Source organism: Elgaria multicarinata, chromosome 21 (assembly GCF_023053635.1).
Source record: "Elgaria multicarinata webbii isolate HBS135686 ecotype San Diego chromosome 21, rElgMul1.1.pri, whole genome shotgun sequence".
NCBI lineage: Eukaryota > Metazoa > Chordata > Lepidosauria > Squamata > Anguidae > Elgaria > Elgaria multicarinata.
The window spans coordinates 10550731-10812329 of NC_086191.1; the positions used below are offsets into that span (position 1 = coordinate 10550731).

At 47.7% G+C, this 261599-nt stretch overlaps 7 protein-coding genes across 8 annotated transcripts; 5 read left to right on the forward strand and 2 right to left on the reverse strand.

The window, feature by feature from the left end:
* Positions 1 to 464: 464 nt before the first annotated feature.
* Positions 465 to 71061, forward strand: PACS1 (phosphofurin acidic cluster sorting protein 1). Its single transcript, XM_063146197.1, has 24 exons — positions 465 to 594; positions 25790 to 25877; positions 26398 to 26487; positions 28476 to 28601; positions 29591 to 29735; positions 32987 to 33078; positions 33691 to 33771; positions 35329 to 35388; positions 36220 to 36380; positions 39960 to 40053; positions 41227 to 41307; positions 41417 to 41532; positions 44396 to 44534; positions 46090 to 46194; positions 47806 to 47912; positions 50863 to 51017; positions 57771 to 57881; positions 58617 to 58719; positions 60089 to 60131; positions 62956 to 62998; positions 63997 to 64132; positions 65042 to 65268; positions 65605 to 65724; positions 66374 to 71061. The coding sequence occupies exons 1-24, from the start codon at positions 539 to 541 to the stop codon at positions 66484 to 66486; spliced, it is 2592 nt and encodes an 863-aa protein (XP_063002267.1). The 5' UTR covers positions 465 to 538; the 3' UTR covers positions 66487 to 71061.
* Positions 71062 to 73262: 2201 nt separating this feature from the next.
* On the forward strand, positions 73263 to 94314 carry KLC2 (kinesin light chain 2). Its single transcript, XM_063145964.1, has 16 exons — positions 73263 to 73373; positions 78834 to 79090; positions 79957 to 80187; positions 81399 to 81471; positions 82547 to 82766; positions 83153 to 83240; positions 85379 to 85480; positions 86478 to 86651; positions 88097 to 88196; positions 90089 to 90138; positions 90276 to 90349; positions 91693 to 91801; positions 92423 to 92572; positions 92702 to 92826; positions 93122 to 93182; positions 94127 to 94314. The coding sequence occupies exons 2-16, from the start codon at positions 78842 to 78844 to the stop codon at positions 94205 to 94207; spliced, it is 1887 nt and encodes a 628-aa protein (XP_063002034.1). The 5' UTR covers positions 73263 to 73373; positions 78834 to 78841; the 3' UTR covers positions 94208 to 94314.
* Positions 94315 to 99197: 4883 nt separating this feature from the next.
* RAB1B (RAB1B, member RAS oncogene family) lies at positions 99198 to 113133 on the forward strand. The gene is made up of 6 exons (XM_063145974.1): positions 99198 to 99352; positions 106754 to 106826; positions 108447 to 108542; positions 108876 to 108971; positions 110826 to 110957; positions 111184 to 113133. Exons 1-6 carry the CDS (start codon positions 99339 to 99341, stop codon positions 111376 to 111378), a joined length of 606 nt encoding a protein of 201 aa, XP_063002044.1. The 5' UTR covers positions 99198 to 99338; the 3' UTR covers positions 111379 to 113133.
* An 11845-nt stretch (positions 113134 to 124978) lies between these two features.
* On the forward strand, positions 124979 to 161311 carry CNIH2 (cornichon family AMPA receptor auxiliary protein 2). 2 transcript variants are annotated; one of them, XM_063145835.1, is made up of 6 exons: positions 124979 to 125059; positions 146613 to 146681; positions 154728 to 154775; positions 156502 to 156614; positions 158527 to 158670; positions 160945 to 161311. In XM_063145835.1, the coding sequence occupies exons 1-6, from the start codon at positions 124979 to 124981 to the stop codon at positions 160970 to 160972; spliced, it is 483 nt and encodes a 160-aa protein (XP_063001905.1). In that variant the 3' UTR covers positions 160973 to 161311. The 2 variants fall into 2 exon arrangements, with proteins under 2 accessions (XP_063001905.1, XP_063001906.1); XM_063145836.1 differs by lacking the exon at positions 154728 to 154775.
* A 7179-nt stretch (positions 161312 to 168490) lies between these two features.
* On the reverse strand, positions 168491 to 176028 carry YIF1A (Yip1 interacting factor homolog A, membrane trafficking protein). The gene is made up of 8 exons (XM_063145865.1): positions 175836 to 176028; positions 175062 to 175285; positions 174372 to 174476; positions 173896 to 173974; positions 173089 to 173146; positions 171366 to 171521; positions 170376 to 170469; positions 168491 to 169576 (listed from the first exon to the last, which is right to left on the reverse strand). Exons 1-8 carry the CDS (start codon positions 175864 to 175866, stop codon positions 169427 to 169429), a joined length of 897 nt encoding a protein of 298 aa, XP_063001935.1. The 5' UTR covers positions 175867 to 176028; the 3' UTR covers positions 168491 to 169426.
* A 24637-nt stretch (positions 176029 to 200665) lies between these two features.
* Positions 200666 to 206567, forward strand: TMEM151A (transmembrane protein 151A). The gene is made up of 2 exons (XM_063145763.1): positions 200666 to 200895; positions 205128 to 206567. Exons 1-2 carry the CDS (start codon positions 200800 to 200802, stop codon positions 206490 to 206492), a joined length of 1461 nt encoding a protein of 486 aa, XP_063001833.1. The 5' UTR covers positions 200666 to 200799; the 3' UTR covers positions 206493 to 206567.
* A 7565-nt stretch (positions 206568 to 214132) lies between these two features.
* LOC134412361 (homeobox protein SIX6-like) lies at positions 214133 to 222332 on the reverse strand. The gene is made up of 6 exons (XM_063146266.1): positions 222305 to 222332; positions 221057 to 221161; positions 218784 to 218892; positions 216610 to 216961; positions 215654 to 215817; positions 214133 to 214606 (listed from the first exon to the last, which is right to left on the reverse strand). Exons 1-6 carry the CDS (start codon positions 222330 to 222332, stop codon positions 214426 to 214428), a joined length of 939 nt encoding a protein of 312 aa, XP_063002336.1. The 3' UTR covers positions 214133 to 214425.
* Positions 222333 to 261599: the final 39267 nt, after the last annotated feature.

A 261599-nucleotide genomic window follows, 5' to 3' on the forward strand; every position in this document is an offset into this window, starting at 1 on the left:
CGCACCCCCTCCCGCTCGCTCTTCCCTCTCCTCGAGAGCGCGCGTGCGTGCGCGCGTGTGTGTGTGTGTCTCTCTCTCTCTCTCTCTCTGTGTGCGCTGCGCGCGTGCGCGGACCAACAGAAGTCAAACCTCGCCGCGCGGCTCAGGGGAAAAGACGACGAGAGGCAGAGAAGGAGGCGCCGCCGCCGCCAGCCAGCGGGAGAAGCTCTTCTCCACGGCCATGGCGGATCGAGGGGCGCCCGGGGGCGGCGGAGGTGCTGGCGCCATGAGCGGCGGGGGCAGCCAGCGGGGTTCCGCGGCGCCTTCCCTCCTCCAGCCGGCGCCCTCGTCGCTCTCTCCGGCCCCTCAGATCGCCTCAGGGCAGCCGCCGCCGGTGCTGCAGCAGCAGCAGGCGCAGCTGCCCCCGTCGTCGTCGTCGTCTCAGCCCGCGCTCCCCGGATCCGGAGGGTCGTCGTCGTCGTCGGCCGCCGGTGGCTTGGGAGGCGGGGCGCCGCTCCCCCCGGGGTCAGGCTCCGCGGCTGGGGGGCGCCCCGTGCAGATGAACCTCTACGCCACCTGGGAGGTGGACCGGAGCTCGCCCAGCTGCGTGCCCAGGTGAGCAAAGGGGGCGGGGGCGGGGAGAGACCTTATTCTTATTTCAGTGCGCCTTTCAGATGTGTCGGGCTGTAGATCCCATGATCCCCAGCCGGGGGGCTGGTGGGACTTGTAGTCAAACATATCCGGAGGGCCCCAGGTGAGAGGAAGTGAAAACCTGACCCCACCCACGGACGCCTCGCTCCATCGCCCACAGAAGAGAGGAAGAGCAGCCCCCCCGCCCCGCCGCAATCATTTATATGTCTTCTTCCCCCCCCTCCTCGCGCCTGTAAATGATGAACCCCTCCTTGCTAAGCATTTTTATCCCCCCATGTGTAAAGGATGAGCCTTCTCTGTTAAACGTTTTATTCCCCCCCAAGGTATAAAGGGGGATGTGCCCCCTCATAACCCCACACCTAATTGTCCTTTATCTGTGTCATTGAGGGGATGTAGGTCTTTAACTGTTGACATGCTCTGAACATACAAAACAACCAGCCCCTATGTTCAAGGAGCTGTATCTGCCTGCCATGTCAAGATGAATGAGCTGCCTCTGAACCACAGTCTTTCCCTTACTGCATACATAAAGGGTGTGGGTGGGTGTATGTTTGAAGGGGGCGCATGTGGGTGGGAGACGGCGGTGTTCTTTAACACCTGCTTCTGCTTTGAGTGCATTTTTATGTAGAAAAGTGGGATAAGTATGAAACAAAATAAAGTAATCCCCATGTGTGCACATAAAGGACCACCCCCTCGACTCTGAAATGCCTACATCTGCTCCACCCATGTAAAGGGGAATGAGCTCCCTGTAATCATTTCCCCCTACATATGGAAAATGTGAGGAGTGTGGTTCTCATATGTGTGTGTGAGTGTGTGTGGTGGTGGATATGGATGCGTATATGGATTGGCTATATAAAAGTTTCAGAGTGGAGTAAGCTGGAATTTCAAGATAGAGGAGTTAGTTCTTCTCTAACAGTTATTTACTTCACATATGTATATGTGAGAACCAGTCCATTCTGAAACATCACCCCTGCCCTCATATAGCGGAAGGCAAATCATTCCTCTCCTCATCTTTCATTCTCCCCACACTCATCTATAGGAGGAGTAAAGGCCCCCTCAATGCACAGATCCCCCTTTTTATCAGGAAAGAAGGGCACGATTTCCAAGAATCTGAGTTGGAATATCTTCAGGCCCTGCATTTGTAGTTCTCCCTATTAAAAGGAAATTTTGCACAGTCCACTCCTGTGGCAAAGGTGATGTGGTTCCCCCAAAGAAAGATTAATGCCTAACATAGATACAACATTGCTCACATGAAACGAAAGCCCACCTGTTTCTTAACTTGAACATGTGTACGCATCCTGCTTCCAAATATAAGAAAAATACTTTAAGATGAGCCCGAGATGTATCTCACCATCTCAAGAGCCTTTTGGTGTTTCTGACATTTTGTCCCACTTTGGATGAACTAAACCACAACTGGTAGTTATGATCAGGGCGACAGGATAGGGGAGACATAATAGCACTCTTCAAATACTTAAAAGGTTGTCACACAGAGGAGGGCCAGGATCTCTTCTCGATCCTCCCAGAGTGCAGGACAAAGAATAATGGGCTCAAGTGACAGGAAGCCAGATTCCGGCTGAACATCAGGAAAAACTTCCTGACTGTTAGAGCAGTACAACAATGGAACCAGTTACCTAGGGAGGTTGTGGGCTCTCTCACACTAGATGAGAGGCAGCTGGACAACCATCTGTCAGGTATGCTTTAAGGTGGATTCCTGCATTGAGTGGGGGGGGTTGGACTCGATGGCTTTAAGCGGCAGTTACTGTAGCTGAAACTCTCCCCACGGCCTGAGTTCGCTCTCAGCGGAAGCTGGTTCTCAGGCAGCCGGCTCAGGTCAACTCAGCCTTCCATCCTTTCAAGGTCGGTAAAATGAGTACCCAGCTAGCTGGGGGAAAGGGAACTGTGACTGGGGAAGGCAATGGCAAACCACCCCGCTACAAAGTCTGCTAAGAAAACGTCAGCAAAAGCAGGCGTCCCTCTAGGAGTCAGCAATGACTCAAGTGCTGGCACGAGAGGTTCCTTTCCTTTCCTTTCCAACTCTACTATTCTATGAAAGACCTTCATGTGACTTTCTTACCCAATCCTATCATCTCTCCTTAAGTACATTTTCTTACTCTAAATAAGTGATTTTGGCTGCCTTAGGTGAAACTGAGGTCTGCTCTCCCCATGGAGCTTTTTCATTGGGTATGGCTGAAAATCTGTACCTCTTGAGAGTCTCTTCTAGGGAAAATTGGGACCTCTTCTGTCCTCTTTCCACCAGAGTGGTTATTTCAGAGTCCTTCAGGTGAGGTCTTCCCAGTCTTATAAAGGCAGTTACTTTTCAGTGAGAAGGAGCTTCCTGAAACACTCACTGATAAAAGATACTTCAATGACACCCTTAACCCCCACCCCACAAAGCTTTCTTTGACTTTCAAGTCATAACAAAGAGAACCTCCAGAGACATGAACAAATCTGTCTCTATAGAGCCCCTCTCAAGCTGAAATTAATATATGCTAGTGCAGCTCCTCTAAAAATCACCCTGTATTGCCCCTCTAATGCCCCAGTGCAAAGGAGATAGTTACCTCCTCTCAAGTGAAACTAGACCAGCTGTTTCCCTGGATTCCCTTACATCTATGTGAGCTGGGGGGAGATGGAACTACCCAAATCTGTTTTGGTGTCAGACTTCTCATTCTCCCCTCTCTCTCCCATCCCGACATGTCTTCAACTAGAATCTTACATACCTTTCTATGGCTATACTCAAGGGGGTGTACAATATTTAAAAATATAATACAAGCTAAATTATAATCTTAAAATAATAGCAACAAACAGCAATCCTAAAACACACTGGCAAGAGTAGCGATAAACATATCATCTGGAGGTCGTAACTAAAAAAAAAGCCTGCTAGAATAAAGCAGTCTAAAGTGCATATTTAAATGTCCCTCCCTCACTTACATGAATAAGCTATTGTCCTACTGAACCTTCCTTTTGCCCAGTTGACCTTGTCCAAACATGTCAAGTTCTCATGTTCATTTGTGTAAGCAGCTCCATCCCTGTTGCATGAAGTAAAGTTGCTCTGTCTACCCTTCTCCCTGTGCCTGAAGCAGAGCCACACCCCCTTCATGAAATAAGATTTATTGTTTGTGCTGCGCTGCTGTTGTTTCGAGGACAGCTGGAACAGAGAGGCGGACCTCTCTGCTCTGCCTTGGTGGCAAGAAATTGGTATAAGAGGGAAACAGCAGTTTGTGCCTGCTGGGAGATAAGCAGCTATCTTGAACTGATTGATTACTGTTTATTTTTAGTCTGCCTAGACCTGTTTGATCTTGAAGAGCCCAGGTGTCTGATTATTATTCTCTCAAACAGACAACATGCTTGTTACTAGAATGATGGTGCTAATCTCTTGTTCAGAACCTACATGAGACCCGGGCCAATATTTCCCCCCCTAATAAGCATAATACCAGCGCATTTTTAACATTGATGATGTGTTGTGGTCATTTTGTGATCGCTGGGACAACTTGACTGTCTATATCTCAAGGACAATATTCCCATTCCATCCCTTTAAGAATCATATAAGAATGGGTCAATTGCTAATCTTTAGACAATGCTTAATTGAAAGACTTGTTTCAATAGCTGAATGTTAATTTGCTGTAGGTTCTTTATGTTCCTTTGGTTTGAATTCAAGGTCTAGTTTCTCTGCTCAGCCATCGTCTGGGGGAGGACCTTTTAAATACAGTACATAGTTCAAATAGCTTTTGAAAGCTGTGGGGAATAATCTCAGCCAGATTTGAGCTAAAATCCATTTAAGAGCCAGCCCCCTTCCTTCAGAAAGCAAAAACAAAAGCTTTCATTTTTGAGCTACGATTTTTCACTCTTTTTTTATAAAAAAAATCCAGTTGTTATTGTATAACTGATTTAATGCCTTGCCAAGCTATTGAATACTGCTATGGGGTACTAGATATACCCCATGTGAATGATCTTGGGCGTTACTATCTATTGTCTCCATTGTCTGTTTCTAATAAAAGGGCAGACTAATAGTTTAGGCTTGTATTATGTATATAGCCTAGTTCCCTTACACCATTTCTGAGACAGTTATGTGTATTATGCATGTGAGTACAATAATCAAAACTGCATTTTAAGATGGTCTTCCTGTGTTTTAAAAAAATGGCTTCTGCTGTGGAAAGAGAATTGGTTTAAAGCTACGAGGGGTCATAAAAGTCACTTCGCTGCAATACCTTGCCATGTTCACTTTGAGAATAAAACACATAATGCTGTGGACTAAAGCAGTAGCTCTCAGAGGGAGAGGCAGAATGTGGGAGCTGTTTTTATTTTTCCCAGGCTGTCATTGGGTGTCTCAATTGTACTAGGAGTTAATGCTCTCCTCTTCTATAATTCTCTCACCACTGTAGTTGACACATCTGTGTAACAGCCATAGGTAGTTGATTTCACATGGCTTTTGAATTCTTTTTCATGCCACCGGAAAGTGTGTTGCATGTTTTTTTACTAACACAGGAATTTAGTTCCTGCCGCAGAGGAAGTTACTGAGAAGAATGTCTTCTCATTCTAGAAGTGTTGATGATGACTGACTCTTATTTTTTACAAGGCTGAAGTTCGTAACTGTTATGTATATGGGGGGTTTTGTGAGAAAATAACAATCTCTAAATATAAAGCAGTTTTTATGTTGAAAGCATTATTATTGTAATCATGTTAGCACAGTTGTATGCATGTCTAGGAATTACGTTCCATTACACTTACTTCCAGGTAAATGTGTGCAGGATTGCAGCCTAAATCTTATCTCTGTGATCTTTAGGAATATTAGCCCACTATATCAGCAGTCTCTCTCTCTCTCTCTGTAGTTCTAGACTGACTGAAATGGATGTTTACTTTCTCCTTTTAGTTTCTTACCACTAGGATCTTTTGGGTATAAAATATTTATTTGCTGTGCTCATATATTTTCCTGGCTGAGGGTCTATGTTGATTTCTTTTGTTGTTCATTCGTTCAGTCGCTTCCGACTCTTCGTGACTTCATGGACCAGCCCACGCCAGAGCTTTCTGTTGGCTGTTGCCACCCCTACCTCCCCCAAGGTCAAGTCTGTCACCTCCAGAATATCATCCATCCATCTTGCCCTTGGTCGGCCCCTCTTCCTTTTCCCTTCCACTTTCCATAGCATCAGCCTCTTTTAAATCTGGTCACTCTAGTATAGCTCCTGCAGCTATACTATGATGAAGAGGGAATTTCACCGGGTTCTCCATATATACAAATGACACCTGCTGAAATTCCCTTTTCTATGCAACTGTTAAAGATACAGGAGCCCTGCCCTCCTTTTCATATGGTCACCCTACATAATATGTCTTTGAGATTCTGAAGTATAGAGAGTAATTAACAGGATGCAACCACTAATGTAAATTATGTTGTGCTAGCAGAAATTACTCTAGTGTAACACCAATAGTTTTGGCTGATGTGCCAGTTTCCCTAGGAAACTGGTGCAGAGACTAACACCATTAGTTGGCATTAGTTGGCATTATGCTAGAGTAGTTTATATTAGCTCGACTTAATTTACATTAGCAGTTGTGTCCTGTTGAGTACTGCTCACAATCTAGAAAACAAAAACTGTTCTTTGATAGAAAAGGCCACCTTGGATGTTTTCATTTTCATTCCACTAACAAAAATACACATGAACTAAAATAGCTTCAAAAATAAACAGACGTGCCCTAGAATCTCAATTCCATCAATTGCTTTTATTAAGCCAATGCAAAAATTTATTTTGCCAGTTAAAATTAGCCCTACAAATTAATCAACCAAAGCTTTAGTTGATCTGCTGATGAAAGCTTGCTGTCCTACTTCATATAACTTTTCTGGCAGCCATAGTAAAAGTTTGAGGTTGTCTTAAGCAATAAGCTAGTGACTTAGAAATTTGGTTCCATTAGCTTAATTTTTCCACGTGCTTAGTTCCCGGTAGTAACTGTCTTTTACAATGTGTTTCAGTATTATTTTAACAACTTATTACCCTCAAGAATGACCTTGTCCGGTGTTGGCTTAGTGATAAGAGCTTGATTGTTGAGCCAGTTAATCTACTCTGGAAGTGCTATGAATGGAGGAAAAGAAACCCTGTTCTTGGCAACCTTCCCCCTAGTCCTATGCATATTTACTCAGAAATAAAGCCTACTGAGTTCAACATGGCTTACTCCCAAGCAATGCACATAGGTTTGCAGGCTTAGTGTAATGATTGATGGCCAATTTACGTTGCTGTGATCCAAGAGTGTTACTTGGACTGAGTTGGTACCTTCAGAGTTCAGGCAGATTTCTGAATTAACATCTTGGCCTAACAGTAACCAAAAATGGATTTGATGGATTTTGTAGAAATACTGTATTGAGATGGATGGAGTCAGTAAATGACTGGGCTATGTATATATAGGATTAAGATGATAAATTATGTTGGTTTCCTTTTTCTCTGATTTTCGATTTTGATCCCTTGTTCAAAGAACTGTATATCCTCATGTACTGGTTTCCTGCTCCAAACCCTTGAGATAGGCTAGGCTAAACATACTTAGGTAAATGTGATTATCAGAGGTTGGAGTTGAGCTGAAGGGAAAGAACATTTGCCCGTCAACAGCACAGCTTCTGAAATAATCTTCCATAATTAAAAGCTCAGATTTATAAAATGGTTGACTTTTAAGAGTCTGCTACTATCATTAATGTGTCAGCCTGCGAGCTGAGAGAGATGGACATCATTAATTTATGAAAATTTCCACTCTAGAGCCTCTGGATTCTTAATTATAACATTTTCAACATTTTTTAAAAAAATTGGAAGGCTTCCATAAAACTCAGAATCCTTTTGGAAAACATGTTGGGAGGAAGCATAGTTCAGCACTAGAGTAACTGTCTTGCAGGCAGAAGGTCCAAGTTTTAATCTGGTATGTCTGTGTTTTGTTTTGAAAGTCTGCTAGAAGGGCTAGGACAGTGCTAGGCTAGATAGATCATTTGATTTGATTTAAGCATGGCCATAATGAACAACAATCTACCTTTTAATGACATATTTTCCCCTTTCAAAATATTGGTATACTGGGCATATTCCTTTAAATGTCAGGAGAGCTGTAGTGATGTGTCTGGTTGTGTGTAGTTTGTCCTGATGCAGCAGTAGTGGTAAGTTCAATTGCTAGTACCACTTGTGGTTGGCCAGTGGCATTGTTAACTGGAAAGGTCCCTTAGAGGAGCATGCTTCAGTAGTAGCATGGTTGCCTGAAGTGAATAAGAAGCTCTTTGAGGTATTGCAAAAGTGGGGGTATTTCTAGGCTGCAAACTAATCTTAGTGAGCAAACTGGCTAGTAAAACACTGGTAACATTTGTTCACTTATTTGCAAGGCTGATAAAAGATGGTATCTGTGGTGGTTATGGTTCAGTTATTATTATTATTATTATTATTTATTTATATAGCACCATCAATGTACATGGTGCTGTACAGAGTAAAACAGTAAATAGCAAGACCCTGCCGCATAGTGTGAACATCATTTGTCAGAGAAATAATTTTCAAGACCAAAGCAATAAATATATCTTTTGCTATATAGATACAACTTTTAATCATCATCTTCATCTGTGTATATGTGGCCTTAGAGGCAATTAATTCCCTGGTTTTTGTATCCTGTGAATCTTAGTTTTGTTATATGGCTTTTTGTCTCCTTTGCCTTGGATTTTTGAATTCTTTGCTGGGTGACAATTAATTCTGCTGAGGCTAGCGGTTTTTCTGATATTGTATCTAATCTTCAAAATGAACAATTACTCCCCAGAGTGCTTTCTGGTGACTCAGTTTTGATTTAACCTCTGTTCAGGGAATATTAGTGTTTGAAGTTAAACACAGGCATGACTAGGCCTGATATTGTAAATTGGCCTTATTCATGGTTTTGCTAAATGAGAAATTTCTCAAAGCAAGTTGTACTTCTAATTTGTCCTAGGTCTACATGAGAAAATGGTGTGTAGGACTGGATCCTACCAATTAAAGTAGGTATGATGTTAAGCATTATCTGAAAATAAATTCTAATGCAAGTTGATCCAGTTTTAATTGGAAGGTCAGTTTAAAGTAGAATTATGGCGGAACCACTGGGTTTTGAAAGGGCAGCTGTTTCTGAATCTAAAGATCTGTCAGCGAGGTAAATTTCATTAATTAGTGCAGAGCCTTGGCTTTTGTGTTAAAAAATACTTTACATTTCTTGACATAATTTACATTTTCATAGATACTCCACAATGCAAAAATGATGTGTGTGTTTAACTCCTTAGGAACCATATGGTACTTAGACAGCCTCCCAGGGGACCTGGATTTAGAAAAAATCCTCTGATGCTGAAGTCAGTGGTATTTAAGGGCCTCCAAAAATATTAAAGGAAAGAATTTAAGATGTTTTTTGGGGGAATAGCAATTGGTCTATAAGGCAGGTCATACCCATGTAATTTAGGGTCTTCTCTTGAAAAGCAACTGGCTTTCTGAGCCAGGAAATACTGTTGGCCTTAACAGTTTGGGCTTAAAAGTAGGCAGTCTGTTGTGCTTCCATTTCCATGTGTAGTTTTCCGGAATATTAGCAAATGTTATGATTGGGAGCACATTGTGCTTATTCTGAAGTTTTCTGTTAATGTGAACAAATGGAGAGTCAAATACAACAGCATGTTGGCACAGCTTTGACAGGGCCAAAAAAGGCAGAGGTTTGTTTTGGCTGGCAAAGTACTACCAAGTGTAAAGCTGCTCTGGCAGAATTACCTGGTCAGAACTACTTAGCCCAGTGACATCGCAAAAAACAGAATAATGAAATGCACATTGTGGAAAGAAAAGCATAATTAAGGGCCTGTGGATTTCATTTCTCAAGCTGGAGGTTTGCATTTCTAAAATCCCTTTTAGGTGTGATGTGGAGTGACAGTGGATTGCTGCGATGTGTTTATTTGTCACCTTAGCCTGACAAGCTCTCCCTCCCCCCACCCTACGCCCCCTTTTTCAAGGGGCATAGATTAAAATGGAACTGCTCTATTTTACTTCATACTGCTGCTTCTTGCATATGCGTTTCTTTAAAAGGTGAAGTTTAAAGGTAGGGAGTCATGAGCATCTCTAAGGAAAACATTTCGTAAATTTCACTTGAGTCTCTTCATTACTTGCTTTACATTCATCAGATGTATTTCTACACTGCATTTTTAAAAATTGGTGATCCTTAATTGAATCTCACTATTTTATCTCTGATCCTGGACTTTCTGTCTTCAAACAAGAGTTTAGTTTTAAGCCTTATATCAGGTGATCTTTAAAATTAAGGCTATGAAGGTGCTGCAGGTTAGTTTGCTTATGTTTGGTGTGTGTGGTATTGGCTTGTATCACAAGGTGCATTAATATCTGTTCTCTTGCTCCCATTAACACACACGTCCTGTAGGATTATTCTGGACAAATGGAGGGGCATGTGGAATGTACTTTATTTCAGCGCGTTTTCATTCTTTTTCATTATTTTTACCCAAAGTTCAATGAAGATGGTAATTTCCTACCCTTCTGATTATATGTGCCTTCTGAACCTGAGGGGACTACACTGTTGTTGTTTGTTAAACTTTCCAATGCAGTTTGGGATTTTGCTCTGTCATAACCAGAGTTAAAGTACTAGATTTTATAAAAACATAAAGCACAATTTTGTACTTTGATCTATTATAGCATTCTCATCTCGCTTGAAGAGGCATTAAGGCAAAATGTCTCTGGTATAATTTTAAAATAGCTCTTGGGTTTTTTCTGTAGGGCAAACCCAGGATGCCTGCAGGGTTTTGCAAAAAACAAAAGTGCACATCAAGTACTTTCTTCAGCTGCTGTTTAAATCATACCTTTCTGATTTGATACTAATTTAAATATGGAAAATTCTATAGAAATGCAGTTACCAAAATTAGAAATGGGGATGGTGGTAGATTAACTTCCTCTATTCAAGCACAGCTAAGATGATTCAGATACTTAAGCCACATCGCCAGTTGCATATTGCCTCTTTTGGTATCATATATTGACTCCTCCGCTGCCTCTGTAGTCCACCCAGTTTGTAATAGCAGCTTATATTTGTCCACCAGAGCCCCTTGGGTTGGGCTGGATCATCTGTGAGTCATCTAGCCTATTCATTGGGGTAGAATTGATTTAATTATCCTTAAATCTCTCTGATAGATGGGCGTTGAGTTAAGAGCTCAGCATTGAATCTCTTCAGGGCTGTTATCTGCAAGTGCCCTTGTCAGTTTGTCCCACTGCCTGGCAGCAAGGATTTTTGTTAAGTTAAATATGTTTTAGCATGGTACTGTTTCAAATAAAGGACTGCAGGATTGCTAGATTCCTTTGGCTGTGCCTAACCTAGCAATTCATGCCCTTTTAAAATTTAGAGCAGCCCTACATAACCCGTGGCCTGCTCCTCACTCCTCCACCACTGCTGAATTCGTCCCAGCAGATTTCTTCCTCAGATTTCTTCCAGAGATCCTGGAACATACCGCTGCTAGCCATGAGGAAACAGCGGTCTGTGTCAGGATCATTAGGTGTGTGCACCTAGCATCACATCTAGCCCTCAGGCCAGAAAAGGATGTACATCCCTGAATTAGAACATTGGATCACAGACCTTTCTTCAATTTGCAGAGACACAGACTTAGTTTTGGGTTGTGCCAGGCATAGGGTTCTACAGAGTAATCGTGTAATTATATATAATAAAAACGAGTAATTCAGAAACTGGGTTGTAGTGAAACGTTCCAAGAGATGGATGCTCTTTTAGTTAGTTTTAAGATAGCATTCATGAATAGGTTTCTCGGCTTGAGAAATGAATTGTTACTGCCACCATAACTACCTCAGTCGTGACTATATGGATATCTCCTGGCAGCATCTGCACAAGCCCCACTGAAACACACAGGAATTGTGCAAAAGCATGTAAGAAGAGTCCTCTTGATTGAACCAGATGAGCCCCATTCAACATTATATAATGGTGAAGCTGTGCACTGTTGAAGAACTATGTTGAATAAATGATGCGGCGGCGCTCCAGCCAACCTTAATGTACTACTTATGAAACTGCAATTACTAAAACATTTTATGAACTTTATTACTAGATGGCAAGAATGACTCTGCAGAAATGGGCTCTTGAGATTTTAGGCATGTGAAAAACCCAAGCTTTTATAACTATTCCTTTTAAAAAAACACCCACCATTTAGTGCACTACACTAAATTAACATTTTTATGGTGGTTTGTTCTCCTTTGCTATTTCCTAGTGATCACAAAAACATGCCTTGGCTCATCCTGAATGATGAAATTATAAGGAACCATTGGCTATTTTTTAGGTAATTTTCTGTACAAGAAGCAGCTTGAACAATGTCTCATCACTTTACTTGCAGTGCATTACTGCCTTTCTGTGCATCAGAGTTGAGTCATTATACATGATGCCCTTTGTTGTGCTAATCACAAATAAAGTATACTTGATGTAATTGTGTAAATTGTAAATTGTGTAAATCTAGTAACGCAATAGGTGAAGTGGGGAAAGGGTATGTGTGAGAGCTCTTTCACTCCACATATAGAAATTGCTTGGCTAATGATAATAGGTTTGTGTGTGGGGAAGAGGCTGGTGGAGGGGGGTTCCCAGAAGGGACATGAATTGAGAATTTCAGGGAAAAGGCCACTAGTATCTGTCCTTGAAAGGGTTATGGAGCTTGAAGGTTCAGGAGTTTGGAATAAAGATGTCATTTTCTGTGAAGATGTTACAGGCTTGTAAAAATCTATTTCTCTAATTGCCCTGTGACTGAGCAGGAAAATGTTTTACGAAGGGTAGCTTTCTTTCCTTTAGGCCACAATTGAGAAGCATGTGGGCAAGTGGGCTAGCCAAAATAGTCGGGGACTATAATTTTTTGAGGGCTCTTGCAAGACTATGGGGACATGCTGAGGGATAATAGGAAATCTTTTAAAACTAGGAACATCCCTTAAAATGTATCCAGCAACTCTAGTATCATATTGAAATGACAGCAGTTATCTGACTCCCTTCAAGAAAAGCATATGCTAAATCACAAACCCATTGTGGAATCTATGACTTGTCTACAACAACTAATGGACCCATATTGTGGTACAGGGGTTTCCAAAGTTAGGTAAGGCATGGTAGAGTAAAGTACAGAGTATTGTAAGCAGTGGTTGCAGGGTTGAAATCCCTTGGCTTCTCTTGGATTAAAAGGCTGATCTGATCAGGAAATTATATAGATGAGTGGAGATCATGTGGCTAATCCTACCCAATAATATGTTACTGGGGGTACACCAGGGTTCATTGGTGGGGCACTGGCTCTGTCCCAGAGTTTAAGACTTATTGTGGATATGGAAACAGCTGCCTTTTTCCATTGACCACAGGAAACACAAAATACACACAATTTTGCAGAAAAAGGCTTGCTCAACTACACTTAAGGCCCAGAATTTACAGTGGACTATCACAGCACTAATTCTCACAATTTATCCAACGCTGATGACCCCTGTGTAATGTTCAGATGTGGGTGGCGTGTAATGTAGCTGGCTCACTTTTCCTGATTAAATCAGAAGGATTTGTGTTGTTGCTTTTTCCAGGCAATAGGATATGTCCAGGATGTAATCAAAGCATACATTTTTGCTAGGTTTTATTCCCAAACTGAATTGCTTCAGAATGTATGAGTGAAATATTGAAGAAGAATTTGTCCCCCAGTTAAACTCTCACCTTTGTATCTATTCTGCACCCTATCTGTTTTAGACAGTGTAAGCCCACTTTAAAGGATGGAGGCAGAAGGGGTGATGTATTATTATATTTCTCAGCAGCATATAAACATGTATTACCCTTATTATTGCTAGAATACAATTGATAGAAGCAGACTTTCTCTGTCCTGCGATGTCTTACTTTCCTGACTGAAATATTGGCTTCCTTTACTCCTTTTGGAACCAATATGGCCCCCGGGGAGCAATCTGGATTCCATTCTGACTTGTACTTGTCAAAATAGCTATCGTATTAGCTTTGTTCATGTTACTCAGCTGAAAGAGGTGCTACATAGCCATGCAGATACAATTTAGTGCAGTGTTTTTATTTGCTGTTTTTAGTATTTCAATATCTTGTGAAGAACGGGACATTTCCCATTCATTTTGGGCCTATCCCAACTTACCAATGCTCCATTTGTTTGCTACTCAAATATCTTCCTACTCTTCGCCATGAACACCATGCATATCTTGAAGTGCTCGATGCTTCACTGTGCTCAGTTAACTTTTATACTTTGTGTATCTTTAACGAACCAATGCACTCCTGAGGTTCCTGAAGTCGTAGGCTGTTCAGCTGCTTCCCAGTAGTCAGCCTATGAGGTGTGCAACAGTCATCCAGAAACTGCTCATGCTTAATCATGCAGGTCACCCTGGGACTGTTCTCATTGGTGTGTGAAGTGGTGTACAAAACAGTCAAACAGCTTCTTCCCTAAAGAGCTTTACAGAAGCGTTCTTCACAAGACAATAGTTGAATGGCAGCTCTGGAACTCTTCATAAAGCAAATGAGAGGCTTGGGAACATGGCCTGAAGAGCTGAAAATGGGAGGTACCGTGTCCCAGATGAGGTGTCTGCATTTCTATCATGGGTAAAGTGTTTGTGTGTGTGTGTGTGTGTGTGTGTGTAATGACATGTACTTAATAACATGTCATTTTCTAAGCCTGTTGTGGCCATGCCCCTCAGGTAGAAGGTGATATCTTAACCAGCTGATTCTTTCTGATGCAGAAATGAACAATGGGGTTCAAGTTACAAAGGAACATAATTTTCTACCTGGGAAGTGGGAGGTGGTGGGACAAGGCATGCATGCACATGAGTTAGCTTCTTTGTACTTGGTAGAGAATCTAATGCCTGCCCTGACTAGGTTGTTTGACTTTTTTGGATCTTGCAACTATTGGCGATGGCAGGCTAAGCTACAAAGCCTGTGTGTCATGCAAGCTTTTGACAAGCAAACCAAAACAAGGACAACAACTGGAAGTGAAAACAACCAAAAACAAACACTTTGTGGTGGTTGTTCAAGCTATTGAAACGTGGTCACTTTCATTCGTGTATGTTGCTGCTTAGGCCAAGATTTCTGACTTCATTTTCAAATAGATACCATGCTTCACACACACACACCCAGCCTTTGTCGCATAGCTACACCTGATGTCTTGGAATGTTGAATTTGTTCAAATATAAGGAACTGGTATGAAAGGGTTCTGTTGTTAATAATTGACATTGGCTTCATTTGTTGCCATCTCTGCGTTCTTGAGTGTTTGGTTTTGTCTTTATCTTCTGGTCTGTCTTATTTCCATTTCGCCTCAACACATACGGCTGTCTGAGTGAAGTGTGGTTTGATTTCTAAAATGAACATAGGATATTTTCATGCGAATAGAATTTTTCTGACTTGTATCTGTTCTGACTATTAAAAGCATGTAACCTGATTCTGTGCAGAACCAGTGGGGGGCGGGGAAGAGGGGAGAATAATGAAGTGTTTATGTAATTAACAGGGAACAGTTGGTTGCTTAAAACTCCCCTCCCCACTTGTGAGGCCACATTTAAAAGAAAGACTGCCTTGGTTTGGTTCTTCAGGTCTACCTGAACTCCATATTTAGGTCCAATTAAGCAATTTTGTCCAAAGTCAAATTAGCTAAGAGTGAAGTACAGAGGGAGTGTTTTCTGTTCATTTAATGATCATATTTGTATTCCACACTTCCTCCAAGGAGCTGAGACTACGTGCATATTTCATCATCATTCATTTTATCTTTGCATGTTAAGCTGAGTGTTTGTGACTGACCCAAGGTCTCCCAGAGAGCTTAATGGTTGAGCAGGAACTTGAACCCAAATCTCCATCATCTACATTCTAGCACTCCCAACATACATTGTTAGGAGTATAACAGCACAAGACACAACTTGATCCTACAACTCTGCATACTGGACCCTTACCCACACAGCCGCATGTATGTGTCTTCCTTGACAGCATATAGTTTTGACTTGCAAATCTATCAGGACTGCTTATAAGCTGAGGCTATCCAAAGGCCTGTTGAATCTAACCCTTGAATTGGGCAAGCACTTTTTGGACTCCTCTTCACTACTTGAGGCATACTGCAGTTTATAAAATAGGGGGTTATCCATAGGGGCAGAGTGGTTAATGTGTGGTGTTGGAAGTTCCCTGCTTTGGGCCAAAGTTGAGTTACACTTTTAGCTCTGTTATATAGTTACTTCATATGGAACTGGAGCAGGATTTTAATATCTTGCCTAGAGCCAGGTTACTGGCATCTTAAACCTGGCTGCATCCAACATTAAAATTGCTTTTGGGACACTGCAAGGGACAGACAAGGCATTGAGATACTTTGAATCTTAGGCCCTTTCTACACCTAAGGATTATCCCTGGAAAATGGAGGGATCGTCCCTGCCTGCTCCCTGGATCCCCTGTGTGTCATTTGCATGCACAGGGATGATCCCGGGGAAAAGGCAGGTGTAGAAATGGCCTTGGAGTCATATGCTAAGCTTTATTGTAAGGATTATTCTTATAGTGACAGCCTTTAATTTGTGGCAGCCTAGGATCTTGCATATTATACAAAGAGAACCTCTTTAAAAGCTATACTACTTAGTTCAATTATACACAGCACGAAGCTTATCAGGTTATGTCCTCAATTTGGTCATTACTACTTCCTTAATATCATTCATTGTCTGGCTATTTGAAAACCCACAGTCTTTTAAGAAAAAGCAAAGTTCTCCCTGCTCTTATCTGCCTGGTCTATTTTCAGTGGCTGCCAGCAGTCAAAAGATGTTGAGACACAGGGTTCTCTTCTGATGTCAGAACATTCGAGTCTGAACAAGCCTCCTGTTCAGTATCCTGATCTGTGAATTTCCCGGTTGCTGATGCAGAGCATGTTTTGACTTGGCTTAGTGTAACAAATTGACTTTGTCATAGCTTGGAATGCAGTCCTTGCTGAGCAATGGGAAGGAGGGTCCTTGAAATGACCTTGGTTAGCAATTCTTTAATGTGGAAGTCGTGTTCGACTTAGGAAACATTTGTGGGTTAGAACATGAATATGGCCTGCCAAGGTGAACTGGGAATTAAATAGTCATACCTAGTGTGATAGTAGTGATGGTGGTGTTGGGGAGGAACACAGAAAAAAGACTGACATTTTCTAATGTTGCATGTTTGCTGAATGTTTAAAATCCCAGACTAATTTTCAGAAGATAATGCAAATCACGTAGAAATACCATACATTCAGTTTCACAGTTATCTCTTGATGTCTATGTTGAAGCAAAGCAGTTTTTTTTAAAAAGAAAGGTACAGTCCGTAATGGTCCAAGCCCGATAGCCTCAAGCATTTGATTCTTTATTCACTTTTTGAGTGTTGGATACCAACTTCTTTTAAGAATAAAATGAAGGTATTCCAAATGGACAGGTAAATGCCCAGTTTCGTGTTCGAAATTTCCATGTTGTAATCAACACATCTGGAGGGCACAGGGTTGGGAAAGACTGATGTAGACTGCAAATACCTTGGTGCGGGGAACTGTCTTACTTACGTTCTGTAATATGTCATATATGTTGATAGCACTTATAAATGTATAATTTTGCACCATTAGAGAAATTTCTCATAAGTTGGCATAGATTACTGTCAATGTTCCACATAGTCTGGCTTTGTCTGAAGGGCTCTCTGGCTTAGTGAAAGATAGAAGTGTGTCCAGAATGAGAGTACCGGGTACCATTCTAGAAACATAGCTGCAAGGAAGGAGTGTGGAGGTTACAACTGTTGCACAATTGGTTGCATAACTCTGTGCCGAAATTAGTTGTAGAAATCAATATTGTTTATATGTGTGTAAATACCATGTACAGCCAACTGACAAGCTTAGTAAGGATAGCTTTTGAATGCTTATAATATGTGTATGAAGAGAGGGGTTAAAGTTCCCCTCAAAAGACTCCTTCATTTAAATGATGAGAGAGACCCCTCGTCCCCATGTTATGGAAGTTCAGAAGAAATGACATTTGATTGTAGTAGATACTATGCGCTTAGATCTTCCCCCCAGGCCGCTAGAGTTAATGCAGCTATTAAAATGGCTTCCATTTCAAGAACCCTTTTCTGCTGCTGCACTCAAATCAAGGCATGTTGAGGTTTACAAGATAATTGGACTGTAATTAAGTGGAAAAATTACCGTATTTCAGTAGTCTTACCAATCAACATTTCCCCTCACTGTTGCACTCTTATTTTAATCAAATGCATGCTTTAAAGCTAGATAACAAATCTTTCCGTCTGTCTCGGCTATAGCCCTCTCTCCTTTCTGCTTCTTTTTGTTTTGTTTTTCATACTTGAAGTGTCTGAGAACTGAATCCAACAGCATCTTCTACTGATGGAAGCGGTTCCATCAGTGGAACTAGGAGGGGGTGATTCCCCCCCTGCAGCCCATGTGCCCTCAAAACCTGCTCTAGAGAGCTGGGAAAACCCTCCGAAGAAGATAATCAGGCAGTGTAGAGGAGGAGGAGACAGTCCTAACTTGACTTCCGCTAGCACAACATTGGATTTAACCCTGAGTAAAAATTTGGCTCTAATCTTTGCTGCTTAATCCACTGTATATGAAGGATATGGAATTTCTTTACTTACCGGGAGGCATTTATAACTATCTGTGGCTACAACTGCCAGACTGCAATGAAAAATGAAACTGATTGGGAGTAAGATGAAATAAATGGATAAGGAACTATCTAAACAGGCAACTGTATAAAATTTGAGGAGCATAGGACGACAACATCCAAAACAGGCAACAATTTGTATTGAGTGTCCTTTGCTGGGAAAACACTTCTTTTCTGCGCCCATGCATGGTCGTGAGGTAGAACGTTGTAGAGAGTTTTGATCAGGCTGAGGACAGGCAGTAGATTTCTCTTGGGCTTCGGCTATGGGGCGGTATATAAATGTAATAAATAATAATAATAATTAATAAATAATGCTCAACTATCTGCCTCTGAATTCATTGGCAGTGGGCATCTCAACCAGCCTTTTCTGAGAGTGAGGACCCGAAGCTGCATATGCAAGGCAAAAACATTCACATCTGGTTAGCCGTAGCAGAAGTGAAGTGGGGTGGAAATTTTTCTTGCATAAAAGTAATGAATGCCAATTGCAAATATAATATTAGACAAGTTTGACAGTTTTAAAGTTGGAATGTTTTCTGGGTGGTTAGCAAGTATGTGAGAGAAAGTGTCTCAGAGTGAAATGGAACTAATTAGTAGTGACAGTGAAACCGAAGGTGCCCCAGCAACCTTAGTGGAAGAGAATTGAACTCTGTTGAAATATGAGTGATTGACAGCATATCATGCACATTTTGACAGTCCAGTAGCTTCCTGATGTGTGTGTGTTTAGTAATACAGCCTTGTGAAAGCCTACAAGTGTTACTAGCCTGGAAACAAAATGTATTTGACCAGCTAGATGCTAGACACTTGTGACTTAAAAGAAAAGAGGCCAAGGACTTCCTTAAGATTTGCTGCCTAATTGCCTGAAGGCAATTCTTACCACAGGAACTAGGTGAACAGCTACTTGCAAATCTGTAGTAATGATTTAACAGCCACAGCTATATTTTTCTGGTTGTGGTTATTACAGTGGGCGAAACAAGTGACAAATCTCAGGATTTGGGCTAGAAGATAGGGTGGAATCGTAAGCGATTCATTTTGAGCTGATTCAACTGAAAAAAAAAGATTAAAATCTCCCTTGAGTGTAGTAGGCTTGGACAGAAAACACCATCACTTTGCACATAGCCTAGCAGCCCGAAGCCCATCTCAGGCAATGCTTCATGTAAATCTGTCTGTGTGCTGCATATGATTGGGACGCACTGTGTCGGTATTTGCCCTGCAAAATCTTTATCCCAGACACTTCCCTTTGGTTTTTTTTTTTTAGCATCAGCATTTAGGTATTTTTCCCTTTGTTTTTTACCGTCATGAATCATTTTTTCTTTCTTGTTCTTATATTTAACTTTCAACTGACCTTAAACATTGTGGACTGAATGCCAGCACTTCTAAATCTCCTTAACCAGTTTCCCCTTTTAAAATGAATATATATAGGGCCATTCTCTCCAGCCTGTGGTTTAATGAAGTGTGAAGAGAGCGCTAGTTGGTTTTTTTTTTTTTTAAGCTCTACGTGTTCCATTTGAAGAAAGGATAAATGTAGTTTTGTGCACAAGAACAGGATGCGTAAGGTCAGGATTCTGGTCTATGACTTTGATCATACAGCTCTTTAGAGCGAAGTATAGGAAGACAGCTTGGCTTACTTGATTTGGATATAGTTGAAGAGTGGCTCAAATACTCGTGATGTTCTAGGACTGAAGTTCCAGGTGTTTGCATAATGCCCTGCACCCCACAATCCCCCCCCAAAAGGAATTTGACCCTTCTTGAAGGTAGCTAGTCTAGCAGATATTTGGCTGATGAGATTCACAGTCTAAGTTTAGGTATGAAGCAAATCAAGTTTAAGGAAGTTTAAGACCCTGTTCATTAGGCACCTTAAACCATGGCTTTAACCACAGTGAATTAGGCAAAAAGCCCTATTCACTGTGGTTAAAGCTGTGGTTTAAGGTGTCTAATGAACAGGGCCTAACTATGGTTTGGCATAATATCTGAATTGACAACAGGGTCTTTAGCTGACACCGGCGGCCACCGTACCATAGAACTAGGAGTGCAGAGGAGACTGAAATAAAAACATACAAGCACTCTAACCATAGTTTGTGCATGTGTTTGGAAGGCTAAGCCATGGTTTGGCATGGTTATCCCAGGCCTAAGAACAGCCAAATCCGACAGAGCAGAACCCTGCAGTATGTATCTTATTTATTTTTATTTATTTATTACATTTCTGTGCAGCCCAATAGCCTAAGCTTTCTAGAAAGTTTACACCAATTAAACCCTAAAATGCAACACAAGATTCAATATAAAAGTTTAAAACTACAAGATAAAATAGAAATAAAAATCTATTAACCCCCACCCCCACCCCTTGATTTTGTATATTTCATAAATTTAGATCCTGCCCTTCAGCAGAAAGAATTGGGATGGTTTAATGTATACGATCATTTTAAAAATTGCCCAAGTATAACCAAACACGTAAGCATCAAGATGTTAGGCTGAATTTTGACATGAACTACTGGCTGGTTTAGTCTTGCCCCACTTCCTAACACCCTGCCGACCAGCCTCCTGAGCTGCTCCACTTTGTTAGTGATTCTAAATGAAAGTCTTTCTTAACTTTCACAGGACTACCTTGTGGTTTCTTTGAGCATCTTGGAAAGTATCCAAATAGCAACTTGGGATACGCCCAGTCTGATTGTTCCACCTTTCAGTTTCTAAAGTGCTGCTGGGGGCGGGGGAAGGGGAGGATCCTGGCCTTTTATCTTATATATATGTTACCTGTCTGTGGTGTTCTCCATAATACTTTAATTTATTTATTATGGCATATCATGACTTGCCTTTGTATCGAAAGAAATGCACGAAACAACCTAGAAAACCCCAAATGGCAAAGTTAAAACAGCAAACGAACACTTTATAAAACGGCAATAAACAGGCAATAAACAAAATAAATGGCATTGGTGTGGTTTGAGGAAACAAAAATGTCTTTACCTGTCAGCAAAACATGCCTCTTGATGAGAACCTGTATCTTGAAAACCGATATTTTTTTTTAAGGAAATGCACGTACAAATGTGGTGGTTTATTCTGAATATGCAGTTCATGGAATCTTGTGGTGTGAGATCCACAGCTTGAGAAGTTATAGTGGGCAGCGGAGGCCGTGTTCTGCTTCCGCAGTCAGCTTCTGGCTTATGTTGGCTGTAAGCTAGCAGAGCATCCATTCTGCTGCTCATCCTAACTATGCGTCTTTACGCATCCCTGCTTCTTGGTGCGTCCTCGCCTGCCCTTTAGAGTTTGTTGCTGTTCTGGGTTCACTGATTTGAGCAGATGAGGAATGGGCCACGGAAGACTTAGCTCTGACGTTGGTTCATATGGTGAATTCAGACAGGCTTTCTGTTGCAGTTTACACACACTTTTTCCTTCGTAGGCTACTGTTAGTCTTTACTTTTTGCTGACAAAGAATCCCTGGGGAAAGGGCCCTTCCCTTCCTTCTTAGGGCCCTTCTGAACCTCTTCCGTGGTCAACATTTTGGGCTTTAGCCTCAAGCTAGCTGGTGCCATCTACCCAAAAGCCTCTTCCCTGAAGGGCCCTAACTTTTCTGGTGATTAAAATGCGAATATTTTAAAGTCTTGAATGGACCATCTTAATTGTCTGCACCCATATGAATCTGCGCAACCCTTCACAGCTATTGAGATTTTGCTCCATATTCCCATCGTTGGAAGAATGGTGGATAGCCATGAGGGACAGGACCTTTTCTGCTTGACTATTGGCAAGCAGTAAAGGCATGTTTTCTGGCAGGCATCACCTTTTAATAAAGGCGTTTTTAAAAATGCTGCTGTCTTTCGCCTGTAGCTGATTTGTTGCTTTTAATTTTGTGTGTGGTGTTTTTTTAAATTTATTTTGTAACTATATTAAACTCATGTATCTGTTTGCTGCCTGCCCTAGGATGAATGTATATTGCATCCTGAATTTGGCCATCCGCACCAGATCGCTTATGGATGTTGATTGCGTTTAAATCCACAGATTAGCAATTTTATTATCTATATATCCCTCCCTTTTTCACTATGCTAGGCCCCAATAACCCAATTCTGTTCCCTTTTCAGAAACCAATAAATAACCATCTAGTATCTTTAGTGATTTTGTAACACTCCTTCTTTTTATCCCTACTCTGTATTGTTTTATATAATGGTGTATCTTCTTGTTTTATATTGGTCTGTTGACTGTAAATAAAGGAATATATTGCATCTGGTGATAACGTATATGTACACATGAATTGCTTATGTTGTTTGTAGCTAAAAGTGTGAACTGCTGCTATTAAGTATTGGGTCTGAGGTGTTGAGGTGTGTAGAAGTGGTTAACACTTGGTTTCACAACCAGGAGTTATTTAAGACTGTATATCTTGTAGTACCTCCCAAGATAAATGCAGTGCTCATTTCTGCATTTTCTTTTAGTTCTTGCTGTTCAGTAGCATCATTCTTGCTATTCCATAGCCTTGACACTCACCCAAATAGAAGTCCTTAGCTAAGTCATCTTTAAACTACTAAATTTAAATGTATTTTAAAACTTTGATGGAAAGTATCTCTTTGAGAATTCTGAAGGAAACAAATTTCTTAAGTGTGAGAACTTTTGGATTAAATAGAAACTGTCACATACACGCTATTGAAAGCAAAGGCCATTGTTAATATTGAATCCCAAAATAAGCAAGTTAAAGACCCTTTAGTGTTGTTGGAGACTAAAGTTTAAAGACGCTTGTGGATTTCAGCTGTCTGTTATTATTTTTAGAAGGGAAGACCTAAAACCTTCACTTGAAAGACTAACTGTGGTTGTTTTGGATACAGACTGGAAAGAAATGTCACATATCAGCTCCTTTTTTCATAACATTTGGGGTGTGAAAGAAGGTAACAGTGTATCTTTGTGGTCTGCATGATAGTGGGGCCCTAAGCTTCTCCAAATTTCTGTTTTGGTCTCGGCTTTGCTAATAAATGGAGAAAATGTTAATTAGTTTAGATGATTAATCAGTAGATTAAAGCTTACCACTCTGAAAAATGCCTAGCAGTAATTAACTACAGTTACCCAAGGGGAAAAGTTAGTTGTTGGCTAATTTACAATTGACCTTGCTATTAATTTAGATGAAAGCTTTGGGGACCAAAGTAGTAATTTATAGGTGGAGTTGGAGCCACCCTGTAGTTGAGTCTCCTTCCCATGTTCAAATCCTTCTGGCACCTGTCTATATATTCCCAATTTTGAGCTAAACACAGGTTTTCTGCCACAGGTGCGTTTTTTGCTTGCAACGTTCTGCGAAAATGCCCCGGTCATTGTGTTAGACTGTAAATTCTTTAGTTACAAAGAGGGAGAGGAGTAGTAGGAATTGATCCATTGGTCTCAGTGGTGGTGTCAGTCAAGTCAGTTAGCACTGCTATATGGGCTGCATTATGAAGATCCAAGGTTTTCAAAGCCAAGATTTCACAAGACACTTTAATCCCAAAAGAGGTGGATGACCATTAGACTGCATGAAGGAAGAGGGAGGACTGTTTTGAAACAAAATTTGTACAGCTATTCCTGATCTAGTATCTTTTCTGCTTGTTTGTGTGTGTAAAAAAAATTTCTGGGGGCCTATCAGTGTTCATACAGACCCAAGTAACTCCTTGCCACAAATGAGAGAGTGAGCACAATCACATCTTATTTCTAACTGTGCCACCTGCATGTTCAGAATAACCGGAGTCCTAGAGAACAATAGTTTAGATTAAATAATAGAGGTGTGAACAAGGGCAACCCAAATTGCAGAGAGAAACTAGTGAGTCATACCAATTTTGAGGTTGTCTGCTCTCTGGAGCTCAGCTGTGCTTAGCTATGCAAATTCTTGTGTGTTCCTTTTATACCCTAGACACATTTTGCTGTTGATACGTTTTGCTCCCCGCTTTTCTCCAGCCACCTGTTTTCTGAGGCAGTGAAACTGTGTGGAGAATGAAAAAGGCCCTTGTTTATGCGGAGAACTCTGAGGCCCATCCTTGCAAGGATCTCTGGGAAGAGTTTGCTTCTCATCTTTCCTCTCTGTTGTTTATTCCATACCTCCGAAGAAAGAAAGACAGTGTTTTATATGTAGCCTTTGGCTGCATGCCTCTTGAGTGATAATTACCCCAAGTGCTGATTTGAGAAGTTAGCAAAGTTTTTTTTGTAAGTGAAGGAGGAGAGCTTCAGTTTTATTGACCTAAGGTAGAAGCTGCCAGATAAACTTTGAAACTGGTCTGTGACTAAGGAAATTTGCAAGTAAACAGCAAACTTCTTTGCAAACCTCAGAGTGGCTTGCATAGTGCCCACAACCATGCATTGATCAGGTGCACACCTGCTTAGTTTCAGTAATGCTACAGTACTTGATATTCCCAGACCAATCAGGATTAAAGAAATACAAAACACCGGGTCACTTACATGTGTACAAATGTAGTGCTGACTCATTAAAAAAACAAAATAGTAGATAACCGTGAAACTTTTTTTCCAGACCTGAGGTCAGAGATTCATGCCGTCTATATAATAATAATGATAATAATAATTAATAATATATTTATTTATTACCCGCCTCTCCCTCTGGATCGAGCTTAAACATGAATTTATATAGGAAGCCTGTGAAAATGGCCTTATACCTGGTGAGCAATTAAACGACATGAAATTTTGAAATGTCATGTCAGTAGTGTTCGGAACCTGGTTTCTTTCATGTTATGCAAACTCTCCTATGCTGCAGGTGATGTGGCATCCCATAAAACTCAGTTCAGAAACCCAAATGTCATCTCAGTTTTCCAGTGGCCCATCTGTGTACTGAAGAAGCATAACACAATAAATCTTATTTCCTGTCAATACTTCATGTGCAAGACATCTGGAATGAATGTTGTACAATGCTTTAAAAAAGTATCACCTACTTAGGGCCTCAAGGCTTGGACAAATTAAACAGATCTAGATAGTTAAATGGGTTTTTATTGTATAAATGCCAAGAACACAGCAAGAGCTGATCTTTTCAAAGCATTCCCAGCGTGAATTTTTGTCTTCTGCTGTACAGATTATGTTACCTTTATAACCTTGGCTTTTGTTAGGAATTGGAAAGCTTTCCAGTAAATATATTTGTCTGAGATGTGTGTGTATTTTTAAAGGGGGGAAAAGGGAATAAGAAGCACTTACCAAGGCAAGTGCTACTTGGAAATCTGTTTTGTGTGCCTCTTAGCATACTTGAAGCTGACAGACAGCCTTTCTCACTCAAGTTTCAGTCTGAGCCAAATAGGTTCAGATTGGCACCTTACACATGGAGAATTCAAGGCAAGTAAAGCACAAAGATAGCCAATGTGATTTGTGTTTTAAAAGGCTGGAAGAGTTGGTGATTCTAGACAATATTCTTAGCAGAGATGCAGTAAAAATAGGAATTTAAACAGACTTGGTTGTATGTGTGTGGGGTGGGGGTGGGGGAAGAGATGAAGAGGAAAAACTGCAACAGCCTGCTATGTAGTTCAGAGCAAACCTGCTCCCTTTCCCTACAAGCCAGAGGGAAAACGTAATTATGTAAAACTATTTGCTTTCCTTTTGCTTTAGGAGTGATCAATCTGTAATCTGCATTTTTCATGTCTCTTTTCTGTGGACAGATTGTTCAGTTTGACCTTGAAGAAGCTCATCATGCTGAAAGAGATGGACAAGGATCTAAACTCCGTGGTGATTGCAGTAAAACTGCAGGTACGAGTAAGAACACGAGTAAGGAAGTTCCAAGCTGCATATTGGCCTTAGCAATTGCTAAGCTCACCAACTCCATGTAGCTTTGGAGAGATCAGCTTCACTCCTTCATTTTCCCTCATTGAACATCTGGGTCCATATTTGGGTACAGAGTCCCCCGAACTTATTATGCCTACCATTCTAAACCAGATTGTTCTTACATGGGCAAACTAGTTTCCCATGCAGTGTTGGAATTCTAGTAACGAGGCATCTGATATTGATTATGTGGCCAATAGTTTAATTGTGTTGGCCGGGGATTGTCCGTTCCAGTGAAGTGACCCCAATTGATGCTTATGCCCTCCTCCCTTCCAACCCTCACATGGATCTGAACATGCGTCCGCTCGCTAGATTGAGCAAACTGGCCCCTGTTCAGTGCTGCCATGCGCGTGTCTTGAGTAAGTTATTTGAGGCTCATATACCCCAGAATCACCTCCACCTTTTCTAAGCGTTGAAGACTAAACACTGCTGTGCATGCCTCCTGCAGGGTTCAAAGAGGATCTTGAGATCCAACGAGATTGTCTTACCTCTCAGTGGACTAGTGGAAACAGAACTTCAGCTGACTTTCTCGTTACAGGCAAGTACAATTAAACTGAATACTGACCCTTTGAAGTGTATTGTGCTTTGTAGAATGGAACTTAATTTTTTAAATATTGGGAGCAAAATTACACGTTAAGCTGACTCCTTTAGACTCCCAAGGAGAGCTCTTTCATGCTGTCAATTCTGGCCTTCATCAGTCTGTTGTTGTGTAATAGAAGTCGTACTGCCCTGATACAAATCTATGGTGCACCCACACTTAGAAAGCTATGTGTAGTTCTGGTCACCTCACCTAAGAAAGGATATTGTAGAGTTGGAAAAAGGAAAGGGCAGCTAAAATGATCAAGGGGCTGGAGCAATTCCCCTATGAAGAAAGGTTAAAACAACTGGGACTGCTCAGAATTATGCGTGGTGTAGAGAAAGTGGATAAGGAGACCATTTTCTCCCTCTATCATAATACAAGAATTTGGGGTCATCCCATAAAGCTGACTGGTGGTAGATTGAGGACAGATAAAAGGTAATACTTTACTACCACAAGATACAGTGATGGCTATCAATTTGGATAGCTTTAAAAGAGGATTGGACAAATTCATGGCGTGAAAGACTACTAATGGCTACTAGTCCTGATAGGGGTATATGCTACCTCCAGTATCAGAAGCAGTCACTCTATGTACACCAGTTGCTGGGGAACATGGGCAGGATGGTGCTTTTGGTCTCCAGTCAGGAGGTTGGTATGCTGGACTAGATGGATCCTTCTAGTCCAGCATGGTGGTTCTTATGCATGTGCGTTCCAATAGCCTCTAGCAGCATAGCGCACAGAGACACCACTCTAGCGTTCATATGCTTCAGATTTTCTCAACAATTGGCTTAATAGCTGTAAAGTGCTTGGGGAATTTGGAAGGAAGAGTGCTGTGATATTTCAAATCTTATTACACCCACACCTCTATCTCCCTGGGCAGCAATGCCACACTCTGCCTGCTGTGTCCCTGACATGGTAGCTTTCCAGATCTGCAATGTGATGCTCATGCTAAGTGATGAAAGAAGCTTTTCTTTGCGTTTCTCCCTCCCTCCCCCCCCACCCAACCCTTTCCTCCAGTGAAAGCGTCCAACCCTTTTTCTTTCACGCTGCATAAATAGCTGTTTCTTGGCACAAAGATTTTGGGCCTTTAAAGAACCGTAAATTGTATGCATTCTGGATCATATTGTTTAGCTTCACTGCTGTTCAGGGCACGAATTAAATTTTTTTACGGGTTTGAAATGTTTATCTGAGATGGGATGTACCGGATTCACGTTGCCTCCCTGTTTGCTTGCAAAGCCTAGTACACTTGCTAAGCCAGAAGGGAATGAATCTGGGTGCTTTGGAGGGTGGTTTGTTCGGACAAGAGCTTCCTTCCAGAATTGTCCAAAGCCCAAGCAATGCCTTTTGCTGTACCGGCTTCCTTGGATGGGGAAGCAGGCTTTTGTGTTTCACAGTCATTGGGGTCCATTTTTAGATCCTGTCTAATGTGTCTTTTATTCTGATGAGAGAACTGCTCTTGGAATTTTCTTCATGACTCTAAGAAATGGCAAGCAAATAAATAATGATATGAAACACTTCTATCCTCTTCCCAAAATGTAAATGCTTCATGTGGCCATGCCAGGCTTTTGAAGGCATGGAATGTATTGATTTTGCGTTGTTGGTCAGGGTCATGCTTCATGGCTTTGGGCTGTTTGAAATGGATTTCCTGCTGATCTGGAAAGTATCTTTGCCCTTAAGGATCCTGTGTTTAGAGAAAGATCAAAGTGGGCTGATTGGCTGAGGGCACTGCTTTGAAGCTTTCACTGTGCTCCTCTCAGTATGCTGTCAAGAGGTGCAGATTAGTTCTGAGCCGTATTTGTCCGGTGAGGAGCCTGAAAGCTTGCACTGCTTATACTGAAGTTGGTTCGCTCAGAAAGTATAACTCTCAGCTTGCTCTCTTTACTATGGCACTCTGTATCTACTGCACAAGATTTGTCTGTTGCTTATTCGTATGCCGTTTCCTCTTGCAGTATCCTCACTTCCTGAAGCGAGACGCCAACAAGCTACAAATCATGTTGCAGCGAAGGAAGCGGTACAAAAACAGGACCATTCTGGGCTACAAAACTTTGGCTGTTGGCCTTATCAACATGGCTGAGGTAAGGCAAAAGGAGAGACGACTGGGGAGAAAGAATAGAGATGATGACTGAACCTCCTCCTAGTATTCACAGAGAACGTCTCTAGGGAAAGCTGAGGATACGCTATTCCATTACGAAACATTAAACATTTCATTTATATTTCAAGGGAACTGAAACAGGGAGTTCAGTGCACGTGCGCCCACTCAGTGCGCACAAACACATATGCACACCTGGAGACGCAGACCCCACTGAAGTGTAATTGGCTTGCGGAGAGGTATGAGCTTGGACAGTACGTCACAGTCTGTCTCCTGCCCAGTTCCCGCCATCCTAAAAGGACATCAAGCTCATACTGGGAAACTGGAAGATGACTTATCCTGACTCATGACGTTGGGTCCATCTGGCTCAGCATTGTCTTCACTCACTGGCAGCAGCTCACCAGGGTTTCAGACAGGGATCTTTCTTGCCCTACCTGGGGATACCAGCGTCTGCGTTTCAGTCCCCAGAAAAAGCTATCCAGTGGTGTCGCTCGAAACAAACGTTTGGGAAGTGAGAGGAAAGTTGTCTTGGTGGTGAAGCAGAAAGCTTATTAACTTATCAAACAAATTAAGCTCAATTACTAGCAGTGTTGTGCCAAGTGGAGGTTTGAGTGCAACTGGTTTTTCAAGGGGCAGGTGCCTCCGTAGCCTCGCTTGTGCTCCTCCCTCCCATATCCGCTTATCTGTTGAATCTATAACAGGAGTGCGCTTTCTGGGTTGGCTGATCTTCTTTGTTTTAGGCTCAGGTTGGTGTGTATTTCTGTGACTATTTTTTTTTTTGAGGATCTCTCCCTCTTTTAACAAAAGCAGATTGACTGTCAGTCACTTGGAATGTTACAGACTTGCCCACTCTGCTTTTTGGTTCTGTAGCTTTCAGGAAATGTAATCAGTTGTTCTAGCCATTTGGCTATCACAGTTTTCTGTTTTTAAGCTTTCTGGGTGTGTTCTGAAATTGCACTGTGTTTTCTTCTCCAGGTTATGCAGCATCCAAGTGAGGGGGCCCTGGTGCTGGGACTCCACAGCAATGTGAAAGATGTTTCTGTCCCTGTTGCTGAAATTAAAATCTATTCTCTGTCCAGCCAACCAATAGACCATGAAGGGCTTAAATCAAAACTGTCTGGTAAGGAGACTTACAAGTCTTGAATTCCTGCATTTTGAGCAATCTCGGGACCAGTATAATACACAGTCCCTCAGAATAGCTGGCAAAATGAACTATGGATGTAGTACCATGGGAAACACCAGGTCTCAGATGCAGGAAGGCTCTCTCTTCCAAACTATTTATTTATTTATCTGCCCAGTGACCAATTTTCTCCTGCAACTTAGCACAAAGTCTTGCACGGCATTCCCTGGTGTAGCTGCTCTGTTTCCCTTAGGTATTTGTATCAAACCGGAAGCCTTTTTCCCCCCCACGTCATTCTTAAATTCCTTTTATTTTCCTCTGAGCAGACCCAGAGATCCTAAACCATATCTGCAATATTCAGACTGAAAACTGTTCTGTAAGGAATTTTTTGTAGGCTGTACATCTAAGCATGGTTTCTACAGCTCCCAAATGCTAGGGTATTGGTTGGGGGGGAGAAGAGGAAGGGGGCACATGAAGGATCTCTTATTACAGAGGACTCCTGGTATTCTCATACAGCTATGGTTTCTTGTAGGGAGGAAAGATCATGTTAATTAAACCAGTTCAGGTTGGGAGTACAAAGAAAAATTGAACCCATGGCCTTCAGAAATCCAGCTGGGCAATGCTGCCCATTTGTCCAGCATGGCGCTCTGTTCTATGGCCCTTGTGTCTCTTGTTGGTTTCTCCTTTTGGCCGTGGGTGGTAGGCTGAGCCACAGACCAGTGAAAGAGCACAATCTTTGTAAGCAGCATATCCCAGGTTGAAGCTCTGGCGTTTCCAGTTAAAAGGACTTCTGTCTGCAGGGCTAGGAACGATTCCTGCCTGAGATCTTGGAGGTTTGCTGCCAGTCAGAGTCAACAGCATTGGGCTGACTTGGCATAGGTCAACTGATGCATACATGTATGCATGCAAAGTCCAAACAAAGCATGAGGATATCATGTGAGGTACGGGAGGGGTTGTCTCAGAAAATCTCAGCCTTGTTGGGGTTGAAAGTGTCCTACTCCCTATGACATAGATGCTAGAGGCACACTGGAAGCAAATGAGAGCTGCAACAGGCAGGTTTACAGCTGCTGCTTGGCAACCTGTGGGCCTGCTCATTAGTCTTCACGCGTGAACTTTGTAGGAGAACGACTCCAACACCTTTTGGAGCCTGATTCAGTATTGTCCACTCTCTCACCGTGCTTTGTTTTGACAATCCAGTCTAATTCCTTCAAACACGGCTATATTTAGCCTTCCGTCTTAGAATTCTCTGCTTTACGATATTCTCTCCCGGATGGCTGCCTAGGCAATAAATCTGGTTGCTAGGGAAACCGATGGAGATGTAGGCTCCGTGCTGGATTTATTCTGATATTTGGGTTTATTACCAGCAATGTTGTGAGTGATCGGATGAGAGAGTGAGAGAGAAAGAAAGCTGGGAACTGAGATGAAGTCATCACACTAGGCTCCAGTGCTGTTTATGCATTTATCTGAATAGAATGAAAACGTGTCCACTTAGCTAGATAGTGCCAGATTTTTAATCTAAAAGTAATTGATTTTGCATTCTTTTTAGCAGAAAAAGAGGCAACGTATAGGCTAATCTCTGCTGCGAATTGATAAGGCTCAATTGGGACAGATTTTTAAAAACCTGCACTATCTCCAAGGAGAGCTCAGGGTAGCATACCTTATGGGGTGGGGGTATTATCCTATTTTTCCGCACAATTACTCTGTCATCTAGGTTAAGCAGAGAGAGAGAGAGTGGCCCAAGGTCTCTCTAGTGAGCTTTATGGCTGAGCAGGCACTTGAACCCAGATCTCAGAAGTCCAGGTCCAGTACTCCCTGTTCCACATGTCTGTCCTCTGTGAGATAGATTCTGGTCCCTCACTGCTGGAGCTTGGGTTTGAAGTTGTGAGACTTAATTAGAATAATATGAACGAAGAGTTGCCTAGGTACATGCCCAATTAGAAAGCACGCCCTCAGCCTTAAGTCCTCGTCACTGCCTTTGATCTTATGCGGTAGGCTGCAATGACTTAGTTTTGAGTGAAGGGCACTCAAACTGGTTCTGAGGCCCACGTTAGATGGCATCCCACTAGGATACCAGAGTATATATTTTATTTTCCATGCCTTACTTCCCAGTGTGTAGGAGAAGAATGGATGAGAAAGCTGAGATTGTTGAAGTGATTTGAATAGTCCATAGGTCCATTGTAAGGAGTTAGCGGGGGTGGGGGGCTGCCTTGCTTTTGCCAGCCTCGTAATGAGAGTAGATCCATTGCAAAACATCTTCCTGAGCAATAGCTCCAGACTAGGGTTATATCTCTCTAATTACGTCCTCTAAATAGCTAGAAATTTAAGAAGCCAGGGGCCATATATTGAGTTTGATGGTCCATTTGGCTGATCAGAAAGGGCAGTTGTGAATCTTAAATTGTGCTCTTCTGCTTGTAAGTCCCATCCCCAGGAATGAATGATTAGCTGTCTGTCTGAATGAGGAATATCAAGTTTGAGAGCACCCAGGGGGGGGCTACGCAGATGCATTGTTTTTGAAAGCTACTTAAGCTGGCCAGTCACTCTCTGGGTAAGGATTCCAACATTTTATTCCAAATGTTGGAATAAAATAAATAAATATACTTGAAATGCTCTTTTTGAGGAAGTTGTACATTTCAAAACCACGATCCTTCCTCCTGCAATCCAAAGGGGTCCAGCCCATTCTGCATCTCAGGACGCTACTGCTTCATTCTTCTGGATGCATAAATCAGGCCTAAGTGTACTTTAATGCCACGAGGAAATACTTTAGTGACCCACCATGGGATTCCCGACATGTAATTAAGAATCTAGTGCCTGAATTTTCTTTTCTTTTCTTTTTTCCCCTCCTCCCTCCCAATCCCCTTTCCTTTTGTGTCATGTTTTTTGTATTGTAAGCCTGTGGGCAGGGACTGTCTTAAGAAATATTTTTGTAAGCTGCCTTGAGAGCCTTTTTGGCTAAAGGGTGGGATAAAAATGCTAAAATAAATAAATGTAAAATCAGTAAGCGCAGGGCAAGATGGCAAGCAAAAGTAGTGGACGAGGAGTGGACATATTCTTCTGGTGGAGCAGCCGTAGTTGCTCTCCTACAATCAAGCTGCCTTCTTGCTTAAATTTTTTACTGAATTTGCACACTCTTTGTCTCGTGAACCTCCATGCTGGACCAGTCTCGACTCCAACCTTGCATTTGAAAAGACATTAGGTTTTAGTGTCAAATTGAGCCGGTTGACTTTTCTGGTAACACTAAAACTGTTTTCCAGATCGCTCCCCGGACATTGATAACTACTCAGAGGAGGAGGAGGAAAGTTTCTCTTCTGAACAGGAGGGGAGTGATGACCCCTTGCATGGACAGGTAAGCTTCTCCATTGACCTAGTCAGTTCCTTCGGTGAGTGTGCGCTATGGATTTGTAAGCCTTGCACCTGTCGAATGATAATCATTCCAAACTCTATAATAATTACAGTTGTCACTTTCCAATATCCCTTTTTAATTAAATGAGACACATTTAAATATTTTCTGTTGTTTATTCCGGTTTTTTTTAAAAAAAACGCATTAAGGTTGAGCGGGAAACTTAAGGAGAAAGCGTGGGAGCTCTAAAAACATGGGTTGCTCACCAAATGTTGGCTGTAGCTGTTTAAAAAACAATCAAGTGCATGAAAAGAGAGTTCATGGGAATTGGCAGCACTGAAGTCTAATGCAGAGATCCATAGATCTGAGGAGCTTTAGCTAGAGGATACAAGAAGCAAACCCATTCCCAGTGAATGCTCTGAACACAGGTGGCTGAGATGTACAGGCTTTGTAATAACCTTTGCTAGTGTCAGCCATGTTAGAGTGCTCAGATTTGGCCCTGCTGCTGAGTGAAACATGATGTGAAGACAAGTCAGTCAAGATTTTGGCTTGCTTTGGAAGCTCCTGTTGGGTGGTGCTGGCATTCTGAAGTGGCTTGTCCCACCCCTCTCCCCACAGGATTTGTTTTATGAAGAGGAAGACCTTAGGAAGGTGAAAAAGACTCGGAGGAAAATGACGTCGACTTCCGCAATTACTCGGGTGAGTAGTGTTGCAAGCGACCTTGTCAGGTTGAGGGGTTCTGACCCTGTCTCCTTCTTCCCCCTCTTCCGTTCCCCCCTCCATGTTTCTTCTTGATAATCCAAAGAGTCCAGGCATAAGCGAGGGGCACTATGTGGCTGTAGCCCATGGACACAGAGAAGATGCTTCACAGACCTGGAGAGGAGCAAATGACTTACCTGCTGCCTTGTGTGGCCGCAACACACCCCAAGATTAAAATATTGTTGGCTAGCCTTACATGCCTGGCTGACTATTACCAGGGTTCTAGTGCCAAGATAACAGAATTCCCAGCTGGTCTTTGATGATGACTTTTAATGCTCTGCCCCAAAATCTGTGAGCTCATTTCAAGCACAGCTGAATGTGGACTGAAAGACTACTCTGAACCATGGAAAGCCCTAGTCAGCAACTTTTTAAAAAAACAGGAGGATTGCTCTTCTCTCTTTCCCCTACAAATAATATTTATTTGTATCCCGCCTTTTGTCCAATACTGGGCCTCAAGGTGGCCTTACAAAATTTAAAACATATACATTTTAAACCTAGGAAAAGAAATGTACAAAAATTTAAAAAACATTAAAACATTACAATATTAAAACACAAACGTTTAAAATACACAACAGTTTTACAAGTCCTTAACATAGATGGAGGGCCAGCTTATTCTCCGAAGGCCTGGTGGAACAAACACGTTTTTGCCTGCTTCCGAAAGCCCATCAAGGAGGGAGCCAGTGTTGTGCCCATGTTAAAGCAGAAAGCTGACTCCAGGGCTTAAATTGTGGTGGGATGCACTTCTTAGTGCCAAGCCTTGGAACTGTTTCAGAAGCTGGCTTTGAACCACGGAGGTACAGTTATGCATTAGCTGGAGCAGCCTGTCGCTGGAGAAGAGAACCTATGAGCGTATGTGAACAACCATTAGTGCAACACCAAGTTCCCACACTTCTGGCGGAAGAGGCAGAGCTTCCAAGCAGTCTTTATCCCTGCCACCGCTTTTTAAGGAATTAAGCACTTACGAGGCTTTGTCTTCCCGCTCGTCCCCAGTAAATTGGTTTGCCTCGCTCCTCGATGCTTCGCTTTGAAGATGAGTCTTCGAGCACTAACTTTTTGAGCTGCCTTCATGAAAAATGCACGCTGTGAAGCTGCACTGTTGAGAGCTGCACTCTTCTCAGGTTTGCAAGCTAAGCACAGTTGCTCCGGACCAGTTCCTGGAAGGAAGGGTTTTGAGTTCATGCAGAGTTTCTGCAGAAATGGGCACTACAGGGTTACTCTTCTCTCTTCTCCCGCTCGCCCAGTCAGTACGGGTTCCATTGATTTGTTGCACACGCTGCAGTTCCTATGTTGAGCGGTGTATGGCGTGGGGATTGGCCAGATCTGCTCACATCATATACTGCGGCTTGGATGCGAAGTTGTGTGGAGAGTTTTTTTTTAAAGTTACACATATTCTGGGAGTTTTAAATTAGCCTTTTCGGCGTTCCGTACACTTCCAGCATCAAGTTCTGCTTGCGTCTGTGCTAGTCGCTCAGTTGATGCTTTTCGCTTTTTTCACAGCAGCCAAATATTAAGCAGAAGTTTGTGGCTTTACTGAAGAGGTTCAAAGTGTCCGATGAGGTACGTATGGAAACATTTATAGTCCTTGATTTCGATGAGTTCAGTTGCTGGTTGTTTGACGAAATGCGTGGCATTAAATCCGCGCTCCGTGATGACAAAATCCACATGAAATGTAGCTGGTAGTGTTTGTTCTGATGGGAAGGCCTGAAGTGCGTCGGTTGAGCACTTGCTCTCGCACGCAGAAGGTTTCAGATTTAATCCTTGGCGTCTCCAGATAGGGCTGGAAAAGAATTCTGCCTGAATCCCTGGAGAGCCACCGCCAAACTGCGTAGACAGTACTGAACTAGATGGATCAGTGCTCTGACTTGGAATATGGCAGCTTCCTAGGATCCTGAGTAATTTTATGTGGGTAGGATGATTGGTATATGTGGTGGGATGAATTGGAGCAAGTTCGAGTGACCCTGTTTACATCGCCTCTCATGAGCAGCTGGGGATTCTTTTCCCTCTGGAAGGTCTGGCTTGAGTGTGTGTAGGTGTGGCTGCAGTTGGGGGACGACACACTTTCCTGCGTTGTTTTAAGCCTTGGTTATTACATGTCTGTTGCTTCTCCATTTCGGATGATGATGATACCTGAAGTGATGGGGTTTCTTGTCTGTGAACTGAAGGAAGGCACAACCTCTGCTAATAGTTTCCGGGTGAAATTGTTTGGCTGCCTTAATAACGAGGTCACAAAGTTTCCTGCTTGGCAAACGCTGCACAGTTTGATACAGCTAAATGAGAAGTTACTCCATCTAAGTAAATAATTCAGGCCCCACCTTAAGGAAGGGGAAGTTGTGTGTTTGGCAAGCAGAAACGGTGAGCTGTCCTGATTGCTAAGCCTTTCTCAAACAGGTTGGCTTTGGACTGGAGCACGTGTCCAGGGAGCAGATCCGGGAGGTAGAGGAGGATCTTGATGAGCTCTATGACAGCCTGGAGATGTACAATCCCAGCGATAGTGGTCCCGAGATGGAGGATACAGAGAGCATCCTCAGCACGCCAAAGCCGAAACTCAAGTAAGTGCATCCCAGGAGCGGGTGGGGGCAGAGTTTGGGAGCAGAGATCCCTGTGCACATATGCAGCAGTCTGCTGAGGTGGTCGTCTTCATAATTTTTGTGAACCGCCCAGAGAGCTTCGGCTATTGGGCGGTATAAAAATGTAATAAGTAAATAAAAATAAATAAAATAAATCTGAGCTTTTTAACTCTCCTTCGGTGGGAAGGCTTTGAGGCCTTAGGGTGCTCAAGCACTCTTGTTTTCACGCCAACAGACTCCTGTAATTGACCGAGAGATTTCACAGAAGGCATTGGCATAAGGAAGCCACAGGGTTGGTGCTGTTGGTTACATTTCTAAGGCTTCTGGTTCAGTCCTTGCAGGAGAATAGTGCCCAACTGTCTATGGCAGCATTTCGATTGCTAGTCAGCTCTTTCCCCAGGGCTTTGGGAAAGGGGCAATGGCACTGAATGGCCTCTGCATGTTCTGCCTGTTCCTCACGCTCCTGGGTCCAGCAAAATGCTGAGCTGCGCCAGGGGTGGGGTTTGAAGTGTTCTCCTATAGGCCTTGGATAAGGGAGGTGCAACCAAGACTTGTTTTGATTCTGGAACCTTTCGGGAATAATGTCCACACTTGTTCAAGGTCTCCTCTGCCATACGGAATACAAAGCCCCAAGCTTTTCAAGAGGTTAAATTCTATGGCAAATATCTGTGCATGGTGTGTGGGCCTCGCATTTTATTCCATCCCCTGCACTATTTGGGTGGCTGTATGGAATTTGCAGAACGTGTCCCATTGCACTGAGCATGCAATAGAAAAAAGAACAGAAAGTTTGTGCATAATAGGGGAAGCGTCTTCCTCTGGGCTCTCGTCCAAGGAAGCATATTCTCTTCCAGCAACATTCTTCCACTGGAATGGCCAACCCACCCAGCCCCCTGTACCACCATTCTGTTCCACATAGTATCATGCTCTTAGAGGATAGGAGGCATGAAGAGAGAGTGCTTGTACCTCCCCAGTTTGGGGGTTTGCATGCCTCCCCTTTCCTTTCTGATTGCAGAATCATTTTAATGGTTAGCTTTTAAACAGGAGCCTAGTCTTTGTGACTGGATTGTGTTACAGCCATGACAAAAGCAACGCATCTCAACGTCAACCTGTGCTGCTCGCCTTTGAGCCATTCTGGTTCCTGTTTATCTTACCCAGATAACTGAAGTCAGCCAAATCTTTCTCTCTGCCTCTCCATCCCCTTCTCTTTAGAGTTCAGTCTGGTAAAGTGGGTGCTTGAGAAGTCAGCTAACTGGTAGTCCGGCTTATGAAGCGTATTTCTTCAGGAGGCAAAGGAGGAGAGAAATAGCTGGTTTGTGCTAGGTCGAGTAGTGGGGAACCCTTTTGGGTCTGGCAGCTACATTCCCAATATTTAAATTATTAGGCAGTGGGCCAGATTAAAAAACCCACAAAAAGCACGCAAATGCTTAACTGTCTCAACTGCACAAATTTATTAAGAGTGTTTCTGTCCTGCCTTTTTAAGCCAAAAACATCACATGATTTACTTTTATGAGGCAGCTAACAACCTTAAAAACAAAATAATAAAACAACTGAAACGTAACACAGACACACACCTTAATCAAGAACAAATGAATCATCTGAGCACCAGTAAATTGAAGACACAAACCAGCAGAAAGATCGAGCCCAATGAAGGAAGGTTTCCTTCACACTTCGAGAACCCCAAATTCCCTCTGGAACAACAACAAAATGACCAAGAGGAAATGGGATGAGCTTCCTGAGCCTCTGAGCCGCTGTTTGATGGCCCTATCCCTGATATCCAGCACTCCTCTATGTCCACCATATTTCAAATGGCAAAGGGACCCAGTGCAGAGCCTCCAAAGACCTTACATTGTGGCTAGATTCATATGACAGAGCCAGCAACTGTCTAGGAATACTGGACCCAGCCTGCTTTGGACTTTAAGGGTTTCAACACCAGCAGAGATACAGTCAGCAGTTCCTTGTTCAGCAGACAGTGTTCCTTTCTCCCATGAGCAAGACAAGAAAGCGTAGGACTTACAAGTGGTTCGGCAGGGGGGATTTCCCTTTCCTTCCACCTGCCCATCATGAACAACAGCTGTCATAGCAGCTTCCTCGTGAGTTATTTGGGGAAAGCACTCCCCGCTGCTGAAAAGGATCCGGCTTGGCCCCAGCAACCGGGCACACCCAGCAACTTCTGGTGATGCTTCGGAAGCCAGGGCTCCTCCCATTTCCAGGTCTCCTTCTCAGGAAACGGCCTTCATGACCTTTAGAAATCCTGGTTCCTGGTTGATGTAGCTTCTGGGGCTTGATCAGAAAGAAGGGTGGACAGCCCGATGACAACGTTGACCCAGCGAAAAAGGCAAATTCCATGTTAGGCATGATTAGGAAAGTGATCCAGAATAAAATTGCCAAGATCATACTGTCCTTAATGAAAATCTATGGTACAACCGCATTTGGAGTGCTATGTGTAGTGCTGGTCGCTGCACCTTAAATAGGAAATTGTAGAGTTGGAAAGAGTACAGAAAAGGGCAACGAAAACGGTCAAGTGGCTGGAGAAACTCCCCCATGAGAAAAGGTTATGTCTGGGACGGTTCAGCTTAGAAAAAAGGCGAGTAAGGGGACACGTGTGTGTGATGTACAAAATCATGCATGGTGCGGCGAAAGTGAAGAGGGAGACATTTTTCTGACTCGCTCATAATGCTAGAACCCAGGATCATCCCATGGAACGGATTAGTGGGAGCTTTAGGAGACGTAAAAAGAAATACTTCTTCACACAACACGAGTTTAACTATGGAATTCACTTCCACAAGGTGTAGCGATGGCCACCAATTTGGATGGCTTTCAAAGGGGGTTGGACAAATTCCTGGGGGAGAAGGCTCTCAATGGCTCGTGAGTCTGATCCTGTCTTGCATTGACCAGGATCAGAGACCATCTGCCTATGTACACCAGTTGCAGGGGAACATGAGCAGGAGGGCACTATTTCACTCCTGTCCTACTTGTGGTTTTCCTGTGGGCAGCTGGTTGGCCACTATGTGAACAGAATGCTGGACTAGGTGGACCTCGGTCTGATCCAGCAGGGCTCTTCTAATATTCATAAGTGTGGGATCAAGTTAATAAGAATCATGTAAGGTGCATATTGAAATGAGGCAAGGATCTGAAGCTCCCTATGCCTGTACCAGGATACTAGAGAAGTCCACTGTCCTGCATGGCTCCCCCACCCCATGCCTAAGCTTTCCTTTTGATATAAAGGATTTGTTTTATCTGCTAGGAAGGGTAACTCTGAACCAGATTTTCCCCAACTGTGAGCTGATGCCAATTGAGTGGCTAGTTCAAATGGGGTTGAGGCTTCCTGCAGTAGTATTTCCACCAGTCCTCTACCTGAAGTCACATTTTAATCTTTCAAACTTGCCAACATTGTAGATCATCTATAGCAGAAAGCCACAGGTTGCCCATCTGCTAATAAAGGTGGAAGGTCTTGCAAGAAGAAAATTGCTGTTTTGATCCAGCCTCTTTGTGATGTTCTTGCAAAAGCACATTACACAGTCGGTCATTCTCCTTTGATTTTACTGTTTTGTTCCGTTCCAGGCCTTTCTTTGAAGGAATGTCGCAGTCGAGCTCCCAGACTGAAATTGGAAGCCTTAACAGCAAAGGGAGCCTTGGCAAGGATGCCACCAGCCCAGTAAGTAACAAGGAACTGCTACTGCTTCGGAATTAAGATATATGATGCAGCACTGGGGTTGTTCCAGTATTTTGGCTGCAAGTTGCAAAGTGGTGCACAAGACTTGAGGATGAAGTCAAACCTTGCAAAGGCTGAACAAAGCAATAATCCTGCCCTGGCTTTCAGGCCCATTGTTGAGCCAAAGTGCATGTGATACAAGAGATACGTGATTGAATCTTCTGTGTGTTTTTTCAAAACACTTAAAAGATGGGTGAGTGAATAGCGTGAATTGGAGGAGGTTCTTTTAACCCTTTCCTTTTGGAAGCTACTGTTAGTCCGGTTGAGGGGGAAATACTTGTATGCATATTGTGTCTGTTTTCCTCCCAGCAACACAGTAATTTCAGAGGGGTTGTTTTGATTGGGGAAGACGTGGGGCATTTAAAAAGCAAACCTTTTGCCCTCGGTGCAATCCAGGTTTTTTAAAAAAAATAATTTCGGGAGATCCGACCGTGGATTTCAGTTGTCACATGTAGTTTGACCCCCCTGTACCCACTCACTTTGTATGTACAACAATAGGCCGAAGGGGTTGCATGTCTAGGTGAAGAACCTACTCGCAAGATGTATCCCCTAATGTTTTCCCTATACGGAGTGATTTTGCACCATTGGGCTAGTTCATATGTTCTTGAAGTGGTGTGCTTGCCACCAAAACTAGTTCCCTCTGGCAGGGTCCTACGCAGGTGCAGAAACACTTGAATTCGGTTCTTTGGGTTGGTTGGGGTGGGGGTGGGGAGCCAGGAACATGGATAATTGGACTTTATTGCTGTAACTTATGGTTCATTGTACTTTGACAGTAGCAACTAAAACTTAGTAATGACTAAATAAAGTAGGAGTAGTCCACCCCGAAGGCCCTTTAGGACACGCCTTCTAGGGCCTTCATGAAATCCAGCCTTGAGGTCTAGAAACTTGTGTGCGAAAGCTGGGTTTCCCAGGGATCTGAAGGCTACATTGCCCGCTCTGCTAGAGGTCAAATGTTGCCATTCACAACGCTATTGTGGCCAGGTGGTAAAGATCGATCCTTGATTTTTAATCTGCGTAAACAACATGTCTTCCAGAGACTACAAATGTGACCTGGCTGAATTGCAGCTTGCCTCACTTTTCGTTTTCTCTTTCTCTCCATCGCTGCTGTTAATCCAGATGGAAGCATGCCTTGGGGACAAAATGAAACCTATCCGGAGTAAAAATGCAGATGACAATATCAATGAAGCAGACACGCTTGTAAGGCCGTTTCCTTTTATTGCTGGTAGTAAACGTTCTCACCAATAGGATGTCCTTCTGCTTTTATCAAGAGATTAATTCTAAATGCTCTTCATCTCCCTTTCTCTAGGAAGGAAATGAGCAGGACACTTTTGGAGATTCAGCCACCACCTTAGTCATCCCGGAAAAAATAAAGACACCTATGAAGACCAGCAAGGGAGAACTTCAGAGCATGGCGTCACCAAGGTAATATGCAGTTGGGTTTTGTTTACTTGCTTGCTTTTTATCCCTTCCCTCTGAAAATGATACAAAATGGCTAATAGCCTAAATATGTCTAATAATCTAAATATCAAAGCCTGAACACTCAATAAGCTGTAGTATATCTTAACATTCCCTTGGCAGGGCTGGGCAAATGCTCCCCCTCAATCTTGCATTTAGGGTTCACATCAGATATTTTAGGAATTTTGCATCCTGCCAAATAAGAGCAAGATTTCACTGGAAGAATTCAGTTGCAGGGATCGGAGGGGGGCGTGCAACCCATTTTGGGGGGCTGTATACAGGGCATGGATTTGTGCACCTCTGTTTTACCAGAAACTAATTTAGGAAGGGGGGAAGCGTTTTAGTTGCTATTGTTAGACAGTTGGGAGTTACAAACAGTTGCCGTGCTTCTGCAAGTCACCAGTAGGTCTCAGTCTATCTTCCACCCACCCCTGATCTGTGTAAGCTGTTGAAAGCATTTCAAAGGTAAAAGGCCATTCATATGAGGGGGGAGATCTTGGATGGGGTTACACTCCCCCTGAAAGACTGCGTTCGCAGCTTGGGGGTGCTGCTGGATCCGTCGCTCCAAATGACAGCCCAGATAGATGCGACGGCCAGGAGTGCCTACTATCTGCTTCAGCTGATACGCCAGCTGCGCCCCTTCCTGGAGTTGGAAGACCTAAAGACGGTCGTGCACGTGCTGGTAACTTTGAGGCTTGACTTCTGTAATGCGCTCTACATGGGGCTAGCTCTGTGCCTAGTCCGGAAACTTCAATTAGTCCAAAGTATCGCAGCCAGGCTGGTCACTGGTACATCTAGGGGTGACCACATTACACCAGTTTTAAAATCTCTTCACTGGCTGCCGATTAGTTTCCGGGCAAAGTACAAAGTGTTGGTTATTACCTTTAAAGCCCTACATGGTTTGGGTCCAGGCTACCTGCGGGATCGCCTTCTCCCGTACAATCCGCCCCGCACACTCAGGTTCTCTTGGAAGAATCCACTTCAGCTAGCAATAAACTAGATTAACAACTGTTACCCAGAGGACCTTTTCTTCCACTGCTCCCAGACTGTGGAATGGCCTGCCGGAGGAGATTTGTCAACTTGACAGCCTTTTAGAATTTAAAAAAGCAATAAAGACTGATCTATTCCGACAGGCCTATCCAGTGAAATGTTAGAATGTTTTCAGGATGTTTTAATCATGTATGGTATGTTTTAATTCGTTTTAATGTGTATTTTATCTCATGTTTTTATACTGTTTGTTTTACACTTTGAATTGTTTTAGTTTTTTGTGAACCACCCAGGGAGCTTCGGCTATTGGGCGGTATAAAAATGCAAATAATAATAATAATAATAAATAATAATCTTTGAACTGCTCGGAGCAGCGGGGGAGGTACAAGGGCTGAGTGCTTTCTACCATCACTGAGTAAGCCCAGCTGCCTGGAGAGATTATTAAGCAGGATGCCCAGGTCTCCGGGAGTCGCGTTCATGCAGGTCTTAACTTGCCACCTCCATCGCACAATGGCCTGCCCCCCACTTGTGTGCTTCTTCCCAGGCACTCACTGCCCCTCCCAGGATTGATTCATTCTGGGTTGTCCAGGGAAGGCTTTCCTTGAAAATGTTCATTTTGCTGGTGTTGTCTGTTCGGGAACACGAGACCTGTTCCCCCTTGTGCATCCTCCGGCTTTCTCTAGCTGCCTAGATGTCTCTTTCTCTGTTGGGTTTGGCCAGGAAATGACCCTTCCATCACTTCAGCTCCGGGCTTTGCTTCAAATCGCAACGTCGCTGCTTTGGATACATTCCTGAGGCTCCAGCCCCTAGCTGAGGATTTGACTCCAAAATGCGGTGTACTGTTACAAATAATTTCTCCTAATTCTCTCCCTTATTGTAAACTGAAATGTGTTGCGCCTGCCTTTCTCTGTGGTGCCCAGGAGGCCGCAAATGGCTGCATCTCAGTGGCTTTCTCGGGCCCTGCTGCCTCTCCCTGTGCAAAACAGATGCCTCGCAGGCGGCGCGCTCAGCGGCGCCATATGTTTGTTTGCTCAGCTCCCCGCTTTGCTTCTCTGTTTCCCCGCCCCCTTCTTCCTCCTGCAGCAGCTCGATGAGCCGCTTCTTTACCAAGGGCAGCAACTTCTCGGAGCGAGCTGCCTGGTTTTGTCCTTGAGTTTCCACCTTTTGCCTAATGTCTCAGACAGCAGCAGAAGGTTGGATGTGCCTTCGGGCTCCCTCAAACTCAGTAGCAGTTCTGGGAAATGTCACTGGAGGAGGGTTGGGGGAGACGGGTGTCTTTGTAGCATCCCATTCAGGACTGCATCCACTTGGCTTACCGATGCAGCTGTTCCTCCTCTGCCTGCCAGCGCTTCAGATTCCCCTGAGAGCGGCACTCTTGCCGTATGATGAAATTGCCGCCATACACACCTCCCGTTGTTGCATCAAGACACCCCAGATCTTGCCTTTGGATTCCCTGTGGCAACGAATTACCTTTGCAAAGGTCTGATTTAGCACGGCTTCCAAGAGCTGGCTTTCAAGGAGGGCTTGTTTGGGTTCTTCAGGGAGTGGAATGCAGGCAACCTGCAGGCACGCAGTATACACAGTCTTGTGAATAATTTGTTGTCCCAGTGTAGTGGAGACAGAAGGCTCCATTGGCTGCCCAAAGCGTATGAAATGTAAGAAGGGCACAGTTGATTTTGGGGCTCTACTGAGCTTGTGTAAAAGATTTTACCTTGGATAACAGATTCTTATGCTTTTGTGTCTAGAGAGCGAGAGAGAAGGTCTTTGTCTTAGTCGTCCCCCCCCCCCCCAGTTATAGCATGGCCCGGGACATTAATAACCATCTTCCTTCTGCCTGTAACAGCAAAATGGACAGTGCTACCCACACGCCGCGGCAGAAGCGCAGCACCCCACTCAAAGAGCGGCAGCTTTCAAAGCCCCTCAGCGAAAGGACCAACAGTTCGGACAGTGAAAGATCTCCAGACTTGGGTCACAGTACACAGGTAACCTGCATCCAGAGTCTGTCATACTGTGGCTTGAGCATCCTCTGTCTGCGTTTGGGAGCAGGGGCGGAGGTGGGTCTTCTTAAATCGCAACTTGGCAAAAGCCAACTGTTGGGGAAGGTAATTGCTCTAAGTTCCCTTCAAAACAGTGCCGCACCTTTCCGTTTGTAGCGTTCAGGATCTCTTTCATGCTGAATGCCTCCACCTTGACTAAAAGGTTGTCCTCAGAGCAAATGATGCAAATTAAGCAAATAGGCCCACATTTACATCATTTTTGCTTCCAGACTTAAGCCTGTGATGAACATGAGCTTCTTTGCCAGGAAGGGAGTGACTGGGAAGGGCCTTGGAATTAGGTGACTAGTAAAGGTAGGGAGCATTTGCCGTGAGAGACACAAGTCCCTTCACCTGATCTAGAAGCTTGTTCCGAGGCCTCCTTTGGGTATCTGAACCTTTCCCCTGTACTATCTGCTTGCATTCAGCTTTTCTTTTTTTACAGCCACATAGAAGTGAGGAATGCACATGGCCTGGATTACAGTGACCTACTGAAAGGGGTGTGTAAGGGCTCGGGGTGGGGAGGGGGCGTCCTCTCCCGTTCTGAATCATAGTATCAAAAAGTTCTAAGAATAGGAGGAGGGCCTTCCCCTCTGCCATGGAGCACATACCTGCATCCTCCATACTGGAGCTGGTACGTGTTCTTCACGTGGCGATTACTTTGCCTTCTGTTTGAATTCAGAGTTGCGTTGGTGATCTGGTAGACATTGTTCACTTGGACTTCCAAAAGGCTTTTGATAAAGCCCTTCACCAAAGACACCTGAGCAAACTTAGCAGTCATGCAATTAGAGGTCCTCTTATGGTTACAGAACAGGAAGCAAAGAGTAAATAAATGTTAGATTCTCCCTACAGAGGGATGTAAACAGTGGGGCCTCTCAGGGTTCAGTATTGGGAACAATGTTTTCCAACTTATTCATAAATGATTTGGAATTAGGAGCGAGCAGTGAGGTCACCAAGTTTCCTGGTTATTTAGGGTGGTTAAAACAAAAAGGGACTGCAAAAGTGTCTCTCCAATCTGGAAGAAGGGGCGTCAACATGGCAAATGCAGTTCAATGTAAGCAAGTTGGGGTTCGTTGCATTGGGGCAACGAACCCCAACTTCAGGTATAAGCTGATGGGATCTGAGCTGGCAGTGACTTGACTAGGAAAGAGATCTTTGGGTTGTGGTGGAGACTTCAATGAAAACGTGCACCCAGCGTGCAGCTGCTGCGCAAAAGAGGATTGGACCAATTCCTGGAGCAGAAGGCTATCAACGGCTACTAGTCCTGATGGCTATATGCTGCCTCCAGTATCAGAGACAGTCTGCCTATGTACACCAGTTGCTGGGGAACATGGGTGGGAGGGTGCTGCTGCACTCATGTCCTGCTTGTTCATCCCTGGCCGACGGCTGGTTGGCCACTGTGTGAACCCAGTGCTGGACTAGGTGGACCTTGGTCTGATTCGGCAGGGCTCGTTTTATGTTCTTATGAACCATCCTTCAAAAACCATACAACTTGCCCCCACAGATTCCTCGCAAGATCCTTTATGACCAGCTGAATCAAATCCTAGTGTCAGATGCAGCACTGCCAGAAAACATCATCCTCGTGAACACTATTGACTGGCAAGGCCAGGTGAGAAGGTTGGCTGTCGCTGTATCTCCCTTCCTTGACAAGCCCCCCCCCCCCCGGCCCCATCCCCAGCTAGCAAAAGCAGAGCCCAACTTGGCAAGAGATGACCTGAACTGGAGAAAATGAATGCGTGCTCTTGTCCCTAACTGGCATCCCACGTTTTGACTGCAGAATGTGACGTCGGGCAAATCTAGACCCTCTCCTCAAATATGAGGGACTTCAAAGTAGCTGTTGTCCTTGGTTGGTATTATTACGTTCCAGCAGTGCATGTGCAATTTTACAGAATACCACGTATAAAGTGGTCCTTGCTGCAGGGAGTTCCCAATGTAAAAAAAGACAATACTAAGGTCATAGATGACAACGTCTGCGGAACCTTCCAACTGCCTCCTGGCAGACTCAGAACCATCTACCCCCAGCTGCAACATCTTTTTGGGACTGGGAGCTTAAGAGGCAAGCTCCTTTCGGGGCGGGCCCTGTCCCCTTGTTGGTTGGTTTGGTTTGGTTTGGTTTCTCCCCCTACCGACTTATAATTCTGTTGTGAATTTTAAACTTTTGTGTTTGTTTTTACATTTCTTTTCTTATGTTTTAAAATGTATGTTTTAAACTTTGTAATACCGCCTTGAGGCCCAGTATTGGGCAAAAGGCAGGATACTACTACTACTACTACTAATAATAATAATAATAATAACATCCAAGTTCTGCTAGTCGAGAAAGGATTTTCCCTCCACCCCTCCAAAGCCAGACATTTCCAGTCCAGCTTTGGCAGGATGAATGGTTCGCATTAAGAATGTTCTATAAATGTTGTTTAATTTATTAGATAAACCCAGTTTAGTATTGGCAAGCAGGAGTGCGAAATTTAATTTGTGTCACCAAAGCTAGGTTAGGTGGAGAAAGAGGCACCAAAGGGGGAGCAACGCTGTGATGTTTGCAAGAGAGATCTGTGGGGCAAGGGAGAGAGGGTCCCCCTCTGCCTGGCTACTGAAATGCTCCCCAAGCCTATAGGCATTGCTTTGAACGTAAACATATCCCTGAAGCCATGTGGTTAGAAGCCAGATGTCTTTGATAAAATAAAAGCTAGCATGTTCCAGAATCTGACAGATAACTCGGATTTTGCACTGGTTGCCATGCAGTCATTGAATGTTGCTGGTAACAGAGGAAAATAAGAGAGGGAATGCTTAATGCTAGAGAGAGCCCATGCCTGGGTTGATTATCTGAGGGTTCAGGGGTTCTGCAACTGGAACCTATTTCATGTAAGCCTATATCTCCAAGTGGCTGGAACGGTATCCTCAAATAAGGGGGAATTATCTTCAAAACAAGGGAGGCTGTCAGCCAATATTTCATGCTTATTGTCTTGCTGCACCTTGTTTGCTTTTTCCCCCTTGCTCGCTGGGCCCAGCATCAAACAGGTCTCAGATTTCCATCACCTCAGTTGTAACTGTGGCACGTTACGCTTGTAACCAGGGTGCTTAGCGGTGCTCAGTTACCAACCTTTTGTCTGAGGTCATGTGGCCAGTGATTGCTAATCAGGGAAGAGGAGTTTTGGGTGGCAGCTGCGTAAACAGAGCACCAAATCCCTCCACTGCTTGCTTGCTTACTTCCTTGTTTTGCTTCCAGTATGTAGCCGATCTCCTTCAGGACCAGAAGAAGCCAGTTGTTTGCACATGCTCCACCATTGAAGTGCAAGCCGTCCTCTCCGCAATCCTCACGAGGATTCAGCGATAGTGAGTTCACAAAGCTATGTCAGAAGTACCTCCGTTTTATATTTTGTCATTTGCCCTTAAAGAGAGGGCCAAAAAGAAATCTAGATTCCAGAAGAATGAAAAGACTGACTAATGTCCTTGGACAGTCCTTGACCCAATACATCCTGCTTGGGCTTTCCATCCTTGAGTAACTAAATTATTAGCTAAAGACCCGTCTCTGGGGGGAGGACAGGTTTGCTATCTACAAAGCCGCAGCGCTCAAATGTACTGACGAAATCACCTGCCTCTTCCCTAAGGCAGATTGGAGCAGAAAGGTTGTGGGCAAAGTTTGCTTTTATCCCAAACAGTAAGAAGCAGGCACAACCCTTCAGTGCAAGCTGTCAGCCATCCGAATAAATTGTGTGAAGAGGATTCAGTTTAAGTGTCCTGTGTGGAGAGGACTTGCAGAGGAGGAATATCTGGGCTTTGCTTATTCATTTATTTTATTACATTTCTATACCACCCAATAGCCAAAGCTCTCTGGATGGTTCCCTGCACCCCTTCTCTGCATTTTAAAAGCCCAGCATTTTCCCAGTGTCTCTTCCAGGATACTTAATATTGAGAACTTGCCTACTGCTTGATGGTTGTGGTCCTTCGGAGGCCACCTTTCGTGGGAGCAGTGCAAGTGGAATGGTGCTTGCCTGATGACAAGTGATGACCCAGGAGCTAAGGCCGGTTCCAATCAAACAGAATTGACGTGGTTGCAAGTGACGGCTCCGTCGCACTTTGCTCTGCTAACACGAAACATGAGCCTGCTTGGGACGTAAATATTCTTTCCATTTCATCTATTTGTATCCTGCCCCCCCTCAGTAAAAGCAAGCACATTATAGCCAGGTTCCATATTCTCTAAGACCCTCTTCACAATCTGCCACCTTGCCTAACTTCAAAAGCTGGCAGGTTCAGAGCAGGGCCAAATGAAATTCTTTAACGCCCCAGTAAGTGCAAGCTGAAATGCAAATTCAAGCTATTTTGAAAACAGATGCGATCTGTCTCAATCTAATGTTACGTAGGATAGAATCACCAAGGAAACAGCAGCCTCGTTGTTTCAGTAACATAAGAACGGGCCCTCAGTCTCAGTCTCTCTTCTCAGTCTGAACCAGCATTTAGGGAACAACATTTAATTAGGTGCTTCTGGCTCCTCTGGGCTTCCGACCACTGAAAATGCAAGGTTGCTTCCCCCAGTATAGCTGCCTCCAAAGGCTGCTCTACCCTCAAGTTGGAGCTTCTTCCTTTCACAGCAGTGATGGGAAGTCAAACCCGGTGTAATTAAAAGCTCCTTTTTGACTCCTTTGCTGGCTGTATTCTTTCTCACTGCAAGACGCCTCCATCGGTGGTTGGCAGGGGGCGGGGAGACACTGCAAGGCTCCCTGGAGATGATTCACACTGTCCTGTATTGTCAGTTTAATTGGAGTCACGGCTTAGCTCCGGAGATTGCTTCGCACCATGCAGAGTCGTCACTGCCAGCCACCCAACATGCGAGCTCAGGGGACAGATCTTTCAGGCCAGAGCGCGTGGAGGATTGAGCCTTAGCATCCCTCTTCTTAGAAACGGAGCTCTTTATGCAGCTCTTTGACCGTGTTCAGAGTTTCAAGCTCTGTGGTAGGAGGCCAGATGTCTTCGTACTGAGCCCCTGCTCCCGTGAATTTCAGGGCAGGAGTGATTTCTGCACCTGTAGGACAGGTGTCAAAGGATTAGGCGGGGCTCTTGCCTCATATGCCTGCAGATGCCCGGGCTCCTGAAGGGCTTGCAAGCTTGCCTGGTCTCGCCAAAACAGAGGTATCGCATTACCTGTTTTCAGTGTAGTGTCTGGAAACCGCAACGCTCCAGACATCATTGTGGGATTAAAATGTATTTTTCTCCAGCTCTTGGGTGCCCTCTAGTGGTCCCTGCTCATGCTGCTGGGCTTCAGGTTCTTGAAGCTTTGAAGCCCTGCTTGCTTGTCAATGTGAAGGATTTGGGAGTTTACCAGAAGTGTTCCCCTCCACCTCAGTATTTACACCGCTCTTTCAAATGTATGGAGTACTTGAAACTCATAAGAGCTGGAGTGTATGGTGTGGACCTACACATTCAAACATTGTAGGAAAATGGACCTTCTGTTGCTCCACTGTGAGCCCTGTAATGTGTGGAGGGAAGATACATGTCTCATAACACAGACCTGGGCAGTGCAAATCCTCATTCCTGCTTCTGATATCAGGCATCTTTGCACATTACACTGGCCACCATGGAAACGTGTGATAGCAGGGTCTTGCTATTTACTGTTTTACTCTGTACAGCACCATGTACATTGATGGTGCTATATAAATAAATAATAAATAATAATAATGATAGATAAATGGGAGCTCATCCCTCCTATAATGTATGAAGCAGCCCTTAATTAGGTGGGCTGTGTTGGCAACCTTATAAGTGACAGTGAACTTAAATGATCCCGTTAATGATCTAAGGGCACCAGTGCCATAGGGTTTGAAACTAAGTGTCTGTGGGTCTGATAAATGCCTGGGTGGGAGACCCCTGTAAGCCCCTCTGAGTTTTCTACAAGGTCCCTCTGAGACGTCTGACTGAATTTTAATTATGCCTTACTATGGACTTGTATTAGTCAGTATACAGTTCTTAGTTTAAGTCTGAATTAAGAGACAAGAAGTCTGTGGCAGCGTGCCCCTTTTTAAGGGCAAGAGTTGTTCCTTGCACCCATCCAGTTCAGTTGGCTGGGTTGAATGTGCACAGTGTGTGTGCGTGCGTGCGTGCATGTAGATATACATGTGTGTATCTTTTGCGTGTGCCCTTATTCGCTTCACACATGGTATAGATCCCTGTGTCAACAGTTCCATAGCTTCTGGTTTTTGCCATGGGGCAATTTGTGCACGGGTGGATGATGTGGACGCAGGGCCCACCACACAGCTCTCTTAACCGCCCTCCGTTTCTTTCCCTCCACCAGCTGCAACTGTAATTCCTCCATGCCGCGTCCTGTGAAGGTGGTGTCTGTCGGGGGCCAGAGTTACCTGAGCGCTATTCTGAGGTTTTTTGTGAAGCAGCTGGCAAACAAGACATCCGACTGGCTGAGCTACATGAGGTTCCTCATCATCCCGCTAGGTAATGGGGGCCTGTATCAGTGGCTCACTTGCTCGTTAGAGTTGCTCGCTATTGAGCTCAGCGTTTGAAACCCAATAATTCTACATTCCAATGACCAGAAAGCCATCGGGTATAGTGTCGTCCTTTTCATATAAATACAATGAGTGGACTGAGCTGACCTTCTCCAATCTAAACAAAAATCTAGCCTCTGATGCTTGTTGAAGGAAATGGCTCCATCCAACATCCTGTCTTTGGCTTTTTCTGGCAATCCACAGTGCTATTCCTTCGAGGCAATTTACAGCCCAAGACTACATGCTGGGGACAGTTCACAACTGAGAGAGATAAATAAGCCTGAGCCCAGGCTCATTGTTTTGGAAGTAAGCAAGACTCAGCAGATCAGTGTCTAAGGCTGTCTCGGTCTTCTGCTGCTCTTATAATGGAATCTTCCCCACCTCTTTGGAAGGGGCCATTGTGTGGGCAACACTGATTTCAATTTTCGAGGACAAAATAAGCAAAACTAATTGGGAAGTAGCTTTTGTTACCCAGCTCCTAAGAAACTCTCCAAAGCATAAACGTCATTGTGATGTTACACTCAAGCTGTTTAATGGACAGCTTCCATCTGCTAAGAGGACATTTCCCCTAAGATCGAAAGCTACAGTCAGTGTGGCCAGACTCGGTTGTGGAGGGCAAAGTTTAATCAGTGAGGCTGAAAGTTTAAAGCATGCTTATTTGCTTTTGAAGTTGTGTCTTCATCCTAATGAGTCACTGAAATAGTGAATGAAAGACAAAATATTAAAGATGGTGTTTCTTTTCAATGATCATAGAATCATAGAATAGCAGAGTTGGAAGGGGCCTACAAGGCCATCGAGTCCAACCCCCTGCTCAATGCAGGAATCCACCCTAAAGCATCCCTGACAGATGGTTGTCCAGCTGCCTCTTGAATGCCTCTAGTGTGGGAGAGCCCACAACCTCCCTAGGTAGCTGATTCCACTGTCGCACTGCTCTAACAGTCAGGAAGTTTTTCCTGATGTCCAGCCGGAATCTGGCTTCCTTTAACTTGAGCCCGTTATTCCGTGTCCTGCACTCTGGGAGAATCGAGAAGAGATCCTGGCCCTCCTCTGTGTGACAACCTTTTAAGTATTTGAAGAGTGCTATCATGTCTCCCCTCAATCTTCTCTTCTCCAGGCTAAACATGCCCAGTTCTTTCAGTCTCTCTTCATAGGGCTTTGTTTCTAGACCTCTGATCATCCTCGTTGCCCTCTTCTGAACACGCTCCAGCTTGTCTGCGTCCTTCTTGAATTGTGGAGCCCAGAACTGGACGCAATACTCTAGATGAGGCCTAACCAGGGCCGAATAGAGAGGAACCAGTACCTCACGTGATTTGGAAGCTATACTTCTATTAATGCAGCCCAAAATAGCATTTGCCTTTCTTGCAGCCATATCGCACTGTTGGCTCATATTCAGCTTGTGATCTACAACAATTCCAAGATCTTTCTCATTTGTAGTATTGCTGAGCCAAGTGTCCCCCATCTTGTAACTGTGCATTTGGTTTCTATTCCCTAAATGTAGAACTTGGCATTTATCCCTATTAAATTTCATTCTGTTGTTTTCAGCCCAGCACTCCAGCCTATCAAGATCACTTTGAAGTTTGTTTCTGTCTTCCAGGGTATTAGCTATCCCACCCAATTTGGTGTCATCTGCAAATTTGATCAGCGTTCCCTGCACCTCCTCGTCCAAATCATTAATAAAAATGTTGAAGAGCACTGGGCCCAGGACTGAGCCCTGCGGCACCCCACTCGTTGCCTCTCCCCAGTTTGAGAAGGTTCCATTGATAAGTACTCTTTGAGTCCGATTCTGTAGCCAACTGTGGATCCACCTAATAGTTCTTCCATCTAGCCCACTTTTAGCTAGTTTGTTAATCAGAATGTCATGTGGTACTTTGTCAAAAGCTTTGCTGAAGTCAAGATATATGACATCCACAGCATTCCCACAGTCCACAAGGGAGGTTATCCTATCAAAAAATGAGATCAAATTAGTTTGACAGGATTTGTTCCTGACAAATCCATGTTGGCTTCTAGTAATCACTGCATTGATTTCAAGGTGTTTACAGATTGACTTCTTTATAATCTGCTCCAGAATTTTCCCAGGGATGGATGTCAGGCTGACTGGTCTGTAGTTCCCAGGTTCCTCCTTTTTGCCCTTTTTGAAGATAGGGACAACGTTAGCCCTCCTCCAGTCGTCCGGCACCTCACCCGTCTTCCATGATTTTGCAAAGATAATAGACAAAGGTTCTGAGAGTTCTTCCGCTAGCTCCTTCATTACTCTTGGATGCAGTTCATCGGGCCCTGGGGATTTGAACTCATTCAAGGAAATTAGGTGTTCTTTGACCATTTGTTTATCAATCTCAAACTGCAATCCTGCCCCCTCAACTTCTGCTTCACTTTTTCCAGGGGGGTCATAGATCCGCTTTTGGGAGAAGACCGAGGCAAAGTAGGAATTGAGCACTTCAGCCTTTTGTTTGTCGTCTGTTATCAATTTGCCATCCTCATTAAGCAGTTGAACCACCATTTCTTTCCTCTGTCTTTTACTACTCACGTATCTGAAGAAAGCCTTTTTATTGCTTTTAGCATCCCTCGCTAATCTCAGCTCATTCACAGCTTTAGCCTTCCTGACGCCATTTCGGCACTTCTGCGCCACTTGTCTGTACTCTTCTTTTGTAGCCTGGCCTTCCTTCCACTTCCTATATGTATCCTTTTTTGTTTTCAGTTCATCAATAAGCTTTTTGTGGAGCCACATTGGTTTCCTCTGTTGTCTTCTATCTTTTCTCCTTGTTGGAATTGTTTGTAACTGTGCCTTTAAAATTTCATTTTTTAGATACTCCCACCCATCCTGCACTCCTTTTCTTTTTAGGCTCCCTTGCCACGGGACCTTACTTATTATAGTTCTGAGTTTATTAAAATCAGCTTTCCTAAAATCCAGAGTACGTGTATGGCTACGCTCGACTTTTGTCTCCTTCATAATCAAGAATTCAAGTATGACGTGGTCACTTTCCCCCAGAGTTCCCGTAACTGCCACTTTATCCACTAAGTCATCCCTATTGGTCAATAACAAGTCAAGGATTGCTGACCCTCTAGTTCCTTCCACCACTTTCTGTAGGAGAAAGTTATCACCCATACATGTCAGGAATTTCTTGGAAGGGCCGCTTTTGGCAGTAATGGTCTCCCAACAGATATCAGGGTAATTGAAGTCCCCCATCACTACTACATCACACTTCCTTGAAACACTGGCAATTTGTTTCTCAAAAGTTTCGTCCTCGTCTTCTCCTTGATTGGGTGGTCGGTAGTAGACTCCGATTATCATATTCTTTTTATTCCTAGCCCCATTTATTTTAATCCAGACGCTCTCGACGGGGCTCCCAATCTCATCCGCCTGTATTTCTGTGCAGGGATAGGTATTTTTAACATATAGTGCAACTCCACCTCCCTTTCTATTTCTTCTGTTCTTTTTGAACAAGTTATATCCTTCAATTGCTATATTCCAGTCATGGGAGTCATCCCACCAAGTTTCAGTTATACCTATCAAGTCGTATTTGCCTTCATGTAATAAGAGTTCAAGTTCATTCTGTTTGTTTCCCATGCTCTGGGCATTAGTATACAGACATCGAAGACCATGTGTTTTATAGTCTGGCTTTGTTCCTACCTTGTTGCAGACACTATTTTGGGACTCTGTTGGAGCTGTTCTCTGTACTGTGGTGCATTGGCCTTCATCCATTGTTGCCTCAAAATTTACGTCTCCCACCCCCACAAGATTCAGTTTAAAGCCCTCCTGATGAAGTTCTTCATGCTGTGGCCAAACTCATTCTTTCCAGCCCTTGTGAGGTGCAACCCATCCCTTGCCAGCAGTCCATGTTCCAAGTAGCGTAGCCCGTGGTCCCAGAATCCAAAACTCTCACGACGGCACCACTTTCGAAGCCAGTCGTTCATCCGGAGTATTTTTCTTTCCCTTTCTAATCCTCTTCCAAGAACCGGGAGGATGGATGAGAAAACTACCTGGGCCCCAAAGTTCTTCAGTTTCCTTCCCAGAACTTCAAAGTCTGAAATGATTTCTTTGTAGCTCTGCTTGGCGACATCATTTGTTCCCACATGGATGAGAAGAAAGGGGTATGTGTCCGTGGGCTTTATGAGCTTCGGTAACCCTTCAGTCACATCTCTAATCTGTGCTCCAGGGAGACAGCACACCTGGCGAGTCCATGGGTCTTCACGACATACTTGGGTTTCAATCCCACGCAGCAGGGAGTCTCCTACAATGACTACTCTTCGCTTCTTCTTGGTTGACCTACCTTCTGTCTCTTGGTCACTGTTGCATGGTGCCTCCTGTACTTCTTCCTCTGCAAACTGTCCTTCAGTCTCATTCTCCAGAAGCTGAAAGCGGTTGCTTAACTGCAATGGCTCCACCGGTGCAGAACGCCCTCTAATTCCTCTTCTAACTGTCACTCTTTTCCAGGGAGTTTCCTCTTCATTGGCTTTCCTCCCCTCAGCATACTCCACTTCTGCTTCAGCTGGCTGTTGTTCTTCAATCTCATGTGCTTCTTGTTGCTGTTGCAGTTCCACCGTTCGGTCTAAGAACTCCTCGACTTCTCTTATTCCTTGGAGGGTGGACACTCGCTGCTCAAGTCCCCTCACTTTTTCTTCCAAAAGTGCCACCAGCTTGCACTTGTTGCAGGTATACGCCATGTTGAGCTCAGGCAGAAACACGAACATTGCACACCCTTTGCAGGTCACTACCTCTAGGGACTCCTTTCCATCCATAATGTCGATTTCTGCTTTTGTTTTTCCCCTTTTTGATTATAGTAGAATTGCCTTTGCTTTGTTGTGTCCTCTCTGAAGGTACACAACTATATGAGGATGTCTTAAGGGAAAGTAATCTTTTGGGTTTTTTTTTGCTTTTGTTTGGTGGTGGTTTTGTGGGTTTTTTTTCTCTTTATGCTTTTCTTTTTTCCCCCACCTCTTTTTTATTTTTATTTTATTTATTTATTTATTTTTATTATTATTATTTTTTAGAGGCCTCCCCCTTGGCCTCCCCTGCCGAACTCCCCCTGCCAAACTCCTGTTCGCTCGCTCCCTGGGAATCTGGCTTACTTTTCTAGCTCCTCCTTGAGCTGGGCCAGCTGCTCTTCCCTGCTTCTGCTTAGCTCCAAGTCAGCAACCAGAATGAGGTCACTGAAAGGCCAACAACAATCAACAGCAATTAGGCACTGATTGCTGAGACCAACTGACAATCAGGCCACTCCCCCTTCAGCTCCTGCAGCAATTATAAACACCAACCTCTCACTCAGCAATCAGGAGCACATGGCAAGCACACGGCCTCTTTGAATTGGCAGCCTCCTGGGTTTCCTTGAGGCTTCTCTTGTTCCCCTTTCCTTGGTCTCCTCTTCCCCTACACTCCCCCTGCCAAACTCCTGTTTGCTCTTCCTGTTCGCTCGCTCCCTGGGAATCTGGCTTACTTTTCTAGCTCCTCCTTGAGCTGGGCCAGCTGCTCTTCCCTGCTTCTGCTTAGCTCCAAGTCAGCAACCAGAATGAGGTCACTGAAAGGCCAACAACAATCAACAGCAATTAGGCACTGATTGCTGAGACCAACTGACAATCAGGCCACTCCCCCTTCAGCTCCTGCAGCAATTATAAACACCAACCTCTCACTCAGCAATCAGGAGCACATGGCAAGCACACGGCCTCTTTGAATTGGCAGCCTCCTGGGTTTCCTTGAGGCTTCTCTTGTTCCCCTTTCCTTGGTCTCCTCTTCCCCTACACTCCCCCTGCCAAACTCCTGTTTGCTCTTCCTGTTCGCTCGCTCCCTGTTCGCTCGCTCCCTGGGAATCTGGCTTACTTTTCTAGCTCCTCCTTGAGCTGGGCCAGCTGCTCTTCCCTGCTTCTGCTTAGCTCCAAGTCAGCAACCAGAATGATAAGGGACAGCTTTTGTTTTCTCACACTTCTTCAGTATTTTCAAAAGTCAGTTTTATTGAGACTTCAGGAGTAAGAAAAGGATTGGTTGAAAGATAGGTAATAATTTTTTTAAAAATAATAATTGGTAGTCAGCCCCTGTTTTGGTCATGAAATAAATGGTTTACTTGAAGAAGAATAGATGTCACCAAATCGTTAGGAATAAGTTGATACAAAGATGACGTGATGTACATAACATGTCCTTCCAAACCGCAATTAAAAAAACAGCAATTGTACATCCAGTTTATACATTTTAAAAGGAAAAAAAATCTTTTTCTTTTCAAAACAACAAACTCATGTGATGAGTTTTAATCGATCCTGGATTTATTTTGTAATTTGGCTGATGGCTCAAAGTTGTTTTTAGATAGATCTTGTCCCTGCGTATATTGTCTGTAGTGGGTTTTGTGTGTGTGTGTTTTTAATTTTGCATATTGTTTTAATGTTTTTAATCATTGTAAACCGCCCAGAGAGCTTCAGCTATGGGATGGTATAGAAATGTAGATGATAATGATGATGATGATAATCTGGATGCACAATTTATTGTCATTAGGGATAAAAAAAATTCTGGGCTAGAGCCGAGCCCACTTTTTTTGCCCAGGACCAACAACAAGAACTCTGCAGAAGGAGAGTTGTAGCAAAGATGGCTGCAATGCTGTGGCTTCCTGGCACCAAAGGGCGATTTGCCACAGCAGCCATCTGTCAGGCTTGGTGCTGGATTGGTAGAGCTTGCCAGGAAAGTCATAGCAACAGAAAGGCCTTCCTGTCTTTTCTGCACCAGGTTCTCATCCTGTCGCCAAGTACATGGGCTCTGTGGACGGCAAATATAGCGGGATGTTTCTGGATACCACCTGGAGAGAACTCTTCAGCAAATCTGAGCCACCTGTGACCGGTAAGAGGGGGTTGTTGGTACACACTGGGCGGAAGAAGCACCACCTCTCACAAAGCTCTCATTCTGTCTTGCCAAACTGGGGGGTGGGTGGGTTTCTACTCCCGTCTGCTTGTTTTATGTAATGTAGAGGCAAACCGAGCGTAGAATTCCCAGTATCGGCGGGAGCCTTTTGATGGAACACAAGAGCTGTGCTTCGTGAGTGTGGCTCTCTCCCTGTGTCCTCGCTAGGGTTTGATGAGGCGATGTTGCTTTCGGCAGGCTGTAATGGCATAGAATTAGCAAGCAAGCTATGGCACAAAGACCACTTTCCCTGGCATCTGAGCCCCCAGCAGAAGCAACTTTGGGGACAGCCGCAACCTACACATTGATAAATAGCATTATGCTAGTTTAGGGATATAATTTGTGAGGGGAAAGATAGCAATGCTTTATCACTGATGCTGATCACATCGTGGTCCGTGCATGTGCTTGCGCATTTGTTGTTGATCAGATTCCGATTCAGATTTTTATTATGCGGTCACTGCTCTTTTATTATGCGGTGTTCTGCTCTTTACTTCTCTACTTCACCACCTGTCTGGCTTGATACTCTTTACTTGCTTCTGTGCAAATCCTGATACCTCATGTGGCTCTCAGAGCTCGTAGCATGAAGGTTCTCCCTCTTGCCGGCCCTGGTAAAGCTTGAGAAATTCAGTGCCTTTTTCCAACTTGATGTTCCCTTTGGGTTATGTTCTTCCCCAGAGGCTTTGGACGTGGTTGGCCGGATCATGCAGTACGTGAGCGGAGCAAACGTGACCCACCAGCTGCCCGTGGCTGAGGCCATGCTGACGTGCAAACACAAATTGTAAGCCTTTTCCCCCTTCTTTTTATGGGATGAGCAGATTTGAATTGCCATATCAGTATAGTTAGCAAAAACCCTAACTAGGATCCATCATGTTGGCAATATCTGTTATTTATTGAACCTTCATTTAGACAGCCCCGTTAACGTGCCTTTACAATCTTCATCTTATTTATCTACAAAGCAACCTAATGAGGCAAGTCACTATAACTCCCACCAAATGAAGAGCTAGTTTGTGCATTCTGGGATGTATTCCCGTGTGTGCCTCAACAACACGTGGCTTCAACCTCCTTGAGTAATGTACAGAAACCCAGGAGAGATTTGGCAGCCATTCAAAGCCAGTTTTTTGGATCAGCAAAAACAAGAGGTTAATTCCCTCTGCTGCTCCTTACTGTATGGTTTCAAAGTGGTGGTCGTGTATGTCCGTCCATCTCCGAATCCTCCCCCAGCACAACCCCCCCATCCTTCTGAAATAACAATAACATGTGAGAGAGGACACTGGGATGAACACGAAGGGATTTATTTTGTGGGGGAGCGTTCAGACCTGCAGTATTACATTTGCAATCTGAAATGAGTACATTGGGCTTGGCTGCTTGATCTTACTGGTTGTATAAGCTGGCCCTTAAATCCCATCCATCCATTTCATTTACTCACATAGACAGATAGTGTTGACTTGCATTCGTAAAGATATAATACAGACACTGACTCTAAATGAACAAATGAGCAGAAGTTCAAACTTTGGTCTTCCAGGTTGAAATTCAGCACCTTGTCTATTGTCCCACACAGGTCATGGAATCATAGAATAGTAGAGTTGGAAGGGGCCTATAAGGCCATCAAGTCCAACCCCCTGCTCAATGCAGGAATCCACCCAAAAGCCAACCTGACAGATGGTTGTCCATCTGCCTCTTGAAGGCCTCTAGTGTGGGAGAGCCCACAACCTCCCTAGGTAACTGGCTCCATTGTCGTACTGCTCTAACAGTTAGGAAGATTTTCCTGATGTGTCGCTTTAGGCTTCAAATCTGAAGGTTCATTCAGACATATGTAGGCTGCTTTAAAATGTACGACTCCATCATCTAGAACCCTACGGAGCAATTGAATCCATGCAGTGCGTTCAACAACCCCACTGTGGAACCACTGCCAAGGAGAAACGTCTACCGCATGGGGGCAGGAACCCAATGGGCCTGACTTTGAAGGCTTCACATATTTCTCATCTAGTTGTATTGCTGTAGACTGTTCTGTCCTGAAGACCTACATTCCAGTTTGATTTGCAGACCTGTAAGGTGGGAAAGGAGGTGGAAAGCCCTTGCTGTTTCGCATGTCTTGTTCTCTTCTTTCCTGCCTATTGGATCTTAACAGCTGTTTCCTTTGCCTGCAGCCAAGATGAGGATTCTTACCAGAAATTCATCCCTTTCATTGGGGTAAGAGCCTCTCTGTTTCTTGGGTATTTTTAGCTTTTCTAATTCAGGGTTGATTTGCCCAAATCCTATTGCACTGATAACTCCAGTAACTTGGATAAAACCAACTTTTGTCAAACAAATGTGTGCGCATTTCTCTGACTGCATTTAACATTGGCACCCTGTCTCGTTTGCAAGTTGCTAGTTTTATCCTACCGTGTTCCCTTCCCTGCTGATGCTGAACGGAAGTTGTGGCTACAGTTCAGATGTGGTGATATTCAGTCAAATGACATTGTGTAATTTAGCTTGTGCTAAATTTATCTTTCTCAGCCAAGCACTTGGCAGCAAGCCTGATTTGATCCCATCTGATGAGGGTTGAAGTCATAAGCAACTGAAAGCAGGCGTCCTGTGTTGGAAGGTCTCACAAACGTGTCTCGTATAATTTGACTTGATTTTTTAAAAAAATACTTGTTTCGCTTTCCCTAACTCGGGCAACTAGCAAAATGTTAGAGGTGTGGCTGATCTGCTTGTCACTTTAGCAAGCGGATGGGCCGGGAAACGGCCAGAATCATGGTTTGCTTAGTACAAACATAATGCTTAACTATGGTTAACTTGCATCCATTTCAACCATAGTTTCACAACATCGTTTGTGACCAATCCTTAACCCTGGTTTAGGTATTGAACTGTAATAACGCTTAACTATTTTTAAACCTTCATTTTATTGTATGTGAACGTTTTTTTATTACTATTTATATTGTGTATTGCATGATTTGCATGCAATACACAAGGCATCACGCATGAAGTGTATCAGGAAAACAGGAAGCTCTTCTGCAGCAACTGTCTGTGATTCTTGAGCCAGACTTGACTTTAGTCACTGAGGAAGGCAGGGTTGCGCATGACTACGGCAGTGCTCACACTGCTCAGGGATAAAGGCACGATTTTCGTAGCTAGCGTTATCGGTAGTGCTTGCAAGGGAAGCCTCGCTTTCATCTCAGATGAGAGCAGGGTTTCTTTTGCCACATGTGTGAGAAGAGGGAGCGAAAGTCAAAAATTTTGCTACCGTGGTGTTTCAGATCTGCACCTCCTCCCGGTGCTTGCAACTCACAAGGTCCTGCCACATCTACCTTGTTTATTTTCAGAGCACAACTCTCCCGAGCAGGGGTTCTTAAAAAGCAAAAAGTCCCTTTTCCTCACACTCAGTCCACTGCTAGCCAAATTGCTGCCTGTTTCCTCTCGCATCCTGGACTATGTTTGAGGAGTCCGTCCCCGCTTTGACGCAGAGGAGGGTTTTAATGGGAAACTGCTGCTGTTTGCTAGCGCGGCCACGAGGTAAACGTGCCGGGTGGTGGCCACTGGGGGCCACTCTTTCCCTGCAAAGGAATGAGCAGGCCTAGCAGGAAACGCAGTGTTTACCTCCCTCCCCTCCCCAAAAGCCGTAGTGCTCTCGGCTGTAAAAAGCCTCTTCTTTTTTACTTTTTAAAGCACGGGGGAAATCTTGAGTCAACCTGAGCCAGGCAGGGGGGTGACTCAGCAGGCTGTGACCCGTGAGTGTGCGCTGGAACTGCTGACGTGATGACAACCCGCTAAGGGGAAACCTCCAATGGTTTGGCCTTTAGAACGCACTCCAGCCCCTGCGCTATTTGCAGGAGGAAAATAAAGGCGCCTGCGTTGCTTGATGGAACAGTGAGGGTGGCTTGGGAGCTTTAAATTTCAGGTTGTTGACCTTTAGAAATGTTGGCAAGTAGATTTTGCTTTCGCATGCAGATCTCCTGGGGATGGGGTTGGTCTGAAGTCTGTGTTATGAGTAGGCCAGATATAAACCCACCCCCACCCCACTGCCTGCTTCCTTGTGCAGTTCCTGGGGACATAGGTAGGCGCACTCTCCCCTAAGGTTCTGTTATATGCATGTGTGTGCGCGTGTGTTCAGAACATGAGACGCTGGATCAGAACAAAGGTCCATCTAGTCCAGTACTCTGTTCGCACGGTGGCCGACCAGCTGTCGACCAGGGACTGACAATGCAGGACATGGTGCAACAGCACCCTCCCACCCATGTTCCCCGGCACCTGGTGAAGAACAGCGGCCCTGTTGGCATGATCACACCCCACCGGCCACCCTCATTTCTGATACTCCTTTCTTTTTAAATGTGTGCATCTGCTCTTATGTGGAGAGGCAGTTAAGCAAAGGTGCCTCCGCCACAGTGTGGACATCCCAGGAGTTTCTGACACAGTTTCTTCAGGGCCAGGCCAGGGTTGTAGACTGCCATACCCAAATCAAGAGCTGGAGTAGTGTGCATTCTTCATTCCGGGAGCTGAAGTCTTTTGCTGGAGCCTGAAGGGCAGGAAACGGAAAGGAATGTAGCTCTGTAGGTCAAGTGACGGTAGACAGCTCTGCTCCTAGCATTTATACCAGGCCTGGCGAATCCAGAGGCTTCATACTGCCAGCCAGTCTCAGAGGGTGGAGCTGCGCACTGCTGCTCTTTTGCGTCTGAGGAGGGCGTTGAGTCCTGAACATGCTAGCAGTCTCCAGGAGCTCACTGAACTGAGTCCCAGGTACATGCCCCAAAGGTACTGGTTCAAGGCCCAGACAGTTAGTAGCAAACACCAAACTGGGGACGTGGAGATGGCAAAAAAAGAAAGGAAAAAAGAAAACACTCCATGAACACACTGTGGAAGCCGTATTTTCATTATAGTATTGAAAAGGTGAATGGCTTTGACATTAAGCAATCTGCCTTAGGAAAGTTAAAGGGGTTGCATTTCCACCTAGAGCCGTATTATCTGACATGTTTTGTTTGGGGAAGCAATACATCCTGAATGCACTCTCTCCTCTTCCTCCTCCTCCTCGCTGTAGGTGGTTAAAGTGGGCCTCATTGAAGATTCTCCTGCAGCTTCAGGTATGGCACACCGCAGTGAGTCCCCCCATGCCACTTAGAACAAAGACCAGTTCTCCCAGTTACTCCCCCACCCCACCCACATCCTCTCTTAAATGAATATGGCTAGCTGTCCAAGCCTGAAACAGGGCGATTTGTTTGGATAATATGGACCCGGAAATGATTGACCCAGCTTGACAAAGAGTGAAAACCTTTGCGTTTGTACGATTCTAGAGCTGTAAGGCAGAGGCGGTGAACCGGTGGCCCTCCAGATATTGTTGGACTACAACTCCTATTGTATCTGACTCCCCATTGTGCTGATGGGAGGTGCAGTCCAACACCATCTGGCGGGGCGCAGGCTCACCACCTCTGCTACAGGGTATCATCTGGCGATTCTCCAGTTGCATGCGAGGGAAAGCCGGAGTGCTATGAAAGTGACTGAAGTGTTTCTTGGAACATTGCCCCTCCATGGCCTACAGTGGGGAGACCCCCATGCAGCACCAAAGGTCCTACCCTCTCTGCCAGTGTGTGAGCAGGGACATCATCTGGGGATGGAAGGGCATACTGGGATTGCAACCTGTGGCTTGGCTGGCAGGTGTGGGAGAATCTCAAGAGCATCTCTGTGGTCTAGAAAGCACAGTCCCATTGCTGAGCCCAGAATGACTTGGCAAAGGAGAGCATGGGGAACCAAATTAACGTAGGACTTGTTTGGAATGCAAAAGTGAAGGCTTGCAGTCCAGGAAAAAGAAAAACCATGCCCAGGAAGGCCCTTGGACTTCGTCTAAATCTTAATGTTCACTGTTCTTAACTTTTGTAAACTTCCCAGAGAGCTTCAGCTATGGGGCGGTATATAAATGGAATAAATAATAATAAATAAATGTCCATTAAGAAAAAGTGACGGGTCCAGTGGGGAGGACCTGGGAAGTATAATTCATGTTTCCATCTAGCAGGTAAAGCTGAATGTGCCTGCTGCTCCTCCTCATTCCCAGTGGACAAAGTTTCATGGCTTCCTTCCTTTTCAGGAGAGGGCGACGATTCTCCGGTCATCAGCCTAACAGTTCCCTCCACCTCTCCCCCGTCTACCTCCGGCCTTGCCAGGGACATCACCGCCACTCCTCCGTCATCTCCCTCTATGACTAGCGGGCTGGCAGGCATGGGGTAAGTCTGTGCGTCTGAAAGCTTGCTGAGTATGGGGCAGGATCTTGCCCAAAGGTTCTAGAAGAAAGGTAGCCCTTACCTGTACCTTACATGTTGGGAGGCTTGGATACATCTGGGATGAAAGAGAGAGAGACAGGCAGACAGACAGACAAGGGTGTGGGGCTCATGATTAGCATGACATTATGAATGGTTCATTTCTTCTAGTTGTACTTTATAGTCCCTCACTGAGTGATTCTGCCCCTTTTCAGGAGGTGTGAATCTCAACCTCCCACCTCACCCCAAATTATGCAACATGCCAGCAAGTCCCATCATCTCCACAGAAACGCCTGCCTCCAGCACCGCTCTCTTCTCCTCACCCAGGGGGAAGAGTGGGGATTGTCACTGCCCAGCAGATGTCAACTCTTCCTCTCCATCCTGTTTTCTTCCTCTTGCGCAGTCACAGACCTTTCCGGCCACCCCGTTCCTTGAACCGATTCAGGGTGGAAGGAGGGGAAGGCGTTCCCTCTTGGGCTTCTAGGTCAGCAAAGGCGGTGCTGGGGGTGAACTTGCAGACTCACCAAAACGGCTTTTTTTTTTGAGGCATTTAGTCAAAGGATGAAACGTAGCGTGCGGTTTCGGTGTGCGTGTGTGTGTGTGTGTGTGTGTAAGGATCACTGGTACAGTTTTAAGAGAGTTCTACACTCCTGAGTTGAAACTGCCTTTCCGCCTGGCTTCCTTGATCTTTTGACTTTGGAAGATTCCAGCGTTGGTGGGAGTGAGGAGAAGCAGCAGGGTTGTTATTATCACACACACACACACACACACACACACACACACGCACGTGCTTATCAGGGCAACCTCCCCACTTGGGGTGCTCTGCAATACAAAACTTTCTTGTGGTTTCTCCTTCTTCCTCTCTCCGGATCGCAGGTCGCCCAATAGCCCTTACGGCGATGTCATTGGGCTACAGGTGGATTACTGGCTCGTTCAGCCCGTAGAAAAGAAGAAGGAAGGGGAGAAGAAGGACGCCAGCTCCAAAAACACCCTCAAGAGCGTCTTCCGCTCGGTGCAGGTATCCCGGCTGCCAAACAGCGGGGAAACCCAGCTGTCTGGCACCATGGCCATGACTGTCGTCACCAAAGAGAAGAATAAGAAAGGTGAGTTCTGCCGAGGGAGACGTTCTCCTGGCTGGGGGTGCGTGTGCCATGAAAGAGTGTTGCCGAAGAGGCTGCTGTCCCATCCAGGCCTTGGTGCAACAGCCCAAGAGACAGTTGGCCAGGCTGGCACCAGATGCAAAATGGTTCAGCTGCCGCCTTCTTGTAGGGCAAATTGTCCTTTGCAAGACAGCCCATCCCATGAACCTCACCATCAAGGCGTTTGATGGCAATAGAGGCCGTGGAATTCCTCTTCGTTGCAAGTTCCCCCTCGCTTAGGGTCCCTTGTTGTGCAAGAATGACTCCTTTTCACTAAATGGGGGCCTTTGTGCTTTCTAGTTCCCACAATCTTTCTGAGCAAGAAACCCAAAGAGAGAGACGTTGATTCCAAGAGCCAAATGATTGACGGAATCAGCCGGCTAATCTGCTCTGCAAAACAGCAGCAAACGATGCTGAAAGGTAACGCTCGTATCTTCCATTACGTGGGCTACTGGGAAGGTTTCAAAGTGGACGAGGAGCCCCGTAAAACGGAGCGGGGCTTTCGTTAGAGCGCTGTCGTGTTTCTTTCTGATTATTTCTAAAGAGCCTGCAACCGCAGTCCAAATTTAAAGCAGCTCTTGCGCACAGGTTTGCCGCTGAAAGGCGCATTCTAAGTAGAAAGTGGCACAGGAGAGCCAAGATAAGGGAGTCAAAAATGCTCGTCACGGGGCGCTTGGGCTGCGTGAAGTCTGCGTCATGCCAACTTGTGACCTGCTATGACTACACCAAACATAGTCTACCTACATTATGGTTTGCGATTGCTGCCTCTTGAAGCACGCCGCTTTCAACCTCAGCCTGGTGTGAATGGATTTCCCAGCTGGCACCCTACCCATCACACCTGTTCCCTTGGGGGAGAGGCCATAGGTCAGGGGCAGCACACAGGCTTTGACTTAGGAGGTCCCAGGTTCAGTAATAGGCGCTGAGAAGCAAGTGATGGGTGAGGGCCCTACCTGAGACCATGGAGAACCACTGGCAGTCGGAGTATACAAACACTAGGCTCAATGGTCCAACTATCAGACACGGTATCAGGCAACTTCATGCGTTCATAGGAGTCTTCTATCCTTTCTAGTTTCCATTGACGGAGTAGAGTGGAGTGACATCAAATTTTTCCAGCTAGCTGCCCAGTGGCCAACCCATGTGAAACACTTCCCCGTTGGACTCTTTGGTTCAAAGCCAGCCTGATGGTGGCCGTGCGGCTGTCCTTCCCGCGTCCTCGTCATCCTGCTGCGATGTGGCATCACCTCTGTCCAAACCATCAGCCAAATTGGAGCTGTCCTGTGGTTACTTCACTCGTGTCGCATCAACTTGTGTGTTGATCTGGTCGCACCAGGGAGGGACCGGCCTCCGGTGCCAAGAGCAAGACGCTACGTTTTTTCTCCAGCCAAGGAGCTGCCCGCCGACTGCTTTCTCATATTTTGCTGCCACATTGTGTCATGGGTGTCCAGCCTCCACCGAGTGTGCTACATCTTGGGAATGAATCCCCAGAGACTTGGATTCTACTGATCTCCCGCCACACCTGCCGCACACTCCTTCCTTGAGCTGAGCTGGCACACCTGTGTCTTCCTGAAGAATGTGTTTTGAGAACTTGCAGTCCACGAAAACCTGCCTTTAACAACATTGTTCCTGTTTTGCATTCTAGCTTTTGCTGAGCCAACTGAGAGCTTTGCTGAGCTCTCTCTCAAAGGTCTCCTTCTCAGCCTTGGCCTTTCCAAAAGCACAAAGCGGCAAAGCCCACGTTAGCTCTTGTGTTGGCTCCCAAACTCGACCTGAGTCAAGGCCCTCTCTCCTGCCTCCAGTCCCTCCCTGTTTCAGGGTCAAACCTGCCAGGCTGGTGGAAGGAGCCTTAACGTTCATGCGAGGCTGCCTGTTGCTTGCCTGGATGAGGAGCAGAAGGATCATTGTAGGGAAGTCGAGGCTGACATTCTCTGTCAGGTCCACCCATTCTACTGGCCTAGCCACACACATCCACTTCTCTGCAATTGTACTCGTTTTTTGTTCTGGTAGTTTTTTAAAACAAACAAACCAACTAGCAATTGAAATAACGATCCCTCCCCCTTTTTTAAAAACAACAGCAACAACTTGGAGCAGTGTTTACCGGAGTTGTATCGACATTCCAGGTAAGGCCCCCGCTTGCCAGTGTGATATCACAGCGGAGTGAGAGATGGAGAAGGCTTTTGGAAAGTAGGGTAAACTGAAGCTCACCCCCGTTAATTTTGCTTGACGACTGCGTTGAGAAACGTGTCATCCCAGCTACACCCCACAGGTACCAAGAGGAGAGGCTGCACCTCATCCTTCTGCACCCTTACCTGCTCCTGAGTGAGCCTTGTGGTGAGACGTGCAGGGATGCTTTGGGGGACCCGTTCAGCTGCCTCCTCCGCGGCCTGCTGGTCACAGCCATTCCGAGGGTGGTCTTGGTCTCCCAGCAGCATTCCCATCCTTTCAGCATTTCACTTCTTGTGCGGTGGCGCTGAAGCACGCCTGTGTTACGGCGTCTCCAAGACCTGCATGTGCCATTCCAGAAGCCACAGACCCAGTCAGACTTTACTCTTTCTAAGTACCTGCTCTTTGCCCCAAGACTTCCCTGCTAAAGGGAGCAAGTTGAATATCGATACAGGATGATTGGACAGGCCTCTCAGGCCAGAGCTGTTTGGCCCTGATGCAAAATGGCATTACTGACCATAATTCAGCAATACTTCTGGGAAGTGGGGCTAGAGAAGGGCTTTTTGCCTGTTAGCAAGTCTGCAGTTCACTGGGCATTTTTGGTGATCACTATGAAGCCCCCCACCCCACCCCACCCCCAAACGCCTTCCCTTTCCCCTTCTCCCAGTATTGCTGGTCCTGGTTTTTACTAAGGTAAAGCATGAAAGCCTCCCACCCGCCTCTGAAGCTGGTATTCCATGGAAGAAACGGGAACCACCTTGCCTTCTCTCCTTGAAAACTTTGGCAGCCTCGCTGACGTCCTTTTCATGATCCACATTGCTTTTAACCTATTCCTGACCAGCAATAAAACAGGGGGACCTCCATCAATAGGTTTTCAGGCACCACAGCATCAGCGCAGGTATTTTTGGCTGATTAAGACCGCTTTGTGCCGCAGTGCTTAAAAGCCTTCAACCAGCTCAAAGCATACAGTCAAACTGTGGAGCGCACAGCCCACTTTGGGCATTCCAGATGCATTTTCCTATTATTTACAAATGACCACATGCTTTCAGAGGTCCCAGAATCCAGTCTGGCGATTTTGCCCTACCTGAAAGTGTAGGGGCTGCTTGAGTAGAAGGGGAAATATGGGGATGGCAGTGAGCGCTCGGGCGATCAATAGCAGTTGAGCCATTTCCTCTGCTTTGTAGATTCAACGAGGGAAAGCCGTGTCGTTCTCTCCTTCAAGCTGTTCCCCCCACGAGGCCATTTCTTGCAGAGCACCTTCAGCCCTGCCCTTCAGCTGCTGTTGCTGTTCTTGCTCAAGAGAAAAAGCATGGTTATGAGCACCGGCAACCCCATTCCCTTTAGGCCCCTGGGGGTGGGGTTTCCCCTTCCCAGGCTTAACTTGAGAGCAGGGCAAGGTCAGCTGGATCAGCTCTGATTCCGTCTCCCTTGTTGAAGAGTCTCAGTGGTTGATTTGGTGGTGATGGTTTCGTTTCCTTCCCTTGGCTCCTGCTGAAGTGGGTGACTTTACAAATGTGGCTGTTTGAATCCTCTCCCAGACCCACAAAGTGGCATTGCTGTTACGCGCCTGTCCTGAATTCCACAACCCCCCTTCTCTAGTGGGGATTGTCACTGATCCAGGATCTTTTGGTGTAGTCCATCTTCCTTCTTGGACTAGGTCCCCTATCTGTGCCCCTCCCCCTCTAAATATTAAACATACTTCTTTTCTTTGGATCAAACAAGTTGGGAAAGGGAGTTTATGTCCCCTGGGTTTGGGGCTAGCTGCTTCTTCCGTATGCAAAGGAGAGGTGACTCTCTAGATAAGCACAACCGACTATTCCTTCCACACCAGCTCTGCAGAAACGTCTGTCTTGTCTTGATGTTTCTCTCCCCCTGCCCGCCGCCATAAACAAACGTCAAGCCTAGTCCAATTGCTTCAGGATGAGGCCGTGAGAGAACATGCCAGAGTCCGGCTGATTCCAAAGCCACTAAATGGGGGAAGTAGGGAAGGGATTAGCCAATGTCCAGGATTCCTTGACAACCTCTTTGGGGCTGTACGAATAAAAGTGTTGCTGAGCACCTGGCAGGCAGCACTCCATGATGGCAGGCAGGAAGCTACGCAGGTGTGGGATTTGAGTGGATGGGGGTTTCCTAGCAGCCAGTCAACCCTGCCTCTTACGTCCTCTGGATTGCTTTTGGCCAAACTGAAACGTCGTGGGGAGGCCAAGCTGTGACAGAAGCCTGTGCCTGTCGCCACATCCTGGGCTTCTGCAGCAGCACACACAAACTCTCCCCCACCCCAGTCCGTAGCCAGTTTAGTGCAGTGTTGTCACCATATGTGCCCATCTGTTTGTCAAACCAGCGCAGGGCTGCCTCGCACACATTTTCCGTGTTGTGTTTTTCTCCGTGGCCTGGCTGTTCCGATTCATGCTTTGCAAAAGCACGCGCGCTCCTCCTGCCGCAGCTGTGGACTGGGACAGAGAGGCCTTGTCAGAGCTAAGGCTCGTTCAGGTTTGGGACGCCACTTGCAAGCCTGGGGGCTGGCCAGCTGGCTTGTTTTCCCTTTTCATTTCAAATTCCCTTTAGGGTCTCCAGGAGTGTTAATCCTCTCCTTGCCCGCAACACCCAAGGGAGGTGGGGAGAGGTTCATTTCAAGAAGAGTCGAAGCAGCTGCCCAGATAGCTGTGGAGCACAACCCTGCAGCTGTTTCCTTTGTGATGAGGGCACATGCCACTTCCAGCCCGAACTGTTGCCATTCTAGCAAGGATCCTGACACCAAACCAAATCCTTTCACCACCACATCCCCTCCCAAACTGGTCAGTCCTGCAAGGTGGAGTTACTCTTGTCTCTCCCTGGAGGAAAGCAGGCTCAAGAAGCTGAAGTGATGTGTCCGCCCCCCGGGTCTGGATGGGCAGGAGTCCCTCCTGTTCCAAGCCAGTTTGCGCTTTGTGCCGCGCGGAGTGTGGGACTCTTAGCTCAGAAGGAAAATCGCCCTATATTGAGGGTGTGTAATCAGCACGTGAGTTTAATAGACAACTCTCATGCGCGCGCACACACGCCACCTTGAAACCTCAAGCACTCTCCTGTGAGGTTCCTCACACCCACCAACACGGAAGATCTACCAAAGAGGACACACCTGCCCCATGAATAAATGACGCTCCCAGGAAAGACCAACGGCGGGAAGCTGCAGGGAGCTCCCCGAGGTTCATTGCTTCCACATGGCCTTGCCTCAGACCTAATCTCATGTCTTGACTGTTACAGTGAGTGAGTCCATTTGAGGACCGTCGTCGTTTTCCTGTTTTTGCTGTGTGGATTTTGCACATTCTGGAACTATTTTTGTCTATAATCCAGGTTGTCTGGATTTTCATGTGCTCTTCTGTGTCTTGGCCACTGTACATAAATATGAGTTTTGTATATAATCTCATTTTTTGGTAAGCATCTTGATTCTCTTCAGTTTGGATTACCAGCCCCAAACAACCCACGTAAAGAATTTCTGCTTCAGTTAGATTTTGGGGCCTTGTTAGTATTTGATGCATTTTATTCCTGGGGTCTGTTGTCTTCCTCCCCCTCCCTATTTTTTGAGTTTTTCATTAAATAAATTGTGTCTTTTTCTTAAAACGTTCTGTTTGTTTGTGAGCTTGATCACTTTGTCACTTATTTCCTCCTCAGAGACTCTCAAACAGCTAAGATTAGTTGACTGGAGAGAGGGCAGTGCAAGGACACTAGCAGCCAAGACTCTTCAGTTTTCCAAAATCTAAAAGCGGAGAACTATATGGCTTATACCCAAAGGGAATTTAGATTTGGGCAACTTAATAGTTTGGGATGCCCCCTTGCCTCCAGAACCTCAATATGGTTGTGGGGGGCACAGACACAACTGATTCCATGGATATAAGTTTTACCAGGACACAAACATCCGTTCAAATTCATTTAAAAAATGAAGCAACTTCTCTTCTTGCGGCATGCCTGTCGCAATATAAAGATAACAGCCAGTTCCACAATACAGTAGCCATAAGCATGATCATAAAGCAAACTAAGAGAACAATAAATCTATGCACCATTGAACCGCATTCTCAGGTCTTATCATCAGATAAAAGGAATCCTAGTTAATTACTCACGAGTTTTGATAAGTAACAATGCACACTTGCTACCTACAGCTGCTTAAACGTTTGTACAAATTCTTTAAAAACCTGTCTACCTATTTCGTTGATCAGAAGATTTTCTCATTGATTAGTCTTACCAATTGGCTCTACTTTTATGATCTCCACTGACGAGAGAATGGCTGCATATCTCCACAGTTTTCAAGCCAGAGTATTTCCAGCCTGGGCTGGAGGAAGCCAGGAATCAAAGCCGGGACGTTCTGCGTGCTGAGCGGGTGCTCTTCCACTGAGCCAGAGCTCCTCCCCACGAAGTTCTCACTGAAATGAGCAGGTTGTAATCCTGATTAAACACGTGTAGCGGCCTTCTCCAAAGTGGCATCCTCGAGACCTGTTGGGCTGCAATTCCCATCATCCCCAGCCAGCAGTGGCATGACGTGCTAAATGACACACAAGAGTTCTACGGTCTGGCTGGGGAATGCTGGGAGTTGTAGGACTTTTTCTGTCTTTCTGTCTACACCTGCATAGGATTGCGCTACTAACTCGCGGGGTGGGGGGCTGGGAGGTCATTTCGTCGCTGCTGCATGCGGAGTCAGAAATCTCCCATAGACCTATCAGCAGATCCCACGCTCTAGGGTGCCCTCCAGATGTTTTGGAGCATAACTTTACTCCTGACCGTTGGCTGTGCTGGTAGGGCTGGTGGAGACTGTAGTCCATGATAACTGGAGGGCGCTAAGGTGCTTGCCATCCCTCTAGGGCAGCCAGGGCCGGTGCCAGACTATTTTGCACCCTAGGCAAGGTGAGCTACTTTCACCCCACCCCACTCCAAAAATGCCAACTTTGGTTTTAAGAACATAAGTTTCCTGGAAAAAATAAGACGCACACAACTTGAAACGGCTACATTTATTTTAAAGCGCAAGAAATACATCATGCCAATTGTAGCAAACAAATTGGAAAGGAACGTCTATGAGTCTAAAATGCATTATTTAATAGGAATATCACCTCCAAATCATCACCCCCAACTCACACGCGTGCACACACACACACACTCAGCATCACTTACTCCAAACACACACGCATGAACACATGCATTCACTCAAAGACCCCATGCACCCCATTCACCCATACATTCTCTCTCTCTCTCTCCTGGGCACGTTCCGGAAGTCCAAACGTGGAGCCGCCCCACCCCAGCGTCCCTGGCTTCGCTTCACCTGGGCAGGCGCAGGGCGCCATCTCGCCCATCCAGGCCCAGCTGAATCCTCGGGCTTCAACATGTGTGAGTGCTGCGCTGCGCCCGGTGCCCCTCTTAGCTTGGCGCTCTAGGCGGCTGCCTGAGTGGCCTCTATGGTAGCACCGGCCCTGAGGGCAGCCTTCCCCAGCCTGGCGCCCACCAGATGTGTTGGACTCCAAGTCCCAGCATGCCCCCAGTCAGCTGGGTGGTGGGGGCTTGCTGGACGTTGGAGTCCAACACATCTGGTGGGCGCCAGGTTGGGGAAGGTTGCCCTAGAGTTACACCCCCGGTCAAATAGGTATTAAGTCTGGGATTGCGCCTTTGGAAAGAACCCAGCAAGCCTCTCTCCTCCCCTTTAATTCTGCTCACCCACCCCGAGCCCCCTTTTGGTGTCACCCGACACTAAAAACGCCCGGTGTCAGCCTCTGCCCCCCTTCCCCACAAGCATCCCCTTTAAGGCTGTTGTTTTGGGGAGGAGCCAAGCGGTTGCCGGTGCCGCAGTGCCTGCCGGGAAGGATGTGAGGCCGCCGGTGGCTGGAGAAAGCGGAGCAGCGGAGACGGCGGTGCTGGGAGCCGCACTGGTAGGCAGGGGGCTGCGCGCGCAGGTAGGGTGGGAGGGGAGGGGTCCTCATCCTCCGTCCTACCTCGGCGAGGGAGGGGGGGGTCTCATATGTGCCCCAATAAGTGAGGAGTCTCGTATTTGTCCCCCATAAAAAGAGGGGGATCTGGAGTGTGTGTGTCCCCTGAAGTGAGGGGGGGTCTAGTGTCCCCCCCACTGAAATGAAGAGGGGCCTGTTGTGTCCCCCCCACAAGAAAATAGGGGTCTAGTGTCCCCCCCACTGAAATGAAGAGGGGCCTGTTGTGTCCCCCCCACAAGAAAATAGGGGTCTAGTGTCCCCCCCACTGAAATGAAGAGGGGCCTGTTGTGTCCCCCCCCACAAGAAAATAGGGGTCTAGTGTCCCCCCCACTGAAATGAAGAGGGGCCTGTTGTGTCCCCCCCCACAAGAAAATAGGGGTCTAGTGTCCCCCCCACTGAAATGAAGAGGGGCCTGTTGAGTCCCCCCCCCCCAAGAAAATAGGGGTCTAGTGTGTCCGTGTCCTCCTTAAGAGACGGGACCTGCATTAGGATAGGTAAGAAAAGTGCTCCTCTTACGCCAAATGGACTAGGATAGAGGAGCCCCCAAAGAAAAAGATTCCCCTGCCAAATAGGAATAAAACGAGGGCTGGGTGATTTCCCTCAGCTGGAGGCATATGGGGTGTGGATACAACCGACAGCAACACACACACACACACACACGCACCCCACAAAAGGAGGTGGGAGGGCCAGGGCCTCAAAATGCGTGCGCCACCACGGTCCCACACATAGAAGCAGAGACAAATGTGGGGCGCTCTGCGTACGCGTGTGGTGCTGGGGTGGTGGTGAGGTGAGTTTGTTCAGCTAGAGGAATCTGGGTTGGTGTCAGAGCTCCCTCCCAAAGAAAGGGGGGTGAGGTCGGCGAAGGAGGGCGCTCGAAAGGATGGTCGCTGCCCCCCATCCCAAACACCCATTTGTGCAGAAATGAGGGGAGGTCAGGTGTAGGTTGGGGGGAGCTTCTTCAGCTTGAAGAATATGTGGTGTTACTAGGAAGGGGGCAGGCTAGGCAGGTGAGGCTCTCCCAAACTTCAGAACGGCCTCCCAAATATACATAGTAAATGAAAGGTGGGTAGGTGTGTGGGGCGGGGGTTGAGTCTTCCTAAGCCAATGGGGATTTGGGTTAGAGATCCTTCTCCCTCCCAGAAATGGAGTATGGGGTAGTAGAGATGGAGCACAAGGGGTCCCCCACAAAGTGTGTAGAGGAGTTCTCTTAAAGCTAAGAGGAATGTGGGGTATTCAGTGGAAGGGGGTCTCATAAGGCAAAGTGATTCCCAATGCAGAAAAAAATGCAGCGGGGAGTTCTCTAAAGCTGGAGGGATGGGGTGGTGGATATTAAAGCGTCTTCTAAAGGAACGGGGATCAGGTTAAGATGCGGGGGGTGGGGGGAACCAACTTAATAAAGAATTGGCAAAGGGGTGATTTCTTCCAAGCCTGAAGAGCTACAAGAGGGTGTGTGCGTGTGTATGGGGGGTTGTTCCTCAAAAGTAAGGCACTCCAAAGCCAAAAGGGATCTGCCACAAAAACTGAAAAGTCAAGCCAGGGCTGAGTGACTCCTCGGAGCCAGATGAAACAGGATAGAGGCATACGGGGAGTTATTAGAGCTCTCTTCATGGAATGACTGCTGAAACAGGAAATGCTGCAAAAGATCCCTTAAATATGGGGGTGAACATAGAGTGTGCCTTCCCAGAAAGAAATGGTTGGGAAAGTTGAGAGGTGGGCTTGAGAGACCCAAAGAGGAGAAATACTTCAAACAAGACCCTTCCCTCCTTTCTCCCCCAGCAATTCTTGGTGGGTAAAACTGGAGAGGAACTAGAGGTTCCCTAAAAGATGGAGGGCAGGTAGAGCAATTTTCCGTAGAAAGATGTGGATTGGGTCCTAGGAGAAGGGATGAGAAGTATGTAGAAAGGGCCCTATCTTCCCTCAGCAAGATGATGTGTGAAGACTAGGGAAACCCCCTTTTCCAAAGGTGAGGCATATATTTAGGCAAGTGGCAGGGGGAGGGAACCCCCTTCCTGTCATACCGGGGAAGAGGGGTGGCTAAGACCTTGACAAAGTTTAAATAGTGGCTAAGATCTTGACACAGTTAAAATAGTAGCTAAGATCTTGACACAGTTAAAATAGTGGCTAAGATCTTGACACAGTTAAAATAGTGCAAAGAAGGGATAAAGGTAGCTCCCTTGACTTCGATGTGGTCAAAGAAAGAAGAGGCAGCCCCCCCATGCAGGAGGGAGAGCAAGGGCACATGAGCACCCTATATAAAGCCAATGGGGGGGGGTTGAGTTTGAGTCATGCCCGCTTGGCTTCAGGGCCCCCTCAGCACAGAAAGAAGGGATGTTGCCAACGGAGCATGAAGAAATTGCAGAGTTCTCACCGGGGTGGGGGTGGGGCCCCCCCAATAAACCAGAGGGAGATTCTGCAATGCCTCATAAGGCACAGAGGAGGCAGCGCCAAAGTAAAAAAAGGAAAAGGCTAGCGAACCGCTTTCCCGAAGTCATGGCGAGGGATGAATTGTTGACACTTGTCTGTCATGGGGAGGAGTACAGGCGAGAGAGCAAGAGAGGGCTACAGAGGCAGTGAGGAGAGCAGAAGCGAAAGCTGCAATTGGCTGAGTGAATGAGGAAATTTCCTTGAAGGTTAAACGATAAAAGCAGGTGGGGAACAGTCGTCCCCTCTAAAAAAAAGAATGAAGCCCTCTTGAAGGCAACGGGGGCCAGTTGCACTTGAAAGGGCTGGAAAGGGCTCTGAGGGGGTGGGATCTGAGAGGGTGAATGAGCAAAGAAGACCCCACCCCACCCATGGAAAAATACAAAGCGATCCCCACATCCTAAGCAGGGCACGCACGGACAAAACCTAAAAGAAGGACTTGTGGGCAAGAGGTCAGATTTTTTTGGAAAGGCTAGAAATTCTGGATAGGGCGGGCAAGATATTCCTGGAAGGCTTAAATATTCCCACTTGCATCTTAGGTATGATTTTGGAGGTGGTGCTTTCTAGTTTTGTCAGGCTGTATCGGCCTGGATGGAGCCTGCATGATGGTGTGTGTGTGTGTGTGTGTGTGTGTGTGTGTGTGTGTGTGTGTGTATTTTTAGAAGTCCGTATATTTTTCTCCACCCCCACTCCCCCTTTGAATCTTCATTTGAAACCTTGATTTTCCAGTTTCTGCAAATAACAGACACATGCATTTTGTTGGCTGGGAGGAAAGATTGAAAAAGAAAAGGCCCAAGATGAAGCAATACAAAAATTTCCATTAATTTGCCAGGGGTTGGCTGGAGGTGAAAAGAGACGCTGCAAATTGCTTTACAACTTTGGGGGTGTGCTAGCTTCTGCACCCTTCATGGTGTAGGGTGAATGGTCAGTCACTTTGTCTCCTTTTTATTTTAGCTTATTTTCCTGTTCGAGGAAAATAGCACATCCTATGTAAAATGGAAGATATTGGGGCAACGTGGCTCCATAGAAGGAAAATTCTGATACCTCCAGCCAAAAGGCTCATCCTGTGTCAACCCATCACTCTTCATTACCCTTTGGAGAGACCGTAAACTAAAAGGACGGTGGAAAGGCCATTTTAAAATAAAGGGATAAGCCCGAGAGGAGAGAAGAACTCCTTGTATGAGCCAATGTGGTGGTGGTGGAGAAAACCTAGCCTATATCTGGGTATGGGGTCACTGTGGTTCTCATTCAGCTGTTGGCATCGCAAGTTCTAAATCTGTTCCTGGGTAAAGACGGGTGGGACTGTTTAGTCCAAAGCTGGTGTTTGGAAATGGGCACCTGGTAGCTGGCGAGGAGATGAGGTTGCTTTGGTTCTGTGTTGGGGCGTGGGGGTCGGGATTATCCCTCCTGCGCTGCGGTGCCGGTTGGTTTGCCGGGCACAGGGGCTGCACGCCGCATTGCGTCTCTTATTGTCCGGGCCTGAGCCAGCCACCTCCTGGAGAAAGCTGGGAACTACAATGATGGCTGGACATCAGAAAAGCGGGGTGAGGGAGCTATTTTCTCTGCCTCCCCTTCCTCTCTTTAATTCCTAAAATGTTGGGGTGAACATCATCACCTGACCCGTAGCACCCTCTTCATATCGTCTGTCCTAATTCCAGGTGCTTCAGTTACTCAGGGGTGACTCACGGCACCTTTATGTTTCCACTTCGTATATCCTGAAGTTCAACTCAGGCATGCATAACAGGTTCTGGGGCTCAGCCACGTCTCAAGTTAAGCTCCCCACCCCACCTTCTTGCCGCAGCTATTCCAAGCCCAGCTGTGACTTAGGTCGATTGTAGCTCATCCTTATGACTCAGAGGTCCGGCCTGAATGTGTTGCAGTGGGCTTGTTTCCTAATACGCGTGGCTGAGATTGCTGCCTAAAGTTGCTTAGCGGCAGGGAAAGGAGCAAAGGGCACTGTACACATTTCAAGGGTTTGAAGGACTTGACAGCCGTGATAGAACCATAGAATTATCAGGTTGGAAGAGGTCTTGGAGGTCATCTAGTCCAGCCCTTTGCTCCATGCAGGTTCTGGGAAGCAGCAAGCAAGTACAGCATCCTTGCTAGGTGGGCCGTCAGGCCTCTGCTGGAGTCCCCTTTAGAGAAGGAGAGCTCACACTACCTCCAGGGGAAAACAGCTCTTGCCATTAAGCCGTTTCTCCTAATACCCCTTTCAACAGCTGTGTAAGGTGGGCTAGTATTATTTCAGATGCTAGGCTCAGAGAATAGAGCCTGGTGCCCTTCAGATGTTTTGGACTTTGGGTCCCATCATCCCCAGGCAGCTTGGCCAGTGATCAGGAATGCTGGGAGCTATAGCCCCCCAAATCTGGAAGACCCCAGGTTGAGGGAGGCTGAACCAGTGGCTTCCTGAAAGCCACAGGGAGCGTTTGGGGGCAAAGGCTGAGCTTTGAGCAGGGGACTTCAGAGCTTTGCTACCCCAGGAGTTAGTGCAAATAAATCCACAGAAGTGACTAGTCCACATGCCTTCACCTACCTGTGTCAGTTCTGTGTTTACTTAGAGGGGACTAGGGAGAACTGGGTTGAAATCCCCATTCTGCCACGTAGCTCCTTGGGTGAACTTGGAACATAAGAAGTACCTTATACTGTGTCAGGCCCTTGGTCCATCTATCCCAGTATTGTCAACACGGGCTGGCAGCCGCGGCTCTCCATGGTTTCAGGCGGGATGCCTTCCTAGCCCTATCTGCAGAAGCCGAGGATTGAATCTGGGACCTTCCACATGCAGAGTAGGTGGTACAGCTCCTCTCCAAAACGTGGGCAGGTTCTTCTCTCAGCCCAAGCTACCTCACAGGGTTGTTGTCAGGTTAAAAGGAAGGAGAGATCACGCGCACTGCTTCGTAGAGGTGGAGGAGAACAGGCTGCATAACTAATAATAACCCTGGTTTGGCACGGCTTGTGGCTCTCTGCCGCGTCTCTCGCCTCCATTTTGCTCCTTTCTCCTCCGTGAAGGCCCAGCGATGGCGACCATGTTGTACCCGCGGGAGGAAAAGCTGGAGAAGATGAGCCAGGATGAGATTGTCATGGGCACCAAGGCGGTGGTGCAAGGCCTGGAGACGCTGCGCACTGAGCACCACTCGTTGCTGGCCGCCCTGCTCGACACCGTCAGCCGCCTGGAGCAGCAGCACGAAACCAGCGCCGCCCAGGAGAAGGCCGGCCTCTTGCGGAAGTCCCTGGAAGCCATTGAGCTGGGCCTCGGGGAGGCTCAGGTAACGTCTCCTAGGCCAGGGGTGCGGAACCTCTTCCGGCCCGAGGGCCAATTTCTGTCCCTTGGAAACTCTGGGGGGCTGCAGTCCAGTGGTGGGCGGGGCGGGGCCTAAATGCCTGCATTTTTTAGCTTGGAGCTCTTAGTTGGGGGTGGGGGAGACTGCAAAAGGAAGGAAAGCACCAAAGGATCAGTGGTTGGGGGAATGAGGTGGGCCCAGAGGAACCCCACAGGCTGGGATTTGCCCCCCACAAGCATGAGGTGTGTCTCTTGTGGGCTACTGACAGGCAGGAATAGAACGCAGGAGCCTGCCTTATACCAGCTTGGATTATTGGACCATCTAGTTCAGTATTGTCTATATTGATTGGCTGTCTAAGGCAACCTTCCCTAAACTGGGGACCCTACAGATGTTATGGACTACAACTCCCAGCATTCCTGACCCTGCTGGCTGGGGCTGATTGGAGCTGAAGTCCCATCATTTTGGGGTGAGACATTCTCCCGTCTGTTTCATGTGGTAAAGCGGTCTTGTGAAAACACTGCCTTGTGGTCAGATTGCAAATTGCCATACACAGGACGTTGCTCTGCCTCTGCCGCCTGGGCAGCCGTTTGCAGGCCGGATTTTGCCCCAAAGCTGCCAGTTGCCGACCATTCATCTAAGGTTTCCATATTCTAAGGGAAAATGCCGCTAAGCGAGACATTTGGACTGAGGCCTTTTCTCCTGTAAGGAAGTGTGTCAGTGTCCAAAGTAACATTTGGAGGCCCAGAGCGAAGCGAGCTGGGTTCTGTGTGGCCTGTCTCCCATTCCCACCTCTAAGAGATGTTGATAGCTAAGCATCGTGAGCTCATCCCTCCCTTCCTCTCCGGTTACAGGTGATCATCGCCCTCTCCAGCCACCTGAGCGCGGTGGAGTCGGAGAAGCAGAAGCTGCGGGCTCAGGTGCGGCGCCTGGTGCAGGAGAACCAGTGGCTACGAGATGAGCTGGCCGGCACCCAGCAGAAGCTGCAGCGGAGCGAGCAGTCGGTGGCCCAGCTCGAGGAGGAGAAAAAGCACCTCGAGTTCATGAACCAGATTAAAAAGTTTGACGAGGACGTCTCCCCCTCGGTAGGTGTCCCTCTTCTTCAGGGCTGGATTTCGGAGGGCCCCTTGGGCAAGGTGTCCTGAGTGGGGGCCCTCCCTCGGTGATTCCACCTTCTCACTTGCTTGCTGGGCAGGCAGAGAGCCAGGGAGCAAGTTGGCCGTGGCGTCTCCTGCCCCTCCGCCTCGCCACTGCCACTGCCTGGGCCGGAGCGAGAGGCAGGAGAACAAGCAGGTTGCCCTGGTGAAGAGGAGGTGCAAGTCAAGGCGGCTCTTCTCAGTGGGCCCCTGTTGACGCGTGGGCCCTTGACTGTTGCCTGACCGTGCTCGCCTTTGGCGCCGTTCCTAGTCTCCTCCTCCACCCCATCTTCCGGCCCTCCCTATTTGGAGATACAAGGACGGACAGTGCGTAACAATATTATTTTAAAACCTGATGGATGGATTAAAGGCGTTTTCGTGCTCTCTTAAAATGCCCGGAAATTTGGCTTGAACCATGAGTTGGGTCTTAACGGAGAGCAGGAACTGTGGCCTGGCTTGGTGTCAGGATGGAGCCTACGGGCCGTGGGTGAGGTAGGGGAGAAGGGCCGACTCTTCCTTATCTGAAGGTATTTTCTACCCAGGATCAGCACTGGCATCTAAATTATGCAAAGGCCTCTCCTCTGATCTCTGCTGGTGGCTTAAGACTTTTGTATCATCGAGATCTTTGGAAACGGCATTGTTAACATCTGCTGCTGATTTTTCATTCTATTTTTAGGCCTTTGTATTGGTTTTTAGGGTACGTGACTTCTTCAAATGTACATTTGGCTGGTGTTTCAAATGTTGCGTGTGGCTCTCTAGGCATCCTTAATTGGGAAAAAGCTGCCCATAAATCAGGGGTGAGGAGCAACTTGTGGCCCTCCAGAGTGTTTTGGCCTACAGCTCCCATCCTCCTTTACCATTGGTTCTGCTGGCTAAGGGTGATGGGATTTGAAGGCCAGAACATCTGGAGATCCAGAAGCTACCCGCCCCCTGCTATAAATGAACACAAGTGAATTGGAAGTGGGGGTTCTATTTATTTATTTGGGACACTTGTACACTGCTGAATATAATAAAATCCCCCTAGAAATTTGATGAGCCCTAAGCACAGTTTAAGAGGAGTGGGCTTTCGGGGTGAGGATGGGAGCAGGCTTTCTTATGGTTTCTTATCCCCCGCGCAATGACGGGAGAGTTTCCGCCCTGATTGCCTTATTTCTGCCCAGGACGAGAAGGGCGGGGAGTCGGCCAAGGACACTTTGGATGATCTCTTCCCCAATGATGATGACCAGGGACAAGGTGAGTTGTGGCGAATTCCCTGGAGCCCAGCTGGTCCCTGCCAGCCCCAGCCCTTGTGCCTTTCTGCAGCAATTGGATTTGTTTAACTGGTATAATAATAATAATAATAATAATAATAATAATAATAATAATAATAATTCTAACCCGCCTCTACAGCCCGATCAAGGCGGGGAACAACAACATCATAAAACACATAAAACATTAATGAAAACATAATATATATTGTTAAAACTGCCTAAAAACATACTAAAAGCATCCTAAAATTCCACTGGATAGGCCTGCCGGAAGAGATCAGTCTTCATAGCTTTCTTAAATGCTAAAAGACTGTTAAGTTGATGAATCTTCTCCGGCAGGCCATGCCACAGTCTGGGAGCAGCAGAGGAAAAGGTCTTCTGGGTAATAGTTGTCAGCCTAGTTTTGGCTGACTGAAGGAAGTTCTTCTCAGAGGACCTGAGTGTGCGGGGCGGATTGTACGGGAGAAGGCGATCCCGCAGGTAGCCTGGACCCAAACCATGTAGGGCTTTAAAGGTGATCACCAACACTTTATACTTCGACCGGAAAGAAGACCGAGGTGGTTGGGGACATAATACTACAACCCAATAGGGTTTTCCCATAAAGCTAATTGGTGGGAGATTCAGGACAAATAAAAGGAAAGACTTCTTCACACAGCACAGAGCTAAACCGTGGAACTCACTTCCACAAGACGTAGTGATGGCCACTAATTTGGATGGCTTTAAAGGGTGTTGGATAAATTCCTGGAGGAGAAGGCTATCCATGGCTACTAGCCCTGATGGTTATGTGCTACCTCCAGTATCAGATGCAGTATACCTACAGAAACCACTTGCTGGGGAACATGGGTGGGAGGGTCCTGCTGCACGCCTGTCTTGCTTGGGGGTTTCGCTCAGGCAGCTGCTTGGCCGCTGTGGGAACAGAACGCTGGGCTGAATGGACCTTTGGTCTGATCCTGCACAGCTCTTTTTATGACCTGATGGCATCCTTCAAACTCCTGAAGGAGGTGAGATTGGATCTCTGCTACTCTTGTTCTGAAGCTGACCGTGCCAACGTCTCTCTGCAGGGCCGGCTCACAGTGGAGACGCAGCAGCCCAGCATGGCGGTTACGAGATCCCGGCCCGCCTGCGGACGCTCCACAACCTGGTGATCCAGTATGCCTCCCAGGGCCGCTACGAGGTGGCCGTACCACTCTGCAAGCAGGCCCTGGAGGACCTTGAGAAAACTTCGGGCCACGACCACCCCGATGTAGCTACCATGCTGAATATTCTTGCACTGGTGTACAGGTACGAGGCTTAGCTGACTTTGTAGGGCCCGGGCTGTCTTGACCTTACAGCTCAGTTGTGGGGCTGTTCGTCTTCTGGGATTGTACCACTTTAGGCTGCAGTTGAGGGATTGCGTATTTGAACGTTCCTCTATAAGCAAATGGCATAATTTCCCTGCATGCCAAGATCTAGCTTGTCAGGAAGAAGCCATTTAGCTTAACTTTCTCCCTGGCACTATAGCTTCCATGTTCCCTGAGGCAGCATTCAAACATGGGGAGGCCACCCCTGTCACCAAACTATCTGCCGTAGTCCAATCTAGAAAGGCTCGTACCACATGCTTTTCTGGGCATTCAAAGCTGGGCTTTTCTTCTGGCAGAGAGGTGACCTTGTTTTTCCTTCCCCGCCAGGGACCAAAATAAGTACAAGGAGGCAGCTCATCTCCTCAATGACGCCTTGGCCATCCGGGAGAAGACGCTGGGGAAGGACCATCCAGCCGTAAGTGCCACATCACGTCCTTTTCCCCACCAGTTTTATTGTTTTCTACGAAGGAAGGAAAAAAAGGAAGAAAACATAACAGAACATCACACCCTTAACTAACAATACAGTACAATACAAACAATAAAAACACATATACAAAACATATAAGGCCATATTCCATTTAAGGCATTCTTCATGGCAGACATATGGGCTGTCTGTTACTTCACTTTAAGACCACAGATTATATGTAAAAACCACAGACGTATAAATCATTCTTTTGCAACTCTTGCATATATTCTGTCAGAGGTTTCCAGTCCGATACGAACGAGGTTGTAGATTTTCCTCTTACTACCGTTTCCCCGAAAGTAAGACATCCCCCGAAAATAAGGCCTACTTCCAGTTTTGCCTCTCGCTGTAATATAAGGCATCCCCCCGAAAATAAGACCTTTTTTTTTGTTCAACAATAAATGTGTACCGTATTCTTCTTCATGGAAAAATAAGACATCCCCTGAAAATAAGACCTAGCGCATCTTTGGGAGCAAAAATTAATATAAGACACTGTCTTATTTTCGGGGAAACAGGGTAGCGCTGCAAGTTTAGCCATCTCCACCAACTCCAAAACCTTAAGCAGCCATTCCTCCGTTGATGGGACTTGTGTATTTTTCCAGTATTGCGCATAGTGTAGTCTGGCTTCTGTTGTCATGTACAACAACAGCGTTCCTCCTTTTTCTTTAAGTTGATCGTCCATAAGTCCCAACAAGAATGTTTCTGGTTTCATTTGTAGATTTGTCTTTAATATTTTTTCCATTGACAAATGGATCTGGGTCCCAAAAAGATTTTGCTATGTCTAGAGTTCTGCGCAGCGGTTCTTTTCAGACTTTGCCATAGAAGCCAATTACACGGTGGAGGTTTGAGATCACAGTGGTACGTGACTGCTCCACCTTCCAAATTTGGACTGTTTAGGGTTCTGCCAAGGTCAGGCAGACAGCCGTGAAGTGGTCACCGGGTGCTCTGCAAGTATTTCCTGTTGTTTCTTTAGTCACTGAGAGCCAGTGTGGTGTAGTGGTTAGAATGTTGGACCGGGACTCAGGAGACCCGGGTTCTAGTCCCCACTCAGCCATAAAGCTTCACTGATTACAATTTGGGCTAGTCACTAACTCTCTGCCTCACCTACCTCACAGGGTTGTTGTGAGGATAAAATAGGGAGGAGGAGGATCACGTACACTGCCTTGTTTTCCTTGGAGGAAAAGCCGGGATATAAATGTAAGGGAAACATAAATAAATTACTGAACTAACTTAAAATAGTTGGTAGACTGTTAAAAAAAAATACCTGCCAGGTGCTTCCAGAGCAGTGTACAAAACAACTGTACAGAGAAACAAAGTTGCCTTTAAGTGAAACAACCAAACCAACAGATGTCAATCACGAACAACCAAAAGCAACAATAGAGCAGAAAAACCGCTGCTACTCTGGGTTAATTTCCCAAAGCTCAGCAGGAGAGCATCTTTTAAACCTGTTTAAGGAGTGTCGTAAGAGAGGGAGCTTAGTTAAACAGTCCATGGAAGGGTGTTCCGGAATACCGGGGCAACCACCGAGAAGGCACTGCTTCTCATGCGAGCCGAATTGACTTCCACATGAGACTGAACTTGAAACAGAGCCTTATTGGGTGACTTCAAATGCTGGGGACAGTTTATATGGGAAGAAAGTAGGCACTCCTTGAAATAGATGAAATGAGATGTGTTTGCAGGAAAATGTGCTGACTGAAGTCTTGTTTCTTATTCACCAAGACTCCCAGTTTCTATTTTTGGAGATCTTAAGAGAAGCTGTCTGGATGTTTGTCTTGAGGTTTCCCCCACAGCCATGAGGACTAGCATCTCGGCTCTTCTGCTAAACCTAAAAGGACACTAAGAGATGACCCAGTATCCCAGATTTGCTAAATTTCTATGATTTCTTGTTTGGAAGTTTATTTACTTATTTATTTCATATTTATACTACCCAACAGCTAAGGCTGCCTGGGCAGTTTACAATTAAAACCATTGTATATAAAAATCAAAATTAAAACTTTAAGTAGACTCCATTCCAGGGCTCGTGGAGCAGCAAGAACACTCTCGAGAGTTTGAGTTGTACCACTGTTTACCAAGGCCTTTTTCATACTTAGGTGGCCGCTACCCTCAACAACCTGGCTGTGCTGTACGGGAAACGGGGCAAGTATAAGGAGGCGGAACCACTGTGCAAGAGAGCTCTGGAGATCCGTGAGAAGGTACGTGGAGAAGGCTGCTCCTCATGTTGTATCTCTAAGAAGCTATTCCCGCCCCCTTCCAAAAGACACTGCAGCAGCCCTCACCCAACCAAATTGCTGTCCTCTGGCCATGCTGGCTGGGAATTATGTGAGTTGCAGTCCAACACAGATGTGGAGGGCATTAGGTTGGCATAGGCTGCCATGCACTCTGTCTCCCTTGGTCACGCTGGGCTTCTGGTGCAGTGCGCGCTCTTCTCCTTTGCTCAGTGGTGGAGCAGGAAGTCCCAGCTTCAATCCCTAGCCATGTCGAGTTTTAAAAGTATCTAGGAGAAGATCTTCCTCTGCCTGAGATCCTAGAAAGCTGCTATGAGTCAGAATAGGTACGGGGTGCAGAACCTCTTTCAGCCCAAGGGGTTCTGAAAGAGATTCTCCATTTGAGAGAAGCTCTCGGGGGCTGCATTCCAGTGGTGGGTGGGGCTGAAAGTTCCAGCCTATTTTAGCTGACTGCCCGTAACTCAGCCTTAGGAGAGGCAATTCAGACTTTAAGAATGGGGGGCAAACTCACCAACTCACCAAATGGTCACTGATTGCGGTGAGGAGGGCCGGCTGTGGGCTGGATTTGGCCCACAGGCCTGACTTTCTGCATCCCCAGAACAAACCATCCCAGGCTAGACGTGGACCCTGTTCAGACGACTCACTAAGCCACGGTGGTGAAGCGTTTGAGCTAAACGTAATGGTTTAGCGTGTCGTGTGAACCATTCCTAACCATGGCGGCTGCATAACCACAGTTTAAACATGCTCACGAACCACTTGCTGCAAATGGGTTAGCATCCTAACCGTGGCTTAGCATGTCGTCTGACCAGGCCCATAGAAATAGTTTGATTTGGATTCAGGCCTCTATTCCGACGTAGAACTGCTTTAGGATTCCTGCATTGAGCAGGGGTTGGACTTGATGGCCTTATAGGCCCCTTCCAACTTTACTATTCTATGATTCTGTGATCCTTCCCGCTCTCTCCAGGTGCTGGGCAAGTACCATCCAGACGTGGGCAAGCAGCTGAACAACTTGGCCCTCTTGTGCCAGAACCAGGGCAAATACGAGGAGGTCCAGTACTACTACCGGCGCGCCTTGGAGATCTACGAGTCTCGCCTCGGGCCCGACGACCCCAACGTGGCCAAGACCAAGAACAACCTGGTGAGGGCCCCAAGAACAGTGGGGGTGTCAGGGCAGTAAGGGTACGCTGGCTAGGAGGGAGGAGGCGCTCAGAGCACTTTCCGTTTATAACCGTGGGATGTTTTACAGATAAGGACTGGACGTAGCTTCTTCCCAACCTCCAGATGTGTCGGTACTGCAACTCCCAGCATGGGAGTTGTTGTGCCAACACATCTGGAAAGCACCAGGTTGGTTCTTGCAGCGCCTCTGCACTCTTTGGAGATAAAAGAGGGGCTTCCTTTACCTCCCTGCACCCCGTCCAGCAATTGGTGCCTTTCTGCGCCTCTTCCCTGTACTCATTGGAGAAGCTGCTGGAGGCGGGAGCAGGTTATCACTGGCCGGTTGTGGCTGCCCGTTCTTCCTGACCTCTACAAGAGATAAGGGCTAGCGATGCACCTCTTTCCTGTCTATTTTTCTTCTCTTTTTGTGTGAGGGGAAGCTGAAAAGGGTCAGTGAAGGTGCCTGGGATTTCTCCGACATGGGCACCACCTTGTGGGTTTTCCCCTTGGCTCCACAAAACCCTTTATTAGGGGTTGAGGGGTTGCATTACTCAAGCATGACTAAGAGACTGCACAGCACTTCGTGGAGACTTTTTGCTAGGATCCAGGATCCAGTCTTCAGTGATGGATGCTTTAAGATCCCTTGGGGCGGGCGCAAACTGTGCAGCCCTGTCTGCCATGGCTGAGGCCATCAGCTAGCATCTTCCATTGTGCCTGGGTGCAACTCCAGTTGGGGGCTGTCATACCTCCTGCGTCCAACCAAGGAGCAGCAGCAAGACCTTTCAATGTGCTTAGCTCCAGCCCAAGACCTACTCAGCCACCACCTGCTGAACTTTGTAACTAAGAATCTAGTGCCCGAGTTTGCTTGTTTTCCTCCCCCCTCCCTGTCGCTTTTCCTTTTGTGTAGTGTCTTTTAGATTGTAAGCCAGCAGGCAAGGACTGTCATGTTTCTGAACTTCTTGGTTGAAGGGTGGGGTAAAAACTCTCACCCTGCCCAGTCACTGAGGTCATCAGAGGGCATGCTCCTGGTGGTTCCACATGGACCTATGGCCCATTTGGAGTCCATTCAGAGAAGAGCCTTCAGTGTGGTGGCCCCCTTCCCAGGGATCTCCCTAGTTCTGGAGGTCAGGCAGGCGCTAACTCTGTGTCGTTTCTGGTGCCTCCTGAAAACATAGTTATTCCAGGAAGCCTTCCTTGACTGACTAGCCACGGTTTTTATTGGCACTCTGTTTTTAAAAATAACCATTTTTAACATGGTGTTTTATTTCTTATATCGTTCTATCGTTTTATCTTCTATTGTTTATCACTCCAAAATCTGTTTAGATGTGGAGCAGTCTATAAATGCTGTGAACTAAATAAGTTAATAAAAACGCTGTGAATGAATATCAACTTAGTCTGTTTTTAAAACCTCTGAATATTCCCTCACAGGCCTCCTGCTACCTCAAACAAGGCAAATACAAGGACGCTGAGGCCCTCTACAAAGATATCTTGACCCGAGCGCATGAGAGAGAATTCGGATCGGTCAACGGTGAGCGCAGGAGCTGGTGACGGGCCTCACATCTGCTGAGGAGAGCAGCTTCTCATGGGCGATAAATCCCGGGCCGAGGCCTAGCGTTTCTAGAAATCTTGGAAGTAGCCAGGATGTGTGGGTGAGGAAGGGCGGCCCACAAGGCCTAGTTAAGAGTGGCTTTCCGGGAATTAGGAGTTTGAAGCATCCTTTGGACGTTAATAAGAATTTCCCTTCATAAAGGGACGTTCCCGAAATGTGTCAGGAACCATCACTGTAGTTTCTGCTGTGCCTTTTTTGTCTTTGTTTTAGCTTTTACGGCTGCATGTTGCTTTCTTTTTTAAATCCCGTTTGCTGATGGTGTGGAAAAGGGCCCCCTGAGCTGGTGTTGGAGCTTTGTGCAGAGCTCTTGCGAAGGTCGGAGGCAGCAGGAGCTTTTCTCGTGCGCTGCTGTTCCTCCCGAAGGGCTGGGCATTCCTTAGGGCTAGCCAGCTGAGCAGGGGGGAAATCCAGACCTGCGACTCTCCGGCTTCATTGGCTGACAGAGGACAGGAGAGGTTGGACAGCGCCCAATCACGGGGCTTGACGTGCCTCTGGGCCGTGCCTTAAATTCCTTGGCCGCATTCTGCAGAGAGCAAGTCACAGGAGCGTGCCCTGAAAACTCCACCTTGTTTTGCTTAGTCAGCTTCCTCCCTGAAGAACGCTTGCAGCCAAGAAAGAATCTGGATTCCTTTCTGAAATAAGCCATTCAAAGCGGCGATGGCGTTGTGCGTCCCTGCCTAGGTTTGCGCCAGGCCTCATCCCAGCCCTCGAGGTGGCCACTTGGCCCCACTAGCCATTGCCCCCCTCCTCTATGCATGCAGCAGACTGAGAATCCGTCCCTGACATGTCTGGGTAGGGCTGGGAAGTCCACTGCCTGAAACCCTGGAGAGCCACCGCTAGACAGCGTACAGCAGGTGTGTTGAACTTGTTTCAGCCCAGGGGCCAAATTCCATTTCAGAGAAGCTCTCAGGGGCCGCATTGTTGGTGGGTGGGGCTTAAGGCCCAAAAGGGGTGGGGCCAACATGTTAAAACAACAACAACAGCATATTATTCATATTCTTATTTATTCTATTTCTGAAGCTCTCTGGGTGTTTCACAACAATTCACAAGATAAAATACAGCAGGAAAGTTTAAAATACACGGAATTTAAAACAATTTAAACAGCTGAAAGCAACTTCAGTAAAACATTAGCCCTGTTCAGACAGTTGGCATAAATGCCCCGTCGTACGAATGCCATTAAATGCCTGGGAGTAGAGGGCAATCTTAACCTGGCGTTGAAAAGCTGACAGTGTTGGTGCCAGGCGGGCCTCACTGGGGAGGTGATTCCACAATCGTGGGGCCACCACTGAAAAGGCCCTCAAACTTGTTGCCACCTTCCGAGCCTCCCTTGGAGGTGGCGCTCGGAGGAAGGCCTCGGTTGTTGACTTTAACGTCCCGGTAATATTTTACCTTCAAGCTCTTCCCGCCAGTAACTAAGTTTTCGGAGAGGTGTTCAGCTTTTTAGAAGGAAGGTGCAAAAGCCGGGGAACCACCAAAGGATGATCCGTCAGGGGAAAGGGGGGCGGGGCCTTCTGGGGACCGCATTTGCCCGCTGCCTTTGTACGGACAATTCCAAGCTGAACGGACTAAGGGTCTGACTCAGGATAATTCAGCTTCCCATGTTGTATATGTTAGTGGACTGGGCCAGAGCTCGGTGGTAGGGCACCTATTTTGTCCACAGGAGGTTCAGTCTCCAGGGAGTGCTGCTAAAGATCCCCTCCTGGGAAGCCTGGGAAGCCGCTGCCATTCAGCTCAAGACCATCCTGTGCTAGATGGACCAGTACACCGACTCTCTCTTAAAACAGATCTGTTTGCTCCTTATTTCTCTGCAGGAGACAATAAGCCAATTTGGATGCATGCTGAAGAGCGAGAGGAAAGCAAGGTACTCCCACATCTATAGATGGTGGTGGTGGTGGGGAACCCGGCTATCCTTGCCCAGAACTTTCCTGACCACTCCCCCTGCCCCCCTTAAACCTTTAAATTATGTGTGTGTGTGTGTGTGTGTGTGTCCCCTTTCAGGATAAGCGCAAGGAGAAGGACAGCGCCCCCTATGGGGAGTATGGCAGCTGGTACAAAGCATGCAAGGTAGACAGGTAAGTTTACCTGTTCTTTTTGCTGAGGCTGGAGGAGGTCATTGGTAGGCAGGTTTCAGGTTTGTCAGACCCCAAGATCCACCAACCAGAGCACGATACAAATGACACGTATGTCGAATTGAAATACAATATATGGTTCGGGTCCAGGTTATTTGAAAGAATGTATCCTCCCTTGTGAGCCTGCCCGTGCTTGGAGATCTTCTGGAGAAGCCCTTCTTTCAGTCCCACCTTCTTCACAGGCACGCTTGGTGGGAACATGGGAGAGGGCCTTCTCGGTGGCTGCTCCGGTGCTCTGGAACTCTCTTCCCGGGGAAGCTAGGCTGGCTCCCTCCTTGATGGGCTTTCGGAAGCAGGCAAAAACTTGTTTGTTCAAGCAGGCCTTTGGAGAATAGTCTGGCCCTCCATCTATGTTAATGTCTTATAATTTTGTTGTGTATTTTAAATGTTTATGGTTTTGTTTCCCCCCCCCCATGTATATTTTAAACTTTGTAAGGCCGCCTTGAGGCCCAGCATTGGGCAAAAGGCGGGATACAAATAATAAAAATAATAATAATAATAATAATAATACAAGGGTGTCCCTGAGCACGTTCTGAGTTGAGTGTTCCCCCCCACCCCCGGATACCAGAACTGGGTTCACTGTCCTTTCACACACTAGTCCCACTCCTGATTAGCCCAGCCTTCCTTCATTTCAACAAAGCCAATTTAGGCAGAAATGTTACTCTGCTCTTGCTACTGTTTAGCAAACTGAAGTTAGAAATCTACTTTCTGGTTATCCTTGGAGTAGGTGACGTGCAGGGGGACGCTCCCAGCCTGATTCAAGACTACAACGCTCTAGGAGCTTGAAAGCAAAGGGAACCTAGAGCCCTAAAAAGAGGAGTGAAATTGGGTATTTTTGCACATTAAGGCTGATGTTCACTTCCTTATGTGCCAAATACTGTCAATTGTAATGCATTGACTGCTTTAGTCATGGAAATAAAACAGGATATTTATTCATCCATTTATCCTCATGAGCATTTTTAATTTTTACATCTCATATCCCTGCCATTCTCCCTCTCCCATAATACTTTTGGCTCAGGGAATCTAGAACAACAGCATACAAATGTAACTTTAAAAACCAACAAACCAACAAATTAGAACGATAAAATGCAATATGGTGCCACAGTCCTTTTTCTGTTTGTTTGATCAGTTCCTTAAAGATGCATTAATTTAATCCGTCGACGGGGTGAAACGTTGCAGCTATAAATGTTTTGTCTTGGTGAAAGCTTCTTAAGAGAACATTATGGGGAACTTGGCTAAGCTGTCCTTGACCCACCTGCCTTTGCTTTGCCTTTTCCCACCCATAGCCCCACAGTCAACACGACTCTGAAAAGCTTGGGCGCTCTCTACCGGCGTCAGGGCAAGCTGGAGGCTGCAGAAACGCTGGAGGAGTGTGCCCAGAAAACCCGCAAGCAGGTGAGCGCTGCATCCTAGATGCCTAAACGATAGGAGGGTCAGCAACGATAGGTCTCAGCATGGGTGTGAGATGCTCTGGCTTGTAAGTACCACTTACCTGGTCACCTATGGCGAGTGAGAATTGCTTTCAAGTGACCAAAGGAAGGACTGCTTCACAAAGTGCAGCGTTAAACTATGGAACTCACTTCCACAAGATGTAGTGACGGCCACCCATTTGCATGGCTTTAAAAGGGGGTTGGATACATTCCTGGAGAAGAAGGCTATCAAGGGCTACTAGCCCTGATGGCTTTATGCTGCCTCTAGGATCAGAGATAGGATTCCTGTGTGCGCCAGTTGCTGGGGAACATGGGTGGGAGGCTGCTGTTGCACTCCTGTTCTGTTTGTGGGTCCCTGGCCGACTGCTGGATGGCCACTGTGTGAACAGAGTGCACGACTAGATGGACCCTGGGTCTGATCCAGCAATCAGGAAGTGGAAGTTTTGGTCATCTGAAAGAGTTGTTCTCCCTTCTTTTAGAAAGAAAAGGGTGGGTGGGGGGACGACAGAGATCGCATCTGCAAAAGTAGTGCCTTAGGGTCGTCGTCCCCCCGCCCCCCTCTGGCTGATCTGCCTCCTTCCACTAGGGCATGGACGCTATCAACCAGAGCAAGGTTGTGGAGCTACTGAAGGACGGGAACCGCTCGGAGCACCGGTCCAACCGCGAGGGGCTCTCCGGCACCTACAAGTGCGAAAACGGGACTGACCCGGACGAGGGAGCGGCAGAGTGGTCTGGGGTGAGAGGCAACGCAGCTTGACAAATCCTTCCCTGTGGGACGCTTGGGGCACAAGCCTAGACATGTTTAGACAGGGCAAAAAGGCTCACCTCTCCCCTCTTCTTCCTCCCCCCTCCCCCTCCCTTCCAGGGGGGCTCCGGAGCTCTTCGGCGCAGCGGCTCCTTCGGGAAGCTGCGTGACGCCCTGCGACGAAGCAGCGAAATGCTGGTCAAAAAGCTGCAAGGGAGCAGCCCGCAGGAGCCCAGGAACCCCGGGTGAGTGCTGGCCTGGCGGCTTGGCCTTAGGAGCGGGGGTCCCATCTAGTCCTGCTAGTGTCCCTTCACACACACACACACACACACACCCTTTCTGCCCATTCGTAACTTTTCCGTCGCCTTCCCAGAGTTTGCTTCTTAGCGTTTTCGTCTCCTGCCCCGTCGTTCAGTGGAGCTCAGAGTGAGATTCCTGGCTGGCAGGATCCAGCCCTCACCCCCTTCAGACGAGCCTTGTTTTCTCCGTCTTTACAGTCCAAAACGCCTGACTTCTCCCGCATTTTTTGCCTCCCCACAGGATGAAACGGGCCAGTTCTCTCAACTTCCTGAACAAGAGCGTAGAAGAGGAGTCAAGCCAGGTATGCCACCGTCGCCATCAGGCCCATCTTTTTCTCTCTTCTTTTTTTTTTTTTGCTGAGTAAGAGAAGGAAGTGGCGGTTGCTTAGCAACCAGAGGATGTGGGTCCTAACCACTTCAAGGCCTGGGCCTCCTCATAACCAAGGGAAGCCTCTGCCCTTGGGTTTCCAGGCAACGGTTTCGATTAAGCCTTGCTCATTGTGACACCGCAGCCATCATGGTTTCATGGCCCAGTGCTAGAATTGTTGTCGGGGTGGGATCACGTGAGAGAGGGATGGAGGCCTAGCCAGTTCACTTCCTGTCCCGAATTACAAGATTGCTTGTCCATACTTATCCTATATAACCTTGAGTGATGAGCTGTGCTGAGAGAGAGAGAGAGACAGTAAGCCTATGTACCCCAGTTGCTGGGGAACATGGGTGAGAAGGTGTTGTTGGACCATGTCCTGCTTGTGAGCTGGTCGGCCACTTGGTCTGATCCAGCAGGGCTCTTCTGATGGTCTTATGAGATTGTTTTGCTGCCAGCAAAAGCCACCAGATGAATGTTAGTGGGAGAGAGGAGTTCTGGGCCTGGGCCTCCTCATAACCAAGGCCCTAAACTCTCTGGTCCCTCTACCGTGTAAGGCTCCTGCTTGGAAAACGAAGGACTTACGTATTTCCTAGTAGTAATATTTATATGCCGCTTCTCATTTGAAAATAAATCCCAAAGCAGTTTCCTTTACAGTTGGTTGGTAGCCCTGTTTTACGGTTATCAAAACCCTTTTCAAATAACGACTTTCTCTTGTCCCAAATGTTTGTGGGCCCGATGAAGACAACCCAAACGCTGCCCTGCCTCCCCATACACCCGCCTCCCTGGGCCCTCATAGTGAGTGTTTGGGGCACCGACTGCTGTTGGCCGCTTTCCCCCCATCATTCCTGTGTTTACCACGGTCTCCCTCCCTTTTCCCAGGTGTCCAGTAGCCTCTCCGACAGCCGTGGCCTTAGCGCCAGCAACGTAGACCTCTCCCGGCGTAGCTCCCTGCTGGCGTGAGGAGCAGCGCGTCCCGCACCAGCTCCACCTGGGTTGGATGGAGGAGACCTGGGCCGCGTTGGACCTCTCCTGCCTTCTCCCTGCTGCTGCTGCTGCCCCGCCTGCGACCACCCGCCCCGGCGTGGCGTCAGGAGTCGCCCACCCCGTCGTTACAGGGCTGCGCCGTTACAACTCGCCTGGTGTGGTTGGAGCGGTATGCCCTCCCTCCCTCCCTCCGTCTCACACACGTGTGTGTACTCACACACACACGCGCGCACACACAATGTCTTCCTCTCCACTGCCAGCATGTTGCTGCCACCCTTGCCGTTGCACTTCACCGCTGAAGAAGAGGCTGTAGCTAGTAAGAGAGTGTGGCTCTTAACTCCGTCGTCTTTGCCTTCCCTCCCCAACTCCGCAGTCTAGTTCCTTGGAAGGAATCAGGTGCTCCTACCCTCCGCCCAGGAACCCAAAGCTTCACTCTTCCTAGATGCATAAACTACTCGTTTTTTAACTGCCCTTTCCCGGGGAGACTGGGAATTGTAGTTCTTGGGTGATGGCAAGGGGGAGAGAGAGAGAGAGGGGGTTTCTTGAGGTGCATCTCTCAGAAAATACTCAGCAGGGCCTGCAAGAAAGGCAGGGGGTAAAGAAAGCAAAAGGTTCGGACGCTCGTAAGGAGCCACGCTACCTTGGGGCAACAGCAGTTAGCTAGAAGGCCGAGGCTCCTAGATGGAGAAGAACTGCAGTTCCCAGGTTCCTTTCCGCAGCCTGGTGTTCTTCCTCTCTCTTTCCCCCTGCTGCGGCCTTGTCTCCATCCCTGGCCTTATCATGTGTGTGTATTGCCCTCAGGGAGACGCTGCGCTCTTCAGACTTCCAATTCCCTGCTGCTGATCATAATGTGTCTGTTCTCCTCCCTCCATGCTCTTTCAGCCCCTTTTCTCTTCCTGGGTACCCCGTCCCTACTCTGCCTCTCTTTCGTTGCTTTTTCTTTTTAAACGCCTCAATTATGGCACAGGCACGGTAGCCTCTGAACATATGCTTCCCACGCCCGTTTCAGCCAGTTCTGTCGTTGGTGCATAAAAATCTGTCACCTGTATTTCCTCCCCAAAAAAGGAGTTTGGGGTCAGGGGAAGAAGGCTAGGGAGTCTCTCTGCAGCCCTCTGTGTCATGGATGCTGGTGGTGTCACATCAGCAAAAGTGGACACGGTGCCTGCCGCTCTCCCTTCCTACTGGACTGAGCAACAGCGATGCATTGTGGGGCAGAAACTGTTGGCATGCAATGCTGGACACTGCCACGCTGGACTCATGCTGCCTTTGGGTGGGGCTGAGGAGGGGCATCTTAAACTGGATGCTGGTTTAGCTGGAATAATTGTCCCATTTCTACAGCTGTTTGGAAGTTACTCGTGTGTATGAGCTGGGGACTTGGAGGCATTCACTGGGAAGAGGGGGAGCCTGAAGGCAGAGGCCATCTCGGAGTGGGAATTAAGATTCTTCCTAGACTAAAAGAGTGGGAAATGTGTGGCCCCTTCGGCTGTTGCTGGATCGCAACTCCCGTCAACCATAGCCAGGATGATGGGAGTTGCAGTCCAACAACACCTGGGGGAGGCGCACGTTCCCCCCACCCCTGCTGAAATAATTCTTTGTCAGTGCTGAGGAAGGTCCATCTCCCCCTCCTCCTCTTGTGCAAGCGCAGGTACGCCTACACAGCCTGTGCATTGGTTCAGCTTTTCTCTGGAACTCTCTCAAGCTGCTTTCCCCTCACCTGTCGCCCTCCAGGCATGTTGGACTACTACTCCATCATCCCCAGCCAACACAACCTGCTGATGGGAGTTGTGATTCAACCCATCTGGAGGGCAGCAGGTTTGGGAAGGCTGCTGCAAGCACTAAATACACCTGCTGCTTGGGGAAGTTTTAAAACTGTAGCTGAAACCTGGGGTGGGGTCTTCCTCCCCCCCCCCTTCTCCCAACACTTCCCTTTTCCTTGATGTCTGCTGCTGTCCCAGTTTCTGGATTTAATATGGGTCAGGGTTGCCTCTTCGGATGCAATCCTAGGTAGTTTTCGACAGGAAAAAGTCCTACAGCTCCCAGCATTCCCCAGCTACCATGGCTGGCTGAGGAATGCTGGGAGTGTAGGACGTTTTCCTGTCTCAACATGCACAGGAGTGTGCCCTCAAGTACCTGTTCAAGGTGGAGGATTTCAGCACTTGCAAACCCTCCTTCCGTTGTGCTTCACTGGTGAGAGGAACCGACTCGGCTAGAATTTCCTTTATTGCCCAGCTCTGGAAAATATGTGGGGCCTTTGGAGATCTAGTGGCTTTCCTTTGCCTCTTCATTGTTTGTAGCTCAATATTTAAGAGTCAAAAGGGTTGCTTTAAAAACATACAAGGCAGCCCTGTCACGTTACGGCGGCTAGTGGAGGGTCCTCCAGGTCACACCCACACACACACCCCTTGTTCCCCCTCTCCCAGGAAAGGACCTACAAAAGGGCAGGGCCCACGGCAACTTACATCACTTGAGAGTGCGCATGTGTGGGGGTGGGTGGGTGGAGACTTGGTAGCTGCTGTGGGGTGGGATGAGAGGAAGGGAATGAATGGGGGTCGGGGCAAATTTTGCTCTGTATTTAATTATGTTGCTGTAGAAATAAAATTTAAAACAGGTCAGTTCCCATGTCAATCTCTTTTCTTCCCCCTCCCCACACCTCTCGAGTCAACTTTAACTCCGCTCTTTGCTGCTGTTATTAGGAGGGTGGCGCCCGTGCTTCTCAACTTCTAAGCCTGGTTGCAGCATGACACTGGTGTGGCAAGGTAAACCAATGTGTTTGAGGCAAAGTAGCACGCTGCTTCCAGCAGAACGGTGCCCCCAAGCCGCTTCCGGCTAAAAAAAAATTCTGACTAGTGGGGAGAACGTGGGTGTTTGGGAGAGGTGAGATGTCAGCTGCGTTTGTCCTACCTGTAGCAGACGGCTGCATGATCCTTCCCTGTATTCCCCCAGAACCAGGCGTAGCAATATATAACTTTAGACTCTCTTGGAGGTGGCAACTCTCTCGTACTTCGCCATCCTCAACCTGTTGGAATAGAAAATATTTCTGAGTCTCTGCCTCTCCTCTGTGCTGGCCGCCAAGTCGCTGCCTCCTCTTGGTTGGCTGACGGCTCTCTTTCTCTGACCTGGGACGGTCTGGCTGGGGAGCAGCACATCTTCACATTGGTCTTTCTCAAACCCATCTGCTGTGAGAGCAGCCTACTCACATCTGGTCTGTCTGGAGCCCCAATTTGACCTTCAAAGGTGCCCCTGATGGCCACTCCGCCTTCCACTGGCTTTACCCCCTTTATAGCGTTTGTACACAACTAGACAGTTTCCGGAGTGGTAAACAACAAGAGATAAAAAATAACATGATATTGTAATTATTCTTTTTAAAACAAACAAACACAGTGCCAATTAAAGCATGGCTGGTCAACCAAGGAGGGCTTTCTGGAAAAGAGGAGGTGCTGAAAGCAACACCGTGTTGGTGCCTGCTTGGCCTCCAGGCGCAGGGAGTTCCAAAGAACGGGGGCCACCACACTAAAGGCTCTTCTCCGGGTGGACTCCCCTCGGGCTATAGGTCTGTGTGGAACTGCCAGGAGCAGGCACCTGGTGGTACCAAACCGTTAAACTTGGCTCAGTAGCAAATAGGCAGCCAGTGCAGTTCCCTCAGGAAAGGCAGCTCCTGATAACAGCCCAGCTGTTGCTAACGCCAGCTTCCAGAGTAGCCTTAGGGGCGTCCCCACTGTTGGGTGATTCCTTGGCTTTTGAGGAGTCCCCTCCTCCCCATTCTAAAAGGTTGACGTGCTTCTCCTAAGACATGGGTACCGACAGAAAGATCTTTAAGCGAAAATAGGCTGGTATGTTTGGTATTTCGGCCCTGCACCTTTTGCCCCTGCTGACCCCTGGAATGGTTCTCCAAAATGGAATTTGGGCCAGAAGTGGGTCAATACTCCTGACTTACACCAACGTCATCCTGTCTTATCATGCCTGAATGACAAAGGTGGGTAGTGATGTATGAGCAGCCTCACACAGTAAAATGCAAGGATATGTGCAGCTTTGTTTTCACATGAGAATTGCTGTTAAAATATTCTGTACCTGCAGCCTGAAGTTGTGCATTCGTCTTCTACCACTGCAATCCGCTCTCCGTCTTCATTCTCTTGCCCTGGGTAAACTAGATGGGAGACTCCCTTGCAAGTCACTTTCAGCTCCTTAAAGGGGATGTGGGATCCAAGTAGCAGAAGAAGAAGCGGCATAATTTGATGCACTCATAAGGTCTATAATATAATCTTATAAAGAGATAGGCACACACATAAATCAGTTATTTTAAGATGCTGAGTGCTTGCCGCTGTGATTGGAATGATTGTGTGTGTGTAAATGCATACATGCTCAATATTTAAATAAAATTATAAACATCAATATTTTAAAATACACATAATATATATGTGAATAAAATGTAACCATATATAGTTGCATTTAAACGCATTATTCTGTTTGTCGATAGTGGGTGGTCAAATAATATCAGTCTTTTGCCTGCTTATCACCCAGGGGGAGAGTCTGCTGCGGTTTTGCTCAGTGTAGTTATTATTATTATTATTATTATTTATTTATTTATTTATTTATTTATTTATACAGCACCATGTACATTGATGGTGCTATATAAATAAATAATAATAATAATAATAATAATAATGTAGTGTTGCGAACTACCTCTCCCAGAAACCTTTGGGCGGATGGGATGCCACAGGGCGCGCCCCACTCACGTGATGAGAACGCCTAAAGTGGAGTGAGGTGCCCGAGAAACCTACGCATGACGTGTAAGCCTGGAACTCCCTTTCCCATAGTGCCGCGCGGCCGGTGGGGTGGGGAAAGAGGGATCCGAGTTCTTCAGGCACCGTCTATAAGGTCGAGCGTTCCCGGCGGGGATGAGAAAGACTACATTTCCCAGTGCGCTCTGCGCGGGGCGCCTGCGCAGTGAAAAAGTCGCACCTGAGGGAAAGAGAGAGAGGGGAGGAGGGAGCCGTCGCCGCCATCTTGTGTGAGGGAGCGACCGGATCAGCCAGCCAGGAAGAAAAGAAGGAAGCAGGGAGGGAAGGAAGCAGCTAGTCAGCCGCCGACCCACCGCGGAGGAGCCGCCATGAACCCCGAGTAGTGAGTGTCCACCGCCGAGCCTGGCTGGGCCCGTTGTATTTCGGGGAGGGGGAGGGGGAGGGGAGGTTGTGGTTGTCCTGTCGCCGAATTCAAGGCTCTCGGTCCTCCCTCCCTCCCTCTACCCCCCTCCCTAATATGAGGCCTACCTATGAGGCCCGGCCCGGCCCTCCCGAGGGCGTCGCTGACAGCCGGGGACAGCCGGTGGGGGGAGGGGGAGAGGCTGCGTGTTTTCCCTCCCCCACCCCATGCCCCCATTTCGCTTGTTAGGGGGGGAATATAGGGGGGGGGGTGAGAAGAACAAAGCCCCCCACCTCGAACCCTTAGCCTCATCTACTATTCCTTCACACACAGACACACACACACACACACACGAGTTCTGTTAGCCGCTTGTGCAATTCCCCGACACGGGTGTTGTCTCCCCCCCCCCACCAGCACTATGGGTTTCCTGCGCTGCCCCCTTTCTTCCCACCCCTTTGCGCTATTAATTTCCTTGTACTCTTCTTCCCTTCCCATCTTCATGCTGTTCAATCCCCTCTGCTGCCCCCTGCCCCGCTTTCACTACGAGCCCCTCGGGCTGTCCGTTTGCGCTGTCATTTTTTGTGCTATTTCCTTTGCGTTGTTAGCGCTTGTGCTCTTCCGTTCTCACCTTGCACTAACTCCTCGCTGCTGCTGCTGCTTGTGCTGTCTCTTCCCCTCTTGAACTACTACCCTTCTTACACTCTCGGTGGTTTCCCATTTTGCTCCTATTGCACCCCCACCCCACCCCGTTGACTAGCGTGTCGTCTGAACCCCGCCTTAGTCTCTTGTACTATTCACTCCTCTCCCCTCACTTGCTTGGTGCCCTTGTTCTGTCTTTATCCAACTTCCCAAAATATTTCTCTCCACCCCCCACCCCCCACCATGTTCTTTCTTTCTTTCAAAAAGGAAGGCAGACCTTACTCCTACCCTGGCTCCAGTGTTCATGACTTCTTTCCATATCCCTCTTTTACACCCTTGCTTGTGCGTGCTTCATCTCTTTTTCAATTTGGTTCCAATGTTAAGCTGTCTTCTTCAGTTACTTAATGTCAAAAACTGAGTGTGTGTACAATTCTCATTTACACACACATAGGCGAGACACACAAAGGGTCTTTACTAGTTAAGTGGGACATATGTAGAAAGCTTACTCATTTCTACAGGTTTACCTGTAGGTGCGTGTCTATTGAAAGTCAAGCTTCTATGCAGGTACCGCTTAACAGTTGCCTTTTCTCTCTCGCCTTCCCTTCCCTCCCACCCCAAAAACTCCTCTAAGACTTCAATTCACATTTACTTGGGGGTCTGCCCCATTGAACTCAGTGGGACTCACTTCCAAATAAAGATGCATAGAATGAAGCTGTCAATTCCTGTGTCTGCCTCGCTTTTCATTTAGCAAAATAGCCTTTTGTTTAATATAAACATTTTCTGGCTTCCCCAATTCGTGTGTCTCCTTAAGTGCTCCCACTGTACTTGTTTGTGTGTGACATTGGTTTACAAAGGGAAGTATCTACCTGCCCAGGCGAGTGGTTGTTTACAAGTCTGCTGTTAGATCCCCCTCATGTTCTATTCCTCCATGCTTCAGCGAGGGCTTTATTTATAAAGCCTATTATATCCCAAACTTGTTAGGCTTAAAAGTACTACTAGACACTTCACTGTTTGTTTTCTGTAGAAGTTTTTCAAGTGGCCTTGCTTTGTTTCTGTACTAGGTGTTGTTCTTAAGAAGTTTGCATCCAGTGAAGTCTTACAGGGTTATACCAGAGTTGTTCCTGGTATTATTTCCTACAGTGTGAATAGCTACACATCTGTGGTAGAGACACCTTGCAAAGGGAAGAGCAGAGCCTTTATGTGTAATGCTAGCAGTAAAAAAACAGCACAAGCATTTGAGCATTAACTCTCCCATCTCAAAGAGAAACCCAAACTTGTGGCCCTTTCTCTATCTTAAATCCTGGACTGAAATACAGAATAACAGTAAATTGTTAAGTAACTAAAATGAGTTTGTTAAACTGGAGTAACCCTGTGGAAACAGTGATTTTAAACTATGTATGGCAGCCTTTCCACAACCTAGTCTCCTCCAGATGTGTTTTGACTACAATTCCCAGCTTCCTCAGCCGGCATGGTCATTGAAAGTTGTAGCCCAACATATCTGGCGAGTACTGGGCTGGGAGGGGCTGCTATACACAGTATTTTAAATCTCTTTGCAAAGCAGACACCAATCTGGGAGCAGTTCTCTTCCCTTCTACACAAGATGGGAGACACACCGGGTGTGTGCAAAGCCTTTTATTTGTTTTAGTTTGTTGGAGTTTTGTTTGAGACCCACCTGTCAGTTCCAGCTCCTTAATTAATAAAAAGAGAGGTGCTGTGATCCTACCTAAAATCCAGAGTTCTGACTCAAAAACACTGGCACTTAATTCCAGATGTTAGGGGGCTGAACTTTGGTCACTGAGTAGAAGGGGAAAGCACTCTGCAGATGTTCAGAGACACATTTTCTTGTAGCTATAGAGGCTGAGCTTCAACCACAGTGAGTAAGGAAGCTTCAAAATGTTTAAACTTCCTGATCTTAAGATGTGCTTCTGAGATGCCAGGGTCCAGTGACAGTAGGCCTTGTTTCTAGGGTTAGACGCATCTGTCAAGTTTTGCTTTCTATAATGGTCACATTTTTTTTCAAGCACAAGTTCATTCCATCCTGTTTCTCCTTCAGCTTGCAAATGTTTTTTTTTAAATCCACATGAAAATTCATATGCGTTTTCTTATGCATAAATTTGTATGCGTTTCTGGCAAGCAATTTTCAGTATCACATTCATTTTTGTATGCAGTTTACCCTATTGTATGCATTTTTTAAATTGGGGAACCATGTTGCAAAATTTGGAGAAGTGCAGAAACCAGAGGATAATTGCATTCCAGTTCTTGTGCTAGTTTAAGTAGTGTAAATTAGGTCAGTTCATATTCAGATGCAAACCAAATAAATCCCACCCCCTTGCAATATCCCTACTCTGATCAGAACAAGAATTAGAGAACTTTCTGCTGCTGTTTTCCCCTTTAACATTTCTGGTTAGCTCTGGCTCATAGGAAGCTACTTGCCTAGTGTCCTCTGGTAAAGTAAGTATTGCTTCCATGAAAACACTTTTTGTAAACCAGAAAACCATTAATGTTCTCTTGATTCCAGATTGTTTGTTTACTATAGGGATGGGCAACTTGTGGCCCTCCAGATGTTTTGGCTGACAACTTGCATCATTCCTTACCATTGGCTTTGCTGTCTAGGGCTGATGGGAGTTGTAGACTGAAACATCTAGAGGGTACCAGGCTGGTCACAAACTGTGGCGTGAAACTGGTTGAAATAGAGGCAAATCCACCATGGCTTGTATTACTAAGACTGTCTTAATGTGGGTATGTGTGAGCAAGCACAGATGAGTTGCAATGTTTTATGGACTAGCAACTCCTCTGGACTTCAGTTTGCAAAGAACTGATTAGCCACCCTCAAAGATGGCGTGGTGCACCTTTTGGAAATGACTACTCCAAGCCAGTCCCAGAAGGGCTCATCCCCAGTATCCAGGGTTGTCCTGAGTTGCCAAGGAGGCTATTGGTGATGGTCAAAGAAGCTTTGGCACATGGGAGACCAGATAGTATCTGGGATTAAAGAACAGGACTTTCTGCTCTGGTGCCGTTTAACTTTGTTGTTCATGTATGCCCTTCCCAATGAGCTGATGAATTAGCCAAATTAATGCTAGAGGCGAGTGGATGCGCTGACAGTAGACATAGGTGTTTTTGTAGATGCTGATGACAAGCAGGGTCTTCTTCCAAGCACTGCCTGAGCCAATGTGTGTCATGATAGAAAGCTCATATAGCATAGCAGGTAAGAGACTGAGCTGGCGAACCCAGAAGTCCCAATTGAATCTTGGGTCTTCCATTAACTCGCTAGGTGGCCTTGGACAAGCCTTGATTCTCTCAGACTCCTGGCTGCAGTTGGGGCACGGTGGGTAGTCATAATATACTGAACTATCTTATAGAAAGATGCATGACAGGGTGGGGGTGGGAGAACTGTCCATGAAGCACTTTGAACGTGAAATGCGAAGTACTGTGCAAACCCTGCAGGTGTTAAGCCAGCATCATAGTGGGGGTGACCTCCTGCTTCCAAGGCTGAAGCTGGAACTTCTTAGTTTTTTTTTTAAAAAAAAGCTCTACTGGGAAAAATCTCAGGAGGAGCCGGAGTCCTTGAGCCTGTAAACATTGGATGCAGGTGGCACCTTAATAACTGCAGTGGTGGTCTTAGCATTGTACAGGCCTAGAACTGAAATATTTGAAAATGTGTTTGTAGCCCTCAGCGGATGTCTGCTGCATCCTATCAGTGTCTGGCGTTCTGGAGAGAAGGGGCATTGCCTTAAAATAGGGGCGAGGAGAGAATTGCTGTTGCAGTTTGCTGCACTCTCAGCCTGCCCACGAAAAGCTGGCTGATAAAGGGTCCTCGTTCATCAAGCCACTGGGTATACTGAAGATTGTGTCCCATCCCTTCGGAACTGGTCGGATTCACTGTCCTGCTGCCCTCAATTTTTCAGGACACCCTGATCTTCCCAGCTGGGTTTTGTTGGCTGTCTCCATGGCAGCTGCTGATTCCCTGTCCGGGGATTGTGCGTCTGCTGGAGAGTGATGAATATTTGCCCTTGGGTTCTAGGTTGTGGTGCAATCTGGCAAATGGATCAGGCAACATGTCATCTAGTGAGGCCTATAATAGTCTTCTAAGTCTAGGTTGAACAGAATTGGGGGTTACTTCTAGCTCAGGCTAAATATTTGAAGCCAGGTTGCTTGCTAAGCGTGAAGGCCCAGGGCTTGTACATACCTTTCCCCCACGAGGCTGAAATCACTCAACGGGTCAGGAGGAGACGTGTCTGAGAGCTGGTGGCATTTGTGAGGTCACTTGAGTCTGTGACTGGAGCTGGGTCCTGGAACCCAGGGTCAGAGCTATGAGCGTGTATTTGCTTTGCAAATGCTGTTGCCTTCCCCACCCCCAGAAGATTAGGGATAGTCCCTCCCTGCGGTGCTTAATAAGGAAAAAATGCCAGCACGATATCTCGTGACTCTCCTGCTTCCTGTCACCTCTCCTGCGCTCTAGTCAAGCACTCCAGTTTAGAAACTTCCTTCCTCCTGACTGTTGGCTGTATTAGAGGTTCAGTACATGGACAGAACAGCCTGATACCCAGGGGGACCTTTGTTCCAGGGAGTAGGTGGGCTGGGGTGCCCCTGGGCAGTCTGCCCTCGGGAGGGGTCCATTGTGGCCGCTTGGCTTGTGACTTCAGGAGCATTGGGGTGATGGTGGGAAGCGTCTCTAGGGCCTTTCAGAACAGGAAGGGTAGGCATTCCAGGGCTGATATTTTAACAGAATAAGGCCGAGTGCCCAGCTGGGATGTTGGTTCTCCTGCACTGTTGAACAGTTTCACATTTGATACCTTGGGGTTTTCCCCTAGGTTTGGAGGGGATGGAGATGAGGTGGTTGGCATGAGGATGTAAAACCTCTAGGCTCCAGAAACAGCGTCTATGCTTCTGGCTGGCAAAACTAAGTAACCATGCGTAGCTTCGAACCAGAATTTCGAAGTGTGTTTGCAAACTCTGGTTAAAGCTAGTCACGGTTAGGGCTGCTGCAAGGATGATGTTGCAGTGGGGAGGAATCCATGGGTGGGTGAGGAAGGGAGTCATTGGCTCACTCTCTATTGCCTAACTATGAGTAAGAATTTGGGAGCTTTAGCTTTCTGCTGGGCCTCACTTTTTGTATGTGTCATCCTCTGTGCCAGTGACCGTACTGATGATTCATGGGCATTATTGGACATGGTCCCAGGGGTCGCACTTGTGCCTGACGCTGGTGGCCGCATCTTTTAATTTGGGCAAGGGCCCCTGCTTCTGTGGAATCTGAGGAGGGCAGGGCCTTGTTACCCTGAGCCTCAGACTCTGGACAAGCAGGGGACTTCTTGCAACTTTCAGAGCGCCTCTGAAGGCAGCCCAAGACGGGTGGGTTCCTCTGGTCTTGGAGGCACTACGACACTTCTGAAGCCAGCGCAATAGGGGTAAATGCGCCTTCTTTCCCATGGCCTCCAATGCTTGATAAGATGCCAGGAGCGAGAGCCCAGCCTACCCTGTTCAGGGAAGGGAAAGCACAATCAGGTCTTTGGCAGACACCCAAGGTCTGGTCCCCTGTATAGTATGTAATTGTGGCACTGATGCAGAGCCTTGCCCCAGGTATTTCCCAGTAAGTTCAAAAGTATGTGTTCTGAGGCGGTAGCACATAGTGGTAATTCCTAGTAAAATGAATTGTGCCTCTAACGGCTAGTCACAACAGTCCTGAACATTCAAATACTGCTTAAGTCTTATGGGTACCCAGCAAAACTGTCCAAACAATCCATCAAGGAAATTGACAGGTTTGCAATTAGCTGCATGTCAAATATATTTCACGTAGTGTTTCGCCTTTGCAGAATACCTGCAAGCTAGGCGTTCTGGAATTTTATTTATTTGTATCCTGCCCTATATCATTAAGATCTCATGGTGGCGTACAATTTTGCGGAAATGTTTTGAGTGGCGGTGCGTGTGAGCCATCTGCGGGGCTGGGAGGAGCAATGTGGGACCTTGTGGATCGTAGTGTGGCTTTCTCTGACCAATAGGTAACTCTCAGGATGTCTTTACATCTGCCCTTGTAGTTATGAAGTGTTTGTCCCCTACTCCCCACCTTAGAGAGTTTGATTTTCTAGGGAGGCAAGGCCCTGTACGACAGGGGTGGAGAACTGGAGTCAAAATTCACCCATCCTGGTATCCCAATCTGATTCTCTGGCGTTCCACTTCCCCCCAACCACTGACCATTGGGTGATTTCCCTGGTTTCGTGCAGTTCCTTGCCCGCTCTAAGCAGAGCTACTTGCCAGTAACAGCTTTAACCTACTATATCCTGGTATTTTGGCCCTGCACTCTTTGCTCCCGCCCACCACTGGATCGGGGGCCCCCAAGAGCTTCTCCGAAATGGAATTTGCTGTTGTGCTGAAAGAGCTTTACCCGCTCCTGCTGTACAACACCGCTTTGAGTTCCATGTGGAAATGTGCAGAACATTCAAGCTGGAATAAGAACCTAAGAAGAGCCCTCCTGGATCAGACCAAGGGTCCATCTAGTCCAGCACTCTGTTCACCCAGCTGCCCCAGTGGGAAACCCGCAAGCAAGACATGAGTACAGCAGCACCTTCCCACCCATGTTCCCCAGCAGCTGGTGTATATAGGCAGACTGCCTCTGATGAGACTATTGATGCTTTCTACATATTCTGGTCCAGAACCCAGAAAGCAAATGCATCATTGCCAAGGGGGAGGTGAAGTGGGGTGCTCTTGGGCCCATGTAAACTTGCCCCTTGATCTGTGCCTGTTTTCCAGTGACTACCTGTTCAAGCTGCTTCTGATTGGCGACTCCGGCGTGGGGAAGTCCTGCCTCTTGCTACGGTTCGCTGTGAGTATTTAGCCCCACCTAAGCGGCAGCCTTTCCTAGCAGTGCTTAGTCCATCAGAGGGACCGCAGCTGATCTGAGCTGTCCCTCGGATACTCACAAACCCACCCACCCCGTTTTCAGTGTAAGGAAGTTGCATTTCCTCTAGATTGCTTGTTTTCCCAAGAATTTGGAGTCGGCGATTCTAGATAAATAGTTTTAAAATTCTATCTTGAGTGCACTCTTTTCTGTACCTGACACGTTGACCAAGGGTGTGTGTGTGCCAGGGGGTGTCCCATTGGCCTCAGGGGCATTGCTGTAACCCCCCTCATGGATTGACCTCATTTTAAAATAACCCTTCCCCCCCCCACTCTCCCCCCCCCACCCCTGAGTAGGAGCAGTAATAGGCCTGAATTTCCTGGCCACTGTTTGAAGGTTTGGAACAACACCATACCTGCAGGCTTACAATTGGAAGGGAAAGACAAAACCCGCATGAGGACGGAAAGGAAAAGTGAATCAAACGTGGCAGGGGTGTGTAGGGGGAGAGCCAGTATGAGTAGCTGTTGCCTTTTGGAGCGGAGGGGCTGTATTGGTGACTGTTTGCTGGAGTATTTCAAGATTCCTGTCGGGATCATCAGTCCCAATCTCATGTGATGGGATGGGCCTAGGTTATGACCACGGCCTTATTAGTTCTGATATGGCTTCAGCTACATGAGAAACAGTTCTTGGTGGATGAGTGGGTGTTAATGCAGTGCATAGGGAAGACGGGTAGCATTGGGGGAAACTGTTGCGCTTGTTTCCCATTCTCCTGATCTTCTTCTTCTCGTTGAGAAGCCCCAATGGGGTCTTGATGGACCTCTGGTTTCTCTGGAATCCAGTTGGGTGTGGGGGTGAACCATTGCTCTGAAACATGCATGTCTTATGGGACATACTCGAACCATGAGGTCTAGCAGTCAGAGCCAGGTGCAAAAGACTAGCTCAAGCAGGCAGGTATCCGCTAAGAATTAAGGGACAGGGTGCCTCTGAGCACATGCTCACCCCAGGGGTTTGTGTTCAATACCAGAACCAAACTCATAGAAAAGCCATTCCTGGTTCTCCCCAAAGTGTGTCTCCCCCACAACATAATTTGGGGGCAAGAAGGTTTAAAATAGTTTGTTATTAATCAATTGGAAGTCGGAAATGCTTGCCAATTTATTGCAAATTAGGCAAAGGTCTAACAATAGATTCCTGTCTACCTTCTGCCCACCGCTGCTCTGGAGTTGTGTAACAAGGCAAAGGAAAAGCCGGTTCTGGCAGATTTCCTCTCTTCCCCCCCCCACCCCACCCCCATTTAAAGCATTGATGGAATAGTGATCCCATGCCAAGTTTTTTTCTTGCCAAATGGTGCTCTAGGCATATGTTTAGGGTAGCTCCCAATTCTGTGTCTCAAACAAATTAAGCTACTTGGATAGTTACTTTAAAAATGTGTGCTCTTCCTGTTCGGGTTGTGTGTGTGCGTGTACGTTTGAGGATTTTGAATGTTGGAAATGTGGATTACATTTTGAGGCCCACACTCTGCACCTGGGAACTGAGAGGTGTGGTTGACTTTTGCCTACATCGGCCTCTCGATCATTAAACTCTCTTCCTCTCTTCCCCCTCCTCTAGGATGACACCTACACAGAAAGCTACATTAGCACCATCGGGGTGGACTTCAAAATTCGCACCATCGAGCTGGATGGCAAAACCATCAAACTGCAAATTGTGAGTGTCGTGTGGGTGAATTTATCGCCCTCTCAGTCCAGGTCATGTATCTGATAAAGAAGGTTGTTGACCTGCCAAATGCTCATTCGTTTCGACAGTGTCAGCGCACTTCCCTTCTTTTAGAAGAACGATCAGACATGGGGATTAATCCTTGAGTTGTGTTTCTAGTTCCGTCTTGGATTGTTCCTTAACTCCTGGGTGAAGGGGAGAGACGGAGAACGTTATGTCTCTAACACTGTGCACAACCTTTCCTGGCCTACAGTGTTATCAGTCGGATGTAAGCTTAGGGCACAGAGTGTAATTATTCCCCCTCCTCTTTTTCTCCTCCTTCAGTGGGACACGGCTGGGCAAGAACGGTTCCGAACCATCACCTCCAGCTACTACCGAGGGGCACACGGCATCATTGTGGTGTATGATGTGACGGATCAGGTACAGCAACAGCTATGTGGTGGTGATGGTGGTTAGAGCATTGGCAGGTGGAGCCGGACAGAGTATCTGTGCGCGTGTAGAGGGCCGTGATCTTCACTGTTTTTCAAGCAGAAGCCACTCTGACTCAGGTCATCCCGTTCTGCACTAGGGCACTGCCACCGAGGCCGCTCCCACCACAGGCCCCACGTTACTTTCTCACCCTCCAGCGGCTGCGCAGTGCTTCACTGCAGCTAGCCAATCGTGTTGGTCTTTGTCTCTTGGGCTTCTCCCCCCCACACACACACACAGCTGATTGGCTGACTGCTCCTGCATTCTCCTCTCCCTCCCATCTCCAGCGGATGAGTGTCAGGTCTCCTGACTCCCCACCCGTAAAGCTTCCTCTGGTAGCCCAGGTCACAGCTGATGTCCCACCTCTAAAGCAAGCAAGAAGGCAAAGCTAGAAAGCCCAGGGCTGAGTGAGCAGCTACCACAAAAAATAAAAAAAGAAGGGAGGAGCGAAAGACGCAGAAGCCCTCAGGCCTTGTGGTGAAAAGTGCTGGTGTGGGGTGTGCAGCTCTGGACATGAAGAGGAGGAGAAATGGAAAGGGTGCAAGAGTGCAAAATTAAACAACCCCATCTCTGCAGAAGGTGGTCCGTTGCTAACAAGCAGCACTTGAGCAGAAGGCTCTCACTCTGTTTCTTTGCTCTAACAATACCTAGACCACTCCTCACCCAAGAAAGCGGGTCCCAGGGCTGTATGCAAACATAAAATCACACGTTTGCAATACAATGGAACCAGTGACCTAGGGAGGTTGTGGGCTCCCCCACCCTAGAGGCCTTCAAGAGGCAGCTGGACAACCATCTGTCCAGGGATGCTTTAGGGTAGATTCCTGCATTGGGGGGTTGGACTCGATGGCCTTGTGGGCCCCTTCCAACTCGACTGTGCTGTGATCCTGTGAAATAAATACCAAACAGTAAAATTGAGAGAGATTAAAACAAACATTACAACCAGCTGAAAGCTATCCAGTTAAAATGATGGGGCAAGGAACACCCCCCCCCCAAAAAAACATTTTGGCAGACACCCCAAAAAGAATACAGTGTTGCGGCAGAGTCTTGCTATTTACTGTTTTACTCTGTACAGCACCATGTACATTGATGGTGCTATATAAATAAATATTAATAATAATAATGTCAAAAGGACCTTGCTTGGCAGGGTATTCCAAACTTAGGGCACTACAAAAGGCCCTTTATGTCTGCAAAGCACACATTTCCTCCCTAGGAAATTCAAGCAGGGCCGCATCTGATCATGTGAACGCCCCGGCCGGCTCTTTTAGGTATTCAAGACTTAACTCCTTTAAGTATATGCAGGGATTATTGTTGATGGCGCTACGGTGGCGGCTGGGGTGGAGGGGAGTGAAGTTGAATCAAAAGCAATGCGTGTCTACTGAGAGGCCGTGGGAAGCCGTTTCCCTGCTCCCTCCAGGGATTAACACATGTATTCCAAATTGTAGTGTCACAAGAAACAGGCAAGTGCCCATAATTATAGCAGAGTCGTGAATGCCGGTAACTCGATTCAATGAGCAAAGCTCCATTTTACAAAAGGAAGTCACGGCTTCAAGCCTTGTACAGCATCTCCATCTTCAGCCGCGTTGCCTCGTGCTTTCGTGGGACATGCGTCCATCCCCATGAGATCCAGGGACTTGAGTCCTCAGTAAGGCTGAAGCCCTTGGGCACCCCGACTTTGCACTTAGCAGGCTGTAAGGCTCTTTGTGCGATGCAACTGCCGTCGGCCTGCAGCCCTTCGCATCACCATCTGCTTAGTGGGGCGGCTGGGCGTCGGGCTTCCGCAGGGTCTCATCCGGCGCCCTCTTGCAGGAATCCTACAACAACGTGAAGCAGTGGCTGCAGGAAATCGAGCGCTACGCCAGTGAGAATGTCAACAAGCTCCTTGTGGGCAACAAATGCGACTTGACCACGAAGAAGGTGGTGGACTACACGACCGCCAAGGTGAGAGCCGCTGAGGCCGAGGTGGGGGCCAGCAAATGCCGCCGACCGGCCGTTTCTCTTGCGCTGCTTTCGTTTAAGGCAGGGGCATCCAGCCAGGACGATGGCAGGGTCAGGGGCCACACGGTGAGAAAAGGGCGGCCTGCATGGCCCTCCTTGGTGAGGCCTTTGGCTCCTTTTCTCATCTTCCCCCCTCTTCCTCTTCCTCCTCCTGCTCCTCCTTGGACAGGAGTTCGCAGACTCCCTTGGGATCCCCTTCCTGGAGACGAGCGCCAAGAACGCCACCAACGTGGAGCAGTCGTTCATGACGATGGCGGCCGAGATCAAGAAGCGCATGGGCCCCGGAGCCACAGCGGGCGGAGACAGACCCAACCTGAAAATCGACAGCACTCCGGTCAAACAGGGAGGCGGCGGCTGCTGCTGAGGAGGAGGGACATGATCGTGTCGGAAGGGAGGGGGCTGGGACCTGGGGCAGGCTGGGGAGAGGGAGCCTGCCCCTGCCCCTGCTGTCCAGCCCCCCCCTCCTGCTTTTCTTCTTCTCTGAAGGTGGCTTTCCCGGATGATACCTCGCCGGAGGGGGACGGGGCCTCCCTCCCCTTCCAGCTCAGCTGCTCAGAGTGCTGTTGAGTTCCCTTGGCCTGTATCTTTATTTTTTCCCCACTTAAGTCTGTATGGGATTGGGGGTGGGGGAGGCAGTGGGTTTGGGGGTGGGTGGGCTCTGTACAGGCCAAAGGCTTCCTGACCACTTGGGGAGGAGGGGGTGATGCTTGCTCATCTGCCTTGTGGAGGGGGGGGGCGGCGCTCTCCCCCACTGGCCCCGTAGGCGAGGTCTGGGCAATGGTTCTCTTCGCTGGTTTCGTTTTGCTGCCCTTCTAATCTCCTTCCATTCCTCCTCCCCCCCTTGTGATTTTTCTAATCTGGGGCAGAGCTTTCAACTCTTTCCCTGCTGCCCCCTTTTCCCTGCTGCCCCATGGATTTTTCCGTCTCTGCTGTGGGCAGGCCTGAGTTCCTGTCTGTGTGTCATCCCTCCTGCTGGCATATGATTGGTGGCTCGCTTGTGGGGAGGGTTTAGCTGGCAGAAGGCTGGGGTACGTCTCTGTGTGTGTCTCTCCCACCCACCTCTCCAAACTCCCATTTTGGGAAGGCACAGTGGCCTTCCACGGCCATCCCTCCACACGCCGTGACTTCTTCCTTCCTGGCTATGACAGGGGCTTGGTATTTCCTGTCCAATCGCCCCTTGAATCCCACCGTTTTGTTCTACCACTACGTCATTTCTCCCACCATCGCCTCTCACTGCTGTTCCTGAAACTCTTCCTCTCAGGGCCCCCCTGTTCCACAGCCCCGCCCCTTCCTTTCTCCACCCTCACTTCCCCTCCACCCCCTGGCCGTGTTTCTCAGCCTGCTCTAGGAATGGACCTCACGCTGACCTCTCACAGGAGGGGCATTTGTCCTATGGCCTCCCTCCCTCCTTCACTAGCACTGCTGCTTCCTCGCCCAAGCGGCGGGTAGTACGTGTCAAGCTAATTTCTAACTCTTAACTCTTCCTCAAGCCTGAAGTGGGAGGAAGGGGAGATGGTTGAGGCGGGGGGGGGCTTCCCCAGCTTCTGCATTCCACAGTTAATGAATGTATCCTTGGACAGCTGGGCCACCTCTGCGCTTTGTGAGCAGCTTCAGGCACGATCCGAGTGCAGCCCCACTCGCCTTTGGCCACCTTGGCATCCTTCAATCCCAACCTTCCTCTCAGTCCCTTGCTGGTTTTGCAGGGGGCTATGTAGCTGGATCCTTTCATTTGCACCCACACTTTTTCTCCCAGTATCAATGACCAAATTGAAGCCCATCCGTCCCCCTGGTGCTGGGCCATGGCTCCCAAGAATGCTCTACTGTGTGTGTGTGTCTCTGTATGTGCGTCTCTCTCTCTCTTAGCACCAGGAAGCTGCATTTTCCAAATTGCTTCACTGCCCTGTTCATCACTTCACCTCTCCTGTTCCCTTCTCCCCCACCCCCTCTTTATTTAAGGAACGTCAGGGACCCCGCTGGGCCAGGCAGTGGGTGGAAAGTTTTGTTTGTCAGCTTTTTTTTTCACAAGTGAAATTAAATACACAAATGAGAGGAAAAGAGAAAAGGAAAAAAATAAATAAAACATAACCAGCCTCTGCAAAATGAGGGATTTTCAGGCCTGGCTCTGTAGTCCTTGTCTTCCTTCCTTCCAGGGATGTATGAGAGGGGGGCTGAGGATTATTTTTTTGCCGGGGGGCGGGTCGGAGACAGGTGAGCTGACTGCAGGGCCTCTGCTTTGAAAAACTGTTGAACTAAGGAGGTTGTAGGGGGTCCTACCCTCCTGGCCACCCCAGGGACCTTAAGAAGAATGTTACTTGCTTGGCTCTTTCCTCCCTCTGTCCTGGTTGGAAGCCACCAGGGCGGCGCCAGAGGACAGTGGCTGCAAGGGGAGAGTAACTGTGTCTTCTCCCAGATGTGTTGAGAAAAATCTCTTTGCACTGTTATTCATGTTGGATGTTCCCTTTTCCTTCAAAGAGGAAAGCTGTGGTCAGGATGATGTCCCAGCGTCCTGTGGGCCTCCTATGGTAAATGCATGCTTTAGCTGAGCGTGCAAGTCGTGCTTTTGTTTTGGCTTCATGTAGCCACTGCTGTGTCCACCCTCGTTCCTATTCACTGCTGGTAGATGTAACTTCCATGGCTATCTGACCTTATTGCACAAGCAAGCCAGGGTTACACTGGAGGCCTTGGAGCTCAGCAGTACAGCCTCTGCCTTGGCTGCAGGAGGTCCCCAGCATCTCCAGGTAGGGCAGGAAAAAAGCCTGGCTAAAAGCCTGGAGAGCCGCTGCTGCTAGATGGACCCAGCGTCAGACTCCGTATAAGGGCTGCTTCCCTTGTTCCTGCCCAGGGTGTGTTTTACCACAATCTTCTGTCCCCGTTTCACAGCGTTGTGCCGAAAGCGGCGAGCGACGGCCAGTCAGTTAAACCAAACTTCCGTCACAGAGGAAGTCAGATTGTGCAATGCGGCACAACTCTCCAGCTTATGTGCAGACCAATGTTTTAGCTAACAAATCATGGGCACTTTTGAACTAGGGCTCAGGCTGAGCGCGGCGTCTCCTGGCCTTTCATGAAGGAGATTTGTGGGATCTTCTCTCTCACGCGCCCAAGTTGCCCCCTGCGATTGCCAGATCCGCCCTCACCTAACCCTTCCTGAATTTTCCAACCGCTGTGCATTATGGAATCGTGCCTGCTTTGAACAACTTTAGTTCTGGGGAGAGGTAAGCATTGAGGCTGGGCACTTAAAGAAAATTTTGTGTGGTCTATTATTCCTCTGGAGGACTTGTCAGACATGGGCCCCTCACTTTAAGAACCCGTCTTTCTGAATAAAAGCAGAGTGTATCTAGGTGCCAAATCCTGTGCCTGCTGCTAGTTCCTGCACTTGGCAAGAGGTGACTACAGCACACAAAATCTCAGCCACGTGGAGAGTGAGGCATTTGCACCATTACAGTGTTTCCTGTGGGGGTAAGTGGGCCAGTTTGCCTAAAGGAAGCTGCAGATATTCCAATGAGTGAGTGCAAATGCATCTTCCTGCTCCAAAGCAGGCTTAAAACAAAATCTGTTGCCAATTCTGAGCCATTTGGGGAGGCCAGATAACCAACACAGAACGTAACGCCCGATTTTTTAAATGTCTTGCTTGATAGAGGCTACAATGCTATACGTATACACTTGGCTGGGAGTAAGCCTTCCTGAACACAGTGGCACATGCTTCAAAGCAACCGTGTTAGCGTCGCGTGAATTTGATTCATTTGATAAGATAGAAGCAATAGTTCTTCAAGGGAGGAAATATTACTTTTAGAACATAAGAACCATGCTGGATCAGACCAAAGGCCTGTCTAGCCCAGCACTCTGTCCCCACATCAGCCAGCCAAAGACCCCAATAGGAAGCTCGCAAGCAGGATTTGAGCACAAGAGCACTCTCCCGCTTGCCTTCTCTGACACAGAAGGTAATAGCCATTATAACTAGATGTTTCAACGTCATCTTGAATTGGCCTTTCAGCTGTTGGACTTTAATTCCTATCAGCCACAACCAGCATGGCCAATTTTCAGGTATGATTGGAGTTGTAGTCCAACATCATCTGCAGGGCCACAGGTGTTCTCTATGTTTGTCTTAAAGGAAGTATGCCTCTTCCTCACACAGGAAGGAATGCTCATTCTAAGATGGCTGACCATCCATGGACCAGGGCTGAGTATCTCCAGCGCTCAGGAACACATACCCACAGACAGAGAGACAGATCCTGAAGGTTTCACTTTTGCTACAGATTTGGAGCAGTTTTCCTCAAGCATTTTTTGAGCAGGCAAGCCATTTTTCTCTTAACCATTTCTCATACACCTGAGAAGACCCTGCCCCATTCCCAAGTCCTCTGTGTATGCAGGGGTGGCAACGGCATACAATGGCTGGCTAGTAAGCCAAGCCAACATTTGTGGACTCCGTGTCTTAACTAAGAAGTGGTTTGCCTTAAAAATAACTGCCTCACTGAATGTAACTTTTTAGCTCACCAAAATATTTTAATAGGTATTGGATTGCAGTTCAGTTCTATCTGGGATTAAATCCCGTTGAACTGTTACTTTAACTCAGGTATGGGGAACATGTGCCCTTCCAGATATTGTTGGGACGCTCAACTCTCATTATACTTCACCACTGGCGCTGCTGGCATCCTTGACTTCATTTCCAAATATAGTTTAATACTGTCTGTAATTCCAAATATACAAGTAGATTGTAAGTGGAGGCAAAGCAGAACAAATTTAGAGAGAGAGAGAGAGATACAGTAAGGTACCTCCAACCAACTCTGTGCATCTCTCTTACAGATTGCGGGAAACACAAGCGCATGGCTGTTGAAATACATGGCTTCCTTCTAAATGACCATAGGGATAAATCCAGAGCATTTGCTTGCGTACACAGTGGCTTTTAGAGGCTGTCCTCAAATGGCCAAGCAAAAAGGTGTTTCATTCAGAAGGTCTGAAGTTCAATCCCCAGCATCTCCAGATTAGGACTGGGGAAATACCTGCCTAGAGCTGCTGCTGCCAGTTAGTGTCAGAAATACAGGACTAGATGGACAAATGATGACTCCCTGTCCAAACAGCCATAGCGAATGCGTGTGGATATGTTGGATACTGAATGTGCTGCATAAATAGGCCTCATGTTGCACCTTTAAATCCCACATCATAGCCTTAAGTTGTTCCTATCCATATAGGCTATATTTCTAATATATTGTAGGCTGGGCCCATTCAGAAGACACCTTAAACCATGGCTTTAACCACAGTGGTTAAGCCAGAAAGCCAGGCTGTGTTCAGAAGACACCTTAAACCACAGCTTAAACCATGGTGAATAAAGCAAAAAGCCTTATTCACCATGGTTGGATCCATGGTTTAAGGTGTCTTCTGAAGATGGCCCGACTTTCTGGCTTAACCACCATGGTTAAAGCCATGGTTTAAAGTGTCTTCTCGATGGGCCCCCTGAGATATGTCAGTATTTAGAATATTCCTAGCTTTGAAGTGGTGGTGGGTGGGGGTCAACACACCCTGAAGCCTTTCAAACTTTTTTTGTCAGCTGTGTTGTATGAAAGGCCTCCTCAAGGGAGCCTGTAGATGGTGCTAGTCCACAAGCGGCATCTTCCTGCCTGATCTTGATGCCCCATTGTGGATCCGGTTTGCTTGCAGTAAGTCGGAGAAGGGAAATAAACCGGAATATGAGCGAAAGAGGCTTTGCTTCGCTAGCGCTGTTCAATGCTCCCTGTGCCAGGGGTGCCTCAGAACAGCCGGTGAGGGACCCAGGGCTGCTACGGAACAAGCTATTTCTGCCACTGCTGATGGTGTAGAGATGATCTATGCTATTGTCTCATTTCTCCCAAAGTACAGGTCTCTATTTTAAGCCCTCAGCCGGCAAGAATTAAGGTCAGTTCAAGGCAATGAGAGCAGCCTCAGCAAAACATTACTAAAAAGTTTAAAAGAAAAAAGCTTGCATATACCCTTAAGAGATGTCCACATTATTCCTTTTCGTTTATATCATTCTAATTTTTTATAACATTTTTAGTTATTTTTAATGAAGGTTTTCCCCAGTCATTACTTTTTGGGTCATTCTAAACTGGCTTAGAAGTCATTGATTTCAATGGGACACGCACAAGGCTTGCAGCATTAAGACAGTCTCGCCAGCCCTACTAGCTATATAACTTACGGCCTAAATTAATATTTGGGATGGTGGCTCTACCCTCTTCTATATACAGACCCTGTCCCTGTAGTATAGGTCTGCAGAAACTCAGGCTGGGGTCAAAATCAGTTTTGGAGAAGGTGCATTCCAGTGGTGGGTGAGACCAACATTATAAAACATAGCAGCCTATTTTAGCTCTGAGCTCTTTCTGCCAGCGAGTAAAAGTTTGGAGAGGGATAGCTGTTTGCAATCTGCCCGGAGAACGTTAGTTATTGGGCAGATTAGAAATCCAATCAATACATTTCAGCCTCAGAATGGGGGGAAAAGCCTGCACAAACCACACAGTCATTGGTGGTTGGGGAAATTATTATTTACTATATTTATATACCACTCCATATCTAAAAGAGATTCTGGAGTGGTGAACATAGGAATAAACAGTAAGATGGTGAGGCTAGGGGAAGGAGGACCCCAGAAGAGCTGAATTTAGCTCCTCGCTGTAATGTTTCTCTTCTGTGAACCGCCCAGAGAGCTTCGGCTATGGGGTGGTATATAAATGCAATAAATAATTAAAATAAATGTTTTGCATCCCTCCTGTAATGAAAGACGATAACCACTTTAGACAGAAACATTCCCCCTTAAAGCTCTGAGCCACCAAACAACCCCCTCCCTAATATCTACAGAAATTGTTTTAATAATGGAATATATTAACGAAGATACGAAGATAATGTTGTGGCACGTTGTTCATAGAGATTTATTTTGGCTACTTCCTGAGGGGCCGTGGCCATATCAGTTTGTTGCAGCAATAGGCTTGCAGTAACTGAAATATTTATTATGGCATGCACACTTGTTGATTTTAAAATTACTTGAAGGTTGGTGTTTTTCTATATGGCCTCAAAGTTATTTTTGTCACTAACAAAAGTTGAATAGCCTTTAAAGGTGGACTAATTCAGATTTTCTTGTTGAGAATCTTGGGGGCAAATCTTCATTTTGTCACAGCAGATGTGTATAGAGTTGCTACATTTATGCCACCGTACATGCATTAGTCTTTAAGGTACCACAAGATGCTTTGTTGATTTTGCTGTAACAGACCAGCAAACATTTACCGCTCTGGAAAGTATTACGCTATGTTACTGTTGGATTTTCACCTCCCAATGGACCAACGTGGCAACCTGCAATTTTTGTCTACTTTGTCCCAAAAGACTGAGCTGTTCAACACATGGTCTAGGGAGGTGGTGGACTCTTCTTCGCTAGAGGTTTTCAAGCAGAGGATGGAAGGCCTCTGTCTATCTGCTTAGAGGTATTGTTTAAAATATGGTAAGTGGTATATAAATTGGACTTCCTCTATCGGCCGGGCTTCTGACTAAACCTTTGAGGTCCCTACTAATTCTGTCTCTTTGTATGCAAGTGCTTTTGTAATACAGAGTGCTTCATACTCTCAGTAACATTTACCAAGTCAATATTTCTTCTCACACTGCACATAGGGAGAAAGTGGCTCTTCTAAAGCCGCCTCGTGAGTTCCAAGCTTAGATTTGAGCTGGAAAGTTCCTGGCTCCCATAGCCAGTGAACGCTGACTTCCCCCTCAAAAAACCCGATTGAACTTGATGGGGCTCTGGAAATACTGTGGCAAGCAAGAGTCCTATGAGTACAGAGCGCAAGGGTAATGAATCAATATAGAACTGCCAGTTAATCTAAACCCAGGTAGCCTAATATGTTAATTAGAATGTATGAAATATTAATAAAATTGTAAGATGTAAAAATAAATAAATAGGGGCCTATTGCTTGTCAGTCAAACCAATGCCTTTGCACTAATTGGCCAGACAAATTTACTTCTTAAAGAACAAGTGGGTACATCTCTGCCTGTACGCTTTCCCTTAGATCTTCACAAGTAAAAGAACTAGAGATGTTTTTCTAAATGAGAGATGGGCAGACAATTGCCTATCTGATTATTAAGGCCTGAAAGTGCCATTATCTGGAGAGGCCTGTTTATCAGTCACATCTGAAAGGGCTTTTTTCCTGTGTGTTCCCCCCCAAAAAAAACTGTGGAAGGAGCTCTCTCAAGCACTACAACTGACCCCCATTCTCTTAGCTTTTAGAAAGGGTGTGGAGATGCATCTTTTCAATTTAGCCTTTTAAATTGTGCAGTTTTAATTTTTTTTAGTGTTATTTTCATGATATTATGGATCTGTCTTAAATGCCTTTTTTTCTTAGCAAATAAAGTGGTATATAAATGATTGTCACCCTCTAAGGAGAGGCCTGGAATACCCTTGAGAAGCCCACATCCCACTGTGGTAACAAGCTAATAAGTACGCATAGGATTGGTTTGGTTTGGTTATCCATGTTATGCACACAAATGCATCATTGAACTAGAAACTTAAATTCTCAAAGATGGGGTTCTCGTTGCATGCCCAAATTGTCCCTGTGCATGCACAGAATCACACACAGTGCCGGGAAGGGGGCAGCACCTTTTATATCCGAGGGATCCACGTGAACTTGGCTGCACGAACAAAGCCGTGAGATTATAAAGGTTGCAGAGTGGAGGATTTGTTCAGTTGCCTGGGCAACCTAAATTGAGCCTTCCCTACCCCCTCCACTGCTTTTGGGTTTTGTGACATGGTCTTAAAACCAGGATCACGCAGCGATTGTTCTCTAAGGTTCTTACCTTGTTCAGAGCTTCGGAAAGGAGGGGGTCATTGGGTAGGTCTCAATTGTTGTGTTTGCGTGTATTCCAACAGCTAGGATTAGTTTTTTTAAGACGTGTGAAAGAACTGCCCAAAAATGCAATGAACAGTAAAGCAGGATTGTGGGGACAGGGGTGAAGCCCCACATTTCCAGCACATTAAATAAATAAAATAGATGTCACCACCAAAGGACAAAGACAAATTCCAGAGATTTGAATGGGGTTCAGAGTTGTTGATTTTTAAAAGCCCTGTGCTGAGAAACACAATTTTTTGTTTCCCCCCAAAAAGCAGTTAACTGATTAAGTAATGTTTGGTTGATGGAACATCTGCCTTTTTAACCATTTAAATATATGCATGCAACAGCCAAACACAACAACAATTTTTATTGCAGTCAATAGATCCTTCCAGCATACCAAAAGTTACATACATTTAGTTATTAAAAAGACAAGTAGCCAGAAATGGCCAAGTTCAAAATTTTTGGTCGCTTGCTCGGTGATTGACTTGTCAGAGTTCTGAAGTAATAAGATCATTAGGAATTCAGTAGGGTCACCAGGTAAAGATTGTAAAATGGGGTTCAGAACTTTCCTAGCCCCTTGATAAAATCTACAGAACAGTAACACACGTGATACGGTTTCCACCTTGGCCAAACCCTAATGAATGTCTTTTTGAGGCGTTGAAGGAAGCATAAGAATGTAGAATTCAATCCACAAGAGCTACCACATATAATTTCAAGGCCCTTGGCTTTCAGCCTAGTCTATTAAAATTAAACCCCTCACTGATTCTTGAGGGTGGGCCTCACATCCTTTGGGTTGCCAGGGATGGCGTTCCCACTGAAGAAGGCGGCACGACCCTACAGGTGATTCGATATTGTGTTCTTCCCTCACCATTAAACAGCTTGTTTGCTTATTCATCAAAGTGTGTGTGTTTGTGCATATACATTCCTATCACATATACATCTATATTTATTACATTTCTATACTGCCTTTCTGAAGTCAACCAAGGCGGGTTACAACACTTTCAGAAAATAAAAACCATGAACTTAAAAAACGCACATAGCAAAACATGAAAAGCAACTGTCAAAAGCCATAGCAACCATTTAAAAAGCCAGGTTAAAAAGACGTCCGAACGCAGGGCGGCAGTTGTAACTCCACAGGGGGTTCCTCTCTCTATTTACCTGACAGTTTCCCTTAAAAAAAAATTCAAAAATCAATGGGAAACCAATCAATAAGAGCAATAGAAGGGAAAATGCTGGTTCCAAGGCTAGCATACTTTCTAGCCCTTTCTGGGGATGTCCAGTTTAACGAAGAGGCTTTTGATCAGGCAGGTCAAAGACTTGCCCCTTTTTACCTCAAGCGCCATTGGGACAGTGATGGCTGATGTTTTCGCCCCCCTCCATGGAGGGACTGCGAAGGCAGAGAGAGAGAGGTCTGCCACATCAAATGTCCCCCCTTCCCCAGCAGTCTCCCAAGAGAGCATAGGGTTCCTTACTCTATTAATCCAACATAAGTAAAAAAGTTAAATACCAAGTTAATAACTAGTTTGGGCCCAACTTTTAAAATATCTAGGTAGGCTGGACTTGTCCCTGTGAATAGAAGGTTGTTTTCAATTGGGATGGAGGGGAGCACTCATTCACTGGAGCAAGAATCTTGAGAAGAAATAAACATATTGAATGTTTTTCATATATTGAAGGGGGGAACACCCAACACCTACCACCCCATTCAAAACCCCTAAAAACAGAGACTTGGCAGCCTGCATTGGCAGCGGCCTTGGCCAACTGATCAACACGCCTGACAGACAAGAACATTTTGTCAGATTTTGTAAGCGTGTGAGGAAAGAGGAGGGCAATATGCGTGCGTGTTAGAGTTGCCTGTCTTTTTAGAGCTGAGGGAAAGGAAGTGGGGAGACATGCTCCCCGTGACCAGGACTTAATTTGAACATATGTTTCTCTCCGGGGCCGGTTTTAGTATTGGGCAGAGTGAGGCGTCTGCCTCAGGTAGCAATGCGTACAATAGGGGTCGGGAAGGACAGCAAGGCCTAGCTGCCCACAGCTGTAGTGGATGACTTTGTTCCCTCTCTGGTGTTGAAGTAAGCTTCAATTGCCACTCTGCTCAGGTTCAGCGTCTCTCACATGTATTTAGTTATTTAATTTAATATCCTGCCTTTCTGCCAAAAAAAAAAAAAAAAAATGGCACTCAAGGTTGCACATGCATACACGTTGATTTAAGAAAAATGCTTAAAGGAATAATCCTGTTAAAATTTGGCCAACAAATCAGATCATTTTAGGTTCCCATAAAATGTCTCTGTCCAAATGCAGGCATGCACACACACACCACACACATACCACATTTTTTCTGTCAGTCATTCATACAATTTTATCTCACACGGCTCCTTCGACCACATCACTTTCTCTTCACGATTTTATTTACATATTTAAAAGCTGCATTCTGGACCAAACAGTTAATAAAATATAAGCATTACAAAAAAGGAATAATTTATTATAACAAAACTTTAAAAAATAAAAAAGTGAGTCCCCCTCCTTCACAAGTGTGCCTAAGTACACCTAAATGGTGGTATTCTGGCCTTTCAGTGAGTTCTTTTTCCTTCACACCTACACCCCATATGCTTTTTACACCCCTCTCTAAAAATCTCTTTTCTATCCAAATGCTTCTCTGTGTTTTGTTTTGCATCTCTCTGGGAGGAGTGTATGTGTGTGTGAGTGAGAGAGAGAGAGAGAGAGAGAAAGGGGATGAGAGCATATGTGGAAAAGCGAAGAGTTATAAGGAAAAAATGAATGTGAGGGAGCTGATTGAAAGAAGTGATTGAGTGAAAGAAAGTTTCTGGGCAGGTTCACATGATCGCCGCAGCCCATCATGGCTTATTTAAGCTGTGGAGGTTGTGGCAAGTGCTGGCGGCCATTTTGAATATTCAAGCCATGGCAGGCAGCCACTTATTGTGACCTCCAAACCCGGCACATCAAACTACTCGCAATCTAAAAACAGCCTATGGATTGTGGGTAGTTCGTTAACAATGCCAACAACTCACTCTGTACAGGTTTGGACTTCACAATAAGCCACAGCTTGGATATTTACAATGGCTGCCAGCACATGCTATGGAGGGCTGAGGCTATCGAGTGAATCAGGCCTCTCTGTAGAAAAAGACACAGACAGGGTTTTGGGTAGCAAAGGGAAAAGAGGGATGTGAGGAAAACCTAGGCCCCATCCTCACACTCCCTCAACCCCTCTCGGTAGTTCCCCTCAGATCCACGTTCAGTTTCTACATCAACCCTTCTCCCCTCTGCCCCACATTCCTGATGGGATCTCTATCCCCTTTCAGTCTCTCACACATTGCTTCATAGAAGGAAAGAAATGAAAGAAGGATTGGGCCTGTGAGTGTACAATATGCCCACGGAGAGAAAGTGCAAGAAAGGATTTCCAGAAGGGTAGCCCGTGTTCATCTATGACAGCAAAAACAACAAGAGTCTTATGGCAACTTAAAGACTGAACACATTTATTCCAGTCATTAAGGTGCCACAAGCTTCTTTCAGGTTTTTATTTTTTTTGAGAAAGGAAGCTTGGTGTATGCGTGAGAGAAATGGGGCAGGGGAGCCACAGAAAATAATGATGTGTATTTGTGTGGGTAATGGGATGTGGATATGGATACTCTGTGTGTGTGTGTGTGTGTGTGTGCACGCGTGTGCACGCACACACACACATGAACAGACACTTGTATGCAATCTACCTCCACTCTCTCACACCTTTTGCCAAACACAGCACAGACAATCATTTTGGGGGGGACACATAGTTGTCTGTGCTGTGTGTGGCAAAAGGTATATTTCGACTAAGAGAGTGGAGGTAGATTGCATACAAGTGTCTGTTCATGTGTGTGCGTGCGCACACACACACACAGAGTATCCATATCCACATCCCATTACCCACACAAATACGCATCATTATTTTCTGTGGCTCCCCCGCCCCATTTCTCTCACACATACACCAAGCTTCCTTTCTCAAAAAAGATAAAAACCTGAAAGAAGCTTGCGGATTGAGCCTTGGGGGATCTGGGTTCAGGTTCCCACTGGGCGACTTTGGGCCAGTCACAGACTCTCAGTCTAGCCTATCTCGCAGGGTTGTTGTGACCATAGAAACGGACAGGAAGTCGTCTTTGTAAAGCTGCCCTTGGTTCCTTGCACAAGGCGAAAAAGCAGGATATAAATATAATACCATTATTATTAATACACACGCACCGGTGCATATGCACCCCAGCCCCCTTTGACCCACAACCCGTGGTAGGCAATCTTGCCCAACTATTTAGTTTATTACATGTATCCGGCCTTTCTTTCACGAACTCAAGGCGACGTACATTTTCCTCCTCCAGTTTTACCCTCACAATAACCCTGCGCTGTAGGCTGGGCTGAGAGTCACGGCCGAGTGAGGACTAGAACCCCCAGCCCCACCGGCTTCCCGCCGCCCCCAGCCCACGTCGCGCGCACTTCCCCACAGACGGACACCCAGCCCCCGCCCGCACGCCCCGGTAGGCGACCACGCCCCCCACCCACCCGGTCCCTTTCCCCGGCACAGCCGCCCCGCGACTCCTTGCTCGCGCGCAGCAGCGCGCCTGGCTAGCGAGGGTTACGCATGGCTTGCGCCAGGCGCTGCGCGCGCGCTCTTCCTCGGGAGCAAGCGCCTGGCTTGCAAAGTGGTTGCTGCTGTTGCTGCCGCCGCCTCCCTTCGCCGGCAGCCGCCCCCCTACCCCACCCCAGCCCACCCCCGTCTCCCCTGCTCGGCCTCTCTGGCGCCGCCCCTCCGGCTCCTCTCCATCCCGCCCTCGCCGCCTGCGGCTCCTCCTCCTCCTCCTCCCGCGCCCGGGTGCTTCTCTCTGGCAGACGGCGGCGAAGGGAGCAGGATGAAGCGGGCGTCGCGGACCTCGCCGCTCCTTTAGCCGCCGCCTCGCTTTTCTTCCCCTCTCGCTCCCTCTCCCAGGACTTACTCCCTCGACCTGCCTCCCCAGCGCTGCCCCATGGCCAAGTAGCTGCCAGCCCTACTTGAGCTGCCGCCTGGGGGGCAGCAGCAGCAGGAGGTTGGGAAGGGGGTGCCGTCCCCCCAGCCCCGCCAGGACGCACACCTGCACCCCGCCCCGCCTCCCCGCCATGGCCTTCACCTTCGCCGCCTTTTGCTACATGCTCACTTTGGTCCTCTGCGCCTCGCTCATCTTCTTCGTCATCTGGCATGTGAGTCTCTCGGGAAGGGGAAGGGGGGAAATGGTGTGCATGTGGGGGTGGGGGGGTTGCAGAGGGGCCATGCGTGTGGGGTGAGCTCGGGTGGGGGGGGCAGGGGGAGAGACCACGGTGGGGAGGGTCTTTAAAAGGGGCAGGTGATGGGGCTGGGAGAGCCAGCAGGCTGTTGGGGAGCAGGGGGAGGGGGGAGATCTAGGAAAAATTGGGGGATGAAATGGGAATGGAGGAGAGCTCATGCTTTGCAGGAGAGGGGGAGTCAGCGGGTTGATGAGCTGCTGTCAAAGGGGGGAGCTGAGGAAAACTGCGGGAGGGGAGAGATCGGGAATGGAAGTGGGCAGCTAGGGTGGCTATCTAGGGGGAGTGGGCAGCTGGGGTGGCTGTCTAGGGGGAGCGGGCAGCCGGGGTGCCCTCGAGTGGGTAAATGGAGCCTGGAGAGATCGGGCCAGCGAGCTCTTGGGTGTTGGGCAGTCACGAGTGTTGGGGGGACCTGGCTAAGGAGCTGTCTATGGGGGCAGGCGATAGGGTAGAAGAGCAAGAAGGAGAAGTGGAGCAAGCAGGTTTTTGGGGAGGCTTGGAGAATTGTGTGTGTGGAGGGTGGGGAGCTCATGGCAGGCACTGAAAGCCATCAGTATGATAGATAAGAGAGGGTAGCGGCTGAAGCAGACCACAGGGAGGTTTAGGTGATGGGGTAGCAATAGTGGAAATGAGGACATGAAAGGTGGGTCAATGTTTCCATTTACCCACCCACGAAAACCCAAATGGGTTCTCTGCCCTCTTCTTCAGTTCCTTGAACCCAGAGCCAATTGTCTCCCTTGGGCAGTGGGGGAGATTGAAGTCAATGGGTTTGGGATCTGGCATATGATCAATGGAGGCTTTGGGGGCAGGAGTATGGGGGTGCATCAGTGGGTGGTCACAAGAGGGTGGCTGAGGGTCATGAAGCAATGGGGCAGGGGGTCTAGCGGAGGCTGGAAAGGACAGGGGTGGATAGGGGGAGCGCTAGTTGCAATGAAACCTCGCCAGACTCCAGGAAATAGGCCGAAAGTGTGGGGCATTGCAAGGAGCAGGCGTACCATGTTAGCGCATGGGGCTCCGATATTTGGCTGAATGTCTAGTGTGTTTTTTCCCTGGCTCTGTGCCTGAGGGTGGGGTGAATTCTGCAAATGAGGGCGCATATAGGATTCTGAACAATGTGGTGGAGGGAGAATTCAGATCTGGCAAATGGATTGTGGGGTGGGAGTTCTAAAGATTTCCAGGGTTCTGAGTCAGGGTCTAGCGTATTGTAGATGTGCAGTCAATGTCCCTGGGTGTTGGGGGTTACAGGAACAGGCATGATTTCTGGGCCTTTTGGAAGGAAATGGCTTTTTTTTAGGGGGAGGGCTGTTACGTGTCAAAAAATCTAATTTTGGAGGATCGTCATTTATAAAGACAGAGAAGCCTACTTTCAGTTGAATCAGCTACTGCCAACTGTTACACCTCCTTCTTTCACCTCTTTTGCTCCCACTATAGTTAAGGTTTTTTGTGGGGAGGGGGGGAACCATGCCCTGTGCTTATCCATACAGCTTAATCTTCACCTTTCAGCTTGGTTGCCTCTTTCATTGGCAGATTTTTATAGTCTTTTTTTTGTAAATAGCCAGAAAGAAAGGAAAGAACAAAACACAGCAAATTTGTCAAAAACAAACCTTTGTCTATGGGACTCTCACTCTTTGCCCCCATACTGATCTAAATTCCTGATCTGTAACTTCCTATTAAATTAGATTCTATCTCAGAAAAATACGGGGTGGGAAGTTTAGTATTAAAAAGGTTTGCTTATCGATTATGTACCCTGGATGTGTCCTTTTCTGGGGCTACCTGAGTCTGTCCTCTTCTCTCTCTCCCCACACACGGTTTTGTTCCTTCCTTCTGGTGACGCTTCCAGGAATCCCAGGAAAGAAGGGAAAAAATCCTCCTCCCTCTGTTCCTTGCCATCCATCCCCTCCTGATTTTGCTTTGCCTCCCCCCCCCCTCCATTCGTAGCTAAGGAACCTGGCTCTGGTTGCCATGGGAACTACATATGTTTACAAAATGATGCTCCCTACTAATAATCCGGATGCGACCGTCTTTTAACCCCTTTTCTGCTGCAACCTTGTACCTTCCTTCCTTCCATTGTGTTATCCTAGCTGCACTGAGAAAAAAACACCTCCATGGCATTACTGGCTCTGAGGGAATGTCGCTGTTAATTATCAATTTTTTAAAAATGAACAGGTCGGGAGAGAATTCCGTCCTACAAGAATCGAGAGCGAAAGAGATCCAGGAATCCCGATCGGTCGAGATAGAGCAAGAAATTCTGACAATGAACGTGTCATTCAGAGTGGAGTGACCCGTTCTCTCCTTTCCCTAAATCTGGTGTGTACTTGACTACAGCCTGGTGCCCTCCAGATGTGTGTGTGACTACAACTCCCATCATCCTGTGGAGTACTCCCATGGAATATAATGGCCATGCCGGCTAGGGATAATGGGAGTTTGAATCCAGAGGAAAGCTGCTCAGGATAATTTAGCACAAGTTGGTTACCTCCCTAAAACCTATCTGGCTAATGACCTTCAAGCACACCTCAGTCATATTAAGTACTGAAGTACTCGCTTCTCTTCGCTTCCCCAGAATTTTAGTGCATGCTTAGAGATGCTCAGGATTTTGATTTGCTTTAGTGGCTGTGTGTGTGGGATTATGAGGTGGGTCTTTCTGATGAATTAACACCGTGCATAAAGGTGTGGCTTTGCAAATGTGGCTTTCCCCATCTGCCCTTGTTAATCCCATGCCCAGGTTTCTATGCCCTATGGATTGACCTGACTTTCAAGTCACGTTTGGGCTTTATTTGAAAAGCAGAAGTGTCATTGAACATATGGAGAGTGTCTGTCTTTTGGGCGCTGAGGCTGTTTGGGGAGGGATCATAACTCAGTGTGAGAGCAGAAGGCTTGCTTGCAGAAGGATGCAAGTTCAGTTCTTGGTATCTCTAGTTGACCAGATCAGGGAGCAAGTGATGGGGTGGAAAAGCCTTCCCCTTCTGAGACTTTTAAGAACTGGTCGGAGTAAGCCACACCGGACTCGCTGGACCTAGAGCAGATTCCAACCAGTGTTTGCGCATCTGGCTTAAATGTCTTTTTGAGCCTCACCTCCTGTGCCAGCTGGTGTTAACCTGACCAGCTGTTTGTCGCAGAACAGAAAGCAGAAGAGAGAGGCATTTGTAATGCAAATGAACCTTCTGGCCCATGGGTTTTTATGTTTTAGTTGTGAACCCTGATGGAGCAAGAGCTGCTTTTGAGCCTCATGTGATGAAAACACTTTGCGTGGGAGGATGAGAATGGCATCTACCTGTGTGGCAGAGCACACCCCTCACACCTGGAGGTTCCTAGGTTAACAGCAAGTTAAAAAAGGATGTCCTCCATCTGGGGCTCTAGAGAATCACTACCGGTCAAGTAAACTACGCCAGCTCCCTTTAGGCACCCCTCTGTCTTTTCGTCCACCTGTGATCAGAGAGGACATCCAGCTCAGAGAGGCACAATCGTGTGGGGCTGGGTTTGAAGTCTATCGTTTTTTCATGGGAGAGCTGTCGACTCACAGTGACATGCCAGGGGCAGCAATCTGCATTAACTGGGAACGAATCAAAGTGGCCGCTCTGGCAGCCCACTAGGGTGGCTTCTTACGATATGTTTATCGCAGCCATTGCTTGGCGGAAGGTGCAGGAAAAATATAAAAAGCATTTACTGGAAAAATCCGGGTCCAACTTCATCCTCAAGCCATTGCATGACTACTCTTCCTGAACCAGCACTCCCAGTGTTCGTAAAGTTAGCATGTGCTGCTTCTCATACAAGTCCTGGTTCGTGTAAGTGGGCTGATCCTCTTATTGAATCCAAAGGCAGTTAGATTTCAACTTTTTGAAGAGAAAAAAGGGGCTGGTTTGCACACCAGATGACAGGAAAACACACACGACTGATTTGCACACTAGATAAAAGGACAGTCCACATATGATCATGACACCCACCCACACACCAATTATCGCTCACCCATGTGCATGTACACGTCTTTAAACCGGCACACGCATCTTCCAAAAGGATTGGTTCCCTCCTTCGCGGATTACAATGTTAGAACGTTGCTGCCTGCACATGATGTCCGATGTCCTAAGCTTCTAGTGCTCATGAGGAGAAGGAAGGGAAAGAATCCTTGAGTCTCCAGAGTGTGTTTTCCTTGCATGGGTGGTACAGCTGTAGTTTTATAGTCAGCCTTTCTACCAAATCATAATTGGGATATGCAAAGATCATTGCCTCCTTGAAGCAAATAATTTCCTCACTTCTCTCAATATTTTGAGGACTGGTTGATGTCAGTAGAGGTTTTTCTTTTGTTTTTTTAAAACCAGTGAGGCCTGCAACACAGTGTTGCAGTGTATCCTCACCTCCTAGCGGGATTGTTTTCATTCAAGCTTCCTGCCAGCCAGCCAGGCCCTCCTGCAAGATGCTGTAAGTCGAAGGCACAAAACGCGCTTCTTCTTCCCTCCCACACATACACAGTGTTCAGTTTCTTTCCCAGCGGATAATCAACATTCTGTAGCTTCTGAGCTTGCTCAGTCTTGAAATCATCTTAGGTGTAGCAGACCCAAAAAAATGTAACGTGCAGAAGTGCCCCCTCCCGGGTCCCCACCTGCTGCTGCGGGCCATCGATCAGCATTCAACGGGGTGCGGGAAGAACTGAGCACCCCAACGGCCTGGCTGAATGAACCGCTCTTTGGACTGTTAGCTGCATCATATTTGTTAATTATTATAATTTCAGTATTGATGTAATGCCGCTTTTCTTCATTGGTGGAGCTCGGGTCGGCGTACGTGGGTGGGCGGCACCTAGCCGCTGATCCGCCATGCAGACTCAGACCAGGTTTGGGGGCAAGGCTCCCTCGATGGGCCTCATCCCTCCGTGGGTCCACCTTCTCACGGCCACTACCTGTTACTACTCCACATCTACCTCCGCGTCATTGCTGCAGTGACGTTTCCTCCTCACCGTCTCCGTCATCTGGGCCAGAGCGAGCGGCAGGTGACCAAGCAGGTTGTGTTGGTGAAGAGAAAGATCAGCTCCAGGGTTTACTCTTGCCAGCAGAACTTCAGCGAGTTTCCTGCGACATCTGCCCTTCAGATTCCATGCTTTACTGATCCAGAGCAGCTCATTTCAAGGGGTTTTGTGCCTCGCGGGTTAGCGAGGACCCTGTCTGCTCCTCCTCTTCCTCCACCTTCATGTCATGCCGGATAAGCTCCGTGGCGTGGTCTTGCGAACGCGCCCTTGGAGAGTACGAGTGGAGCCGTCTTGCTCGCTGGGTTTGGTTTTTAACTCGCTGGGTCCCCACAATTGGTAGCTGGTGTTGCCCCGGCAACCAATTGTACCTCCCAGGCCTGCTGTTGAGGTGAAAAAAAGATGCTGCTGTATTATTTCCCTCCACTACTACTACTACTACTTTTTTCCCCCTCTTGCCCATTGGGGGCAGGTTCTGATCTCAGTGGGAACAGGAGGAGCTGTGCGTGTACGGGGGTGGCTGGAACTGGAACAGTAGCTGAGTTTTCAGGCCTTTGATATATTCGTTCGCATTGAAAAATGGCTCGGCGTGAGAATAATGATAACGTGGGGCACGTGTCAACACCCCCCCCCCCAGTTCCCAGAAAGGCTTGGTTGATCTGGCTCCAGATTTCCCAGTAGCGAAAGGAGAGGAGATATAACTAGAGGAAGGAATCGGGGGTGGTAAATATCAGGTCTGGAGGTAATTGCGTGACTGGAATATCAAGAAACTGGGGCGCTGGGGTGCTGGTGGGGGATGACGAAGGTGTTTTATAAAAGAAATGCCAAAGGATGCTTAGTATGGATAGCTATCACCGGCTTGGGAGATGCAGGGAACAGAGTAACTGGCTCACTGTTATATAGACTTTTTCGCTCACATACCTGTATATATTCTCTCTCTGTCTCTCTCTCTCTCTGTCTCTCTCTCTCACACACACACACACGCCATTACCTCCTGTCATTGTGGGGCAGGTTGTGTGAAAGAGGGGGTGATTTTTGGTTCGTTTCATTTTTACCTCTGTATTTATTTCATTAAAGAGCTCCAGGTGGTATACATGAAAGTCCCCCTGCCTTTATCATCACAGGTAGGTCAGGCTGAGAGACGGCGAAGGGCCGTGGCGCAGTGGGTAGAGCACTCATGTCGCATGCACGAGATCCCAAGTTCAATTCCCGGTTTCCCTAGGTAGAGTTGGAAAAGACCCCTGTCAGAAACCCTGGACATCCACTGCTGCCAGTTAGGGTACCCTCAGCAATACTGGGCTAGGTGGACCAAAGGTCTGACTCAGTATAAGGCACCTTCCTATATTCCTAACGTTGGGTCTGGTTTATCAGCACTTTATATGGGATGGGGATGCTGGAGAGTGAGAAAGGAAAAAAAGGTGTTTTGTATTCCTTTCCTGCCTCCTAAACGATCCTTGCATAGTGCATCCACCTACCTAATCCTAATATCCCTCTCGAGGAGTCTTCGCTGTTAGAGGATTCCCTCCCCACCTCCAGACCTGCCCCTGCAACTTTCTGTACAACCTGGAAACTCACAGTTGTTTGTGAGGCTGGTTTTTTTAGATGTGGGGGTTACTCTTTCTTTTTCTTTTAATTTACAAACATCAGTGTGCTTAAGGTGTCCCCGGAATATATAGAAACCACTCCCTGTTTTTTAAGTGGCCCTAGATTGCTTCCAAACTTAATAAGTGTCTAACTCCCTGAGTTCACTATTGGAGGGTGGGGAGCAGAAACTGCAACAAAATGTTGCAGTGTATCCTCACCTCCTAAGAGGAATCCTGTCCTATAAGATATTCTGTTCCACTCCTCCCTCATAGCCATTCCCCCCCCCATTTTTCTTTTTTTAACCGGCATTCAATATTTTGTGGCTAGTGAGCATACTGAGTTAAGAATATAAGAAGAGCCCTGATGCTGGATCAGACCAAGGGTCCATCAAGTCCAGCGCTCTGTTCACACAGTGGCCAACCAGCTGTCGACCAGGGACCCACAAGCAGGACATGGTGCAGGAGCACCCTCCTACCCATGTTCCCCAGCATAGGCTTAGTGCCTCTGATGCTGAAGGTTGCATTTAGCCATCAGGACTAGCAGCCATTGAGTTCTCAATGTGTTTGTTTTTAGGGAGGGGTTGCCCCCTTAGGACTTATTACCAAAATATTTTTGTACTTCTCCAAACCTCAGGATTCCTCTGAACATGCCTCCCTGTTGTTTTGGTTAGAGTCCTGGTACTTTAATTTAATTTGGTTAGAGTCCTGGTACTTCAATTGCATCCAGTTCTGGGCTCCACAATTCAAGAAGGACACAGACAAGCTGGAGCGTGTTCAGAGGAGGGCAACCAGGATGATCAGGGGTCTGGAAACAAGGCCCTATGAAGAGAGACTGAAAGAACTGGGCCTGTTTAGCCTGGAGAAGAGAAGATTGAGGGGAGACATGAGAGCACTCTTCAAATACTTAAAAGGTTGTCACACAGAGGAGGGCCAGGATCTCTTCTCGATCCTCCCAGAGTGCAGGACACGGAATAACAAGCTCAAGTTAAAGGAAGTCAGATTCCAGCTGGACATCAGAAAAAACTTCCTGACTGTTAGAGCAGTACGACAATGGAATCAGTTACCTAGGGAGGTTGTGGGCTCTCCCACACTAGAGGCATTCAAGAGGCAGCTGGACAAGCATCTGTCAGGGATGCTTTAGGGTGGATTCCTGCATTGAGCAGGGGGTTGGACTCGATGGCCTTGTAGGCCCCTTCCAACTATTCTATGATTCTATGATTCTACTTATTACCTGAGTTTGCTGTTCGAGAGAGTGGTGGTAATACTAACTTATCTTACAGGACTGTTGTGCGCATTATTGTAATAATGTATTTTGAGTACTTCATACACTCAAAAAGCAGTTCATAATTAAAATTACGAAGTAAAAATAATATATCTACAGAGAGAGGCATTCTGTGATGCATGCAGATCCCATGCGTAAGAGATCTATTTATGCTAACCCCAGGCTGTTTGTGATTTTATATATAGTGCTCCTTTTATTGGCCATTGATACAATAATAAAACAGTAAACAGCCCTCTCCTTTTATTTTTACTTTCAAAACATCAGGGATCTTTTTCTTTTGTAGATGTGCTCCATGAAAACCCCACAGTGGCTCACATTTGCAGATTTCCGGGGAGACCAACAAAATATTTGGCAGGTTCCGGTGGGATCCTGATTAGTTTTCACAACTGTAGGAAGATGCTTAGCTTAGCTGCAAAGGAAAGAAAAATGAAATAAATGTCTGCTCAGGGCTTCATTTGCGCAAGGACTCCCAGGCATTCTTCAAGGTCTGATTTTCAAGGCCAGGGCTTGGTTCTGCAACTTGTAATAAAAGTAAGAATGCTTTATTAGCTTAGGGGATTGGTTTTTACAAGGTGCAGCAATGGCCTTGAGCTTAATACAACTTTTTTTAAAGTACTTGAGCAACTTTGTGGAATATGGATCTCAAGAGAATGGAGCCAACCTTTTCGTGGCCTGGTTCACACTTAATGCTAAGCCATGGTGTGGTTTGTTGAAATTTGGCTGGTCATTGTATCTGAACCTAACCCTGCAAACAGCAAAGGTTTGTAAACCAGCTCTAAACTACAAATAGAACTCATTTTTTGTCATTGGCTTAGGAAGTCTGGCTTGTTTAAACTATGGCTTGTCATGTTGTCTGAACCTAGAACTGTGGCTTAGACCTGGTTTGTTTACTCTGTTGCCCACCCTAAAACAGAAGTGCCCAGCAAGAGCATCCTGAAAATGAACTACTCTGAAGGCTGGCAAAATGTGTGGGAGACCAAAAAGCAAACAAACCAGAAATAGGGAGAACAACCTGCTGTTTATTTGCTCGTCTGTAAAATAAACCATGGCTTAGCGGTGTGTATGAACGTAGCCAGTAATTTCCCCCATTTGGTTGCATGATGACCAGATGTTAGAATCTGCCTTATACAGAGTATCTATGGCTCTGTGGTAGAGTATAGAATCATAGAATCATAGAATAGCAGAGTTGGAAGGGGCCTACAAGGCCATCGAGTCCAACCCCCTGCTCAATGCAGGAATCCACCCTAAAGCATCCCTGACAGATGGTTGTCCAGCTGCCTCTTGAATGCCTCTAGTGTGGGGGAGCCCACAACCTGCCTAGGTAGCTGATTCCACCGTCGCACTGCTCTAACAGAGTACACACTTTGTATCTAGAGACTCCTAGGTTCAGTGCCCAGCAACTGCAGGTAAGACTGGAAATATTCATGTTTGAAAAAACTCCTGTTATTTTGGTTGAATGTCAGAGATACCTCCTAATGGTCATTTTGGTTGGAAAAATTAGCAGATGGTCAGAGCAGTCTGAAAATGGGACCAGCTGCTTACAGAGGCAGTGGGCTCTCGTTGCTGGAGGTATTCAAGCATCTGTCAGAGATACTTTAAACTGGATTTCCACACTGAGCAAGGTCTTGGACTTCATAACCCTCCAACGCTGTAATTCCATGAAACCTTTGGGAACTGCTGCCAGTCAGTGTCAACAATACTGGTCTAGATGGACCCATGGTTTGACTCTGTACAAGGCAGCTTCCTATGTTCCTCTATTGTCATCCAATAATCTACAGGAATTGTTTTGAGTACGAAATAAACAAGAAGTTGTGCAAAGGATGTTCAGGCCAGACCTGTGAACTGAACCCAGGAGACCCAGCTCCTTTTGTACACCTTTTCTCCACCCCATAGTACAGCCTTCCTCAACCTGGGGCGCTCCAGATGTGTTGGACTACAACTCCCAGAATGCCCCAGCCAGCTGGCTGGGGCATTCTGGGAGGTGCAGTCCAACACATCTGGAGCGCCCCAGGTTGAGGAAGGCTGCCATAGTAGGAGAGGGGATTTTCTGTTGGCCTCTTGGCTTCTGCATTGAATGAGCAATTTATTCCTTGTCAGTGGTGCAACAGAAAAGTTTGAAGTGCAGGCGCTCTTCATGGCATCCCTTGTGGTGGTACCCCAAAGGAGAGTCAAAATATTCAGGCAGCTGTGTTGATCTCTATCAACAAACCAGTTCTAGAAGTTTTCTGCTCCACCAGGAACAGGTCCTTTGTAAAGCTAATGGGTCTTAATTGCTAATTCCAGGCCAAGTCAGACCAAAATACTTTGCATTACAATAGGGAGCAATATGTTGTTACTGAGACAATTCATTTCCTTCTTAGCTCCTGTGGGAATTGCAGCTAAGTTCAGGGAATTCCTGGCTCCACTTCATCACCTCTCAATTCGGGAGGCGGAGGACAGCTCTTGAAAGCGCTTGTCATGCCATCACCAGGGCCTTGTTTGCCATCTGTGGTGGAAGGGTGCCATGGGGCTTCCATTTTATTTTATTTAAAACATTTTATACCACCTTTCATTGAATTAAGATTCCAGGGCAGTGTACAACATATGCAAATCCTCCTCCCAGAGAACAATAGTCTGAACATTCTAAAAAAACAAGACGATCAAATAAAAAGTCAACAACATTGGGATGTTATATACAGTTTTAAATGCCTCCATAAATAACCAGTGTCTTCAAAAATCAGAAACCAGAACACATTGCCTTAGAAGAGGGCATTTCAGAACTGATCCCATGCGGCTCAGCTGGGCTGTTGTTGTTTTATCAATTTATATATTGCTTACCCTTCCTAAAAAAATATCTTTAAGTGGCTTACAAAATCAGAAGTTAAATTGCATCATAATAAATACAAAACCCCATTGGTTAAAGTGTTTAAAATATTTGAAAATGCAGCTAAACACACAATAATTTTATTCTTTTTTTACTTTTTACCCATTTTATCCTTTTTATTCTCTCAATATTTTAACACTTAATTTTAACTTAAATTTAAATCTTACTGTTTTAACTCTGTATTTTAATCTTATATCAATTTTGCTGCGTGGTTTTATCCTGGTTGTGCTTTTTGTACTGTATTTTGTAATTGTGCTTTTAACCTTGTTGGTTGTTTTATTGTGGTTTTAATTTTTGTGAACCGCCCAGAGAGCTTCGGCTATTGGGCGGTATAAAAATGTAATAAATAAATAAATAAATAAATAATGAAAAAAACCACCTAACTTAACTAGGCATTGCAATCCTTTAGGGAAGGCTTGGATAAAAAGATAGCTCTTTTGCAGGCATCTAAAACATGCCTCGCTGGGTGCCTCCCAAATTTGATGGCAGAGCCCTTCTGGTCCCAGTCTAATCCCTGGTGTGTCCAGTTAAAAAGTGGCAGGTGGCTTTTCTGCCTAAATACCCGTTGTAGTCAAGAGCGCACAATACCAGACCAATAGATTGATCTCTTAAGGCAGCTGAATGCTATGGGAGCTGTCCACAGTCCTGAATTACAGAGCGCATAGAATTCTCTCTGATTGCAATCCTATGCCCATTTTCTTAGGTGCAAGCCCCCCACTGAACTCACAGGGATTTACTTCCAAGTGAGCACGGCTAGGATTGCACTCACTGAGACGGCCGACGCCACTGCAGCTGGTGTTCAGGTGAAGGGGTACACCTGCAGAAATACCCCGTAAACTGGAAGATAGACCACTGGTCCACCTAGCTTAGTATTGACACTGACTGCTCTTTTCAAGCAAGTGTTTCTCCTGTCTTGCCTTAAGAGATGCTCGGGATCAAACTGGGGCCTTCTACATGCAAAGGAGATGCTCAACCACGGAGCTACGGTCCCTCCCTGAAATCTAGCAGCATGTCAAGGAGACAGCCAGGCTGGATCCCTCACATGCTTGTTTTCTCCATGCAGGGAATATTTTGTATCGAGGAGTGTTTGGTTACATGGCCTGACTGAAGCAACGTGGCCCATTTTTAGGTTTGCTACCTTGGTAAATGCAGCCCTGTGTTAGGGCCAAGATGTCTGCTTGTCTGGTTCCAGAAGCTTTGCACTGCAGCTCTGAGGAAACTGTTTCAGCAGTGATGCCCTTCAAATTGAGGCTTGCTGTAGGCATTGGAGGCTCTCGCTCTTACTGGTTTTCAGCCAGATTTTGATCTGGGCAGGTGCTTGCACGTGCTTCCCTTGTTCCCGAGTAGCCAGACTGAAGTGGATTCTTTCACCTTCTAAAAATTATTTGTGAACATCTTTATTCAATTTTTAAAAATGAAAATTTCATGTGGTTAAAATACATCTCTGAAGCATCAGCACAAACAGAATTGAGTTCTCCTTTAACACTGCAGCTTAAGAAAGTAAATCTCGTTCAGGGTGGTGTAGTATTTTTTTAAAAATCCCAGATAAAGATAAAGAACATTTTACAAGAATGCCGAAGCTTCTTCAACACAGGCATTGTCTCGGGGACATATTTTTCTTACCGTATCCTAAAATCAGTCTCCAATCTTGCATGTATCACTGTGTCACTGTTAAATTACCCTTATCGAAATGAATCCTAATGGAGATCTTGATTAATTATCATTATAAGCCTGGTCTTTTGACACCATTCTCCAATGGTTGGAACTTGTATATTCATTTATCTTTTATAGTTTTATACCACCCAACTGGCAGATGCCCCTGGGGTGGTTTTAAAATCTTTAAAAACCCAAAACAACAACACAGTAACAACACAAACAAATACAATGTTTAAAATATTAAAACATTAAATGTTAAAGAGCCAGCAGAGAAGTCAATTATCAGAGCCACAGATTAAAGGTGTAATCCTATTTATTATTTTATTTATTTATTGCTTTTATATCCCACCTTTTTCCTCCAAGGAACCCAAGGCAGTGTACATAATCCTCCTCCTCTCCATGTTATCCTCACAACAACAATCCTGTGAGGTAGGTTGGGCTGAGAGTCTGACTGGCCCAAAGTCACCCAGTGGGTTTCCATGGCCGAGTGGGGACTAGAACCCAGAACTCCTGACTCCCAATCCAACACTTTAGCCACTACACCACCTTATCCTGATTGGTCTGCCTTCTGATGAGTGCATTCTTTCATCTGTGCTTTTAATCTGTAGGAATACAGAACCAAGAGTAGAATCATAGAATCATAGAACAGCAGAGTTGGAAGGGGCCTACAAGGCCATCGAGTCCAACCCCCTGCTCAGTGCAGGAATCCAACCTAAAGCATCCCCAACAGATGCTTGTCCAGCTGCCTCTTGAAGGCCTCTAGTATGGGAGAGCCCACAACCTCCCTAGGTAACTGATTCCATTGTCGTACTGCTCTAACAGTCAGGAAGTTTTTCCTGAGTCCAGCCGGAATCTGGCTTCCTTTAACTTGAGCCGGTTATTCCGTGTCCTGCACTCTGGGAGGATTGAGAAGAGATCCTGGCCCTCCTTTGTGTGACAACCTTTGAAGTATTTGAAGAGTGCTATCATGTCTCCCCTCAATCTTCTCTTCTCCAGGCTAAACATGCCCAGTTCTTTCAGTCTCTCTTCATAGGGCCTTGTTTCCAGACCCCTGATCATCCTGGTTGCCCTCCTCTGAACACGCTCCAGCTTGTCTGCGTCCTTCTTGAATTGTGGAGCCGAGAACTGGACACAATACTCTTGATGAGGCCTAACCAGGGCTGAATAGAGAGGAACCAGTACCTCACGTGATTTGGAAGCTATACTTCTATTAATGCAGCCCAAAATAGCATTGGCCTTTCTTGCAGCCATATCGCACTGTTGGCTCCTATTCAGCTTGCAATCTACAACAATTCCAAGATCCTTCTCGTTTGTAGTATTGCTGACCCAAGTGTCCCCCATCTTGTAACTGTGCGTTTGGTTTCTATTTCCTAAATGTAGAACTTGGCATTTATCCCTAGTACTTGTTGAGTGTGTGGTAAGTGTGAGTTATTTATTCCCCCTCCCTCTGGATACAAGGCAGTTGTGTGTATTAGCCGTTCCAGTTCACTTATCCCCATCTTTCTGTTGCTTTTATCATGTAATTAACTTCCCACCATTCAAATATTTCTTTTCAACTATTCCCCCACTTCCGAGGTATCTCCCACTATTTTTTTAAATCCATCCCAAAGCTTAAATAACCTTAGGGTGGCTTCTTTTGAATCACGAAGAAAACAGATTTACATAGCATTTGCATATGCTAATTTATAGGCATAGGCACACATTTTGAAATCATTAGTATAATTTAATTAGAAATTTAATACATCTCACCATAGTGCACATGGCTGTGCCCAGGTGTCTTGCGTGTTCAGCCTGCTAACTGTGAATAATGGGCATCCGTTCTTACGTTCTTTGTTTTTTGACTGGAATTGGACTAGACATCCCTTGAAAGAGAGAACTGTCCTCTGTAAAGGAGGCTGCCCTAAAGACCTTCTGGTGATGCCCCAAATTTGAAAGGTCTGGTTCATAATGGCTCGGAACAGGATCTTTAGTGCTGTTAACTCCCACTCTTTGGAATTCCCTACCTGTACTAATTAGACAGGTTTTGGGCACCTACTGAAAACAGACTTTCCCCAGCAAACATTCATAGGAACGTCATCTTGCCTTCTGTATACAGTAACAATATACCATATTTAATTAGGGTCTTATGCTGTATTATTTTGCACATCACTTAGAAATGCCTCTGAATTTAAACAATTCTTAAATATCATTAAATAAATAAAAACCCGATCTCTCTCTGCCAACTTTTCATTTCATTTATTGCATTTCTGTACCATCCAATAGCCAAAGCTGGTTTACAAAGAACACAACCTAAAACAACTTAATGGAGAATTATTTAGAGACAAAAATACAAAACCATTTTAAACAGTCATCAATAAAAATCCCAGGACGTCTTAAAAACCTGGCCGTATGCCATTAAATGCATGGGAGTAGAGAAAGGTCTTAACCTGGTGCCAAATAGATGACCGTGTTGGCACCCGGTGGGCCTCACTGGGGAGAGAGTGTTCCATGATCGAGTTCCCCTTCTTGGGCCCTTCCATCTTCTGAACCTCCCTCAGAGGAGGCACATTTGGTCTTTTATCTCTAACTTCTTTTGCAACCTTTCTTGTGCTTCCCTTTCAATCCAACCTTTCTTGCTTTTTTAAGATCTAGCTTGATAATCTCCAGAATTTTGCCCACCCCACCCCCTTTTTTGTCACTTGGTAGACGAGGAAGTGGGGGGTAGGCCGGGACAGGAAAGGAAGGAACCCAGTGGACTGGCAGATCTTCTGCTAGGAACACAAAAACCGGCGTGTGAGCGTCGCTAGGCAACCCCAACCGGCGCCTGTAGCCCACGGTGTGGCTTTGACAGGTGACAAGTGCAGTTCAGCCTCAGCTGTCGCTGCAACAAAAATGGGGAAAGGGCAACCTTAGGAAAGCTCTCTGTGGGTGTATGTATTGGTGGAGGGTGTTGGCTAGGACTCAGAAGCATTGGCAGAACTGTGGAAAAGCACAGCGACAGGGGAATCGCCTTGACTTACTTACTTATTACAATTTTTACATCCTACCTTCCTTACCACAGTGCAGTTGAAGGTGTGCACAGAAGGTGGGCTCATCTACACCAAGCAGGAGATTCCGCTATGAAAGCGGTATATAAAAGGCAGGAGCCACACGACTGCTTTATAGTGATATTGGATCTGCACTGCTGCTTTATAGTGGTAATAATGAAGTGCACTGACAACTGTTGGGGCCCATTGACACATCTACACCAAGCAGGATACAGCGCTATGAAAGCAGTATATGGTATGTGCCAATAGGCCCCAACGGTTTTCAGTGCACCAATACCACTATAAAACAGCAGTGTGGCTCCTGCATTTTATATACTGCTTTCATACCACGTTCATAGTGGAATATCTGCTTGGTGTAGATGACCCCAGTGTCCCTAGAGGGTGTCCTGTCCAGACATTGCCCAGATACAGACCTGCTTGCTTTATTTTATTTGTAATTTGCATTTACATCCCACTTCTCCCTCCCAAGGAACTCAGAGTGGCTTACACAGTCCTGCACCACTCCCTAGTTTATCCTCACAACAACCCCATGAGGTTGGTTAGGCTGAGAGTCAGGGAGTGGCTCAAGGTCATCCAGTGAGCCTCATAGGGACTAGAAGCTGGATTTCCTGAGTACCATTCCAACACTCTTATGACTACACCAGAGCTTCAGCAAGGCGGCTCCATCATGTGCTTGAATTCAGGCCTCTATCCGTTACAAATGTGATCTGTATGGTGCCGCCAGCCAGCCATACTCCATTCCACATCTACCCACATGCACACACACAGCAGTCAGTTGGCATTACATGGCCACTGGGCATGCTGTTTTGGGGTCCCCCCCCCCGTCAGGTGGTTCCCTCCCCCATAAAGATGGTTTGCATTTCTGCAAACCACTGGGTTCCCCCAAGCCTACGGATCCTCCCTCCCTCCCTCCCTCCTGTGCCGGGTGATTTCTGATTCCCAGCTGTTTCACAATAGCAGCAACAGGATAATGCCTCTCTGCCCTGCTGCCATAAATTACCCTGCTGAAATGAAGAAACCCTGGGGCAACCAGGAGTGAATTGGTGTGTGGGGTGGGTTTTTTTTTTTGTGAGCTCTGTCACTCAAAAACAATCCGTGGCCTCCTCCGTTTCTTTTCATTCTAAGTGTTCTCCTTTTGCACCAGGCTCAGATTGTAGACCTTGGGATTCTTGTAAAGAAAATAAGGTAGATTCTGCAAACCTGAAGCCTCTGCCCACCCCAGGTAGATGGGAGGGTGGTGATTTGTTAAAGGAACATCAGAAGCTGCCTTGTACCCAAATCAGATCCCTGTTTCTATTAGCTCAGCATTGTTGGCCTTGACTGGCAGCGGATCCCCAAAGTTTCAGGCAGGATTCTTTCCTAACCCTACCTGGATTGAACCTATGACCTTTTGCATGCCCTAATGCAGAGATAGCAAGGGGAGGGTGTTTTTTGACACTAGAAAAATCTGTATAATTACCCTGATTTTGCCAGGGTTACTCACGTTTGCATATTCCCTCCTGGTGTGCTAGTGATATTTGTTTGCTAAGTACCATTGCTGTGCATGGTTTTGCTTTACAAAGAATGAGAAGCCGAGGCCGCTGCTCTTCAGGAGTGTATGAGCTAAACCATGGGAAGTCGTTGAAGGATGTGGAAGGAAAATAGACGCAAGGCCAAATGGGGGGGAAATATGCCTTCAGGGCGGTGGTGTAGACTTCAAGCCTTTAAGTTACTGTGGGTTTATGGAGGGTTGGGGCAAAGGTTTCATGAGAAATGAGGACAGGTGAGGAACCTGTGGTCCTCCAGCTACAGCTCCTGTCATCTCCGGCCATTGGCTGTGCTAGTTGGGGCTGATGGGAATTGTAGCCCGAGAACAAGGAGTTAATGCAGGGCGGCTTTAAAAGGAGATGGGATAAATTCCTGGAGGAGAAGGCTATCCATGGCTATTAGCCCTGATGGCTATGTGCTGCCTTCAGTATCAGAGGCAGTAAGCCTATGTACACAAGTTGTTGGGGAACATGGGCGGGAGGGTGCCGTTGCACCCATGTCCTGCTTGCAGGTTCCTGGTTGGCCGCTGTGTGAACAGAGTGCCGGACTAGATGGAGCTTTGGTGTGATCCAGCATCAGGGCTCTTCTGGTGTTATTAGGGTGCTGACTCCCTTCCCATTCCTGGTGACCACTGGACCTCCTTATTCCTGATGACCACTGGACCTCCTTATTCCTGGTGACCACTGCACCTCCTTATTCCTGGTGACCACTGGGCCTCCTTATTCCTGGTGACCACTGCACCTCTTTCTTGAGCAAGCCCCTCTGGCTTCTGAGGCTTCAGTGGCATTCGACACGTACGGTATAGCGTTCCTTGTCAGCCTAGAAACGTTGCTTTTTTAAAAAATAAAAAAGCTGAGATTCTCAAGTAGCTAATAGCCATTGTGCAGTTGTTGTTGTTCTTCGTCTTTGTCTTCGCCTTCTTCTCCTTCAAGCTAGCAGCGTTGGTGCTCCTCTTTTGGCAACAAATCCCATTTGAAAAATGCAAAATGTGCAGGAATGGAAGTGAACATTACAGCAGGGGCAAAATCACTCACCCCAGGGGCCGAATTCAATTGTAGGGCAGCCCCTGAGAGCTGCATTCCAGTGGTGGAGAAGGCCAAAAGGGCCGGGCCGGAATGCCAGCCCATGCTTGCGTAAAGCTCTTCCTGCCCGTCGCTGTGCCTCGAGAGAGGCATTGGTGACCTTTTAACATGTGGACACAGGAAACCACGGAATGATGGGTGATTGGGGAAAAGGTAGTGGGCCAGGGGAATGCGGGTGACCATTTGGGGAACTTGATGGGCCGGATTTCACCTCCCAGGCCTGTGGTTCCACACCCCTGCATTTTGGGCTGGAATGGAGGCATCCAGGGAAATGCTTTCCAGACCGCAGGTGCCGGGGGACGGAACCCTTCACCACTTTAGTGGCAGGGAGGAGCCCTGCCCTGCCCTGCCCGTGGGTGGTTCTCGCATGTGCCACCGTAGCCCCTGGGGGCTCCGAGCCAGCGTATATTTCTCCTCTCACCCTCCCCATCCTTGCTCCGGAGACTTTGCCGCTCTGAAGATCCCGGATGAGTCACCCGCTTTGGCTGCTTCCTGCAGGCCTCCTTGTTCCCCGGAAGGCGCTTTGGGTAGGATGCCATATGGCGCTTAGGGAGGGAAATGGAGACACCAGGGGTTTGCGGGGTGCGGGTGAAGAAGCGGCACGTTATGGGAAACTGCTGGGTAATTAATTCCACCTCCTTTCTCACATGAAAGCTGTGTGACGTCTGGAAGTTTCCTTGAGATGCTGCAAAAGAGACACTGGGCAGAAATTTTTACAAAATATATGGGGAAGACAAGAGTTACGAAGAACAGTAGGACAGAGTGGGGTTCTTCTGGGGAACCCTAAAGGAGGATTTGTCCTATGGGGCTGAGACTCCCCACCCCTGTCTGCTATGGATTATTCACGCCTGCTTTAACATCAGAAGATCATCTGAACTTTTCTCAGCTCCCTGCCCCCATGCTGGATCAAACCAAAGATCCGTCTGGTCTCCGCTGTCACGCTTCCCTCAACAGATGTCCCTGGAAGGCTTCCTAAACAGGGCTGGAAGCAAAACCCTGCCCTTGCTGCTTTTACCCTCTCCTCAGCAACTGGTATTTCGTGGTACACAGCCCCTGAACATGGAGGTTCTATTTAGTTATCATGGAAATTGCTGTTGACAGACCTCCTTCCTCCTCTTCCTCTCATGAATTTGTCGTGTGCCCTTTTACAGCCGTAGTGTGGCAGTCAGCTCCATAACTTAGTGATGCGTTGAGTGAAGACGTCCTTCCTGTGCTCTGTCTTGAATCTTCTGTCTGAAGTTAAGCAGCTGAAGCTTTTCCTGCCATGGACATAAAGCGAATGGCAAAGCTTCACCTTTCTGCCTTCCAGGTGGTTGTTAAATGGGACAGGAGCCGGGGTGGCTGAAGAGCCTGGCTTCTTGCAGGCCATTTTAGTGGCTAAGCGGTATAATCCTCATATTTTGGAAAAGCAACTCTTCACCTAAGTGTGAGCAAAAGGCTGAAGAAATGCTGGAACAGGCAGATTACAACCGGCCTGACTTTTATGAGGGGTGTTGGTTTTCTGATAAATTTGGCACCGTATGGGATAGCTTCCTTGAAATGTATGCTGAGTGAATGCTTTCTGGGATGTGTGTCACTTCTATTCCTTGTGGACTGTCAGTCTGAGCCTACTTTCATTCTGGCTTAGTTTCGTAGACTAAAAGATGTTTGTTTGGTTTTTTTAAAAACGGTTACTTATGTGCCTGTAGATCTCTGGTGCGTTAATAGTGTTGGCGTGTTACACGAAGTGCCCTTACCGTCTCTTGCAGGGGTGAACAGCCCCCAGCCTAATTTCAAAAGCTCTCGGCTAGCACCCCTGGCTGTCCTTCCCTGGGGCAGGAAGGAAGAGGGTGAGGAGGAGACAGGGGGACAGAAGAGATAGAGGTTGCAGAAGAAGAGGTGGAGAAAACGAGATGCGGTTTGTGGAAGGAGAAGGGAAAGAGGGGTTGTGGAAGGGAGGGGGAGTTTGCGGAAGGCGGAGAAACAGAAGGAGGGTTTTCTCTCTCTCTCTCTCTCTCTCTCTCTCTCTCTCTCACACACACACACACACACACACACACACACACACACACTCTGCAGGCAAGTAGTCCTTGAGAGAGAGAAATGTTCCGCACCCCTTATCTATTGGCAACTTACATCCTCTGAGTCAGGGGCAGGGAACTGGGGGTTCTGTGTGTTTTAAAACCAATGAAAAACCCTTTACTATTCAACAACAACCGTAGAGGGGGTACCCACCACTTTTTCTGTGTAGAAAATAGCATGCAACGCATGTATAGGTCTCATCCTGTATACTGATTGTTCGCTGTGGATATAAGGCAAGGATGGGATAAAGGCACCTGCAGTGGTTACATGTGGAGATCTACATGTGGGTTGCATATTGTTCTAAGTATTCATCTTTATTCCAAGTATTCATCTTTATGGAGTTTTAACCTTTTAAAATTGATTTGGTTTTTCAAAAATATATATAACAGCTATGAACAATCATACAGAATAATGCAGTCAAAAGAGAACAAGATAATTGCAGAAGCCGTAATAAAGGCAGTGTAGCAGTGCACAATTAGGGAGGGAAATCTTTGTGGAATGTTTTTCTAGGCATGAAATTCTGGTGCATGAAAACGAGTAATGTCTGAAGACTAGACCCACAGATGTGACCCTGGGTGATTGACATGTGCTTCAGATTTTAAAGGCCTGGATTAAAACACTGGGTTGCCTGCTGCTACATGGTCGTTACATGTTTAGCATTGATTCAGACCTGTGGATGATTCTGATTTCCAGATTATTACTATTAATTCTTTTTAAACGGGACCTGCAAAATGGCTCCCAGGCCACAGGTACAATGGCTGGGTGCAGGATCCTGGTTCTTGTCGCTCCATCTCCTTTCCCTCAGATTGAGACCTGTCTACAAGGAAGCTCAGAAAAAGGGGAAAGGAAAGTGTTGGGATATAAATATAAATGGCAGACAAATTTCCTTGATTTACATAGACACCTAAGAACATAAGACGTGCCATGCTGGATCAGACCAAAGGTCCATCTAGGACAGAACTCTGTTCACACAGTGGCCATCCAGCAGTCGGCCAGGGACCAACAAAGCAGGACATGGTGCAACAGCACCCTCCCACCCATGTTCCCCAGCAACTGGTGCACACAGGTGTACTGCCTCAGATACTGGAGGAAGCCCATAGCCATCAGGGCTAGTAGCCATTGATAGCCTTCTCCTCCAGGAATTTCTCCAACCCCCTTTTAAGGCCATCCAAATAGGTGGCCATCAGTACATCTTGTGGTAGTAAGTTCCATCATTTAACTGCACCCTGTGTGAAGTCCTTCCTTTTATTTGTCCTGAATCTCCCACCAATCAACTTCATGGGATGACCCCGGGTTCTAGTATTTTGAGACAGGGAGAAAAATGTCTCCCTGCACTTGAGGTTTGCGGATCCTACAGTTCAAGGTTTGCATCTCAGACTTGACAAGTCCTCTCAATTCCTTCTCTTTCCTTCTCTCTCTCTCTCCCCCCTCTCCTATTTAGATAATCGCCTTTGACGAATTGCACATGGACTTCAAGAACCCTATCGACCAGGGCAATCCAGCCAGGGCAGTAAGTCTATACATGTCGTGTCAGAGGTGTGTCTGTCTCTGTGTCCATTTGTTCGTCTTTCTCTCCTCCCTTCTCCCCAAAAACTTCTTTCCCTTCTCACTCAGAACTGGCTTATATTAGAAAAGAATCCGGCTTGAAACCCTGGCGAGCTATTGCTGCCAGTAAGTGTGGAAAATACTGAGCTGGTTTGAAATAAGCCAGCTTCCAGTTTAAATCGGCACTTTCTTCAGAGCCGTGAGGACTGGGATATTTATTTTTAAGAGAAAGGCAGAGTACAACGGCAGAGTACACGCTCTGTGTATGGAAGATTCCCAGCTTCTCCAGATAGGACTGGCAAGAAAGCCCTGTTCCTAGAGTGTCCTAGGATGCTCCAGGGATGCTCTAGAAACAAGGCTTCTATGGCAGGAACCGCAGAGCCATCTCATAAAGCATTTTCCCTCCCTCACCCACTGGGGGTATGTTGAAGCTGCCTGTGGGTTGCATTTTTTACACCCCTGCCCAATATCAGTGGATTATTTTTTAAATTTCTAAAGATTTCTTTTGGTACGGCTGCAAACCTTTCGGGTTCCCTCAAGCCAGCTGATAAATCCTCCAGGTGTGTGTGGGTAGTTCTGTTTTGGCTATGTAAGCAATGACACTCACAGCCTGAGCATCAGAAATAGAGAGAACGTATATCATGCTACCTGTCATGTCTTTCCCCACTAAATAATTCTGGGAATTGTCGCTCGGTGAGGATTCTCTCTTGGGTTAACCGTAGCCCTCCCTCAGGGCATGACTGTGGCCAGAGGCGTCTCCTGGATGTTTCATGTCTTTCCACTTTGTCTCCCAGAGTTTGGCTTGAGACACAGGGATACCAGCAATCCCTGTTCCAGGAGAGTTCTTTTTTTTGCACAGAAGTTTTAGAATTTGCAGAACTTCTTCACCAACAAGGGAAGCTGTGATTCACCCTTCCCCAATCCAATGCCCTCCAAGTGTGCCGGGCTGCAACTCCTATCATCCCCAGCCAGCTGGCTGAGGATGATGGGAAGTGTAGTCCAACACACTTGGAGGGCACCGGGTTGGGGAAGGCTGCTCTGCATGGTGTCCAAAAGTCCATCCAACCAGGTGCCTGGTGGGAAGACAATTCCGCATACGGGGCACAGCTGCAGAGAACTGCCTTTCTCTTTTCACAACGCTCCTGCAAGGTAGGTGCAGTTGAGGGTTAATAGTTGGCCCTAGATCAGGCAAAGGTCTGAGGACACGTTTTCTCCGTCTTCCGCTGTGGCATCCGTCAAAGCGCCTCTGTTAATGATCTCAATTGACCGCTGGGTTCACATAATACAAGGGTGGGAAACTCAGACATGAGGGCAATATCCAGCCTGGATGGGAGTCAATTCTGGACTTCCTGGAGTTTTAAATCTGGCTTTCAATTGGCCACACACCATTCAAGCCTACAAGAACTGGGGTGGGTGGTGGTGAGAATATGGGAACAGTGGAAAAACACAGAACAATTGGGGAAAAGCAGGGTGGGGGGTAAGGCCAGTGGAATTTGGCCCGCAGTTCTGAGTTTCACCACTCCTGTTTTAACTGGAGATGCCAAAGACTGAACCCGGAATCTCCAGCGTGCAAACATAGGTGTGCTCTGTCCCCTGAGGTCTGTGCTGAAACCCTCATCAAAACAAACGACAACAGAAGGACAGCAGCAGCAGTATTTAGGCAGGAGGAAACGCCCCTGGTTGCCACCCCAAGCTCCCGAAAGGGGGGTTGTTTAGGGGGTCTGAAGGGTTTTGCAATCTGGGTCTGAAGGATCGGAGCGAGCCTTTCAAGGCCGAGAGGAAGAGGTGGGCGGGAGGGAAGGGGAAAGAGCCATTTTCGGAAGCCCGGCAGGACGGCGGCGATGCAATTGGAGGATAAAAGGTGGCTTTCATCAGCCCCTGAAAGAGCACAAAGGAATGGCAGGAGTTGGGAACATACAGCTGCAGGAATCCTTTGAAATCCCGCCCTAAAAGTGTCGCTCAACACTCCCGCAGCAGCAGGGGGAAACCTCTGCGCTCGCCTCCCCCGCTCTGCACCGCTGCAGACAGACCGGTGGATGGTGCTTGATGCTATCCATTCGGAGACGGCTCGCGTCTCTTCCTTAGCCCCGTGTCACCCCTCCCAGGTGCGGCATCTTAGATGAACAAGACCCTGTATTCGAATCCTGCCTAAGCCACGACGCGCTTGCTGCAGGATCTTGTAGGGCCGGTCATATTCTCTCTCTTTCTCTTTCTCTGCCACATGGACCTTGCACAGGTTTTTGTAACAAAAATGGAATGATTCCTAAACTCCTTGGAGGGAGGGCAGGATATTAATATGAACAAGATAGTCACGTGTCTGTTGAATAATGAAGAGCCAGTGTGGTGTAGCGGTTACAGTGTTGGACTGGGACTTGGGGGATCTTGGTTTTAGTCCCAACTCGGGCCATGGAAAAACGAGGTGATTTCTAAACTCCTTAGAGGAAAGGCAGGACATGAGTATGAAAAAGATACTGATTTGTCCATTGAACTGCAGGGAGCTAGTGTGGCGTAGTAGTTACAGTGCTGGACCCGGGTTCTAGAGACCATTTGGGCATGATGCTGACTGGGGCCAGATCTACACCAAGCAGGATATAACACTTTGAAAATGGTTTGAAAACTGTATATGTAGTGTGTCCTGGGCCTAAACATTTGTCACTACTGTTATAAACCATTTTAAAGCGGTAGTGTAGATCCTGCCTGTATGACTTTGGGTAGTCGCTGACTCTCAGCCTGGCCTACCTCACAGGGTTGTTGTTGGGATAAAATGGAGAGGAGGAAGAGGAGGACCATGTAAGCTGCCTTGGGTTCCTTGAAGGGTTGAAAAAAGACAGGATGTAACTGATTAAGGGGTGGGGAAACTCTTGACTTTGTTGGACTACAGCTCCCATCAGCCTCAGCCAGCATGGGCAATGGTCAGAGATTGTGGAAGTTGTAGGCCAGTGTCTTTGGGCCGGCTTATGGGTTTCCCCATCCCTGCTAAATCCCCCCTCTCTCTTACTCAGTCTGTTGCCTGCCAAATTGCCATACTGCAATTTCCATCTTCCCCAGTCATGGGAAAACGTGGGTTCTGAGGCAGAATTTGAAGGAAGAGAGAGAGAGACAAAGACAGAGAGGAGGCACCATGTTAACATTCAGGATTCATACATGAGGAAAACATAATCTTTTGAAATAAGGCACTTGAAAAAGCAAAAAAAAAAAACCCACAAACCTACTGCACATCAGGGTAATTGAAGGCAAAGGTAGGCAACTGTTTTGCGCTGTGGGAAGATGTAGCAATTTAAGAAAATCTCCTGGGCACCTCCACAAAATGGCTGACACGGGGAATGTAGTAGAGGACGAGCAGCCTGCCGGAAAAGACCAAGAACAAAGCAGAGGTGGGTCTGAGCGCCAACACACTGAACAACTCCTTTGAACCCGCCGTTTTCATCCTCAAGCTATTTCACACCAGTCCCAGCTGCCGATAAGAATATGTGTTCATTAAAAGAAAAAAAGAGCCCACGTTGCCGACCCCTGGTTTCAGGAATCGGTGGGCCATTTCACTGTTCATTTGGCCGGCACTGCGAATGTTTTATCTCAGACAAAGAGACAAATTTGCGGGAGGAAATCCAGGATGACGGGGACGTACGGTGGGAAGTCAGGGACATTTGTAAGGCTAATGAGGGCCAGCTTGCGTAGAAAAAGGGAGGAAAAAGTAGGTTAAATCCTGGGATGTCCCTGATGCCCGCGAACACTCAGGAGGTACGTCTGACGCCGCATCAAGGAGGTGACGTGGCTTCTAAGGTGCCCCTCCCGTCCCGCAAGTATAAATAGTTTTGTTTGACCTCGATTTCTCTCCTCACATCTCAAATTCAGAAGAACACATGGCGAAGCAAAGACAGTCTCCCCCCTCGGATCTCTGCTGGGATGCAGGATTTAGCCCACGGGGAGGGGAGGGCAAAGCCCAGGCGTACATTTTGTTGTTTGTTTAAGTTTGCAGACTTGTAAAAAGGAGCCCTCCCGCAATCCCATCTCATTCATCCCTTTCTGCATTCACGAGCCTTGTGAGTATTGGGAGAGCGGCAGATCCTACAGGCCACGGCGTCTTCAGGGGAGAAGCTATAGCATGTGCTGGACCTCAGCCACAGAACGTGGTGATGTGGTTGACTCACCCACAGAATACATTTCTGCAGTGGTGTTGTGGTGCATGCGCTCATCATGACATTCACCAATGCCAAGCCTCCAAGGCGAGGGCAAAATTTCAGGTAGCCTCATGGATCCATAACCCTAAACCAGTCCTTGTCGTTTTTATGTCCACCTAGCGCCGGCCTTTTGTAAAGCTAATGAGTCCAAATTGCCCATTCAATATCAAATAACCCCAAAATATTTTGCCTTACAATAGGAAGAGCCAACCACTCTATATGGTTTTTCCTTTCCTCCAACCCCACCACCCACCCACCAGGTACTGTGAGGACTGCGACTAAGCTAAGAGGGGCATTCAGGTATTTCTGAGCAGGGTGGCAGATAATATCTGTGTCCTACAAATGAAAAAGTCCCGGTGCTGGGGTCCTTGTGAGCCCTGTCTCCAATCTACCACCGCGTGCCTTTTCCTTCCGCCAAAGTAATCCTGCCCCACATATTTGGGCTTAAAGTGAAGGACTTGTTATGCAAAGGAAGCCAGTTCCAGGCAGGCCTTTTCCAGATATATAACCCCTGCTGGAAGCTGGTGAGAACAGGGCTTTTCCTCCAGATTTGGGGAAACAGGGGTGCCTGCGGAGTCAGGCAGGCAGGTGCTACCACAGTTGACCTCCTGGATGTTGGGGGTCAGGATTTGAGGGGCATCCACCGGAGCTTACAAAATGATTACCGCCAATTAGTTAAAACTACAATTTTGGGATTAAGGGCTGCAAACCAGATAAGAGGCGCACGCTGGATAAATGTGATTTCTGAACGGTTCATTATCCCCGTTCGCTGGCAGATGTATTCCCCACGCGCCTGGGCGGATTACACGGCGATCTCGTATCTGAGAGAGCGGCCCGGCGTGCAGGGTTGCTCGCGCCGCTTCGGGTTGGGTTCGCTTTGCCGGTGCCAGAATTTGGGAGCAAAGCACGAGGAGGCCTCGTCACTTTCCTGTATTCTGTGCGGTCAGCTTTGCATTTTTCGGGCCAGTGAGGGCAATAAATGACTAACCCCTGGCTTTTTCTCTTATACACTTTTTTTTTTTTGAAGAGAGAGAGATGCTTGCACACCCTGTTTGGAAGAAGCTTTTATACACACTGGTCAGCCTCTCTCTGCATGCTCCATATTTTGATGTATTTGCTAAATCATTCTTTACTGAGTGCAACTTAGCAAAAAGAAAGAGCTAATGCAGCATAAAGCAAGAGAGGGGAACCTTCTTCCTGTCCCAAGTCCGCAGCACCTCGATTGAAACCTGGCAGGGTCAAAGTCAAATATATATAAGGTGCCTGAACGCACACAACTACCCAACCCACTAGTGGAGAGAGATGATTAACAAGAAACCCATTTATTATTATACAAAAATGACAAAAAAGCTGATGTATCCCATAGTTGTTAAACAATAGTGGTGTTGGGTACTATAATACAATAAACCAATAATTGGAATGATATTCCTACTATAAGACTATGCAAGTCTATAATATAGCCCAACAAAAACACATTAACACACTTTAGTATATTAAATACATTTGGCAATACATCAGTACGTGAACATATATTCACAGATATATTATAAATAAGTTTTTTTCTTATTATATTTGGTTCTTTCCAGCGTTGTAAGTTGTTGACAGGATTTTGCAATAAATTTCCCATTTTCGCTGCTCAAGCTTCCTTGGAACAAACGCCATATCAGGTTAAACCGTAAATTATAGAATATTCATCCTCAAAAACTTTCTCGCGGGGGAGAAAACCCCTCCAATTGAAGTCTGTTCATGGTCTGAAGAAAAACGTGGAAAGCCTATCCGGTAACGTGTTCCATAACCACATAAGCTCGGAGGCTGACAGGCATCCTATGCGGAGCGGGAGGAGGCTTCACCTCCCTGCTCCTTTTGCTCTGCATTTTTGGTAGATGGGCGTTTTTGCCCATCTAGCTGAGGCGACCTGGAGCGGGAGGGAAAGAGGCTGGGAGATTCTTCATAAACTGGCCTCCTCAGTCCCCTCCCGGCCACCCAACCGCCCACTTTTCCTCCTCTCCAAGGTCACGTTTTCAAGCTCAAGAGAGGCAGCTGGCACAATTCTCTCTGCATCGGCTGTGAGTGGGAGGAAGCTCGGACTCCTGGGTCCCAGGAATTTGAAAAATCCTATGGCTGTCTAAGGGGCCATAGGATTGCTCACTTATATACCTCTGATCATTTTAAAAAATATCTCCCGAGCGGTTTACAAGAAAACTAAATACGGTAGAATACATTACGATAGACATTAACATACAATCAAAATACATACAAATTGCTAAAACGTTTATATGAAACATTACAACCAATGCAACACCATAATTACACCATTGCAAGAACTCGTCCGGGATTCAAACGCTCTTGCACTCAAAACAGGAATTGTACCACCGACCAGCCAGAGATCCCAGTGTCGGGAGTAGTTTCCTAAAGGGCTAGCCTTTTATCTGATAAGACTGAATGGCAGCCACTTTATTTTCCAGGAGGAAGAAAAAGGTGTGGGTGGGTGCCTAATAGGAGTGGAGACGTAGTCCAGTTGTCTAGTGAAGTTTCCCACCCCCAACAGCATGGCCTGTTGTACCCCCAATTTTTATTTTATTTTTTGCCTTCTAGAATGCCTCTTGAGAACTGTGTACGCTCTTGTTTTATTTATTTATGCATTTTTTTAATTTATGTATTACATTTCTCCATATGCTGTTCCTTATTCTTCACAACCCCGTCCCATATTCTGTTCCTTGATCACACTTGGCCATGGTGGTTTTTGCAGAACCGGCTGTTGGGCCCTGGGTGTTAATGTAAACCAGCTTTCCCCCAACCTGGTGGGTTGGGATTACAGCTCCCATCATGCCCACCCAGCCCAGGCTTGATGGGAGTTGTAGTCCAAGAGAACTGATGGGCTGTTTAGGATGGGTGGATGGCCACGGCGGTCGTTCTACGTAGCACCTGCGAGAGGATTAGGTGCTTTGCAATTAGATTAAAAATGAACGGGTGAATCTCTCTCTGCCCTCGGAGACTGGTGGCATTCTGAGAGGAGACACAAGAAGGATAATGCCGCAAGCAAGGGATATGTGGACGCACTTTCAGATACTTAGCGCTGAGGTCTGAGATATCTTGGCAAAGGTCAAAGCCCCTAACAGAGCGGAAAGCTCTTTCTACCATGGATGCTTATTTGTTGCTCTTATTAATATTTATACGGGTAGATGAGTTTGCATGTCTTCTAACTCCCCTGAAACAAGGGGACACTGGTGGCTCTGACGTCAGTGGGGCAGCGAATCCTCGCCGTGTTGTAGCCGGATGAAACCCGGAGCGGATTCTTCGCCCCACTGACATCAGAGCCACCAGCCTCCACTGCCTATATGTGTTGCAGCGAACCTGTTCTCTGAGTGCTGTTGCTTCTGCAGCCAAAATGGGAGCACCCGCAGCGAGAGGAAGGCATCAGCAGGCTCAGCGGAACCCCAAGTTTTGCAGAAATACAAAAAAACCCAAAAACTTTTAGGGGAATGAAATCCTGAATTGTGGAGGGAAACCCCAAAACAGTCCAGTGAAGACTGAGTATGATCAGCAGCCGTGGAATCGATGCTAATTGTTTGTTGTGGAGGAAGATGAAAACCCTGGGTGGGTGTGTACATGATGGAAAGAAAAGGGCCAGCTGGCTGGCTGGAGCACTCTGTGCTGCAACATTTAGTTGCAGGTCTTACTTGTCAACTATATATAATCCCTAGAGAGGTATTTAACACTTTCTCATTATTTTCCTGGAGACCCAGCCCCTGATTCCTCCTCCTTCTCCACCATCCCTGCTCCTTCCCCTAGCAGTTTGACTCTCGTTTATTTTATTTTATATTTCTGTGCAGAGGGAGAGGTTGAAAAACATTGAACGCATCTGCTGCCTCTTGAGAAAGGTGAGTGCCTTCTTCTTCTTCTTCTGCTGGTATCTTTCACCTTCATTGAACCTTCTCCTTTGAATACCCTTTATGATACGATGGGGTGGAGGTCTTTTGTGGAATCCTTGCTGTGGCACCCCAGGGAGTCACGTGGTGAGACAGATTAGATGGGTGTCTGGTTACTCCAGCTTTACCACCGAGACTAAATCTGCCCTAATTTAAGACACAAGGAAAATCAATAGCTGCCAATCAGCTAGTAGGTTAAAGAGCAGGATGACTCGATACGCTTTATTTGTATCAATTGAGAGAGCAGACACAGTGAAAACCTATCCGCTTCACATCTTTGTCCATCCGCTCCCTTAAAGAATCACAGAATCATAGAATAGTAGAGTTGGGAGGGGCATATGAGGCCATCAAGTCCTACCCCCCTGCTCAAAGGAACCCACCTTAAAAAAGAGGCGTTGAACCGTTGGCCTGCAATTTCCCCAGAGTGCCATCATGCCCACTTCTTTCCCCTAACTACTGATTGTTTGATGGGTTTCTGGCTTTCACATGTTTCTTTTCACACACCATCATCCTGAAAGGTTGAAATGCCTCTTTTAAGGCTTAAGTGAGAGCTTTAAATCAGCCTTCCCGGACATGGTGCCCTCCAGATCTTTTGGACTTCAACTCCCATCAGCTCCAACCAGCATGGCTGATGGTCAGGAATACTGGGAATTGCAGTACAAAATATCTGGAGGGTACCAGGCTAGGGGAGGGGTGCTTTCAGCTAAAATACACTGGTATTTTTGACCCTTCCCCTTATACCTTCGGCTCTGCCTGCAAGAGCTCTGACAATGAATCCCACCCTCAGCCTCCCTGCCTTAAAGGGCTAGCGTACATTTTCTCAGGATACTTCGAGATGGACACCTCCTAGGGTTATCCATCCCACCATGTTGTCCAGAGGTTCCACCTTTCCCTCCTTAACTGTTTTTTTGTGGTAGGAAAGATGCCAGAAGAAGCAGGGAAAACTCAGGTGGGTTAGGCATGAAACACGATAACGTCCGGAACTGCCCTGTAAAATTCTGTGACTGAGGCAGGGGCGATTGCATAAGTCTTGTCTGGAATCACACTCAGGTTCAAATCTTTGCTCCGATGCAAAGCTTGCAACCTAATCTACCTAACAGGGTGGTTGTGAGGAGAAAAGAAGGTGGGCTGAACTTCTTGAAGGAAGGGTGAGGTGAAAATGGAATAAATAAACCAGTTTAGCAGATTGTGTAGTAACAACCAGCGCTGTAGATCCTGCATTGAGCAGGGGGTTGGGTTAAATGATTTCCATGGAGTCTTCCAATAAAATTATATGATTCTAAGTCCACAACCTGCAGACGATCTGCTCACCATAACTCTTCGGCTGCAGCAGCTTGTGGCTTATTTTAGCAAAATGCATTTTGTCTGCCGTTTTTGCTAGTTTAGATAAATGAATTGCGATTCGTCGTTTAGCGCTGCCGTTCCAGCGCTGTTGGCTACCCTAGTAAAATTAATTGTTTCTAGGAATGGAGTGTGACCACACTGATGATTGAAACGTCGTTTGTGATCCTGCTGGGTTTTGAGTCGTTCTTTGTGCTTTGTAATGATCTTGAGGTGTGGGGGATGGTGTTAGGGTGGCGATGGTGAGGAACCATTCCTAGCACCAGGTCGACCCGAAAGAGACATCTAAATAAATCTAACTTGACGTGGCTTTTGACCTGGAGAGTTTCTCTTTCAGCTCGTGGTTCCTGAATACTCCATCCACGGCCTTTTCTGTCTGATGTTTCTCTGCGCGGCTGAATGGGTGACTTTAGGACTTAACATCCCTCTGCTTTTCTACCACTTGTGGAGGTGAGAGAGAATCCTAACCTCTGGCGTCCACATCCTGATGCGTCAGGGCAGTTTGCGATTTAGTGAAACCGAAACCATGTTTCAATTGTGCAGGAAATACTACAGTAAATACAGGATGATGATAATATTTTTTAAAACAACAACAACCCAACACTCGACATTATTTTAGCGACTGCATGCAACTTAAGGGGTCCCTGCCCCTAGGAGTTTACAATCTACAGTCTGAGGAAGTAGAACGAAGTGGAGCCAGGGGTAGAAAGGTAGGGGGAGGAATTATTCCAGCTACGCATACTAATTTAGGCTTAGTTAAGAACATCAGAAGAGCCCTGCTGGATCAGACCAAGGGTCCATCCAGTCCAGCATTTTGTTCACACCGTATCCAACCAGCTGCCCATCAGAAATCCACAAGAAGGATGGGAGTGCAACAGCACCCTCCTGCCCATGTTCCCCAGTAACTGGTGTACACAGTAATAGAGCCTCTGATACTGGAGGTAGCATATAGCTGTGAGGACTAGTAACCATTAATAGCCTTCTCCTCTAGGAATTTGTCCAGCCCCGATTTAAAGCCACCCAAATTGGTGGCCATCGCTACAGAAAGACATGGAAAAATACTCCTTGCTCTTACTGATTTCCTGTAAAGAAACCTGCCAAGGCATACATGGTGTCAGACGTGATCCTTGCGGCAAGACTTTTTAAATACAAAAGTGTGGAAGAAGCCATCTGTTTATACTTCTAGGACGGAATGGGCAATGAGTCGGCACAAATGTACCGTAATGGCAAAATTCAGTAGCTATATTCGATTAAAACCGGGGTGGGCATGGGCAAGCTCAGGCGTGGGGGCAAATCGGTCCCTCCAGGATGTGTTCCCCAGATGGACACACACCCTTTCTCTTAACAACCGAACATTTGGTGGCTTTCCAGCTATTGTGTGCCCCCTCCCCCCATTTTAAAAAGGTTGAAATGCCTCTCTAAGGTTTTGTTCTTGGCAGTAAGAGCTTTAAGCTACAATAGGGTGGGAGTTTGGGAGTTTTGGCCCAGCCCCTATTGCCTTTAGCTCCACCCACTTCTGGAATGCCCCTCCCCCCTCTGAGAGCCTCTTCAACATTTAATTTGTCTGTAAGAGGTTCCCCACCCTGGATTAAAAGAAGGAGAACAAAGAAGTAATAACCCACCCACCCTCAAGAACGGAAAGCTGTTTTTTGAGTACTGGCATATTATTATTATTATTATTATTATTATTATTATTATTATTTATTTATTTATTTATTTATTTATTTATTTATATAGCACCATCAATGTACATGGTGCTGTATTAAGGCACATTCGTCAGTAAATACGATTCATCCTTTTGTTATGTTGTACATATCCGTTTCACTGGACAACTGAATTGTGTTTCTATTTGCAAGATGTAGGCCCTGTTCAGACAGTGCACCAAACTATGGTGGCTAAACGTTTTGAGCTAAACATTATGGATTATTGATTGATGGATTGCATTTTTATACCGCCCAATAGCCGAAGCTCTCTGGGTGGTTTACAGAAATTAAAACTGTAGAAACCATTCAAAATATAAAACAAAGTATAAAAGAGTAATAAAAAATACAATATGAAAACACAGCCAGGATAAAATCGAGCAGCAATGGTCTTGTGTGAACCACGGTGGCTACCTAGCCACGGTTTAAACACGCTCACTAAGCCCTTGCTGCAAAAGGGTTAGGGCCCTAAACGTAGCTCAGCCTCCTCCACTGCACCTGAAGACCATCTAGGGGGCGCACAGTTCTCTCCCCTCCAACATTTTGCTGCCGCCTCCCAGCACCTGCCGCCTGAGGCTACTGCTTCACTTTCCCGAACAGTATAGCCGCCCCTGCTTCTTGGGAACCTTAACCAAGGTACTTTCTCCTCCCTTTCCCTGCAGGTATTTTCACCGCCCAGCAGACGGCTCAGAGGTGATGTACGATGCCGTCTCCATCATGAATGCCGACATCTTAAACTATTGCCAGAAAGAGTCGTGGTGCAAACTGGCCTTTTATCTGTTGTCATTCTTCTATTACCTGTACAGGTGAGCTCAGACCGCGCCTGTGGCTGTGGCGTTGTTTTTACTTGGTCGGGCAGTTTCATTGTATATAACCACAGGTTCTTGGGATTTTACCAAATCAGGTTGGCATATGCGATAATAACGTATAATAATGATGATGATAATGTGTCCTGCATTTCCACCACCTAGTGCTCAAGGTGACTAACACCAATAATACAAATTAATTACACTAAGGATGCAATCCTATCCATATTTAGACAGAAAAAGGTCCTACAACTCCCAGCATGCTCCAGCCAGTATTTAGAGAAGTCAATAGCTGGGAAAAAGAGTAGAGGTCCTGATGGGTATATGCTACCTCCAGGATTAGAGAACAGTATTCCTATCTACACTAGTTGCTGGGGAACACAGACGGGAAGGTGCTGTTGCACCCGTGTCCTGCTTGTGGGTTCCTGGCTGAAAGCTGGTCGGCCACTGTGTGAACAGAATGCTGGATTAGATGGACCCTTGGTCTGATTCAGCAGGGCTCTTCTGGTGTTTTTATGAAGATTATGGTAGTCTAACGGATCTATATAGGAGTTGATATTTCAGGCAACCTTGTCCTAAGTTGTTTAGGGCTTTATATGTCAATAATAATAATAATAATAATAATAATAATAATAATAATAATATACTGGACCTGGGCACAGTAGCAAACTGGCATCCAATGCAGCTCTTTCAGTGCATAGTACCCCACTGAAAGCCAAGCCACCCCAAAATACAGGGAACAATGAATTTTTGCTTGGAAAATTAACCCAACTCCCCTCAGCTACTATGAGGATTGCAGCTAAGCTCAGAGGGAACAAGGAAGTCTGGAGGGGTGGCAGATGACATCAGGGTCCCTGCTAATTGAAAAGTTCCAGTGATGCGTCTCTGTGAACCCTCTGTGAACACCACACTCTTCATGCGTACAGCATCTCCACGCAAGGGTGGAACCTGGCCTGATTAAAATTAGGATCCCCATCCCGCCTGGAGGAGCATGGCCATATTCTTCTGATGCACCCCAAATGCATGGTGTGTGTGTGTTGGCATTAAGGTAAAGGGCTAGTCCCTGTACCACCCCCCCCCCCACTTATCTGTACAACGAATGAGGGTGTTGTCTGTGCCCCTCTATTGAACAAGTCCCCAAGTTCTGATGTTATGACCATGGGAGAAAGCAAATCTGGTCTGTCTTTTGCTTTCTCCACCCCAAGTGTAATATTCTAACCCTCCGGCACAGGGGTGGGCAGACTTCAACCTTGTGACATCAACTTGGATTTTTTTACTAGAACCCCAAAGTCCAGCAGTCAAAGCCTGGTGCAAAAGAATTAAAAGGAATTAAAAATAACAAAATTATCTTGTGGCACCTTAAAGCTGAACAGGTTTATTCTGGCATTAGCTTTCGTGGACTGTAGCCCACTTCCTCAGATCATGAAGTGTTATGAAGAGTTTCAGGTTTATACACAGCACATATGGTGTGTGTGTGTGTATGTGTTTGTGTTTGTGTGTGCGGAGTGGTGGTGGAAGAATTGTAAATAGTGAGGTCAGGAGGAAATGAAATGCAGAAAATACAGACAGTGATGATCACATTATTAACAGTGTTCATTCACAACGCAATTGTTGCTGATCACACAAACATCCTGACGCTAGGTAAACCAATTAACACATGGAGTGTAATAAAAACCCTTTATCCCGTGCCAGGGTGTTTTTTTGCAGTAGACCAACACGGCTACTCTCTGGAAATTTAAAATTAAAGAATTTTGAACCAGGGAATTTGTTTTGAGTCCCAGAATTGATTAGAGCTCCTTCAACGCACGCACACAGAAGGACTCCTGGTTGGGTGGCCAACTTGCGGCCCTCCAGATGTTTGGCCTACAACTCCCATGGCTATGCTGGTTCAGGCGGATTGGAGTTGTAGCTTGAAACCTCTGGAAGGCCGCAAATTGCCCGGCCCTAATTTGCCCACTCATGCATGTGGGAGGAACAAAGTGGGAGTGAACAGGCTACATGCATGGCATTCAGAGTAAGCCGAGAATCCTGGCTTATTGTTATGTGCGAACACAACCATTGACAGTTTCAACTGACAATTCATTGAAAGTGTATCAAAATACGAAATGCGTATTTGCTGGTTAGACGACTCTGAGTTTCTATGATTATGATGAGAGAGGAACAAAAATCCCTCTCTGCTCTTTCTTGCCTGTCTTAGTCATGGCTTCACACTGGTGACGGACTCTTCCTCTCTTCCTCTTTCCTTTTTCTTTCTTTCCGCCTCCTGCCATTCAGTATGGTTTATACGCTGGTGAGTTTCTAACGGAGCCAATTGAAGGAAGCGGGGGAGATCCTTTCGCTGGTTCCCAGTGACTCCTCTGGGAATGCCCCCCCACACACCCGGACTATGAAGTTACATGGCTAAGACTATATGGGGGACGGTATGGACCGACCACAGGCCTGACACCTCCCCATGTCTGAAGCCAATAACGCCGCAAGACTGTCCTTTCCTGGCTGCCTTGGACACTGATACTCCTGCTGCCTCATATCGGATGGGGGTTGCCGTATCACCCCCCCACACACTTCCTCCCCTCTGTTCCAGCCCCAGGAATAATGCCCACCGGTTCTGTATTTTGCAAAAGAAAGCCTGCATCTTCTCCACCGATGGACATCACGGTTGCATTCAGACCTGTTCGGCTGCAACTGAAATTGAGTGAGGGGTCCAGACGCTATGTGGGTCTGGGGGTAGTGGGGGTGCATACAGCAAAACTCTGTTCTCTCCAGTGTACTTAATTCCAGAGCTTGGGTGGACATTGGCTGGGCCAGGAAACTTTGTTCTTCTACTGCTTTGGGGTTTTTTAAAAAATATAATCTGGGGGGAAGGCTTTCTCCCCAGGCTCCTTCTGGGACCCCAGCCTTTGGGGAGGGGGGTCTTCAAGATACGGCCGCCCACTCTTTTTTTTTTTTTTGTAAATGTGGTGAGAATAACTTGTCTTAATAAATTCTCAAAAAAAAAATAAAAAAGGGGAAAGGCGACGAAGAAGAAAAAAAGCCATAAGGGAAATCACGACTGCAAATTATGGCGGCCATTTTATAAGTGGGACAAGCGTGAGTGGAGCAGATTTGGGGAGGGGGGTCGAGGGAGAAGCCCCCTCTCCTTTCCGCCCCCAAAGACTAATCAAGGCACGGGCGTTCAGTGTGTCCCGTGTCCCTTTTTCTTTCCTTTCCTTTCCTTCTGAATTGCTGGATGATGTCAGATGGCGAAGGGCTGCTGAGACGAGAAGTGGTGGAGGTACCCTGTTGTCATGGCAACGCACAGGCCTATCTTTTCCGCTGGCTTTTTGCACAGCCCTCCTGTATTTCCTCGGGCTGTGCTGCTGGTGTATGGGAGGGGAGGAAGAGGCCTCCGTGTGGTGTCCCTTTTTGTGGAAGTCAGGATTGGTCTCGATGGAGGCTTACCACCTTTTCTTTTTGGTAGAAAAACACCACCCTTAACACACCCGCCCGGAAGCAGACATCAGTACATCCAAAATACGGACATAAGCGGAGCATTGATGGATCAGGCCCAACGTCCATGTAATTCATGAACTTTATTGCTGGATCAGGCCCAACGTCCATGTAATTCATGTAGTCCTTTGCTGGATCAGGCCCAAAATCCATGTAATTCATGTTCAGTCCCAAAGACCACGTAATTCAGCAGTTCGTTTGCAACAGTAGCCAAGGCAGATGAGTCTGAGAAGCTTAAAAAGCCAGACATGAGGGTGTCCACCTCCTCACTGATGATCGCCAGCATCCCGTAGGTCACCTTGGCTCATGGAGGCGCTATTTACCTATCACAGCTAACAGCCGTGGGTAGATGTTCTCCTTTGCCTCATCCTTTTCTTAAAACCATCCAAACACAAGTTCCATGCAAATCAGGAGGGAGCATATCTCACTGGGTAGAGTATGCATGTACGAATGTGTCAGAATTTTTCCCCATTTGCACAAATTCCCCCCAGACAGTTTTAAAAACACAACAGTCTGCAACTCCGGGGAATCTATGAAACTCGGAAAAAGTTGTTCTGCTGTGAAATCTGAACTCATTTCTCTAACAATTCCTAGTAGAAAGCAAAGGTCCCAGTTTCGATCCAGGTACTTGCTTATTTATGTATTTAAATCATTATCGGCTCCCTTTTGGCCATAAGGCCTTCAAGACAATGCACGAAACAACTGTTAAAACTATTTAAACAGTATACAAGGATTCAAAATAGGACAGTCAGTCCTCCAAGTCCGCCTGATTAAAAAAAACACATATCTATCAGACGTGGAGTCTTTACCGCCCACTGAAAACTGAGCCATGAAGGGGTGACTCTAACCTTCTCTAGGAAGGGGATGCTATAATTGTGGTTCTGCCATCAAAAAGAGAATTGACCCTCTCTAAAAGCTTGGAGAAACATGGTCTGCTGGTGTGGACTTCCCTTGGTCTTCTCCAAAATGGTGCACTCCAGAGGTGCTGGAGTACAACATTCTGGTTGTGAATGATGGGAGGTAGAATCCAACACCTTTGCAGGTCATCAGGTTGGGCAAATTTGGTGTAGTGAGCTACGTTGGCCCAATGGCCCAACACATTATAAGATGGCTCCCAGTTCCTACATTCCTTGTGGGCCCTCACAATGTCTTTCACTGAAAACCAATTTGCTGTTGGAATTTTATTTATGTATTTATTACATTCACATCCCACCTTTTCCCTTCTTGCAAGGAACCCAGGGCATCTGACATGGTCCTCCTCCTCTTCTCCATTTTATCCTCACAACAACCCTGTGAGGTAGGTTAGACAGAGCATCAGTGACTGAATTTTGAAACAAACTTTTCAAGGGATCCGAGTAAAACCCTTCTGTTGCCCAAAGAGGCTGCAAATCCGAGTATTTTTTGTATAACATCAGTATCTTGAACTGCAAAAGTAATTTAAACCGGGACTTCTTTTTATTTTCCACACCTTCGTCTTTAAAGCTGTTTTTCTACCCCCCGCCCCAAAGATACATAAAAATGAAATACAAAGTCCTCAGTCCAAAGAAAGTTAAGCCATGCTTAAGACCTACTGAAATTAATGAAACATGAATTATTTTCTCTGGCTTGGAATCTGAACATGGTAATCCTCTTTCTAAGACTCTTACTTTTGGGTGGATTAATTTATTATATATATATATATACACACACACACACACACACTCTCTCAAACAAGGTAAATTATATTTGTAGTCATAGAACAACAAAACCTAAGCTGGTGTTTCTTTGTATGCCAGACTTCATCCGAGAGGTTCATTGCCTCAACCCGCTTGTGTTGCTGGCCTCTAACATATTGAAGTCATGACAGACTGCTGCTTTGGAAAGCCTGGACCTAAAACCCCGGTATATATTTGTGTGAGGGAGAGAAGCCTGTGGTCAGATCATGGCACTCTGTGTATTCTCAGAGGGCCCCTCCTCTCCGAATTCTTGACTTCAGACAAAGTCTTGCAAGTTCTGGACCTTGGCTGGTCAACTTACCAGAAACAAATCAAATCAAAAGCCAGAGCCATCCGTCTCGTGAGCAATTCATGGCAGTTTGAGTTTCAGAAACCAGCCAGGGATGCTTCTCACGACACAGTGATGGGCATTATTATTTGCCTGAGGCTGAAGCTGTCATGGAAGGTTTAGGAGCAGGAGCCTGTAAAAATACCAATCACCCTACCTGCGGCCTTGTTCAGTTCTTAAAAAATATTTGCGGTACATTCTGACAAGCTGTTTTTTCTATCTTGGCTCTCTTGCACATGTCATTGCTTGTTAGGGGAGAAATGTGTTTGTCTGACTCCATCCGGCTCATGGGTAAGTCAAAACAAAAATGGGACAGGGGGGAATCAAAATTCTGGTATTTGGAGCATCCAGACCTAGAGGGTTTCAGGGGAGGAGAAATCATAACCTGGTTTTACCCTGTCCCTCCCTTCCTCTTTCTTTTTTAAACCCTTATGGGCCCCCATTCCTCCCCCTCCCCAGGGAACTGTTGTATAAAGAAGTTCTGTTGGAAATAATAATAAAAAAAGATTTGACTGTGGCTCCCACTATTCTTGATCTGTGCAATTATGTGGTGGTGGGGCGGGGGGAGAAAAGTGTATTTTTCTGACTTCCCTCCTCTAAGGTATTGACTAGCTGGCCTAACAGCTGCCTAACAGAACACCCATCTGTTTCCTCCGGCATAATCCTAATGCGTATTTTTATACATAGTGCTTTTATTGCGTCCAGAGTGCTTCAGCGACAACGTCGTATGATACCCGTCACAACAACCTTGCAAGGTAGGCAGGTATTTCTGATCCCTCATGAAGCCGACTGCAGGTCACTTGGTGTGAGTGTGAGGGAACTCGTGTGATCGGCTCCAGGCTTTGGAGGTCTTTGGGCAAGACCCCTCCCACGGTCCCCTCCCTCAGTGAATCTACCTCCTCAGCACCATTGTCAGCTGGTGCTCATCACGCATCCCCTCATGGCTCCCACTTGCTTGCTTGACAGGCGGCTGTGCCCACCCTAGACTTGGTGACACAAAGGAGTCCGAAGGAGAATTAAAGGAGCCTGGAACCACTGAGCAGTATTAGATGTCCCAGCATCTGTTCGGGATGGACTCATTAGAGCACACTTCCCCAATCAGGTGCCCTTTGGATGTTTTGGGGTACAACTCCCAGCATTCCCGGCTGTTGGCTGAGCTAGCCAAGGCTGACACGAAGTTCACCACATCCAGAGGGTACCAGGTTGAGGAACGCTGCATGAGATGCCGGCTTCTGTCCCTACCCAGGTGTTAGATGTTTCCCAAACAGGATTTGGGGCCATGTGTGCCATTAGCTTCATGCTGAAATGTTTGAGCAAGGCGAGAGCCCATCAAAGTTTTTCCTCCCCACAGAAGCCATCCAGCCACGTAACATCCCTGCCTCCCGGCTGCTTCAACCTCTGCTCGATTTGAAACGAGCACAAATCAATTTTATCCGGCCAGGTAGGTCTCTCTCTTCTCTGTTCCCCATCCCTCGTAGAACCCAGGTGCTTTGCCCCAGGGCAGAATCAATCCCATGCCTTCCCCCGCTGCTCTCCTGCGCCTGTAGCAACTACAACAGAGGGCTGCAGATGGGACCTGTGTGCACAAAACACATCATCTCTGCTTTCAAAAGGAGGGAAAGAATGTTGTTTTCCGTTCGTTCCATAGGCCTGGTGTTAAGACGTTTAATGGCGAGTGGAACTGTATTTTTGGAAGGAGCAGGATGGTAGAAATGGAGGAGGAGGCGACAGATCTTTGGCCCCAACTTTAAAGAACAAAGCATTTGTCAGGCAGAGTGCAGCCCTTTTGATCCGTGTCTGTTGAGTGGGAGAACGTTCCAACGAAAGGGGATTTATTATTTTTTACTGAGAATAGCCCCTTTGGATCCAGCATGTAACAACGCAGAATAAATATTGAGGGGAGAGGGCCATGGCTCAGTGGAAGAACTCCAGTTTTGCCTGCAGAAGGTGCCAGGTTCAGTCTGTGACCAATTGGGATAGGGCTGGTAATATTCCCATCTAAAGCGCTGGAGAGCTGCTGCTGATCCATGTCAACAATACTGAGCTAGATAGACACCATGGGTCCAGGGACACGGCCAGGCCAGGGCCCAAATCTATTTCCCAGGGTCCCCAATGTCTGTTAGTGCAAGTTGTTGTTTTCTTCGCTTAATTGCCATGCAAGCAGCGATAATCTCGCCCTTCATGGCAGTGAAGTTTAGGCGGGGGAAATCCATTGGTGTGTGATGATACGGGGCAGATGAATCTAATTAAATAAGTCCTAGTTATTTTGACTTTTGCACGTATAGGGAGATATAACACAATATATGCAGATTTGCATGCTATGGTCCGGGCCCCCAAACCCGTTAGCAGCATCCCTGGGTTATTCTCCGCCACCTCGCTAGCCAAAGGATCTCGGGTTGCCCTCTGCCCAGCGTTTCCTTGCGAACCAGCGCCGTGTGGGTCAGCTGTTAGACTGCCTGTGAGAACATGCGATGTGGGGGTGTGAATGGTGCATAAGGAGAGTGTATGGAAGCGCTGTGAATGGGTGTCTGCGAGAGGAGACAGGACACAGACAGCATTACGCACCACCAGCCACCCCCACATCCATGAATGTACGCAGATCTCAGCTTGGAAGATACAAAATTAACGTGTTTGAAGGCTGTCGGCACATCCATCTCTCCATCCCTTCCACACCTTCCCTCCGCGTTCTTTTAACCTTCTGTTCTCGAGGCTGAATATAGCTGGTTCTCTTCACCTTTCCCCAATACTCCCGCTGCTCCCAAGGATTGGGATTCTTCCTGTCGCTGCAGGCCGTTTTCACCCGCTGCCTGTTGCTCCTACGCTTCCCTCCCGCTTCGCTTAGCCCGGCCACAAACGCGCCGTCGTGTTGGCCGGGCAGGCGAGGGCCCTCTGCTGCCTTCCGTGTGCTCGGAACCGAGAATCCGTCGCTGCGCGGGATAAAAAATTAAACACGCTTGAATCTCTCTCCTTGGGAGCACCTGGCGTTTGCGATGCAAAAGAGGCAGCCGTGGGCTGGGAGTTTGAAGTGGAAGGAAGCCACGGAGGGCAAGCGGAAAGGGGACTTAGGCGTCAGTCCTTGGGAGGGCACCAGTCCTTGGGAAGGCACCACTAAAGATACTTTGAATTTTCATACGACTTCATTTACATCTTGCCTTTTTTCCTCTTGCAAGATGGCTTACATGGACCTCCTCCTCTCCTAGAAACCTCAAAGACCTCAATTGGAACCCCCTTTAGGCTGGATTGCCCCATAGACCTGGAGTTCAGCCCCCCCCCCCACTCTGTACACTCGGAGGGTTTTGAATACAGCATCATGAAACTCATCGTCGTGATTCCATAAAGGTTCCCCGCCTTTGGTCTTGTGACATCTGGCTCAGTTTCTCCTTGCAGCCACTTACTGGGAGATGCCCCTGGGGGCGAAATCCCCCAATTCCTTTAAAAGTCGTGTCCCCCATTGACCCTGCCAGTGTGGGCTCTAGTCCCTCTTCTTTTGAGCCCTACGCAAGTTGACAGCTGAGGGGTAAAAAGAGAGGTTGACAGCTGCTGGGATGCTGAATGAGCTCCTCCGTGAAGTTTCTTTATCGTTACAAAAAGCAAACAAAATGATTTTTTCACTCCAATAAATCCCCCCTTCATTCTCTGACCCTTTCTATAACCCTTTAAAAAAAAATCCCCAAAACACAACCAAGTACCAGTTCATCCCCAACAGGTCCTCGAGGTGCCTACCGCCATCTGGTGGCTAAGATGAATAACACAAGAGGATGGAGGTAAGTTGTCCGCAAAGGTAAGAGGATGGAGAATGAATGGTGCACTCAAAGGGCCCACATTTTAGGAAGGGAGGCGGAAGGTCGAAAGAAGAACAGATGCAAAGGAATTGCCCAGGGCTGCATCACACATGGACGGTGCTTCTTAAAAACAGGAACCTCACCAGGGGATAAAAAAAGAAGCTGGCAACCGTATAGAAGGAGACATTTTAAAAACACAAACACACAAGTTGTCAAGCACAGGGTTTTTTTGTACAGTCTTTATCATCGCTTCCAAGAATGAAAACTCCTCAAAACAGATGGAGGAAAGTAAAAAAAAAAATCCTTCCCCATCAGTAGGTACAACACAATTCTGTTTTGTAGTTTTCAGAAGTTTTTTGTTTTTAAATCTATTCAGCCTCCCTGGTTCTGGCTTGAATTCTGGGGTGCAGGCCTTTAATTAAAAAAAAACACCACACAGCAAATCTCAACATCTATCTGAATCTATATTGAATGAAAACAATGTGGAGTGTGAGTGTGTGTGTGTGTGTGTGTGTGTGTGTGTGTGTGTAAGTGAGCAAAAGTAAAATTCCTATTTACTTCCTCCCGTAGAGCCAAGTTGCTTTAATCAGAGGTTCGATACCTCAGTGATACAGAATGGGTTGCGAAGAAGAGCACAGTCCTTCGTGAAAAGAAAGCCGCTCAAGATCAACGCTCCAGAGAAGTTGCGTCCTCACCCTATAGAGATCAACTGCTGGCACTCAGGTAGAGAGCAAAACGAGGGATCCAGCAAGAACCATCACATCAATTGGTGGCAGCTAACCAAGTGTCCCACTCCAGAGGAGATGGACTACAACTCCTATAACAATCAGGGATTGTGGGAGCTGTAGTCCAAAACATCTGGAGGGCCTCCCAGCATGCAGGAAACAGACAGGCTGGGAAGGGAGAGGTCAGGGCACTTTGCTCCAGAAGGCCAAAAAACAAGATCTATCAGCAATCCAGCACTTCAGTATTTGCATAGTAAAACTGCTGCTCTGAGCGAGAGAGAATCTGGAGAAGCCCTGCCTCACACACATACACACCCAGTCCAGCCTCCCCGCAACCCCACACACTCCAAAGCAAGGAGGTGTGTACCATTGCCCCTGGAAATGGGGGAGGCAGATTCAGGGCCTGCCCTCAGGGCAGCCCTGAGCTCAGATTTGGGACCACCGCCGTTTCCCCCCTGCGCTCAGGATGGAAGTGTTGAGAGGACACATTCGGCCTTCGTTCGGCCTCGTTCCGTGCGGGAACGGAGCCTGAGTGCCTTCCGCCTGCCCTCTCCTTCAGAGCCCAGGACTCAGAGTAAGGTGGGGGTGCCGGGGGAGAAGAGAAGGAGAGATCGGGGGATATACGTCGTGGGACTTGGGGTGGGTGCGGCAAGGTGGGCAGAAAGAGGGCTCCTCACTAAAGCACGGTCCGCAAGCCTCGGGACAGCCCCACGGCCTGTTTTAACGCACCAGGTGCACCGTGAGCCAATACAGAATCAAGGGCTGGAAAGCGGCGGCCGCAAGCGTGACGTACATCTGTGCCCGCCCGCTAGGCCGGCTCAGCCCCTCTTGCACCATCGACGGGAGGATCTTCATCCGTAAGGAGCGGACCTGAGGAAGGCAGAGAGGAGAACTCTGAGTCACAGGCTAGGTAAGGAAGACCGCCCTCCTTTCCCTTCCCCTCACACCTTATAGAAAAGGAGGTCTGCTCTGTAAGCCATCCGAACCTCATTGGATTCCCAATTCCCATCAGCCCCAGCCACCATGGTCTTTCCAACACCAGGTGAATCCCATCTCAAAATTGAAATCAGGGTGAGAGTGCATAGCAAGAGGTGATAAAAACATTTGATGCTGTTAATTAGGGACTCAACAGGGACTATGGCTGCTATGCTCACTATCTTAGGGTTCTATTACTATTCATCTTTAGAGAGAAAAAGTCCTACAGTTGCACCATCAAAGGAAGGATCTCCCAGCATGTTGGATGGGGCATGCTGGGAGTTGTAGTCCTTTTTTGTGTCTAAACATGCATAGGATTGCACCCTTCGTATTTTATGCTGCAGCTGTTTTTTTGTGCTGAGATGTTTATTTCTTCACTGCCGGTTCTATCTTTGGGCTGTTTTTATTATTATTTTGTCTTTTAATGTGTTAAAGCACCACCCAGAGAATCGGGATTGACAGGAGCAGGAGTCCAGTCTCATCAGGTTAGCCACAATAACCCTTGCAGTCAGCATCACCTATGTAGACCGGTCCGGCTCAGTCTAAGGTTCCCTCTGCCTGGCTGCTGGGTGGAAATCATGCAGGATGAGAGACCTTAAGACCAGCCAATCCAGCTCATCCTTGCCCGGGACTTCCTGCCCCACGGAACCCTGGGAGCCCCCAGGTCCACAGCGTTCCCCCCTCCCAGACTCACCATGAAATACATCAGCGCACACGAGGCCCAGGCCAGGGCAACGTAGTAGCCGTTGCTGCCAAAAATCAGGCCGCCGACCACAATGAGGATCATCCTGGGAGGAGAAAATCGCACTCGTCACCCTCTTCCTAAGCCCATTCGTAGCTTCAGTTTCTACATCAGCCCCACCCCGGTGACCCTCCAGATCTGCTGGGACTACAGCTCCTGTCATCCCCTAGCCAGCACAGGCAAATTTAATTTTTTCTTCGCATTTTTTTCACACCCTACAGCCAAAAAAAAGCTTTCCGGAGCAGGTTACAAAGAGAAGGAATTGGAACAAAAAAAAGACGTGACATAAAAGGAACGAGGGCTGGGAGGGAGGAGGAGAGGGGGAAAAGCCAACGCAGGCACTAGGTTCTTAATTGCAACGGAATGGGAGCTGTAGTCCAGCCAGTGTCTGGAGGGCCAGAGATTCTCTGCCCCTGCGCAGAGTGCAGGAAAGGGGAGGTTCATTCAGCATCACAGGACACCCGCTGCAGGTTCAGTCCTCAGAAGAAACTCCATCACCCAAAACCCCTGGAGGGCCACTGCCAGGCGAAGGAAGACCGTATTGGGCCCGATAGACAAACGGTCCAACCAGGTCCCACAATTTATCTGCACGGCGCCCTGAGATCTTAATGATATAGGGCGGTATACAAATGTTTTAAATAAGAAAAAATTCCTGACGACTGCAAACTTAGGTTTACACTGCGAGCACAGATTTGGACAGTAGCTTCAAGACCAGCCTTTCCCAACCTGGTGCTTTCCAGATGTGACGGACTATGACTCCCATCCTATTGCATGTAAAATGTTAGTGCACGGTTTAGGTTCTTTTCCTCCTCCTGCCCAATTCCCTTTCCTTTTGTGTCGTGACTTTTAGACTGACGTTCTGTAACTCTGGATGTGCGCTGGGAGTCAAACACATCTGTGCCAGGTGGGGGAAGGTTGCGCAAGGCCGCCGCGCTGACTCACCCTACGTATTTGTAGCCGCAGTACGCCAGTAGGTCGAAGGTGCTCAGGTCAGTCTGAACGGTGACGAGGTACAGGCCTAGCAAGAGGGCTAGGACCTCAATCACCACCCACACGAAGGCCGAGCTGGCACACATGCCCAGGTCCTCCGGGGAAAACCTAGGAGGGGGCAAAAGCAGAGAACCAGCCAAGGAATAGAGGGGCTGGACGTCAGCAGCAGGCACAGGGGGTGAGTGGCTCCCATGTCAGTGGGGTGGTGGGTAGGAGCCCCCAGCCCCACCGGAAGTATTTACCAAGCAACATCGCCACCCAGGGCACCTCACACAGCAGTGCAACAGTAACAACCCTGCAGTGCAACAGAATCCCTGCCCCAGAGAGCTTACAGTGCAACCCTGAGTGTGTTTACTCTGAACTTCTTAGGAAGCGTGCAGGAAGCAGGGGTGTTGGAAGCTTGGGCCCAGGGGCCCAATCCGTCCTGCTGGATTGAGACACGCTAAGTAATGGTGTTTGACAAGCAAACTGTTAAAGCTTTACTCAACATACTTGCAAGCCTTCCCCAGCCGGGTAACGGCCAGATGGTTTGAACTACAACACCCACGGGCGACGACCTGGCCAGTGGTCAGAGGCAGCGGGAGCTGTAGCCCAAAACATCTGGACGGCACAGGGTAATGACTGGGAGGCTACCTTAGAGAAAGTCTATCATTATATGCCAGCTGCGCCCCTTCCTAGAGTCGGAGGACCTAAAGATGGTAGTACACGCGTGGGTAACTTCAAGGCTCGACTTCTGCAATGCCCTCTACATAGGGCTACCTGTGTGCCTAGTCCGGAAACTTCAACTAGTGCAAAATAGGGCAGCCAGGCCATGTGGTCACCCCTAGGGGTGACCACATCACACCAGTCTTAAAATCTCTTCACTGGCTGCCAATTAGTTTCCAGGGGAAGTATAAAGTGTTGGTGATCACCTTTAAAGCCCTACGTGGTTTGGGTCCAGGCTACCTGTGGGATCGCCTTCTCCCATACAAGCCGCCCCGCACACTCAGGTCCTCTGGGAAGAATTGACTCCAGCCAACAAAAACAAGGCTGACAACTATGTATTACCCAGAGGACCTTTTCTTCTGCCGCTCCCAGATTATGGAATGACTTGCTGGGAGAGATTCGTAAACAGTCTTCCGGAATTTAAGAAAGCTATAAAGACTGATCTCTTCCGGCAGGCCTATCCAGTGGAATTTGCCTTTTAATAATGCACTGCATTTTAATGTATTAGTTTTAAATGTTTTAATTAGTTCTATGATATGTGCATTTGTGTTGTGCCTCGCCTCGATCCAGAGGGATAGGCGGGTAACAAATAAATTTATTATTATGATTTACTACTACTACATCATTTATATTCTGCCTTTTTTCTTCTTGCAAGGAACCTGAGGCGGCTTACGTGGTCCTCCAACTTCTCTCCGTTTTTATCCTCACAACAAATCTATAAGGTAGGTGAGGCTGAGACTCAGGGACTGGCCCGAATCCCCCAGTGAGCTTCATGGCCAAGTGGGGAGTAGAACCCAGATGTGCCGAGTCCCAGTCCAGCACTGCCAAATTTGCACAAACAATGGCAAGACACCCCCCCCTCTCTCTCTCACACACACACATACACACCACTCCCATAAATGCCCACCTATCCCCCATCTGAAAAGCTCAGCCCACAACTTCAGTAAATGTTCGGAAGATGCAAACTTACCTTTTCTGTAAACCAAGAGCCATCCCGGCGAGCAGAATATAAGTAATAAAGGCCATACCTGAGAAAGGGGGGGGGGGGAATGAAAGCAGCCTGTAACAACAATAAATATCCCGAGAAGTCCATTGATTTTTGGCAATAAGGTGATTTTTTTTGTCCCAACCCAGGGAAATTATTGGGGTTACAACAAAACGTTCCATGGGTTTTTGCAAACAAAAACTGATCCACAAAATCAGACTCAGGGCGCAATCCTATGTATGTTTAGACAGAAGAATGTTACAGATCCCAGCCCAGCCCAGCCCCCTAAATAGGATTGCGCCCTTAAATACCTTTCTTCCAACAGTATATGTGATATAATTAAAAACATGGATATTCATTTGGGATATTCATTTCCCCTATGAAAAGGAGGACAGGGCTCCTGTATCTTTAACAGTTGCATAGAAAAGGGAATTTCAGTAGGTGTCTTTCGTATATATGGAGAATCTGGTGAAATTCCCTCTTCATCACAACAGTTAAAGCTGCAGGAACTATACTAGAGTGACCATTTTAAAAGAAGGCGGGGCACCTGCAGCTTTAACCGTTGTGATGAAGAGGAAATTTCACCAGGTTCTGTATATATACAAATGACACGTGCAGAAATTCCCTTTTCAATACAACTGTTAAAGATACAGGAGCCCGGTCCTCCTTTTCATAGGGTCAGCCTAGGTTTGCTATGGTTCAAAAGTTTAAAAAAAGAAAAGCGTTTGCCCACAAAAGCCACACACCCACACACCAAAGACCTGCTGCGTTCAGAGAGAACTTCAGACTCACTGGGAATGTAGAGATCAGGTGCGTTGACGTCCTGCCGGGGAGTGAGGGGTACGTCTCTGTGATAGCGGACTTCCCAGTTCTGCGGAACAAAGATAATCGAGTCCATAGCAGGGATACACCTATCGAAACCTCAGTGCCCAAGGCCCGGTTTGGAACACATAATTTACGACTTTTTAACATCAATCAATCACCAAAGCCCTCCGGGCTGTGTACACGAAAACAAAAGGTTTTCAATCCCCTAAAAAAACTTTTAGCCTTTTTTTTTTGGCCCTCTGGGGAATCCCGGAAGGCCAAATTTGGGGCCTGCACCCCAGCTGTGCATCAAGGGCAGGGTACCTGTCGCCCTGTTTTGAGGCCAGGTGCTACTTTTGGCAGTGCCAGGGAAGGACGGAACTACAGTCCGCAAAACCCTGCCCCATCTGCTCAGACTCCCAAACCAGGGCCGAAGCCACGGAACGCCACCTCCCCTGCTGTACCTGGTGCACGTAAGGAAAGACCAGCAAGGCCAACTTCTTCATCACATACGTGGTGTCCACCGCAAAGAAGTATTTCAGCTTATTAATTGACATGAACCTGTGGATCTGACAGGAGGAAAACAAGGCGTCAGTGGCCAAAAGGCATAAAGCACTAAGGGAAACCTTAATGAATATCTTCTCTTCTACATAAGCAATTTATGTGTAATCCTATGCAGTTTTATACAGAAAAAAAGCCCTACAACTCCCAGCATTCTCTAGCCAGCCATTGTTCGGCTAATCTGCTTTGAGTAATTCATTTTAAAATCTATTCCGCTACTGACTGATCTGTTTATAACCCTCTCTATAGTTAATAGTTAAAGCAGATCTTCAGTGGGTACTCAATGGCGAAAAGATGCTCGCTCAATGGCTTTTGATGGCTGGTGGCTACTAGCTATCAAATCGCACTCTCTTTCACACACACGCTCAGCTAGGGGAGGTGGAACGTAGCCAGCAAGGCAGCCGATGCCTGAGTTTTCCAGCTGGCTGGCCCAGAGGAATAGGGCTGGTGGGTCCCAATGCCATGCTGTTTGCCTTTGGGGACCCGCTGCTACCTACTTAAAGAGAACACACAGCTCATTCATCCAGCTGCGGGTCCTGGACGCACCAATCCTAAGGCCAAGCCGGAGCAAGAGTGCCCCACTTCTTTCTTACCTCTTTGTGAACGATATCCTTGCCCTGAGAGGCAATGGTGGTGCCGTAGGCCATGGCTACATTGGCCACCGGGTCGGCAAAGATCTGGTTGAAGCCCATGTCGATCCCCGGGGCAGGGTAACCCGCCTGCTGCGGACCGTAGGCTGAGCTGGTGTCATCGAAGAGCTGGGGAGCATTGGCGTTTTGCGGGACGGGAGGAGGGATCCTTGTCCTGTGTTTGGAACCTGCAGGAGAAGGAAGAAGACCCCCCCCAAAAGGGGACACACACACACACACACACATACATCACTTCCTAAAATATAGCCAAGGGCCCTTCCCTATCCCACACACTCTTCTTCCTCCTCTGCAAAGTTTGCAAAAAGAGATGTTTGGTCCACGTTGCTGAGGGAGGCAGGCGGAGCGAATGGATCTTTTTTTGTTTATTTTAAATCGGCAGGGCTTAAGGCCTGGAGGACAACTCCGGACCCTTGAAGGAAAGTGCTGCTCTCCGTTCAAAGATGCGGGGAGGACAGACGCGTGAGAACCCAGCGCCGGCGCAACAGGAAACTTTCCAGAGCGCCTCTGATCCCGGAGGTAATAAATATCCATTCCATGCCCAATGTGGCTATACGGCCATGACTAGCAGCCCTTGAGTATATTCACACGACACAGGGGCGCTGTGTGTTTTGGGGGTGGGTGGGTGGATCTCGGGGTTCGCCACGCCGACCATGCTCCAGCGGCCAGGCCTCTCTCGCCCCCCTCCCAACACCGGGCTCTTCCTCGCAGTCTTCTTACCTGGCCCCCCATAGCCCGGGGGATAAGCCATGACGCCCCACGGTAACTCGCAAGACGCTCCCCACGTTCGCCTCCTCGCGTGTAAAAGTCTGCTCAAACTTGCAGCCCCTTCCCCCCCCAAAAAAAACCCCCACAAAAAACTTGAGATCAAAGGGGAGGAAGGCAGCGAGTCCAAGCCACGTCCTCAAAGCCTCCGGCGCTGCGATCCTCCGCCTCCCATTGGCTGCTGCGGTGTCGGTTTCGGCTGGGCCCTGCGCTCCGATTGGCAGGAAATGTATCCATTTCTCGCAGCTGCTCCAAAGGGGCGGAGCTTCTGCTGTGTGTTCCCTGAAGCCGAGTCCTTCCGAGGGCGCATGCGCGTGAGGAAGTGGTCTGGGCTTTTTCTGCCATACAAGGAAGGGCTCGAGCTGGGCTTCGCAGCTGCAACGCCGGTCGTTTCGCGGTAGTTTGCCCCTGACGGTGGAGGCTTGCCTTCACGGCCACCCCCAACCTGGTGCCCTCCGCCTGTTTTGGGCTACAGTGCCTGGCCTCGCTGCCCATTGGCCAGGCTGGAGTTGTAGGACTTCCTTCTGCGTCGAGTCGACCTAGAATTCAGCCCTCAAAGTTTCTTCTGTGACTCTCAGAGCACCTTTGCCATGATCATAATTGTACATTGATCTCAATGTCTTGCTATTTACTGTTTTACTCTGTACAGCACCATGTACATTGATGGTGCTATATAAATAATATAAATAATAATAATAATAATAATAAATGCCTAACCTTATCTTATACAATTCCTTCGTGCACATTGCTTTTTGAGGGTGTGTGCCTAAAAAGAAAGGTGGTTTATACAATTTTTGAATGAATGACTAAATGTTTTTCTGTCTTTCTATGGAATTACAGAAGACGTCGCTGATTCAAGGAAACAAAACCTCGTGCAGCAGAACAAGGTGTATTCATTGCTTTAACTGCTTGGGGAAGACCAGGCAGTGAGGGAGAGGAATGGTGTCTGCCTTCCAGGTAATTGGTCCCAGTGCTGAACTGCTCTTTCCTTGAAGACGTTTCTCTGAACGTTCAATCGAAACTTACCTTCCTGTGTCACTTAATCCCATTAGATCTAGCCTGCTCTGCTTTGAAAAACGCAAATTCCACGTTAGGCATAATTAGGAAAGGAATAAATGTCATACTGCCCTTATACAAATCTCCGATGTGACCACATTTGGAATACTGTAAGACTTTTACTTCAGTGCTGAACCAGATAGGGAGCATCTACATCCATGTAGATCAGGCTGGTTTTGTTCCACGCTGGCAATGAGTGATCCCATTTGCAAGCTGCTAAATATTATACATTATAGTAAAATCAATACAACTCCATTGGCAGTTTTTTAAAGATATATTTAAAGCATTTGATTGCACAGTGTGAGTTTTTTTATCGGTTTAATCCAAAAAATGAGATTTAGCTTGAAATTTATTCATATAACATAACATATATTCGGATAATCGGGCCACATTGAGAATAAATAATTTAGATTTAAATTATGTTACTCTTTGGCATGGAACAAAACAGGGCTGTTCCCTCCCCTGCTCCTGGTCATAGAACCACTGGCAAGGAAACTTTGTCAGATTATAGCAATTCCAGGGTTACAGGTGGTAGGAGAAGAATATAAACTTGAGTTATACACAGATGACATAGCGGTTACTACCACGTAGGACATTGCAGTTCCTGAAATCTGAACTATTTAAGTTTCAGATGGTGGCCAAATTACGGGTCAACTTTAGAAAATCAGGAGTAATGTTTTATAACGTATGTCCGAAGGCGCTATTGGAAGTGGTGAAATATTTAGCGATAACAGTGAGGTACTCTAAATGTCGGTACTTAGGTGTAATAATGACTAAGAGTTTGAATAAGTTATATAATGCAAACTATAGCAAAATCTGATGGAGGAAGATGACCCTCTCTGTTATGGATCGGGTAGCAGCTATAAAAGCTACGGCCTTTCTCTTACTTAGAACTCTGCTGCTTACTGGGCCAAAAGTGTAGTTACTGTCCCGGCAGAGACAGCTTAATGTGTCTATATTTGGAGGTAGACCACAAGTGGGGGGGGGGGATTATGTAAGTCGAGAAATTTGGGAGGGTGGAGCATCCTCAATGTACTTCTTTTATTATGAGGCCCGTCAATTGCAGCATCTGGTCACTTTGGAGAATGTTAAAAGAGATGGGAGTTTCCCTTGACAGTTACTCCATTTATGAAGTATAAACTTAGATCTCTTCATTGTCTCTCGAATAGGTTCACATGTAACATGTGTAATATATGAGTCTGCATTTCTTGCCACAGGGGAGAAGCATTTCTTTGCTGTCCATTTCTTTTCACCCAGTTTTTCTGATAGATGCAGACACATGTGGTTTCAAAGGATGGAGGGGTAGAGGGCTGTATAAACTGAAAAGGTTTTTATCGAAATAAGATCCCTCTTCCGTTATCAGAAATTAAACAAGTAGCTAGCCCTGATATTACATGGGGTATTGACTGTATTCTTTCCTCTCCAGCAGGGACCAGGCAGTTCAGTGGTATCACCCGCGTGGCGGCGCCCCTCCTGTGGAACTCCCTGCCTCTGGAGGTCAGGCAGGCACCAACCTTGTACTCCTTTCGGCGCCTCCTGAAAACATCTTTATTCCAAGAAGCCTTTCTTTAACATGCAGCCTTGGATTACTGTTTTTGCTTCTTTTCAATTTTGTTTTAACTGTTTTATTCTGTTTTTATTTTCATTTTACCTTGTACACCGCTCCGAAATTTTTCAATGGGGAGCGGTATATAAATATTCTAAATAAATAAAATAATAAACTAATTTTTGAGAAACTAATGGATAACAATACGGGTTGTGTTAAAGGGATGGTGTCCATGGTCTATACGATACTTTTACTCTCTGATGGGAGGCAGAGCAATGGTCTCAAATGTTGGTGGGAGGCAAATTTAGGTACCTCTACTGATGACACAGTTTAAACTAACATGCAGGTGAGACCTCCATATAAATCTGTATCTGATAATACTAGAGAAACATCTTTGAAGCTATTACATGGTTGGTATCTGTCTCCTAGATAATTGGTATACATTAAATCCGCCCCCCCCCCCCATCTGCTGGAGGGGATGCCAGGCAAATGGCTGATATCAGTTCATGGGCTGGGAATGTACTGAGACCCAAACGTGTATGGATTGCAGTGTTTCCTGATTGTTAAATGTTAAATGAACATATGGATTTGGAATTGGCTCTACTGAATTTATTTAAGTGAATCTGAATGTGAAGCTTAAGGAGCTAATTTCGCATCTTTTATTTGCTGCTAAAAAAGGAATACTGTTAAATTGGAAAGTCCTTAAATTTATAGATTTGAATAAGTAGTATAAACTGCTGTGGAAGACAGCAAGAATGGAAAAATTGTCATATAAATTATGTCGTGAGAAGTCAACGAAAGTAGAATTCTTTTGCGCCTGTTTGTTTACTGTTTATTGAATATACTAATGTAGCAGAACATGGCTGGACGGGACCTCCAAGTTATAAATCATTATGGTTATTGCAAATGATTTCATATTGTTTTTGTTTTCAAAAGTCAAATATGCTTCCTGAGAGACTCTGTATTTTTGTACTTTGTAACTTGATCTACGATTGTATGAATTGTATTTGTGAAACACAATAAAATTTAAATTATATTAAAAACGCCTTAAACCTCTCATTACGAGTTGCTGAGGAACATGGGTGGGAGGGTGCTGTTGCTTTGAAGCTTTTGCCATACTCTGTGTGTTACATTCTCCCCTTCCCTCAAATATCTTTTCTGACTGTATCTTCACTCATTGCAAGCTGCTGTTGTTGTTAATAGGGTTTGCTACTGCCCCCAGATCTGTTTCAAATTTGGTATGGCTAAAGCTCTACCTAAAAGCTATCATGGTGCCAACTTTCAGCTCTTTATCTTTAAAAATGACAGTTTAAAAATAATAATTTTAAAACCTCATTATTTAAAAAAAATCCTAAAAAAATATATGGATGGACAGATCTGCTTCAAATTTGGTGTGGCTAAAGATCTACCTAAATCCTATCATGGTACAAAGTTTCATCTCTTTAACTTTAAAAAATGACGATTTTAAAAATAATAATTTTAAAACCTCAATTTTTAAAAAATTCCTAAAAAATCAATGGATAAACGGATTTGTTTCAAATTTGGTATGACTAAAGCCCTTCCTAAGAGCTACGATTGTGCCAAGTTTCATGTCTTTATCTTAAAAAATGAAGGAGTTATAAGCATTTTTGTTAATTCCCATTAGAGCTGCTCTTTGCAAAAACCTGGTCAAGTATTAATATACCAGTGCATATAATGGGGTGCCCTCTCGTGGCCATTACGTGGCACTGCAACCTGATCATCTCAATAGCGATTTAAAAATTCAGGAGTTATACCGGACTGCCCTCTTGTGGCCAGAGCTAAGTACTGCAGCCTTGTAATTTCAACGGCGATTTAAAAAACAGGATTTATACTGGTTTGCCCTCTTGTGGCCACTATAGAGCACTGCAGCCTGATCATCTCAATAGCGATTTAAAATTCAGGATTTATACAGGGCTGCCCTCTGCTGGCTACAACTGCACACTGCAGCCTGCTGATGTGAATAGGTAAATTATGAACGTAGCGGTTATTCTGGTCTGCCCTCTTGTGGCCAGAGCTGAGCACTGCAGCCTTGTAATTTCAATGGCGATTTAAAAATCAGGATTTATACTGGTCTGCCCTCTTGTGGCCACTATGGGGCACTGCAGCCTGATCATCTCAATAGCGATTTTAAAATTCAGGATTTATACAGGGCTGCCCTCTGCTGGCTACAACTGCACACTGCAGCCTGCTGATGTGAATAGGTAAATTATGAACGTAGCGGTTATTCTGGTCTGCCCTCTTGTGGCCAGAGCTGAGCACTGCAGCCTTGTAATTTCAACGGCGATTTAAAAAACAGGATTTATACTGGTTTGCCCTCTTGTGGCCACTATAGAGCACTGCAGCCTGATCATCTCAATAGCGATTTTAAAATTCAGGATTTATACAGGGCTGCCCTCTGCTGGCTACAACTGCACACTGCAGCCTGCTGATGTGAATAGGTAAATTATGAACGTAGTAGTTATTCTGGTCTGCCCTCTTGTGGCCAGAGCTGAGCACTGCAGCCTTGTAATTTCAATGGCGATTTAAAAATCAGGATTTATACTGGTCTGCCCTCTTGTGGCCACTATGGAGCACTGCACCCTGCTGATGAGAATAGGTAAATTATGAACGTAGTGGTTATTCTGGTCTGCCCTCTTGTGGCCAGAGCTGAGCACTGCAGCCTTGTAATTTCAACGGCGATTTAAAAATCAGGATTTATACTGGTCTGCCCTCTTGTGGCCACTATGGAGCACTGCAGCCTGCTGATGAGAATAGGTAAATTATGAACGTAGTGGTTATTCTGGTCTGCCCTCTTGTGGCCAGAGCTGAGCACTGCAGCCTTGTAATTTCAATGGCGATTTAAAAATCAGGATTTATACTGGTCTGCCCTCTTGTGGCCACTATGGGGCACTGCAGCCTGATCATCTCAATAGCGATTTTAAAATTCAGGATTTATACAGGGCTGCCCTCTGCTGGCTACAACTGCACACTGCAGCCTGCTGATGTGAATAGGTAAATTATGAACGTAGCGGTTATTCTGGTCTGCCCTCTTGTGGCCAGAGCTGAGCACTGCAGCCTTGTAATTTCAATGGCGATTTAAAAATGAGGATTTATACTGGTCTGCCCTCTTGTGGCCACTATGGAGCACTGCAGCCTGCTGATGAGAATAGGTAAATTATGAACGTAGTGGTTATTCTGGTCTGCCCTCTTGTGGCCAGAGCTGAGCACTGCAGCCTTGTAATTTCAATGGCGATTTAAAAATCAGGATTTATACTGGTCTGCCCTCTTGTGGCCACTATGGAGCACTGCAGCCTGCTGATGAGAATAGGTAAATTATGAACGTAGTGGTTATTCTGGTCTGCCCTCTTGTGGCCAGAGCTGAGCACTGCAGCCTTGTAATTTCAATGGCGATTTAAAAATCAGGATTTATACTGGTCTGCCCTCTTGTGGCCACTATGGAGCACTGCAGCCTGCTGATGAGAATAGGTAAATTATGAACGTAGTGGTTATTCTGGTCTGCCCTCTTGTGGCCAGAGCTGAGCACTGCAGCCTTGTAATTTCAATGGCTATTTAAAAATGAGGATTTATACTGGTCTGCCCTCTTGTGGCCACTATGGGGCACTGCAGCCTGATCATCTCAATAGCGATTTTAAAATTCAGGATTTATACAGGGCTGCCCTCTGCTGGCTACAACTGCACACTGCAGCCTGCTGATGTGAATAGGTAAATTATGAACGTAGTGGTTATTCTGGTTTGCGCTCTTGTGGCCAGAGCTGAGCACTGCAGCCTTGTAATTTCAATGGCAATTTAAAAATCAGGATTTATACAGGTCTGCCCTCTGCTGGCTACAACTGCACACTGCAGCCTGCTGATGTGAATAGGTAAATTATGAACGTAGTGGTTATTTTAGGCTGTCCTCTTGTGGCCAGAGCTGAGCACTGCAGCCTTGTAATTTCAATGGCAATTTAAAAATGAGGATTTATACTGGGCTGCCCTCTTGTGTCCAATATGGAGCACTGCAGCCTGATCCTCTCAATAACAATTAAAAAATTCAGGCGTTATACTGGTCTGCCCTCTTGTGGCCAGAGCTGGGCACTGCAGCCTTGTAATTTCAATGGCAATTTAAAAATGAGGATTTATACTGGTCTGCCCTCTTGTGGCCACTATGGAGCACTGCAGCCTGCTGATGTGAATAGGTAAATTATGAACGTAGTGGTTATTCTTGTCTGCCCTCTTGTGGCCAGTGCTGAGCACTGCAGCCTTGTAATTTCAATGGCGATTTAAAAATCAGATTTTGTACTGGTCTGCCCTCTTGTGGCCACTATGGAGCATTGCAGCCTGCTGATGTGAATAGGTAAATTATGAACGTAGTGGTTATTCTGATCTGCGCTCTTGTGTACAGAGCTGAGCACTGCAGCCTTGTAATTTCAATGGCAATTTAAAAATCAGGAGTTATACTGGGCTGCCCTCTTGTGGCCACTATAGAGCACTGCAGCCCAATCAGCTCAATAGTGATTTAAAAATGAGAAACGTATGCAGCGTGCTGATGTGAATAGGTAAATTATGAATTTAGTGGTTATTCTAGGTTGCCCTCTTATGACCACCACTGAGCAATGCAGCCTAATAATGTCAAGAGCAGTATTAACATATCTGTACATATAATCACGTACTGCAGCCTTGTCATTTCAATAACAATTTATTTATTTATTTATTTTATTACATTTCTATACCGCCCAATAGCCGAAGCTCTCTGGGCGTTTCACAAAAATTAAAACCATAATAAAACAACCAACATGTTAAATGCACAATTACAATTACAAAATACAGTATAAAAAGCACAACCAGGATAAAATCACGCAACAAAATTGATGTAAGATTAAAATACAGAGTTAGAACAGTAAAATTTAAATTTAAGTTAAAATTAAGTGTTAAAATACTGTTAAAATACTGTTAAAAATCAAAAAGTTATTCTGGTCTGCCCTCTTGTGGCCACAGCTGAGCACTGCTGCCTTGTAATATCAATAACAATTAAAAAATCAGGATTTAGGCAGTGCTGCCGCCTTGTAATCCCAATAGTGATTTTAAAATTCAAAAGTTACACAGGCCCGCTTGTGGCCACTGCTGATTACTGCAGCCTGATAATCTCAATAGCAGTATTAACATATCTGTGCATATAATGGGGTGCCCTCTTGTGGCCAACATCATAAACTGCACCCTTGTAATTTCAATAGCAATTTAACAATTAAAAAGTTATTTTGGGCTGCCCTCTTGTGGCCGCAGCTTGTAATGTTAACCTTGTAATGTAATTACAATGTAATTACAACCTTGTAATTAACCTTGTAATGTTAATGATTTAAAAATCAGGATTAATACAAGGCTGCCATCTTGTGGCCACCACTGAACACTGCAGCCTGATCAACTCAACAGCAGCATTAATATAGCAGTGCATATGACTGGGTACCCTTTTGTGGCCACCACTGACTTATACAGGGCTTTCAATAGTTATACCACTGAGCCCTGCTGCCTTGTAATCTCAATAACAATTTAAAAATCAGGATTTATACAGGGCTGCCATCTTGTGGCCACCATGGTGCACTGCAGCCTTGTCATTTCAATACCGATTTTAAAAAATAAAAAATTATTTTGGGGTGCCCTCTTGTGGCCATTGCTGAACACTAGAGCCTTGTAATCTCAATGGAGATTTAAAATTTCAAAAGTTATGCAGGGCTGCCCTCTTGTGGCTAAAACTGCACACTGCTGCCTGCTGATGTGAATAGATTAATTATGAATTTAGTGGTTATTCTGGGCTGCCCTCTTGTGGCCATGGCTGAGCACTGCAGCTAACTGATGTGAATAGGTTTTATGAATTTAGTGGTTATTCTAATATAGCAGGGCATATAATGGGGTGTGGCCACCATGGAGCACTGCAGCCCAATCATCTCTAGAGATTTAAAAATTCAAAACTTAGGCATGGCTGCCCTCTTGTGGCTGCAACTGAACACTGCAGCCTGCTGAATTGGATTGGTTTGTTATGAATTGTTTTTATTCTGGGTTCTCCTCTTGTGGCCACTGTTGAGCACTGCAGTGAGATAACCCCAATCGTGGTTTAAAACTTCAGGATTTATACAGGGATGCTGTTTTATGGCCACCACTGAGTGCTGCAGCCTGCTGATCTGAGTAGCTTAATTAAGAGGTAAGCAGTTACTCTGGGGTGCCCTCTTGTGGCCAACTCAGCATTGCAGTCTGCAGCACTGCATTGCCCTTTTAAGAGCTCAGCCCCTCCCTACTTTCTCACCCTCATCAGCTGCAGCTGATCTTCTTTGCCTTCTCATTGCTGCCACTTTTATTTCTTGTCCTGCATCGATCAAGGCGCTTGTGGCTTCTCCTGCTTCTTCTGGGCCAGAGCAACAGGTAGGTGAATGAGCAGATTGTAGGGGTGAAAAGGGGTGACTTGTTCATGGGCCCTTGCTGGGGCGTGGGCCCTTGGCAGCTGCCTGGCCCCATCTGCTCTTGGATCCAGCCCTGATAACACCCAAGGCTGGCCAGGTGGTCCTGGCAGCTGAGACAGAGAAACAAGCCCGTAGCTCTCCCTGGGAACAGAACCAAACTATAATTTTAAATAGTAAGTAAACATTTGCTGCCTTTTATTTTATTTATTTATTTATTTATCATACTTATACTTTTCATGGGAAACTCATATTTCCTTCCTCTGGAGGCTTGAGTGCCCCCTTGGCATGGAACGCTTTTAACCAGTTATGTCCCATGGGTAGTATGACACCGAGCGCATAGCCATGAGGACTAGTAACCACTGATAGCCTTTTCCCCCATGAATTTGTCTAATGTTCTTTTAAAGCCATCTCTTGGGCTGAGGGACAACCAAGCCGTAGGGCTGAGGGACAACACGATTCTCTCCCTGCTGCCATTCCACTTAGAGAAGCCACCCAGCTTGGCAGTTGAATCTTAGTTCACCACCGGTAATGGGACAGATTCCTTCACTGCACCTGAGGGCAGCAGGCTAGGTATGGGGGGCAGGCCCCATGACGTCATCGCCTCTGTCCTCCCAACTCCCTGTCCCCTTAGTGCCTGCCACCTGAGATGGCTGCTTCAGTCTGCCTTCATGGTAGGGTCAGTCCCAAAATGATTTTGCAAAATTATTATTCCTCACAGCACTTTTATTTTATTTGCTGTTTCTTCCCCAGGGGACCCCCCGCCCAGCATCCCTAAAGCCGTGCCAGGGATGGGAATAACCCCTAGGAAAAACCTTTCAATCATCGCAACCAAATCCTGTCAGTGCTGGTGGGCCTAGAGGCCAGGGTTGGCTACGCGCTCATCGCGGGCATCGTCTGCATCCAGAAGCCGGTGCCTAGCCACGTGGGGCCTGGCGCCATTGCAGTCAAGGAGGAATAAGAATAAGAGTGAGGCACCTGGCTGAGTGACAATGTGCTCCGTGTTCTTCAAATGGACCGTGGTTCTTGTACTACGTTAGGCCTGGCAAAGCCACCTCCCCTCAGACGCTTCTCTCTCTTTCTCTCTTTCCTCTTGTTCATTCCAGAATTCAGGGCATGGGACGGGGTGGGGGGCAGCCGAGGCCAATAAATCTGTGCCACCCACGCTTTGCAGTTCCACTCGTGTGCATCTAGCCTCTCAGTCCTCGCATGTTGTGGGTTGAAATGGAACTAGTTGGTAGGCAGATCATATGCAGCGGCGGACCTCTGGCTCCGATACCTACATTCCTTTACTTATTTACTTGTTCTCTTCAGCCAAAAATAGCTCCCAAGGTATTTGTTTTGGGGTGGGGTACTGGGGTAGGGAAGAAGGTGGACGTGGTTGGCTTTACACCAGTCGCTGTCTCTCAAGACTGCTTGGGTTCCATCAGTGTTTCCCCTATTTCCGACGTCTGGGCTGTGAATGCTGTTGCGCACGCAGCCAAAACAGCACCACCCCTGGAACGAGAGGGAGGGATCAGCAGGCAACATTTGCAGAAATACCCCCCCCCCCCAAATTGGGCTGGGGGTGGGGGAGATCTCAAAAACAGCCCAATGATGGCTGCGTGTGCTCAGTGAGCCCAGAATGCTACCTGTCATTCTGTGCCCACTGAGCATGCTTATCCATCATTATTGGGGTAGGGGGATGGAAATGGAGGGGGCCATAGAATGGGGTTTGCAGGAATCCTGAATTACAGCATCTCACCCTGCTACACTTGTGTCCTCTAAACTGGAACCTCTGGACTGCTCATCCCAGTTTGGGGCGGTGGGAGTGAGCTGCCATTACCTTGTAGTAGGAGATTTACACTCTGTACATGCTCAAGGGCATGGTATTGCCTAAGGCTGAGTTATTACAGATGGGATCTAGGGAGAACCCCTTGCTTGCCCCAAATTAATGTTTTAAATTCTGCTGTCCCGCTGCAGCTAACAGAAGCAGTGACTTAAGTCCTTCAGAGCAAGTTAGTTACGGCTTTCCTAAGAAGTGAGTAAGAGCAAACGTCCATCTAGTCAGACATAAGTTTCCATCAAATGGATGCTGCTAGGAAGCCCACAAGGCAAACTTTCCTGTTAGGAAAAGATAGACTCTTTCTGAACACGGCAGTTCCATTTTGCTGTGATCCAGACCTCTTCTCTATGAGTTGGCCTAATCCTGTGTAGTCTTCCATTTATTCTGTATATCGGTTGCCAAATAACAGCAGTTCTCTGGTCAATGTACCAACGGGAGGGCGGGAAGAAAAATGAGAAATCAGGAGAAGCAAACAAACATTAGGAAGTAAATTGATCAACTGTAAAATTGAAACACGAGTACAAGACATCCAAACTTTGCATTAAGAGCAGGGAGATAATACAATACCAAGTTCACTGAGCCAAATGACCCTATTGAAACCACAGTATAATATATGAGTATAAAAGGTTGAAGGGGAAATAAAAATCTCCTTGCCTGGTGCAAGAAAGGCAGTAAAATAGATGCCAGGAACGCCTTTTTGGGAAGGGCCACTGCTGAAAAGGCTCTGCTCTCGTAGCCCCAGCGCCGGGGGCATGTGGAGAAGGCTCAGCCTGTGTACAAATTAGCTGTAGACATTTTCCACACTGTATTTGAGGGGAAGGAAACTGTGTGTTGGGGGGAGGTGGGCAGGGTACCGTGCCTTGCCCAAGTACTTACCCCCTTTTTGACTTTGCAACCTGGAATTAAAATGGAGTTCATGGGCATGTTTACCATTCGATTGACACAACATAACACTTTGAAGGTGCAAAATATTTTTATTGTGGCACAAAAGTTGAATTTACAATAAAAAAAATACTTTGCACCTTCAGAGTGTTAAGTATGTTGTGTCAATCGAATGGTAAACATGTCCATGAACCTCGGTTTAATTCTAGGTTGTAACGGAATGAACTGTGGACATGGGATGGTGCTTATGCATGGCTGTCTATCATTGCTAGTAGTTCAGATTTAAAACCTGAGTCACACTGAGACTGTATAACAGGGGTGGGTAACTTGCGGCCCTCCAGATGTTTTGGTTTACAAATCCCATCAGCCTGAGCAAAGGACATAGTTAATGGTGAGATTATGGGACTTGTAGGTCAAAACATCTGGAGGGCCACCAGCTGCCCACCCCTGTTTTATAACGTTAACAAGCCTGCATCCATCACTGCCCTTTTTGTGGACATTGGCTAACGCTGCACTTCTCAAATACGGTGAGCTGCTGAAAGAACAATCCGTTCATTTTATAAAAGTTGTGTATCTTTTATCCTGTGCGTATTGAACTTCTGTCCACTCTAATGGCTGCCCCCAGTGAGGGGCTAAGGAAGCAGTCGTTTTTTAAAAAGCGTCAGCAGCCATTTGAGATTTCCCAGAGTTCCCTGCCCAACCCCACTTCAGAACAAGGCTTTCTGGGAAAGACAAAATGTCAGCCATTCAGCTTCTCTTCTCGCCCTGCCAAGATTAGATAAAGGATTCATCCCTGGAATTAATTGGGGTAAAGTTTTCTTTTTAAATTGCACTACATGTGTTTGATGTTTGTGTTATCAGCAATAACTTCACTGTGAATGACCACTGTCAATAAGGCGATGGGCATTTAATTTTCTTCTGCCTTCCCTGTTCTTTGGGCTTTTCTTTTTCCTCTTCTCCTACTCCACACTGTATGTGTTGTATGTAAATCTGAACCTGTCCACAATGCTTCATGTGCATCTGATGGAAAGTTTGTGCCAGAATAAAATGTTTGGTCTTGAAGGTGTCCCAATCTTTGTGTAATGGTTGTTAAGATCTTCTAAGAAGGTTTTTTTAAAAAGACGCTGCTGCCGCCTCCCTTAAATCTGCTTGCAGTTAGATTACAGTATCTAAAGCAGGGGTGGGCAGAAGGTAAATCCCCAAATGTTTTGGACTTCAAGTCCCAGAAGCCCCAGCCTGCATGACCAGTGGTCAGGAATGCTGGGAACTGAAGTCAGGAACATCTAGAGATCTACTTTTTGCTCACCCGTACTCTAAAATACCTTCCACAGGATAGCTTTCAGCAAATCATTTAATGTATTTATGTAAAATGTTCCTTGGGCGCTTTTCAGAGCAGAAAGCCCTGCAAGGCGGCTTACAGGAATAAAATACATAAAAGCAGCTCCTATAGTGTTGGGAGATAAATGTAAACTCATATAGTGTGGGGAGACGAATGATCATAATTTATAATAATACATTTGCAATGCCTGGTGCAGGATAGTGAGGAAGATAGTCTATTTGAGAATCTGGTAGTTAGGAGTTCCTATCCCCTTTCCAACATATGCCTTTTTAAACTAACCCCCAGGAGTTCTCCAACTCCTGATATAGTGCAGAGGGGAAGGGGTCTAGTTGTGGGGTTGGTGGCTGGACATTTGAGTTTACTTTGTAGCTCCGGTTTGTTCGGTTTTTGCCTGGAAAGGCTGCATCAATCTAGAGGTTGGGAGATCCATTTCCCCTTGGTGTGTATTCTTTTTCCTTGAAAGGCAGCTTAGAACTTGAGCCCCGGATCTAAGTCACCATGTGTCAGGGCTGCTTTAGGGTGGATTGTTGCCTTGAGCAGGGGGTTGGACTGGATGGCCTTTTAGGTCCCTTCCAACTCTCTTATTCTATGATTTTAAGTGCCACAGTCTGTCTTTCGCCTGCAACTAGAGCATAAACTTTCGAGGCTGAGGCCTGGAGTTGCAATTGCCTTTGGTGGCTTGGTGTGTTTTGTGTTGTGCAGAAGCAGGAGCGCCGGCTGAACTCCACGTCCCCCCCAAACTGTAGCGAGGAGAGGCGCGTGATTGTGCCGTGTCCCTGTTGAAGGCCTCCTTGGGAACGGAGCTTCGCCTCGTAGGCCCGAGAAGCGGTGTTGGTCTGTAGGCGAGTGTCAGAAGCGTTGGGCTTGTAGAGGCTCGGGTGCGGGCTTGCGGCTCCCCCGGGTCTCCCCTTTGGCCTTGAAAGGCTGGAAGCGGCTCCCCCAATGGAAGCTCCGGCCCTCTTTTTGTGGAGCGCGGTGGGCGAGCGCCCCCAGCGGTGCAGGCCGAAGTCTGCGAGGTGCAGCCCCGGCAGGGTTTTTCCCCCTTTCAATGTGTGTCGCCTTAAATGCAAGTTTGGGGGTAACAGCTCCCCAGCAAGTTTGGCTCCGTAGGAAGAGCGGCCTGCGTCTGGGCGCCCAGTCCGGGGTTTTGGAATCCCCGGTGTGGGCGCTCCTTTTTTTTTTTATTTTCAATGGGCGCCTTCGGCGCCTTAAGTATAAGTTCCGAATAGGTGGATTCCAAGTGCTGGTATAGCACAGTGGGAAGGCGCTTGGCTGCGGAGCCCAAGCCTGGGAGTTCGAATCCCCACTGTGCGCTCCCGGGAGAGGGGCCAGCCGAGATCACCCATAGTCCAGTGGCCATGCACGGGATTAACTACCCGGCCACACCCACATAGTCAGTGGCCATACACGGGATTAACTACCCGGCCACACGGAGCGGAAGTGGCTCATGGGGTTACGCGCCCCGCCACCTGGGCAGCCTTGGGCAAGCTGCACAGACCTCGGTGCCCAGCTGCCCCCCAGCCGTCGACCCAAGAGCGGACAAGCCCAGAGTGCGGACAACCCCAGAGAGACACCCCAAAAGACTGTGCGGCAGTGGCGACGCAGCACAAGTCACAGGCGGCTGGGGCGGTTATGCCTAAAGTAACCTGGGGGCATCACAGTACGCCCCCAGGCGAAAAACTTCGCACTTAGTATCTTTTAGATATATACAGCCGCCTCTCGCGCCTGCGCAAAAGGCTCCTCCCTCTCTCCCCTTTTGCAGGGCTTCCCCCCCTTTCTCCGCCTCCTGAGGGACCTCTCCCCAGGGGCCCCCACTCGGGCTGCGGCTGGGTAGTTAATCCCGTCAATTGCCGCTTCGACTAGGGGTGATCTAGCTGGGCCGACCCCGGCAGGCACAAGCGGGGATTCGAACTCCCAGGCTTGGGCTCCGCAGCCAAGCGCCTTCCCACTGTGCTATTCCAGCTGTTGGAAGGAACAATTCGGAACTAATATTTCAAGCGCCAACTCCCACACACCTGATCGAGATAACTACTTAATTACCCCAGCCGGATACGTCAGACCGCAAGTGCTTGTGGGAACTTACGTCAGACCGCAAGTGCTTCTGGGAACTTAGATGGGAGGCTGCAGTGCAGGCTTCAGAAACGCAAGGGGGCGCCACGTACATTGCGCAGACGCAGGGCCACCACTCGCAAGACCTGCCATTGCCAACGGCCTTCGCCAGGGGCGCCACGTACATTGCGCAGACGCACGCCCACCACTCGCAAGACCTGCCATTGCCAACGGCCTTCGCCAGGGGCGCCACGTACATTGCGCAGACGCAGGGCCACCACTCGCAAGACCTGCCATTGCCAACGGCCTTCGCCAGGGGCGCCACGTACATTGCGCAGACGCACGCCCACCACTCGCAAGACCTGCCATTGCCAACGGCCTTCGCCAGGGGCGCCACGTACATTGCGCAGACGCACCGCCACCACTCGCAAGACCTGCCATTGCCAACGGCCTTCGCCAGGGGCGCCGCGTGCATCGGCCAGCCTTGCAAGCCAATGGACACAGGAAGGACTAGCAACAGCGCCCATTGCCAAGAGCCTGACGCACCTCCCACTGGGCTGGGCTACACGATGGGCTTCGGAACTCCTGCTCCAGCCTCTCGCCCCGGGTGGCCTCTTAAGGAAGCACAACACACTTAGGACTGCCGAGCGCCGCCTTCCCACGGGGCTCCAGCTCCCCAGCCTTCGGCAAGGGGCCTTCCCAAGGCCACAGAGCCGCTCCTTCGGGGCTGGCCCCACTCAGCCATCGCTCGCAGGGGAGAAGAGCGGCGACCCTCTAGGGCTGCTCGGAGGGTGCCGTCTCGCTCCCAGGCGCCCCTGACAGCGAGGCCCGGGCTCACCAATGCTGCGGGGCCAAGTCCCAAGCTCCCGCAGACCCGCTTTCCGACCAGCCCTCCCCTACACGGCCACTTCACGCCAGCCATGGGCTCGTGCCCTTCTCTGGACCCCCTCGACCCTGCTCCCGCCCCCGAGCTGCGCAGTAACACCTGGGTCCCCCCCCACTTTAGTTGGCCCCTCTGCAGCAGCGACCCCCGCTCCGAAAATGCTCCGCGCTCCATCAGGCTCGGAAAAAGTGTCCATTAGCTAAAACGGAGCCTGACTGCGGGGGGCGCATTTTCGGAGTGGGGGTCGCTGCCTGGGAAGCCACAACTAACCCCCCCCCCAAGCTAGCATCCCCCTCCCCATAGATGCCCCCTCCTCGCCTTCCTTTAGGCTCCATTCGGACGAATGGAGCCTAGAGGAAGCAGTGGGGGGCATTTTCGGAGTGGGGGGCCGCTGCTTGGGAGGCCACAACTAACCCCCCCAAAGCTAGCTCCCCCCTCCCCAAAGATGCCCCCTCCTCGCCTTCCTTTAGGCTCCATTCGGACAAATGGAGCCTAAAGGAAGCAGTGGGGGGCATTTTCGGAGTGGGGGTCGCTGCTTGGGAGGCCACAACTAACCCCTCTCCCAAAGCTATGCCCCCCCCTTCAAAAAAGCCCCCTCCTCTCCTTCCTTTAGGCTCGTAAAAAGGCACCATTGGCACAATCGCAGCCTAAAGAAAGCAGTGCGGGGGGTGCATTTTCGGAGTGGGGGGTCGCTGCCTGGGAAGCCACAACTAACCCCCCTCCCAAAGCTAACTCCCCCCTTCCCATAGATGCCCCCTCCTCGCCTTCCTTTAGGCTCTAGAGGAAGCAGTGGGGGGCATTTTCGGAGTGGGGGGCCGCTGCTTGGGAAGCCACAACTAACCCCCCCAAAGCTAGTTCCCCCCTCCCCAAAGATGCCCCCTCCTCGCCTTCCTTTAGGCTCCATTCCGACGAATGGAGCCTAAAGGAAGCAGTGGGGGGCATTTTCGGAGTGGGGGGCCGCTGCTTGGGAGGCCACAACTAACCCCTCTCCCAAAGCTATGCCCCCCCTTCAAAAAAGCCCCCTCCTCTCCTTCCTTTAGGCTCGTAAAAAGGCACCATTGGCACAATCGCAGCCTAAAGAAAGCAGTGCGGGGGGTGCATTTTCGGAGTGGGGGGTCGCTGCCTGGGAAGCCAAACTAACCCCCCTCCCAAAGCTAACTCCCCCCTTCCCAAAGATGCCCCCTCCTCGCCTTCCTTTAGGCTCCATTCGGACAAATGGAGCCTAAAGGAAGCAGTGGGGGGCATTTTCGGAGTGGGGGGTCGCTGCTTGAAAGGCGAAAACTAACTCCCCCTCCCCAAGCTACCCCACCCCCGAAAGATGCCCCCTCCCCTGCTTCCTGGAGGCTCTATTGGCACGAATAGAGCCTAAAAGAAGCGGTGCGGGGGGGGGCATTTTCGGAGAGGGGGTCGCGGCTACGGAGGAGGGGGACTAACTCCCCCTCCCCAAAGCCAGGGCCCCGCCCCTCGAAACCCCGCCCCCTCGAAACCCCGCCCCTCCCGCGTTTCCTTTAAGCTCGAAAAAGGCCTCCGTGGACGCCCAGGAAGCGCCTTTCCGTGCCTAAAAGGAAGCGGGGGGAGGGCGGCGGAGAGGCTCGCTAATTCTCCCCGGGGCCCCCCCACGCGCGCCGCGACCCCCCTAAGCAAAACTCGCCCCTTCCACGCTGCGCTCCGTCTCCACAGCTGCTCTTCCGACGACCGCCACAAAGAAGGGAATTTGCAGGTGCAGACTTGTCCTTTAAATTTCCCACAATGCCCTCGACAGAGCTCTGGTGCCTTGTGGGAAATTTAAACGGCACTGCCTCGGGGGCTATGGAATTAAAAATGGCGCTCCCCATCCCTGCTAGCGTTTCAATGGGATGGGAAGCTGTGTGGGAGCCGCCATTTCCATTTCCCGCAATGCTCCCCCCAACGTAGCACCAGAGCATTGTGGGAGTTTTAAAGGGCGCCTGATAGGTGAGCTCAACACTGCCGTGGAAGAACCAGCTTGGATCAAGGCGGTAGCAGAGGGAGAATGTCAGTCATCCATCTCAGCTTTCCCCAACCTGGTGCCCTCCAAATGTTTCACACTTTAACTCCCATCAGCCTCAACCTGCATGGCCAGTGGTCAGGAATGCTGGGAGTTATAGTTGGAGAAGGCTGGTCTAACCGTACACGGCTCCAATCCAGATCCCAACCACAAACATACACACACCACTATTAGCCGTGGAGGAGAAAACATATTTATTAATTTACAGCATTTTTATCCTGCTTGCTCCTCAGGCAAAAACCTTCCCAGAGCAGCGTATATATAATCAGTACAAGAAGACAGTCCCTGCCCGCAGACTTACAATATAAAAAGTCATGACAGACAAGGAAAAAGGGAAGAGGGGGGAAATTAGGTGAAAAAATTAGGAAACTGCTGGTGAAATGGCCCCACTTATCCATCACATCCAGACCAGTGAAGCCTTTTGGAATGGTTGCTGGTTGTGAAATGTGCAGACGTGAACATTTACCAGGAGTGTTTATACGGGGTTGCCCTCTCGTGGCCACCACTGAGCACTGCCGCCTGTTCATCTCAACGTCAGCATTTCTACTGGAGGACCCTCTTGTGGCCAACTCTGAGCCCTGAAGTCTGCTTCTTTCAAAAGCAGAGTTAAGACCTCACCTTATTAGATTGTAAGCCTATGCGGCAGGGCCTTGCTATTTACTGTTTTACTCTGTACAGCACCATGTACATTGATGGTGCTATATAAATAAATAAATAAATAATAATAATAATAATAATAATAATAATAATAATAATAATAATAATAATACCACCTCAGGATTTATACTGGGGTACCCTCTTACGGCCTCCTCTGAGCACTACAGCTTGCTCATCTGAACAGCCATGTTAAGACCCCAGCACTTATAATGGGGATTCCTCCAGTGGTCACGTCTGAGCGCTGCAGCCTGTCCATCTCAGTAGGTATGTTAAGGCTACCAGCAGACACAATGGTGACGGATCATGGAAGCTGCAAGCCGAAACATTTCGAGGGCCACAAATCCCCAAAGCCTGCTTCCTGCTTCCAACAATGGCCAGCCAAGAAGCTCATAGCACTCCCAGATAGAAACCCTCCCCTGTGGTTTGCCCTTCGCATTCAGAGGCAGAGAACCTCTGGAAACTGAGGTTCAATTCCGCCTAGCTCATAGTGACAAAAAGACAACTCCTCCTTTTTAAAGCCAACCAAATTAGTGTCCGTCACTTTCATCCTGTGGCTGCAAAGCCCATCACTTCCTTTCCCGCCTCCACAATCTCTGTTTTGGGATGGAGATACAAATGTATGTATCCCTGGACGTGCTGATCCACATGTGTCCACACGTGGATTTGTATGAAGACATGACCATAGTGGCTGTCTCATTTCCCACCCCTTTCCTCATTATCTCTCACGTGGAATTTGCCTTTCCCACTGCTGCGAGAGGCGGAGTTGGCATTATAATTGAGCTCCCTGTCATGAACCCGCTGATGAACTCTTTTATAATTAGTCACTGCCAGTTCAGCCCCTGTTGGTGTATTACGTCCCATCCGCATCTATCTGCCTGTCACCCAAATCACAGCACAGTTGTGCGTGAAACAAGCCAATGACCTTGGGGGTCTTTTTATTCCTGCCTCATGTGCAAGCACACACAGACATACAGTGGCACACACACAGAAAGACAGAGATTTCTTCCTGTTGCCATGTAATGAACAAGCGTGTGACGACATTCCTCTCGCTTTCCCTGTGTTCCATTTAGAAGACATGGCTCTTTCTCTAAATTACTTTCGCCTTCTCCTTGGTAAACTTCTTCGGATGTGCATTGCGCTCCGTCGATGCAATATGTTTAGGAACTGCAGGAACTCCTCCCTGACAAGGCATTGCCTTATTTCTGCCCCCCCCTCTCTCTTGACACTTCCTACCATCTGTGTTCAAAGAACTGCAACGGCACAGAATCCTTCAGGACATCTTGAATGTGTGATCGGAAGCATATGGCCCATGAAATGGCTCCAGGCAACCTGCGTAGTGACACATAGAACCGAGATTGTTAAAGCCACGTCCTCTTTTGACATGTAAAAACATGAGGTGGTAGAGTCCTGAGATAGTTGGGGTGACTGTACCACTTCAGACTGTTGGAGGGTGTGTGTGCCTTTTTTGAATGCTCTACCACATTGTGTGTGTGTGTGTGTGTGTGTGTGTGGTTTTAATAAACCAACTCCCTGCAAATAATTCACATATCAAGGAGACAGGTTCTTTCCCAACCACCACTTTCCTTGATCTTCAAGTTTTCTACTTAAATAAGTTAAAGGTTGTTGTTTTTACACAGGGGAGAGCAGTGAAAAAATAAAAGCACACCCCCGCAGACCCGAAATGGTACAGTCCATTCTACTATCTCAGACCTCTGCCACCTCATCAATGCATAGGCCAGGTTAGAGAGAGACAGAATGGGCTGTACCATTTCAGACTGCAGGTGGGATCCATGTGTCATTTTTTAAACGCTTCCCTGTGTAAAAACAAGACCTCCTTGCATATAGAATACTAGCTTCTGAGCAAAAACCGCATAGAATTGTGCTGAAGCTTTATATTTATAGCTTGTTACCTTAACCTCCTTTATCCTTCCCGCCCGCATAAATTGTTGAAGTTTTGGGCCACGCAGGGGTCACAGTTTTTAACTTTTTACTTGTGTTAGATTAAAAGAAAACAATAGATTTTTTTTAAAAAAATAAATTTTATTAGGATACTCCATCTGCAAAAGGAGTACATCTTTCTAGTCTAAAGAGAGGCTGGGGGGGGGGATCACCCTTTTTTACAAATGCTTAATTCCTTGAAAATATGCTACAGATATGCATGTTATATGTTTTGTGATTTTACATTTATTTTTTAATTTTATTATTACGTTTAAATACCGCCCCATAGCCGAAGCTCTCTGGGCGGTTTACAAAAGTTAAAAACAGTAAACATTAAAAATGTATACAAAATTTAAAACCATCAAAAACGTAAGAACAACAGTATAAAAACAACAGTATCCATTTAAAAACAACAGTTCTGGGTTCTGTTAAAAGACAAACTTAGTGTTGTTAAATGCTGTTAAAGGCCTGGGAGAAGAGAAAAGTCTTGACCTGGCGCCTGAAAGATAACCGTGTTGGCACCAGGCGAGCCTCATCGGGGAGATCGTTCCACAGTCGGAAGGGGGCACCACCGAAAAGGCCCTCTCCCTTGTAATGTGCGGATGAAATTATGCCGCTAAATTATTGGCTCTGCACATACTTTCTTGTTTATAATAATAATAATAATAATAATAATAATAATAACAATAATAATGATGACGATGATGTTTATTGATGATGATGATAATGAAAAGAACAACAATATTTTGTCTGCCTAAAACCTCACCCCAACCAACATACAATTCCATTGCAAAATTATTGTGTTATTATAATAAACCAAATATTATCATATCTGCTCATCACTGATGTGATTTTTTCTTAAAAGCTCAGGACAATTTCACAACTCAATGCTGCCATATACTGAATGATGCTGGAAATGCAAGACTTTAACACCCACTCAGGGGGATACCTGCACTACACCAGTTTCTCCCACTTGGTCCTCTCTAGATGATTCGGACTACAACTCCCAGCATTCCTGATCATTGGTCATGCTGGCTGGAGCTGATGGGAGTTGAAGTCCAAAACATCTATAGGGCACCCAGCTGAGAGGGTTACAGCATACTTTCAACCACTATTCTGCAGAGATTCGCCGTGGGTTAATAATATCACTAATTTTCTAACAGCTCATGTGGGGAATGTGTAGCAATCCAGACGTTGTTGGTCTGCAACTCCCATCAGCCAATGGTGAGGGATGATGGGATCTGAACTCCTAAAAATCGGTGGGGGGGGGAGTACATTTCCCATCCCTGTCTAAAAGGAACCTGACGGCACGTTTATTCAGCAGGTTTGAATGAGTTTCCCTCTCCTGTGTAACCATGTGGGACCCCCTATCTTCTTTTTCCACCTGGCTGAGATTAGAACATAGGTCCTTAAAATAATGTTTTTATGCCCCCTTCCCTCGGTGAGCCTACCTTTTCAACGCCAATGTCATCAGCTGCCCTTCCTCCTCCTCTTCCACATCATTGCTGCTACCTGCTTGCTTGGTAGGCAGAGATCCAGACAGGTTGCAGGCTGTGGCATCTCCAGCAGCTGAATAAAAAAGTCCATGACTTCATCAGTATCCACCTAGTAACATTTACTACTCCAAAACACACACACACACGCACACACTTTAATAGTTTTAGGATTAAATCTTATTGGGATGCCCATCAGCCTCCAGATTCAGAGGCTGACAGGCATCCTATACAGAGTGGGAGCCGCGTGGAGGCCATCTTCCCTTCCATGCTTCTCCTGATCACCCATCTAGCTGGGAGTCTGCCTCCCAAGTCGCCTCTCTGCCCGCTTTCCCTGAGGCTACTTTTGTGAGAGGCAGCCAGCTATGGTTCTCTCCACGCTGGCTGTGACGGGGCAGGGAGCTTGGACTCCTGGGTCCCGAGGTCAGAGCGCTGTCCCCGACCTCAAATCCAGGAATCCAAACTATCCATTCACTCCCGAGATGCTGTCCAGGACCCATCGGTTTACTCTCCCCTAGAATCAAGGGTGGGCAGAAGGAAATCCAGATCTGCTGGTTGATTCCTGGGTGACTTGCAAGAACAGGCCCAGGGTGCACACTCCCAACAGCCTTTTCTATGATCACCTGGGTTTATGGAACTCTCTCCCCAAAGGACCTCGCCTGGCACCATCGTTGTCATCCTTTCAGCACCAGGCAAAGATGTATTTCCCCAACCATTTAGACATTCGCTCTGGCCTGGTTGTTGCCTTTGGATTCTTTTGCAGTGTTCATTCTAGGCAGGCGTCAAACCGGTGGAAATGAGCAGCCACTTAAACCAGTGGAGGCTGGGGGCTCCGATGTCAGTGGGGCAGTGAACAGAACCAGTCAGAACTCTAAAGGTGCTTTTCAAGGTGCATTGCTCCTTTAGAGTTCTGACGGAAACCTGGAGTGGATTCCCGCCCCACTGACAACCGAGCCAAAAGCCTCCACTGGTTAAAACTAATAAGCAAATCCATCATATTTATCATCAACGGTTTGGGAGAACAGGGCAGTTTTGAGCTTGCAAACGAAAGTCTAGCAGCCAGGACGGCACCAAAAACTGCCATCCTTCCATAGCTGACCTGGGCCCCATGTCTGACTGCCCCCCTGCTCCTCCCAGCTAATTTTTGTTTTTCTGCTCCAGCAGTCCAATGAATGCCATGCAGCTGGATCCGGCCTCACCATTATTTTCTGGGGGAGTTGTGAACAAAGCATAGGGCATCTCAACCCAGCTACGTTGCTAATGCAGCCAAGTAAACCCACCAGTGCATACTGAAGGAGGAAAAAACCCATCTGGAGACGGTCCTGGCTAGCAGTGCCAAGGCATGTGTCAGGGTAAGGAGTTCCACATTTTGGGTGCCAACCAAGAGAAGTCCCTGTCTCTGAGAACCAGCTGCCTAACGTCCAAAGATGGGAGTATTCAGAGCAGGTCCTCAGGTGACAATCTCAGCAGATGGCCAGTTCCATACAGGAGGTGGACCTTTAAATACCCTGCCTGCACTCCCAGGCTGTTCAGGACTTTACAATTTAAAACCGTGAGCTTGATTTGGGGCTAGAAACAAACTGGGAGCCAGTAAAGGTCTTCTAAGACTTTGAGGGGTGGCCTTCCAGATGTTTTGACCTACATATCCTATCAGCCCTATCCAGCATAGAGGGGAGTTGTAGGCCAAAACATCTGGAGGGTCACAAGTTGCCCACCCCTGTTAAGTAGTGCTGAAACCAGTGGAGGCTGGTGACATCGATTTTGTTGGGGCCGTGAATCCTCAACTAGGTCCAGCACTTAGGATAGCTCCCCAAACTAACCCCAAACCAGGTCCAGCGCCTTGGAGAGCTCCTTTAGAATTCCAGCTGATTCTAACTGAAACTTAGAATGGATTCACAGCCCCACCGAAATCGGAGCCACCAGCGTCCACTGGCTGACGTCTTAGAATCATAGAACAGCAGAGCTGGAAGGGGCCTACAAGGCCATCGAGTCCAAACTCCTGCTCAATGCAGGAATCCACCCTAAAGCATCCCTGACAGATGGTTGTCCAGCTGCCTCTTGAAGGCCCCTAGTGTGGGAGAGCCCAGGACCTCCCTAGGTAACTGATTCTATTGTTGTACTGCTCTAACAGTCAGGAAGTTTTTCCTGATGTCCAGCTGGAATCTGGCTTCCTTTAACTTGAGCCCGTTATTCTCTACTATCCCGATGACCTGCTCACACGCACGCAGGCACGCGCCTCCTGCCCTCCAAGTCTCTGAACCTGCCAGGTGGGCTCATCCAGACGTGCAGCCAGACCTCTGGACCTGCAGCGAGGGCCGAACAAAACACGTGGGAAGCGACCCTTCCGATGTCTACTCACGGTGCCCCAACGGGAGCGGGAGATGCAAGGGGAGGGAAAACCTGGCGGCTGCTTGGGACAAAGAGGGGGGCTTTTGGCGGGGGGCAGCTGCGGGTCGGGGGGCTCCGGGGCTGAGGCCCTCTGCGGCCCCCGGCTCGGGCCTCCTCGGGCGGGGTGGCCCAGCGCCGAGAAAGCGGCCGGGGCTTTCTGCGGGCTCCTTTCCAGCCGCTAGGAGGAGGGCGGAGCCGGCGCTAAGTGCACGGGCGGAGAGGCGAGCCGCCGGTCCAGGGAAGGTGCGCGCAAGGCAGGCACGGCGGCCGACTCCATGCCCCGCTCCGGGCACTGGCGGGGTCGGCACAGCACCAGCCGCGGGGCCGCGGAGCCCCTCGCCCGCCCCTAACATGCGGCCGGGGCGCCTGCTGGCGGCGCCACGCGTGAACCATGCCCGGCGTGGGGGAAGACGACGACGGGGCGCAGCAGCCGGGGGCGGGGGAGCTGCCCACGCTCACCCCCGCGGGGGGACCCCCTCGGGAAGAGGTAAGGCCAGGCCCGCTCGGGGGCGCGGAGGGGGAAGCGGGCGCGGCCAGCCTCGGGGAGGGGAGCCCACCTCGCCTTTGCGCTGCGCCCTGGGCGCACCGTTTGGAGAAGGGGTGCCCCCCTCCAAAGTCCCGAAAAAGCGGGGCGCGGGGGTGGGTCAAGGATGGGGGGGGGAGTTGGGGATCGGGCACCCCTTCCCCCCTCCGCCCACTTTCTATTGGTGAGCGAGGCGGGGCAGGGAGGGGAGAGGGAGGGAGGCACCGCCGATTTTGCTGCAGGGAACACGTGCCGCTTTGTGCATTATTAATAGCTCAACTAGGGTTAAAAATAAACCTGGATCTGGGGGTGGGGGGGGATAAAGGAAGAGAATGGGGCTTCTTCTGCCCCCACCCCTAGAGCCCCCTTTTTAAACCCCCCCAAGCAAAAAAAAATTAAAAATGGGCACAATCAGCTTTGTGTTTTGGAGTTCATTGTGCGCGGCTGGGTGGTGCGTAAAATACGGGATTCCCGGGTTAGAAAGGTTTGTTAGGGGGGTCAGGTCGGTTAGGAACGCGGAGGAGGGGGCGTTGTTGTGGTTCCGCAGGAAAGGTGTGTGCGTTGTGCGTGTTTTGCGACCGGCGCGGGGCTGGGGGGGGGGGCGGTCAGGGGGCCGTCGGCGCGAAGTTCTGCATTGCACCAGTACCAGGCAAACGTCCTTCTCTCTCTCTCCGCTTTGCTGCTTTCCCGACTCCTCATGGAGGGGATTTGGCGAGGCTGCTGGTGGCGGGGGAGAGCTGGTCTTCGAAGAAAGGGGAGGCTAAGTGGCCGGCGGGTTGCGGGGAGAGAAACAAAGCCAGCAGGCAGGCGAGGAGAGAGAGAAAGGGAGGGGGGAGAAATTCTGCCACTGGCCGGCATTGTCCCCCTTTCTCCCCCCCCCCCATCCCCTCCCTCACCAAGTCGGGCAGGTGGATTGAGAGAGAGAGACCTTGGACTCTCTCTTCCCTGCAGGAAAAGACGTATTAGATTTCTCTGGGGGAGAACAGTTTCCCCCGTCATCTGCGTGGGGACAAACCCTGCAGCTCCCACCCTCCCTCCCTTCTCTCCAGATAATTCAAAGGGCGAGGGGAGGGGATTGAAACGGGCAGGTGCCCCCATCTTTGGTGGGGCTTAATAAGGGTTTCTTCTCCCCAGCTGCTTGTGCCTGGCATCTTCCGCTCTTCAGGGTGCTGAACCTAGCTACATACATACATACACACCCGTGCCCCCCTACCCCAGTACACACCACCCAGGCCTTGCCCAGTGGTAGTGCTGGCCAGTTCTCCTACCTGCACTCAGGGCAGTTTTTCTTGGTGCCAACAGAATACCAGGCAAAGAACTCTCTCTCTCTCTCTCTTAGGCCAAGGGTTCCTTCCAGAGGAAACCGGACATGAGTTCTGCCTCGTAGGGAGCAGGCCTCAGTGGGCTGAGTTTCCTCTCTGCGCTGGTGGGTTGGGCCGTGCCTGCTTTCTTGGATGCAATACTGGACGTTCCCCATTGCTTGGTCCTCCACGTGCCTCGAAATTTGATGCTGACATCCTGAGAATTTAAAATAAGGACGTAAGAAGAGCCATACTGGATCAGACCAAGGGTCTACTGTTCACGCAGTGGCCAACCAGCAGTCGACTAGGCCCCCCACAAGCAGGACACAGTGCAACAGCACCCTCCCCACCCATGTTCCCCAGCAGCTGTTGTATATAGGCTTACTGCTTCTGATACTGGAGGTAGCTTTAAATACCATTAAAACAATAATTAAAACCTTTCCTTGGGGTTGGTTGGCTTCCAAATGAAATTGGGCAGTCCAAAAAGGAACACAGGATGCTGTCATACACGGAGTCAGACCCTTTAGTGCATCTCGCCCAGTATTTATTTATTTTATTTATTACATTTATATACCACCCCGCAGCCGAAGCTCTCTGGGTGGTTTACAACAGTTTAAAACAGTAAACATTAAAAAAGTGTACAATTTTTTTAAAAAACTATCAAACATATAGACAACAATATAAAAACATCCATTTTTGTTGCTGACACGGACTGACAGCAATGGCTGGGTTACAGGGTTTTAGGCGGGATTCTCTTCTATCCCTAGCCTGGGGACGTCGGGGATCAAACTTTTGTGAACTGCCCAGACAGCTTCGGCTATTGGGCGGTATAAAAATGTAATAAATAAATAAAATAAATAAATACTTCTGCCTGCAAATCAGGGCCCTGACTATACTTGTTCCCTCCAAATATTGAACCTGCACGTAGCCATTTCAAACATCTTTCCAATCCTCTTCCCATGATGCCTTGCTGATTTCCCATAGTCCCCCATGTCCTGCACACATACGTGCACATGAACACCTAACCCCCTGTACTCCCCCTACTGGCCAAGAGAAGTAGCGCAGATGAGTACCATATTGTCAGTGGCCCTATCCCCCCCCCCCCCCACGCCTCCTAAGGGTGACACAGAAGATTTGGCAAGGGAATTCCAGTTATTTTATCAACCTCCGTAGAGGGGGCTGGGAAGACGCAGAACCATTTTCTGGGATCACAGGGTTTGTTGGCCTACTGGTCTTGCTGCTCCTGTTTTAGTTTGCCCATTTTCATTTATACAGTTGGCAGGATCAAGTGGCAAAGCCAATTCTTGCATATCACATCACGCTGCAGCTCGGGGGTGGCAGGTGGAGCAGGGAGAGGAGCGCTGTGTGTTTAAATGCACTTCCATTAAAGCAACCACAGCACCGCATCTAGAAATCTAGCGTGTCAGGGAGGTGAGCTAAGCTGAATACCTTGTAGTGACACTCTAGCTTTCTATGTGCAGGGAGTTTCTTTTTTCTTTTCTTTTTTTAAAGTCATCCACTTTCTGGCAAGGTGCAAGGAGTGATATGGCCGGTGCAGAGGCACAGAGGACAGTCAGTGGCAAAGAAGTATGGGGATGATCCTTTTTCTGCAAACCAGTCTTCCGCTCTTGCTGTGTTGGACTACAACTCCCATCATCAGTTAGAATGATTGGAGTTGAAGTCCAACTGATTTTATTTCTGCGCTGAAAATTCTAGGCAGGAAGAAGAGACTACTATTTGGAATGAAAGGACAACAAACCATATATTTTTTGCATCTGTTCCCAGGAGTAGGAAAGGGAGAAGGTAAATTTGAGGGTTGTTTTGGGTGGGGCGGGGACATAAAATTTACCTGGAAGGACAATCATCCCTCTGTCTTCGCAAGTCTCCCCCGAGCAACCTAATTCAGGGTTGGGGAAGTTTTTCCAGCCCAAATTTAGTTTCAGAGCAGCTCTTGGAAGCTGTATTCCAGTGGGGGGCGGGGCAGAAGGCAAAGTGGGCGGGGCCCAAAAAACCCAGCCTGTTTCAGCTTCAAGCTGTAACCGCCCAGTAACTAAGCCTCAGGAGAGACATCATTAACTTTTTAGAATAGAGGGGGAAACTGCACATATGGTTGGTGGAAGGGGGCGGGGCCACTGGGAATCACAGGTTGGGGGCGGGGCAGCTTTCACCCCTTGGCCTCAGACATTCCCCACCCCTATTCTAAGAGTTGTGGGGGAGGGCAAGCTGTGCTTGAGGCATTTTTAAATAAAGCTTCACCTTATTTGGGGAGGTTTCCGGTCCCAATGAGGGAGATAGGCCTAGTGGTTAGAGCAAATGGCTCTGGAAACCAGTGCGCCTGTCTCCCAAAGAGGAAGAAATTGGAGGTGGCTCTCAGGGGCCACCTCTCTTGCTCATCCCCAGTGCTTGGGGGGAGAATGGGAAATAGTGGTTAGAGCATTCTCCACCCCAAAGTCATCAAATGTTTTCCTCCCCTCCTTCTGTTCTAGAGCTGCTCCCTGCCCCCCTCCTGGAGTGCATTACTGCAAGTGGTTCCGTTCCCACCCCTCTTGTCCCTCCTGGGATTCTCCTAAAAGCCATTTGCTCTTGGCGGCTTTCCCGGGGACTTTGGCCCAACCATTTCCCTAGCTGGGGATGGGGAAATGGAGGGAGAGCGGTAGGCAGGGCCCGTCCAAGGCAGAGAAAGCGACACATCTCCGCCCCTCCTGCTTCCCACGACAGAAGGCCTGATCCACTAGGATGCTAACGTCTTTGTTAGCGAAAGGACTAGAAACTTGGGGTGTGCAAGTGTGTGTTTGATGAAAGCTGAACATCTGAGGAAGGGGGTCTGGAATGTTCCTGATGGGGCCAGCCCTGTAACCTAACACCTTTCTTTCCTCCCTCCCTGCGGGCAAGTAGCAGCGCCCTCTCAAGCAGTCGCTGAGCAGCTCCCTGTGCCGTGAGTCTCACTGGAAGTGCCTCGTGCTCACCCTGCTGATGTTCGGCTGCTTCGGGGTGATGGGATGGTGCCGCCTGTCGACGGTGACCCGCCTGAGCTATGACGGCTCCTACCAGGGCGCCTCCATGATCTACCACGACAGCCCGTGCTCCAATGGCTACATCTACATCCCGCTGGCGTTCCTCGGGATGCTCTACGTAGTCTACCTGGTGGAATGCTGGCACCGCTTCGCCAAGGGGCAGATGCAGCACCGGGTGGACACGGCCAGCGTCTACGAGAAGGTGCAGCGCATGCAACAGGCCACGCCCTGCATCTGGTGGAAGGCCATCAGCTACCACTACATCCGCCGCACCCGGCAGGTCACCCGCTACCGCAACGGCGACGCCTACACCACCACCCAGGTCTACCACGAGCGGGTCAACACCCACGTGGCCGAGACGGAGTTCGACTACTCAGGACACGGGGTGAAGGACGTCTCCAAGGAGCTGCTGGGCCTCTCGGATTACCCCGTCACCAAGCTGCGCTTCACCAAGTGCTTCAGCTTCGCCACCGGGGAGGCCGAGGCGGCCTACCTGACCCAGCGGGCCCGCTTCTTCGGCGAGAACGAGGGCTTGGATGACTACATGGAGGCCCGCGAGGGGATGCACCTCAAGAATGTGGACTTCAAGGAGCACATGCTGGTGTTCCCTGACCCCGGGCGCCCGCCCTGGTACACCCGCCGATGGGTCTTCTGGCTGGCCTCGTTCCTCCTGCTCTCCTGGCCGCTGCGCGTGCTGGCCGAATACCGCACAGCCAACGTCCACTACCACGTGGAGAAACTCTTTGGGGCGGATGACGGTCCCAGCCCCCTGGACGCCGCGGGGGGCTACGGGCGCCGCATCTCTCGCGTCAACACGGTCGACATGACCGAGCTGGAGTGGCACATCCGGTCCAACCAGCAGCTGGTGCCCAGCTACTCGGAGGCGGTCTTGATGGACTCCACCGTGGTGGCCGGCGCCGCCTACCTCCGCAGCTGCCAGCGGTGCCGCCGGACTGTCAGCAGCAACTCGCTGCCCTCCCGGGGCACCCGGGCCCTCTACGCCCGCCTCCCGTTCAGCTGCAGCCGCTTCTCGCTGGGGGGCGCGCGGAGGTGTGGCGGCATCCTCCGCAGCCTGAGCGGGAGCCACGTGGGCAGCAGCAGCATCGAGACGGAGCCCTTGGAGAGCCCGCCCTGCTACCAGGACGCTTTGTATTTCCCAGTGCTCATTGTGCATGGCGGGGAGGGCTGCCACCGGAACGGGCCCCGGCCGGGCCCTGCAGGGAGGGCGTTAGGGACCCCGCTGTGATCCCAGGGAAGAGAGGGTGGCGGAAGCGAAGCCCCACAAGGAAAGCAACCTGCAAGCCCCCGGCCTCATTCCCATCCCGCCCCCCTGGCAACCCCCGTTGAACAGGCTCTGGGTACTTTTGGCCTGCCTTCCGCCCTTCTCCGAAATTCGTCTCTGAGGGAAATGAAAGACCCCACCCTGCCCCCGCTTTTGGGTGCGTGTGCAAACGGAGCCAGCCGTCAAAACGATGGCTTCTTTCCTGAAACTCCTTGCTCCCAAAATGCCCAGGTTTTCAAAAGGATGTGAGGGTTCCCCCCTGCCCCCCCAGCAAGTACTCATGAAAACGGAAAGAGAAAAGGCAGGGAGGGTATCTGGATTGGGGTTGGGCAGTTTGTGGGGCCGGGGAATCGTCTCCCTGGGGAAGTGGAGGGACATGGGGACCAGAGCCCTTGCTCCTGAGGGCTAGGAGCCCTGACACCTTTGTCGCTTCTCAGGTTTTGACGCTGCGCTGCTCAACCCCCTGAAATCATGCTGAATTCTGAGCCAGGTGCCAGAGTTTGTGCTTGCATTGTGGTTACGGGAGACCTGACCCTTGCAGGCCCATGGATGCATTGGGGAGGGGGGATTCACCCCTGAAGCTTGTGGCAGGGGTGGGGGAAAGAGACGGGCTCCTGTATTTTTAATGGATTGAGTATCCGTACGTTCACGACAGGCAGAGATAATAATAATATTTTTAAAAACCGAGGCCGTTCCCAGCCCGGATTTCTGTCTACCCTAAAATGTATTATTTATTTGTTACATTTCGATTCTACCTTTTTACTTCCAAGGTGCCCAAGGGGCTGTACATGATCATCCTCCTCCTCTCCATTTTGTCCTTGCAACAACCCTGTGAGGTAGGTGAGGCTGAGAGCCAGTGAGCTTCATGCCAGAGTGGAGGACTTGAAATGGGTCTTCCGAGTCCTAGTCCCAACACTCTAACCACTACACCACGCTGGCTCTCCCAGCCATCTTGGCTTGCAGACTCGTAGGGGATACATTCTTAATGATGGCGATTGGCTGTTAGGATAGCTAAGCGAGACTCCATGGTTAGGAGCAGTACACCTTTGAACGTCAGGTGCTGGGGACAGACTATAGCGGAGGGCCGCTCTCTCTCGCTCTCATGTCCTGCTGGTGGGCTTCCCTGGCTGGCAACTGCAAGAAATGGGTCGCTAGCCTAGCTGGACCTTTGGTCTCGACCAGACGGAACTGCCTCAGGTGATTTCCTCGCTTTCAACTGCATATTCATCAAACAACGAATTTCATAGTTGAACGGGTGTAGACCAAAACCTATTAGGGAAGGCAGAACTGGATGGCATGGAGAATATTGGGACGAGACCGGGTCTCAGGACCAGCCCTACCATTAGGTGGAGCGAGGCAGTCGCTTCAGGCGGCAGGTGCTGGGGGTGGCGGGGCAGTAATGGCAAGCCCTGCTCCATTCTCTCCTGAGCACCCCAGCTGTACCCGCCCTCCTGATTCAGCATCTCCGCAGCAAGGCTTGCTTATTCCTGTCTCGCCCAGTTGCCTTGTCAGAACACGCCCCCGGGCCATGCACTCCTGCAGGCACCGCATATGTGCAGCTCTGCATATGTGTTGCATGCTGCTACTGCCCTCAGGTACGGTGTGGGAGGGCAGAACTGTGATGGCCCAGTTGCCTGTCCTGCACCCCCTTCAGCTAGGCTGTCGCCCTCAGGTACGGTGGAGAATGCTGTCCCGTTGCCCATGTTGAAGGAAGGGTCAATGGGCAGTCCTGTTGGCTTCTGTACACAGTTTGGAATGAAGCAAGGACACACACCATCTTGTCCTTCATTTCATGCATCTTGTCCTTCATTTTGGGCCGGCCCTATCAGGCCTTGGGGGTACAGTTGTCCTCTCTAGTTCAGAGCCATTGGCAGAGCTGGGGTAAAGCCGGTCTGGTCTTGACAGGTTTTTGCTGTACTGAGATGCCTTGGGATTGGCGGTGGACAGTCATTCTCTCCCCAGGACACCATGGGAATTGTGGCATTTAATACTCGGTGCTTCAGCAACACCACAATCTTTGGGTGCACTGAAAGGGGCATCAAACCGGTATAAGCTTGTAGTGTAAACATACCGCAAGAGGATCTGTTTGCATTCCTGTCCCTCCGACAGCTCAGCTTCTGACAGTTGCCTCGTCCCGTCATGATTAAGTCCTTTGGTGGACAGTGGTGATCCGTCTCCACCCGGGTCTCTCCAGATGTCTCACATGGCGGGGCTTCTCCCACACTTCAAGCAGGAAGGGCGGGGCATCCCCACACAGCAGCGGCCTCCTTCTCTTGAGATGCCACCATCCCTCTCCCCTGGTGGGAAACACACAGGCGCGAAGGGCCTGGAATCGATGGGGCAAATTTGGGGTTGTGTCTGAGTCCCATTCATTTTGATGGGTCTACTGTAGGTAGGACTAAAATCGAATACAAGCCTTTGTTATTCTGTGCTCCTCCAGCCCATTACGGTTGTGTGTGTGTGTGTGTTCGAAGTGGACCTTGCATTGCCACACTGTCCGACTTCAGTGTGGTTTTGGATCGAGATCTTGGTTTCTTTCTGCTTCCTGGGAAAAGGGGGAACACTATCAGAATGCCAAATCTGCTCCCTTTGCATCTCTCTCTCTCTCTCTCTCTCTCTCTCCCGAGTCACTCAGGCACAATTTAGAAGAGACTCGGTTGTGTGACGTGAATGTGGAGAAGGGAAAATAATATAAACAGAGGGGCGTGGGTGGTGACGTTGGGACTGGACCCGCTGATGTTGAAATGAAATAAAATATCTTCAAGCCCCATCCTCATGGGGCGATAAAAAAAACGTTTGAGGTGTGTGGATGCCTCCCTTTGTGTCCTCGCAGTGTGGGCGGTTGTGGCAAGGTGGGAAAGAAAGATGCCGTTAAAAAGCGTGAGACCCGGTGTTTTCCACAAAGCAACGGAGAAGTCCAAGGCCCGGGGCGATGTCTTCCTTGAGCCATTTTATCTGGCGATGCCAAAGGTCTGAATCTGGGGTCTTCTGAGTTTCCTCAATGCCTGAGGAAGAAGCTCTCCGAGTTTGCAGTGGGCGGGGCCAAAGACAAAGGGGGTGGGGCCTAAAATACCAGCATATTGCAGCTTAAAGCTCTTGCTGACAGGGACTTAAGCCTTAGGGCTGGCATCCCAGCCTTCCGGAATGAGGAGAGGAACTACAAACACTGGGAAACCATTAGCTGGCAAAGGGGCCAGGGGAAAGGGGGCATGGCTACCAGGGGATCCCCAAGTGAGCCGAATTTGGCCTGTGAGGAGGGTGGATTTGGTTCGCAGGCCCGAGATACCATTGGCTCATCTGAATCAGTGTTTTCTATGCCCAGTGGGTCTTCAAAGTCTTTCCTAGCCATATACCTCTTAGCAGCTCAACCTGGACTTGCTCAACCGATAGCTTTTCCAGTGCCACTAAACGCACTGGCTCCTCTCCCAGCCTTCTGGCCCATGAGGGTAACTGACATGCACTGGGGTAACTGACATCCACTTCAGCTTTCCAGCTGCTTTATACCAAGTCAGAACGTTGGCCCATTTACTTCAGCGTTGAGTAACAGGCAACATGTGAAGGGCGCCAGGTCAGGCCAAGGCCTTCGGCATTCAACGCAGCGGCTGTACCACTGAACCCCATAAAATCTTTTAACTTCCACAACTTTTGTAAACATCAGGGGAAACCATCAATTAGAGAATGTAAAATTCAATGTTTTGCAAGCCACTTTTGAATTTGAATTCTTCCAATACATGCTCAACTCCAGAAAATAATACCTTTGAATATATACAGATTGCGTATCCCTCGCCCATCAAATCATGAGAATAACCTGCCACATCCCGTCTGTCTGTCTGCCTCTTTTTCAGTCTCTCTTCATCTTGAGCTTTACGACGCATAAGTTTGTTTTATTTCGTCTTGGCTTTTTTAAGGTTTGTTCAGGTACATGCTTTATTGCTCTGTGCTGTCTTTTAGTTATTTAATTTATTATATGTTAATTGTTTTTGCTGCTTTGAGCACCTCCATTTTGGAGTGGGGTAAAACAGAATATCTACCATCCGTCCATCCATCCATCCATCCATCTATCTATCTGGTAAGATAGGCAAGAATAGACAAATCTCTGCACCCCAAGGAGCTTACAGTGTGAAATAGATGAGTCCTGGCATTCACCTTTTGCAATGAAACCTCCAAAAATGATGAGGGAAGACATGGGTAAGACTAGGGCAATTGGCCATACTGGTTGGGGATGATGGAAGTTCTAGCTCAAAACATCTGGAAGGCTTGGGGAAGCTGATAGAAAAAATATCTGTGATTAACAGGAAGGAATTTCCCGGCCAACAGAACTGGGCTTCCATGCCTCCCTCCCCACTGGTTCTTCTTACGTATTGATTGAGGCTCATTTTTAAATTATAAGTGAAGAACAGATGCAGAACCAAGGAACGGCGCCGGACCGCGGCTTTGAGGGCACGCGGTTGTGTTGCATCGACGTCCTGGTTCTGCAGCAGCCACCGCGGCAGCCAAAAGGAACACCGCCGTGGCATCGAGCAGATGGAGTCAATTGTCTGGAAATAAGTCGCTTCTCCTCAGGTGGTGGCTGCCAGGCTGCCTGCTGTCCGATCCGTGCATCTGCGCACGCCTGAGAGCATCCTCATCCTTCCAGCGTTGCCATGGAGATGGTTGCGGAGTGACAGGGAGACAGAGCCAAAAGCGTGTCTCTTCCCCCCCCCCCACGCACACACACTCCATTTATTACCCACTCTGCAGATCTGATTCTGACCCCCCTCCCCCCACCAGTTTGAAGCAAACCCATCTTCACATTCTGTTCGACCCAAGTTGCGCCGAGCTGGTTCGGGAGGACGGGTGGACGCTCAGACCGGCTATCGACAAAAGCGGTAGAAGAACGTCTAAGGCTGCTTAGAAAAGAGGGGAGTAAGGGGAGACACGAGAGAGGTGTAGTAAATGGCGCACGGCGTGGAGAAAGTGGATGGAGAGGCGTTTTTCTCCCTCTCTCTCATAAGACTAGAACCCCATGAAGCTGATCGGTGGGAGATTCCGGACACATTAAAGGACATTCAGACAGCGCAGAGCGAAACAGTGGAATTCACTTCCAGAAGATGTAGCGATGGCCGCCAACTGGAATGGCTTTAAAAGGGGAGGAGAAGGGTATCGATGGCTATAAGCCCTGATGGCTCTGTGCTGCCTCCAGTCTCAGAGGCAGTCTGCCTATGTATACCAGTTGCTGGGGAACATGGGCATGAGGATCCTGTTGTATTCCTGTCCTGTTTGTGGGTTTCCCATGGGGAGCTGGTTGGCCACTGTGTAAACAGAATGCTGGATGGACCCTTGGTCGGATCCAGCAGGGCTCTTCTTCTGTTTCCGTTTCCTCTCTCAACAAACTCTCTCCATTCCTGGTTACTTAACAGAATTCGTGGCCATGAGCTTCAGCGATGGCCGCTAGCCTAGATGGGTCATGGAGACTTTTCCACGGCTGATCTCAGCTTGCTGTGGCCTATTCTCTCAGCCAGAGCTCTTCTGACATGATTAGGCACATGGTGACTACAAAACGAACCTCCATCTGTACCTCTGAACCCCCAGCTGCTAGCGGTGCAACAATCTGACACTCCAATCTTAATAGTCTAACGTGGAGGCCCCCTCTGTAGATGGTAAAGCACACCCCATGCCGTTACGGCCTGCTTATATTCAATTACCAACACATACAGGAATCAGAATTGCACTCTCTTGGGAGGATGGGAGACAAACCAACTATCACTGCCTCTTGCCAGCGGCTCTCCCAAAGAATGTGTTCTCAAAGGTGCCAGCCATTATTACGATTCGTTTCAGAATGAAGAGCTCTTCCACAGGGGCAATCTTAGATGTCCAAGCAGGTAAAAGCAGCTTCCGCAGATGGTGACTATGTCATTTCCACCGGATGGTTTTAAGCAACACATTGGCCCCAGAGAATCAAGAATATGAAATCAGCGTCATTTATTAACACAACGCTGTGGTTTGGTAGTGCTGGAAACGCCAGAACAGGACCACTTCCTTAGTGTAGCATCATAAATATTCACAACAGTTGATACATAGAGTAACGTTCACAAATAAACTCAAAAGACAAGTCTCTGCCCTCAAGGAGCTGACAATCTAAATTTCGGCAGGTACATTGTGTTTCAATCGAGAAATGATCAGCGTTAAGCCAAAAGCTCCACGGACATGTGGTTTCACCCCAATTTATAGGATGGCTGCAAGATCCCTGGATCCAGTGATCCCCGTTCAGAGGGGAACAGGCCTTTGCTTCTCCTCCCTCTTCCCCAAAAGGTGATTGGTGCTTTCAGTGTCAGCATGTAGATAATAATCTTACACTAAGAGGTTCACAACGGGATCTCTTGCACATAATTTAAAAGACAAATAATTGTACCATTATGGTAATCATTCTCAATCTTGCCTCCCCTTCTCCGATATGGAGTGCACACCCCCACCATCTAAATTTATTCTTATTTATTCATTTTATTACATTTATATGCTGCCCCATAGCCGAAGCTCTCTGGGCAGTTTTCTTGACTTTTCTTATCTCTATATATATTTCTGGCCTCGCCCTCTCTGCTCTTAATAATTCTTATTAACAGCCACTTTAACACAGAAATGCCCCAAATCTATTTCCCCCCACCTCAATCCTGATTTTTCACCTTCTTGTTCAAATTGTACCCCTCTGTCTGTCTCCATAACATTCCCATCCTGGAGACCAGGCCAAACAGGGAGTCAGTCCATCTGGTAGGCTTACCAACCTGATGGAATGTGATGAGAGTTTTCTAGAAACTACAGAAGGGTCTGGAGGAGAGATTAGTCAGGCAGGCTGTTTAGTTTAGTCCTAGGTGTGTTAGAGGGGTGGAGAACCTCAGAACTCAGAGGTGAAATCTAGGGGCTTCTCCACAGTTTTTACCTTGCAATTGAGACTGGTTACTCACAGAAGTTTGCGGGTCCTTTACATGACGCCTTCAAGCTCCAGGGTCTCTCCTGTGCTTTCTGATCTTTATCCTTTTTTTTTAAGATAGCAGATAATGAGCTATTTAAATAACCTGAGCTGAATTTCTCTGTGAAAAGAGGAAGTGGTGTTATAGGCTGCATAATGAAATATATAGAGCTTGCAAATAAAGGAACTCCTGGGGGTGGGGGGAGCAGAAGCGCATGTAAAGGGGCAATTTTAATCCTGCAAAGAATATGGAAGCAGAAGCCCCAGTAAAGTTGCAGGATAAAAAGCCTCTTTGTAGAGAAGCCCTAGCTCGCCATCTCCTCTGGAGTTCCCCAGAAGGCCCCCTCCCCACCAACCACAGACTGTGTGGTGGTTTCCACAGCTTTTGCATGTTCCATTTAATCCCATTTTAAAGCTTGAACTTTAAGCTAAAACAGGATGGTATTTTTCACCCCTCCCCCTTTCCCACCGGCCCACCACTGGAATGCCCCCCAAGCTTTGCTGAAAGAGGGTCTCCACTCCTGCTGTATTAAATGCTGCCAAAAAAAGAGATTTGCGTGAAGCAACCCAGCGCATGCCAGCAACCCAGCACACGCCAGAATTTTGTCAGATTCTGGAGCTTGCACTAAGCAAGTTGGGATCCCTCTCTTGATGAAGATAAACATCTTTTTGAAAGGTGGCCATGAGACTCCAGGATTGTCTTCTCTAAAGGATGTCAACCTTGCAAAAACCCACCCCGCCCTGCTCAGGGAAAGGTGGAATGCAGAGAAAACCAGCAAACAATCCGTTCCATTCCCTAAATTTCTGCCATGCACCCTATCTGCACCTGGCTCTCCTTAACCCTGTTTCCCGTTCCATTCTCTGGGATAACAGGGCCTATGAGGCCTGCTCACTCCCCAAACCCTCCCTCAACCCATCCAGTCCGTTTTGCTAAATAGAGAACCTCTTGGTGGGTCAGTCTTCCCAGCTCTTCACTGCTCCTTGATTGTTCTCATCATCGCTGGTGTGTGCGGTGGGTTCTCTCTGCTCACTGGGCGTAGCGCTGTCCTCCAACAGGAAGGAGGTGCTATTTAGGCTCTCATTTCTAGTCGAGTTCATAGAGTCTCTAGGCTGGGTTGATGGCTCCTTTTGCAGCCTAGCAAGGAATGGAGGGAAAGAATTCGGAAGCTGCAGCGCGTGCAAAATGCAGTGGCCAGATTGATTTCGGGAACCAGAAGGGTCAGCCATATAACACCTGCTCTGGTCCGCTTGCACTGGCTGCCTGTATGTTTCCGAGCCCAATTCAAGGTGCTGGTTTTGACCTATAAAGCCTTACACGGCTTGGGACCACAATACCTGATGGAACGCCTCTCCCGACGTGAATATACCCAGTCACTACATTCAACATCTAAGGTCCTCCTCTGGGTGCCTACTCTGAGAGAGGCTCGGAGTGTGGCAACGGGGGACAGGGCCTTTTCGGTGGGGGCCCCCAGACTATGGAACGATCTCCCTGACGAGGCTCGCCTGGCACCACTGCTATCTTTCCGGTGCCAGGTTAAGACTTCTTTGCCCAAGTATATGGCAACACATCTTAATCACCCACTTGTTTAATTTTTTAATGGTTTTTAATGCTTTATGTGTGTATGTTCTGTGTTTTAGAATTTTAAATTTTGTATACTTGTTTTTATCTCAATTTTAGAATTTCTGTAAACTGCCCAGAGAGCTCTGGCTATGGGAGCGGTATATAAGTGTAATAAATAAATAAATAAATGAATGAATTGAGAAAGTGATGATTTAAAAATGAGAGAGAAAGGGAGAGAGCAAGCATTTTAGCTAGAGCTCCCTGTGGTTATGGGAGAACACAGTGAATTTTTCCAGTCTTTGGGAGTGCTGCTTAGGTTTATGTGAAGATGTGCATTAACTTTTACTGCTGCCTTTTATATCATTTATTCATTTATTCATCTCGGCCTGAGAGTCAGTGACTGGCCCAAAGTCACCCAGTGAGCTTCATGGCCAACCAAGGACTAGAACCCAGATCTCCCGAGTCCCAGCCCAGCCCTCTAACCGGTAAACCACAGAAAAAAGCCACACAACTCCCAGCATTCCCTAGCCAGCCACCGGAGCCATATTTGCCTTGGAAGGCCTGGTGTTTTTGCCTTGCTCACCCTGCCACCCTGCCATGAATGCAGTCCAAACGTCTCACCTGTGCTTGGCTGATGCTGCCCGGTCCCTCTGCCGGCGGTTTTTGAACCAGTTCCCCACCTGGGTGGGAGTAAGCCCTGTGGCCTGAGCCAGATGCCGCTTGCGGGAAGGGTTAGGGTACGGATCCTGGAGGTACCACTCCCGTAGCAGGTTCCGCGTCCTTTCCTGGGAGGAAGAGAGGAAGGGGGTTAGTGCAAAAAGACAATAATAACAATAATAACAATAATAATAATAATAATAATAATGCAGTATTAAAACGGTAAAAACAGAAACAGTAAAAACACTAAAAACAGCAACTGCAGCAAACATTCTAAAAACAGCAAACACCAGCATGAAATAAAACTTGCAACAGACATCTGAAGCCACCGTCCGCTCAGATAAACCGTAATCGGGGGAAGGCCAGAGGTAAGCGGTATGTTTTCAGGCCCTTCGTAAAAGCCTGCAGTGATGGGGCCTGGCGAACTGCCAATGGCAACTTCGTCCAGAGGAGTGGGGCCGCTGTGGAAAAGGCCCTCTCTCGTTTACCTGCCCACCTACCTGCCCTCACAGGTGGGCAATGGAGAAGGGTCCCTCTTGCTGATCTTAAACTGGGGGAAGGCTAATATGGGCGGTTCTTGCTGCTTCTCCTCTTCCTCCTCATGGCTGCCACTTGGTTGTTTGACAGGCAGAGAGCCAGGAGGCCGGGGCCTCTGCTGCTCCTTCTTCTCATCACCACCGTTTTCTGGGCCACAGCGAGAGGCAGGCGAACAAGCAGGTTGCAATGAGGAAGAGGAGCGAGTCCAGGCGGCTCTTGTCAGTCGGCCCCGGTGGGGTGTGGGCCCTGGACAAGAGCCCGGCCATGCCTACCCTTAAGAACATAAGAAGAGCCCTGATGCTGGATCAGGCCAAGGGTCCATCTAGCCCAGCACTCTGTTCACACAGTGGCCAGTGACCCCCGATATGGTCCCTATTGCTCACCTTGAAGCCATTCGCTTTCTGTTCCCCCTCTTGGGCGGAATCCCTCGGCAGACCCGGGAGCTTCTTCCGGGCAGGCAAGCGGTCTGGTGGGTGCCCCAGAAACCTGTCTCCGGGCCGGAGCGCAGCAAACGGTTCCAGGTAGTAGGCAGCGGCCTGGTTGCAATAGGGCGCCAGCCAAGTGGCTGAGGGAAGCGGGTTGCTTAGCAAGTCCAAGTCATGGCAGTTGGCATGGGCTCGGCTGAGGCCTTCAGGGTGCCGGAGGGCCAGAGACGGCGGCAGGGACCACAAGAACCGGGCGAGGCGCTCAAACTCCCCGCTCTCCTGCAGGGCTTCGCAGACGCGGGCCACCTGGCTTGGGGAAAAGAGGGAGACACTGGGTGGGGGCAAGGTCATTTTGGGGTGGGCGAGGCGACGAGGGACGGAATGTTCTAGAGGCCGGCCAGCGGGGTGAGGGAGAACAAGATGGCCGAACCGGGGAGAGGGGATACAGCGGCAGAGCGCCTGGAATGTCTTGAGTGGAGGGGTGAGGACAGGAGAAAAGTTTGGGAAAGACGGGAAAAATAATACAAAATAATACAGATAATACAAGTGGAGACATTTATTGTCATAGTAACAGGTGGGGAGTAGCAACCCCCACCTTCATTCTTTTCTGGAAGTCCGCTCTCCCACTCCCCAGAAGGCTTGTTTAAGAAGAATTATTGTATTATTGATAGATTGATTGATTTAGGATGCAAAATGGCTTGGGCCAGCCAATGGACAACTTCAATAAAATTGTATTCCCCACTGTTGATATGGAGACTGTATACGCCTTGGGAGCAGAGGCCTTTCCCCTCCACCACGACCAGTTCTTTTGGCTTATGAAATCCTTGACTCTGCACGCACATTGAGGGGCCCATATAAATCTTTATTCACTCATTTCTGACACAGATTGCTGGAGTCCGGTTTTCTAGGTGCACAGAAGTTGGGGTCCTGTGGGACAGGTTTGATTTGGGAGCGGGTTATTTGAGTCAGCTCTGGAAAAAGTTCTGGGAAAAGCCCAGCCTGCTAAATTTCTGCGTGTCAAAGGCACAGGAGCAGGACTAATTTTAAAACATGGCAACCCTAATAGCTCTCTATGTGAAGGGCTTTTAGAGGACAATCGTGTCTTTGTAGGCATCCTCTGTTTAACAGGCTGCCTGGTCCAAGTCCGGTTTAAAGATAAAGAACTCTAAGAAAGGAGAGCAGAGCAGGGCCTTCAAGGAGCCATTCCACAGTGTGTTCTGAACACAGACGCCGACTTCTTCCATGCTCTGGTGAGATGTAATTCTATTTAAATCCTCATTGTTTCCAAGTGTGCGTCAGCAGACATAACATTGCCCTCTTTTCTCCTCGCTTTGGGTTTCCTCTTTTTTGGCGTTATGTAAGCGGCCACCCTGCCCTCTCGCAGTCCACTGAAACCAGCCAAATTGATCTAAATGCTACTCTAAGGTGACATTCTCTTCCCCGCTCAGCTTCTAGATATCTGAGTCTGCCCAGACATCGTTTTGTAGCCTGAGGACTATTCCAACAGCAGTAACCTCTTGGTGTGTTTGGAAAGCAACCGAACCGTGGTAAAACGGGCGTGGGGACCATTTACACAGGAAACGGGAGCAGGGGAAATTCTTGTTCCTCATCTTCTGACTCCAGATCACAGCTAATTTATTCCTTAGTAGCAGCTCTATCTCTGGTTATGAGATATAAACAAACAAGTACAACAAATTAGCTTACAATTCCGGCTTTCCTTCTCATTTTGCCATTCCAGCAGCATTACAACTTGCTGTGAATCATACCCTTTGAGGTTCCACTTCCGCTCTAGGGTTGCCAACTTTTAATTCAGCCCCTGTGCTTGTGCAATACTGGGGTGGCTCGATTTTCAGGAATGAGAAATTGATCTCTCTGTGCAGTGTAAACGTCACCGTCTGATATTCACCAATATGGCTGACCTTTAAAGCTCAGAACCAGGCCCGGATTTTTTTTAGTGATCAGTTGGCAACCTCACCTTGACTGAAACCTGAAACAGCACCTGTATGAAATCGTTGTTTTAACAGCATCACTAAGAACACTTTGTTTCAACAGCTGATCTGAAAAACGTTTGTTTTTACGAGTTTCTAGTTTGTTTGTTTCAAAGCAGCTATTCTAATACAAATGCTGTTTACCTTATTATCCTCAGAATGTCCTCCTTGCGGTTACAGAGCCAGAGAAGAGTTGGGAATGCCGGGAAAGACAACCCGGAGGTGCGGACGCATCCTGAAAGGCCCCAGCGCTCTGCGTGCGAACAGCTGCCAGCTCCTAGCAGCGGGCTTCCTTGCTGTATCTAGAGCATCTTCTGAAAGGCTGGGATGAAGTCTTGATACTTTGGCACTCTGATTACTGGAAGCTAATCGCCCCGTGTGAGAGGGTTTTAAACGGCTCAGGGAGACAGTGCGCCAGGCGCTGACTTCTTATGTGTCAAAGGGTGGGTGGGTTGCGCTGCAAAGGTCGCCAACCACCGAGGCTCTCTTTGGATCGGCTAACGGGAACGGAAAGCAAGCCAGATGGGTGGGTGGGATTCGGAGACCTCGGTTCCCCCCTTAAGTGAATCTGGGAACTCCTGCTGGTTCAACCGGGCTCAGCCCTCGATTTTGACCCCGGTTTCCCCCAGAGTGGCCGTAGCGCTGCTTAATCCGGTGCTTAAACGTCCGTTGCTCTTTTGTGTGCCCAGATATTTGCAGACAAAACCTCTTATGTCTTTCTCTTTTTAAAAAAAGATTGTAAGCTTGCGGGGCAGAGACTGCCTTGTTCACTGATGGAATGTAAGCCGCTCCAGGAGGCTTTTTTGACTGAGGAGCAGTATGAAAATCCTATAAATAAGAACATCGACAACAGAGATCGATCCATAAAGTGAGGAATCGGACTGTTAGTTTAGAATGAGTTCATCTGCAACACGCGGTCTCTTCCTTGAAGGAACGGTATAGACTTGCTGCCCCTCTGCTTGTCCTAACCATCCCATTGTGCTCACAGCCTGTGTGGTTAGAGAGAGGGCAAGAAGTGGGGCTGTTAAAAGGCATTAAGGAGAAGGCAGGCAAAAGATTTTAAGAGCAGACACAGTGGGTGCTTCACTCCCAGCCTGAGCCCGTCTTGCCCACTTGCATTAGAGTTATCTCTTCCAGCAAGGCTACAGAGAAGGGTTTTTTTGGGTGGGTGGCGGAGGCAGGGCCAGCCCTACCATTAGGCAGAACGAGGCAACTGCCTCAGGCGGTAAATGCTGAGAGGCGGCGTGGTGTTAGAGGGAAGAGCTGAGTGTGCTACGGGCCTGCCATGCACCCCCTACTCTACCTCTCTGCCCTCTGGCACAGTGGGAGATGCTGTGTGGTGGCCAGTGTTGAAGCAAGATTATTTAGTTAGTTATTTTTCCTCTTCCTCCCGGTTCCTTTTTCCTTGTGTGTTGTGCCTAATCAGACTGTGAGCCTGTGGGCAGTGATGTTTCTGCTTGGCTGATTATATATAAACTGCTCCAAGAACCTTTTCGGCTGAGAAGAGGGATAAAAACAACAAACTTCAAAATAAAACAAAACAATAAGATTCGGTTCCTGTGTCAAATGGGAAGGCAGCAGGATTTGACATCTTGTCCCTCTGCTTTCTAGAGCAAAACATCTTTGAGTTAGGCCTGGGCAGAAGGGGGGGGGCAAGAAAGGAAGAGGGGGCGATTTAAGCAGCCGTGAGGCCGGTGGCAGCAAAGCGGATTGGAGGCGCCCGGGGCGAGTGCCAAGCGGCAGCTGTGTTAAACAGTCTTTCCCCGGATCAGATCTGCAAGCGGCTTCCACCCAAGTAGGAATTGATGAGCCTTAAAGGATTAGGGAGACAACAGCCACACATTATCGGCCACTTAGCATTCCTGCACTGGGTTAAATAACACCTGTTTGAACCCGACCCTTTGCTAGGCTGCCGGGGAGGGCACAGGGAATGGGGGGCACGGAGGGGGGGGCTAGTGGAGAATTCCTAGGACGCGATGGAGAATTCCTATTTATCTCTGTTTTGTATTTTCATATTTTATAGCAGCCTTCTCCAACCTGGTGTTCTCCAGATTACAACCCCCATCCTTCTCGGCTGGGAATGATGGGAGGTTGTAGTCCAACACCTTTGGGGGATGTCACCATGGGTGTTTCATGTTAATTTTTTTCTGGACACTAACCAGAGAACTTATTGTAAATGGGCAGGATAAAAATGTGGTTAACAATACAAGCAAACCAATGAAATAGGAAAGGTGAAGGTGGACAAGGAACGTGGTGTGGGTTTTATTTTCCTGGGCTGTTTAACCTGCATCAGACACCTCCATAGTTTGCTGCTCTTTTAGACAACAATTCTCCTGTAATTCTATGTTAGCTTTCGCAACGTGCCCATTCTGCCATTCCTTGCAAGCTGGGATACATCACCATCAGCGAAAACGTACGGGTTTTGTAGAAATTCTGTTCATTTGCCTCCCCACGCTTCAGGTGTTTTCTTGCAATGTCCGGATTCGCCTCGAAATTTTGCTTCCGACGAAATTCGGGGGCAGCTGTCGAATGGAAATCAACTTTCAATACTAGGCCCTTCAGCTGCCACTTTTGGGTCAGTTTCCCCTTGAATTCCCCCCACCTCCCCAATTATTAAAAACAAATCAGAACATGGAAATAACTAATTCATAACGTGGCTTCTCTTTGTCCTGGCTTCAGGAGAATCTCAGGCTGTCATGTTCTAAATCGTCCTGTACAGATTTCACGCATTTTCAATGCGAAACTGGCTGCTGCATGGAACATGTTCTGTACTGTACTCAAAGTTGTTTGGGCTGGCGGCCCAAACTATCAATCAGAACTTGTTGGGACAATTCAAGAGCTCCACCCAAACCTTGGCTGTTCTAGCACTGTGGCCTTGCGAAAACGTAGCTCCATTTAAACCTCGGCTGGCTGCCGATTCGTATTCGAGCCACACGAACCATCCGGGGGCTGTACGTTATAGCAGGGGTCCCATACTGAACCCCAGGGGAGTTTCCCTGTTGATGTCAGGCGATGGGAGCTGTGAAACTGACCCCCTCGCAATCCATACATTTATTTTTTGGAACACTGAACAGACTTTTAAAAGGTGCCCGTGTAAACGGATTTCCAGGAGGTGGCGGCGGCAAAGGAACTATTTTTCTGTGGACACCTGGGTTGCTGGGAAAGCTGCTTGAGCTAATTGGGTTCCCAGCTGGCCCTGGATAATTGTGGGGAAGGAATTGTGGGTGGATCAGAAAAGGGGAGCAGGCTGTTTCTATGGGCCTGAGAGGGGAAGGGAGCAGCTGGAGCCTGGATACGCTCCGGTTGCCTTAAACGTCCACATTCCACCAATGAAAAATAGAAACACAATTCTTGTAACCTATCCTCGTAGCAAGGGTCACTTTGTGAGTCTCACCCCTTCCTCAGTTTCACATTACGGAAGACTCTGCCTCTTCTCTACTGCATTCTTCTACTTTGCAATCATTATAGTAAATAAATACATGCACTTATTTATTCACAATAATGTTTTATAACAGGCTCTATGGATAATATCTGTTACCGATAAATCATTTCACCAATATTCATTCCATCATCATATTTATATATTGCTTACCATGTTTAAATAAATCTCAATGTACACATTTTTGCAAGCAATTTCCCCTAATTAAGCCATTTTTATACGTTACTTTGACTAATATACGTATCCTGCGTCATACTTTCTCCTAATATAAGCCTAGTTTGACTGGAGAGACCTGCGAATTTTAAAAGCTAGCGGCTTTTCAGTTTGCATATTGGCTTGAAAGTATAAAATTAGGTAAGTTCTCATTAAAATGCGACCTGAACTAATTTCTCCCCTATCTATGGATGCTACAAAAAGAAAAGTTGAATCCTGAGACTTGGATAAACAGCAAATTGAGAAGACCCAGATTTATTCCTGTATTATTACATTTATATCCCGGCTTTTTTCCTCTTGTAAGGAACCGAAGGCGGCTTACGCGGTCCTCTTCCTCCTCTCCATTATATCCTCTCAACAACCCTGTGAGGTAGGTTAGGATGTTGTCTGTCTAAACATGCACAGGAATACACCCTTTGTGCTTTTCCTTTCTTTCTTAGATTGTTGCAGTGTTGTCGCTTTGATCCTGGTTTTACTTTGGTTTTATTCTGTTTTAAACTGGCGGTTTTTTAAAAAAATAAGTTTTGCTATGTCATTGCTTTTAATTTTTGTGCTGTGAACCACCAAGAGAGCTTCGGCTGATGGGCGGCAGAGAAAGGTAATTAATAAATAAATTGTCCAGAGAAAATGAGGAAAAGATAGGACCATCTTCTGAATTGTGCCATGGACTAATTTTGAGGAACCCATCACCATAAAAAAGACTGTTTCTAGGAGCCAGTGTCAGGCGTAGGTATGACTGGGCAATTGCCAATGGCCCAGATGTAACAGGGGCCCACTGACCAGAGCCCCAGGCATTGCTCCAATTCTTCCCCATTGCAACCTGCTTGTTTGCTTGCCTCATGTTCTGGACCAGACAACAGTGGTGGTGAGAAGGAGGAGCAGAAGACGCCACGGCCTCCTTGCTTCCTGGCTGTCTGCCTGCCAAGCAAACAAAGCGGAGCAGTGATGAAGAAGAGGCGGAAGAGAAGCAAAAGCAGCTGGTGAAAATGGCGGTGAGTAGGTTGACTCACTGAGGGGCCCATGGAGGATGACTTGCCTGAGGGCCCACAGAAACCTAGAACCGGCACTGCTCTTTCCCAGAACGATATCCTCTTTGGTCCTCCTACTCCCGCAGGGCTCCGGCCTTGTCTAGGCCCCCGCTCCTCTGCATCCATAGCCTAACAATTAATCCTGCCTGTATCCGAATGTGCGAAGTCTGGGCCGCGGGCTGTCCTCAATGTATCAGTTAGAATTACCCTCGTATTTCCAGCCTTCTGTTACCTTTAATCGCCTTCCCTCGGTAACATCTTGTGTTAGTGTACAACAGGCAGCAGAGACTAATTGACTTTGTCACTAAGCCGCCAGGATTCCCCACGGTTAGCAGCTTAGCCACAGCCTGGGACCATAAGCTGGATTGTACCTCACCAGGCCTACCTTGAAATAGATTGCTGTTAGGCTCCAGCCAGCCCCATAGCCTAGGCACAAAATGGCCCACTGGTGTATTGGGGGCAGGGGCGGAAAGGCGAGCATCAAACCAGGCCAAAGGATGCTTCTGCCATACCCACCTTCTATGTTTCGGCCACGATTTCCACAAGCAATAGGTCAAGACACGGGTCACGGGTCGCATCAATAGCCTTTGGCCAATATATGTGAGGGACCCTCTAACGCTGAGAGCTGAACGCAGGAATAAACCAACAAGGAGGGCTATGGAGAACACACCTCCACTTGCAAGCCCCCCTAATTGGGGTGCCGTTGAGGGTAGGCACATTTGGGCAGCTGCCGAGGGCCCAGACTCCAGAAAATATAGGGTAAAACCCAACATAAAAGTAGAGTAGACACACTGAAATGAATAGGGCTTCATTCAGTCATGACTAACTTAATTCCCATTCATTTTAACAGCTCTACTCTAAGTAGGACTTATGTTTAATTATTTATTTATTGCATTTATATCCCGGCTTTTTCCCTCCAAGGAACCCAAGGCGGCGTACATAATCTTCTCCATTTTATCCTCACAACAACCACCCTGTGGGGTAGGTTGGGTTGAGAGCCTGTGACTGGCCGAAAGCCAGCCCGTGGGTTTCCATGGCTGAGTGAGGACTAGAACTCGGCATCTCCCGACTCCCAGTCCGACACTTTAGCCACTACACCACACTGACTTAAGTTGGATTGTGTCCATAAAAAGGAACTATAAAAAGGACCACATCAGAGTCCCTTATTTGGCCGCTAGTACTGTCTGGCACTGTTCATTGCTAGTCACTTTCAAAACATGCCAACTGCTATGGGATCAACAGCAGATCTTGTAAGATCTCGTCAAAAAGGTGGCTTCTGTATCTGTGGGGCTTCCAAGTCGGAACACCTTTGCTCGCACCGTCCGCTATTCTGCACCTTTACGTCCTGAGCCGCATTCTCCCTTTCTGGTTTCTGTTTCAGAAGATTTAAGTCAACCTTCCCTCACATCCACCCAATATGGTTTGGACTACAATTCCCATCAGCCCCAGTCAGGGATGATGGTGGTGTCATCCTAACCTCTGCATGGTGCCAAATTGGGAAGCTGAGTTAAGCAATATTTACTGCCTGATGAAGACGTTTGCTATGTGGCTGTGTGTGCTAATTCCTGCCTTTCACACTTCCCCGAGGAGTATGATTATTTTTCACATCTGAAATCACACCTGGGGGGGGGGGGGGGCGACAGCAAAGCAGCCTTTTGACTGACTATGCCAATCTATCAAAGAGCATCAGATGTCCTACCAGAAAGCGAACACCGTGCCCCCCTTCTACCCATTATTAGTTGCAAAACAAAAAAGAAAAAGACCAACTAAGATTGTAGTGCCTGAATTTGCTTTCCTTTTTCCCCTCCTCCTCCTCCCTCCCAATCCCCTTTCCTTTTGTGTCATGTCTTTTAGATTGTAAGCCTGTGGGCAGGGACTGTCAAGAAATACTTTTGTAAGCCGCCGTGAGAGCCTTTTTTGGCTGAATGGCGGCATAAAAACCCTTAAATAAAAATAAATAAATAAATAAAAAAGACCAAAGGAAGACGTCGTTGTCACCTGGGCTGTCTGGTGGCTACTAGCCACGAGTCGTCAAAAACCATCGCTGATCATAGGACACGGAATAACGGGCTCAAGTTAAAGGAAGCCAGATTCCGGCTGGACATCAGGAAAAACGTCCTGACTGTTAGAGCAGTACGACAATGGAACCAGTTACCTAGGGAGGTGGTGGGCTCTCCCACACTCGAGGCCTTCAAGAGGCAGCTGGACAACCATCTGTCAGGGATGCTTTAGGGTGGATTCCTGCATTGAGCAGGGGGTTGGACTCGATGGCTTTATAGGCCCCTTCCAACTTTACGATTCTATGGTTCTATATAAGGAAGCACCTTCAAAGCAAGCCAACAAACGAACAAACCTTTCATCTACAGCATAGCTTCAAAAACACAGAGAGGTGCAGTGAATTCCAAGCAGACGGAGAGAGAAAAAACAAAACCTTTTATTTGTTATTACATTTACACCCCGCTTTTTTCCCATCCAAGGAATCCAAGGCGATTACGTGTTCCTGCTCCTCCTCCTTGCCATTTTATCCTTACAACAACCCTGTGAAGTAGGTCAGTGACTGGCTCAAAGTCACCCAGGGAGATTCATGGCTGAATGGGGACTAGAACTCGGATCTTGAAGTCCCAGCCCAATGCTCTAACCTCTACACCACACTGGATACCTAAATGCACATTTTCATGTTTCGAAGCACCGCTTGCATTCAGTGTCCCAGCTCTACTGTCTTGTCCCTCGGCTGACCCCAAGAATTTACACATTCATTCCCTGTTAGGTTTGCTCGGCCTCCAAGCCAGCTGCAGTTGCAGGAGGCAGGACACACCAGCCGCCTCCACTCCTCGGGAGATGTTTATGCCCCCAGCCCACCCTCCTGGCCACATGGAACGTGTTTCTCATGCTTCCAGGTCGGGCCCAGACATATTTAGTTTGCTTAATCTTTTACCCGTGAATAATCTCCGTGGCTAAGATCACTCTTGGAATCAAGGCGAATGTCTGGTACAAGGCCTTTAATCCACCAGCCAGCAGGAAGGCACTCAAGGATTTTCCTGTTCCAGCCGCCATCCTTCCCCCCAACTTTGGGGGACAGTCAGTAGAGGTACATCTCCCTTATGCTGGCTACTGACCCATTGCCCCCAAAAAGAGCAAATACATCATCCCAAAAGAGGACAGGTTTTGAGTGAAATTGGCGCATACTAATTACAGATGCACGTTTAGAAAAATATCTCTATATTCTATAATTTAAATAGAAATAAAATACATCTCTCACCCTAGTCCAAAAATTGCAGGCAGCTGCATCAATACATATTAACAAAGCTGCTCTAGCAGTTTTCATTTCCACCAGGATCCGGTCTTTTGTAAAACAAATGGGTCTGAACTGCGCATTCAAGATGAAGCAGGGGATAGATTGTTGCTTGGAAAATTCATTTCTTCCCAGTTACTGCGAGGACTGCCTGTGGCTAAACTCAGGGGGGAACAGGGAATTCTGAGTGGGGTAGCTGATGGTCTCAGCGACCCTAGTAATCAAAAGATCCTGCCCTGGTGAGTCCTAGCTTCATCAGAACACGGATGGTTGATGGCAGCCAGAACTCACTTAGAGCCAGTGTGGTGTAGTGGCTAGAGCGTCGGATTGGGAGTCGGGAGATCTGGTTTCTAGTCCCCACTCGGCCATGGAAGCCCACTGAGTGACTTTGGGCCAGCCACGCACTCTCAGGCCAACCTACCTTACAGGGTTGTTGTTGTTGTGAGAATAAAATGGAGAGGAGGATTATATACGCTGCTTTGGGTTCCTTGGAGGAAAAATGGCAGGATACAAATGTAATAAATAAAAAATAAAATGAACGGTTCAGGAGCTAGGTGCAAGGCAGCAGGCTGGGGTGCCTTGGGGAATACTTTTGCCCCCGCACCTACCTAAGCAGCCTGTAAATGTAATAAAAGAAAGACCCCCACAATGCTAGTTGCTGGGGAGAGGAGAGTGTTACCTTTAAACTTTGCTTTATGTTTTTTCTCTAAGGCATGTGGCTGTCCACTATCGGAAGCGGGATACTGGGCTTGATGAAGTTCCAGTCCGATCTAACAGTGTGCTGATGTTCTAAAAGCAACCTAAGACCGAAAGGGACACACACCCAGTTTACCAAAGCCAACGTCCTTTGTAGTCTGAGTCAGATGATTGAGTAAACGGGCTTCTGGAATCTTGAATGGGATCATCCCCCACTGCAACATTTTGTTGTAGCTCCCCCTTGCCGCCTGCGCCCTACAGAACAAAATCTCACGGGGGATTTCTAGGACTCAAAGGAGGAGCATCACTGGAAGGCTTGCTGCTGCCCCCTTGTGGTTGCAACCAGACTCTGCACATTGACAGATGACAGTTTGGTTTCGTTGCTTAAAAATAACTAAATCCGTCTTTCCACCGCGCACAGCCTTCGAGGCAGCAACTGGTATGATTTAAAAGCAATATAAAATGTGGTAGCAAACAAAGAAAAGCGTGGTCTAGAAAAGCCAGGTAAGCACCTGTGAAACATCAAACTGAGCAGAATTGTGTGATAGTTTAAGATGGGGCCAGGCAAATGGGCCTAGGGGAAGGGGGTGCTCTGCATTAGGGAGGCCACCATGGAGAAGTCCTTATCAATGGTAATTGCTTGAATACCTTCCAAATGCCCACAGGATTGAGCCTCCAATGAGCAGAAGTAGAACAGTCCCTGCCAGTCAGTGAAGACAGTATGGGGCTAGATAGCTTCACTTGATAGAAGGCGGCTCCCTCTGTTCCTAGTTAAACCAGCCCTTTCTTCAGAACTATGAGGACTGTAAAACTACTTTACTGTTAGCAGCATTATTATTTGTTTCTTTGTTTGTTATCTGATTTATATCGCACCCTTTCTCACAACCCTGAATAACAACTTGTACAAAACAATATGGCACATAAACACCATTCAAATAATAATTCTGAAACCACAAATATATCAAAAACACAGTAAAGCCATCCATGCAAACACCAGAAAAAGCAGAGCACTTTGCCTTATATCCCAAAGGTTTGCACAAATAAATACGTCTTTAAGCGTATTAAGCTACGCTCAACAACTACGGTCCTCCTCCAGGTGTCTACTCCCAGGGAGGCTCAGAAGACATCAACAAGAGAGAGGGCCTTCTCTGTGCTGGCCCCCAAATATGGAACGATCTCCCCAACAAGGCCCGCCTGGTGCCAACATTGCTAACTTTTCGGTGCCAGGTCAAGACTTTCCTCTTTTCCCAGCATGTGATGAGTTTTAATGGATCCTGGATTTAGTTTTACAGTTTAGCTCAGTGTTTCCCAATTGGTGGTCCGCAGACTCCAGGGGGTCTGCGTAACCCACCCAGGGGGTCCGTGGCACCATTCACATATTCACCATTCATTTCTAGAGTCCACTGATGACGAATTCTTACCAGAAGTAAAATATACCATCACTGAGCACCTGCGTGATTTAGCGACTAGCTTCAGAGATGACTTCCCTGCACCTAATCCTGAAAACTCACGGAGAAGGAATCCTCTTGAATGTGGTGATGTACACCTAACAATTCTATCTGCGAAAGAGCAAGATGCACTTGTTGACGTGACTTGTGATGGTTCATTGAAATCATTTCCCCAAGAATATAGACTGGACCAATTCTAGCTGACGGTTTCTCCTGGTTATAAGTTAGGTGAAAAAGCTTTGAAACATCTAGTCCCCTTTTGTTCCACATAACTTTGTGAACAAACATTTTCGACATTTTGTTATATGAAGAACAAGCACAGAAATCGGCTCAATGTTGATCCAGATTTGAGATTAAAAGTAGGAAATATTGAACCGGATGTGGAAGGGATTGTTCGGGGCAAAAAGAGGCACGATTTCTCCCATCACATTTAGGTTTAGTAGCTGCTAGACAAGTCACAATTTGTTCAATTGTAAACTAGACATTCGTAAAATTAAATTCGTCTTTATATTCCTAACTAAATCACAAATTTTATGCTCTGTTTTTCAGTATACCTAAAATCCTTTAGAGGGGCTACTTTAGAGGGGCTACTCCTTATTTTCTCCAAAAAATTGCTTCGCACAGGTAACTACCATTTCAAAAGTGGGGGGTCCATGGCTTGGCATTTGAAAAATAAGGGGTCCGCAGTACTTAGCTAAAACCCAGTCTTTTATCGTTGTAAACTGCCCAGAGAGCAGAGCAGTATAGAAAAGTAATTCATCCTCATTATCCCCATTCTCATCCTCTAACCCTTCACTCCTCTCCACCGCTGCCCTGTCTGCATTCAGCGTTTCCACTTACTCAGCATCCCACAACTCACCCAGCTGTTATTCCACCCCCACCCCCAGTCACTTGGTCCCGTGAGGATTTAGCAATCTCTTTGCGTCTGACTGGCTTCCTAGAAAGCACCGGACATGCAAAGCATGCGCTGCCCATCAAAAGACAGCCCAGTTCTCTCCGTGAACTCGTCTCCCATGGGGGACGTAGCTCGGATTTCTCAGACGGGCGCACATCTGGGGATGAATCACTTTGGGAATTGGGTGGCTCTGAAGTTGATCGGGAGGGGGGAGAGAGGGGTTTGGGGAGAAGGCTCTCTCTCTCTCCCTTTCTGCTGATTTCTACAGGAACAACTGATATGGTGAGGGTTTGGGGGAGTACAGCAACAAAAGCCAGACTCGGTTTCCACAGTCCGCAACATCGCTCTTGTGGAAAGTTGGAACTCAGATCTATTTACAGTCCCGATTGGTTCCAGATGTTGCCCGAACCCTGTGTCAGCGAAATAGGGGAAAGAAAAGAAAAGAGGGCGAGCGAGCGAGTCAAAAACCCAGTTGGTCTAGAAAGTGGAGCGTAACAATGGAGAGAAAATGAAAACACGCGCCCAAGCGAGGGAGAAAGACAAAGCGAAATGATGGGGGGGGGGGACACACACGGAGGATGCGCTCTAGAAAACGTGGAGAGGGGCGAATTGTTCATTGGGGAAACCGCCCGGCTTGAGATGGGAGAGCAAGCTGGGGTTTTTGTTTCAGTTAGGGGAGTCTTGGGTTCAAAAAGAAGGAATGCCGACGTTTGGGATGGGCAGACCCAGATGGCATCCACTCCTCCCACTAATTCACACAAAGCACTCCCTGTGAGGAAGGCCTCCTGAGCAAGCTGCCATGGAAACAAGCGTGAGATGCGCAAGGGTGCAAGTGGCGCATGCCACCCCTGAACACGGAGGCTTCATTGGGAGATAACCAGCTCCTCTACAAATGTAGCTGTGGTCCTTTCTCTCTCTGTGTGTGTGTGTGTGTGTGTGTGTGTTCAGGAATGGGGGAGCCACCGAAATTAGTGGCCATCGCCACATCTCAACTGTAGCTCAGTGGTTGGGCGCATGCCTGGGTTCAATCCCTTCAGGCACAGGGTGGGGAGGCTGTGGTCCAACTTCCATCAGGACAGGGATGACGGGAGTCGGACAAGAACACCTGGAGCGCTGCAGGTCACCCACCCCTGCCTTACCACCTCCACTTAAAGGGCTGATAGGAATGCCTTAATATGCCCACCCACCCACCCCACAGAAAAAAGACCTGGTCTGGAAATTTGGTAGACTCCTGTATGATCCTAACGGAACCGGCTTTGTGTGGGTTGGAGTAGCCCTTGGTTTGATACACTGAAGTCTTCCGTCCAATTTACATAGCTGTCAGAGTTGGATGCATTGCACGTGCCCCACCTGAATTAGGTCACGCCCAATAGCGCAGTGCAACCATATTGCACTTAAAGGGAAGGGTCTGTCCACTTCATTTCCCAAGGGAGGGGGCAGGCATATAATGCTGCCCCTTGGCCAACTAATCACCCCTCGCTTCAAACTGTAAGGGCGGCAAAGCTATGTGCTAGTTAGGGAGGTCTGCCACTCAGTGGCTGAAGATGTTACCGCAGGCTTCAACCACATGGGCACATTTAAATTAATTAAAATGAACTGATGCTTTTTAGATACCAAATAATTTCCGGAGGTGCACGCCCCCCGAGGTTCCCTTAAGTATGCATGTCAAGTTTCAGGTGTTCACAGGTGCTTCTATACCAGCCTTCCTCAACCTGAGGTGCTCCAGATGTGTTGGACTGCATCTCCCAGAATGCCCCAGCCAGCTGGCTGGGGCATTCTGGGAGTTGTAGTCCAACACATCTGGAGCGCCCCAGGTTGAGGAAGGCTGTTCTATACGGTGGAACTTTGGTACTGATTCCTCCCAAAACGCACAGCACGGTTGCTGTAGCGCAGCAACAAGAGGGTTACATAGCAGAAGTGAGCACGGGTTCTCCAGCCAGGAAAATTTGCAGTGTGGTTGTCACAATGCGCAGCAAATATCGAGTGATTGAAAACCGCCAAAACTTTTTTTTGTTTGTTTCCTGACAACTCTACGCAACGTTGTAGCTTTGGAAGCCTGCAGCTGCCCAGCTGCACAGTTCATTGAATTTATACGTTATACATAATAACTGTCCTTACTTCGTTCCAAAATCAGACTTTAATGTCGCCATGGCGGCCGTTACTAAACACCTGCCCTGTATTCTCGTGCCGATCCTGCACTCGGGATCCAAACTACACCCCAAACTACACCCACACTCTTAATCTAAAGCCACTAGTGACACACGCACAAACAACCGTGGTGACATTGGAGCAAAGTAAAAACTGACGGTAAAACAGGACATCAAAAATGAGCAGCTTCGCGGGGAACCGAAAGATGTGGCTACGAACTGGTGGTTACGTCATATAAACAACGGAGCACAACTGCGCAGCCACGACAGAGTATATACAATGTATAAACAAGCCCTAGGTTTCACGTTCTCGGGCACATGTGGGCGGATGGACAGACAGAAAAACGCACACACTCTTTTGTTATTATAGATGGGATTTGAACTCCATGTATGAGTCAGAGGATGCTAAATGTCCCGCAAAAAGGACCAGGCATTCCAGAGCCCTTGCCTGTTCGTGTTTGTGTGTAATCCGACGCCTCCTTGACATGTTTATTCTCTGCTCCGCATTCTGGAAGCCCTTCGACTCATGCCCTCTCTCCGGCTTGGCCACGCCTCTCCAAAAGCCCTGTCCTCCATCTCATTTAAGATCCCCTTTACCTGCCAGCACATTCCGGTTAGCCGTTCAACACTCCTGGGGCGTTTGGACGCTGAGATGCGCAACGGATGAAGGATGCAGAGGTCAGTTTGCAACTCTGCTTGCTTAGCCAAGGGACGTGGAGGAGATCAAAGAGTTCAATGGCAGCCTCTCTTTTCCCCCTTCCAAAGAAGTAACAGGATGTGAAGCCAAGGAAGGAGGAGCTAAGCTCAGATACAGGGGCACGGAGAAAATTCTGCACTAGCCATCTCCAACATTGCAATCAGCCAAGGCAGAGCTTCTGGGAGTGGATCCAGCATCGCTGGATTTACAGTTGCCACACCCTCTTTTTCTTTTATTGCAGCTTTATCATAGAGTTGGAAGGGACTGAGGAGGTCAAGGCAGGATTTGCCAATGGCCATCAAGTCGGGCCTAGGGGCAAAATGTGGGCCTCTGGGGGTCCCAGGAAGCCCTCCAGGGGTTGCCTGATGACCACGCCCCCTTCCCACCCACTGCCAATCATTCCTGGCTTTTGTCTGCAGTTCTTTCCCCAATTCAAAAAGGTTGAAATGCTTCTCCTAATGCTTTCAAGCTCAAATAGGCTGGGATTCTGGCCACGCCCCTTTGGCCCCACCCACCAATCACGTGCGGCCCCTGAAATGGAATCTGGCCCTCGGAGTGACAGAGGTTCAACTCCCCTGACTCCCTGGGTAACGTATGTGCCCTTCTTCTTTTTTGCTTCTTTATCTTCAATCTGGACCTGGACTGGGCAGATGTTTAATAAAGAGAAGATGCCTTTGAAGGCAGCCCTGTCTTCTGCAGAGTAAGACACCCGGACGCTCTAGAGGTTGCACCTAGGAATGTCCCTTGGACTTCTGGGACAATGAAGGGGAGTTGATTCTGAAAATATAAAATCCAGCTGTTCCCTGGAGCTGTCTCCAGAGAGTCTCTAAACCAGCCAGAAGGCGCTGGGACTGCAGAGCAGCCACTGGCCAGCTGGGGGCGCTGCTTTTCACCTCCCAGAAAAACGTGCATGAAAACCCACAGTGCTGTCTTCTCTGTGGTCTTCCCTCCTGGCACCCCACAGTCTGACCCTTTGGCGTTTCAGCTGCTGCCGCCTCCAAACCCTCCCTCGGCCAAAAGCAAAAATCCAGGGTGGGGCAGGGGTTTGGGGGGGGGGGGAGGGCTGCACATCAGCCAACTATTTCCTGACACAGCTAAACGGTTTTTTTATTTCTTTTCTTTTTCATTGTCAGCGGCTCCAGGGTCTGGCTTGGATGATTGGGCTGTCCAAAGCCCCCCTGTGGGACTTGCAAACGCTGGAGAGATAAATTAGAAGCAGGGAGGGAGGGAATCAGCAGGAGCTGGGTCAGAGGTAGCCCCACGCCTCCCCGCCAAACCTGCCTTTGACTCCCCGCTCCAGCTCCAGTCTCCTCTTTACGATCTCTTCCCCTGGCAAGGGAGCATCTGGAGGTTACGAGCAAAACCGAACTCTCCCCAGCCTCCTCGTTGACTTCGCTCCTGCTTTTGGCTGGTCTTTCCTTTCCTTTCTTTTATCTTTTCCTCAATATGCTTTTCTAGGTTTTCGGTATGTTTTGCTACGCATCGTTCTTGAAACGGTGCTACACTTTGAAATGCGCAGCAATGTTCTTCCTGTCACTGATTTACGCCCGTCGGTTCCCTCCTCCCCTTGCCTTATTTTACGAGCCGTGCATTTGTGTTTTTGGGGTGGAAGGCCACAAATAAATTAAAATCTAATCTCACTGGAAATCAAGAGCCAAAGACATTTTGGGGCCTTCTCAGATAAACCTGCCAACTGCCCATTTCCACCCCCCCTTCATCTGTCCACTAAAATCACATTATGTTAGGCCACCAGCCTCCAACTATGCTCCCACTACATCCAGGGAGACTTACTTCCAAGTAAACACACATAGGATCGTGCTGTAAGGCATAAAACTCACGCGGTGCCTACCATTTCACAGTGCCCCACTGAAACCGGAGCCACCAGCTTCCACTGGCAGCACCTGGACTCAGCAGGCAGGTTTAGAGGTCACCCGGATTGTATTTTAATGGAAACTACAGTCATAATTTCCAAAGTTGTACCAATGCAGATAAGCCAGCCTATGTACATTTTATGCAAATCGGTGTCCCCCCATTTGCCCTCCTTTTCTGCCCCCTCTTACCTCCAGATCCCTCCTCCCTCCCTGTGACCTGGCCTCCTCCAAGTGCCAACATCTTCAGCCACTCAAAGGGCTCCTTATCTATGGAGAGTGTTTGAAATAGGTCTACCTCCCCTGTTCTCTCTCCCACAAAAGGTTGCGTTCTTTCTCCCGGACTTCCCTTTCCCCTCCTGCCTGGAAACTGCCTTCCAGGGGGGTCTGTGCAATGCCAACTCTCCCCCTTCTTTCAAATCCTCCTGTACCCCCCACCAACTTCTCTACATGGCCTTTGGCACAGCCCCACAGAGTTACCGTACCGGGGCTGGTGTCAAGGCTAGGTATGGTCGGGCCCCTGCTGAGGGCCCACACGCCAGCAGGGGCCCACTCGCAAGGGCTCCCCGGAGTTTCTCCTCCTCTTCCCCATTGCAACCTGCTTCAATGCTTGCCTCTCACTCCAGCCAGACAATGGGGCAGTGAGAAGGAGCAGCAGAAGACACCATGGCTTCCTTGCTCCCTGGCTCTCTGCTTGTCAAGCAAGCAAGTGAGAGCCAGGATGAGAAAGAGGAGGAGGATCAAAAGCAGGTGGTGACCATAGTGGTGAGCAGGTAGCCCCCCCCCCCCCCCCGCCACTGAGGAAGCTTTGCACCAGGACCTGAAGAGACCTGGAGCCAGCACGGCCCTGCACCCATCTATATCTCAGCATAAACGCAGCCAACTGAAACAAACACATATTATGCCTCCCTTGTCTGGTTTCCTTTTCCCTCCCCTCTCCCTATCAAATGTTAGATTGTAAGCGCTTTGGGGCAGCGACCTGGCCTCTTCTTGTACTTTACAAAGCACGCACCGATGGCGGTGCACCGCGAGACGCCACTAAAGGCACAATCCTGTGCATGTTTAGACGGAAAAAAAGGCTGGCTGGGGCCTGCTGGGAGTTGCAAGCCTTTTTTCTGTCTAAACTGCACCTTCATAACGACGTTTCATGCCTGCTCCCTGGCTGGAAGAGGGTTTTTCTGGTCGCAAGGGTTAAAAGAATGGCTACGGTGAGCTCAGTGACCGTGCCCAGATTCCAGGCATTCCGCAGTTCAGCCTCCTTGACCTTGCTCGGTTCCTTCTTAAGAAACGTGCCCTCTTGCCCACTATGTTCTCAAGTGCCAGCCCATAGCATCGCCCCTCCCTGCCTCTTTCATTGTGGCATCTTTTCAGAGAGAATACCAAGTATTTCTCTCCCTTCCGGGGACTTTTTTTATTTTCTAACGGCCTCCCGGATTTGAGCTGAGTCCAACTCTTTGACTCATGTTCGCGGGTGGAGATCTTGCTCCCTCGACCAGAACACGGGGCCCTTCTGTGGTCTCCCCACAAGAAGGATCCATCTGTCCGTTGAGCTCTGCTGTAGAATTCCCCCCTCCTTCCCGAGAGACACAAAGGAACCCTGCCGGAATTTCCAGTGTGTCAGTAAAAGAGCTGTTGGGCTGAGCTGCTGAGTCACTAGGGACTAGGCACACGAGACGCCTTCCAGCTGGGTTTTTGTCTGTGGGAGGCAGGGGTATCATCAGCGGGTCACGGGTCGTGACTTCTGGGAAGTGTTCCTTCCTGTGCAAGGACCTGACTCAAGACTTTGCAGAGGGATCCCAGATGGTGAGAAACCCACGTGGGAATTGTCGGTTGGTTGATTGATTGAGATGTGACATGAGCCTGTACCATCAGGACCCATACTTCAGTAGCCCCACGAACCAGGACTTTCATGTTCCATGGAAGGCCACGCCCAGAAGGTCATCCCTTTACCCTAACCACTGATCATTTGGTGGTTTCTGCTATCCCTCCCACCCGCACCCATTTTAAAAGTATGCAATGCCTTTTCTAAGGCCTAATCCACAGCATTACTGTACATGTCCCATAAACTTATCGGCTATAGACTAACCATTATAACTAGCGGATTCTTTTATTTCTTTAGCATTCTCGAATTTTTATTACGTATCTTCTTCTGGTTGCCTGCATTTTCTTAACTTTATTTCAAAATAAAATAACCCTTTCATGAAAAGAAGAGCTTGAAGCTACAATATACTGGTATTTGGGGAGGTGCTGGTGTTGGGCCTGACCCTCTCACTTTTGGCCCCAATTACTGCTGGAATGCAACCCTCCCCCTCCAAAGAACTGTCCAAAATGGAATTTGGACACAGGCTGAAAGAGATTCTGCACCTGGGGCCTAGATGTTGAGAAAATAAAATAAAACAAAAGCACAGAGCTGAAGATAAAAAGGATAGTTAAAGGGAAAATGGACCCCCCCCCCAACACACACCATCTTCGCGTATCACCTCAAAAATCCACGAAAATGGCTTAGCCAACGGCATGCCGGTCGCGGACTACACTTTTTACACCCCGGGTGTACAATGACTGGCGGAAGCTCTGTAGGGTTTCAAAAAAGTCACCCTCTGCCCTGCATGGAGTTGACTGGCACCTGGGACAGACCACATGCAAAGTATGTGCACTCTGGAGCTCTCCATGGTGCTGAAACTACTTTGGGGGCTTTTTTAGAGTTCTGGCCAACCCCCAGAGTGGATTCACCGCCCCACTGACTTCAGAGCCATCAGCCTCTACTGCAGGTTTCCGCCAAGTCAGAACCTTGGTTCCCTCTAGGTCTACAATTCTGCACTCACTGACTGGTAGCAGTCTTCTGGGGGCTTCAGAGAGCTCTTTCTTAACCAGACCTTGAGAATGCCCAGGACTGAACCTCCTTGGGCTTATTGCCTGCAATGCAGACATCCTGCCTCCAAGCTGCAGCCATGAAGGTTCTACGCATGTGCCCTGAATTGTTCAGGCAAATCAGTCCTATTCGCTTCCTCTTCCTTTTTGTCATCCATCCTTCAATATTTACACTTTTGCACAGTTCATCCTTGCTCCTTGACTTTCTCTTTGGGCTGTGCAATTCTGCCAGGAATTGCACAGGCCTTTGAGGATAACTTCATAACAATAAGGGCTAGAAACTTGATTTCAAAGAAGAAGAAAAATCAGAGATTCCCAGGAAAACTGGATTCTGCACCCAATGCCACGTTCTGCGCTTGGCAGAATCCCAAGGTATAAACAGCCTGGCTTACACCAAATGTCCCCTGCCCAATGGGTGCCTCTTTCACTCAGTGTTGAATGGGTCTCTTTGGGGACTGCGATTAGGTGGTGGAAGTGGAGCAGTTTGCTGAGATGCGGCACGGCTTGGCTGACAACCTCAGCGCATGAGCATCAGCGCAGTAGGAATATAGTCCAGCCCAGTTCCAACAGGACAGATGCTCCTGCACTGAGGCTACAACTGACCACAGTGCAAACTTGCAAACGGACAGGAATTTGGGGCCATTTCCCAGCGGGAAGGAAGGGCATTGAAAGCACCCGTCCAAGCTAAAACGTTTGTGGCTTCCTGATGACCTCGGTAAAGGAAACGTTGGTTTTTCTAGCATCCACTTTGGCAGCCAGCACTTGGTACGGCAGCTGCTCCTGTTGGTGCGAAGCGTTGGGGGTCACCGGCCTCTCTTTTTTTCTGGCAGGGCTGCCCCACCCCAGCATGTCATGAGCAGCTGCACGGCTGACCCACATTTCACAGGCGGAATTTTTCTCGACATTGCATCGCCACGCCGGGACAGCCGCACCTGTTGAATTTCTATCCGTTGCGCAGCTTTAAAAGATGATCCAGTAAATCAAGGCCCCTGAACCTTTTTTGGCCAGAAGGGCCGAATTCTGTGTCAGAGAAGCTCTGAGGCACCCCCACCCCAGCACATTCCAGTGGTGGGCGGGGCAAAACACAAAAGAGGCGGAGCCAAACATGCCTTGAAGCTCCTTCGGCCAGTAAAGAAACCCTTAAGAGAGGCATTCCGACCTTTTAGAACTGGGGGGAAACTCCACAAAAGCTGAGAATCTGCCAAATTATTGCTGGTCCTGGGGCAAGGAGAGAGGCATGGCTATCTAGGCAAAGCTGGAGGCCTGGATTCGGCCCCTGAATCTGAGGTTCTGTGCCTGTGATATAGAGGACGAGGGAGGTAATTTTTACCAAGGGTTGCTGTGTTCCAGTGGATAAAGCTAAAAGCTAGTAGTTCTTTCTTTGGTTTGTAAGTTGTTATTCAGAGTTAGGGGTTGTCATTTTCCTTTCCTGGTAGGGCTCCTGAGTCTTTTATAAAGCAGGAGGACAGGCAGAGATGTCACTGGTATGGTTTTCCCCATCACAACATGTAGCAGAGGCTGATGGCTATGGTTTCATTGAGCCTATGATTCCATTCTGGGTTTTAGCCAGAGCCAGCCAGAACTCTAAAGGAGTGATCCAAAGTGCTGATCGCTATCCCAAAATGGGTCCAGCACCTTGCATTGCTCCTTTAGAGTTCTGGCTGGCTCTGACTGAAACCCAGGGTGGAATCACAAACCCCACTGAAATCGGAGCCACCAGCTTCCATTGCCAACATGTCTGTGCTATAAAAGCAGCTACCACTACAGTCCAGCCTGTCTCGCACCTTTAGTTTAGAAGACACAAGAACCCTGGGGAAAAATAAAGGTGGCAACCCTTTAAGGGTCTAGAAAACTGGAGGGGTTGTGAACCATTGACAGGGAAGCCAGGTTGCCAATTTTCTCTCCCTGGCCCTGTTCCTCTGCCCTTAAAAGCAGAGCAGAATGCAGAAATTCAGCAGGTTAAACAAGTCATAGATAAAAGTGACGGCAGAAGCTTTGCCGGCTTGAATTTAATCACGTCCGGCTCTCGCTTAAAGGCACAGCAGCGGAGCCAGGGAAAAAAAGTTGGCAACTCCCAATACCAGCAGGTACCCGACGTTCTGGAATTTTGTGTCGTCAACTCAACTTTCTGATTGCAGAACATTGACCTTCGGATATGCGGCACTGGTGTTTCCTTGACGCTTTCTTAGCGCACCAGCCTAATGCCCCGTTAATGAACGCACAGCAAGTGCCGCTGAACAGAAGAAGACGCTAATTGAACGTAATGCGCTCCTAGTTCAATTGTTCGCCCGCAATTAGTGGGATCTAGTACAATACGTGGTATGGAGCTTTCATCAGATGGAGGGAGCCACGGTCTGCATGTAGAAGATGGTGCGTGCAGGGGATGTAGGAGAATTTCAGGTATATCTGCAAATCATGCAAACACGTCTCATTTGCAACCCCAAACGCAAATGTTTTCTGAAAATGATGGCAAATTCTCACAATTGCATTCATGCTAGGAAAAAAAAGTACTTTAAAAAGTGTGCATTCTTATGTTTTACTTTATGGAGAGAAAGTGTGCGTTTCCGGTCCGCTTTTTAAAAATTGTGCATTTCCCCCCATCTCAAATGTGCCCTTTTCTCCCCATTCAAACGAAACACAAAGAAAGTGCCAAGAAATACAGGAAACAAGACGAGCAGAGCTTGAAGCAAATGAACGGAAACAACAACGATCAATTAAATTTAAGAGAAATAAATTTAAATTTAAAAAAACATTTTTTTAAAAGATGTTTAAATATCAAGGCGAAACGAAACATGATTTGATTTCATTTTCTTTCTTTTCTCAGAAAGCCACCGGTTCAGATCCCCTCTCTTAGAGTGCAATTCCATCAGGGCCGGGGTCAGAAGCAGGCATGTTTGGGCACCTGCCGAGGGCCCACACCCCAGCAGGGGCCCACTGACCAGAGCCCCATGGAGTTGCTTCTCTTCTTCCCCCTTGCAACCTGCTTGTTCACCTGACTCTCGCTCTGGCCCAGGCAATGATGGTAATGAGAAGGAGGAGCACGAGATGCCACGGCCTCCTTGCTCACTGGCCAGGGCTGGCCCAAGACAATTGGCTGCCTGAGGCAGAGTCGTAAAGGTAGCCTCCCTTCCACTCACCTGAGTCAAGGTGCCTTGTACCCAAAGGTAGCTGAATTATTTTGGTACATGTGGCAGAAAACGCCATAAACACCTCTTCCCCACCATGGCAGTAGAAATGCAATAACAAAAAGGTAAATAACTACTGCCCTTTTATGACACCTAAAGTTTGCTGCCTAAGCCACTGCCTTATTTTGCCTCATGGTAGGGCCGGCCCTGTCGCTGGCTCTCTGCCTGTCAAGCAAGCAAGTGGCAGAAATGATGAGAAAGAGAATGAAGAGCAAAAGCAGATGGTGACCATGGCGGTAGGAAGATGGACTCACTGAGGGAGGGGCCCAGGCAGGGTGCCTTGCCTAAGGGATGCTCTCAGGGATGCTCTATTCTGTCAGGGATGCTTGAGGGTGGATTCCTGCATTGAGCAGGGGGTTGGACTCGATGGCCTTGTAGGCCCCTTCCAACTCTGCTATTCTATGATTCTAGGATTCTAAGTACCCTCCCAAACCCAGAGCTGGCACTGAATCCTGTGCCCACTTACATGGGGGTAAACTCACTGAACCCAGTGGGACTTCCTTGAGTAGACGTGTGCAAGATTGCACTGTGAGCAACACTTGTGCCTGCCTCTGATACGGACAATGAAATCTCTGTTCAAAGAGTCACTGCTCAATCATAACAACAAGCCTTCCTCCTGCTTAAAAAGCCCGGGACTCAGAAGAAAGCAGTATAGTGCAGCGGTCGCAGCATTCAGCCTCCAACTAATTCAGAAGGAGCGGCCTGCGGTTGGTTAGCCTCCCTGCCGTTCCCACCACGTGAGACTCGGGACGGACTCCAGAAATTAATTAGTTCGGATGTTTCTACCCTGTTTTTCTTACAACAGACACACTAGAAGCAATCACACTCCATTCTTTTAAAAGCAACCAAGCAAAGAAAACCACACAGCAGGTAAACCCATTGCGCAGAAGAGATGGAGAAACAAATGATTGAACAACACACATACACACACACCCCAGGAAAGAAATCAAACATACAATCAGGACGCAGGCCTGTTGGAATTAGGGATGCCGCTAAAGCTCATAATTATTGTTGGCTTCTTTGTCGAAACTCATCCGCTCATAATGCTCACGTAACATAATAAAAGCCCTGCTGGATCAGACCAAGGGTCCATCTAGTCCAGCATTCTGTTCACACAGTAGCCAACCAGCTTCCCACAGGAAACGCACAAACAGAACATGAGTACAACAGCACCCTCCTCCCCATGTTCCCCAGCAGCTAATGTACACAGACAGTCTGACTCTGACACCGGAGGTTGCACTTAAGCCGTCAGGACTAGTAGCCATTGACGGCCTTCTGGAATTTGTCTTATCCTCTTTTAAGGCCATCCAAAGTGGTGGCCATCGCTACATCTTGTAGTGGAACGTTAGCCTACAGCCAATGACCATCAGCAATAATACTTCAGAAGAGTGTAACCACGAAGCTTTGGCCATGGAGTTTCCTACAATAAAGAAGTCCCACGGATTTGGGTGTCCTGTGCCAGATTGCCAATGTGTGCGTGCATGAAGGATAAGGATCCCGAGAGGTGATGGTTGTACGTTCAGATCCCCTTGGTCTCGTTAAGTGCTTTTACCCTGGAAAGGCTGCTTGGAGTTTGTATCTCCAGAACAGGATTCCGGCATGTGGGATCTACTTTGACTTAAAAGAGCTAAAATGGAGAACGACAGAGGAAACTGAACATGCAATTGGCTGGTCTTACAACCAACCTACTTTCCCCACTACTCAAAGGCCATTCATCAGGAGCTCCTCCCAGAAAAATAGTCGCTGCACAAGCCATGGGGCAAGCTGTTGCACAAGGTGTTGCACGGGCTGTTCTGCAAAGTGTTTCACAAGGTGTTCTGCAAAGTGTTCCACAAAGTACAATTTCATTACACTGGGAGTTGCAAGCGCTTGTTTTTGCTAGTTCTGGCTTGTATCCAACGTTATGCAAGTCGAAAAATGACAAGAGCTGTTCTGCTATTAGAACTACCTCAACTGGTGCAGGCAACACCTCGCTGAACTAAATCATACTGAATTGTGCAACATGATTTGCAGAACACCTCATGCACCACATTCTGCAATCGCCTGTAAAATCGCTTGTGCAAGCAGAATAAAAATATTCATTTCATTTCTTATATTTCTATTCCGCCCCGGAGCCAAACCTCTCTGGGTGCTTCACAAAAAATTAAAACCCGTAAAATACATTATACCAAGTACAAAACCATTTACATAAAAACATATAAACAGATAGCCTACATATTTGTAAAAACTGTTCTTAAACAATTGACCAAAGACAATCCTGGACTCATTCTATGCTGCCAAAGCCTGAGAGAAGAGTGTAGTTTTAACCAGGCACTGAAAAGACAACAATGTTGGTGCCAGGAGGGCCTTGTTGGGGAGACCATTCCAAACTGGGGGGCCACCACAGAGAAGGCCCTCTCCCTTGTTGCCATCCTCCAAACCTCCCTCAGAGGAGGCACCTGGAGGAGGGCCTTAGATGCTGAACGTAGCTCATGTCAGGAGAGGTGCTCCATCAGGTATTGTGGTCCTGAACTGTCTAAGGCTTTATAGGTCAAAGCCAGCATTTTGAATCGTATTGGATTTGACACTTGAGGGAAGGGCTGTAGGTCAACTGCAGAACACCTGCTTTGCATGCAGAAGGCCCCAGGTTAAATCCCCGGCATCTCCAGGTAGGTTTGGAAAAACTCCTGTCTGAACCCCCGGAGAGCTGCTGCCAGCCAGTGTCGACAACACTGAGCTAGATGGACCGAAAGTCTGATTCAGTGTAAGGCATCTTCCAATGTCCTGATGTTCTTACACTTGCGCAAGGATAAACACAGGGTTTCCTCAAGCGGCAGAAGCTTTGAGCTAGCAGAGGGACACCTGTTGTTGGATACAAGCCGTAATTTCTAGGGCACCTTTCCCCTGACCTTTTGGACTGCATCATCCATCTTTCTAGACTATTGGCCACGCTGGCCTCAGGGAGATAGGAGCTGAGCTCCAAAACGTCAGGCTAAACTATTCTAGGGACTCCAGTTTCTAACTAAGCCAACAGGTGATTTGAACATACAGCTCTTGCCTCTATGACTGTCACTTTTTCCTTACTGGCTACAGAACCTGCTGCCAAATCAAGCAAACGAACACCAAAAAAAACCAGCCCAGAAGGTCATTCCCTGCCCAGATAAGTGGGGGGCTTAAATCCACAGGAACGTTAGCTCACAATTGTGGGATTCTACCGCCGGGAAACACCCTACAATTACTGCGAAGAGAGGACACTCCAGAACTGCGATCTAGGTAGACGAATTCCAAAAAGCTTTCCCAGGGCAAACAAAAACAACCCCAACGGGCAAAGATTGCAGCTTTCTAGTACCTTGGCTTCTGAACTCGTTCGACGGGGCTTTTCTCTCACGACAGTAATGGTGTAAGCAGATCACAGGCCTCTTGAGGTCTCCGCTGCAGCGCCTATAGCCGGGATGCAGGACCTTTTTCAGCCCGAGGTCTGGATTCCATTTAAGAGAGGCTTCCGAGGGCCACATTCCAGTAATGGGCGGAGCTGAAAGCAAAAGGGGAGGGACTAAATACCAAATATTCCAGCATGTCATAGCTGAAATTTCCTACTGCCTGTAACTAAAGCTTTGGAGAGGCATTTCAAAGTTTTAAGATGGAAGCATTTCAATTTTTTTAAGATGCACCAAAAAACAGGAAAATGGTTGGGGGAAAGGGGGTTGCATTGGGAATACCAGATGGGAATACCAGGACTGCTAAGTTCTGACCCTGGGCCTGAGGTTCTGGAACCCTGACCTATAGCCACTCTCCGCCCTACACCATCTGTGAATATGCGTTCTGGTGTTCTGATTCAAAATGGCCTTTCCAGGGCAAAAGCCAGAAAGGAATCTAAAAAACCCACAAAACTCGATCAGTATGGAATGTATTGATTATATTGACTTCCTCCAAGGGGTCTCCGGGCAGCATCCTGGGATCTCTTGCCCCTAACTCATTTGATCCTGGATTTTCCTGTAGCCTGACATGCTACCATGAAAAAGTCCTATGAAAAATGGTTGGGCTTTTTTCTTCTGCTGTCTACACATGCATAGGATTGCATCCTGATTGGAATGGTGGGGGGAAGCTTCTCTCGGTGGTAATATGCATTCCTTCACTAACGTCAAAATGCGATGAGGAAAGCTTGCTGCGGCATTGGGGGGGGGGAGACTGGACTTCTCCCCCACAGCCCAGCCTGATTGGAACCGATGCCAGGTGAGGCTGCTGCCACTACAAAGGCTAAAGACCATGACACAAAGCTGGAGAACTTTTGCCCTTCGGTAGGAATCAGGCTTCAAGCAGTAGGGGAAGGAGCAGCCTTGACCACAGAGCCAACAAAACTTCGCAGTACAATGGAGTGAAAGGAACTTCACGCATCCATCACAGCACCGATGTTCCAGCGGAGGGAACAAACAGGCTGTTCTTACAGACCAGTCACCGGATGAACGCTGCAACACTGCTCTTCTTCCTCTCTTCCATCTCCGGACTCCAAATGGGGAGGGAGGATTGAGCCCTTTTCAACGAGAGGTTTCATTATACCCCTTGGAGGCACCAATGCACTTAGGGAACGGGATTCGAACTGGGGGCCTTCTCGATCATCTGCCTGTTCACAGCCCACCAAGGGGTGTCGAAATGCTTCCTAATTAACTTTTGGAGGAGTTCTCGTGGGGGGTGGGTGGCATTTTAGCGTAGGGCAGAGCCGAAGGATTTGGGCCCACAACACACACACACACACCCAAATGCCAGCATATCGTAGCTTAAAGTTCTTTCTGCCAGGAACTAATCCTTAGGAGGGGCTTTTCAGTCATTTGCAATGGGGGGACGACAACGTAAATGCTGGGAAACCACCAATTGTTGTCTGGTTAGGGAACGGGCTGTGCGGCCGTCTGGGGGAACGCCAGAGCACCACATTGGGGGATTTCTCACAGTGACTGTAAAAAGGCTGCTGTTCATTAGCGGCGTCAGCAGCAATAAGCCCTGGCAAAAGGGAGCGGATGCACCACCGCCACGTGGCGCCCCCTTCCTGTCACTCCTCATTCCTTGCCACGGCGCGCCCTCGACACCCTTCAGCTTCCAACGCTGTGCCTCCCAACCCCTTTATCACTACCGTATCGTGACCCCCACCCCTGACCTTTGCCACGAGGCCAGAGGGAGTCACTGGCGTGGCCAAGGGTGGCCCCAGTCCTTTCACAAAGGGCAAAATGACGCCCCCTGCTGTCGCATGTAGAAAAGCTGACTGGACCGACAGCGGGATCTTCCTTCAACGTTGGTGATGGGATAGTCTCCTTCACTGCACCTGAAGGCAGCAGGCTAATTTAGGACACATGCAGCAGACCGCAGGGCATGCAGGCCTCCTGGCATTTGCCACCCAAAGGCAACTGCTTCACTCTGCCTAATGGTAGGGCAGGCTCTGCAGAAAGCCAGGCAGGCAAAAATGCCTGGCTCCGAGGATGAGCCTATTTAGCTGGGATTACTTAGTGAAGGCATGCTACACCAAGAAATCCAGTCCACCTGGAGGTCCCAGTGCTCGGAGTCTGAGATTCCATAGACAGCCACGCCCATTTCCCTGCCCTCACCCCTTTTGCCCGATTGCTGATCATTTGATGGTTTCCCAACTTTTGAAGAGGGCTTCCCCCCACTCCAAAATCAGAACAGTTTGATCAGAATGAAGACGGAGCGGAGGCATTTGTCATGTACAGAAGAAATGGCTGGCAAACGTAATGGAGGCATTTGTCATGTACAGGACAAATGGCCGGCAAATTCTATTTGCATCACAGCCTCCGGGTGAAATGAAAGCACCACACCCCCTCCAGTAGCGAGTGGGACGAACAGTTATGACTTGCTTCCGTCAGAGTTGGAGTCCAGCCTTGGTGCCAGCACACGGCCTCCTCCAGACAGCTGGCAAGGCCCCAACACTGGGAATGTCTGTTGCTTTAAAAACTGTTGCTCCAATCAACTGTAGGCCGCTGCCATTCTAATTTTTTCAAAATTCCCCGACGTAGCATCACTTTGCATCAGTACCTGGCACCCGAGGGCAATTGATAGGGCCCCTGCGTCTCAGGGGGGCTCACATGTCATGCCCCACCTGCCCACCACCAGGGGCAGCCGGGTCTGCAAGTCTCCATTCTAATTTCACCATGGGAACTCTGGGCCATCGTGGGCAATTAAAATTGCCGCCCTTGGAATGCTGTTGCAACTGCCAGGTGACTCTGAGGGGGCCCATCAATGTGATGATGAGAGAGCACTGCTAAAAGATGTCCGCCTGGAATTAAGAAACAGAATGGGCAGAGCCAGGTCAGCCTCAGTAGGGAGTGCATTTCACAATTGGGGTGCCACGACAGAAAAGGCCCTTTCCTCAGTCACCTGACTAATGTCAGCTTCAGGTTTTGAAGAGACTCGGAGAAGCAAGTTCATCCAGTTCGTTTTCGTCCCGTGCACCAAACGTCTTGGATCTTCCCTCCAGGGAACGACAGCCGTTGCTTCCGTAGAGCGGCCAGATTTACAAGGCTCGGTGGGTGTGGTTTGAATCAGAGAGCTTTTGAACTGTTTCTGGGCACTGGGAAGGGTGCGTTGGCAAGGAGGCTTTTCTTGCACAATGACTGCAGCGTCTAGCACAACACTGGACGGGAAGGAAGTGGGGAGAGATGATGGATATTAGGCACCCTAATGGGGAAAAGTGGGGTTTTTTCTCCCTTCCTTACGTTTTTCTTCTGTTCCTTTCCTTTCCCAGGGCTAGGGTCCAGAAGAGAATCCCTCCGTTGCAATCTCCTTCCGAGAAGCTCGCGTGTACTGTTCTTGGCCAGGCCTCGGGAGACGTCACGGCCGCTCCGGGCCACGCAGGGCTTGTGCTGGCGCCGACCCAGGGGTCTGTAAATCTGCCCTGCTGCTGTCAGAGACCATATGAGTGTAAGACATGGGGGAGAGGGAGACATCAACCGTAAATCAGACGATAAAGAAAACATCTGTTATCGGCGAGAAACATGATGAGCGGCGACTGCAAAGCGATAATGGTTCCTTTGGCAGACAGAGCCGCCCGTATGTCCTCAGATGCAAACAAACAAGGGAAAACAGCCCTGTGCTCACAGTATGGAATTCCGCCTGGCCTGCTTTCTTCTCTGCCCCACAACCACGGCCCCCGCAAAAGAGCCTGCCTGCTGGGCGCACAATCGATCTCTACAATTTATTTCTTTAAAAAATGGAAAAGAAAGCTCAAATAAAAGGCTTCCCACCGACCTGGTACCTATCGGAGGTTTGGGACTACAACTCCCATCAGCCCCAATCCTCAGCCACGCTAGCAGAGGCAGGTGGGAGCTGTAGTCCAGAGCTTTGGCTATGGGGAGGTATAAAAATGAAATAAATAATAACATGCACAAAGCAAGCGAAGTAAAAAAATAAAAGAAAGGAAAACCAGCAGTGGGGAATGTGTGTGTGTGAATATATGTCATTTAAGCAAAAGCCCAGAGAAAATATACATAGGGAAACAAATCTGCATAATGCATTCAGGTCACAGAATCTAGAATTTGCATAACATTCAGGTCGCAGAATCTAAAATTTCCCGATGGAGAAATGCAGGAGCGTAAAGTTACATTTATAGTCTTTTATTTAAGGCCTACACAAGTCCTGGCTTTGTCCGTTTCCCAGTGCCGCTCACTCCTTTGTTGCTTTCTGCTCCCTTTTATATCCACGCGGTGGTTCCAGATGTTCTTTGCAAGGAAGCCATGTCGAGTCATGTCAGGAATCTTGTCTCTAACCGACTCCAGATGGCTCTTTCCAAATTAAGCCTCAAATCACTGTCATTAAACAGCCCGAGGCTAGCCTGTGGGGGCTGACTGAGGGTCTCCCCAGACTTGTGTGCCTGCCAGACAGGTCTGGCGCGATTCTCCCAATTACTTATCCAGAAACAAAGGACTGGGAACCTCCTTTTGTGAAGGTCTGAAGAGTGAAGGGTATCTCTGAGTGCACGCAGAGTGCCTTGCGTAGGTGTGAAATCACAATGAGACCCACAATCGTGGTCGATGAGGGGCTGCAAGCATCCAGGGCCAGAGAAACGTCGAGGTAAGTGACTGGAATGTGGAGGCGCCATGATAGGACTGTGGGGCAGATGCCAAGAACCCCATGCAGCAGGAGGGGCCCCAAACGCAGCCGAGCAGGCGCACCACATTTCGAAGTGAAGTGCGACACATGGGGCGGGTCTGCACGGCATGCTAGCCCGCCCTGTGAATAAGGTATGGTAGGCTGGCTGTTCATGGAACAACCCCTGGTAGGTCCAACAGATGGTCAGGCTTGCTGTGCGTTATTCCCCCTCAGTTCTCCAGCCGGCTCTGGCTCATACCCCAGGGGAGATCGTGGCAAAATTGGTCTTGTCTCCCCTCCCTTCTCCAATTGCTGCGCCTTTTCATTCTCCAGTGTTTTTTTTAAATTATTTTTCAGTGCGTCAAAATGCGCAAATGCGATTGTAATGTATTATTATTATTATTATTATTATTATTATTATTATTATTGGTCTTTCACAAGTGTGCACTTACGGTTGCCCGATACATCTAGTCTCGCCTGGTCAATTTCCTTGTAGGCTTCAGCTGTCAAATGGATCTGAGAAGTGTAATAATAATAATAATAATAATAATAATAATAATAATAATAATAATAATAATATTTATTTATTTGTTACCTGCCTCTCCCTCTGGATCGAGGCCGGGTGCAACACAAATACAATGCCATAAAATACATATAATTGATTAAAACATTTAAAACTAATACATTATTAAAAGCAGCACAGTATTAAAAGGCATCTTAAAATTCAACTGGGTAGGCCTGCCAGAAGAGATCAGTCTTTATAGCTTTCTTAAAATCTGGAAGACTGTTAACGAATCTCTCCCAGCAAGTCATTCCATAATCTGGGAGCAGCAGAGGAAAAGGTCCTCTGGGTAACAGTTGTTAATCTAGTTTTTGCTAGCCGAAGTAGATTCTTCCCAAAGGACCTGAGTCTGCGGGGCGGATTGAACGGGAGAAGGCGATCCCGCAGGTAGCCTGGACCCAAACCATGTAGGGCTTTAAAGGTGATAACCAACATTTTATACTTTTCCCGGAAACTAATTGGCAGCCAGTGAAGAGATTTTTAAAACTGGTGTAATGTGGTCACCCCTAGGTGTACCAGTGACCAGCCTGGCTGCCCTATTTTGAACTAGTTGAAGTTTCCGGACTAGGCACAAAGGTAGCCCCATGTAGAGCGCATTGCAGAAGTCGAGCCTCGAAGTTACCAGTGCGTGCACTACCTATGTTTCCTTCTAGGTAACATAGAAGGAAATTGACAAGATTGGACAGAGTGATTGCTCCAAGGTCATCCCAGTGAGCCTCACAGCTGAGTGGAGATGCTAACTTGAGTCTCTTCCCCAATCCTAGATCAACTGTCAAAGGACTGCACCACACTACCTCCGCTTGCCCCCCACACCTCTAGGTGGGTTTTTTTTTTAATAAGCTCTGGAAGCAGCTTTCAGTTTCTTCTAAAAGTGCAGATGGAGAAACGGTTAAGCACTGGGTTAGAGAGGGGGGAACGTTGCATTCCTGCCTTCCACGGTCTGCTCTTGCCAAGCTGGAAATCTTTCATCCCAGCTCTTGGAACGCTTACCAAGAGCAAGCGGAGAGAGAGAGGGAGAAGAAGAGACGGGCCAAACTCATTTCAAAGCTTCAGTTGTCAGCTTCCTCTCTTGCAGCGGAGTTAAAGGTTGCCAACTTTCTATTTCAACTATTCTGGCACCCTAGACAGAGTGCCCCTGAGTGTATGCAGATTGCAAATGCCCCGAAGAGAATTGCATTACTATTCTTTAAAGGCGGGACGTTTCTGGCCCTTTTCCCATTCCAAGTGGAACTGGTACTTTAAGGCGGTTGTAAGTGGTTTTTTTTGAGTAGCCTTGCAAATTGGCTGGAATTGTCTATATTCTGACACTTTTGTATTGATGTATACTTTATCTTGGTGGCTATGCATGCTGGGGATGATTGGAACTGTAGACCAACACACCAGTTTGGGGAAAGCTGGTCTACTGTTTTAGTGTTCTTTATATTTTTATTGCTTCATGTGTACGCGTGTCACGTACATTTCGAGAGATGCCATACTGAGAAACTGGTTTAATGGGAGCGCGGGACAGAAAGATCTGAAGAAATACATTCCATTTCAACGAGGATTCTTTCTTTGTGAGGAAGGGGACGTCACGGAGGGTTGCCCTCCACTATTTGCTGAGAAGCCTGAGCTACAGGGAGAGAAGGTGCAAATAACGGAACAGTCTTTGACAGGGGCACCGTTTTATGGCCAGTCCTTCCTTCCAACCACACCCTTGAGTTGGCAGTAATCAACAAAACTGCAAGTACAAAGAGCCTTGCAGATTCCCTTTGGAAACTGTTATAATTGAAAGAATGGCTTTATATCAGGGTTGCTGAACCCCCCCGTAGGCCAAATCTGGCTCTCTGAGGTTCCCCAGCAGGACACGCCCCTTCTCCAGACCACGCCCCCTTCCTTCAACCACCAATCATCTGGCGGTTTCCTGGCTTTTGTGCACTTTCCAAGCATTCCATTAAAATGCCTCTTCTAAGGCTTACTTACTGACAGTGGGCCTGTTCAGGCGACACGCTAAGCCATGATTAGGCCGCTCACCCTTTTGCAGCAAGTGGTTCGTGAGCATGTTTAAAACGTGGTTATGTAGCCATCATGGTTAGGAACGGTTCACATGACACGCTATGCCATAACGTTTAGCTCAAAACGCTTAACCACTGTGGCTTAAGTGTGTCGTCTGAAAAGGGTCAGTAAGTGCTTTAACGTAAAATTGGTACATTCCAACCCAAACATGCAAGTCCCACCCCCAATAGCCCAAGGCGCGAATGTGTTTTTTTTTTTTTTTGGTAAGTAGGGGATGCGCATTTTGGAAGTACAAATGTGCGCAAGAGAGTGATTTCCAAGGCAAGTTCGTAAAATTGCACACAAAAAATCCCAAGAATTATGCTCCTACTTGCAATCGGGGTCAAGTTTGCAAACAGGGCTTGTTTTGCATGATTTGCAAACAGAGACAAAAATCCTTCTGCATCTCAATTCCTGTTGTTGTAAGGATGGATGAAGGACAGGAGAGGGTTAATGGAGCTGAGGAAGGCACTTATAGCCTGAGCAAAGTTGCCAAGTATTTTCCTTTTCTTATGGAACTTGGCCGACAACGGTTCTCAATAGCTGGACTTAAGAACAGCTTTAAAAAAAAAATCCCCAAAGGGGAGGGGGTCGTTCTCCTGCAGCCCCATCTAGAGAGGTTGTGATGTATATGTCTGCACACGAACTGAGACTGTAATTTGAAGGCACAGACGAAGAGGCACAATTTGGGCTTGGACAATTCTTGGGAGCTGGCTGAAGTAGGAGCAGTGGGCTTTGGCTGCCTGTTGCAGCACTTTTAAGCTGTGCCTCCATCGATGCTGGACCATCTGTACGTTCCTTAGAAATTCGTTTTCAATCAGAATTTACCCAGTTCGCACCTCTCCAGCCCAACGTGCGATCTGCAGTCAATGTCCATCCATTTATGAGCTTGCAGTGTGATTCACGTAACGCACACACCCCAAATTGTGTTCGAAAGCACGCATCCATTTGAAAAAAGGCGCATGAAAAAATGCAGAGTTTTGACAAAAGCACACAAGCACGGTTCAATCAACGAGGGAAGAATATGTACGTTTCGAAGGTGCGTACAACTGAGGAGTACACTTGGGAAAATACGTTCAAAAACACGCACCTATCATCACGCAAAAAGCAACACTGCACTAGAGTCAGAAGACGCTTTGAGATGGAATCCAGAGGACTCAGCTGGGGTTTCGCTGATTTGCGCACCCGTAATGTTTGTAAACGAAGGCAAATCTTACAAAATGCCAATGAGCCTCCACTGACCCCTTTTCCAAAGGGAACCAAGCCCGGGTAAGCGTTGCATCCCCCTGCCCCCCAAGAAGGAGGGCCAGCATCAAGAGCAGGCATGGTTGGGTATCTGCCGAGGACCCACACCTTAACAGGGGCCCACTGGCAAGGTGTTGCTCCTCCTCTTCCTCATTGCAACCTGCTTGTCCACCTGCCCCTTTCTCTGGCCCTGACAACAGAGGTGGTGAGAAGGAGAAACAGGAGACACCGCGGCCTCCTTGCTCCCTGGCTCTCTGCCTGCCGAGCAAACAAAGTGGGAGCAGTGATGAAGACGAGGAGGCGCGAGAGCAGCTGGTGACCACGGCGGTGAGAAGAGAGACTCACAGAGGGAGGAGCTCTATTGTGGGTGTCTTGCCCAAGGGCCCTCCAAAACCTGGAGCCGACACTGCCAGGATGTTCTCACCATTAGAACATGCTTTTGCAGCGGAGCGTACATGTCAAAGGGTGGGTTTGTTTGGTTTGGTTCTTCTTTTCTGCACACGTGGTGGATTGTTTTAATGGACAACAGCTGCACAAGTTTCACTCAGGCTCTGATTCTGTGTGCGTGTGTGTTGTGATCTTTGTGATCCAGACAAAGGCACTCTTTAAGGCTGCAATCCAAACCCCCACTTTCTTGGGAGTAGGACCCGTTAAGCGCAGTTGGACTTCATCCTGTGTGCCTAGAATCGTGCTGCAACCAGGGCTGGTTCCAGATCAGAGGTTGGCCCTTGGTAAAATCCTGTCTGAGGGGCATCTTCGTGCATCTGTGGTTCTCCTGCTTACCCATCATGCCTGCGATGTAGCCTCTCCCCAGGGCATGGTGGGAAATTAAAATGGCCGCCTCCTTCGGCCACCAGTGCCAAATCCTGCAAGACCTTTTTAACCAGAGAAGGAAGTGAATACATGCAGCCTTGTAAATAGGTCCACAAAAAATATTCACTTGTTGAGGGTATCTAGAGTGACTGTGTCTCCTACTTTTCAGAGGACTGCCCTCTATTAGAAGTGCCCCTTATTTGATGGGCTGACCGATCCAAGTCCAAGTTAAAGAGCCCTAAGAAGGGAAAGTTGCAGAGGCCTTGAAATTGCCCGTCCGTACTTAGCAGCACCCAGAGAGCAGACTGAGCAGCCACGCAGCTCACCTGGACGGGTCACCTTCTTCCTTACTATGTTGACACTAAGCGTATTTCCATGTAAATTATAGCAATCATTTCTAAATCAGTGCATGCAAATCTAGGCACCCTCTTTTTTGGGTAATGCATTTTTCCTCTTTTTCGGCAATATGGATGTGGAAATGCCAGCGCCGTCCCTGCTATGCCAGCTCGCTCACTTGCCTATGTGAAATCCCTGCTCGCCCATGACGACCAGGCAAGTGCTTAAATATGAGGCTGAATAAGCACACACACTGAATAAGCACACACACTGTAAGCAGCGATCCTACTCCCGAATTGCCTTCAATTCTCTGGAGGGGAGGGGGAAACCCCGATCATCTGCCGAATAATTTCCCGCCACTCAAATTTTGCAAACTAGGATTTTTATCAACCCCCTCCTTCAAAGTGGAAAGAAATCCAAGCTGCTCTTGCCCCATATGAGTGGAAGTCTACATTTATGCCTGCGAAGTCATCATTTCTCAGGTCTCCTGCTGCTAATTGATTCAGGCCGTCCGTGTGGCAGAAGGTGGATCTCAGCCATGTCTGTGTGTCTGCGCCCAGAACGAGACTGGGAATGGTGCCACTGGAATGCTGGCTCTCCTGCTTGGGTTTCCCTACCATCACCCCCCGCCCCGCCCAAGGGAGAGTTGGCATGCAGCACGCAAAGAAACCAAAGGCAGTTCTCAGTGTGTGTCCTCCCCCTCTGCTGCACGGGACGCCAGAATAAGGATTTAACGTGAGCCCCAGGGATCAAGCCTGGAATTTAATTCCTATGGCAGGATCTGGCCCTGGAACCAGTGATGTAGTGGTAAATTTGGAAGTGCAGGCACTCATAATGCTAGTCCTCATTGCCATGCCCCCAAGGGAGTGTCCCAAAATGCAGGCAGCTGTGTCGATCCATCTCAACCAACCAGTTCTATGAGTTTTCATCACAGGTTGTTTGTAAAGCAAACGGATCTTAATTGCCCATTGCAGGCCAAGTCACCCCAAAATATGTTGCGTTACCCCTGAAAACAATGCATTGTGGCTGGGAAAATTCTGTTCTTCCCAACTACTACATGGTTGGCAGCTAAGCTCAGAAGGAAACAGGGAAATTGGGGCACGGGGGCAGTTGATGTCAGCATCCATGCTAATAAAAACTGCGCCCGTCTGAGCCCTGCTCCACTACATCACTGCCCCCCCCCCATTTTTCGCTCTGGTCCTGCTCTTCACTGGCACACAGGCCCCGGCAGAATGCCCCAAAGAAATGTATTTAAGAACATCAGAACAACATAAAAAGAGCCCTGCTGGATCAGAACAAGAGTCCATCTAGTCTAGCATTATGTTCACAAAGTGGCCAACCAGCTGTCCAACAAGTAGGACATGGGTGCAACAGCACCCTCCCACCCATGTTCCTCAGCCACTGCTGCACACAGGCTTACTGCCTTGGATACTGGAGGTAGTACATAGCCATCAGGGCTAGTAGCCATTGATGGCTTTCTCCTCCAGGAATTTATCCAACCCCCTTTTAAAGCCATCCGCTACATCTTGTGGTAGTGAATTCCATAGTTTAACTATGTGTTGTGTGAAGAAATCCTTCCTTTTATCTGTCCTGAATCTCCCACCAACCAGCTTCAGGGGATGACCCCATTGGGTTGTAGTATTTTGGCAGAGGGAGAAAAAACGTCTCCCTCTCCACATTCTTTACACCAGGCATGATTTTGTCCACTTCTAACATGTCTCCCCTTATCCTCCTTTTTTCCAAGTTAAACAACCCAGCTGTTCTAACCTTCTCTCATAGGGAAGATGGTCCAGCCCCTTGACCGTTTCAGTTGCCCTTTTCTGCATTTATTAATAAAGTATTTCCATACCACTTAACATAATAAAATCTCCAAGGAATGTGGCCCTTGACAAGAAAAACGTCTCCCACCCTAGTGTTGGCCAATGCACTCAGCATAAGGCAGCTTCCGATGACGCTGCACCATCCGTCCGCCTACGCTTCCCTTCCCTTCCTGCTTGCCATCGGAGCAAATCTCGAGCCCAGCTGTCAGCAGAAAATGCGCCGATTTGCCACACCTTCCTTGCCAAGCCCATGTTGCAAACCCCCTCACTGACATCCTCCCGGGAAGAGCGTTTTACAGTGGGCCATCCGGTTCTGTTGCTCAACAGCCCCCCTAGAACATTCTGGTTTTTGCTCCCTACGTCCTGTGCTGAAAACCTGCGGTTGCTTCTAGTGCAACGACTTGGTTTCCTCTTGCCTTATCTGGCAGGCAGGGCACACGGTTGTGATACCCTCGATTCAGAAACGGCTGAGTCACATATGTTCGCATTTGGCTGGGAGCAAACAGAACAAAATGCAAGGCCCTGCTGGCATGGATTCTTCATGGATTTCCTGAAATTTAGGGCTGGAAGGCACCCTTATAAGGACATGCGGGCCACCATCTCCGTCATTCAGTAGAAACCATTGACTCAAAGCATCTGTTGCAGATATTTATCTAACCTACTTCTATTCAAAAATGGGGAACCGGCAATGACCCCCTTGGCTTAATTTGTTCCGCTGTAATAGATACGGTGGATGATGACGCTCGTTGGTCACATCCTTTCTTCCATTTTACGTCTGTCCAGCCTTCGCTTTGCCATCAGTAAACACAGGAACCAAGTCCCTGACATTTTTCTGAGCACAGAGGTTCTCAAAACGTGGTCAGTGTGGGCTACTGGTGGTCCACAAACCCCCTTCAGGTGCCCCACAGAAAGGTCGCAGAACAGTTGACAAGACCTGGTCTTGGCTCTGAACTTGTTGTTTGAACGGGCTAAAAAGGGCCCGGGCATAGGGCCAGAGATTTTCATAACATGGAACTGGTGCAGTCTAGTAATTTCCCCCTAAACATTTACCTACCAAGTTCCGGAAACCTAGCTTCCAAAACCAGTAACATCCATTGCGTTAGAAAAGCAAGGCCATAGTTATTGAACTGTGAGGTATACCTGAGTTCAGAGCCCTTTTTAAAATGATGGAACTCCACCTGAATCGGGGCCAAACCTTGACCTTTCACAACCCGCTTGCCTTTGTTGCCTTCGCAGCGGCCCCAAACGCTTTCCGATTCCGTATCCGGAGGGAGCGGGGCAGTGCAATTTACGGCCGGGCCTCTTGCGCTTGGGCCTACCAGCTCGGCGTTGCTGCTGCCGCCAGCGGCGTACTGAGAGACCCTTTGTCTAGAAGCATCTTTTGCTGGTGCCGCTCGATAGCTGGGCTTCAAGCACTGAAGTCTTTTTGTTGCGAGATTTCGTCACCTCCTTTGTTTTCCTCTTGAGATGTCCGAGGCTTGTTTTTCATGCCCTCAGCCCTGCGGGCTGAGAGCGACGTCTCCTCTGGATAAGTCCACCATTGCTCCTCTTTACCTCAGGTCACAGGCCCTTGCCCCCCACAGCCAGGTGGTGCGGCGAGGAGCGGGGAGAGGAAGCAGTGCATGATGGGAAACGGGGGAATGTCGAGTGGGCCGGGGAGGCATCCATTCGGTCAGAATCGTTTGCAGGCATTGCTATTCCTGGGCAAAAGTCAATAATCTCAAACCTGCCTGGTGGGTTTATGTCTTCCACCTTGGAAACTCTGCCATTGAACACAGGGAGAGGCAACGGGACCAATTAACGCGGCATGCATGGCCCAAGCCCTTCAAGCCTCTCCCACAAAACATGCTTGCCAAATATGATTTTGCCTCTGGATGAACTGCGTAAAGTTAAAAAAACTGAGCATGAATGAAGGGGGGGGGGTATAAAAATATAAGTTTACACATAGGTGGGAGTGGGATGGTGGCAGTGCCGTCTGTAGGTTTTTGGAGGGCCCTTGGGCAAGACACCCTCTGTGGGTGCCCTCTCTCATTGAGTCTTCCTTCTCACCACCACTGTCACCAGTTCCTCCTCCTCCTCCTCGCCATTACTCCCACTTGCTTGCTTGGCAGGCAGAGAGGCATTGAGCTAGTTGGCCAGGGTATCCCCTGCTCCATTCAAGAGGCAGCTGGACAGCCATCTGTCAGGGATGCTTTAGGGTGGATTCCTGCATTGAGCAGGCGGTTGGACTCGATGGCCTTGTAGGCCCCTTCCAACTCTGCTATTCTATGATTCTATTCTATGATTCCTCCTCCTCCTCACCATCAGCACCGTTCTCTGGCCCAGAGCGAGAGACAGGTGAACGAGCAGGTTGCCATGAAGAAGGGGAGGAGCGAGTCCAGGGGGGCTTCTGTCAGTGGGCCCCAGCCAGGGAGTGGGCCCTCATCTCTGCTACGTTTACCATTGATGCCAGCCTGTAGGGGAAGCTGGTAAACAGGATAGAACGGGATCAGATAGGGGGGGGGGTGACCTGCATCAAGTGAAACATTTCCTTTTCTGTTCCAGGAATATGAAACAGGATTAATCCTCCCCTTTTGCCCTGCACGCCCCTCTTTTTGCCCTGGATGCACACACCCTTCCCTCATGCCCAATAGGATTCCCAACAACCAATGCTACCACGACACGCACAAAAGTACTGTATTTCTACTGAAGCTGCCATTATCTCTAAATGTGCATCTATACATATAAATTAACCACTGCTACCTTTACGCAAATCTCTGTCCCTTTGTGTGTGTGATGTATTTCTTCCTTTTTGCTGATGAATATGTGCCCACCCTGCTTTCTTATCTCTTACTGTATTGCTTCTCTGACCTCACTCCTCTCCTTTCTCCGTTGTATCCCTGTGTCAAATTTTAGATTGCAAGTTCCTTTAGATTGCAGAGAGCTTCGTCTATGGGGCGGTACTTAAATGTAACAAATAAAATAAATAAATAAATAAATGTGGGCAGAGGCCCTTGTCTTCTTTATTCTGTAAAGGACATGGATGGCCCTAGAGCAGCCTTCCTCAACCTGGGGCGCTCCAGATGTGTTGGACTGCATCTCCCAGAATGCCCCAGCCAGCTGGCTGGGGCATTCTGGGAGTTGTAGTCCAACACATCTAGATCGCCCCAGGTTGAGGAAGGCTGCCCTAGAGAAATAAAGGGCTCCCAGTATTATAGTTAACTGTATAGCAAAGAGCTTTGGGTTTGATTTTTTTAGTGAATGATGATTAATTGAACTGGGTTGGGGGCAGGAGAAATGATTGCCTCAAATTTGGCAGTGCTGCTGTTCCTATTTAGAAATTTTAAACATTTCTTCAAGCCCATTTAAGAGGGTTGCCTCTTTAAAATAATCAATACCGGCTCTCAAAACCCTGAAAAATTCCCCATCCACCCATCTAAGCCTGATTAATGGTGTGTATTTATTTGTCTGCACTTTCATGGTTTTCTCTTTCTTTCTCTTCTCTGTGTGATGGAAACAGAAGGGAGAAAAAATTCTATAGGAAGGTCTAGCCAGCTTTGCAAAAAAAATAAAATAAAAACACATTGGTCTGGGAAAGCAAGCCAGAACTTGGAATCTCTTTCTAAGAATACATCCAGCCATGATTTGCGAATTGTCTCCAGATTTGATCTGGGAGTTATGCCTCAGTGACACTATTGTTTGGACTTGTATGGACATTCAAGCTGCCTTCACACAAACACAGAAATCTTCTTTTCTGTTTACAAAAAGGTAGCCCAGCTAACGCTGGAGAGTTTGCATGTGCTGTGTTCTAAAGGCGTGCCTGAGCCATTCTAGATTAGAGCTTAAACCAAAGGACTGATGGTCTATGTTACGGAACAGGAATGGGCAACTCAGGCTGTGGGGCTAAATTTTGCTCTCTGAGGATTTCTTTTCAGACCTCTGGGGATTCCCATTGGGAATCCCTAGATCACCATTTGTTGCGGGGTTTCCTGACTTTTGTATGGGTTTCCTCCATTCTAAAAGGTTAAAACGTATCTCCTAAAGCCTAGCTGCCCACAGCAAGAGCTTTCAGCTAAAATTGGCTGTACTTTTAGCATTTGATGAAGTGAACAGTGTCCCTAAAAGCTTATGCGCAAATAAGTTTGTCTTTTAATGTGCCACAAGACTCTTTGTTGCGTTCCCTACTATCCAGTGGCAGGAACATTTCTTTGCACTTGAAACCCATGTTGGTTTCCAAACCTTTTTCACGTTTTTGACATTTCCCCCTACAACCATGAGTACTAGGAAACTTGCTAGTATATAAAATCTTACTTAAAAAAAAAAAAAGCGGAGAATGGGTGACCAATTCATAGAAGGGGATGCTTTTGGTAGACCGGCCTGGGACTACCACCCAAGTGCAAAATGTGCCCTAATCATATTGGTGTATAAATCACAGCACAACCCTGTAAAAGGCATGCAAGGAGCCATTCTGTGCTGTTGGCATGGATTTGAAAAGGAAGAGCTGTGATTTCATGTCTCTGCTAGGGAATCCACACTAGGCTGCACAGTGCAGTATAACCCTTACTGACCCATGAAATCCAGGTCTGTGGCCCATTGATTCCCCCCTCCTTCACCATCCCAGCCTTGTCGGTGAACAGTGTCCCATCCACTCCCAGAGGAAATGGTGACTCCCTCTTCCCCCACAACCCCAGTTCCTGCTAGGATATGACAAGGACTTTGCTTCTAATTTTCCGTCCCCGCCTCTAATCATCAGTTTCCAGACGCTCAGTGTCAGATTTGCAGAGCAAAAAGAGGAAAGGACTCCCCCGGGACATGAGCAGGCAGAAAATATCCTATTCAATAAGGTCATCAGTTTCCTCACTGTCAGGAATTCATCTTCCTCACCTAACCGGATACAAAGAAAGGTGGCCTGGTGCTGTTATCGACGCATCAGTAGCTCCACCATGCCAGGAATTCCCTCCCAGAACACCTTTGGACATTGCCTCTCCCTTTTCCTTTAATCCCCTCTTCAAAACATACCTTTTCCAGTGAGCCGTTCGCACAATCGCTTAGTTGTTATCCTGTACGGAAGTGAGGACATACGAGCATCATCGTTCTATTTCTGATGTTCTGGCTCCACGTGCTCATGAAGTCGAAATGGCAGCACCTGTGTACAACAGGGAGGTCTCAGAGGGCTTGGGAGAATCTTTAGAGGGAAACCCCAAAACAGTCCGAATGAGGAATGGATATGCTCGGTGCTAACTCCTGGGGGTTGGGCGCAGAGAAAGGAAATACTAGAACCTGGGATCTTGTAATAGTGGAACCCCATGAGGTCATCTCATGAAGCTGATTGGTGGGAGATTCAGACAGAGCAAAATGACTTCTTCACACAGCACAGAGCCAAGCTATGGAATTCGCTACCACTAAGATGTACTGATGGCCACCACATTGGATGGCTTTAAAAACGGATTAGACAAATTCCTGGAGCAGAAGGCTATCAACGGCTACTAGTCCTGATGGCTATATGCTTCCTCCAGTATCAGAGACAGTCTGCCTACGTACACCAGTTGCTGGGGAACATGGGTGGGAGGGTGCTGTTGTTCTCATGTCCTGCTTGTGCGTTTCCCATTGGGGCAGCTGGCTGGCCACTGGGTGAACAGGATGCTGGACTGGATGGACCCTTGGCCTGATCCAGCATCAGGGCTCTTCTTATGTTCCTAATGGGATGGAGTGTCCTGGACCCTTAAAACAGAGCACCCCACACGTTGATCTGTTTTTCTCTGTGGCTCTCAGTGCCAGCAGCTTTGTCCAGTTCTCCCACGTCTCTGCCGGGCTTGGCTGAGTCATGTTTTCCTGTATGCCCTTCTAAGGAGTGAAAAAGGTAACGGCCGCAGCATGTGCGGGTGGAGAAAAGGACGGAAGTGAGGCCATGTTCCACCAGCGGATGGAGAGAGCTTCCTTTCACAGCTGCCTGGGTCATCAGCCCCCACCCTGCCGACCTCCTCCTGAGCCAAACGCCCGGCGGAAAATGGAGCCTAAATAGTTCTTCCAGGTCTGGTCTCCTTGACCTGGTTTCCGCTCCAAATATAGGTCAATGAGGTACGAGGAAGCCAAGTTGCGCCTGCCTGCCTGCCTGCCTGCCTGCCTGCCTGCCTGCCTGCCTGCGACAGAAACCTCAACTGAAGGCCGAGTAGCAAATGTCAAAACCACACATATAATAAAAGGCTTAGGAGACTCATTCGTTCCAGTATGCCAGTCAATGCCTTATTTCGCTAAAAATGGGCTTGCGGAGCTGCTGTGATGTCACAGAATGTTCACAAACTTTCCAAATGCCAAGTGGCAGTGGGAC

Coding starts and splice junctions, on each gene's coding strand:
- LOC134412361 (XM_063146266.1), bottom strand. CDS start 222,332: ATGACGCAGGATACGTATATTAGTCAAA. Junction 216,962..218,783: donor GACATTCTGAGGATAATAAG/GTAAACAGCATT, acceptor CTTTTCCCCAAG/CCAGGTGGCCCGCGTCTGCG. Junction 214,607..215,653: donor GCAGCATCAGCCAAGCACAG/GTGAGACGTTTG, acceptor ATTCCTTGCTAG/GCTGCAAAAGGAGCCATCAA.
- KLC2 (XM_063145964.1), top strand. CDS start 78,842: ATGGCGACCATGTTGTACCCGCGGGAGGAAAAGCTGGAGAAGATGAGC. Junction 90,139..90,275: donor AAGAGCGAGAGGAAAGCAAG/GTACTCCCACAT, acceptor GTCCCCTTTCAG/GATAAGCGCAAGGAGAAGGA. Junction 93,183..94,126: donor TAGAAGAGGAGTCAAGCCAG/GTATGCCACCGT, acceptor CCCTTTTCCCAG/GTGTCCAGTAGCCTCTCCGA.
- TMEM151A (XM_063145763.1), top strand. CDS start 200,800: ATGCCCGGCGTGGGGGAAGACGACGACGGGGCGCAGCAGCCGGGGGCG. Junction 200,896..205,127: donor GGGGACCCCCTCGGGAAGAG/GTAAGGCCAGGC, acceptor GCGGGCAAGTAG/CAGCGCCCTCTCAAGCAGTC.
- YIF1A (XM_063145865.1), bottom strand. CDS start 175,866: ATGGCTTATCCCCCGGGCTATGGGGGGCCAG. Junction 175,286..175,835: donor CCCGGGCTATGGGGGGCCAG/GTAAGAAGACTG, acceptor CTTCTCCTGCAG/GTTCCAAACACAGGACAAGG. Junction 169,577..170,375: donor GTGCGCTGATGTATTTCATG/GTGAGTCTGGGA, acceptor TGCCTTCCTCAG/GTCCGCTCCTTACGGATGAA.
- PACS1 (XM_063146197.1), top strand. CDS start 539: ATGAACCTCTACGCCACCTGGGAGGTGGACCGGAGCTCGCCCAGCTGC. Junction 29,736..32,986: donor GCTTAAATCAAAACTGTCTG/GTAAGGAGACTT, acceptor ACTGTTTTCCAG/ATCGCTCCCCGGACATTGAT. Junction 65,725..66,373: donor GCAGCAAACGATGCTGAAAG/GTAACGCTCGTA, acceptor TATCCTTTCTAG/TTTCCATTGACGGAGTAGAG.
- RAB1B (XM_063145974.1), top strand. Junction 108,543..108,875: donor AAACCATCAAACTGCAAATT/GTGAGTGTCGTG, acceptor CTCCTCCTTCAG/TGGGACACGGCTGGGCAAGA. Junction 110,958..111,183: donor TGGACTACACGACCGCCAAG/GTGAGAGCCGCT, acceptor CTCCTTGGACAG/GAGTTCGCAGACTCCCTTGG.
- CNIH2 (XM_063145835.1), top strand. CDS start 124,979: ATGGCCTTCACCTTCGCCGCCTTTTGCTACATGCTCACTTTGGTCCTC. Junction 154,776..156,501: donor TCTGCTGCCTCTTGAGAAAG/GTGAGTGCCTTC, acceptor TTTCTCTTTCAG/CTCGTGGTTCCTGAATACTC. Junction 156,615..158,526: donor CTTTTCTACCACTTGTGGAG/GTGAGAGAGAAT, acceptor CTTTCCCTGCAG/GTATTTTCACCGCCCAGCAG.